Below are 288,358 nucleotides of genomic sequence, written 5' to 3' on the forward strand. Positions count from 1 at the left end.
ACTGATAATGATGATGAGGGAAATAACAAGGGAAGAGAATACAACCGCTCACCACCCGCCGACAGATACTCAGCCCGACTGAGCAGTGATCTAGCCCTTCTGGGTAACGGCCCCAGTTTATATATTGGGCATGATGTGCTGTGGTATGGAATACCCCTTTGGCTAGTTTGGGTCAGGTGTCCTGTCTCTGCTTCCTCCTGGCTTCCCCTCCTCCCTGGCAGAGCTTGAGACTCAGAAAGTCCTTGATCAGACTAAACATTACTGAGCAACAACTAAAAACATCGGTGTTATCAGCGCTGTTCCCAGGCTGAAAGTCGAAAACACAGCACTGCACCACCTACTAAGAAGGAGAAAAATGACTGCTACCCAGGACCCACTGACACTGCTGCTCCTTGCACAGCTCCTCTTCCTGCTGCATTGCCTTGCTGCTCTACCCACACCTGAGGCTTTCCTACCTTTTCTCCAGCTGCTTGGCATCATCACACCTGAGCCTTGCAAACTGAGGCCTGACTTCAGGAATGTAAATAATGTCCCCTGTGCATTCACACCATGTCTCTAAAACCCTTTTTATCTTGCTCCTTGCTGCCCTGAAGGATAATTACTTCAAAGAGCAGCCCCGTTGCCTGGCATTTCAGTTTATCCCATTACCATTGTGTTTGCCAAGCCAGCCAGCTTTGCCAAAAACAGAATCAAGGTTGCTGGCAGTGCTGGCTGGCTCACACGTTCACCCTTTCTGCTGGGTGAGATGCTAATTTTCTCTTGATTGCAAACCCTGCATTCACCTTTTGTGAATTAACTGTGCCTACAGATATGGCATAATGGCTTTAAAACCCAGGCCTGAGCTTGCAGGCTCCTCTCCATGGACCGTCAGAGGCAGGGCTAATGGATGCTGTTAGACTATTTACTTGCCACTTTTTTGGCCAAGGGGAGCAGCTGGCTGGTACCCATGGCTGGCAAGGGGCAGGCAGGAAGGTCATGTCAGAAAGCTGCTTGGCAGGCAGCACACCAAAGGGAGGAGGAGCTGGAGGAGGCACAGCAATGCGGATGGACGGATGGACGGATGGATGGATGGGCAGGCACAGGATGTATGCACCATTGCAAAGGTTGTGTGTTGCAGTGGTGGCTAGTCACATGAATAGTGATGGGAGCTGACAGCTTCTGGCTGTAGGGGCTTTCCAGGCTTCTTCCAGGAAGACTAAAACAGCCTCGGGATACCCTTAGGATGGTCTTAATATAATCTGATTTCCCTCTTCTAATCTTGAGTTGATTGCAACAAACTATGTGTAAATATTTCAAGTGTTCAGTGCAAAATGCTGAGCTGGCAGTAGCATAGCCACAGCCTGAGCAAGCATTCATGCTCACATTGACTTGCACTCACACTGCCATCATGGTCAGGATGGGGCACCAAGCTTTGGAATGCTGCTTAAAATTAGTTTAATGGCGGAGGATTATTTTATTGTTGTTAAGATCCCTAAAATCAGACACCCCTCCAAAAAAACCCATGGAAAATTAGCAAATGCTGGATCTGTTAACCCAGATCTGAGCAGCACTTGCAAAGCTGGGTGATATGGGGTAGATAGCCGCTTACCTGGGTTTTACATTGCTGTTTAGGATAAACTTGCCATAAGTGATGCTATGACTGTTGCTAAGCAACAAGTGATGTTTGCTATGGCAAATATTCCCCACTTAAAGGTACATTTGCAAGGAGTAATCTTTTGTGTGCATGAAATTAATTTGCAGATGTATGGATTTAGATTAGTTAATGGCAATAAACTTTGGAAATGCTTCAGTGCGGTGTTAAAATGGAGTACAATGTGGCATGAAGATACTGCGTAGCAAAAACATTGAGCCCTCCCCTTTAATTAACTGGGACTTAGAGCGGGGATGTCTTAGCCACAAAAATAAATTAACAGTGAATCAGGTTATAGAATAAATTAACAAATCAGGTTAGTTGGGAAGTTTGAAAGAAGGAGCATCTGTGAGCTGCTTGTGTGGCAAATAGAGTTCGAAAGTCTTGAGCTGGAAGGAAGGCTCACACAGGAAAACATAACTGTCCAGGCACTGATTGGAAGTGACAGATTTTCAGTCTTTATCATTCAAGACTGGACTTGCTCTAAACATGGACTAAAAGTGTAATGCCCATGGTGTAATGCCTACCAAAGCGGCCACACCAAGAAAGGACTTTGGCTGCTTAGTTTCTTCTGCTTTTTGTGACTAGTTGCCATAGATTTGCAGAGGGTAATGGTGCTTTCACAGGCCATCACAAACCTCCCTTTTTCTTTAATTTTTTTACTCCTTTCACTTTTCTCCACCAGCAAGGACTTTACATTGTCTCCTGTGCCTGCAGAAGATGTTCTTACCCTTCACTTGCTCCCCAGGGACTTAGTCCCCCATCCAATGGCTCTCATCACCCATTAACCTTGGCCAATGTGGTGGCTTTTGGAGATGCACAGAGCCAATTTCAAGGCCTGGGCAGAGGTGCTGCTGGCTCCCTGTGTCTCCATGCAGCAAAACTTCCCTGTGCACCTTCACTTGCTCTGCTGCCCTGGACGGGCTGGAAAAACACTCATCTGATGGCAGCAAGGATAAGAGGAGCTGTGGCAAGGTATTTTAACTATTACTTTCAGGTGGTTGCTACATCTTTTCTAATTAAAATAACATTGTCCTAGGACTCCTGAAATGAATATTTGGTGTAATAGATTCAGAAAGTGATGAAAATGTTTTCATTAAATAGTGAGAGCGGGAGAGAGACCCTGCAAGGCAAACCATTTTATCTCAACTCTCTAATAACATTAATAAACTCTTTAATCTTTGTCATGTTTATGACTTAATGGCAACCCTTAAAGACATGACAGACAAGTAAGAGCTGCCAGGTTCCTTTAACCTATAGGCATTCATATTCCTCACAAGATTTTCATTAAGTGGAAAATCCCTCTGTGGTGGGCTTTATTCTGTGTGTAAAACTGTGCTCTGTGGTCCATGGGAGTGATGGAGGATGCTTTGCCCTGGCCAGGACCCAGTGGTGGCAGGAGATGGTGGTGGCATCTGCCTTTTCCATGGCCAGGAGCCAGGTTGATGCTGGCTCCTTCTCTGCCACCAGCTGGGGATATTTAGTGTCAGTCCTGGTGTGACCAGCCAGTGCTGCTCATGTACCCCTGTTGACCCTGCTGATGGGCTTCACTTCATTGGTCACCTGAAGACTTCATCTCTCATTTCCTTGAGAAGGGTACTTAAAGGGATGAGTGGTGAACTTTGTGTTGTTTTCTTCACTTTCTCTGGGCTACAGAGCACTGAATAATGCCCACCCCTTTATCTTTGCTCACATACACATGGGTCTGTGGTGGTCTGTAGTTTCAAACAAGTAATATTTGCTAAGAAGCAGCATTAAAAGAGTGTCATTTGTTTGCACGGTCAAGCACTCCAGTTGTGGCTTCCAGAGTGAGAGCTGCCAAGCCCAAACTTCACTCTGCCCCTGTACATCATTGTCCTGTGGTCCAAAAGAAGCAGGTGTCCAGGGGAAAAATAGTATGTGATCACGTAATTAGGGGGCTGCCCAGCAACAGAGGCACAGCTAGGAACTGACCCCAGCCTTTGTGTTTCTTTTCTTATTATTTTTATCCAGACTCCCAAAAATCTGGCATTTTCTAATCTTTGAGTCCCTGACTATAAAACCTAATTAATGCTCTTTTAATGCAAGGTTTTTGCATTTAATCTCCTAGGGTTTTTTTTTTTATGTTTTAATGTTTCATGCATGGGCAGCCTTTTTTCCTCTATTGCCAGGGTTTGGACCCAGAATATCCGTTACTGCACCTGCCATCCTGATGTTTCTCAGCTGGAAGCAGAAGGATGCTCCACCGATGGGGTGAGTCCAGAAAAGGGTTGTCAGTGGTGGCTTGATCTTTCTGGTCCCTGTGGTGCCTTGGGAGGGCCAGGGCAGCTGCATCCTTTCACTGCCTGACTTAGGGGCATAGGAGCATCTCCTGTGCCCAGAAAGAAAGAACTCCACATGGTGCAGATGGCATTTTGTACAGATTTGGTTGGGTGTTATCTGCTGTGAACATAAATACCAGCTCAGTAGCTTCACTCTCGTAAATGATAAGCTGAAACCTCTTTTGGTTGTTTCTCAGTCAAATGCCAGTAATAAAATGAAAAATCACCATTAACCCCCACCCACTTTATTTGCATAATTTTGATGCTGTCAAAAAAACAGGCAACACTCATGTAGCATAAGGAGAATTTTTAAATAGAAGCATTACATTTTAAAACCCTAATAAAGATAAAAGCAAAATAAACAGTGAAATTTGAATTTAGGGAATGGGAGAAGAAAGATTAGTCTGTGCTGGTGAAGTAATGAAGGTAGTGTCTGGTAACAATTTTTAATAGCACATTAATGCTGAATTACTTTGGAATTTCTGCAGGAGTCGAGATGACATCCACATAAACACCAAATGAATTCCAAATGATTGGTATTATCATAAAGAGCACCAAATGAATTAATAATGATGGAACACTTAAACTAAAACGTTATCTTCTCTAATCTGTTGTCTCTTTCATGCACTGCTCAATTCATTTTTAGCCAACTATGACCCTTTCTTTCATTTGTCTTTTAATTTAAAATATATATATATTTTTGCGCAAATGTTCTGCTCCTGTACTGCATGAAGCAGGACATGGTCTAGTCCATCTTCATAACAGTTTTGTGTTGGCATCACAAAATGTAAGAGATATATGGGAAGACATCTGGACATGAGACATATCGCTGGGAAAATAACTATGACTAATAAGAACCATAATAATAACAATTCTGCCTTGATGGTCCCACATGTGCAGAGACCTCAGGGCACCCTTAACAGCGTTTAATAAACTAAATGGCTCGCTTTACAGCAATGCAATATGTCTCCCCTTCCCATGGAGAAGCCCGACAGGAGAGGAAGTCTGAACTCGCAGTCTGCGTAACTCAGATCAGTTAATAAGAGCCTGGGGTTTGTTTCAGGTGCTGGGCAGTGCAGCTCCAGGGGTGCCAGGGAAGAGCTGAGCCCCAGTGCTTCAGCTACATGCAGAGAGGCTCTTTGCAGACCCACATACCTGCCAGATGTGGGCTTCTTGGGGTGGTGGGTAGGCACAGACTGTGGAGGGGACACCAGCAGCAGCATCACCTTCCCATGAGCAGTGGTGCCCTGGGTCATGCTGGTCCCTTCCTTGGGTGTGCTCGTGACATATTAGCAGTCAAATGACATTTAGGGAGCACAAGTCCCACTCTCTCCTGCAGGCCAAGTAAATATCATTAGTAATGATATTACATCTCAAATTGTGCTCCTGCACTATGGCAACCATTCAGCAAGCATTTGCTGTTGCTGCTTGTTTCTAACAATTACTTTCACAGACTTTATTTCTTAGAAAACTATTACTGACTGTAATCCTCTATGTGGCATGCCATGAAAATAAAAAATAATGAAAGAAAAAGAAAAAGTCAGCCCAGCTTTCAGAGAGGCTGCAGAGCTGCCAAGAGGCTGGCGTGGCAGGCTTTATTTTTGTTAGGAATATGGTGATGCTGGGTGCTACACTGGGGAGCAGAGCAGGGCAACACTTTCTTGGGCAGTTAGCCTGGATGCTTTAAAGCAAAGCAGGGCATGCTCCAAGGCAATCAGCTTGCTCTCCTGTATAGTATTTATCACCCCTATCTATATTTACCTATATCTATATCATCTATATCTATCTATATATCATCTATATCTGTCTATGTCTATATGTATCTATCTATATCTATATCATCTATCTGTATCTAATCTATATCTATATGTCTATATCTATCTATAACTATCTAATCTATAGCTATGTCCATATCTATATCTATTATCTATTACCTATATCTATATTCATATCCATATCTATTATCTATATATCTATATCCATATCTATATGTATATCTATATCTATCTCTTTATCTCTATGGATAGATACAGATATATACACTGACATATATACATACTTGTATTTTCTATATGCGTATTATATACATGTATATATGTGTGTATATATGAGTGTGCATACATAATACGTATGTATATACAAATATATACGTGTGTGTATAGACCCCCACAACTTCTTAGCTGTTGGCTTTTCTGTCTGCAGCAGTGTTTACTGGGCTGCCGCAGGCTGCCGGTGGCAGGCCGCTGGCCCATCGCACATGCTGCGCTTCTGTGACAGAAGCAACATATAATTATATCACAAATTAACTTGCAAATGCTGGTAAAGATGTACTCCACAGGAAAAAAAAGAAACTGGTTTCATCTTCCCTCGTGTCTTGTAGCTGGTCCCTCCAGCACAGTCTGCATCTGTCAGAATCCCTGCCCTGGGAGCACTAATCATTTTTATTAACCATTAAACAAGAAGATCCTTTTTATTTGCAAATGTAAAACATGCAGGAAGCACTATCTATAGCTGCTAATTCAGGTCACATTAAATGGCTCTTCCTCACCTCTCGGCTCGTCCCTGTTCTGCTGAAAGCTGCTTGCTGTAAAACCCACTGCTGCCCCTCTTCCCTGGCGGCGCTGATGGTCTGTTGCGTGCATCTGCACTTAAAGGCTGAATTTCATCCTGAATAATGACACTTCATTTCTGAGTGACCTGATGTAAAGCAAGCTGCTTTTAAAGCTTCTCCCATGGCAAGTTTATGAGGTGCTACTGCATTTTCTTAACACTTTTCACCTTCCAATTGTTTTCATTTCACTTTGGGGCAGTGACAGTAGAAGGTGCTGGGACCCCCAGAAAGCGAGCTGGAGGATGGCAGTGGCTGGGGGCACATCTGCATCTGTGAGGCTTGGTCACCGGTGGGTTGCAACCACGCTCCTGTCCCCCTTTGGTGAGGAACAGCTGCATGGGTTAATGGCTGCCACAACCCAGGGAAACTCAAATGGGAGCGGGACTGAAATCAAGGCTTCTACCTGGGGTCAGCCTTTCCTAAGCTGAGCAAAACAAGCCTCACATTTTATTTACAAAGCCACGGCTGATGCCACCTAGTTAGCATTATAGAGCAGATTCCTCACATGATTTTTTATTATGCAGCTTGGCGGCTGCTTTGTGAGACTGCGGAATATTTTACTGCTTTGTGGCTCGCATTCAATACGGCAGAAAAAAAAAAGAAAGGAAAAGTTGAGAAAAATAAAAAAAAATCATGCTTTTTCTTTTTTTTTAAATGCATTTTTGTTTTCAGCATCCCCCCTGCTGTGATGAAACTGTTAATTAAAATGAAATGAAAATAAACTCTAAGCCCACCTCATATGAAAAGCATCTGAAGGCAAAGCATTGGCCTAAAGGCTGGTTGGGGTAGAAGCTGGCTGTGCCTGCCCCTCCTGTTCCTCCTGCCCTTCCTGCCCATGGGTGCTGGCAGAAGCTCTTTTGATGTGTGCACTGTCATGTGTGTGTGGGGCAAGTAATGAGACTTTTGGCTCCTGTGTCAAAGAGAGCACAATGTAATTGGCTCAGTCAGCCAGGTTGTGGTCTGTCCAGACCAGAACTGTAGATCAGGTATTATTGTGATTAATAAAATTGGTCTAAAGACCTCATCATAATGGCCCAGCATATCTCCATCATGTCATCCTGAAGTCCAGTTGAGGTTACTCATCATTCGGGAGAGAAAACCCCACCAGCACTGCCAGACATGGGCATTCCTGCCTCCAGCTTGGCATGCAAACCCATGGGGGCTGACATCTGTAAATAGACAGCCCCCCACGAATAAAAGGAAGGGAAGGCCTGGCCATGCCTACTTTGATGTGTGGTAATGAACTCTGCTTTTAATTCCGAGTTGTAACTTCCACCCTGACGCAAAAGTGGGAGCTGCGGAAAAGCTGCATGCATAATGAGGGGTGAAAGCAAGGATGTGGCACGAGATGTGTCTGATGTTGGAAGAGAGGGAAAATAGCCTTTAATCATTTTGTTTTCAAAGAAGCTTTAGAGAGCTCTTTGAAGATGAGGCTTTTTGAGAGCTGCTTCTGGAAAAATAGGAGGCAGTGATACACGGCACCCACCTTCTGCCTACATCCACCTGCCCCTTCGGTTAACCTGTGCATGGGGCACTCATACAGATGCAGTCATTCCTGCCCTCAGCATGTGGCCCTCCAGGCTGGCACCCAGAAAGCTGAGCTGATCTAGTGCTGCCCAAGGAGGTGAGACCCTGATGGCTACAGCTACAGGGAAAAACTACCCCAGTGTCACTTCACTTGAGGTAATCACAGTGCCTTAGTGTGCAGAGGCAGGTAATCTAAAGGCAGCAGCAGTGAGAATAGGATATCCAGCCTCCTTTTATTAATTATAATATTTTTGTAATGATAATGTTCTGTAAATCGCGCCTTACTCTCACTGGGTGAAGGTGAATGATAATGACCGTCTGATTAGACTTTATTTTAAGGAAAAGCCTCATGATGGAGAGGCGTGGAAGCCGTGCCTGTTCTGTAGGGCAGCATTAGGGGTGGGAGAAGGTGAGAGCTGTGTGTCACCCACCTGCTGCAGTCTGTATGAGCTGTAAAGGCAATTTACTTATGGGCTGGCATCCAGCACAGCACCCTTGTTTGCCTACACCTGAAGGCACCAAGGGGTTGAACATCATCTGAACATCCCAGGCTGGGGAAGGTGGGTGGGATCTGCTCGCCAGCACTCGGTGTATGCCAATAGCACCCCCGCTTTGTTTTGAAGATCGAGGTCAGGATGCTGTTGTGTTAAATGCATCACAAACAAAATAATCACATGGCTTCTTGCTCCATAAATGTTACAGACTGACAGGAAAAGCCTTGGGGAATGGGTCTGCAAGCAGTCCTATTTTTACCTGTTTTTTACCAAGTGGTTTGGCCTCAGCAAAGTAACAGCCAGGCCAGTAAGTGACTGCAGGCTGGAATGGTCCTGAAGCTGAGGATGACATTACTGGTGCTGTCAGTGGTTTTGCACATCTAGATCTTCTCTCGTGTGGTCTGTAAAGTGAGTGTGTGGTGGTATTTGAGGTTATTTACAGATGCCACAGTGGAATGAGAGAAAAAGCCTATTGAACAGCCAAAAGTAAATGAATTACTGCATCCTCCAGGAAAGGAACAAGCCCACTCCCACTGGCATTGCAAGGAGCCTGGTGTCAGATAGTACTGGGAGGTGGAGAAACGGCAACTCATCGGCACCCCTCCATGTGATTCCAGGTGGAGAAGCTGGGCTCTGCCTCTGTGCATGGCACTGTCCCCATAACCACAGCTTCGTGTGGCCAGGTCCTTATGTGCCCAGCCCACCCCTCTGCATTCTGTGAAGTTCAACTGCACAAAGGTGTTCCACATCTTGAGTTCTGGCCAGCAGATAGCTTTAAGAAATGCACTTTGCAGTCCCTTCTGGAAAGGAAAAAACAATCCCAAATCCATGTCTCCAAATCTGCTGCCTTGTTGCTGCCACAAATGTTTTCTCTAGAAATCTCCATTCCTGTACATACAACCCCAAGACACTGTTATTGTCACACTGTGTGCCCCTATCAGCATGTTGAAGGTTAAGTTTGAAAAGCCCAATGAGGCCTCCTGTTCGCTGGGAGCTGCCCTTGGTGCATTAGAACTGAAATCACTTTCCCCTCTCTGCCCTCCGGTCTGCAGCAGGTACTTAAAAACTGGCCTTGTTTTCAGAGGTGTGAAGGCTTTGTGACAGATACTGCAGCTGGGGATGAGGCTAATAACAACTCGCAAACACAGGCTGTTTAGGGATTAAATGTGGCATTGCAAGGTAAAAGCACACCAGATAACTTTGGGAAGTTTAGAGATAGTGTTTCATACTTCTATTTTCACTTCTAAGCAATGTTATGCTATTTTAGGCCAGGCTTTTTTCTAATTAGGTTTACTGCTATCAGTACATGGCAGTGTGTATGTGCTAACATTTGATTTTTGTATCTAATGTAAGTGACTGAGATAAACAGCCCTGATCTGATAGTCCCAGTGGGGGACTGACATTTGGATTCAGCTCAAAATCTGTGGTTTTGATGCTTGCTAGACTCCAACACTTCACTCAGCACAAAGCATGGTGGTGGGGGCTGCAGAGTAGAGCTACATTTGCCACCTCCAATCTAATCCTCAACCTCATGCTGAAGTGTTCCTTGGAGGTGCTCGCTGACATTGCTGCCTCACGTTTAGGTGATGGAGGGATGCTACTTGGTATCAGTGTAATTAACAGAGCTTGCAAAGTCTCCCCAGAAAGGATCTTGTGTCACCAAACCAATACAGTTCAGCAGAGCCTGGGTTCCCCTCCATGTCACGCTGAGCCTACATATGGGATACAAAACCAGCAAGGACTGGGACAAAGAGGAGCATTGTGCAGTGGGTTTGAGCATGGCAATGTCCCTGTGGTCCAGCAGGCCAGCATCACGCCTGCTCACTGCCTCTGTGCTGCACTATCCAACCCTGCACCATCATGCTTCTAATCTGAAAACAAACCCTGATGATTGAGAGCTGGGAGAACAGCCTCCTTCTCCCTCTGCCTTGCCCCAGCCCACGGCACTGGGAAGCAGATGGTCCCTCCAGGGCCAGCATCCCAGTGCTGCAGAGCCATCATGTGCAGTCACCTGCCCGCTGCCTGCAAAAGCACCGCACTCCCACTCCCATCAATCAGCAAAGACCAGGTGCCTGAAAGCATCTCTTGCCAATCGCCTTTTATTACCTTTAAAAAGCCAAGAAACCCAGAACAAGACAAAAACTGAAACCGTGTGAACATCATGCAATGGATTCACTTTAAAGCAGGCTGGGGGTGGGAGAAGACCAAAAGCCATGTTAAGAGTAGCAGTACCGCTTCACCCGTGCCTGATGGCTGGATCGGGTGGACTGTCACCGGTGGGGTTGGTGGTGACTGTTCTGGGTGATCAGACCAGTGCTGAAGCAGGAAATGGAAACATGAGGCATCATCCCAGGTAACCCCAGGTCTGATTCTGACCCAAATGCAGCTTCTTATGTGGTGATGACAGTGAGAAATACTCCTAACTCTTGTCATGGGTACTTTCTGCCTTGGAAAAGTCTCTTTGGAAAGGAGCAGCACAAAGAATACTGTTACAAAGGGGGTTTAGTTCACTTATATTAGTGTGACTAGTACTTCGGTAATCAATTAGTGGAGCGGGTTATCCAGCAGGAGTGAAGTTACCACACTCTGCCCTTCAGTCTCACTCTGTCGTCTTCAAAATTCATAGCACAGACTAGAGTAATGCTACCTTCTCGAGAGAATGTGTTTTGGAGGGTTTCAGCTATCAGGAAATAACTTTGCTTCTTGTCCATCATGTGCATGTGACAAAACACATGCCCTTATTTTCCTGAGATATAGCCAACATTTCACTTCATTACATTTAATGGAGTAGGGTCACCCATAAAGTTATTCATAAGGTGTTTTCTGAGTGGTTTTCGCCTTCTCTTTGAAAAAATAAATTGCATCAGCATGTTCACGAGGTACAAATGGTGCTGGCATTTCAGCTGTTATTATGTTATTAACTTTTTTTAACCTAATAATTTTCAATCAACAGTAAGAAGCAATTTTCACTCACTCCACTGACCAGAGCTTGCGATTCTGCAAGGCATTCTTGTAGGGTTCACCTTGACAGACACCTAATTCTCTCCCAAATCGAAACATTACCCAACACTCTCATCGTGGTTACTGACAATTTCCATTTCCCCTTCGGTTAGGATTTAATTTAGAAGGCAAAGACTTCCTAAGCTATGGGACAGTAAAGATAGATGGTATGGGAGAAGAAGGCTGATGAAATGTAGTTGACTCCGGATCTGAAATATTTTATCCCTCCTCAATGTAGGTTAAATTATTCTTCACCTTTCCCACATCCATAATTGTCGCTGATCTTGGACCAACTCAAAACCCTACTACTGAGTTCAGTAGACTCAAAATTGCCACTAGAACTGGAAAAAGAAAAAAAAAGAAGATTTGTTAGTGTCCATATACAATATCCCAAGACTATACACAGCTATGTATGAGATACAGCAAATTTAAGAAAGGCAATTTTTTTCTCATCACTGAGTATTTATTATATATAACAAATACATGAAAAAGAAAAAACTATATTGTGTGATATAAATAGTTTATTTACATTACAGAAAAACATCAAGACAATGTATACTATTTCAAATATATCCATACATAATCAAATATAGCTGTAGTACATGTTCTCATTGGTGTAGATTACCACAAATGCAAGGCAACATGTGTAGATCTTGTCTTAATCTTTTGTCTATAATACTGTATTTTGTAGTCCAAGCTCTCTGCAGTTAGTTTTGCCATTGTGGAAACATGCGCTCTTTAAATTAACCTTGTCGATGCTCTTGTTGTGTTGTCTGAACTGTAGTGCCCTGTGTTTTGCTTCTGTCTGTGGATTCTGTTGCTCCTGGGACATTTCCTGGAAAAGAGAGTTGTGAGAATACACAGCTCTTAACAATGCATCTGCTTGAGCAGTGGCACAAGCATCCTCTGCCCCTCAACACGTTTCCTCTTCAGTTAAATGAAATGGGCTGGCTAATGGCAATGGCACCACAAAAAAACCCCCAGAACACAACCCCCACAAAACATACTGTAAACAAAAATATGGCAAAGGAAATGTTACGATTCCTGCTCCTTCCTGGTGAGCAATGGTGACTCCGCAGCATTGTGACAGCCCCAGCTGCACCCATCACTTGTCTTTAAATAACAGGTTTACTTTCAGTGAGATGCAGGTGGAAGATTTAGGATGGTCTCATGCTCACCTGCTCAGCATCCCAGGTCTGTGGAGCATTTACAAAGTGGAAGCATGGGCTGCCTTTCTGAGAAGCTAAGAGTCTACAATCCCTATTAGTCTCCATGGAAATGCTCCATGTTCAGCTCATTAGCGAGCAGCTACTTTACTTACGGGTGCCTGCACCGTGCTACACTCCTCACAAGGCTGCTTGGCTTAGTGAGGAAAGCAATTGCACTGGAAAAAACCCAAATCTTATTTTCCTTTTGGGTGGCTGCAAAAGCAAATCTCTTCTGCCCCAGGACCTCACGGTGCTCCTCAGCAAGAACACGTTTCCACCATTCACCTGCAGCAGCATCAGCTATGGGGATGCTATGAAGCGTTTGTCCTTAATGGAAAGATAATACTGTGTTTCTGGTTTCCTCCCATGGAAAGGCACCCCTAGACAGAAAGCTCTTTCTTCAGCTGAAGCTCAGTGTGAGTGTTTATCCTGGGTTTGCCTCATTCTGTCCTCTGCTCGGGAAGCTACACAAGAAAGACTGAAACACCCTCTTGGAGTGGCATGACAGAAAGCCCCATGATAACCCAGTCCATACTAACACGGAAAGTAATTCCCTTTGTATTGAGCTAACTTGGTTTTCTGTTTAGGGGAAAGCTTTCTGCAGCACTTTAGGAAACCCTATGGGTTATGTACTGAGTAGAGCAGTAAGAGCTCAAAGCACTGGCTTTCAGCTCTGTGTCAAATAACTAATGGTGGAACAGAGAGAAATAAGTTTTGACTGACCCCTTAAAACCAAAAAGGCCATTTTTTTCCCTGTTGAATGGGAGTGATGCTATAGTTTTGTGACGCCAACAGGAAGGCTATACAAGAACACAAGGACTTATGAAGCATTTCAAAATGCTGAAACACAATTATGTAAGTGCGTAACAAAATATGGGTCAGATTGTCCTGACCAACAGGACCACCCCCTCATGAGAAACTGCACGGCTGTGTATTACGTTGTGCCTCATTCCTTTCTTGGAAGCAGCAAAGTAGGCTGCTATCTTCACTCCAGGAAAAATCAGCGCTCTTGGAGGTCACAGCAGAGCTTTCATTATGAAACTAATGCCGAGTTTAGCTGGTTTGCGATTTCATGACAAACTCATTATTCAGTGTGTGTTCCTAAAAAGGCGATCAAGCTCTCCGAGTGAGTCAGGGAGCCGCTGTTAGCAAACACAGGGCTGATTCACTGAGCCGCATGTCATGTCATGCACACGCTGACAGCCTCCCAGCCCCGACTGTCCCCAGGCGGCCTCTCCTGCCCAGTCAGCTGGATACTGCACAGCAGGACCCTGTGGCGCTCCATGGGAGACAGCACCGACACCTCAACACGGTGCTCAGAGACAGCGTTGTAAATCCTCCTGAAGCCCCAAGCTACCAGGGTTTCCTCCTGAGTCCCAGAGGATGAGGATTTACAGCACAAAGTGCAGCCCTGCTTTGCCCAGCACTCAGCCATGAGAAGGTGGGTTGGGGAACCAGGCAGAGTGGGCACAGCCAGACTGGTTTTATAAGAAACATGGAGGTACCAAGTGGCTGCGGATGACCAGGATGGTCCGAAATCCCAGGGGATGCAGCTATGCATTGCCGGAGAAGGGTGGATACCTACTGCTCCTGTTGGGAGCAAGGAGATCAGCATCTCACAGGTGCTTTCACTAAACTGACACTGACAGCATCTATACAGTCACTTAGTCAAAGGTCGAGAAAGATCAATTCAAATGTAGAGATTACTCCAATTAAGATCATGAAAAATCATCTTTTAACCAAAAATGCCCATGTTTTAATTGCATAATACACTACACGAGCAATTGATGGAAGGTTAGGAAGGTCCTAGGATCAAGTACCAACATCCTGACTACTGGAATGCAGTGCTATTGCATCTGCAGGTAGGTTGTGTCTGAAGTGCATGTGGGTTTCCTAAGAGGGGTGCTGGCACTTAACCAGCTTTTTAGACTTAATCACCCACTAAAATTGAGTGACAGCTTTTCCTTGATCCTTAACTCTTTAATCAAAAGTTCTTTGTAGTGCTCTGTGTGTGGGATGTATTCATTTAGGAACACAGCAGCTACATCAATGTAAACTAGGTACCGGAGCACAGGCTGCCTGCCCTCCCTTCACTGAAGCCTGCTTGCAAGCTCGAGTTACTCACAATGTGATTCATAGCAGGTAAAACACATTACACATTCATTTTTAATCAAGTTTTTTCTTCACATAAATAAGCTGCTGTGACTAAACATTAGGGAAGCACTAAAAAATGCAAAGCTGTAAAGAAAACTGATGAGAATCATTATGACACTAGGCCATACCTATATTATTTGCCATCCTCCTTCACTTTAATCATTGCTTCTCTTTTACCTTACCTCTAAGATAAAAGTCATTGGGTAGGAACTGTGCCTCACTGCTCCACCACCTTCTCTCTGTATCTCTTGGTTTCTGATCCCCTACTTCTCCACCCCAGCTGCTTATTCCCATCACTGGCACTAGCAATGAGTAGCTGGGTGGCCAACCCCATAAAGGAATTGAGCCACTTGAAAACAATGTTTTGTTTACTGAATCCATCCCCTGACTGGGTTCATTGTGTGGCTACAGAAACACCAACGCTGGCACAAGAACACTGGCAAGACCAGGTACCCAGGAGCAAGGGCAGACTGCCCCTGTCAGCAGCACAGTTCATTTATTCAGATTAGAGTGTCTATGCCACAATAGCCCTAAAAGTGCCCAGGAATTGCTCAGAGCCTTCCAGCAATGGAGGACACCCTGTACATCAGTACCACTGTACAGCTGTGATTTTAAGAGCAACAACAGTAATGATACCTGGAAGATTTACAGTGGTAGTCTTATGTGGCTCAAATGCAGAGTTTGGACACAGTGCACCAAACTCATTTGATAAATTAATTAGGTGAAGCTGCACTGAAATTAGAGGCAAAGAATCTGGCTGCAGCATCCTCTACGTGAGTGAAGTTTCCCTTCTTTCTCTCAGGGACCTGGTAGGGTGGGTATAGCACTTTCAAGAGTTCAGAGTGTGGAGTTCAAACCGGTACAGTCAGGTTCTCCACTGCAGATGGCTTCAAAAACTCAATCACTTATGCATATACTGCCACAACGTGCTCTTATCATGTGGATTTCTCTTAGGCTACTTAAGAGTACACTTTTGTAAACGTATCTCTAATCATTATGCTGGGACAGAGGATGTTCTCCAGTAATTACATCCATTATGGAAAAAAAAAAGTCAAAAGATCATAAATTAACTTGGTCACAAAGTGGGTGGGAAAAGGTACCATCCATGTATGAAAACAGTGTGATGGGTAATTTGCATTACAGTACCAGATCACTGAAAGCACACTGTCTTTGTTCCTCAGTGTAAAATACTCTGTGTTACTGTGTCAAGGTGACAAAACTAGAGGCACTCAACAAAACGATGCAGAGCATTTGTTCCATTATCACTTACTAACCCATCTTCTTTTTCTTATCACAAACTACTGCTCTGTTTGAATTACTTCTGTGAATACCACCATAATCTATTGCTTGTTCAGCATTTACCATTGAGCTGATGGACTCAGCTTGGCCAGAAAAGCAGCTACCTTTCATCAGATGGTTTTGTTTCATGCCTTGAGGCCAGAGAATGTTTTATGATTATTTTACTTTTTGTCTTTTCCAGGCACAAATTCTAGACCAGTCTTCCAGCCAGGTAATGCAACATAGGGACTGAAATACATTTGCGATTTTATTTTATGCACAGGTATGATACCTGGCCTTAATTTTTCTTTTTAATTTTAAAAATAAATTTATTTCTAAATCTAATGATTTCTCATTCTTACTAGCTGAATTAATTTAACCTTGTGATTTCTGAGAGAAGCCTGAAGATGTCTAAAGCTCAGAAATTACTCCAACCCTTCCTAGAGACAGCAAAACACTTCAGTGGGGAAGCAGAGTGGCACATGTAGGCAAGGAAGGATTGCATCTACCCCTCATGTTCTGAGCTACTTTGGGGCTTCCATTACAACCACCCTTTCCTCCTCATTAAAGAGGGAAACAAACAAAATATCATATATGGCTTGGTGGGCCACCATCCAGAGAAGCCGGTAAACATGTGCGTTACCTTTGAACATGTATACATGCCTAATGAAATCATTTAATCAATGGGATAGCAAACAGGCTTAAAAGTTTGTATGCTTTGCCTGATTAGGACTAAGGGAATGGGCCCTTGAGGAAACCAGATGGAGATATGATTAGTTTTATTAAGTGTTGATCCAGCTGCTGTATTTATATTCTCCTATTTATATGAACAATATTTGTCCAAGCATCTGAATGCAAAACAGGAACCGTCATTTGCTGTAGGCACTGTTGCTACCTAAGTTTGATTAAGATGGAAGTAAAAATTCAGTCGTAATTATGAGGCAGCACTGGCTGGCTGGACCAGACGGTATCTTCTGTTTATTGGTGAATTAAACAGCATTTGCTATCAGCCGTGTCACTGCAGAAACCCATATAATCAGCACACAAAGTAGGCAAAACAAAAGTCTTTTCTTCTCCTATTGCAAAATACCAGAGATACTGACCTTGTAATACAGAGGACTACAACACAGATGATAGCAATCTGGATGGTTCCAATCACAGCTGCTATTAAGACATACTGAAATCGTACTGGGCCTGGAACCACATATAAAACGCTGTAGTCCTTTTTTTCACAGTGTTGTCCAGTATAGCCAGCATCACATCTGAAACGAGAGATGTTTTTTACCCAGTTATCTGCTGCTTTCAAAGAATGCAAAACCCCAAAATTACATGTGTAAAAAAAATAATCAGTTGCCTAAGCATGAGCTCATGTGTTTTCTTGCAGGATGGGCTCCCTGGAGAGGGCATCGGTGCCTCCTTGACCTCTCAGAAGGCAGACCTCAGGTCCTAGCATCACTGCAATAGTGCCAGGAGGTGCCCAGGGGGCTGGGATAGGAGGTGCCCAGTGGGCTGGGACTTATCTAGCATCAAGTGGAACTACTTGCACGTTGTGTTGAGAATCCATTTAGTTCCTTGCACAATGTATTTTACATTTCTCCCTTGCTTTGGGGAGGTGGGGGAGGGTGAAAAGCCATCTAGTTGTGGCTTCTTATGCAGATTACCCTGAAGGAGGTGATAAGCAATCATCCAAGCTCCATATGAAATGTGATTAGATGTTCCTGCAAGTGGATACATCATTTACATTTTGTCTGGTTGCTATAAAAAACCTTCTGTTGATGCTGCAACCATCTACCCCAATGCTGCTTGCTGCGCTGCTCACCAGTTCCCATCTTGCAGCCTGACATCTCTCCTTTTGTGATTCTGGGGAAGAAACAGTGGGTTTCCCATTTTAACTCTTGCTAAAATCCCAAGAAAGAAGATGTGAAAATCCAGGTCAATGGCAGCAGCAACCCTAAGAGACCGAGCCAAACTGCTTGGGTCCCTCTCAGAAGTGTTAGTGGCACACTAACCCTGCTGGGTCAAGCCTTGTGCTTCCACCCTTTTCCTCTCCTACTTTCCCACAACAGCCAGCAGCTTGAGAAAAGGACATTTTACAGCTGAATGGAGAACCTAAAACACAGCAGCTGCAAAGAGCAAAACTTGCCTTGGCTCTTTGCAGGAGCTGGGAGAAGCTGGCTTAAGGGATCTACCCTGTGGGATAAGTCTGGTCTATATCTTAGCTCTCCGAGTCCAGTGTCCCAGGAATATGGTCCTTCGTGTATAATAGTCCTTTTCTTTGCCACCAGGCTGCTGGTTGGACTTCAGAGGTAATATCCCCACGTCTGCAGGGAGGCATTCACTGAAGAAACATGTCCTTTCACTACTACTCCCCTGCCCTAACCTCCTCCAAAGACTCCTGCATGGAGCCACCTTCACCCCAGCTCGCTGCCCTATGAGCATCCCTCCTGCCACAGCAGGGACATACCCCTGGGGTCATGCCTTTCCTTCAGAATGAGAAGGCTATCTGGTTGCTGCCTGAGACCTTTGTGAAGTGCTTTTAAAAATATACCTAAATATAACTGAAGGTTACTGAATGTTTTTACAATCAATTAACATTGTGCATAACTCAATACACTTTCACCACACAAAATGGGGACTTTGTTGAATAATTTAAGTCTAATGGGTTTTGTAGCACAAAGGGCCATGGTTACCATTATTTTCCATGGTTTGTCTAGATTAAGTGTTTTTTCATGTGTGTAGCCTTTCCTCCTCAGTAGAAAGGTTACCTGCAAGACGGTTCCAGCATGTTAGTGGAGTGCTCACACTTGCCATGCATGCAGAAGCCATTGTAATGCTCTGGACAAGGGATGTAGATCCCTCTTGCACTTTCTTCCAGTTTATTTGCATTCTCTGTGAACACAGGTGAGGGTAACGTTAACGACAATGCAGAATAAGGTGGAGTGATGGAAAGAACTCAACAGATAAAGGAAAATCAGAAGAACAAGATGTGAAAGATGTTTACGGAAGCAAGAGCAAGGGTTTGCACCTTGAAACATGTTGGCTGATGTAGATGAAAAGCTTTGCAAGGTTTTCTGTCATTCTTTTGCATATTTAATTCCCGTCAAGTTACAGCAAATGAGACACCAGGCAAAATAATTTGACTATTCAAAACCTGATTACAGCATAGCACATAAAAAATGCCTGATCATTCCTGTTATCCTCTATGGACTGTCTTCTCACACCCAAGCAAGGCTAGGAAGAAGACTCTGGACATTTGCATGCAATATACCATTACAGTACACTTAATTATTCAATACAACATAACTCAGAAAGATAACTTTATGACTGAAGCAGGGGAGCAAAAGGCCAGAGCTGGAGTTTATCATCAGAAATGCACACCCATGCGCCAGAGTCCTCTGGCTTCCTGCCTGTCCCACAGCACAGGTACCTTTAAACTGGTTTGGCTTTCTGTGCCTTACTTCTGTAGCTGTTAATAGTCACTGGGATTGCAAATCCTGGAAAATACTTTCCTCCATGTGGCCAGGAAAATGGAGACTTCAGTCAGTTTGAAACAGGTATGCCCTCAGCATTTACATCATGGGCTGAAATCCGAAGTGCTACATGCAATAGACTCACACAAATTTTTCTGACCACTGAGGTGTTAATTGTAGTGGGTAGTTTTTGGCAAATTCTTCCATTTAAACAATACTTATGACATCTCAAATGGTAATATTCCCTTTTCTGGGAAGTAACTAATTAAAAACAGAAGAAAAAGTCTCAGGATAGATGTCTGAGGAAATACATTCTGTACACAAGTTGAAGCATTTGTATCTTCCAAAGGAAGTCCCTGAGTGTTATGAAACAATTACAGTTTTCATTCTGCCTCCAAGCCAGTGGTGCTGGCAGTAGGTATGCTTAGGCACTATCCCACCTTTGGGAAAAGTGTGTGTGGCAGATTCCAGGTACAGATTTTCATAATGAATTTATTTCCTGTTGCTGCTGTCCAAGGAGAGTTTTAAGAGTCTCTAACAGCTTACACTAATAAAGTTGGTTATATTGTCCTTATGTTAAAACAGCAACTGAGAATGACAGCACAACCTCTGCATCCCTGTAGACAGCATTAACTTCTATCATTAGGACTTTCAGGACCTCTGCATTATGGACAATTATTGCATCTTTTAAAATGCACATATGTTGAACACAAACCTGCCTGCCTTTCCTAGTCCCTGCTTACACTGAGATACCTGTGTGAGGCTGCCATAAAGGCTCTGTGTTAGTGACACACAGCACAGAAGTGGGCATCATGGTGCGGGACCATTGCTGGGTTTGGGGCTAACAGCTATCCCTGGGATGGCACAGACAGGACATGCTGACAGGAAGCATGTTATAGGCATGGTATAACCTCCTCTGGGAGCTTGCCTGGGATTTCTGCTACTGGAAAGAGGTAGGAGCAGAAGGTCCATATTGTCTGATGCCAGACATTTTCACTATCTAGGTGAGGCACTGGATAACAGCATGTAAAATATATGACAGAGGGTTGTCATCCCACCAGGACTTCATGTATGTTCCTTTTTTTCCACCTGTAAATCTTTCCAGAACAGAAAAAATAAGTGACGTGTATCAGCTACCAACAGACTTGCCTGGTGCACACCTCTGCTATGGACCACATTCTAACATATTTCTGCCTAGGAAACTGCAGCAAGAAATACAGAATCCATATTAATATGTATTTTATTTTCTATTGTGGAAAATACGCCATTTCCTTGAAGTTTTCCATTATCAAGAGGAAGTTTGCTTCCTTTCTGAAGAATAGGAGACTGCTGTGTGTGTGATCCTTCCTTCTCAGGTACCAAGATACTGCTGTGATGTTTGCGTGCCACCACTGACCAGAGTGAGAATCCCTCCCCTCCCTCTCAGATGAGCCAGCAGTGTTGCTGAAATGATAGCATACCATTTGGTTTCTTTCTTTTAAAGGCATGCTTCAAGGTGGTGAGGGAAATTGTTCCTTTCAGGACAAACAAATCTGCTAGGACTTGAAAGGGGGATCAGGACCTCTCCCAGACTTGCAGATGCTCTCACTCTGTGTAGGCTGTAGGGCTGGTGAAAAGAGGAATTTTTCCTCCCCCTATAATCATTAGGGTAGAAACCATGTTTCTTTAAAAAGGTCTCTAGCATAGTTTAATGTAAATCTAGCATCCTGTAGAACTTGTAAGCACACCTCTAAGTGTAATGTTATGATGGAAAATGCTTTTCTGTATGAAAAATGAGATGGCCCAAGCTTTGCTAGCACTTCACAGGATAAACACTTAATTTGGGAACACTTACTATCTTGCTAGGAAGAGACTACAAAACTTACACACAAACTGTCTGTAATCCCCCATTTTGACTGATGACTCCTCTAAAAGAATTAAGGATTGAACACAAAGGCAGAGAGGGGGACGAAGAGTTGCATTTAGTTTGATCTGCCATTTCAGCCGTTCGAAAGACAGGCCGCAGTAAAAGCATCATTTAGTTCAGAGTAAGTTCCCCTCTTCCAGCACATTTTGAATTCATACAAAATATTTTCCTCCCTCAAAACAGGTTATTTTTCTCATTACATAAAACATCTTTTCAGATCAAAATAGAGCCCCAAACACCAAGATATGCATTAAAAGTCCCTTCATGTTTAAACTGACTGCTCTCATTTTTGAAGGATCTGAGCCCTTTTCAGTAATCCAGCAGTCAATGAGATACTAACTCTCAGGAATGCATTGCAGGGTTTACATCACTATGAAATAAGAATTATAAATAATTTCTAAAAAGAGAGGATATGAATAAGTATAAATTATGAATCAAACAAGAACTGTACAATTAAAAAAAATAAACCTAAATGAAATAAATTTGGATTATTTATAGATTCAGTACTGCACTGATCAGATTATAGCATCACTAAACTAAAGAGCCCCTTTACCACAAACTTACACCTACAGAGAGCAAAGCTTAAATACAAAGTTACCCACTCTTTTCCAAGGACAGTAAAATCAGTATTCATAAAGCAATGACATAGACCAAAGTGTCTGTGGAGTGGCTTTGAAGTTAGCCAGGTTTCCGTAAAGTTAAATTCAGTAGCTCCTCTTCAAGCATTGGAGTTGTTGCCTTGTTATCAGTGACTATATATGAGTTTTATCTGCACCAAAATGACAGATTTGTACCTTTTGGTAATGGCTAGAATTTGAGACAGAAGATTTAAAGCCAAGATGAAATCTGGACTGATTGGCTCAGTCTCTCCTATCTCTGGACAAAAGTAATTGCTGCCACATTTCTCAAAGTGCATCTTTTTAGTGCAAAAAGAAGTACACCCTCACCCTTCAGATCAACTGTATTCACAAACCTTGAAGCATTTTTTCAGATAGAAAATGCCACTTCGAGGAAGCCAACATCTTTTGCATTTCTGCAACGTTTTTTGCATCTTTAGCCTAACATGACATTTCATATTGTTCACATCTTTTGTTAGTGCCAGAACATGACATGATAGCCTATCATATAAGATACACTAGTCAAAACAGATTATTTTTAAATGCATTGAAGCCAGATGCTACTTCATGTAGACTGAAACAGCTTATTATCTTGCTTCCTAGAAGAGACTCCCAGTTGAACACTTGCTCTCCAATCTTTCTGTGGATGGCAGGGACATGCAGAGACAACGAGCTATTTCACTGGGTAAATTTGATCCTGAAAAGCTATCCAGTGACTGACCATCCACTCAGTGATCTTGCTTTTCCTGATGGATTACCTTCTGAAACGTTAAATGAATTATTTAAATCTTGTCTAAATTCCTTAATATCTATGGCTGTTCCTGTCCTCCGTTAAGAAGGAGTGGAGGAATTATTTCAAATATATTTTGTATTCTTTTTATTTTAATGTTTGGTTTAGCTTTTCTTGCAGCCTTTCCTTCAGTTTTTGGAAGCAGACTGTGCTCCCTTAGGATTCCCAGGTAAATATTTCAGTGAAGCTGAAATTCAAAAGCCAAAACAGCCTGCCCAGTTGCAGGACCAAACTCTACAAGTGATGGAAACAGTGCAGCCAGTTTCTTCTCTGGGCAGCCCTCACTGGTCCCCAGCTCCCATTTGAGCTCGTGTGGAGCTTCTGTTACACAACTTGAACATGTGGAGGAGCGCCGCTGACAAACGAGTAAATCCATTAGTACCCTTGATGAGGATTACATGAAGTACTGCTTGGAGTGCCCAGAAAACTCTTTCCAGACCTAAGTTCCTGCAATCTACTTCGGAGAAATTAGACAAAAATCTAAGCAAAACCATAGGATTTTTATGTCCAAAAACGGACTCCCAGGCACTGAACAATCAGTTCTGCAAGGCTGATAATTCTGTCATTCTTTATGTTTGAATCAGTGAGACTTTCTCGGTGATTTCAGGCAAACCAAGTGGAGGGCCACGTCTCTGAATTCTCATGTTAGCTGTTCGCTGCTGTACAAGGTATGTTGGACCTTATGGAAACTGTAACTGATAGATTAGGCCCATCATAAAATATTGGCTCATGTACAGTGTTAACTCCTAGTGTACAGTTGTCACTGGACCAAGGCAGGTCCTGAAAATACACATATATATATATACACATATTCATATTTCATTAAATACGGGATGAGATGATGAATGATGTGCAGCAGAAGCTATTTTGACACCTGTCTCATTGGAAACAGTGGTTAAGGAGAACTGACTTACATACTAATTTAATCTTTTAATACTGCTGAAGTCAGTCAAATTTGCAGATGAAAGCTCTTGCTGATATTGAGGTAGTGACTCCTTACATATCACATTGTCAGAGCATTTATGAAGGGAGAAAAGGATTCTTGGGTCAAATGTGTGTCCTTAACCTTCTCAGCCCCTTTTGGAAGTGTGTCCCTACACCTCCTTTTACCTCCTTGGCAGTTCTCCCAACTATATGCTGCAGAGTGTAGCATTGGGAAGTTACTTAAAAAAGATCTTCTGCTTTGCATGATAGGGACTTGGTACACGGCTCTTACTTGAAATCAAAATAAAGGTCCAGAGAGTCAGAGGTAAACCTCTGGAGCAAATGTAGAGGATGGCCTGAGCTTTGTGGAAGAGCTTCAGTGATTGACGAGGGGTAGGAATTTGAGTCTTATGACGAGCCTAGGCATAGCTGTTTATGTTACTAAATGACAGTTTTCACGCAGTCAGCAACTGCTGCTTTTCTGGGGGTAAACGGGAGCTTCCTCAGCCCAGGAATGTTTCCAGGATCAGTTGAAGGTCCCTGTGCAAAGGGAATGGGGTTGTAATTGTGTTGCTCCCCCTGAAACTGCCGAATTGCTTTAGCAGGTTTCCTGATACTTTCCCACCTCTCTAATAGCATCTAACAGGAATTGAGGTCCCATAGCAACTTATGAGGATAAAGTCCTTAGGCTTCCTTCTCAGTTGTAATGAAGAACCGTGATGATATATCCCAGCTCAGAACCAGCTCTGAGGAGAGAAAAAAGAGTTCTCCGGAATCTTTGCTCAACAGCTCCAGACACTCTGCCCTTCACAGAGCTGCCAGCAGCCACGCTGCCATCCACCAACACAGCCATACCTCACCACTAGCAACTACTCAGATCTGACCTATTAATTATCTTGACACAGTATGTTCCCTTCTTTTAAAACCTTGCTCTTGATCTTACGAATATATAGTGTCTCTTCACAATGAAGAAAATGTGTGCAAGCAACTTGCATGAAAATCACTGTTTGGGTGGGTGTTAGAGTGAACATTCAGAAGGAAGTGCTTGCTGCTGCTCAAGAGGGAGCTCACCAGCCCACTCTCCCCAAGAGCTAGTGGAAAGTGAGACACCAAATGTCAGCTGAAAATGTCTGGCACCACTATGCTGCAGCCCTAGCCTAAATTGATCCTGCAGCCATTCCAAGTACAAACTTCAAGCTTGTCTTTCCACATAAACTGCACAAAAAATACCATCCCCATATAAGCTACTTTACCAAAGGCGAAAAAAAAAGAAGGGAAATGGAACTTGGTGAATTAAATGACATTCACTTATTTTCTCAGGCACAAAATAGGCTTGCTCAACACAGTAATTTATTAATTTTAAATGTCCCTATGCAAATGAGTTCCCTGGAATAAGATAACATCCACTTTCCTTTTTAAAAATAATCCAGTGCTTTTTCCGTTTGAGATGATGGCAAGATGTCCTAGCACACTTGGGAAAAAATATTGAGCTCTGTCTTTTGCAGCAATGTGTCGTAATTATTCAGCATGCTGCCATAATTAATAATAGAAACCGATGAATTAAGACACTAATAATCCCCAGATGTTCAAACAGAGAACTTCCAGCTTGTCAGCATATAGATGTGGGCTCTGCTAGATATGTTAAAGCTACCTCTGAACTTCTGAAATCAAGAAGCGCTTTTATTTACAACATCTGTGAACAGATTGTCCTTATTTGAGAAGACTGCTTGAAATTAGGCAACTTGTTAATGATTTTCTTGCACATAACAAGATCATTTTTCTGCTCAAAACTAAATGCAGCCTTTTTTTTTACCCTTCATCTATTTTTTCAGTTGCCACAGTCCACTTGGATTTACTGGCTGGGCAAAGACTCTTTATCCCTTCCCCTAGAGACTGTATGTGGATCCCAAGCAGCCGAGGCTCCTACACACAAGAGTAGGTGCTACCAAGTACATACTGCAATACAAGATGCAATACAACCCCAGAATAGCACAGGGATACAAGTACATGCTAGCAACCATTGCTCACACGCCTGAACACAACACCCAGCAATATTAGCCAAGACAAAAGAGAAAAGAGAAAAATACCACATGGGATAAAATGTTCCTCAAAACCAAGCACTCTCTCAGTGTTTGGGTGCTCACAATAGATGCTTTCCCCCCCACCCCTGAGGTGACCACTGCATTCATGGAGGTAAAGCACCTTGTCTGACCTCCTCCACTTCCCTACCACCTAATTTCATCCACTCACCCCTACTGGGGCCATCGGTAAAAGCAGCAGTCACCACTGTGGATGCTGCACAAGATCCTCCACACTTGGTTTGAGGACATCAAGAGACGATGGACTGACCTCTTCCTTCAGCAGCTTCCTGGAGCCATTCACCTCTGCGTGTTAACAGCACCTGCCTGCTTCCCAGTCCAATAGACTGGAAAGGTCTTCAGATCCCCATGTGGTAACCCTGTTAGCTGTCACCAAGCCATCTCTCAATACTTTTGTGGATAAGCTACACAGATGGAGCTCTTTAAGACCGCTGCTACAGGCATCGATTTCAAGGCCTGCAATCATTGCTACAGACGGGATTTCATGATGAGGGGCTGTACTGTGGATTTATCAAAGCCCTGGCTAAAGGGGCCCCTACAGTTTGTGCTGCCTTCTTTTGAGCCAGGACTGAATAAATCTGCATTAACCCCATTGCTAGAATAGATTACATCCTTCTTTGAGCTAACTCAGCTAGTCTTTGTTTTTTAGCATGCTGACGTTCCCTTCACTCAGATCCCACTGTCTAAGAATGCCTCTGGCCCCATAGGAGTGGCTTCCTCCCCCTTCAGAAACCAGCCATGTAAAGAAATAAAGTCCTAGTTTTTCTTCTTGCGTATGATCTCCTTAGGCAGCTCATGACAGCGCCCTTAGAGGATGAGTTAACCTTATTATTATTGTAATTCTGTGTTGAAAAAAAGTGGGTGTCAGTTTAAAGATTTGTGAGGTTCCCTCCAATTAGGCTGCCTGCCTGAAGGCAGAGGGAGTAATGCTGTATCCATCACCTGCAGCACAGCACAAGCAGAGCGGGTGTCACCTCTCCGTGAGAAATTCCTCCCAATGGCTTGGCTGATGGCTTGCTTTCCCTCCCAACCACCTCTCCTCCAGCTATTCATTAGTGCCAATGCTGGAGGGGGTCAAAAATGGACAGTAGGAACCAGACCAAGGCTCCTCTTTACCTTCTCCCCTCTGCAAAAGTATGCCTGAGAGTTGCAATTTACTCTTTAATAACAGATTAAGTAGAGATGGGGATAACCATTATGCTACGCCTACATAGCAGCAGAATGTGCTTCTTTATATGGCCAAATCCTGTTTCCTTCATAGCAAGCAGGCACAGAGCTACAGAATGAGGCAGAGGGTGACTAGGAGGGATGCTGACACAGGAAACATCTCTATATGCAGCGCTACCTTCTGGGGCACAGGAGCCAGACAACCGCACAGCCTCCATGCAGCACATACAAACACATCTCCCTGTTTTGCTTCTTCCTGGTAGCAAAACCAAACTATATTCACAACCACAACCACTTCCCCATCTAACACCTAGTGCCACAGCAATACTAGTTAACTTAGTTAAGTGCCGATTAAGGAACAAAACTGCCTGAACTTGATCGAGTGCTGTCCTGCTGTTTCTCGCTTATGTGCTACTATGCAGTTTCTATATCTAAGCAGCCTTGCTAGTGCAGCACTCCAAGAGGGGCTTATTTATATGTAGATGTGGCTATATGACATTTCCAAATGCCATTCATTTGCATATGAAGGTTCCACTTTTTTCCTCCACTTTGTGTAAACAGAGTCTGCTGCCACTCCAAAGCAGTGCTTTCACTCGGTTGGAGCTTTTTGAGAGCGATCCTCCTTAAGAAGCTTAAAACCCCCTGAAACACCTCATTTTCATAACTTGGCAACCTTGGCTATCAGTAGTGTCCATGTGTAGGTCTTTTGATTCATAGCTGTACATTCAATACCAAATAGACTGCAGGGAGCAAAACTGCAAGACCTTAAGATTTCATATGAAACGGCTACAGATAATTTACAATACAAATCAATATTTGCAAATAGGCCAGAAATATGATGGAAGCTTGTTGTCATCCTAAAAAAGGCTGTGGGTCACATTCATTATAGCTATGAAGATAGTATTGATTTTTGTCACTGCTCTTTGACTTGAAAACAAAAGCAGGAGCTTGTTGCAAGAGCTGCTGAGGAGCTCTGAAACTGCAAACTTAACATAAAACCTCAACCTTACATAATGCTGGGAAAGCCAAGTGGACATTATATATTCAGCTGTCTTGTCAAAGAAAGATAAGGCTGAAGCAGATGGTATGTGGGCAAAGTTTCAACCCGAATACATTGCCTTCTAAAAACCAGCGGTGCTAGGAAAACAGCCCAGTTTTGTGGCACAAGGTGGATGAACACATTACCTGCACATTAAAGAGCCACTTGACGGGAAGCCTCAATGTCTGTGCTGTGGAGGAGCTGGAAGAGCTTCCCACTGACAATATATGTATGGAAAACCAAGAATCTTAACACCTGTCACATACCACCTAGTGTGAGTAGTATGAATTATGCATAATACAGCTTGAGCTACGTCCTCGTACACATTTGCACCGGGATGCATAGCCAAGGGTGTGTGCTGAAGTAAATGGTCTTTTGGCATCACCAGGCAGTGTGGGAGTGCTGATGGCATGCAAAGTGGGTGGCGGAGTCACCAGACATCCACTGTCCTCCTCCCTCACAGCTCAGCCATGCTCCACGTCTGCGAGCAGACCTCCTCCACATCCCCACTACCTCGTGGGCAGGCAGATGCCAAGGTCAGGATGAGCAGTTCCTTCAACCCCCTGCTCAGCCTGTGGTCAGGGGACTGCAACAGGCACTTCCAGACTGTGACAACAAGCATAACACCACCTAGGAGTCATCATCACTGTGCTTTTACCTTATGGACTTTCACCCATCTGCCACTGTGTTTCTGAAGGACTTCATCCTCCTCCCCTGCCAACTGGTAGATAGCATCAAATATGACAAATGGGATGAGATGCCAGAAAGCTGATAAATACTTTTGATACAGCCCTAAAAATAGTGAAGGGATATTTGTACCCTTCTGACAGTTTTCAAAGAGTAGATGGATATGCATGACCTAAGTTTTAAGATGGGTGTCAAGAATATTGATGTGTGGAGGGGGCAAGATCATTTCTCTGGCATCGCCCTGAGGGACAGTCGCATGACTAACGATGTCTCCCGTCTCCTAGCTGTGGGTGTGCAGGGACAGGAGACAGCCTGGGGAGGGCTGTGCCTTCGGTGCCCATCATGAAAGAAAGGATTTGGCTTGACAGTGCAGCTTTGCACACCTAGGATGTACCTTTTCCTCTAAATGGGAGAAATGGGGTGTAACTGCTCTCAGTGCCCGGTGGTACATCTCATGGCTGGCTGGTTCACACTAGCGCAGGCTGTGACCAGTTGCACCATGTACTGCTCTGAAGGGCTATACACGAATGAAAACAAGCACATCTGTCATAAATGCAATGGGATACAATATATATATGTTCTGATGGAAGAAGTAGCTAGATTGGATAAAAGCTATAAACAATGATTTTGATGTAGATTTCTTGTGGAGGACTAGTAAAAGAGTGTGTTGTAGTGGCCTGAGTTATGGCCTTGCAATTGCTGCCAAGCTAATTCATGCTCCATACATGATCGAACCTGGTGTGTTTCTGGGACTATACTTGTAAAGTTAATTTAGTATTTTCAACCTATCTCTGGAAATGCGGAGGACAAATACAGCTTTTTCCTCTCCCCTCCAATCCCTTAATAACATAGATTCCAAAGGTCTCCAATTCACACATGCAACCCCAGTGTCCTGAAGTTATTCTCCCTTTGGCACCTATGCATGTGGCCAGCAGGAATTTAAATAGTGATGCAATTAGTGGCTCTTCCAATTTCTAAGGACTACATTGATAAAAATTGCTTTTAAGCCATTTAACTGTGGATTAACAAAGCATGCTTCCATGTCTGTATGGAGATGCACTTAGCATCTTTATCTACCTGACCACTCTCAGAGGAACACACACATCTAATGCAACGTGAAGCTGCATTTTCCATCAACCCTTGCCCTGTCTCTTCAGCTATGTGAGTGGCTTTTACTGGCAGAAAGATTGGGCAGGCAATCAATGAGCAAAATAGGAGCTTCATTTTGAGAAACTGCTGCAAATAAAAGCACACCTTAATCCAATTACCAGGCTGTCCCCTAATTTCCAATAGGAACTCCAGGTCTGAATGGATTGTTTTATGTGGTGATCAATGGGTAGCAAGAAGCAGCATTTGTAAAGGTCTCTGACTTACATTTAGGCCTGCCAGCACGACATTATGAGAACTTACATTTTGGTTGCACACTTCAAACAAACTCAAAAAATTACAAGGCAAGTATGAATGGCAAAACTTGTCAGAGAGGTTTGATGGGAGGCACAGAGATGGGAGGGTTTACCCGGGTACGTGACAGCACAGACAAGTAGGTCAGGGACATCAGTCTGGTCACAAGGTGTCTCCTTCAGTCCTTTTGACAGCCTGAAGGTTTTACAGCCCTAATTTTGCACAAATTTTATATTCAGTTGTGATTACTAGAAGCAGTCTTTCATTGTCCCTTTTATTTTTGGGGTGCACGTTGGTAAGGTTCCGCCAAGCTGGAGTGTGACACCCATTTGGCTCCATTCCCTCCTTTTTTTTTTCCAAGGTAGCATCTGTGCTTGTTAAACCAGGCTGCCTGAGAGAATTAATCCAGGAAACCGAAGAAAGAGCTGCAGAATTTGGGGGAAGTGTGTGTAAGAAAGAAAATAGGAGACTGAAGTAAAAATACGTAACTCTCATATGCAGTATTTTTTAACGCTTCCTGAATCACGTGCCTGGCAAATCCCTTGTGCATATCCTGGTTATTTTAGTTGACAGAACATGACCCTGAATGGCCTGCGACTGCTCAGAGATATGTCTGTTCTTGGTTAAAAGCATGGTTTCAGCATGCTTTTCCTGCTTTTGTTTGGCCTATTCAGAAAAGTTTTATTATGGTCAGGAACATTTTAATGCATGTTGCAAAACTGTGATTACTCCTTTGTACAAAGCAAAGCGCTGCATTTGCTGAGAGATGAAACCTGATCATTTTGCCTCTATTGTTACTCACCTGAGTCCTGCATTGTAAAACTGTGATGGTAATGCGTCCCCACAGTCTACAACTTTGCTTTCTGTATCTGCCCACTTCCATTGTTAAAATCTTTTGTGACTGCTCAAAGAATCATTTTTTAGCAGACTATACATTAGAAATTCCTACTTGGTAATCAGGAGTTTAATGCTTCTTTTCCCATGCCTGAAGCTGGAAAGATATCCCTTGCTATTCCAAACTTAAGTGTAGTGGGAGAAACTGATAAAACAATATAAAATGCCACTGCAGCAAAACCTGCTATATTTTTTTGCCTAATATACTTTGTTTCCCATCTGTCATGAAACTCTGCAATGGCAGGAGAAAGCTGAAACCTTTGCGTGTCCTTGTTTTTGTAACAAAAGGGTTCTATCTTGCATACAAATTCAAGCTTTTTGTCTATTAGTCAGATGCCAAAGGTCTATCAGGCAAAAACTGGTCTCTGAGACGTGGAGAGGAGACCACCCAATGCTGCAGGAAGTACTTATGCCTGTGAGTACCCTCAAGGACTGAAAAGAGACCCCTCCAGAGCACACACTGCACTGGAGACCGCTACCGAGCTCTCGCCTCTCCTTGTCTGACGACTGCAAACTCTTCCACAGTACAGTGTCCTTGAAGTGACTTCTCCATGCCCCAAGCTCAGACTCTGCCTGCCAAAATACGCCAAATGCATATGGGCTTTGGCTGTTTTGTGATGTCGGGCTCCCATTAAACTCTTCAGAGAGAAGAGTTCTGTGGCTGCTCGTGCCTCTACATGTCAATGTATTTTGGTGTTACAGGACACAATATGAGCGCAATCCTGCCTCGCTGGTTCTTTCCATAAAGACTAGAGTAGCTTCTCTACACTATAGATATCCTGAGATTCATCACTGGCCGCACAGCCCATTTTGCAGCACAGCCAGAAAAGTCTATTAAGAACATCTTTTTTATACATGAATACTTGCATTTACTATTTTTATACGCCTGCACCAGCATTATTGTCTTACAGAAGTGCCACAGAAGTGAGCTGTAAAGATGGCATTTGTATAAATACAGGGTTTGGCATTTTATCTCAGTGCTCACTCGTAGAGCTAATATTCAAAGTGGGAGAAGCTGAATGGAAAAGAAAGGGCAATTTCATGAAATGGAAAATTTACTAAGAATAAAAATGGAAGAAATAGCCATACTGAGTAATCACAAAGCCATTAAACTCAATGGCCATTCCTCCCATTAGCTTCAGCAAGGCCAGAATTTTACCTACTGCCCCTTTAAATCTTTTTCACTCTTATAACAGTATTTTAAACCAAACAGCTGACATCCTTCTGCCCAGCCAAGGCCCTTTAAATCACTGAAATGCAAGATGGAAAAAAAATCCGCAGTGCCAGATGTGTCTAAAAACAGTCACAGTTCTTGTCAAGGCAATCTGCAGAGGGAAATGTTTAGCATATATCATGCCTGACAAAACACTAATAGTTTATCAGTTTTGATATTATAGACTAATAACAAGCCCTTCCATGACTACTTCATTTGCAGAGCACAGGGACAGGCTAGACTTGTGCAGTTGAACACCGCTTTTTATTTAATCCTTCCCTGTCCTAACTAGATGGAAGTACACTTCCATTATTAAATGAAATTGTAAATGAAATACCCCAGGGAGGGGGGTGCTTTTGATCTACACCTGACACAGCTTTAAAGCACAGATAAAATAAAACAGGGAGATTAAAACCATAGGGAGGGTTTTAATGTGCTTTTCTTTCTTTTCCTCCTGAAAAATATTTTGCTACTATGTAATGCTGTCTAAAATGGGCAAGGCTGGTGATAACAGCAGTAGGCAAAGAAGTACATTTGAGTTCAGTGCTGATAACCTTTTGAAATGCATGGCCACTGGTTCTGTAATAGCACAGTTTGTTTACAGCTGTTGTATTTCCAGGAAGAGAGTTTCACACTAACTTCATGCTCATGGTACATGGTAAAATGGTAGCCGAAGTGTGTAAGAAGTCATTTTTCTGAGTAGGAAAATGCTGCTTTTCCAACCTGACTTATTAAGAGTGCTTCCACTTGCTTGGTGGTACAGATGTGCACCTCAAACTGCCAAGGATAAGTTTCTTCCATGTGCAGAAAAAAACTTCTATGGACAGAAGTATGGGAGAAGGCATAGCTGATTCAAAACACTGTATCTCCTATAAGCCATTTTCCATTTTATTTAAGTAACAAATTCTGTCACTAGCGATTTGTGTCTCATACACTAAATATTAAGAAATACAAAAAGAATAGTTATGTTCCATTGCTTGAACAATCAGTGCAAGATGCAGATTTTAGCAGATGTGTTCGATGAAAAGAAGTGAAACCATCAGCAAAGTGAAACAGATGTGGCAAGATATTAGTCTGTCATTACTTCCTTTACTAAAGTCTATTAAACTAGGCAAAAATTACTATTTGTCTCCATGTGGTCTAATTCTGAAGGTCTATCAAAAGTAAATATACCCACGCCTTTGTTTCTTCCCCAACCATTTTTCTTTTCATTCTACCACATGCATTTATACTCCCTGAGTCTAGGTGAAAGCCTTTGTTATCTTACGGATCAGGTTACCATTTCATGTGTCTAAATGATCAAATTATCTTGTGTTTGTATTACAATTTGACATGATGATACTCCTTCTAGAAAAGATGATATTTCAGTCGAATCTAAGTAGCAAGTTTCCTTACTATACAACTTATTTATTACAACTGTCATAGGCTTTCATCTCATGGTATTTTGATATCTAACATTTCAGACAGAATGCCAAAACATCCCGTGAAACAAAATTCTGAAGAAATTCACTTCTATGAATATTTCAAAATGTGATTTTTTTTTCTTTTTACATTTCAGACTAGATCAAACACAAATATTTAAATGTTGGTGTTTACTGAAAATGGATATTCTAGCATCTCATTACAACTTTAACTCTCAAATTCTTGGGAAGGCTCTGCAATTCCCAACAGCAGATTTACAGGAACCAGACTTAAAATAGGGCTGCTAAGCATAAAAATACACTGTGGTACTCCTTAATATACATTAACTAATTCAAGCTGGTGTTGTGGATGGCAAACAGCTGTGTGCTTCCTCTCAAACAGCATCCTTCAAGGACAACTCTTGAGCTAATCGAAGTGCCTGTAGCCCAGGGGAAGGGTGGAACCAAGGGTGAGAGAAATTCCTCCCCAGATCCAGAAAGCAGGATTAATTTTCCCAGCCTATTCCTTGGGGAAGATCAACTCAAATACAAAGTCTTGTCTCAAATACTTTTTCTTACTTTCCTTTCCTGTAGAGAAGGCAGCAGGGTTGAGAATGAAAAGAAGATGCTATCAAGAGGGAAATTCCTCCATGGAGATGTCAAAAGGACAAAGACAGTTGGTATCTACCATCTTCCTGGCACATGGATGAAGTGCTAGGAGTTACAGACCGATACCTAAACCAGCACCACAGCTGACACTGTGAAACCCAGCCATGGGGGCTGCATTCATTTCTTCTTGGGTACCCCTTGCCATTAAAGGTCCTATTTAAAAGGAAAGTATCTGGTTAAAGACAACTTGAGAAATCAGACACAATTCAAGGTGTGTTGAGTTTTAGGGATCACATTTTTATGTGTCAGCACAAAATTATCTTTTTTTCTGCAGGTTCTACCTTTCTTTGAGCTTATTCATTCTTATCAAAACACAAATACTGAGCAGAGGGTAAAACCATCCGTGGGTACTGAAAAACTCAAACTTGTTCAACAAGATGGGTTTCTATGCTCCAAATATGGTAAAATATATGTAAATGATACACAATGTGCTTATGGACTGGGAAACAAATGCAAAAATCTGTAGAAATGCCTATGTAAACTCAGGTCTGCTCATCTCTATTACACTTAGTTTCTGTTTTTAGCCATAACTTTTAACAGAACAAAATGTTACAGAAGACTGCTTATGTGATAGTATAAGGGAAAAAACAACCAGTAAGGTACATAGTCTTAGTGAAGCAGAAGTGGGAGGTAATGTTTGGAGCAAGCTTTGTGAACTTTGCACAGTTCTGATGGAAAAATACACTTGCATTACACCCTCATCTTGACAAAGCTTTACACCTGAATTAATTTCCAGGACTTAAATACTTCAGAGATGCTGACAACAATAAAATAGCTTGGTCTAATTTTGTATTTTTGTAAGCTCCCCATGCCAATGTTGGTGTTACACACTGATACTTGCTTTTCCTGTTTATTTCCTACAGATCAAATTCTTAGCCTGGACATACCGAATCTTCAGGCTACTGAGCTTCCAAGCAAATCAAATAGCTTTCCTTATGATGTTCGCTTACAATACTACTGAATTTGTTTATTATGGGAAGAGAGCACAAATGAATTCTGCAACTTTTGATTCACATTCATTAGTGACTAAATTAAGGGCTAAGCTTTAAAAGCACAAATGGAAATGCTCTTTTGCCTTGCGCTACATCAGTCTAGGTAAAAAGATGCCTAGCAGTTCACCTGAGACCTAATTTAAGTTTTAATGCTAACAATTACAGGTTCCATGAGCATGACACTGGGAAATCATAAGTAATGAAAAGGCACAATTTCTCTCATTATAAAACCACAAAACCCCAGAAACTCAAAAAACCAAGGCACATTTTACCAAGCTTAGCACATGTGGTTCAAAGTTAGAGAAGAACTCTCATAAAAAGTGAGGCATTCTCTTGAGGCTGGCAGATTAAATGAGCAATATTTCTCTCTTCTTATAGCTTGTTTTTAAAATCTCCATAAGCCTGTTTTGATTTTGCATGCTCCTCAGGAAAAGACTGTTATGAGTAAGTGCTGTTAAATCACACCGCATGGTGCTCCAGAGTGCTGCAGCTTCCTTCCTGGCATAGACTTGTTTGTGAGGCTATTGTATGACCTCTACAATAGTGTGTCCATCTCCTGTTCCAAAATAATTACATAGATTTCAGGAAGATGGAGCCACACAGGATCTAAAGATATATTTGAGAGTGCAAGAAGAAGAACACTTGGGGCAGCATCTGCTGCAGTGCCCACTGCTAGGCAGTTGTATTAATGCCTTGGTTATTTGTATTTCAGAAATAAAGCATCCACTCCCCATGATGGCACGGAGAAATGCTGGAGTGGGACTTTTTTACTCCACCTTTTGAAAAACAGGAGTTACATTGCAAAAAGCAGCAGCTGCAATTTTTCATCTAAGAAAGCACCCAGGACAAGTGAAGGTTTGGGGGCCAAGGGAGTCGTTGGGACTGACACTGCTGGCTACTCAGACTTTGGTTCAGAAGTAGGTGACAGCAAGATTTATTAACCTACCAGCTGGCCTCTACCTCTGCTTCTTAAATTTTCTCCTGGATATCAACAAAAGTAGAGGAGCTGCAAGCCAGCAGAACGGCTGCAGACCACCGTGCTATCAGCATACGGTGAACTCTCTCTTCCCTTTGAAAATCACTCAGAAGAATCCCAGAATAGGAATGGTTTTCTTATCTGTGTTTTTTAGTACTCTGTAAATTAAACTAAGCCACACACAGTTACTACTGCCGAGTAAACACTATCCTACTTTCTGCAATGGTAAACCTTGGTTTTATTTTGGAAGCCTCCAGATTCCATGCAATGAGCTGAGACGTTTCTTCTGTTCCACTTTTGGAAAGCTTTTCTATTAGGAGAGCAGGATTAGGTAGGCAAAACAAGGCCAAAATTGTTTTGCACCTGACTTTCAGGAAATTATTTTCTAAGTGGAGGCTGGCTCTACACTTAGATCATTTTGAGTTCTTATGCCCCAGACTTCAGCTATTTGTAAACATAGAATGATAGAATTGTCAGAGTTGGAAAGGACCTTAAGATCATCTAGTTCCAACTCCTGTGCCATAGGCAGGGACACCACACACTAGACCATGTCACCCAAGACTCTGTCCAGCCTGGCCTTGAACGCTGCCAGGGATGGAGCATTTACCCCTTCTTTGGGCAACCTGTGCCAGTGCCTCACCACCTTCACAGTAAAGAACATCTACATTTCCAAACCACCAGACATCTTAAAGGACATCCAGGGATGTGGCGCATAATATGGTTACATCTCTTGAGTGAGATGCCCTCATTTGCTTTCCTGAAGTCACAGTCCAAAAACCCGCTTAATTGTACAGCCTGAAATACAATCTGCACTGGTTCTTCTTTGTTTTGTAAGCTCATCTCCAGCCGTTTGTGGACTTTCACTGTACATAAAACTCACGTATATTTTCACAAAACCTCTCCTTTGTAAATGCAAATAGCAACTGCAGCAACATTTAAGGCTTTACATTTTTTAAAGCTACGTATCAACTGTGCTATTCCAGGAGTGTGCATGCCTATGTGTGTGAGAGCAGGTGGAGGCCACAGCTAGACAGCATTCATGCTGCCACACAGCTGTCAAAATATTAAAATGTGGTGGTTTTTTTCAATTCTTAAGTGATTTGATGGAAAAACAGGAACACTTCCTAAATAATCAATTTGTTTAGTGTGACAACCTCTGACTCTGAGTCTGCGGAAGTGAAAGCCAAGCAAATCTGCATATGCAAGGATGCAATTTCCCCAGCCTTTTGACAAAGCTGCAGATGAGAAATGTTTTTTCTCTAGCTGTGATGGATGCACGGTGCTCGGCTCTATGTCTCACTTGCTAATTCCATTAAGAAGAAAGGAAAGACTGGTTCACAAAGGCAGAGCAAAACTGCATGATAGTATATATATCCCATAGCTAAGCTCTGGGGCTTTATTATTCTTTACCAGTTTAGGAAATGGCTTACATGATAGTAGACACAAGATTTAATTTATAGGGTCAATGTCAACTGGTTTACACTCAAACCTTAACCTACTTAAAAATTTTATAATCTGAAGGAGGAATCTAGTCTGAAGTTCTCATATTTTATTCCTGGCTGGGGATGAGGTTGGAGGGAAATGAAATAGTCACTCTCTATAGAAATCCAGCACTGCTGTTCTGATTCCTGGCCACTCTCCAGGCCTATTACAGGCAATAAAGACAACTGTGACTGAATTCAGTGGGCTCTGTATCAAGCCCGTGAAGAAAGGGATGCATGACAGCCCAGTGCTTCTCACATGTGCTGGGTCAGTGCACCACTGTCAGCTCTCCCCATTTTCCTTGACAGGCATGGCTTGTCCTGTTCAAAGGGATTAGAAGTTTATGATGTAGGAGCAGTGGGTTTTGGTAAAGTTTTAGGATGGTTTTCTTTACTCAAACATAAATATTACGTTGTATTTATCTTGGAGTCCAAGACTCTTGGACTTTTGAAGAGACCCTCTATCCCTGGAGTGGGGAATCTGTGATGGCTGTTGCTGCCTTCATCCCCCAGCCCTGGTCCAGCCAAGGAAAGATGATGTGTTGACACAGATGGATTTTGCCCTTTTTGGTGGAGTGTTCCATTTGCTTGGGCAACACAGCCACCTGCTGGATTACTTGCCTGAGCACCTCTGGTAGTGCCAGGAAGGCCCCTGTGCCAGAAAGCGGCCTGAAAGAGATCCAAGACTGTCACAAAGATTTGAAATCCCATGGGAAACCAGGGGGAAGAGCGGGGAACAGAGTAGCTGTGAGCATACGTGCGGCGTTTTCTGCTTGTTAGCATTTCCTGGGCACAGCATCAGCATCAGCAAGAGGGTCCATGGCACTGCCTGCAAGAGAGACCCTGAAAGAGCCAACACTGCAGAAGGCACCACCTGAGGCTCCAGCCAAGGGAGAATTTACCACTGTTGAGGAACCCAAAAATATGGCTCAAACTGACCATATATGTGTGTTTTTCATTAAAGAAGACTGTTGGGGATGAAAATACCTTTTTTCCCCTTTCCATCAGCTTTGTTGTGCTGCTGGTGTTCAGCTGCTGAGACTTGATCTAATCAATGCTCATATAGGGAGGTTTGTCTGGCCTTGAAGATGATATTATTGAATAGGTCTATCAAATTTGTCAGTGTCTTTGCTGACAATTTTCATGAATATATAACACTGAAATATGGCTCATCCATTCTGACTTATTCTTTATAGTGCTCCAAGTGACTTGAAAAAAACTCAGTAATTTGATAATGAGAAAGGATAAAATCAGTTAGGGGGATAATTGCTCATATCAGATCTTAAGAAGGGAACATAAATATTGAAGAATAAAAATAAATAGGCAAGTAAATAAACAAGATGAAAATTCCTTGATTTGCCTAGACTCTGAATACAAAAATGCCACCAAAACAGTCAACTTTTGTATGCGTATAATGGGGAAATTCATGAAAACAGCTATCACAGGACTTTCAGCTCTGACACTACATTCCAAAACATACATTACACTTCAAATGTTTAAAAATGCTCTTTCACGGAAATTGCCAGCTAAACTGTATTTCTATCAGATTTGAGGGAAAAATCCCACCCATTCATTTACTGACTAAAACTAAATCTTATTTCACAAACTTGATCAACATCAACAATGTCGTTTGTTGAAAAAAGTGAAAATCCCCCCACGTCTGATAAGTACTTTGGGGTTTCAGAAAAAGGCCAGAATAGCAGAGAGAGACACACAAACACGTCTCTACAGACACTGTGATTATATGTATCGCACAAGCAACCATGGCACAAGCCATGGTGAACCTGCAGAAATGAACACCATCAGAGAAGGGCCACTTATGGCTCACTTTCCCCGTGCTTGCTTTGTTAAAAAAGGGGACATGCTTTTTGGGTGTCTCTGATATTAATCAGGTATTTCCACTATCAGACAAATCTTGACTGTGTAAAGAGCCCTTAAAAAATGAAGCTGATGTAAACTCACTGCAAAGATTTACGCTCCAAAGGAACAAGTACTCTTGGTTTTTCAAACTGTAAGATTTGTGTATTATTTGCAAGTATCAACGGGCTTGAAGGAACAGCAGGGAGCAAAGACACTGATGGAACAGACGGTCTGAATATTTCTAGATGAAAAAAATCAGCCGGGTGTTGGGACTTGTGGCTGTTCCCAAAGCTGCTGCCTTCCTGGGACCCCACGTCGAGCGTGCGGGGGTGCTGATGGAAAAACCCGCACCGCTCAGCTACCACCGTCTCTGCAAAGAGCATTTGGCACTGCTGCATTAGCATAATTGACAACATCAATTATGCCCACTGCTATTTTCTCCCCTGGGAAAGTCAGTCCATACAAGTCAATGTTTTTAAAAGCGTGGAGTGCTTACAGTCTCTGCAATTTTTAATGCCATTAAATGGTAAGAGAACAAAGGTATTCTATGGGAAGGCGCAGGCTTGGGGAAATTGCTTTAGATGCACGACAGCTGAGGAACTGCTGCTTTTTCACACAAAGCTCCCCATGGTCAGGGCAGTATTTCCCTTATGAGGGATACGAAGGTGGGAAAAAAGTAGCACATACCACATTCCTGTAATAGCCATCATCAAATGTTTCTACACTTGAAAGAGTGTGAGGACGGCATGGAGCTTCCTGCCTGGAAAACGCCGAAGCCTGAATGCTCCCTGAGCCCCAGTTTTATATTGATGTCTTCCTTTTCACTATTTCCAAAAGACTGGAGTTGTTACAGCTTTTTAATACAGTGGTCCCTTTTCCCTAGGGTCTCCTGGCAGGGTTACGGCGTAAATATGTGGGGACAGTGGAGTCATGTGGATTGCCCTGCATGAACTCGCACCTTTCACCCTACATGCTGACACTGTATGCAAAAATGAAAAAGTTAGGTAAGAATAATAGTTAGGTGCATAAAAAGACATCCGCTGGTGCAAGTGATTGCAGTTAAATCGATGGATGGTACCTGACAAGACCCACCCAGAGGATACATTCGCTGTCCTTGAAGCTCCCCACTGGGGCCTGAAGCATAGAAGAAGCCTCAAGCTGCTGCCTGCTAAAGTGCAATCATGGTGCCTTTCTGTGCCAGAGCTATCTGCTGAGCCTTACTGCTTGTTTAGGATGTCTCCATCACTCCATGGCTCTAGAGCAGTGAGGTGCCATCTCCTCTCCACAGCACCCCATCACCTCTCACTGGCTATTTGATCCCACACTCCTTCTGACCCCTCCCACTCAGAAACCATCTCCAGTGCAGACCTGCTCCTCTGTGCCATACCTCCCCCTCCCCCCTGCCCAATAAACCAGTTCCCTCTTGTGTTCCTTGCTCGACTCCCAACCCCTGACAGTGTTTTGCTGCAATTTTCTTCTACCCACCACCTCTCCTCTCAAGCGTAGGCTGAAATATCATCTCCTAAGCAAGAGCTGTTCTTTTCCTCCTGCCCACTTGAGCTGAAGGTGCCTTCTGTGCGCCTCTTCCTCTGTGACCCATGACTTGGCTTTCTCTTGTCATCGCTGTGATCTCCTCCTCCTCCCTCTCCTGCTTTTCCTCCCTTCTTGTTCCAACTCAGTTGCTTCATGCTTAAATGTGCTTTCTCCTTTCTAAGTGATGTGGGTCTGTATCTCCTGCCCATCACAGGATACAACCTCAGCCCTTCCAGCCTTTTGAGACAAGTGACAGCTGCCTCCCAGAGAAAAGTTGAGATTAATCAAGGGTTTGGGGAAAAGAGACTGAAGACTTTCTTTGCATGACTATCTCTTCACCCATGGAAGGACTCCTTGGCAGCAGGAAACACCTGAGCCATTGCTCATCTTTGATCTTTTGGAAATGAATCTCAGCATTTACTTTCCATAGAGATTTCTACCCTCTCTGCTTCGTGCTGCAGCCACCCCCAACACCTAGCACTCCTCTGCCTCACCGAGACATCATTTATTCATAGCTCTATGTTTTAATCATCACGTACCATTTTTAAGTAGGAACAGAACAACCATTTCTAATGGCTATTTCTAATCTATTAACACAAGGATGTCATGCACAAAGGGCCCTTGCAAGAGATGGCCAGCTGAATTAACTACTGTCCGAGGACTCTGCAGGTAAGAAGTGTTAAGACCTGTGAAACCTTCAGCTGGATTTCACCTAAGCCATGCATCAATCTGCTCAGATAAACCCAGCGAGCTGCACCTACTCTCTCTAAATACTTTCAAAGCACAAAAATATAACAAACTGAAGCAAGGAACGCATCACCTGACCCATTTTCACAATACCTTCCCAAAGGCTTTAATTCTCAGTTTGAGCTGTGAATATCTGCATGCATACACGTGCGCACACACACATTCAACTTCTAAATCAATCCTCCCAGGCAAAGGGTGTAAAAAATGTCTCCCAAATCTCTCTAGTATTTACATGGTTTTAATTTCAAACGCCATATAAGTCTATTCAGCCATTATATTTTATTGTGGCTTCTAAATAAATTAAAACCATTTATCACTTAAAAAACCCCTCACATTTTAAGAACCTTATTAACTTCATAGTTAAGCACCGACAGGTAATATCATCTATAAAGGCAACGTTTCACAGTATCACAGCTCTCTATGCTCTGGATTTGCACTTTCTTGAACCTGTATATCATGACAAAAATATGCATACTCCAATGCACTGATTCAACAATTTTCAATAATGTCTGCTAATTCTGGCAAATAATTTACAACACTTATTTCCACTGTCAGAACTGTTTTATGGCCATGATATCTGTACATTGACAAAAACGGAAGAAGCCCATTTATTAAGAAGGAAGAGAGGTTCCAGCAAAACAAAGAGTAATGCAGAGAGAATGGGTTTTTCAAAAGTAAACCGAGAAAACCACCCTAGAAGATAAGGACACCTCAGTTTAGCAGAGGAAAGAAGACACTTACACAGTTCCCGCGAATTGTGATTCTCCCAGAATAGGAACCGTACCTGCATAATCTGTTCTTGCGTAATGCCCATCTTCCGATTTTGTAGTTGTTGTAGTATTATCTATGTGAAAAGAAATACGTTAAATTGCTTGGGGAGCCTATACTTGATACAAACTATGTCCCAGCCACCAGTTTCTAAGCAAACGCAGCTTCACTTGCATGCACAGTATTGCTGCTCACTGCAAGGCTCGCCTGCATCTGCCAGGTGAAAACAGCAGGAGCCAGCATTTTGGAATGAAACATGAAACATCTTCCATTAAGAAAATATGTTTTTTTATAACAATACGTGATAACAGATTGCAGCTGGGATAAATATATCGGTATGAAACAGGAATTGTCATTTCTGCTCTATTTGAAGTAATTGGGGAGTTTTAATATGTACCGTGAAATGAACTGCCACATAGGGTGGTTAAATTTAAAGAGATAAGAATAAACTAGAATGTGTTTAATATACCTGTATAGTATGGCTTTGTAAGTAGATGTACTGAGGATTTATTGGTCAGAAGCTAAGGGGAAAAAAGCTATTAAAAGTCTGAGCCTTAGCAGACACTCTATTTACAGGAGCTATTTAAAGGCAAATTTTCTTCACTTTTATTTTAGAACAAAACAGGGTTTTGCAGTCAACTCAAAGGTTACAGGTGATGTAGTAGCCCATGAGCTTGGCACCGACACATATGGCATTCATGGAGAATTACAGTGGGTCTTGAGCTGCTATTGGCATCTTATCGGCCCAGCACAGAAACAAGCAGCAGTCTGTCTGGGAGCATGTCTTTGGCCTCCTGAGGTTGCTTTGTGCTGCTCCAGTTAAGGGAGGCAAAATGTACCTGAGGGGCCTTCCTGCTGTCCTGCTCCAACTCCTACCTGGAGGACAGAGTTCTGGGCAAAATACAGGTGCCTGATTCTGAAACCAGTGCAGGGATGGACAGTCCCCTGCTGCTGCAGGCACAGTGTGGGAAGGGTTACACATGCCTCATGCCTCGCTTGGTGTCTCTACTGAGGAGGGTTCTGCCCTCTCCCGCAGCCTGTGCTCTACAATATAAATTGCAAGAGTCTAATGGAAATGTAAGAAGTGCCAAATAAGAAGCCAGCCCCAGTTCTTTTTTTTTTTTTTTTTTCAGAACAAAAATTGAAAACATTCTTTGAAATGAGTTTTGTTATGAGAGTTACCTTGACATCGACCCAAAGACATGACTTCAATTTTCTCCTGTTTCTGGCATGATGCCTCTTTGATTTGACATGCATTATCATAAGATTTCCCATCGGAAGCACAAAGAGGATTGAAGTTGGTTTGAGAACAGTCAATGTTGCACACACACCTGAAAAGATAAAGTAAGAGAAAAAAAGAAGAGACTAATATGAGAAAGTTTTTTCATGACATCACAAATACATCTCAGAAATAAAAGTGTTTGTATTTTCCTGACTGCACAATGCAAATCAACAGAATGAAAATGGAAAGTTCTGTCAAGAGGTCATTTGTGTTTCTGGATGGAAATGAGATGCAGGGAGAGGCAAGAGGCACAGAAAGGAAAAGCAGGTAAAACGAAAGATAAAGAAGAGTGTTATACATGGAAAACTATGTCACAGCATTACCGCTTGTAATTTCTTGCAAACAAAGAACATTCAAGCAGATATGCAGATCATTCAAGCTGCTATGCACTCTTGCAATTAAAGACGCCACAAAAGGCACCTCCACTGAGGTGCTGCCCATCACACGTAACAATGTATAAATGTGGTTTTATATTGATTTATGGTTTAGTTCTCATAATTACAGCACCCGTAGGGAATCTGATCATAAAAGATGTGATACTGAAGCCTCATCTCACCCTACTAGGATAAAACCACCTGCCAAGACTGACAGCAGCAAAGTGATTGTACTCTCTCTGTGCCTAGGATGGTGGGATCTCCCACCGAGTAGCTTCCTGGACATGGTGAGGCTACTCAGTATTAAAACAGGGGAATGCTGTTTTAGGAGAGACTTTGTGAACAAGCCCTTTCTGAAGCATTTGAAAAACTCAGCAACCAAAAAGCCTTACCCAGGTGTCCTCCAGCAAGGTCTGTGCCCACTCGCAACCTGGTGACATGCTCTGTGTGGGGTGAAGGCTCCCATGGCCAAGAGCAGAGTGCGGGAAAGCACAGGTAGGGCAGTGCTGACTCTGTCCTCAGGGAGCTTACGGGCACCTCCAGAGCCCACTGACCCAGCTCATGAGCTCCTGAGCTGCCCTGAGCCAAAGCATAGTGGGGTATTCAATTCAAAAGTCTGGTCCAGATCCAAACTAACACACTAATGTGGATATATCTTGATGCCAGCAATCCTTATCGTTGCTCATAAAGTGGAGAAACCCAATTACTTCCATCAACAGGAGGCTGCAGCCTCTTTTCTTTATGTTTCTCCTATTTCATTATCATTAGCAATGTTAGACACCCTTGGTCATTGGCAAGGGAAAGGCATGCTAATCTTCTGTCCCCCAACTGTGTCATATAACAGACAGCTCAGCCTCTGCAATGCTTACATTAACACCGATGGGATCCTGCGTGGGGACAAAGCCAGAGGTCTAACCTGGCAGCTGCTTCAGCTCTTCTGAGCACATAATTGTGCACATGCTGCTCTCTAAACTCTTCCCAGCTCCTTCTGACATTTAAGAAAAGGAATGTGACTGATGCTCTATCTGCAGCCCACTGGTTATACTGAACCTCACAGCACCGACTCCACAGCTCTCCCATTGGAAAGTTAAGTAATGGAAATGTCAGCCTCTAGCCTTATTGCTTGATTTAGGAAAGAGCTGGAAAGTCATTTCACCTCCCATGTTGCAGCAGACATTTGGACATCTTCGAGCATTGGAAGTGTAGAGGGATACAGGCAACAGAAAAACCTTGGTGGGAAGAGGAAAGCATCCAGGAAATTAGATGGGTCAGATTTCTTCATCACCCTCTTTGGACTCTGGCCTCTACAAAAGTGCCCAACATGTTAAAATTAGTGGAATCAATATTCGTCTTTCTTTTAGACTTTCTTTACATTGGGTAGGTCTATTTCCCCCAAAAGTTCACAAAATACAGAAAACTTCAGCTCAAAAAGAGGCCACCAGTGAAAAGCTGTTGTTATAAATTAAATTACATGATTTCATCACAAGGGGAAGAGAAGAGCCTAGCTCCCTGTGTAACAATTTCCCCACATTGATGAGCATACAGAATATAAGAAAAAAATTCCAGTTGATTTCCTAAGAACCTCCTTATCAGTGGAACAAGAATGCTCTGCTCCACCAGAATATTCACTGATGTCATTTCTTCCTGCAGCCATTTCCAGCTTCCCACCTTAGTCAAACTCACTTCATTAGGAAACATTTACTGCTCAAGTAATAGCAATTCTTTCCACGTAGCTCCACCATTTGCATTTCAGATGGGACACAATCAGCCATATGCTCCTTTTTTGTAATAAACCAGCTCAGAAACAGCTTCACTTTTCCATATTTTTCTACCAAAAAATGAGTGTAGGTTAATATATATTATGTCTCAAGTCATGAGAAAATTAAGTCAACGAGAAAATGAAAACAAAAGGGTGCTCTTTAGGGGAAATCTAAGCAACTTTGGATGCAATTTCAGAAATGCCTGCGGGATACAGGAACCTATGCTCAGAGTTAGGCACTTAAGAGGCATATTTTTAAAGGTGTTTAGATGCCTAAAGATGCATGCAAATACTTTGTGTGGGATTTTAGAAATCTCAAAGACCAGTCTCCCACTGATTTCAAAGACCATTTCAGAGCCCATTAGGCATTTATTTGCATCTTTTGATACCTTTCAAAGAACAAGGTTCCAAAATGACTTCTCTGACCTCTTTAAGTAAAAGTGAGAAGAGAGCCAAGATTTTTCCCAGCTCCATTCTAAAATGTTATCTGTGAGACCAACTTTTCTTTCCAAGCAAGATCGCTGTAGCCTCATGCTGCATTAAGAGGACGTATCACATGAGCACCATGAACCACACACTGCTTGTGCTGATGTCAGATTGCTTGTGTACGAGAACAGAAAGGGACAACCTCAGGATGACACTGTATGCTCAAGTCTCAACAGATCTCCTGTGTGAAGCCTGATGTTCAGGGATGACTAGATGGGTGGTGAAAAAACACTACAATAAACTTGTCACCTCAGTCTCCTTGCTGCCAGGATCTGTGCATCATCCACTGCTTGCACAGTTTTCAGGGGACAGCTTCTAGCTTGCATCTGCACTTTCTTATTGCTTTTGCACTTTTATACTCAAATTCTACTTTAAGGCCGTACAATTAAGTCAACATCAAATATATGTCAGGAAATGCTAAAGGTAGGATTGCATCAGGAAGATTAATGTGCCTGGGTTGCTGACTGTTTATTTTATAGTGCTCATCTTATCACGTAAAATGACAGTATATACAAACACGTTTTTTCAAACAAGAGGAACAAGCAGTCTGCTATTTCAACCCCCAAATTCCAGGAAAGGAAATTACAGGGAAAGAGGTGGGGTATTTACTCCAAAGGTGCATGGCAAGCATACAGGGCCACAGAGCATAGAATCACAGAATGTTTTGTGTTGGAAAGGACCTTGAAGCTCATTCAGGTCCAGCCGCCTGCCATGGGCAGGGACACCTTCCACTAGAGCAGGTTGCTCCAAGCCCTGTCCAGCCTGGCCTTGAACACTGCCAGGGATGGGGCAGCCACAGCTTCTCTGAGCAATCTGTGCCAGCGCCTCAGCATCCTCATAGTGAAGAATTTTTCATACCATACATCATCCTTAAGCGGGATGTACTGGTGGTAATAAATACAAAATGAACAGCACTTAATGTATTTGACTGAATGAAATCCTGAAGCCATAGGTAAAAGTGCCTTCACTTCTCAAAGCATTATAAAATGCAGAAGTGGGACTGACTCCTATTAAATGAGTGGAACCAAACTGTGACACCCTCGCTTGGCCCCCAGGGTGCCCATTAGTAAGAATCCTAATGGTGTTCAAGACTTCAGATCCTGGGGGACACAGGAATCCCATACCCCAAAAGGAGCCTTACCCCAGCATTTCTTATGCCCAGAAATACCATCCTGCTCCTAGCTAGTGCCCAGCACTGGCACTTCCCTCTCGCACTCACCATGCAACCTGGCTCTGCCTAGGCTCTGCCTAGGCTCTGCCTTGTCATCTTTCACAAATGACAAAATTGGAGCGGCCTCACCCCTTTTGGCTGTTGGCTGCACCAACCCTGTGGCTCTCCCTTGTTCCCCCTGCCTGCATGGGGCTGGAAGCATGCATCCCACTGCCATGTAGCTGGCTGGCTGGCTGGCTGCCTGCAGCTTTGTGGCCCCTGAGGCACTTCAATATGCCTCTAATTTTAAGTAATTTGATCATTTGACCATTTTATCATCCTGGCTATGACTTCTGATTATAGTTATGTCAATAAATCTATGTGGTTTCTCTGTTCCTAATTGTAGCACTGAAGAAAGCTTGGCAATATAAAGGCTGAGCTTTCCTCAGGCTCAAGAAGCTGTGAGAAGGTCAATGAGGTCTCCTATGGGGTCACAGGATGAAACTGTACCCAAGAGCACACACAAAATGCATATGCAAGGCTTAACTATGCCTTCTGCAGTCAGAAAAGCAGCTTTGAAAGCATCTGTGAGGAAGGAGTGCTTCCAAGATGTCAGCCGATACCCTGCAGCTCCCCTGAGGAAGGAATAAATACTGAATGCTGTCCCACAGGCCCGCTGCGTCTTTCAAGTAATGGGCTCATATGTTAATTGGTTAAAATCTGGGCTGTCACTGTAAACAACCATTAAACATGGCTCACTTTCTTATGTCTATTCTTGCAGGTCATTATGATAGTCTCTGATGAATTCCACTTCTTTTGTACGCTTTATTTTATTTCATTTCATGTTGTATGATGAAAATCTTGGAGGAGCTGAACATCCAGGAATCCAGTTAGTTATTATGGGGATCATGAAAGCAAAAAAATCAAAGCAAACTAAAATGACTGTCCAATGGGCAGACCTGGGCACCTCCTCAAGGGATTTCAGGCTAATTCCCCATGGCACATCCTGCAGCAACTTCTTGGTGACATTCCTGGAGCCTCACAAGACAGCATCACATCCAGGCAGAGATGGAGGGTGTCTGCATACAGAAGTGCAGCTCTGCAGCTAACACGCTGGAAGAGCCCATGAGGCTCCATGTGGCAGGTAAGATGCTGACAGGCACCTCCATGTGCCTCACTATTGACTTGTGGGGTGCAAGTTGTTGCACTTCAGTCTTTGAGCTTCTGTCAGGGCAATAATGGGATAAATGCGTTAAACAGCACAAGGGAACCCATGTGCATATTGGGAGAGGTTGTCACTACTCCATGTGTGTAACACACTTCTCCCCTTCTCTATTAGGGAAATAAGAGTGCAAAGTAGACCAGTAGTTATTTCCTGCACAGATCTTTACCATGAAAAGATGCCTCTTCAGACTTTAGAGAGGTCTATGTCCCAGCAGTGACAGCAATGTGCTGCACCGGGCTGCTTGGCCAAGCTGGAGCAGCCAACTTGGCTTTCTGTTGAATCAGTCTCTGTAAAAATTAATGGGGTCAATAAACCAGGCACGGGTGAGTACACCGGTGAGTACACAGGCTCCTAACTGCCCACTCTTCTGCAAATAACATATGGTATTATTTTCTGGGCACAGAGTGTACCTTTGCCTGCAGAGAGCATGCTGCTGAAGAGAGGATTCAAGGCTATGAAGGACTGTCCCTGGAGGGAATAACTGTGTTTTAAGGAGGTATCTCAATAAAATGAGAGAATGGTTCTTTGCCTATGATGTGTAGGGAAGTGCTATAATTATATTTCCTTAGTTCATGAATAAAGTACAATCATTAGTGACACAGTGCTGATAAAAAGAACCCCACTCCATGCTTTATCTTTACTCCTAAGACAACTATTCAGTCTTTGTTTTCAGCAATGTATTACTGAAAAATGTTCTTTATTTTAAATTACTATGCAGTATCTGCACGTAGCATGAAGGTTTCATGTGTAGCTCTGATGGGAAGGAAGGAGGATAAATGAGACAATGCTTCTAGAAGAGCAGTTTTACTGGGAACAGATGCAGGCGCATTTTTGTCAGAGTGAGATTACAATGGCAGTTCTTCCCTATTCAACATCTTTTAATTAGCCCTCTGCAGTTTGGAAACCTGAGAGCATTGTTGCTACTACCTCTGTTTATTAAAGATTCACATGCAGACTTTGCTGGCCATGGGTCATTTGCTTTTTGGAACCAGAGCAACAGAAAATTGTGTCTGAGATATCTGCAAAGAAGTACTTAATGAAATGACTAACGTCTTCAGCCAAGTGTCTAGTTGATTATAGGGTCCAAACAGCAGAACAGCAATAAATCTGCCACAAAGAGAATTGTCAGTCAAGAAAAAAAGGCATAAAACCAGACAGGGAAGCGAGAGCTAAAAATGTGAAAATGCAAATCTAGTGTTATTTTTACTAGTCAGAGCTCTGATGTTTGAGCGCATATGCTAATTTGGTCAAGTGTGAGATCCCACCATGTCTCAGCGAGCACTATTTTACAGGGAAAGTGATGTTCCATTCTGCAATCACTTAAACATTGTAGATTTTCTCCAGGCAAAAATAAAATAAAAAACCAAAGGAAAAAAACAACATTTTGCAGCATAAACAAGCCCAAAGCATTCCCTTTACCATAAAACAGTGTATTAATAAAAACATGGTTGTTGTACGTTTATATTTCCACCAGAGACATTTCTTATCTTCCTCTGCTCCAAATAGAAAACAGTGATCAGAAACTCAAAATTTCTGGTAGGATGTTGGTATGGTCCTCTCCAAGCCCCTTGCCCCTCTGAATGGGACATTAAATGCACATTTGAAGCAAACCTGGCAATATATGCTTGCATAAAGTGCTTGGCAATCAGTCCCAAATGCCTTCTCTATCATTTGGATTCCTGCAAGGTTTTTCTTTCTGGTACACAGGGCATCTTTGTTGACATTACCAGCAGGCAAGTTGAAATGAAGCCAGGCTGAGCATTACGCCTCAACATTTGAACATGCATTGTACTGTGGTTCAGCCACGTGTCAGGAGGCTGGTAGGAGCGCTCATTTACCCAGGCAGCTTTGGGTATGTTTTATATGTCTCAACACAACACCATGCAGAGATACTTGAACTAGCTCTAAGCAGGGACCTGCAAGGTTAACCAGGCTGGGCAGACCCAGCCTCCTGGAGCTCAGTTAGCTCATTCAGACTGTCTGTGTGCCTGTGGCATTGCGCCTTGTTAAAACACACTGCCTGCAACACCCCTTTATTGGGGAGTGACTGGTCACCTCTGCTGCTCACCTCTGCGCCACATCAGTTATCCTCAAAGCTGCCTGCACACACAGACAGCTAAAATGGACTGGTCCAGAGAGCTTGCATGCACCTCCATTTCAACATCAGTCTCAAAAAGACCACATAAATAACAGTTTCTTCCTCTGCCCCTCAACCCATTTACAAGTACACCATTAAGCTTTACAGTATTCTCATACAGCCCTATAGCAACAATAACTTGGTACTGTTATGCCCATTTTACAGAGAGGTAAGTTTTAGTGTAAAGTCCTGGTACCCTCAGTACAGAGTCAAAAGAGACTTTTGGTAGCATGGCCAAGCTCAGGTACCTCACAGTGGCCCCTGCAACATGTGGAGCACACCCCAGGAGGATGGCACCCAACAATGCCTCCAGCCAGGAGACAAGACTGCCTGGCATCATTGCCTGGCTTAGGATACAGTTGAACACCAGGTACACATACATATATATATAGACATACATATATATAAAATAGTGTATACAAAATATATTCATAATGAACACAGGCACACAGTATTTTACACTTTCTATGAATCATACACTATAACCTGCCTGTGCTTGTAATAAGATTGAAATCCTACCACTGCACTCTTAAGAACATCATTAAAGAGCAGCAGTGCTGCGTGTCTCCTTCAAAACAAACTTTGCTGTGTTTTTGAGGTTGATGCAAAACTTTAGCTGCAGTGCAGAACAATAAACAATACATATTTTATAACAGCAGCACAAAAATAGCACGCAATATTTCTTTCCTGGGCCTGCTAGTTCTTCTCTTCTGCTTTAAGATCACAAGAGAAGAAAAAGAACAGCTTATTCTGAGTGCCTCCCATTCAATGTTATTTATTTATCTAATTTATTTTTCCTTTTTGTCCTTTGTAGCCCAGCTTCTGCAAGAAGAGCTTTAGCACGTCTGCTTTTCACAGTGGTTTCCCTAGGATATTTTACCTATTTCAGCTGTTCAAATGTTTATCTTCACCAGGAGTAAAAGGAGAAAAGCTTGATTCTCTCAGGGTGATGCAACGCTTCTGCGTGGCATTTCAATAGCATCCTGTTATTCAAACAATCAGAAATCACAGACACCATGCACGGAATTATCAGCATACTGCATAGAGATTTTTATTATTATGTAGTGCATAATGAAAATGATTTGAAGGACCCCAAAGCATCATAACAGAAGGAAGCACTGAATAATCAGGTGATTTTGGGGGGATTTTTGACATCAAGAGAGCAAAATACTGTTTACTGGACATATGTCAAGCCAAAATGCACTAAAGTGGTGAATATATTTATTGATGCCTTTCCCTGCATACCAAATGCAACATGCTGTCAGAGTCTAGCTGGAGTGCAGAGCCAGGAGCTAGGGCAATCACCATACAGCTGCCATGCTGCTGCTGCTTAATAGCTGGGAGTGACTGGCAATACTTAGAAATATGTATGGATTTTCAGAGCACATTTGTTATGACAGCTCCCGGAGGTTGTTTCAAAACAGTTTAATGGACTGCTCCCAGAGCCACCTCACCTTACAGCCATGAGGAGAGCCACCCAGGCACTGCATCCTTCCCTGAGCCTGACCAGCTTGGGTGAGGAGCTGTTTCCATGCTCCACCAGTTTTCAAGGTGGAGAGTGCAGCTCATGAAAATTGCTTTAATCTGCTGTGCAAGACACTGCAACTTGATTCCTAATTCTCCTTTCATTTTTTCCCTGTAACTTTCTTTACTGAGTTCTCGACAAAAAATATCACAAACTTCACCTTTGTTTCCTTCTTACAGTTCAAAGTACCAATTATAATATGACCTTCATCTGGCTTTCCTATACCTCTGGTGCCCTCAACAGTACAGTGAATTGTACGCTAACACCTTTAAGGCAAAATAAATGTCTCATTTTATTTTTTTTCAAATATCATTCCTATTTAAAGGAGCTAAGTTATGTGAAACCGTCTTTGCTAGGCTGGATGCTTTAAACCCAAGCAGCACAAATAGAGAATTACAAGGCTGATGACTGGGTTTGAAGAGCAATGGAAAAATCCTCATGCTAGCTGTGTGACTAGAGAAGAAAATTCTAATTGTGTTCATATGCCAATTCAAGTATCTGCAGGTATCTAATGTGTGAAGTTTATTTAAAGCACATAGAATAAAATAAATAGCTTTTTATGGTTTGCCTACACTTGATGTCCTTCATGTTTCTGTAGCCTGTGCTAAAACAAAGCTTTGCTGTTCCTCTCCTTTTGTAAACATTCAAGTCTGTCCTTCACGAACATTTTATCCTGATATTGTTTGCTCCTATCTCAAAACCAGCAGAATAGTGAGAATCGTCCCCATAAATCCCAGCGTTTCACTCTGGCCTGCAACGGCCAATGGGAATAGTATGGTGGGAAGTAGGGGCACCATCTAGCTAGAGGTTCTACGTGAACCTTGCCATGCAGGAAGGCTGGGTCTGCTCATGAAGAACTGCAGCATCAGTTGGGACCAATGGCAGATTTCTGGTTAATTTGTTAAGCTACTTCTGCAAGTGCGAAGTGGACTCATTATCAGTGAGAGTAAAGGGATTATGGCCTTCTGGCTAGTGGAGACCAGTGTGCTGCAAGCCCCATCCCATGCAACATGTTAGCTATCCACCGCTGGTGGGGAAAGCAAGGCTTAGGAGTGACCCTCCTGGAACTAGTGAGAAGAAAACAGAGGTAAAATAATTCTTCTTTGTAAAGACTCCCTCCACACGTGCAAAATCAGACTACCTCTCACCATCAGCTGCTCTGTGTCCTCAAATGTGTGCCTCCCACTTACGAGAAGACCTGGCTGAGGCAGCATCATCTGAATTGGCTGCTGATTCCAGGCTCCCCAGTTTGGTAAGCTGACTTGAATTACAAAACAAAATCCAGTCTAGCGATTTAATGAAATTTTAGGGGGATACTTCCAGGCTTTCCTTCAGGCATTGTTTGCACCTCCTGCACAGGCAGAAATAAAGCAAGATAACCTCATGTCATCCTGCACAGCAGTGAAATGAGATCCTGGCCCATAGGTATGAGCCTGGGACCGGGACAAATTGCTGCATATGCGAGAAGGGGAGAGCAGTAGTAACCCTCTTTTTCCTCAGAACATTCAGGTCTGCAGGTGAAAGCTGCTGCAGAAAACTAGGTAGTATTACCGGCTGGGGATGCTGCCTCTTCTGTGGCTGTTTCATGATGACCACAGTGGCTGATTGCTTTTGGGAGCAAGGCAGAAGGAAAAGTACTGCTTCCAGGGAAAGGAAGATGTACAAATGAATGAAATGTGCCATATCAATGACATGTCCTTGCCAGCAAACTAATGAGATGAGAATAACCGTCTGGGACACAGAGCAGTGGAATCCACCTGCAAAGGGATGCACCACAAGGACGGGCATCCCTGGGGCACCCAGGCTTCTTCACGTGAGAGAGCTTCATTACAAAATGGACAGGCTGACACAGCAATTAAGTCTGTATGTCTGCACACATCTCACACAGGCTTTTAGCTGTGACTTGCTCATGGGAAAGGCTCAGAGCAGGAGATGGATGCCGTAGGGAAGGGACACCTGCCACCCCGCACAGGCTGCGAGAGCTGAGGTCAGCCCTGCGCGTCAGCTTCTATTGAGTTTTCCTCAGGCTCATATTTAATGCATGGGATGTATTTTTAATGGCTTAGACGTGTGAACAAATCGTGGCCTTGATGTTCCAACACGAGTGTGTGAAGGAGCTTCCGACCTTCTGCAATGGATGCAGTTTTAATTTAATAGTTAACATAAAGTAGGATGGAAGACATGAAGCATTCTATTAAGACATTTGATAATAAATTGGAAAGTGCTTTCCCAGTGCTTTACATAGTTATTCTCTCTGTTGATCTATTTAGCCAACACATGTAATTCTGAGCTACAAAGTTGTATTCCTGCTTTCGTAAACACACTTACATAAAACTCAATAACAACACAGTCTATTTATTGCTAAAATGTTAGTAGGAAATTGGAAAAGGTATAAATACAATTCATTGCTGGTGATCTCCTGCCCCCTGAAGGCACTGTAAGGCTCCAAATCTTGCTCAGTTCACAGCATCATAAAACTGAAGCAATAAATGTCACTCCTTTCTTGATTGTGCATTAGGCCAATCAGCTTTTTATTGCGAATAAATAGGCCGTCATGAAGGCACTGCTCTGTTTACTACTAGGGCATGACTTTTGCTAAATGGGGGGCCAGGGAGAAGGAAATCTTATTTTTAAATAACAAAAAGGGGAAACAAAATCGAGGGAGAAAAAGGTGCAAAAGCGTGTTGCTCTCCAAGGTCTCTGCACTTGCTCTTTCATGCTGTAATGCCCTGATGTACGCAGATGATTGTGTGTCAATGCACATTAATATCTGCTGTGCATTATCATATTATCCCTTATGTGCACTTTCACAGGCTGGTGAGCCGGCCTCTCCCATCCATGGTGGTACACAACGGAGTGGTGGCTTCCAGTTGGAGTACCTGCACCTCCCACAAAGCGTCAGGAGTGGGACATGATCTTTATAACACCCTGTATTACAGCAAGAGCACAGAACAGTCCTGAAGCCATTCCTTCAAATGCAAATAAAGGTGTGTGCTCAGAATGCCGCTACATTTTCCTACTTAGGGCTGAAATCCACTCACAGCTGGTGGCAGAGGAATAAAAACCCTAAATCCCTGGGTTCATTTCCTCCCCTGTTAAACTGCACACACAACATGCTCTCTGACGTGCTGTCATGTGTATATGTGGTCTATGGATGTTTCCTGAACATACAGAGGGATGCTGTGGATGTCTCACACAATGCCCAGCCACACATTGTGCACCATTATAACATGCACAGGTCGACACTAACAGAGTCCACAGTCACACCACCTCGATGCCAGCCAAGCCGCTACCTCACACATCCTCCAGCTGTCCATACAGGTAGGTGTCCAATTCACCTGCTCCATCCTGGGTGTGCCATTTTAGCCTCCAAGCCATGCAGAAGGAAGGCAGGTGAGGACCATTTCCTTGCTGCTGTCAGGTACTGTCCCCAAAATCCCCTCAAGCCCCAGCACATGTGCAGCCACTGCAGCTCTTCCCCACTGCCCAGCAAACAGCAAACTGGACCAGCTGCCAGTCAGCTATAGGTTTTCTCCCTGCTTCCACAGTCCTCTATCCTTTCCCGGCCCATCCTTCCAGCCTTCTCTGCCATGACCACCCACCCTTCTATGTCTTCATGCCTCTCATCCACACACCACGTGCTGAACCTAGGCATAGGAATCTCAGCCATGGAAACCTAACAGGAAAATCAGGCCATTTTGAGACACACATTTAAATTACTGCTACTTTAAAAAGAAAAACCCAACAACCCTCTAATGTTGACAGACTGATGATGTGACTAATTTGCGAAGACAAATGACAGCTCTGCATGCCTTACAATCCTTCCTCCCCTTAAATTTTAGCAGAATTTGTGCTTTCTCCTACAGGAGCTTGGCATCAGGATAAGACACCCTCCCCCCCCCCCCCCCACCTCAAAATCTCAGAAGTTATTTTTGGGTTTTCACAAATCAATATTTCCTCTGAAGCAACTGAAGCAGTCAGTAGGCCAAATTCTGCTTTTAGCATCACAATTTCCAAGTTATTCCTTTGCACTCCATGAACGACTGTGCATTTACACTCCAACAGAGTCTATTCTCCCTTCCACCAGCCAAAGGCTCCGCTGGCTACTGTGACGTTACTGCACAGCTATGATGCAGGGAAAGAACTTTAGTTTCACTGAAGTAAGTGGAATAACTTTCATTGACTTCCACAAGCTGGAAGTTCACCTTCTGAAACCAAACCCCAAGTCTGGATCAGCATCTGAAAAGAGGAGCACAAGGGAAAAAAATCTATAAGCTTTATGACTGTGTAGGGTATTATCCTCCGGACACAGAGCAAGTTTTGCTGTAATTGCAGAAGATAACAAATGCCTGGTTTATTACAAAACCAAACATTAGGGATCCTAGGTTTTGGATAAGATGGATTTGTTGTACAGGGTCCCTAAAAGACCTGCTTGGGTGAGTAGTACAGACGGAACACAATGTGGGTTTGCATTTATCTGAGAACATTTAGAGCTGTGATATATAGTGTATATGACAGACTTCCTCGATGTATAGAGAAAATATTGCCAATTTCTTTGTGTAGGCTGAATTATTTACCAGACTGTTCCAAAGTGTATTGGCAATAAAACACTATGAAATATAAGTAACTCCAGACAATCTTGGGTTATGTTAAAACCATTTTTTTTTTTTTTAAGAATGTTATTAAGAAAATAAATCCTGAGAATCTGGAAAGGCAGAACTTTCTCAAACGAACATGAGCCTCTGAAGGATTTCATTGACTCTATGGATGGAAAGGTCAACTCCTCCAAACCATCACCCTAAGGGAGTCAGGAATCAGTCTCACTTCAAAATTAAATAGGCTGTTTTGGCACAGGATGAAGGCTCAAAGATGGTAAAGTGAGTCTGTGAAACTTACCCAACTGGGGAAAAAAACTGTTTTTAACTAAAACCAAGTATAATGTATGTAGAGTAAGAAGTTTCACCAGATGTCCAAGAAAGCCACGATTTTCCCAACTTTCTAGCCAAGCCACTAGTAGTGCATTCAGTTTAGAAGAACAAGGTGCTCATTCCTGCTTCCTACTTTGGAGGACTGGGCCATAGTGTTTCTTAGAGAAACCCTTCCCTTCCCCTGCTCTTTCTGCAGACTCATTGCTGAAAAAGAAGAACACATAGTTTTGGCTTGACTTAAGGTCTTTTACAAGTCAGTAGGGATCTTCCTTTGACTATGGTTGTGGACAAAACCACTTTTTCCTCTGGGCTAGTTTTCAGTTGAAATTGTGCACTGAAAGAGTCCTACAATCTCTCAGCAGCTTACCAGTGAGAAACGTGATAGGAGCTGTGGCGTTCATGAAATGCTCACCTGTGGACTGTATTTTTTGACTTTTACACGATGTCTAGACAATGGCTGCTGATAAGCCTCAAACTGTCACTTAAGCTGGAACCTCTGCAGCTTTGTTCTTATTTGTGCTGTGGGCAGCAATTCAAGCTAGAAATTTGTATTTTGCTAGTTTTCCCACTTTCATTCCAGCTCACATGGCCTTTCCTTCCACAGCACAAACGAAGGAACATAGCAAGGTTCATGTTCTCATATTCACCTTCCACACCCCAGGCAGCAGATCTGGCTGACCGCCCTCTTGTAAAAGCCACCCCTTCTCAGGGCAGGCTTAATAATTAAAATATAACACATAGGTAGGTGTCATATTGTGTTTCCTAACATTCCTGATGTTTTGTCTTTCATTGCAAATCCTTCATGGACCAATTTCCAATTGCTCAGGCTACTTTTTTTACAGTAGTGCTGACTCTTAACCCGCTTCATGGTATCTCTACAGGTATTGCAACACGGCATCACAACAGTGACACTGGATGTCAGCTGCTTTCTCTTTATTCCAAAACCTTTGAACCACAGAACACGTACCAAACGATACATTAACAATTCACAGAACAAGAACTGAGCTAATTTCTGGGCAAGCACTGGAGTTATCTGTTACAAGGATGGGGCTAATATAAATGACACGAGTGTAAGAAGGAGGGTGTAAGATGCTTGGTTGCGCAGTGCAGAGCTTGCGTGCTGCAGTGCCTATACTTTCCACTGTAAACCCCTGCCTGGACTGTTATTAGACATGACTACTAAGCACTACATGAACATTTATGCAGTAGGAGCTTCACTTCATGCCATAGGTATGATCTGAAGTTAAGCAGAAATTGCAAGATTGTGGGGGTTTTTAATTATTTGATTACATTTCTGAGCTTATTTGCACCACAAGCCCAATGAGTATGTTTAGACATTACAAGTAGTCATGAGTGAAGAGAAAGGAAACCAGCAGAAAATGGCAATATATCTACTGTATAATGCTCAGGACACTGCAGATGTTAAAGGAGCTCTTTGTTTCTGCATCTGGAACAAGTAGGTCACAGATAGTTATTATACACATTGCTGAACATGAAGCAGCCAATACCCGTGTAATGTATGTGAGCTTTCAAACTACCTTTTAGTACTTTGTAGTAGTACAGCATCTTATTTGCAGATGCTCTGGTTGAGAGCAACTGATGGAAGGGGGAAGGGACCCAAAGCTGACTGACCTAATTGCTGGGTGGATTGAGAAACTGGCAAAATCATTAGTTTCTTTTATATGTTTTCTTTCTATACTATAATAAAGATAAATATTGATTGCTAGAGCAATATTGATTGTAGGGGTCGCTGCAGATGGCAGCTGCATGATTTGCACAAATATCTCCCATGTACAGTGCCTCTTATTTGCATGAGAAAGCAGTTTCACCCATCCTCATGTGTTTCAGACTGTTCACTTGCCTTATAGGAGCATTTACCCAAACTACATATATCAGTGATTAGCAGCGAAATATGAAACAAAGGACTGAAACAGTTCATCTTCTTAATACATTTTATGTGTGTGCATGTGCTGTGGGTAAGTGTAGTTTATTGTCCCAGCCATGCGGAAAGAAGAGCAGGACACAAGGGGCCTGCTGTAATTATTCTGCCACCTCTCTTGGGAATACCACACAGCTGCACAGCACGCCTGAGACCGGTGCTCCTTCCTTCACCCACTGATCTAGACACTGAACATGCCAAGCTCCTTTATTCAGGCCTGGATGCCTACCTCCAAGGTCTGAGCTTTGGGTCGTCAAGGACACAGTGCCCCCACAGAGTGTCTTCAGCATCTTCTACTGAGCTGAACCTGCCTGGTGGGATCCTTGCCCATTTGCAAGAAACGGAAAAGGCTCCTCCAGCATGGGCCAGGCTTGTAAGGACGGAGAAAAGTTGCCTACCACAAGCATGCTGCCTATGGCAGAGCACAAAACTCTCTCCTCAGCTAAGAAGGAGTCCTTGGGTCATGTGGGGACAAGATGCAGGAAGCAGCAGGGGTATTTCAGCCCCTTTTTATCATGGGTGCAACACCCTGAGTGGCCCATTTCAAGGTCAGGCCCCTCCTGCCAGGGATACCATTGCCTCCCTTTTCTACCTGCAGCCTCCACTTGGGAGGAAGAGGAAGGCAGAGGAGCAATCTGCAGAGATGGCATCCTCACTTCCTTAGGCAATGCCAGGCTGCAGGGAAAGCACTCTTTCCCAAGCACATCATACATCTCTGTGTGTCTGTCTTATAGCTAGCAAACTGCATTTCATTCTGGGCAATGCTGCACTTTGGGACTGCTGCTGGCTGACCTGCTGATATTGAAATTCAAAGGAAAGGCATGCATATTTAACCCTGATTCATCATTTTGACTTTGATTAACTGTACAAGTCAGAGGTTTGCAGGCTTTAATCTTGTTTAAGAAAATACTCCTGTCTTCTCTATTGTTGGTATTTTCCAACAGGAAATTCAACAAAAGAGTTTTTCCTATTATTTATCTTCTTCTACTTACTTGGACACATTGTGGACCTCTGAAATAGCTGCCCAGTATCTATCCAAACCGTGGTCTGTCCAGTGTAGAGTGCTCTTATTTCCTCAGTGGCCCATAAGGAGGGGATTAATACTGGAATGCAGGTTTCTGACGTGGTTATGCACTGACACTAAGCCACTTCAGTAGATGAGCAGGCACTCCATTTGGTGAGTACTATTTATATACAGTGAGTGAGTATTTCATAGATGCTTTCTGGAAGATCTTAGAAATACACCATGGTTCAGAATGTCACGCTTCATTTTTCATTTCCTTTTAAGTGTATCTCTCGGGGTGTTGAGTAGCCCTATCTTAAAAAATCAATTATTCCTTAGCCAGCTCAGAAATAAAACCCAAAGTAAGCAACACCAAATGTCTGATTTACCAATAGATTGCAATCCCGTGCTAAAGAGCATAGCCACTGCCCTGCTTTAAATATTCATGAAACCCACTGGTGCAAAATGCATTAAAGGTGGGAATAATGCCAGTAATACACGATCCTCTAAGTGACAAGAAGCTTTCACGTATTAAAGTAGCAAGATGTTAAAGACTTTCAACTGAACAGTCTTTGTTTTTAACCTAGAGAAAGAGATTCAGTAATGGAATGCCAAATTGCATTCACTCTCGTGATATTAGACTGCAGCATAGGATAATAATACATGTGTGCTTTACCATGGTGTGGAAACCCTGTTATTACAGTGGGTTTTTTTCTGCCTTTTCTTCATACTTTCCAGAAAACATTTACACGCATATCTTACCCCTTTGAGTAGAATTCCATGTGCCCCCCCCCCCCCCCCCCCCGCCCTGAATCCCGGGAGTCTAGCCATTAACAGAATGGTTTTACACAAATAAAAAGATTTTAAAATCCTGGTGACACAGTACAATAGCACAATTCAGCTGAGTGACAACTGGCAATGAATAACAGAGATAAAGAAACAAAGAAAGAAAAAAGAAAGAGTTAAACCAGAGACAAGGGACTGCAAAGTAACAGACTGTGGCAATGCAGAATAATGTTAATTGTCGCTTTAAATCATCAGCAGCCCAACCACATCTGCTATCACACCTGTGCTCTCTTCTCTGATCTACTCTGGCACCCTAGAAATATTAGGCGAACAGCCAGCCTCCCATCTCCAGCTCTCTGCTGCCTGGCTCAGATACCAAATTGCATCCCTTTTACCTGGAATGGATCAGGCACTGACTCTGCACTCTCAAACTCATCCTGCTTGACAGGGGACACCGCTACTGGCTGGGTCTGGGCTTGACATCCCATACCAACAGGTCCTACAGAAACCAGGAACCACTGACTCCTTTTGGATTACACAAACCTCATCAGTCAGGTGAGATGCCTATAGGAGCCCTGCTTACATCTGAAATTTGGTCCACAAAACAATAGCGATCAAATAATAAACCAAAATGTCTTTTCCCACTTAATCTATGGATATTTTCTGCGCAACAAATCTTGGCAGGGGGAGTGGGGGAATATGTCTATCTGGTGCCAAACATGGAAATTCAATTAATGTATATTGAAAAAGGGATCTAGGACCTCCATACATAGCCTGCTTTTATTCTAGAAATAAGAATAACAAAGAGCTAACACCCAGAAGGCTCATTTTTTTAGAAAGACGTTTATCCAAGACTAATCAGGGGGCAGGGACAGGAAATTAGGGCTCTGTTACGGCATATGAAGTCGTTTACTTCAAAGCAGACCTCTAACAGGCTTTACATGGTCTTTGTACTTCTGGCTGGAAATCTGCTTTCCTGCCTTTTAACAGTCTGCCTAGTAGCATCTTCCTAGTAAATGCCCTTCCCTGCTTCCTGCCCTGAGAAGCCTCTTCCCCTGCAGGAAGACCGCCTGTCAATAAAGATTGAGAACTTCAGCTCCTGCAGTCATTACGCTGTTCCATATAAGCCAAGTTGTTTCAGAAGGGAGGAATTAGATAGTGCAAAAGCTGCAGTGGGAACATTATTGGGGTAAGTTGGATCAGGGTTTTTTACCAAGCTATTTCTGGAAAAAAATAAACACTGCTACTCAGTGCTTATGATTAATAATGTTATCTTGCAGCTAATTTTATTCCTTGCCCCTCTCTTCTGCCTTCCAATTTGGAATTGCTCTTAATTATGAAAACATGAGCACTAGACTGTGAATTTTGATATATTAATTTTACCATGGTTTTGTTTCTACACGGCACCACCAAAACTACCAAGGACAACCAGTCAAGAAGATGATGAAAAACCTGACACCTGCGGTAATTTTCTTAAGCAAAGTCAACACTGAGCATTTCTTCCACACAAATCTCATTACGTTACTGCAAACCTTATAACCATGATGCATCTTGCTCCTGTTCAACACCACTATTTCTTTTGATGACTGGAGCCAGAGCAAGGCTTTTGTGGTCTGTTTACTTGGTGTTTTTTAAATGCTAGAATCAGAGGTTATTAAATTCCTGGCAAGACTAAACCAAGATGTGCACAAATGGATGACCATGACCATATTCCTAAGCTTCTTCACCTACTAGCAGAAATGTTCATGATTTCATGCCTGACTAACAGTGCATGGGTTTCTTGCCTGGATGGGATCAGCTGCCCAACAATTATCATGTTCACCGTTCATTCATTCATTGACTCCTCTCTGCTCCATTTGTACCATCCAAGTTAGAGTTTGGCAATGCTGCTTTACTGACATCACACTGTCCAGCCTCTATATCCATCCTTTAGCTACTACCACGCCACATCTTCAGAAGACACATCATTCAAACGACAGCTCTAACATTTGCATGATTATTTTGTTGTCTCTCAAAATGTGTATAAATTCCTTAGATAGAAATATGAGGCTTGGCATTAAGGCAGTGTTAGAAGTACAGCTCTGTGAATGGTGGCTTTTTTCATCTACTGGCTATTCCAAAATCATAATGAAATTATTAGTTTGAAGTTGGCTTAATTTCCATGTTTGCATAGTTTCTCGGTAAAATGAAAAAAAAAATATTCTGAATAGATAGAATTAGTTCCTTTCAGCTTATGTGGTTAAGGTTTAAAATAATAAAAAATAAAACCAACCCTGAACACTTTTGAAACTATTTTTATAGAATACAAACTAAACCGATTTCCATTGAGAAAATGTCTAAATGTACACTCTAATTATTTCAAACATTTGAGGCTTAGGTCGTCAACTCCAGCAACTAGGAAAAAAGCAAGACAGATTTCCTAGCACTTCTAATGCCATACATGAATTAACATGATCATAATACTAATGATACTTTTTAACCGGAAAAGCTTTAGGTCAATTATTTTTCTCAATTCTATTTTTACCAAAGTATAAAGCTGTAAAAGCCCAGATGGAATAACATAAGTTATAACAGCAACAAAATGGATAGCTCTGTTTCTAGACTTCATGTTCCAAAACTGTAAAACAGACTGGTTTATACATTTTTTCAGGGTAATAACCACCTCGATCACTTGGTGATGAATCTCTGGGTGCAGAAAATTGAATAGTTAATATTTGTAAGGCTTTCTAAACCACGGTACCTTCAGATAATACAACATTCATTAAAATAGAAGAATAGACCAAATTACTGTACCAAACATCCTCTGCATCTTCGTCACACTCTGCCCCAAACTGGCAAATGTCACAGGTCGATGTCTCTTTTTGATTGGTTTCACCTGAGCCTTCATTGACTGTTTGATGGAAAGCAGAAAAATATACATTAGTAAAGACAGCACGGTAGCAAAGCACTTTTCTCTAGAAAAATCTCTTCACTGCATCAGCTTAATGCCTTGCTCACAAAGTTGATGGCTGGCCAACAGACAGTGTTTCTGAGTGGGACCAACACAGAGATTTCTATGCTGGTCTGTGATAAATTCCCTGAATATATTATAGAGTTAGAAAGGAAACTGGAGAAAGAGCCTTCTTCTTCCTATTCCACTTAAACAGTGACCCATTCAGCAGCTTGGGAAGATTCTGTCACCATTAAGCCTCACTGCTTTGTTCTTTGGGAAAATAATGGAGGTATAGTGATAGCATCGCACTCTGCCTTATGTCCTGTACCAGTGAAGGCCTTGAGATGGACCCCAAGGGGATGCTTTCCTCGAAAGTGCTTTGAAATCACCTGCTGTGTGGTGCAATCTAGCCCATTCCAAAGCAAAACATTTTTCTTTTCAGAAGCACAGCTATGAGCCCCAAGGACTAGTTATCTCTGGCAGGGAAGATTTAGTGCTGTCCAGAGGAGGGGATGATCTCCAGCATAGGTTAAATCTGAAACCCAGGAAAGTCAATGCCTATGTCTGCAGTTGTGTAAGGTTTGTATCTGGCCCTCAAGTCAAAAACATGAGGGCACTAAGAAGAAAATAGAAATATGGGTTTAAGAGGACTGCAAAAAAATATCAACAGACGAGAAAAGAGAAAGAGACCACTAAGGTAGGCACCAAGAGAAGGGGTTGTTAAGAGATCCAAAAGAAATATCACCCTCATTTGTATTGAAGTATATAAGCACTTTTTGATATCTTTTGAAAGATGTTGCTTTCTAGCAAGACACTGTACCTAGCTATATCCTTCTGCCAGTTACAGAATAATTAAACCAACCAGACTTTAAGTATCAGTTGGCTCTAACTGATGTTGCTATCTGCATAAACAGCCTCTGCAGTATCATCCTTTCATTCCTCCTTCACCTGGAGTCAGCACTGTGGTGCAGGCTTATAGCACATTTGGGTCCAACCTACTAACGCTGGTAGACACGCAGAAGTGTCTCAGTAGCCCCAGTGACATTACTGGGACAAATCACCTGCCTGATGTTGTATATCCCCTGCATGGGACCATTTACCCCAGTGTTACTGGTCAGCCAGTTAGTTAAGGCTTTGAATAGGCTGCTTTTGTTACTAACGAAACTGAAAGAGTCCTAAGCTTTCATAAAGCTGTTCAAGGAGAAAGGGCTTTTGTCCCTAGAACGTCCTAATGCCTGTTTTTCAACAAACTTGCTTTCTTACCCTGGACAAGTTATTTAACCTCTGTCATGTTTCCCACTGTGTAAAATGGGAATAATACCATTTTCTACCAACATCATAGAATATGCAAACAAGTATATTAAAAGATTATTATATGCTTAGATACTACAGTGATACAGACTACAGAAATACCTAAGGTAGACAGTTTGTCTAAGAAGTTTTTTCCTGAGCCTTCTTCAGAGGAAGAGCTGGTATGGAATCATAGAATGTCTTGGAAGGGACCTTAAAGATCACCTAGTTCCAACACCCTGCCACAGGCAGGGATGCCTGTATATTTAGGTATGTGCTACGCTGCAGCAATTTCTTGTCATGCTTGAATTTAAACTATGTTACGTTGAAAACAATTCACCTATGATAAGCATTCTGACTATCCTAAAAGGAAAGAGGGTTTTGACCTCTTTGTACAAGTTTTCTCACCTTTATATCCATAAAATTCACATCCAAAAAACCAAAGGGGAAATTCAGAAAACGTATGCTGGATTTTTGTTCTACTGCATTGTCAGGCTTTGCAAGGAGGCTCTGAGCTGTGTTTTTGATGCTTCCTTAAATGACTGAGGAACTCTTTAGGCTCACATTTTATAAGAGGTGAATGTGTATGAGGGTGGACAAGGTGTCCAAGTGCCATGTCCTCACACCATTACGATCTCCACGTACCGCCTGTGTGATCCTGACCTCAGAAGCACTGTGAGGCTCCTGCTACTGTACAGTTCCTCCCCATTCCTCTGCAGCTGCATCCAGCCCTGTGTTTTTCACTAAGTTTCATTTACATTTTAAATATAGAAATCTTTTCTACTAAGAAGATAACTTTGACAGCCAATCTGGACAGGGGGCTTCCAGTGGTTAAGATATTAGGCACAACATGTAATGAACGACTATATGCAAAGGACAATGGGACCTATGGGCAGAAGACTTCTTACAACAGCCAAGCATTTCTCACCTACCAGGAATATGACAATCACTCCACTTCAGGAGGGTGAGAGTATATGGAAAAGAGCTAAAATTTCTTTATTTCATTATTCTGCAAATCACTTCCCTTGCATTTCCTTTTAATTAAAAGCATATGCCCTATTTTTTTCCTCCTTATAACATTTCAGCAAGTGTGGTGTGATCAGGGGCTTCACATGGTTCCACATCACAAGCCCAGTAAAATAGCTACTTCCATCATTAAAGGAAAGCATTTGAAAGGTTCAGCATGTTGAAGTAACTGATTTAGATAAGACCATCCATACTAAGGCACAATGCAATTCATAATTTCTACTAGAAAATAATAGGTCAATCCTTCATATTTCTCTGAAGAAGCTCTGCATCCAGCGATCTATAGTCAATGTGCACGTTGCCCTTAAATGTCCAAGCATGCAGCAGTCTCGATTAAAAGAAGACAGCTGTTTATCTCTCTCCCTCTCTGTTTTCAGATAATAACCGCAGATAATATTATCTTTACATTTCCTTGAGGTGTTTTTTCTCTCCCTACACAAACATACACGCTGGCATATGCACCCACACCCAGGGCTGACACACAGGACTTGTTTTCTCCATGCTGTGCAGATAAGTGCTTTGATAAATCCAAACATCTTAGAAACAGTTATTTTCCCAACATTTCCTGCTGGTTTTTACCTTGAGGTCTAGTGAATGTTCATTTTCTAAGGTGTCTCTTTTTCCTTTTTTTTATTCTCCTTGCTGCACTTGCTGATTTGCACTTGATTTCATATCCCAACTAAGAAGAAAAGTGTTAGCAAAAATAATCTAGTTTCTGGATTCCTCTTCTAAAAATAAAAAGAGCACAAGTCTCTTTTTTTTTTTTCTCATGCACATTATGTAGTTATCATATTAGTAACTGTTGAGTTTTAACACAAAAACCTTGTAGGAACATAGTAGGGCTTCAAGGAAGCTAATCACTGAAGCCCACCATGCAACTGAGATATTAAACTGGAAGTTCCTATTTGTATTAGCAAGATTAGCAGCTTCCAGAGTTCAAGAAAATGTGCTAACATGGGTTAGAAGGTCACTAACACTATCTGAAAGTCACTTCAGGGACTACCTCTATCTCCTAAGCAATATAAATTCTTTAGCTGAGGAAGACACCACACACAATTTACAGAGTCAATGGGCTGTGGTAACCACAACAGCTCCTGTTTTAATCATTTGGTCCTTTTCTGGCCTCCTCAATGTGCTCGCATCAGATAGCTGTGGTTTCAAGAATCTGTACTGCTTGCAAGTCCCACGGGAAAGAAACCATTTTCAAGACGTTTTCTTTGTTTCCACAGATGAAAAAACAGACTGAAAGTATCACCAGTAAATTGTTCTGACTCTGTGCTTATCTCCTGCAATATCAGAAGAAAACCAGAAGTCCTAAGTCCTAAACTGTCCTCCTGATGTAGACACAATCTGACTTGACTCCTTACGGTGGGACATCTTTACTATTGTTGAAAGAAAAATAAAGCTTGCCCTAGCTCATCCTAACACTTGGTTTTAGCTATAAAAATCTAGGCAATAACACAGATCATGTCAAGATGAGGGCTAATGGCCATTTTGGAATGAAAGACGAAGTGCAAATTAAAATTAGGAGAAGAATGCTCTTCTGAGCAGCTGAGGTGATCTCACCACATGCTTCAGTCCCAACAGGAGTGCTCTGGGCAGGTGACAAGGAAAGTAGACGAAGTGATAAAGCTCTGAGAAACCAGGGCAGAGAAACCAAGAGAATTTACTAAGTGTGTTAGAACAAACACTACCTGCACCTCTACCAAATGGCTAAAGCAACTCACAAACTCGACTAATAAAAGCCTAGATGCTGCAAGTGACTTATCTCTAATCAATAAGTCTTCTTTTTTTCCTGGAAGCATTAGCTCAGTCAAAACCTACAAAGTGAGAAAAATGAAGGGTGTGAAACAGGAGGTCGGCTCACGAATGACTCTGCTTTTGAAGCCTGGCAGAGGCTCAGAACAGCATTAAGGTCAAAATGAAAAGAGAATGGCCTGCCGTACCGGTGATGAATCCAAACTCTGATATGCCTTGTTCTGCTTTACTCCTGCTGCACGGCTCCATCTCAATAAATACAAATTTGTTCTCTCTCACAGACACAAACATGCTGGGGAAATTACCTATCACACAACAAAAGCAAAGAGTGTCTCTGCCCAGCTCGACCTGACTTGGAACTTCTTAAGCAGACCTTAAATATTCTGCTTCGTGCCAATGGGCTTTTGATCTGTTTCTCCACACCACCATAGGCCAGCCCTTGAAACCACCTTTCTGCTATCACTGAGCAGGTTACTTAGACAGCATGAACATTGTGCCGTACCTGAGCTGGCTGCACAGGAACCTATACCACCTTTCCAGAGTTTGTACTGCTTCAGGTCCCATCTGGGGTACCTCCATGCTGCCATTCTCCACCAAGTGCTGGAAAAGGTTAAATTCAGTGTGATGCAAATACCTGCCAGGGGTTTTGGGGATGAACTAGATGTATCCAATAAGCTCATATACTGCTGATAAAATGTGCTCTTATCTTCTCGCTAAAGACCATGTAGCTGCAGCCTGGCGCTGTTTTGATGTCAGTCAGACCCAATTTGCAGTGTCTTCCGTACTTCTACTGTGACTCTCGTGTTGTATTTTTCCTTAAAATCACAACCAGTGGCTTTATATATCATATAAGTATCTCAATGTGTAAGGATCTCAGTTGCTATGTATACATGTTTCAACATATAAAGATCTCAGCTTCTACATATATGTGTTTGGAAGGTATGTCTAAGCTTTAGGGCTGTGGAGAAAAAGTTTGTGAGAGTCATAAATAATACCAGAAATTATAACTTTATAATTTTTAAAACCTAATTCTGTTTCTGAAACAGCCCACTCTCCTGCAAGACCCTGTGCTGAGCTTCCAGCACCTTGTGCTGAAGGCTCTGATCCTGCCCTGAATACAGTCTAACAAGTGCAAGAAAACAGTGTCTTGGAAGTGCCCTGAGTTAAATAAATAACTAGTACAAAAACTGTTTCACAGTATTAGTAAGAGCTGCTGCTTTCTCTAGCTCAATCTTTCTCTTTACCTCCTGTCTTGCTTCCTGTCATGCCTTCCTTCCCATTCGCTTTTGGCTTCTTCCATTTCCAAAATTTTCAGTTGCAATTACCCTAACACGGGGCCCAGCACTGAGCAGCTCTGGCAGCTCTGCAGACGAGGTACTACTGTTGTGAAGAGAAGCATGGGCCGCCTGCCTCTTACTTTGCACAGCTCAATGTCTTGGAAACCTTAGAAGCCCCTTCCACCTGTCATTCAGTGCAGGGGCTTGGAAGCCTCCCCTGATGAGATTTGTAGCCTTCACCCCCTCTGAACCTCATTTATTGTGGCTAAAGTGGATGGGAACAGTTTCATAGGACCTGAACTGCTCCTTTGCATCTATCTGACTGCAGTTCTCTCCTTTCAGGTTGCACAACCGGACGTCTTCAAGAGCATCCAGGTCTAAGTCAGCGCATGACCCCCTACAGACTTCAGTAGGGACTTGCCTGTATTTGTACAACTGTGGCCAGGAGGGAAGAGATTCAATTCTTACTCAAAAGTTTATTTATTCTAAACAAACACCATTTGCTTGTTTCTGTCTCATGCATATCCCTGCTGCTCCCATGGTGCATTTGATAAAAAATTAAATACGATTAGTTGAGGCCAGTTTCTCCTAGAAAAATTCTCTAATGGCATTTCAAAAGGAATGGCTCATTGAATAAAACCCTATTGTAAGCTTCCTGAATGCTGACATGAAACAGCTGTGATTATTGCACCTTTGTGCGGTCCCCCTACAAAATTTGAAGTTTGCCTGGTGTATATGGGATGCCAACACTGCAGATTTATGAAGGTGTACAATGACCAGCGTTGACAGTATTTGCCAGCTTGAGGAAGAGGAGGCTCATTTAATTCTGCCAAGAGCTTCCCCTCATAAACAGCTTTGAGCAAAAAGCCAAATATCACATGGGGACTATTCATCTCTGCCTTGCATTAATTTAATTTTAAAGAGAAATCACTTCCTTGCAGGAGAATTTTCAAGGAATAGATACAGCTTGTTGTAAAAAACATGCCTGCAGTGCTGCCAAAGCTTTTGTGGCATCAGTCCCTGCTCTCATGTATTTCAATATGCCCAACAGCTAGAACAAAACAACCAAGGGGACAAGCCCACTGCTGGACGGATGCAATACGATGGGTCACCAATCAGGACCATTACTAAAGGAGATCACTGCAGTCCTAATTGCAAGGACCAGAAGACTTTCCACGATCTAGGAGAAATAAAAAAAGATGATGTTTGATTGCTTCCTTGGGTTGACTTGCCTGGCCACACAGATCATTAAACCTCAGTGCTGTGTCAAGGGAGATGGGAAGCTACAGTGCAGGGAAGTACCCAGTATCATAACACTTTTCTTATTTGTCTGAAAAACGGCCATCAAGTGTTACTCAGAAGGAGTTAAGTGTGAGCTGCTTGTCCCTAAGTGCCAGAAGGGAGGGGAGCAGGCCAGGCACAAAACCCTCTTGATCCCTTCTATGGACTGCCAAACACGCTGCCCCAGCAGACCTGAAAAGAGCCCCAGCACCTTCAGGCTCTGCTGAAAAGCAGGGACTGGTTCTAGCCCCTCCTCTTCCTCTTGTGTGCCTGGGTAGAAGCTGCATCCCCTACTGCCTGGAACAGTAGTTTACTGCTGGATACCTTATGTTAATGCACTAAACACATGACACAAAGATAATCTGATGGGCAGAACATATGGACTATATGCTGTAACATTGCTCTCACAGCAAATTCTATCAAGCAAATAGTGCATTAGATATGGGTTCAGTAGGAGGAATATGAGTCAGCAGTGCCTCCCTCTGCAGGAGAAGATGCTACAGTTGGACATAAACCACAGAAATTACCTGTCTGTGCTTTCCCTGACCTCTGTCAAGAATCTGCATCTCACCTGGGGTTCTAAGCACTTTTATTCATTCTAGGCAGAGAGGAACCTGGATCACTGAGCTTAGAGAAATTCAGTGAAAAGAATACGGAAGCATCCAGCCCACGGTTTCACAAAGCCTACAATAAGGAAGCCGCAAATGGGTGATGTGACTTTTAAAGGCTTTCTGCACTGAAAGGGTGCTTTTGCCAGCTTCCTACCTGGTGGAAAGATTAACAGAAGACTTGAATACGAACCCTTACAGCTACTCATCTTTCAAGAAACAGAATGAAAGGAACAAAGATAAAACCTAAAAGAGCTGTCTAGCATCCACTTGTTGACTACTTCAGTTTTAGTCTTTGTCACTTTGCTATTGATTTAAGTCTGTGTATCCTTTTGAATATTAGTATGGCTAGCAAGATAGCAACATCATACATAAAAATGTTCTTTATTCCAGAACAGATGAAACTCCCAGTGGTAAAAGAAGATTTAGGTATCTCTGAAGATTTCTTATCGCTGTGCAACATAACTCTCTAATGGTTCAGTGCCTTGGAGGGTCATCTGAGATCACTTATCACATAAATCAAATAGGTGGCAGGCTATAAGAGCTTCCGCCTATAGCATTTTCATGTCTTCGCTTGCAGACATCAAATCTATCTTTTAGGCAGACTATAGAGGAGATAATATGCCACTCCATTTAAGCCACTGAGGAACCCCAAATGTGGGTATTAGACAATTTTAGGAAGCTGCTCCTAGTCTTGACTGAATCACAATTATCTTGGGAAATGGCTGGTTTTAAATCCTAAAACGTGGACCGCAGACACTGGTCCTGGTTCTAATTTACACTAAGGCTTCAGTAAATCACTCTGGCAATCGAAGGGAGTGTCAGAGCAAGTGAAAGTCTAATTTACTTTATGTCCCATTTACATAATCAGGGTAGTGTAAAGTGACTCTACTGTAAAAATGACTTGGGTCTACCTTTCACTGAATTCAACAGGGAGTGCTGTTTTCTTCTTCCACTCCCCTTTTCTTCTGTGTTATCACAGAATGGTTAGGGTTGGAAATGAACCTTCTAGTTCCAACCCCCCCGTCATGGGCAGGGATACCTTCCACTAGAGCAGGTTGCTCAAGGCCCTACTCAACACTGCCAGGGGTGGAGCATACTCCTCTCCTTTCTTCTTATTTTGCTTATTTCTTCAGTGCTAATGCAGGTTATACACATGTAACTGAGAGCAGGGGTTGCCCCAGAGCTAAGAAGTCAACAAGACATGTGCCAAAGTCATGTTCTGTAATAGGGTCTCAGGAGAACACAGTGCAGTCAGGTGCCAAAACTGGCAGTCAAACCCCATATCCAGCCAGGCTGCATCCTTGTGGTTGGGAGCCATGATAGGTGGCTCTTTACCTGCCTCTTCCTCCACCAGCTCAGCAGTCAACCTGCATGCAAAGGGTAAACCGCAATCCCCCTCCACATCTCCTGCCACAGAAGAACTTAATATTTCTGCAGTAGCACTTCCCAGTCTGCAATTGTCGCCGCTGTGCTGATCCTCCAAACCTGTACAATCAGGCTCACCCCTGTGTTTGCTCCTTTGTGAGAATTTCCACTTAAAAATAAAGAAAATCTGGCTCAAAGCTAGTTGCAAAAACATCTCTCCTGACACGTGTAAAGGCATTTCTGCCTTCCCAAGCCTGTACTAGGCAGTCCTTAGGTACCCTGTGTTAGCTCAGGGTGCACACGAGTGCAGGCATCTAAGGAACTTGCTAGAAGGTAAGATGAGGGAAATGGCAAAGTTTCTAAGTCCTACAGGAGTAGACACAACATTTATGCAACATAGAACCTATCTTTTTTTTTTTAATATAACCCTATTCTTCAACAAACACAAAAAACCATACTAGATCTGTTAACTGCATGAAAATATTCAGCAGTAAGATGACCTTTCAGGACAAATGGGGAAAAAAAAAAAAAGTTGAATCATGTTTTTCCTTTTATTTCCATTGTTGGTGGGCAGATTGAGGCATTATGTCAGTAGCACCCTTACTGGTTCAATGTAACTCCTTGGTTTATGGTTTATGTAGTGGAATAGTCATGTCCTCTGCGCAAACTCCATGATAAATACTGGCAACACTGCTGATAGCCTAAGGAGAAAGTCAAAGGTGTTTACAGGTAGCACAGCCACTTCTGTGAGAGTGGCAAAGATTTAGGAGAAGGAGCCTCCACGAACCAGTTCTGTGGATAAACAAGGCATCTATTTTTGTGCTTTTTTGTGATTATGTAGGGAAAAACCTCCCAGACCTCCACTAACGGGACAAACATGTTGAGCGCAACACATCAAACTCGGCCTTGATACGAGCAGGAGAGAAGCATGGATTTGAATCCATTTATACCAGAACAATGTTGCCCTTTTGAGTACAATCTTACAGATGTGTTTATGATATAGGGGGAGCCATATGGCAAGAAAGTTTTAAACATTTAATCTCACTTAGCTTCAATACACTGCATATACAGAAAATTGGAAGCCCAGCAGGAAAATGCCAGATTTCATTCTCACTTAGTCGTGATTAACCTTTATGAGCTCACTCAGAGTTTTGTCACCTGCAAAGTTACTCAGGGCTGGCAGGCTGCGACGGCCCTGACTTTCTGCTTGGTCAAGATGCCAAAGCTGCTGAGCTCGAGTTCTCTGAGGGTCGTGTTGCCCAAAATATTGGCCTTCCTGCCTAAATGGCAGTGTGCCCTGCTCCATACCTTCTCTGAGTATGGAAAAGTATAGATGGGACTATAGGGAGTGAATGACCCGCAGGCTCCTTGAATTGCTCAGCTGGGTTTGGTTTAGAGCAGCCTTACACAAGCAGATGGATGCAAAGCAAAGAGATGGTGCGTACCACACTTTGCAAATACGCTCTTTCTCATTAATATTGATTCCCACACACAAACACTTTAGCTATATTCACTGATTGCATTACCATTGCAGAAGTGTAATTAACAAATTAAAAGGGAGGATTGTGATTCAGTTTAATTTGGGGAAATCTTTAAGTAAAAAAAAAAAAAGAAAAAAAGTCTGATGTTTGAGGATCGCTCCCCTCTGCTGTTCATTTTGATACCTTGGACATGCTCTTAGAGGAATGCTTTCACAAACATATCCTGAGTATGCTGCAGTACTGGCACACATGAGTACCTAAAGAAGCATCAATGAGACAAAAAACAAACAAATGAAGAAATCCTGACAGATACTAAGCCAGATACTAGATTACAAATGCAGGTGTATCATCATGGAGAGAGAAGGAGGAAAATGCCAGTGAAGCTGCTCAGACTGATCTGAGACTGCCAGCTTATTCACAAAAACTGATGAAAAGCAACACAGAACACGCACACCTTCAACCTTCAAAAAAATCTTCCATACTTGCTTCCCTTACACATGCTTCCATGATAGAATAAACCAGCTCCACTAGGTAAATCGATGTTTACAAGAGCAGTCAGGACTCCTGAGCCAAAATTTGAGTGTTTTTCTCTCCAAAACCCAACTGAGCACACCTGGAAGAATGGCTACAAAATGATATCTACTATCCCTCCCATCTCCTACAAAAAACACCTTTCAGGTGATCTAATATTATGAGAAACCATAATCATTAAGGATTGATCATGCTAATATAATTTTCTGGATGGCTTATTAACCTACTAAGACATGTTTTTCTCTACTTCCCTTCATTAGCGACAGCAATAATTAGGTAAGGACAGAGTAGCAAAATTGATCATATACTATTGCCGAAGGGGACAGAGAATGTATCATGGACATTTAGCCTAATGTTCTCCAAACTCAAGATGCATTAATTATATTTAGCAACACAGCTATTTTCTGCCTTTGATAGAAGGAATCCATTAATGTAGATATTGTGTAACAGAAGCTTATTTTTCCCCTACTCCAAGATGGAATTTTCTTTTTTCTTTAAAGTTCATAATACAGAATGAGACGAGACAAGGGAACATCACTGTCTCTAGTATCTACCGATACCACATCCTTCCCCTATTTCAGTCTTCACTAGCAGCCTTGTCATGAAAGAGGCACTTTAAAAGCAGAACGGCTGCAGAGCTCTGGCTAGGAAGCAAAGAACAGAGTTATACTGTCACCTCCCGGACAATAATCCCCAGAGACACTTCCCTCATGTTTTTGGGTCAGCTTCAAACAGCCCTCCTGCCACTGGCCACCCTTGGTCACCAGAACAAAGCATCTGTAGCTTACACTTAGAAGGCACTACTCAGAACGTGTGTGCTCTTACACATACGAATTTGGTAAGTTTACAGCAATGACTGAATGGCAGCTGCACTCTCAGCCCAACTTACAGTCCCACTTCTGTGCCTGTAACATCAGCAGCAGAAGTATCAACATCACACGGGCTGGAGGATGAAGGAGTAGGCATACAAAGCATCACTGCCTGCATGCTGCCCATCACCTTCCTGATCTGCGATCCCACAGCCACGGCCCTAAACCCTGCAGCAGACACCCCGACCCTTGAAAGGGAAACTAGCAGTTAAGTGATGACCCTAGTCACATCTGTCATGTGTGGAGATAGGGACTGAAGTCAAACCATGATGAGGGCTGCCGGCTTGATCTTGCAGCTCCACAAGACCCACAGCATTAGCTTTCTTGTACCACCCAGTGTGTTACCAGTTGTGTAACACATGAGAGCAACAAAGGGATCGCAATGATGGTGAATTCTTGCATACTTTTTAAAACGCAAGTGACTGGCTTTCCCTGAGCTCTACCCCCATATGTGCAGTCATCAGCTTTCTGTAGATAAAAGCATTAACAGGGAGCTGTAAAGAGTTGACATTACAAACTTGGCACTCCGATGGCATGCTGTACAAATGGGAAGGGAGGATCTGCCAAAGTGAGAGCCAGAGATAATATGAAAAGCACAAACCCAACATATTGACCTTATTTAAGTCCAAACAGCATAACACCAGGATACTTAATACAAAAATGTCTAAATCATTCTTTATTCCACACACACACAAATGTTTTCTTTAAATACGCAATTCACTTGATATCTGCAATCCCCCCTCTTCAGATGCAAAATCCAAAATAATGATTATATCAGTCATTGCTTAATACATTCAACTGTGGCCCTGATTTTCATGCATGAATGGTCATTTACATCTCATTACCCATCATGCCATCCGCTCAGATTTTTCTTTCTAAATAGAGTTATACATTTAAAGTTGTCATTTAAAAACAAAAATGCTTAAAAAGGGGACTTTCATTTCCTGTTATCTTATCAGTGCTCTTAGTGGGTAATAGACCAGAATATTAAAATGGAAAATTCTCAGTGTGTGTGACAACTGCCACAGTGAGATCATCTTATAGAAGAGGCAATTATCAAGGGATTTTTCTCAAATTTGGAAACATAGATAAATATGAACAGAAAAGCTGAAGCAAACCAACCAGAAGCAAAACAGTAATTATAGTACATTCTTCTATTTTCCTAACACGGGTCCTTGTTGGAGGCAAAGCTAGTTCCAATTTAGGAAAATCACTGCGGACATGAGGTGCAGCTAGAAGCTTTGCATGAATAAATTACATTTTTTCAATTAATATTGCCCATGCCCACAATAGAGGAAGGATTTTTTTTCTTTTTCTCTTCCTGCTACTTTTAAAGTAATTTTCTGCTATATTTAATTAGGAATTTTCTCTACAGAAGGGAATGTGATAGAAGATTAATTCTCTATTTTCTCACCTACTGTGTCAGTAGACTCAAGTGGACACTATAAACCCCAGTTAAATACGATGAGGATGATCAAGCACGGAGCTCCTTTCAAGAGGTCGCGTCTGCAGACCGGAGATCTCATTTCAAAACAATACAAACGAGTTAGAAAATGGTATCTCTCTGTGGTGAAGCACCACAGAGGAACGATTACAAGTGCTTCATGGTGTGAGGGTTCACCATGCCAGCTGAGAGGGTTCACTAGCACGGCTAATGATACCGAACGCTGCTGAGTGAGAAACAGCATTTCCACAACCACTGATGTTTTGGGTCTTTTTCTCCTGTTCACCATTAATAACTATTTCTCCAGCAGTCTCATCCTATCTTGCATCTTTTATGCCAAGTATAAAACAGCAATTAAACAATAAATAATGAAATGTTCGCTGGTGGGCAATATAGTAAAGGCTTTTTTTTTTTTTTTTTAAAGGGAATAGACAAAGGGTTCAAATAGTATTTGCTTTTAATGAACAATGAAGGGAATGAGCTATTTGCCCTCAGGACATAAAATCCTATGAATGGTCTATTGCTGCCAATGCTAAGTAAATACTGGGTTAATGCTTTTTAAAATTGAAATCCAAGCCAGAGCAAGAACAATTATTTAGAGGAAACTCAGACCTACAAGATACTGGGACATGCAAGATGCTATCCTTTGACAGAGAGGGTAAGCAGTTTTCTCACAAGTTTTATTAACAGAGTGGCTGAACATTGAAACAGAAAAAGAATGGATGATTTAGAGGATGAAATGCAGACATGTAGCCTAGTAAAGACCAAGAGCCTTGCTCATTGATTAACTAGGACCAGACTGTTTAATACAATAGAAGTTGTCATTATATACCTCCTGGGGACAAAAAAGGTCAAAACAGGACAACTGGCAGATAAAATGTGTAATGCAGATGAAACTTCATTCCCAATTTTATTCTGGGCTTAAAAAAATAAATCAAGATTTTGGCTAGTCCAATAAGTGCTTGTTTCAACCCTGAACCTATTTTGACATGTTTATAAGACATTCTTATCCCACTCTGCTTGATGCTGCTCTGGTTTCAAGTAGAGAAATGTTCCAGCAGAGCATTCAAGCAGGGGCAGCCACCTTTGCAGAGTCCACAGGAGAGCTGCAAGGATGACGTGATTCAGAAAATACAACTTTCATGGTGAGCTTAGAGGAGTGGAAATTTCTTACTTTGGAAAAGAGGAGACTGAAGAGAGACTAGTCGTCTGATATAAAAAGGAATGTTTAAAAGGTTGCTATAAAAAGAAGGATAATCAATTGTTCTCCACATCCATTATTTCTGAGACAAGAAATAATTGATATAATTTACAGCAAAGGTGATTTAAGTTAGATATTCCAACTGCTAAGAATTACCAGGGCCTAGAACAGGCTGCACCAGAATGCAGCTGGTGTGCTCAGAAGTGGCTTCTGAGGTTGCGCCATTCAAATCACAGCAAGGGACAACTGTAGTTGAGAAAGACATAAGAAAGATCAGCTGAAGCTACTTCCAGAACTGTATGCCTGTGACTATATCACCCCTTTTCTGCAGGTTAGGGAATGGCTGGGTTCCATACTAAGCACAATTCAGTCTTTACTTTGTACGATTTCCCACTGAAATCACTGGGCAATTTCGGTAACGCAATTAAAACTGTCTTCGTGTCAGCTGGATGTGTGATGTCTGCCCATGTACGAGGCCACTATGTATTTTTGTATAATCTCTAAAAGTTCTTGACTCTGCAAATTCAGAGGACTTGGTTATACCTAGGACCTTGTGGACAAGATTTCAGCTCTTCTGCTCCTGAAGAAGTCAGGGTACCAACTGCAACTTCTTCATCCCTCAGGAGAGAAGTTTCTTTCTTTAGACACGGTGGTTTGAAAATTTCTGTTCCAGTTGACCAAGTTTTTGTTCCATTAAAGAAAATACCTTTCAGAGAAAAGGAATAAACCTCTTTAAAAGGAAAGAAAACAAAAACCTTTTGTTAAATGGTTTGCACAATCTATGTTAATAGAGAAATACAGGTAATGCACTGCCTTTCCCAGAGCAGTCAGCAGTGAGTTTCCAGTGCTATCACTCAGCTCATCATTACGCAGGTAAAACACTATGCAGGCCACTCCTGCTCAGGGTGGGGGTCCTGCCCAGCAGCCTGACACCCTCATGCCAAACCAATGCATGGACCTGAGGTGGCTGCACCCCTGACGCAAGGGGCAGAAGGTGGTGGAGGCAATGAAGCTCCTCGTGACAGCTCTAAACCAGGGGACAGCAAAGCTGAGCATCTCAGGGAGCCCTACTTTCAACCAGAGCAGACTGTGACTGCCCGAATGTGTGTCAGGAGCCTCAGCGGCCCATGCAACAGCCAAGAGTCATGCGGCGCAGAGGGCTTGCAGCCACCTTTGTTCTGCATCCCCTGGAGCTGGGTTTTCTGTGCTGCATCTGCCGGAGGCACAGCACAAAATCTGTCTTCTCTGTTCCCGTTTCCAAGGAGTGAGCAGCCCTTCTACAGAAGAGCCAGTCTTCAGAGGTTCCTCAGCCTCCGGTGTTTGCAGCCAGCACCCACGTTATGTAGCTGCCTAGGTGCACAGGAGGTGTGCTTCTTTCCGCCTCCTTTTTCCTTTGTGAGCACTTGGGCCTGGGGCAGAATTACAGTTTATTTGCACAGTGATAACATAGCCTTTCAGAAAGGAAAGATAAAATGATGAATCAGAGGTCCAGACACATCCATCTGTCATATCCAATAAGCTTGTGTGTGCCATGTGAATGCCTGGTCACTCTTGTAATTAGCTATTAAAGCTGAATGGGCAATTTTCAGCCAGAAGTACATGAAACGCATGAACATTTTAATGATGTAGGGAACAATTAAGAATATTACATACATAGTTCCTGATCACCTTGAGATTTTCTCTCTACTTAGTGTTGTGGGAACTCAACCTCTTTAACCCTGTTAGAGCAAGAGGGCACAGCTGGAATCAGGAAATGGTGATCTGAATAAATTGTAGCAAGGCAAGCTCTTTTTAAAATGCAACTTTTCCTTCCAAAAAACTCTTAATGATGGAAAAACTATTCGCAGTGAATTCTGATTAAAAAAGGAAAGAAAGACCATAATAATAAATGCATCCCATGTGACAGTCAGCAAAAATGAGGGGTCTGGTTCAGGTCCTGCTCTAATCAATGGGATTCTCTCCACTACCTCTGCTAACAATCACATTAAACCTTTTCTGTTTGTTAGGTATAGCACAGAAGAAAGAAGCAAGAAAGCCTGAAATGGCAGCTAAGTATCATTAAGCCACCAAACTCACCCTTCTGCAGTATATCTGTATGCATGAATACATACAGGATGCATACAGATGGTACGGATATTATTTCAGGAGAGAGCAAACCCTTTCTGTCTTCCCCCCAAACATGGGAAGAGGGGATCTGGACAAAAAACCCCCCAGAATAACACAGAAGGTGGCCAGGCCCTATAAGCACATGAGAGCAATGTAAATGTAGCTCAGCAGTACAACCCCACGTCTACATACACAGAGACAAAGGATATGGCCCAGTGTGGTGAGAAAAGTCTTAACATTACATATTAAGCATTTGCAATACAAGATGCAGTGTCATTCTTGTTCAAAACACTGTGTAAATGTGACCTCCAGAAAACTCACAGGATAAATTCCATCCAGCGTTTGCCAGTCTAAAACACAAGAAATGCTGTGTCCTCAGACATACAGCAGGGTGAGGGAGGAGGAAGCGCCTCCTGGCTCATGGAGTGGAGATCAGCATTCAGCTTCTACCGGGTGGGTGCCCACTTGACTTCAGTGGAGCACAGCTGCCTCCTAACAGACTGGGACCAAGTCCTGGGTGTTCACCATGACTATTTCTTAGGAAAAGTTAACAGATGTATAGCAGATGTGGGTATGTTACTTTGCAAATGCCTGTTCAGAGTGGAAGAACCAGTGATTTCACGTACAAACTATCCCTGTAGTACTTTGTTGTGATTGCATGCAGTAAAAGGAACAACCAGCTAATTACCACGGACTCCGCAGTAACATTTCCACACTAAAATGTAAGTGCAAGGTGCATAGCTCATGTCCCTATTTTAACCATAGCAAGAAGAGAAGACTACTCATTTGAGGGGAAAACCACACACAGAAAGCTAGCAGCGGTCTGGAACTGTTCTGATTTTGGCTAGGCACCTGCCTTTGTATATAACACTGCTGACAGCAATGCATGGTTTTAGAAACAACCACTTGTATCACCAAGGTGTGTTTACCCTCCCTGGAGCCTGGCACCCCCGAAGTGTGCACAGAAGAGCTTAAAACAGACCATTCACCAGGTACTGGAGAAACCAGCTTTCTGACCATGGTCCTACCATAGGCTGGGATAAATATGGGCTGCCAACCCCTCTTGCTGCTCTAAGGCAGCAACAGCAAATGTGGTGGGGGAAGCTGGTGTTGAATTAGCTGTAGTTCACCTCCAGAGGGTTGTCTTCCACACTGAAGGATTTTCTGTCTTTCATGAGATTTTGCACTTCATTTAAGCCCTAAATAAAGCACAAATAGCCCATGGGAGTAAACTTCACTCCTTACCTGTCAGAATAATATCCTACCTGAATTAACTTGTGAATACACTCTAAAAAAGCCCAGATGCATCTCCTCTGTAGCCTGATTATTTGCCTGCTCTATTTTCCACATTTTTTAATGCTACTTTTCCATTTTGTGTGCAAGTGGAATCATGTTAATGGACTGACGGGGTGAAGAGCAAAAACAGGCTCAGACTTTGTGTGGTATATGTGATCTGGTTTATACAGGCCCCCAGGCATGAGTCTTCACTTGACAGTACTCACATGAGCTCTGTGCCTGCCTAATTTCTTAGCATCCGCATGCTTTGCAGACTTAGTTGCAATGAGTTCTTGCCACGGGAGTTCTGAATCATCTCATCATTTTGCATCAAGAAGAGCTACCCAGGCCCCCTCACCCTTGCCTGGCTGAGCAGGAGGAGCAGCTTTCAGGATACCCCATCATGAACCTCAAGAAGGCAAACTTCACATTGGCCAAACAAAACAGAAACAATTACTGATCTTGATTTATGCTTTCAAGTTTCTTTTCTGTCTTAAGACCCATGAGGGACCAGCTCAAGGAGGACGGCACAGGTTTTTGCACTGCTGCCTAAGAACTGGACAGGCCACAAAATCCCAGCCACTCAAATCAGAGCTCATGGCTCGTTTCTAAGATAACCACGGATGCATGAAGTTTGCAGATGGCTTTGCTTTTCAATAAAGCAGAACTAGTTGCCCTCCAACATTTTGGTGAGAACATCAATAGCATGCCATGGATGGATGAGTAAGTCAGGAGAGGGCTGGTGGGCAGCAGGAGAGGATCCCAGCTGCACCACACAACCAGCATCTAGCAGATGCTCTCCCTAGCTCTGTGCTACTGCTTTATTAACAAAAATGGAGATCGTCTCTTCCAGCCTTACTATCACAGGTAGTTTAATCAAAGAGCTAATGAAGCAAGTAAGGAAAACACAGCCACGCATTGCACTGCTTCCAAGAAAGATGTTTAGAGGAACAGAAACCTTGAGCACCCCGACAGTTGGTGACTGAGCTGGCTGCAAAACAGAAGACCCAACTCTGCCAACGTGATGGGACACTTCCAAGAGCTAAGCTCGCAAGGAGCTCCAAGTCCCCATCACTGTACCCAAAACCCTGTAGCAAAGTACAAAACATGGTTCTCTCTTCTCAAAGAAGCCAGTATTTATCACTCTTACATCAGCCACAGCCTATTTTCATTGCATCCCACCATTTTACTGGACCTGGGTTCACTTTCTTCACCATTCCCCCATCTCAGGGTCCATGCTGAGAGAGGCATAACACCTACCCCTGTAGGGTTTTGGTCTGCGTGTAGGGGATGGTTCTTCCCAAAGACCTCCTCCCAGCATACAGATTGCCATGGTGCTATTTCTGAAATGGGATTATTTTATGAGGAGCATCTCCCTAACATCTGAGCAGCTTTAAGGTCTTGCACTGTGTCTGTCTGCTTTATTCATGCTGCTGTTTTCCTAAGAATATTTCTGTGGTAAAATGAAATTCACATACTTTGCACGTCCTGAACAGTAAAAGACTTTTAAAAATATAAATTTATCAAATTTAAAATATGAATTAATAAAATAATTTATAAAGTGTAATTGCTCAGTGCATCAGGCACGATTGATCTCCCTGCATTTACTGGTAATTACCCTCAAGAACAGTGTGCCCATCAGAAGTAGTGTCTACGGTCTTGTGGTCAAGTTTACTAAAATGCCCCCAGCAGTATGTGACCTATAAGACATACATGCATATCCTACTTAAGCGGATTCCATTTTGCCTTTGGATTTGCATCTCACTGAGGAAAAACATCCACAAAGCTATTCTACTACGCTGCCATTATTTAGAACTAGCAAAAAAAAAAAAAAACCCACCTAAACCATCCAGCATTATGTTTTCTATCTGCTTCTATAATTTTTTTTCTTACTCATTTCATTCTTGCCCTTTACAAAATGAATTTACAAACAAAAGCCCATATTTAGACTTGATTCTGGATATTAACCTTTACAGAGCATCTATTTTCCCTCTGTAAGCACAAGTTTTTTTAATGGTTACTTTTTATTTACAACGTAAATAGATTAGCAGAATTTATGCAGTATCAGAAAGCTAGAAAGCTTCATCTCAGCTTTAGGTCACACATGCCTGTGGGGTAGATACCTATCTTTTCCCCATTTTGTACAGCTCCATCTATACCTAATGATGGCTACTGCCTCTGTGACAGGTCTAGAATAAGTTATTCTTGCTCAGAACCGATCCCTATTCAAATACAGGATCTGATGCTGAAATACATTAATTCTTACCCAGTAGCACTATAACTTTAATTTTTGCTTTGAATCAAATAATTTCTGATCCTTCTAAACCAGTGGCAAACCTAAGCATCTGAGTAAATGCCATCCAGAATCATTTCTGCTCTTTCACTATTGCCAAGGTAAAACAGGGCACCTGCTTTACTCTTGCTTCTCTAATATTTGGTTCAGAAACCTTTCAAAGCCAACAAGGACATTAAGCAGTTGAAAAATGTTACAATCAGCTGCAAAAATCCTTGCTAAACCATAGATACCATGTCTTTGTGAACTACTCTTCCCTTTCGCTACCAGTATCTAAATGGATGGATCTAGATAGTCCAATCAGCTGAGCACTAAATCAAAGGTATCACTGACAAATGGAAAAAAATATATAGGTCCTTCTAGGAGACATCCCATTTCCTGCAGCCTATCCACATCCTTTCTTTGCACTATTTTGGCTTTAAGATCCCAGGGACAGAGAGTTCAGTGATTTATTCTCAGAGAGTCTTTGGTCACATTGTTCCATTTGTTTTATCTTTTGCAACTGGCCTCACAACAGCAGACATTCCCCAGCACCTTATAATGTGTCAGTGCACTGTTCGCTGGTGTGCACCTTGCGAAAGGTCAAACCTTCTTGTTGTCCCCCCTTTCAATGCTGCTCTCACTGAGCAGCTGCCAGCCTCCCTGTCTGCCCATGTTTCCCAGAAAGCCCATAAACCAGTCCTGCAGTCCTGAATAGGCCTTGTGACACCACAGATTGCTCCTTAAATGCTTCCACAGATTTGAAACATCGCTATTGCCTCTTACTTTGGAGTTAGATAAGAAGGAGCAAATGCCAACCTCAGAACACAGTATTTGTTGCGGATGTGCTTTTTCAGACCTCCTAAGTATATTTGTAGGTCATAGCAATTTTGTACCCTGTCTGCCCAGAATGGGCTAAAGGGTGCAAGTAATGCTTTCTGGCCATTGCTAATATGTTTTTTCTTCTCTTTACATATTCTAGCACCCATCTCTCTGCCTTAATTGGGTAGGAAACACCTACTGCCATGCACACTGGGAGCCAGCTAAGTCCTGAGCTAGAGGAAAGGGGTGGCTTTGCACAGGAGAACGGTGGCTGCTGGATGCTGAAGGCAATGGAAAGGCACAGAGGATGGTTTTGATGGCCATTCACAGTGTCTGACTGTCTGTTAGTTGTCTTTTTAGTTCCTAGATTTCTAATGCAACATATCTTGTATGGTCTCACTGAGCATCTTAAATATTTGTATCTATTTATATGGAACGTCTCCTAGAAAGAAGAGCATCGTTGTCCAGATTTCACATTAAGAGGCCTAATCAGGGAGGTTATGCCAAGGCTGCCCACTGCAGTGCTGTGAGCTCCCACTGCCCAGTCATGGCCTGAATGAACTTGGCTTTTTTCTGGGACCATAACCTGGATTTTCTCCTTTTTCACAGTCTGAGAGTAGGGGCTCAGGTTACGCACCACATGCCATCCTTGTACAGTGAAAGGAGTGGCCACTCTCAGAAGAGTCTTTAGGAGCAAAACTCTGAATTCAACTTTTGAAAAGTACAGGACTAATGCTTCACTGCTGGTCAGCGTTCCTCTTGAAGATTAGCATCCCAGTGTGGAGCAGAAGGCTTTGTAGAAGATAGTGCTTGTGGTGATGAAACGGGGTAGATGTTTCACAGACAGGTAAGAAGAAATTACTATGGCAACACCACATGACTTCATTAGAGGTGGAAGAGCTCTTTTCAGGAGAGCAACATGTCTATAAGGCCTAATACAAACTTATCTTCATGGCTACAGTTGGAGATACCTGAGAAAAATAGGTGGGTGTGTAGATACCTAGAAAATTTGCCTGTACTGTCAGAGCACACAGAAAGCACAGTATAAAAGGAGAAAGGATACCAGAGCCTCCATCATCAGAACAACACTAGCTACACCCAGATTTGTGCCTTGCCCACTTAAATAAGACCGTACATCTTCACCTGTTAAAATTACCAACTTACCAACTATAAAGTTCATATTTCTATAAATTTTCCATTTCAAAGGCAATCTGGGATACTGCCAGCAACTTAATTAAATTATAGCAAATATATCCTACTGTAGCAACACTGAGTAGCAGTCTTGCATGCTCTGAATACAAGTGGCTATTAAGAGGGCCAAGAGCAAGAGTTAATTATGGTATTTAAAAAAAACCCAACAACCTTTGCCTGAGATTTATTTCATAGACTTCAGCATTTCACGAAACTAGGCACATAGTTGAGTAAATAAGACTTGTGGGCTCAGTTTGAACTGTTTGTAGAACTGAGGAAGGGTGGGTACTGTATTTCTTTGTGTAGGGAAGGACAGTCAGTGCATTAGGGAGGGGGGTTTGGCTGCGTGTGAATAAAAACTGGTTGCTACTGCATGTATTGGAACATGATCTGAAATCAGATTTGCAGTCGTGATGCCAGGAGACTGAAGAGGTCGGCTGTTTGCTTTATAAATCGCTGATGTTTTCCCCTCTTCCGGCCTGCTCCAGTCTCACCAGAACGCAGCATGATGGATAGGAGAGGGTCTCCCTGCTCCCAAAACCCCTTGCAATGGAGGCTGCAGGCAGGCTGTCACCTCTGCCTGTAAAGCCTGCCACGGCAAGGCACTCCAAAATTCCCTCTGTGTCAAGGGTCCCTGATTAGCCCCACATTCACCACAAAGTCATCGTTATGCTTGCTCTTTGGGCCACAGTTGTTACACCCAATGGTCCTCTAAAGACATTTATAAGCTGTGTCTTAGATAACATACTACTGCCTGTTGAGTGCAATGCTCAGCAAGACAGGAAACAGCACTGCCTGGAAAATGCCTACACCCTTTCTGCAGGCAGTAGGTCTGCTGGGCTCCACATAAGCCCTACAGAAAGATACACTGCTTGGATACGCCAAATACCAAGCAGGTTATGTGCCTATGAAGTGAGGCCACAGGGTCACGGTAGGAAAAGGTAAGAATACTTCCCCAGTCTGCACACACGAAAGCCTGAACACTTTCAGACTTTTGGGATGAAAGGTGTTTTTAAGCGTCTTCCCTCTGAAGAGACTGGCAGAATAAAGACACTGTCGGAGCACTCAAGCCTTCTACTCTCAAACTTCCCAAAGTCCAGAGGGAGCAATGCACTGCCTTTGGTCAGCTTTGGATCAAGCCACAGAAGCCAGCAAAAGCCATCCCAAGAGTAGCATTGCTCGTGCTGCTGCAGTCTGCCTGCGTCCCACAATCAAAAGTCAAGGAGAAGTAGAGAGCATTATCCGAAGGGAAAATAATCCTGAATTTACACTTGGGCAAAGCACAAAGCTTTGTCTTTATCACCCCTCTCCCTCAGCAGGTCTTTTCTTTCCCCTTTCACATTCACCCTTGAATTCTCTGTTTGTTTTCTGGGGACGCAGGAGGTTTTGACTCTTGTGGTACATATTACTCAGAGAACAATGAAGGTAATTTTCTCCTTCAGGTGCCTGATACTTTCCTTAATGTTTCATTACAAGCACATACAGGCAGCTCACAGAGCACACAGTACAACTTGGAAAGAACTGCAGGTCAAAGTATCTCACAGCAGAATATTACTGTGGATTTAGCACTAATTCCAGCTTTATTCCTTTCCTAATTCCTGTATCACATAGCCTTATCTGCACAGATAAAGCCCCTTGAAGTGCACTTGCTTTGATGCATGGATGGAAGAGTTCTGTCAAAAAAATGTAAGATTTGCTTAGAAAACAATCGTGCTATATTTAGATCATAGTCCACTCCAAAGTCCCCTGACAGGTTTCAGTGCAAACAAGCAAAGGCTTCCCTTGGCTGACTGCAGAAGTCGAATTTCAGACAAGCCAGTAGTCTACCAGAGTGATGAATTTTAACCTCTTGCAGTATTTTGAGCATAGCCATGGTCTCTTAAAGCTAACACCACCGTTACCAGCATAATATCCGCACACCGCGTAGCTAATTCCCCGACTGCCTCAAAGTATCAGTGTCCCTGAAGGGCATACTATTGATCCATAGGCAGATTATGTTAGTTGCTTAGCTTTGGGAGATATGCACTCTCTCTCCAGCATCCTTGCAGAAAATAGCTGTGTTTAATGCCACTCTGCCGAGGTTTTCAGGAGCTATTCAAGCCAAATCATAATGGTGCAAGGCATAGATCTTTTGATGTCAAATCCTGTATGATTTTACAGCTGGCAACAAAGAAAATTTACATTTATAGTAGACAGCAACTTTCAGCCAGAAGGATTTCAAAGCACTTTATGAACTATCATTCAAAACAAATAATGCTGAATGAAGACATTACTGTGTTGAAATATAGAAAATATTGAACAGAACTACTCAGCAGCTGAGGGTAATAGGTGAAGAATACCCCATCCAATTGAACACGTGCAATGCAATTTTAGTTAGGCAGGATGCAATTACAAAAGCTGGAGTCTGGCCAAGCCACCAAGGTTAACTACTCTACTTTTTCAAAAAGTATCATGGGATTTTTCTAATGACCACAAGTTAATGATGTCGTGTCTGAAAGTCAGCACCTCTCCCCTTACAGCGGCCTTTACAATCATTTAATAGCAATGGCCCTATAACAGATCCAATGACAAAATCCCAAATCACCATTCCCACCATCTCAGAAACCTGCTTCTCTTAGGGAAATGGGTTTGGAAAAGATCAAATCAGTCATTAGGTCCAGTTCTCTAGAATCACAAGATGGATCACACATATAACACATCACTGATATTGAGTGTAGAAAGTTCTATTTACCTTCTTCAAAACTTGTGCACACCATAAACTTGGTACCTTTCACAAAAGGAGCTACACTACTGGTGGTGAGTTCAACTTGGTAACACACTTCAATACTTTAAAGTACAATACGTATCATGAACTTTGTGGTAACTTGCAATACATACATTCTTGGAATATGCAATAGAAAGGTCTAAGACTAAATACACAATTACCACATTGGGCTGCTAGAGATTATAGTAGGAATAGTTACACAGATTACTTAAATACTGGCAATAAATTCTTTATTAATTGACCGAATCACAGATACTACTAATAGTTATAATTAGTAAGAACATATCCCTGTGTGAGACCATGAAGAAATCTCTTATAAGTCAAAAAGCACTATTGGAAAATTATGCATGGTGAGCCAGCTTTAATACAGCCATTAACACAACAGTTACTGCATGCTCTTTGCCCTAGTTTTCCTATCTTCAGATTTTAATATTGGGGTACAAACCTTCAGATGTAAAAATGATAAATTATGTACATTTTTTATTTTGCTACACATGCCTTTGGATTTCTGTTGGATAATCCATTTCTTTCAATGGACTTCTATTATTCTGTATGATTCTGTGACTTCTAGATGATTCAGTCAGAGATGACCTGTGTTTTCAATATTTTGCTATGCAAATCATTACAAATAAAGTGCAGAATTTAGTTTCAATAACAAAATTTAAACAGGAGGAATGGAAAAAAGAAAACCCAAAGTCCTTTATTATCTTCCATTCAGGTCTTGACTATTGCTCATGCAGACCAAACCATCAAGGTATTACTTGCCTACTAACATATCTCACTGTTTGCTATCAGATATAAGACCTGCATGTGTCAGTAAGCCTTAGAAACAAAGGGTATGATCTACCAAGATCAGAGGTTTTTATGTTTATCTCTGTGTGCTTTGACCCTCACATACTAGATTATAACAGTTTACCATCCACAGAACAGCATTTGCACAGTTCATTGTCTCATGTCTTTTTGTTGAGTGTTGATATGATTAGGTAAATGAGATATTATGGCTGACCTTTTACAAAGTTTTGTTTTTTGCTTTTCTTGAGCAGGATATTAGATAAGGAAATCATAATAGTCTGTGGTAGCCTGGCTTCAAAGAATCAAGTATGCTAAAACAAAAAACACAAAATAAATCAGGCTTGGAGAAGCTGGGGCAATTACTAAGGTGGAATAAATCAGACAGCAACTCTGCCAGTTATGAAGAGCTCAATGGCTATCAATAAACTGAGCACCTAGCCTGCAGGATCTACCTTGTGAAATCCATTAAATTCTAAGCAAACTGTATGTCATGGTTTAACCACATCCAGCAACTAAGGACTATGCAGCCGCTCGCTCATGCCTGCCACTGCCCTTCAATGGTATGGGGAGGAGAATCGAAAAAGGTAAAAACCACAGGTTGAGATAAGAACAGTTTAATAATTGAAATAAATACAATATACTAATACTACTAATAATAATAGTGGAGAGGTAGAGAGAGGAATAAAACCTCAGAAAGACAAGCGGTGCACAATACAATTGCTCGTCACCCACTGACCGATGTCCAGCCCGTCCACGAGCAGCAATTGGCAGCTCCCAGCCAACTCCCCCAGTTTACATAACGAGCATGACGTGCTGTGGTATGGAATATCCCTTTGGCTAGTTTGGGTCAGGTGTCCTGTCTCTGCTCCCTCCCAGCTTCCCATGCCCTTCCTCATGACAGGGCATTGGAAACTGAAAAGTCCTTGATCAGGATAAGCTCAACAACTAGAACATCAGTGTGTTACCAACATTATTCTCAGGCTAAATTCAAAACACAGCAATGTACCAGCTACTAGGAAGAAAATTATCTCAGATAAAACCAGGACACTGTACAACAGCTTCACTGTTACTTTTCATACTTAGCACACTATACTGTCATTTGCCAGCAGTTACTTTTTCTCGGTGCCAATGTTAAACTTGCAGCCCTAATGAGAACTTAATGGGACTGAGATTCACATCAAGTCTGCCAGAAGTTTCTAGTTTCAACATACTGTAATCTGTCTCTGATAGATGGTTCTTTGAGTCTTCACTTGTTTAATTGTTTACAGGTGAAACGGTAAATCTGATCTTTTGCTCTTATGCTAGCTGGAAGTGAGCATACATTTGTGAGTATCTGTCAAGAATTTTTCTTCTGGGAATTCATTTCCTGTAGATGAAAAAGCTATCTTCTGGTCCTAATACTCTGATCTTTATTTGATTAAAAAGATTCATTCAGATTTATTTCTCTGTGATATTGCATAATATCACAGTACCCTGTCTGTTTCATGAGATCTCTTCAGAGGTTACTTCTTGGCCTTCCTGTGAGTCCTCCACCTCAAAAGGGGCACACAGCTGATTGTACTCACAGTCTTGAAACATGTGAAGATGTTTAAGTATGCAGGCAATGCAGTCAAGCCATATTCAAAGGTCTCTTCTGTCATCCGAACGGAGAATCTAAAACCTGATGTTAATATTAATCAAAAATAGCTCATGAACGTAAGTTCCTGCTGGAAACAGGGGGATGTGCATATTCTGGTATGTTGGATCAAACCTTTGATGGCTGAAATATTTTTCAGCTAGAGGGGCCAAACAGAAACAAAAGGAGACTATAGAGAACGTAGTTGTTAGGACTGCCTTTTCTCCCAGTAAGGAGGGTTTTACAGCTGTACAGTTGGAGAAGTAAAAAAAGCCCCACAACATTTATGTACTTTGGTATGAGTGCAATAACTCAGTAATAACCCAGCACATAAAAAAGGAACATACAAAAGGCTTCAGGTGAAACTCTCTGCTGTGCAGATTGCTTGTCTGCTTTGCTGGTTCACCCTCCAGCTCTTCACAAAGGCAGTTTTAGGCCGACGAGATAGAATGGATCACACTCAGGCTTTGCCCATTAAAAGCGACACTGACAGCTGTCTTTAGACATTTGGCTGTCTATACTCAAACTCAGACTTGAAGGCAGCAAACAAAGGCAGCATAGACACAGCTAACGGGCTCGATGAATACATAGATAGATGGCTGGATGAAAAAGGAAAGCATAAGAAACTAAATTTGAATGAAAATTTAACACGTTTCTTCAGTGAAAAAAAATTGCTCTTTTTAACCAAATTGTGCCTTTCAATGCAAAAGTTTCTGCTTTAAATGAAAACTTTCAGATTTTGTTTGTGCAGGAACTCACACTTATTTTCTTATTTATGTGACTCTAACCATACATTTTTACAAGGGTGCCAGGCTTATTGCAAATAACTCACATTTTCAAGGCTTCTTCTTAATGACAACACCCCCTGCCATCCCCAGCAGTTACAACATGTTTATTCTACCACTGTGCTAAAAGTAAACGAACAGGCATAAGAAGAAATTTGGTTGGCACTTTCTTGTATTAGAAGTATCTGGGATCCAATTCTGTAATCCTAGCATTGTGATGTCAGTAAGACCTGCACATGCGTATCTCTAAAGACAATGAAAAAATATTTATTCTTTTAAAACATAATAATTACTACAGCACAGCAGAAGAATAAAGGTCTTTATATCCAAAACCTTAAACTCTTTGGGGCTGGCTGAGAACCCACATTTGTTAAGAGCTTCAAACTTAAAACCATTTTTTTTGGCGATCAAGCCACTGGAAGAATTTTGTAAAAATGAAAACAACAGCAGAAGTCAAAGTGTAACTTCATATTTGGAAGATGTTATTCCTTTTTCCTCTTTTCTTTCTAAGCGATAGCTTCTCATGTCTGTGGAAACCTTGCTTAGCTGAGCTTTCTAGGAATCACAAATCATTCCGCTTCTGATTGCCTTGGAAGCTTCTTTTTCCCCTTTAAATTTTGGCATGAAAGCAGATGATCTAAATACTGAAGGGGTTTTGGCAGTACAAGTTTTAAACCTCACAGCAAACAAAACATTTTTGTCACTGCACTTCCTTGCAGACACATGGCTGGAACTAATGTGGCCCTTTCCCCTCACACCTCTGCACAGTCACTTGAAGAGGGGGAAGTGTGCACACCATATATTCTTGTGTATAAAGTGAGAGCTACATGCCAAAATGTCAACAGATTTTCCATATACAAGAAGGCTGTGTAAAAAAGAGCTGCCAATCTGTTACACAGTTCTTTTGACGCCAGCTTTAGGAAAAGAGAAATATTCCAGAAAATGGAATAAATCCCAGAGACCTCTCACTTCCCCAGGAGGAAAGAAAACACCTGCCCAAACCCACCACTGAAGAGAGCTTTTGGAATCTCCTGCTGTCTTGCACCACACAGTGGGAATCTTTCTCCATCCACTATTTCTTGCTTCAGGAAGAAGCCTATGTTATATGGAATTTCACTACTTTCCATGCAGTCTCACAGCCTATCTCTCTAAACTTGCAAACACCAACAAGACTCTCTGCCAGTGAAAACATTCTCAAACCCATGTTTTGACCAGCCCTCCCTTTTTCCAGGGCGCAGTATTGCTTTTACATTACACTTCCCTCAACAGCATGATGCTTTTCCCCCACTACCTCTATGCATTTGGATCCCTGGCAACTTCTTGCTCATCTGGTGACCATCCCATCTCTCTAGCTCTTACAAACATTACAAACCTATACACCCATTGCTTTGTTCCTTTCATAGGAGGTATATAAAGTCAATAACCTTCCTGACATCTCTCCTGAGCATCATTTTCTGATGTGAATCATGCTTGAAAAGAGAGACAAAATCAGCAATGCCGTAGGAGGAAAGTTACTACATTAACGTGTGACCATGAACAATTTTTACAGCTTTGCTTGCAACCAGCTTTTTTTGTAATGAAAATCTCCACTTACTTACCTTTCTGCTTTAAGAATTTGAAATCTGCTCTTTTTCAGCCAGAAGAAGCTTAACACAGTAGGGATATTATCGCAATGTATAATAAAATAGTCGCATAATACAGTCATATGGATCAGTGGACAAACAGGGATCTTTTCTAGGTGCTCTACAGAGCACTTCTTTACCTCTGAACTGGGATTTATATAGTAATGCAAGCTCCAATCCACAGACATATGAGACACCACAGTTTTAATGGGAGTTTAACAGTCTGATGCATTATTTGATTTCCAAATGCAGTCAGTGCCAGCCCATCATTAGACATAAAGGCAATAATGTGGCCCAAGGGAAAGCTTCCCCCCAGGCCCTACTAATCACTACTGGCCCTTAAATTTCATACCAAATTGTTTGTTCATTCAACATTTTGCTCTTTCTCGTTACAGCTTAAAGAAAAGGGCAGAGCATAATTTCATACACAAATGTACAAGAGATTTGGTGTTCATCTGCTGTGAAGAAGGTAATTTAAAAGCTCTTTTATTTATAAAATCTAAATATAAAAAACTTAGACCTTCGTTTACTGGGATTCAGAATCAGGTCTAGAGACCAATAATTGTTCAGCTCACAAACCATAGAGAGATGTAAGCCCCACTAATTTCATGCTCCTTTAATCTGCTTTCATCAACCGTGTGGATTTTGTTAAAGCACTCAAAAATTAAATGTTATCATTAGTAAAAGCATTGACTGATTTCTAAAGGGTTAGCTTGCAGCACTGCTGAAAACAGTGACACGGCAAATAATCCAGTGCTATGAGCTTCCCAGCACTACATGATTTCTACTTTAGCAACATAAATATCACTGTATGAAAGTTAGTACATTCACTTAAGGGAGAGAAAAAAAGCTTGGCCTGGATGTTGATTTGATTCCAATGAGGTGATAAATAAACCATTCCTCATAGTCTCCAATGCAAACAGTTTGGATGTGCTCAGATATCATATTCATTAACATAGATTGTGTTTACACAAATAGAAAAAAGGTGATAGTGAACAAGGCCATTGATTTCAGCGTAACAAGCAATGCAAAGCAACTGAATGCTGTTAAGCAACAATGTAAGCGACACTGCTTTTTCCAGTTCTATAATAAATATCTTCAACCTGTATTTTTATCATTTCTATGATCATTGTTATCATGAATAATTGCATTAAGAGTGCTGTTTCATCAAATCACCTTAGAATATCAATAACCTTTAATGAAGATTTTTAGGTTACTAGTTAGTGTGAATATATACAGAGATGAGTTATGGGAAAAAAAAAAAAAAACAACAAACGGCTTAGCACAGATGAAAACTCATTGTGTACAGCAGATCCTCACACTGTGCAGGACAGTTAAAAAGAGTATTAATGAAGGACAAGCCTGATGGCATCCAGCTCATCAACTATCATCAGTTTCTTGACTAGAAAAGACATCATCTCCATCCTTCTACCCCAACTGAGCAAAATGCTAAAAAAGCTTCTATGAGCAATAGCTACAGTGAATGTCAAAGCACAGGCGGTGTTTATGTTATCCATCAGGAAGCATCTGTGACAAAACTAAGACATCCTCTTGTGTGATCCTATGCCTGACCTACATTCCTTCCCTCCTTGGAGATGAGTGACACAGGAGAGCAACCTGCCACCACCCAGAGTGGTAGACGGACACTAACAGATTTGCTACACACTGTCTGGGCATACAACCTCCCCATGAAGTCAACAAGAAAGTTACTTCCAGCATCAAGTAACTTCCAGTGATATCTGAGCATCCAGACTTTGCATTAGAATTTAGATGGTGGCAGCAATGACCACAACTTCCCTAGTCATGAGAAACACTGTGGATATAGCAACACTACAGGATAATGAAGCGGTGATGGACCAGCCATTGCGATGCCACTGTGAGAAAGGTAACAAGATCTTAGGATTTCTCATGACATATTTTCACCATCAGGAGAAATAGAGAAGTATTAATATTGTTATTGAAGTGCTGCGCTAAGCTCTAGTTACCCATGCTCAAGAAATCTTGATTTCTCAATCTGACAGACTATGGATAAGGGGAAATAGAGAAATTACATGAAACTGTGGCCTGACCTAAGACAGAGGCTGAGAAGTGTGGTGGCTACCACTGTGCAAATGAAGAGAGAAGACACGTAAGGAAGTGGAAAGAACTGGGATCAATGAACCGTTTGGTCTCTGCCACCTCTGTACACAGCTGCTCAGCTGGCTCTCATTGGAGGAGATCTGGAGGGTGACCATGGTCAACTCCTTTCCCATGGAAAATTTCCGTGAGATTTTCAATTTTTCCATTTGAATTTTTACATTAAACTTTTCATCCTTCTGGAAAAATGTACAACATTTCTGAAAAGTTTTAAAACCTGCTATAGAATCTTCCAAAATGGGGAAAAAAGACTGCAAGAGAGAAGGAAATGCACATGGGAATATTTCTTGTCAAAATCAATGGATATTTTTTATAGCATTACACTGTATTTGTAATGTCGCCTTCCCTCCACCTGAATGGGGCTAGTGAAATTCTGACATTATGAACTCAGCTGCAACCCTGCTCTGGTTACTGTATGATCTCTGCAATAATGAGATCCAGGCTGGGTTAATGTTTTCAAAGGATTGGAAGGTGTTTAATAATTTTAACTCAAAAAGTGCTGCTAGAATTAGGCAGTATGTTCATTTTGATTGCTTCAGTGTTCAGAACAGTGATTTTATCACAGTCCCAGCGTGGCTGAAACTCACTGGAAAGAAAAATCACCCACCTCACAGATACTTCGAGAATCAACTGGTAAAGCCCTTTATAAACATACCGAAGGGGAGGTGAACAAAGCAAAGCACTACAGGTATTTGTTCAAAGTACAGAACACGTAAGTCAGATCTAAGGAAATATAATATGATGACTGGATTGGAACTATGCAAGGCCAACCTTTTCTTTACTATCTAGCGATCCCTCGTTCATCACCTCAGGCTACTATCAGCACTGTGATGCCTGCAACAAAGTACTATGTGCATATCAGTACTCAATGAACTGAATGAATAAATGTTAAATCCCAAGGCACGATGTTCCTTGTGATCTCTGTTAAAAGTCTGCAACCCTTTAAAACAAAAGCCTTAACATCATAATCTCAGCGGCATCTAAATCATCACGAGAAATGAGTTCATTTTCCATACACTGTGTTCTGCCAAGCAAAGTTATTTTCCTGCATACTTATTATGTAACTGTTCGACGGGAAAGGCGAGACTGGAGCTAACCCTATGTGTGCTCAGTGCTCAGTGCTCGGCTCAGCCTGATGAGATTCCTTCTGCTAATTGAAGCAAGTTTCTGTTCAGATTGCACCCTCCTTTGGCTCTTCAGCTCCTTTGTATTCTCTCAACCAAAGCACTGGCAGAGGCTGTAAGTGATAAGCAGCTCCTTCACTGCTCAGGCAGTGCTGGAACAACTCCCTTGCACTGGGAACTGGCTGTTTATGTCCCAAAATGTATTAATATCAAAGTCCTTTATCAAGGTTCAGACTGAAAAAAGAAAACAGGACATCTGCGTTCAGGGTCTGATCTGCAATTAGAAGATTTCTGTTGAACTGGACATTTGGACTGAATCCCTGAAGCTGTCTTTCCACAATTACTTTTCTCTGTTTTAAACACAAGGTTCATTTAGGCCTTTCTGTGTTTCTGCTCTTCATAGTAACCTTGGATGACTGTAAACTGGGTGAACACAGGAAAAAATAGGTTAATACCCATCACTGATAAGGAGAGTAAAAAAGCAAAGCTGTGCGGCTGCGGAGCAAAGGTTCATTGAACGAGGACAAGAATTCAGGACTGACAAGGGAGGATCGAAGAACCTTGAGACCAGCCTAAAAAAAGGCTTTAATCAAAAATAATAAATGGGAGGCCCATCTTCCCTCCCCACCCTGGGTTTCCAGATTGCAGTGCCAACTTGCTTTCTACTACAGAGGGGCAAGAGACTCTCTTTAAAAACAATCAAAGAAAGCTCAGATCTTCAATAAATCACATGTAGAGGATCCCAAGCTTGAGTACAAGTTCAAAATACCACAGAGGCCATGATAAACCCACAAAACTTGGCAGCAAATGCCACCCCTTGCTACGCACAGCTGGGAGAGAAGCCATCTTCCTAAAGCATTTATTTACAGCTCTCGTGACAATATATACCTACGCCTGAACCCATTAAGTCACTATCAGCATTCCCAATGCTTTTAATGATCTCCGGGGTGAGCCTCTGGAGACAGCCTGTCTCTGAGACACGGAAGAGAAAACCCGCAGTGTTGAGATGGAGGTTTTCTCAGAGGCAAGACGTGTGGCAGCTCCCAAAAGGTTCCATTTCCCTCAGGTGGATCCAATAGTGAGCCTGTACTCGGACTGGACCAGCCAGACCAAAACCAAGCTCTTATTCTGGCATAAATCAAGAGGAGACAATACGAGGCCTAAGGGAAGCAAAGAAAAGATGGACTCAGGAAACCACAATTAATCATTTATCTTCTTGGTATCCTGCTAACAACGGAAACTTCCAAACTAATGATTATTTGAAAGCAGCCTTACACGCAATGTATCATCACTGAACAGACCATTAAAATGTCAAATAAAGAGTTCTAAGATTAACAGGATGTTTACAGATAATTATTAGGAGGTGCCTGCCTAATTTTGGACTTTGATTTGGTGTATTTACCTTCTTATATTCAAATATATCTGCACTTTGTGCTATTTACTTATATCTAGTTTGTGGCTTCACATAGTATTGCTATAAAAATGCTGATTTACTATTTATGCAGACGCAGTACACATTTTACTGTGCTGCAGATGCAATTTGCCCAGCTGTTTCATTCCTCCTTTTGTAGTTTTTTGATTATTTTGATTTTCCTTTATTTATTTTGCTTAGTAAACTTCCATGTGTTTGGTTCAACAAATAATACAAAGTATGGTTCTTGTTAAAAAAAATATAACTTCTAAAATGGAAAAAAGGTCTTTACTATCAGTCTTTAGGTTTATCACTTGGCCTAAATATTACCCCTCTTTATTATGAGAATTACTGTGTTGAACACTCATAAAATGCCATACTTAATATATGAACCATATTATTTTCTGTCCAGCTTTGGTTATGATCAGTTGCAAGCAAAAAGGAACTGCTACATACACAACCCAATATTGGCTAATCTAATTTATGAGCTGATGCTTCACTACTAAATAAGAATGGAAGGTGGCATAAGAGGGGCACCGGTGGTGTGGGAGGTTCTTGCTATACTGGAGTTATGTCAGGCACTGTACAGATAGGTATAGTCTAGCTATCACAATTATACTGCATTTCCCTAGGCACTACCAATAGAGAGCAATTCTTACTGGATACAGTTAATTGACTTTAAACCTTGTCAATGCTCTGCCCATCGTGCCCCGTGGCTAACCCCATATGCTTCACTAAGCTTTTGAGCATAATTTGCACATGGACTTCCTGATAACAGCACCAAGAAGGTAAAACTTTTCCCAAACCATGATATGGGAGACCATATGTCCACCCTGGATCATGGATTTCTGCACAGGGGAGGAGAGGGCAATGCTTGCTCTGGGCAGGTAGGTCCAGCATGGAGGAGAGGGGCCAGCCCTTGATGCCATCTCCCCGTGAGTTGCCAGCAGACACGACACAGTAGGCACCCCAGCTTTGGTATCTGTTATCTCTAAGGTCCATGTACATCAATAGGCAACAAGACAAAGAGACTTTGGAGGGCATGTAGCAATTCAGAGGAAGAGCCTACTTTGAGTGCCCTGACTGTCCTCTGGCCAAACCTGTCCCACTTGCTGTTGTGCACAGGGGTAACTGCAGAGACTGAGCTTCCCCTGCAGATACCTACATTTAGAGGCAAGTGGACAATGTGACTGCCTCACTTTGCCCTGTGATATGTGGAGAAGGCAGGGATCATAACAGGTAATCTCCCTTGCATGAGTATTATAACAGAAGTAACTCGTTATCAAGTGAGAAGCAGGTAAGGGGTTGTGATTCTCCGTGCTTTCTGGTTAATGATACACCATCCCTTCAAGAGGCAAAATGTAATTCAGCCCCTATGCCTACGTGAAAACGTACAAACATACCAGTGTTTATGGGGATCACAAACCAGTAATACTTCTTACTATGTAATTTTGATCTAGGAAGAATCTTAAACACAAACACTTTCTACTCCTCTGTAGAAAATTCTTAGAAACCAAATTCCAGGTACAAAGAACTATGCTTCTGAAAGCACCAATCTGGGGCAGTTAAGGATATTTTCTTACACATACCCAGTGATTTCCATTTTCTCTGTTGCATAAATCTTTTTGCTCCATTAGCTCATTTAGTCAGGGTCAGATTTATGAGGGGTAAACTGGCTCTCTCAAAGCTCCTTCTACGATCTCAGGAAAACTATTATACTTATCTATATCTCAATTGCTTATTTGTAAAATGAAAATAACTGTACTCTTCTCATAGAGGAACTTAACTTCATCACAAGAAGACGTACACTCTGACTGCTAACACTGTAATATTCTTCTTTAAGCCATAATAAAGTTGACATTTTACTAGTGTTTTGCTCTTCCCCTCAGAATTGTTAGAGCTAAAAACCAGTGCTTCATACCATGTACGGAAATGCCAAGGAAAAGAGTATGACATAAATATACAGATATGAAACAGCATCTAAAAATGACGATTTTGATCTTTGAAAAGACAAATCACTAATCTCTGGCTCTAATGAGATATGGGATGATAAAGGTCATGCTGTGTAAAGGACTAAGCTGACGGATCAGTCCAAAAGTTTCAAAACTGATATTGCTGCTCTTGTCCTTTTGGGGGGAAAAAAGCAATCCTTTGTATGTATCACAGCAGACTGCTACAGACACATTAAAGAGACCCATTAACTGTGCTTAATGCAAGGACAATTCAAAACTCACCCAAAGGATGTGCAGACTGAAGCGTGGTACTGTGGTATTTTTAACGCTACAAAATCATTCCATTTATTCTTTCAAAGCACAGTTTCAATCTAAAACCAGTAAAAACTCTATCACCTCTGCACATCTTTATGAGGATTATTAATGTCATACAGTAGAAATTGCCAACTGACTGTGAAAGGACCTTTGGTCAACAGCAACTTGTATTAGCTGCAGATGGGAAAAAAGAAATGCAGAGTAACACAACGCTGTTCAGTTTGGGACTTGATAGTTTAAGGACAGAATTGCCAACAAGTAAGAGCACCTCAGCAGACCACTAGTGTAATCCCTGACTTACAACTTTCATCCCCAACACTGGGTTGCCAGCTGGTGCCAGACAACTCTTTATTTCACTGGCTAACGTTTTTCTGGTCTTTATTTTGCTTAGGTGAGATGGGTGCTGTCTTATAAAACTCAGCCCATGGTGCTTTTCCATAAAGTAAGAGCAATAAAGATCTGTGACCTCTTACACCAACAGAAGCTGCTAAGAACTGACGGATTTTACCTGCTGCTTTTTCTACTCAGTCTCCACTGACCTGGCTTGACCGTTGCTTTCAGATCTTTGATGAAAGCTAATGTCCTAACGCTATATAAGCTAAAAGTCTGAGGAAAGAGCCAAACTTTTCCCTATGTGTCTGACTGAACAAATGCTGCAAGATGTAGCTGAAAAAGTATCTTGCTCTCTACTATTCTTTCAGAATCCACTTTAAGCTTATTATGGGTTAAATTTGCAACTGTGCTTTTAGGTAAAAATTAGTTTGCAATACACTTATCAGGTTCAGCAAACTGCACAAAGTGAGGGAAGCTGCTCTGCAAACCACAGAATGCAGAGAGAGGAGGAAGTAGAGAAAAGAAAATGAAGGTACTTTTCTTGCAAAGCTGTGAAACAAGGCAGTTTTGCTCTTCCGTTTCTCTGCCATCCAAGTGAGCTCATTATTGCATGCAGAATTTGAGGGAGATTGATTAATTGCAAAAGGGCCCAGAATGGACACGGTTATTGTCATTTAATTCTAAATAAATGGAGTATCATTTAAACTGTATGCAAGGGGAACAAAAAAATCTTTTGTTTCTCTCAGCAGTAAGGAAAATACTAAGTAAACACTGTTAATAATAGAAACAAAGGGATGGAGTCTAACAGAGCTTTTAGGTCACTGACTCCATTCATAGAAGGGAGAAAGAAAGGAGGGTAAGGTACAATCCAACCTAATTATAGCTTTGTGTAAATTATTTTCAAGCCGTTAACTGAGATTTGGCCTAGTTAGATTGTCAACTTCTGGGGGCACAGCCTTGCTCTTCCCTGTATTTGTATGTCTTTCAAGATGTGGTCCATGTCCTTGACCAGAGATCCTGGGCCGCAGGATATTAACCCATCATGCCATGAAGGTGAGACAGCCTTGGCTAGCCATGTGCCAGCAGCTGTGCCCACTGCTGGGGGACCTCTGAAGCTCTCACTTGGCACTAGCAGCTTGCAAGACACAACGTGTTTTTTTATGAGGTATAGTAGGAAGAACTGTTCAGTGCAGCAACTGACCCTTTCATGAAATCCCAGTATCTCTGGCTTTAGAATAGACAGCCATCCTCTCCATGCAGTGCTCAGGATGAGTCAGGAGCCAGGCCAGGAAAACCTTTTCCTGAAAACTCAGGGGTACACACATGATCCTGCCCAAAATCAGTCATCCAGAATCTGGGTCAAGGCAAAAAAAAAAAAAATAATAAATAAATAACAAAAAATCAGAAGAGTTACAAAGTTGAGAGGGGGAGGACCTCTTGGGGAATGATCCCAACTATCTTTCAGTCTGAGAGTGCTATTCACTGAGAATGAGAACATTCTTTTTGATTTTCTATTTCTTCCAGGTCAGCTGCCCACGTAACTTGCCGTACGCAGAGAGCCACTTGTTGTCACAGTTCTGTTGTGATATGTATGATATACCCGCTGGTTTTGTGCAGGTCTCGGGTGCTGGAACCAAGAAAACACACAAGTGATTTCATGGAGTGAATAGGGGAGTGGCTGGGGAAGAGTTCTGCACAACTCCATGACTTTAGAGAAAAAAACCTTGGAAATATATATGCAGCCTTAAAGACGGTGAAACTGAAAGGCAATAACAGAACTGAAACACATTATTTTAAAACAAGCTGATTTAGAATCACTCCTGATTTTGCAATGTGCTGTGAGGGACTGTGCGGTGTATAAATTCTCTGTTCTTAAATGGCCCGTACCTCCCAGCATCATGGTGATTACATTTCTATTGCAGCTGAAGAAGTTCCATGGTGTAATTTATAAGTCATCTCCAATCTGTGGAAAGCTCTGATATATTACAGGTAAAAGTGCCTCGCTTCTTACACAGCAATCATCAGATGTCAGGAGTACAAGTGCTTGGTTCTACCGGTATTCAGCCTCATGCATAGGTTTGAAAAACACATACAGAAGATTTGGCCAGAAGCATTATTTTTTAATTAAGAGGGGAGGGGAAAGAAAAAAAATCTTTACAAAGCACCTTAAACTGACAAGGTGAGGTGTGTGGAATGACCTAAGATAGACAGGCACTGATTGAAAGCCATTGAGGTAATTCCAGAAGTAATTAGATCTTTGGACAACAAAGTGATGAAACAGGACAAATGACCTTTTCTCATTCGCGCACTACCAGCTTATTTTTCTGATTTGTTTCACTCTCCAGGAACAGTATTTCTTTTATATACTAGTAGGAAAAAAAGTATGGCTACAGCACTGCGCTAGGATGCACAGTATCTGGATTCAGTGCCTGGCTCTGCTGCAGATTTCCAATATGACCTTGGGCACATCCATTAATCTCTTGCATCTCAGTTCTTTAGCAGTAAAAGAGAAAGAGAGCTACTACTTTTTCCTTGCCCGCTTGCTTGTCTTCTCTGCGGAGCCCCTAAGCGTTTCTGAAGCAGCAAGTTTCCTGGAATAACCATGCCTATAAATTTAACAGAGGCCATGGAAGTCAAACGTTGGGCTAAAAGTCAGGTCCCCAGGCTGTCCTCTGCCCAGCGCAGTGCTGGAGGGAGCAGCGCTGACTGCACAGGTGGGAGATGACACCCTGCTGCCCACCTGCCTGCCCCCCTGCCCTGGCAGTGCATTTGTGAGGTGGTTCCCATGACCTCAAAACCCTGTGTGAAACACTTGAAGCACAGAATATACCAATTTTATAGCGCTCAGGAGGGAGGCAGGATTTAGTCCTAAGCCACATGGTAACTTTTAGGTAAGACAGAGTATCAGATAATTACAGATTGGTCTCACAAAGTTACTGCGAAAATTCAGCATCCTTGGCATCTAATCCCCACTTTGCTGCATCTGTGAGAGAGCAGATACATAAATATGCACCCAGACACTAACATATACGTTCTGCCTGTATACAACATGCAGCTACCTATGTGTGTATGCATACACATCATTAGGCACCCACTCATGATCACATTTCAACATAGAGAGGAATGTCAGAGTTGGCTTACCATCAGAATAAACATCCAACTTGACACATTTTTCGCAAGACCTCTGTGAATTCAGTATAATTACATTTTTGAGGATGTATTTTGCAAACGTGCCAGATAATGCCAGAAGCACAGCTTTGAGTTGACTGCATTCCTACTCCCACCAGTGTCCTTGCTATGACAGTTTTGATACAAACAGTGTGTATTAGATCATTAGTACAGAGACAACCCTCTCTCCCTGCCATGCTTTTGAAGCTCAGCCTGACGAATGGGAACTTGCTCCTTTTGCATTGCGCTTGGCCAATATATCAGAAAGCTGTGCCCAGGGAATGGCATCTAGATTGCCTCTAACCACATTTCTGGGGTGTTCCCTATCAGCAGAAACAAACAGACAAAAATATACAACATGCCTACAATTGATCAAGGTGTAATTCTCTAGAAGCATACAGAAGGTCATTTATTGACTAATAGGGTAGCCAATTACCCAGGGTTTGTTAGGCAGTATGAGCACTCAAACCTCCACCTGCATCTATAAGATTTCTCAGTGCCCCATGTGGACAGGGGCATGTTTGCATGCCTCCCTGTGTCTGCTGCAGACCCTCTTAAGCAGCAGAATGATATCTAACTTACGGAAACATGCGAAGAATAATGAGTCAAAGATTTCTGTGCATGAACCAGGAATGAGGGTGGGGTTTTGTTTTGGTTTTAATTTTAAACACGTGCACAATATTTGAAAAGGCAAAACTTGTAAAATCTCTCCCTTTGCATGAAATAACCTGGAAGAGGTGACAGTAATTACAATCAGGAGTTGTCCAATGATGCAGACTTACACTCTGCATCACCCTTTTGCTAATCAAGTCTCTGTATTGATCACCTCTTCTTGGATGCTTTCCTTTTTACCCTGGGGCCCATGCAGTGCTTTCCATATGGGCTGTAGCTTGAGCTTTCACAACTCCATTACAGGAAGACACTGAATTTGATTCAGAACAGAGCACGGCAGCTCTGCACCACAAATATCACAGATACCTGCAAATACAAAAATCTCTTAGCTTTTTTACAGTTAAATTTGCCCTACAGAGATCCCATGCCAGTTCTATCACTGTTAGAGAAGCACAATAACTTTCTGATTTTCCATCACATGACTCCCACAACTTTTGGATCTGATTTTAAAATACTAATTGCCTACAAGCCTCATGAGAATAAATGGCTTCATTCAGATGAGATACCTCACCCAGAGCTCCCACTGATGGAAAGGCTGTACTAGACATTGTGCTACACTTGCAACATTAAAGAGCTTTTGGAGAAGAGAGCTGCTGTGAATCCAAACCACAGAAACTGTCTTTATACATTCTTCTGACCATGAAAGCATTTGGAAATCTGTATTTTGGCAAAAAGCAAAAAAAGGCCTCCTTACATCCATATTTATGGACTTTGCTATTTTTCATTTTTGTTCAAGATCAAATTCTGGCATAAACTAGCTCTTCTCTGTTGACTTTGCAATTACACACAACGCTTACGCTGGCTCCACACTGACCCTGCTGATCCTCCTTGTCATTTCTTCCTGACATGCTCTTGTGCAATCTCTGCTCTGAATACTGCAACAATGATCAGTTACCTCTTAGAATTAGTGAATGGTTTAAAAAGATTTATTCCAACTTTTTAATTAAAAAGACAGTGGCTACAGTCACGTTTGTGCTTAAAAAAAGGTCCCAACCCACCAACTAAAACAACCAACTCCCAGTTTCTTTTCTGCTGTGCTAATAAAATTGGAAGATTTCTGCTGGAAAATTCTAATGATAGCACTGTATATTTAAATTTCAAGACACACTAAGTTTAGAACAAGATAATGTGGCATTTTAATTATGGTTTTTCTATTTATATATTTCCTATGTGGCACAAGACCCCTTTAATAAAAGCACGTTTTAGAGTAGCTTCAACACCCAGGATTATTGCAAGTTTTTGAATGTGGCAGAAGTTTATCAGCTAAAATATGTTAATTTCTCTAATGGGGTAATGAAGTCTAAATGCTTTCAGGAAGACATTGCTATGATAATGGGTCTACTTAAAACACAACATTAGGAGAACCTTGATTACAGGTTGCTCAGTAGTTTCTGACTTTCTTAGGAACCAGAGTTTGCTCCATACGTAATTTGCTGCAAGAGCTGTTGGGAAGGAATCTCATTTCCATTTACTTAGTCAATCACCTTTGATAACACAGCCAAAACAGCTGCTTGAGAAAATATCTGCTAACACAGATATTATCATATCTGCATGACCCAGACTTAGAGACCAACTTAAAGATGCAAAGAGTTTGAGGATGAAGCAAGCCCAAAGCATGATGGTGCTTTATGTAAGAAGCAGAGGGACAGTCAAAATGAAGCGTAAGGTTTGTTAAGAGGAAGAAAAGCCAGGGGAAGTTATGTAAAGGGATGAAGATGCATACCTGCTAAGGAACTACCTGGCCAATATCTGTGTACATCTCTGGAACAAGACTCTCCATTTCTGCTTGTGCAATATTTGGTAATTGGGAGACCCCCCCATCAGACCCTCAACACTTTTTTGTGTGGGAGCGTCTCTTGGCTGTACAATCCTGTTGAATTCCCAAGACTTGAATTTATAAACAAATATTTCACCTACCTTAAACACACACACACAGCCTACAGTGCTAGCCTTTTAATTCTCTGTGAATCAGGATAACCTCACACTACTTTTGATTAGGAAGGCACAACAGCAGAGATGTGGTAATGGCTTTGTGTCCGCCAGGTACGTAGTATGTAGAGATGCTTGTTGACAAGCAGCACCCTATGTACAAGCTAGCAAGTTAATACTGAAAATTAGATAAAAACCTACTAAAAAAAGAGATGCTTCTCTACTTCCCAGTGCATCACACTAAGTTCTGACCTCAGACATCACATCTGATTTCCATTATAAGAAAATCAAGAAAGTCTGACCCTGTCGTACAGATACACTCTTTGAAAGAAAAAGAGCTTGATATTTGTCTTGATGTATTCAGCTGGGACTATGCTCTCCCTCGTTTTGGAAACAAATGGCTCCATAAATCCAGCAGTATTGAGCTCAGCATGATCTAAGTGAACTAAATATTCTAGCTTGTTATTTGCATTTTCTCTTTTATCAAAATAAATAGCAATCCACTCATTAAATCCAGTATTTTTGTAATTAATTTGCAATCATTACAAATCACCTTTAACTGGATTAGCTATAATTACAATAAAATAATTCCCTGAATTAGTAAATTATATTTGTGGTTGTTTTTCGTTTGGGTGGGTTTTTTTTTGTTTTTTTTTTTTTTTTGATTTTTAGAGATATGGACTTTAGGTGAATATATGAGAGATGAGAAACACTTCAGATGCAAATATTCAACATCCCTCACTCTTATTTTCACTGTGCTCATCTGTCTATTGCCTCCTATTGTCCCCAGTGATCCTGTCTTGTACTTGGGCTTGACAGACCCCAATTAGCTGAAACAGTGATTCATTGCTGTTCCTCTGCTGCCTGACCTGGCTGATGCTGCAGTGCACGGTATCAGCTGGTGGGGGCCCACAGGAGCTCAATGGCCATCATGACTCTTCTTTCCTCAGGTGTCAATCTGTCCCTGGAATTAATCACCTCATTCTGAAGAAGGAGGCTCAAAGCTATGCCTAGGTTTTAAAAGCATACAGGCATTTTCCTCAGCACAGCATGACCTGACTTTAAGGAGCTGATTCCTGTGAAATCTCAGTTTTCTCTGGCAAAACAGGTCCCTTCACAACATCTCAGGTTAGGCGTCCACAAACTATTTGCCATGCGCTGGGACTAATTGCCATATTAATAATGTACCCCTGGCCTATGTCTGCGGTGTAGGTAGTGCCATAATTCTTGGCATGAATTCCAGCCCAGCTCGCAGCCTGCTTTTAAGGGGATTATTTAGTAGCCAAGGGCGCCATCAACCAACTACACCTCTTGGATTAGGCTCTTCTTGTCCTTACATACACCAACACAGCTCCAGTGACTTCAGTCAACATTGGCTGAAGATGTGGAGCACACTATACACAAAAGGGACATTCCCTTGTGCTGTACACAATTTTACAGCTGCAGAAGCCATCTAGGTTTCTCTGCTCATATTCTTAGATGAAATCAAATGTCGTGTAAGGAAGAAATCAAACAAAAAGGGGGCAGCAACCTATGGGCATAGCTGACCCTAGGCAAATGGAATAAATTTGCTGGAAATACAGGGTTCTCATTCAAGACCTTTCATTCTTAAAATAAAATCACATGGTATGTTGGCAGGAGTTCTGGCACCGCTCTAACACCAGTCACAATTCCACATTTAATACATGCTGTAAAAATAGCACATTTGATTCACATGAACATGTCATGTCACATAAACATAACACCACGCTGCAAGTTACATTTTCTACCACGTATATGAATGTGCTGCCTTCCTTTCCACTGCCTTTACTTTCCTGGGAGCTCCAGCTCTCACAGCTCCTTGTGAACAAAAGTACAGTAAGATTTAATCATGTTGAGCAATCTGAAAACTCATTTTTTAAATAGGTAGAGTCAAATTAGCTTCTAAAAAGTATAAAGCACAAAACAGGCTCTCTGGAGAAAAAGAGGGAGCTGGAAAAGGTGCTATATTTAAAAAAGACAACAAGAACTCATAAATGATGCACATTTTATGCAGCCCGACTTTATCTAAGGCTCTAGTGTTTCTATTTAACCCCTTAAAAAGAATGCATCTACACAGCTTTACACAGCACCTTTTCTTCAACCGTTATTGCTAACACAGACACCTCTCGCCTGATCTGCCTCCTGCTCCCCATTTTCCACAACAGTTAAGGCTGGTGGGTGTCAAATGCTCCGATTAAAAATCAAATTCTTCCGTAAGGAAGAGAGAATTGGAACTGACAACCACAATGCCTGCAGACTGCTCTTTAACTGTGCAGCATAGCATCATATGCAGGTTCACCTATCCTCTCCAGCCCCACTGCCATGCCTCTGGGGAAAGTGAACAGCTGCCCTTCCTCAGCCCCTTCCCAAGGTACTTTTGGCCCGTGCCTGGCCCTCTGCTGAGCCATTTCACTGCAACAGTCAGCAGAGGACAAAGCTAGGGACACAGAGCTGGTTTGTGCTGGGTGGTGTACTGAAAGCACACAGTGAGGGGTGGGGAAAACAGCAAGGCCAGCAAAACACAGGGCAGGACCTCGGCAGCCCATGGCAAGATGAGCTGAGATTGCTGTGCTTAACAAAACAGGCTGATCAATATGTAAAGGAGAAAGAGGGTAGAGGAAGAGTAATTAGAAAGAAACATTACTTTCCTCAGTTTCTCTTCAAGTTCCATGGCCAATCATGGCAGTAACTGATGCGGAGCTCTTATATTTAGCATCTTTGTTTAAGAAATTGCGTGGCCCAATTCATTGTGCTTACAGTGTGCATATTGCTTGGAAACCCAGCCTCCGACTTCATGCTCAGACATTAGGCAGACATTAAGTATGTTAATATTGCAGTTGAAATTATATGTTTTTTTCTTCTAGTTTTGGAAGGATAATTCTTTGGAATAATTACATAGAGGGTAACTAAGTTCTGAGAAACATTTGAGTCACCAAGAATCACATCTGCACTCCAGCAGAAAGGCTTGCTGAAATCTTGAGTGGTTTTATTCCTGCTAATTATAAGAGCTGGGAAAAGCAAAAGGTTGGTTTATGCCTTTTAGAAGATACACATAAAGTCTATTTGGAAGACGCTATAGGGATTCCTCTAAAGGAAATAGTATAGCTGCTACGACAAGTTTCTGACCTGAAATTTGTGGGAGCTTTTCCATTTCACAATTAGAACAGTATTTTATGTTTATCCAATACCTTCATGCTTAAAAAACATGCAGCCAAACTTTAACACCACAACTGCTCAAATCTCATAAGCTTCCCACACAGACATCCAGCCTACAGCCAGGGATGAGATGCAGGAGGACATGCAACCCAGACAACTTCAGTTTATAGGACAGTCACTGTGTAATAGGACACTAAAATACTCCCAAAAGAACTGAAGGCGAAAATTACACACAACTGAATCTGCCATTTAAATGTCAGGCTTGCTGCATTCCAATTCTGAAGCTGCTTATTTGAGAGCAACCAAGCACCCGTGAATAATCAAACAAATGAAAAACAAATGGAACTTTTTAGTGTTCAAAAATGGGATTTTAAAACTTGAAAATTTAACTTTTTAACAAATTCATCAGCAGCCAAAATCAGTTCAAGTGGAGCTTCTGAACCTTACGCTCCTTCCTTGCCCAGTTGTAATGCAGGTTTATTCCAGCAGCCCAGGGTCTCTTAGTAGTGTTTGTGTGCTACCCACAGGTTTGAAGTCCTCTATTCATTCTCATTATTTAAATAATAATGCATATGTATAATCCTCCTTCCTCCTGTAACTATTCTGCTTGAAGAACCAATTAATTCCATTTGTTACTTCCTGGTGTATTATTTCTTCTCTACAAGCTGGAATCCCTTTAGGATCCCTGTCTGCCCTCTACTACTGAGGATTTCCTTGGCTTTTCAATCACCAGAACCTCTTCCTGTGGATTTTAGAGCATTATTGTGATTGTCAATTTTAATAATACAGGGTTTCATAGTCTGTGCCTACTGCAGGCATTTAAAAAAAGAAAGAAAAAATGAACAATCCTACTTAAAATGGCTTTAAAAATAAATGACTTGATTTTTTTTTTTTTTTTGGGGGGGGAGGTGTTGTGTTTGCTTGTTTGGGTACTTTTTTTTTTCTTTCTATTATAAGTAGCATGGTCTTATACAGTGCATGTCCATATATTATGTGCTACGTATACAAACACACAGCTCCCATCTCCTTATGTTACTGGTTCAAACAAGAGCCATAAAATGCTCCTGTTTTTGCCCTTATATTTAAAGAAAGAGAACTTTCAAAAGAACAAAGCAGGAAAAGAATCAGCCATTTAAATGGCTTTAAACCAAAGCAACTAAGTGCTACCCTACTTTGAAACCAGAACCTGTTGAGGAATAATACAAGCCATTGTATCTGATGAGGCCACCTCCCACTTTTTTTCAGATATTATGGCTGAAAATCATTTAACATATTTTCAGTTATGTAAGCATCTGACCAAATGATCCCTAAGCACTTGAATAAATACTTAGAGGCACACAACTCAAAACAAAGGCATTTCCTAAGGCATCAGACTTCAGGAATCCAAGTTCCAGATCAGTTCTACTGCCTTTTGCACTATTACATGATTAGGGAAAGCATTAAACGCCTATGTACCCCTGTGGCTGGGTAGATGGACTAACTTAGCTATCAGGTTTCAGACAGAGCTACATAACTGGACTCACTCTTAGGAGCATTGGAAGTTATAAACCTCTAACCAATGTCACTGTCCTGTCCATGACCCTGCACCCAGACTGCTCTGACACAGAGTGCATGAAGGGTATTAAAAATCTTCCCCATTCTGCTTAGGTGAACAGCACAGCAACACCTTCATTTCAGCAAGAGCTTCTACTGATGTTGAATAAACACCATGAACACAAATAGAAACAACACTGTCTCTTAATAATCTGCCCCATATTGCTACCACCACATGAAGTGGTGCTCCGTATCTGAGAACAGGAGAGAGGTCAGTGGGAAAATTCTTTTCTTTCCATTGCTTTGGCCAAGCTCTGCTGGATGTGTCTCCTGTCCTGCTGCCTGAACAACACTAAGATGCCCACATTTTTTAAATAAAAACTGTTCACTGTGGCAGTGCAAAATTAGGTGTAAATCTGAGATTCCAGTTACATCTGTCTGTAAATAGAGTGCATCTGCCAACAGAGCTGCACAGACAGTGAAAAGATGGTGTTTGTGAAGTTATTTAAGACCAGCTGAGATTCAGCTCTACCCCAGTTTTGTCTAAATAAGGACTTCCAGATTAAACCCACCATAAGGTTGCTGATCAGACTGAGACAGCTCACACGTGTACTGCATCTATGAGCTTTCAAATGCTGCCTTAGTTTCTTCCTTTCAGTTACTGATCAACACAAACATGTAAGTACATCTGTTTTGAAGGAAGCATTATTAAAAATACAGCAAACTACAGCCAGTTATGTCAGGTTATGGGAACACACCACAGTCAACCACCTAACAGTTGGTATAAATCAAAATAATAATGTCCTATTAGCATTGGAAATAGTGTACAAAAGGCACAGGGAGCAAATGGACAAGTTGAAATGCTGGGAAAGAAAATGTTCTGGAGCATAAAGGTGCTTCCCTAAAATGACATGAACAAGAAATTCTGAAGCTGAAATTCAAGAATTTTACAAGAAATTCTGAGCTGAAAGCAGCAGGCAGGCAAGCAAAATAAGGGCCAGTACAGGGAAGGGTCCCCCACATCCCGAAGAGTCTCCTGTTCGGCTTTCAGAATCCCAGGGAAAAAAGACAACCAGGGAAATACTTTTCATTCCTGCAAAGGGATCACTATCAAGCTCATTATCATATCACCAGACCCCAGCATTTAGGCACATTCACAGCTGATTCTCACATACAAACGCATTTTTTTGATGAGACCATTCATGTCCGCATTTACACTCCCATCTTGATGCACTAGCCAAGCACTTGTTGGTAGGTTTTAGAAAGCAATTTCCCACTAGGGTAGCTCAAGGATGAAGCTTCTTTCACCTTCTTTGGAAACAGCTGCTCCTGGCTATCATCAGTGACATGATTTGGAAATACATTGACCCCAGTCTGATTCATGATGAATATGCACATAGGAACATAAAAATTGTGGACATACATTTATGCACAATAATGTACAAAAAAATATGCATTAGGCTTCCTTGTAATGCTCATACCTACAAAAGGTTAAATTGCCATAGGTGAGAGAGAGCTATTTAAAGGGACCTTTTTATAATGGCAAACAATAATGCATTCTGGTTACCTTCCGACATGGCTTACTTCCAGTCAGCATTAAGGAGAATTACTACCTGATTTTAATACATCTTGCTTCAATTTCATGCAGGCTTATTGTCTTCTAATTATCAACACAGCGATTTGATCCACATCCAGATTAAGGCATTGCCCTGACTTCTAACACTAGAGCAACGCCTGTGATGGTGTGCTGATTTCTCAAGCAGTAAGCAGTTTGCTGTTGTCTCTCATCCCCAAGGCACAAATAAGCAGATGCTGCATTAAAGCTTGTTTTACAAAACTGCTTCAGTTGTGATATACATTTTTAATATAATATACTGAGTGCATTACAGTGAAAACTGCCAGGGCCAATAAACTCCTACAAATTCATTAAAAAGACCAGCTTCTCAATTAAGTCTAGCTGAAAACTAGATCTAGTTGATCTAGAATTGTCCAAAAGAAGCTGAAATGATTGAGAAGCTTGACTGCATTTGCCACACGTGTGCACGGCTTTAATTCACCATTTCAGTTTTCTGAACATCAGTTGGGAGTGTTTCTCATCAAGGACAAGCTTCACTGACCTTTCCCTTCTTTTCATCACAAGGATACTATGGTTGGCTTGAGAGATTGAATTCTTTACAAATATTATTATTGTGAGCATGGAAGCAGAGGTGCAGCTTTTCATCCCCAGAATGGGCTCTACATAGGAGACGCTAGTAGCCCAGTGTTTTGCAGCACCCACTGACACGCTTTCATTCATGGGTAGGTTTAAAAGGTAAGAAATTATATCTTGTTTTCAAAAGAAAAGGAGAAGGAAAGACAAAGAGAAAGCAGTGTTTTCAGTCTCTTTGCCTTATTTGCATTTCTTACCTACACTCTTCTTCCTCAGCTGACATTGTTAGCTGTAGGATGACAACTGAAGAGCACCTCTGGAGTACTCTGTAGCTAATCCCCTACGATGGCTGTAAACTACATAGTGAACTGGTGGTTCCAACAGGAGCTCTTGAAAAGCACAGATTTCACCCTTTGTTCAAACAGAGGGCAATCTTTGTTGAGCACTTTGAAGAAGCTCGAGCTAGCAGAGGATTATTATTCTAAACATATTTGTTTAAAGACAATGCAGTGTAAAATATGCCCAAAATTAACCTGGCCAGCAGCAGACTAAGGTTTACACAAAGCATCTGCTGGCTGCCTCTGGTAAAACATTACATTTGTTTTGACGGTGTTTATGGCATAAGCGGCTGCTACTGCTAAGAGCTGCAGTACAGCAGCCTTGTGCGACAGCTTACCTTAAAGGAAGAGAAGTCCTGTAACACAACCTGCTCCATTACATTTTCAGGATTGCTTCTCTTTTATGAAGCCCTCTGGCACTAAATCTTTCCAGACAATAACAATGCAACCATAGCAGGGCAGATGAGTTATCAGAAGAGCTTTCCCTCCCTCACTACTGTTGGCAGGGTGCTCTGCGATGTCTTCTCCTTCTCTTCCTTATGTACATACGTAATCATGAGAGTATGACTATTTTTGTCTCCACAAGATGATGGCACCTTCATCCCCATTCTTTCCCCACCATGGGAGGCAATGAAGATGATGAACATTGCTGGAACTTCCACCAGGTTTATAAATTCATTTGAAACATCAAGCTGAACCAGTTTAATCCCTTAACTAATGACACTAAAAGTGACACTAACTCCTAAAAGACCACAAAGAATTTTCATTGCCTGCCCCACTCTGAGACAGTGCCACTTGACAAGTGATGTGGCTAAATGTCTTCTCCATGCACTAATTTAAGACTGGAATTTGCAGGGACTTACATGGTGACACTTGTATCATACATACGAGCACCTACTACCACTGTACAAGTAGCTGGGCACTAATTTAACCTGACCTTAGCAAGCTGTGCAATCTGACAGCTCCCCATGCTGTTCACCTGCTGTCAGATCAGAGTCTGCTGAGGATCTTACATTCCCTCTGCATCCCTTCAAATTAACAGGATTTCATCAGCCAGTTCTACAATACCATTAAACACAGAAACAGCAGAGATGACTTTCTGAGGCCCTGAAGTCACTGCACTTTTATGGGAAGGCAGAAAATGCAGATTTTATGTCTCACCTCTCTGTGTCACCTAAGACAGATGGGGGTGCATATTCCTAATTATATAGATTGCACAAGTAACGTCTTCAAGAAAGAAGAGACTTCTGAAATGTCTCACGAAACATGATGAAAGATTGTTTGTGCCACCATTTTTCCTGCCCCTAGCAGCTGTCCTATTGCTTAGTTAAGACAAAGCAGAATCTCTCCTTCCTATCCGAAGTTGAAAAGGAATGAAGCAGGGAGAACTAAAGATGAAGACAAGAAAGTAGCCTTGTGAATTTCCAGTCAGCTAAAGGTAGGGGTTTCTTCCATTTGCTTGTCAACTTTGAACATTCTTGTGTTCTAAGTTTATAATTGTTTTCAAGTAACTGTAATGCCCTAGAAAATTACCTCATATATTCTTTTCAATACATAAGTACCAATAGATTTTCTCAATGTTACTTCCAATACTTTCAAATTAAAGATATTGTTTTGTCCACCCTACCACTGGCTTGAGAATGTAACACAACACTGATTATTCTCAATCTAGTTGGCCTCTGTAAATCAGGCTTAGCTTAACACGACTGCCTGACTGCCCAGTGAAATCAGGAGATCTTTTATTAACCAACAAATGTTGCAGCAGAGGGGTTGAGATGAAACTGAGGTAGAAGGTAGATGGATAGGAACAGGTAAAACATACAAAAATCCTGATGAAGAATGCCCAGCAATAGCTCAAAACTGTTAAAACTGCCATTTCCAAGTACAAGAAATACCTTAAAACCAAAACCTTTCACTTCATACATACTATTGTCAATTCAAAAACGGCTCATGGTATTGTTTTCAAATTAAAAAAAAAAAAAAAAAATCCAAGAAAATCCTCCTGAACAATATAAGAAAATTTCAGCACATGTCATCCAGCTGAAGACATCCAGAAAAGAGTACTTTACAGCAGTGGACTTGGAGCATGCTGTGGCTTCCACACCTGAATCTATACATAACACTAACGGTTTCAGATACAGATTCACTCTACTGGTTAGAAGAGTTCCTCTTCATGTGAAATGATCTCTTTTGGAAAAACAGAAGAACAAACAAACAAAAAAACAAACCAAAAAGAAACAAACACACCCTCCTCCCCCCAATCCCCGAAACCCAACAACCCGCTATTATTGCTGCTCCTATAGGTAATGCTTAGGCATTTGCCACCCTCATCTTCAGTAGCAAAGGGACAGTCACCAACACTGGGGCAGGAGGAAAGAGACCCCAGGAGGAAATCAGAAAGAACTCCAGCATGAAGGATGGAGCTGTCCTTGGCACAGCCCTGGCACTTGAGATCTCAGTTTGACCTCATAACTCACTGAGTGTCTTCAGCTCCTTTTGGGAACTGTGAGGGGCCAGAAAGCAGAGACGGGCAGTACCTGAGGGAGCTGGGTCAGAAGGACTTGTGATGACAAAGGTGCCAGGGCAGGTGTCAGCTGGCCTTTTCACTGCTGCTGTCCAGGTAGAAGCTCCCAGCCTGATTCCTGCACATGGACAGCTTGGCCAGGCCATCTCCACCACTAGCTGCCCTGTCACCAAGCTGCCTGCTGAGCCTCTCCAGTGCTGTCTGTAAAGGCTTCACATGGAAATCCTCATGCTGGCTTTTAAAAGTCCCCTTCTGCTGCTTCTGTGCATCCCAGTGAAAGGCAGGACCCTGCCCATGAGATCCTTGGCCACTGAGCTGAGCTTTCATTTCCAGCACGATCCTGGTACTTAAGGTCATAGGAAGAGAAATGGGACACCAAGGAGGGAGGCAATGGCCCTACTGAAACTCCTTACCCAAACAGAACAGGGGAACCTGCCCATGCTCCATGACACCCCAAGCTCTGGGGCCAAGAGGCCAGCTGAGAGGGGAGAGTAGTGACATGCCATGGAGTAAGGAGCTGGAGAAGGGAGCCAGGTGACAGCACCTTATAATCACCATGGGAAAGCTCACTTCAGCAAATACTCAAATCCCATGTTAGGGATTGTTACACAAGCGCAGGGGATTGCTCTGCACATTGCTAGCAAAAGGCTTGAGAGCCAAGAAAGAATGAAAAGACTAACAAAAACTTTTGAAAATATTTAAGAAAACCTGTGCCAAAATCTCCTTAGACGTGTATCCATGACTAAGCAAGAGAACTAAATTGCTGTTGCTGATGTACTGCTTGCTGGTCACGGTCAAAAAGCACTGATGCAGCAATAAGCACAGCTTAATTGCTGAGAAGCTTACATATTAATAGCAGAATTTTTGGTCAGAAACATGAGAAAGCCTGTAGGCTTTGGAGCAGTAAAATAGAATTGGGGCTGTATGCTGGCAGAATAAAGGCTGTTGCATTTTCTGCCTTTGATAGGGACTTTCCAGAGCTGTCAGCTGAGCTGCAGAATTAGAAACCTGACATTGCAGCAGTCAGTTTTTAGATTTCAAGCTGTTCAAATGACTTGTCTCCAGGGAGGAATATCTAGCACGCAGGAATCAATAGCGAAACAGGTAAAGATGCTAGCATGCAGGGATAGCCATCCCAACACCATGCCCCAGACAGCCAAGCGAATATACTAAACAGGAGTCATGGGAAAGGATGACTGGAAAACTTGCTCCCCCTTTGAATCAGTACAAGAGAAATGCTATAGACTATTCATTACATTTGTGAGATTGCAGCTTGATTATATTCGATTCCACGTTACAGATTGATCTTCCACACACCCTCAGTTCACACTACGCCAGTGCTCCAAGCCACTTACCGAAGAGATTATAAAGAGTCTATTTTATCATATCTTCACCTCTGAATGCATTACAAGTGACATCGTTTAATTTTAGCCAATCTGAACAGCTAATTAGATGTAAACAGATTGAAAAATTGTACACACAGGACAACTAATTTTTCAAAAGGCCACTAATCGAAACAAACCTGAGTCCATCAATTCACTTCAGCATTTGTCTAAATGAATTACAGCGTAGACTTGGGCTGTACTGGCCTTGTGATTCATACACCCAGCTCCCTCCTCTTTTGATGAAAATCTCAGGCACTGCACAAAAGAATATGTTATTTGTTTATCAAGGCTCTATTATAACAAAGATGAAGATGCCTCTCTGTCTGAATCTAGTGGACAACATGTATGAGCCAAAGCAATTACAGCCTACTCTGGTACTTTATTCTCACCTCCCAAACCCATCACACGCATCAAAACTGGGGAGGGTCTTTGTAATAACAGATTAAAAAATCAAATTGTATTTAATCATGATCAATAGGGGTTCCAACTTCATAGCTCTTTGGGTGCCATCCTCCCCTCTGCTCTCACCTCCTTACAACACAAGAAATGGGAAAGACAGGACCCTCAACAGAGAGCTGGTGATCCTCCTTGGGACTCCCTCCAAGCACCAGCTGAGGGCAGACCAGTAATTACATTGAGTTGCACTGCTCTGCTGGACAGAGAGAAACCCAAAGGGGCCTGACGTGATTCAGACAAGATCAGGAGCAGCTGAAGGTATCCACTGCCAGACTTCTGCATGCTATTGTCTTCATTTACAGACATGCACCTAAACTTTACTCTGAGTTTATGTAGCTTTAACTGCCAGCCTGGCATCTCATTAGACCTCTGTTTGTCAGCACAAAGAGCCCTGTTGCTCATTTGTGTTTCCCATACTGGGTCCTCACTCGGAGTATTGTGTACAGTTCTGGTGTCCTCAAAATCAAAAGGACATGGAACTGCTGGAACAAGTCCAGAGGAGCGCCACGAGGATGATCAGGGGACTGGAGCACCTCCTGTATGAAGACAGGCTGAGGAAATTGGGGCTGTTCAGCCTGGAGAAGAGAAGGCTGCGTGGACACCTCATAGAAGCCTTCCAGTATCTGAAGGGGGCCTATAAGGATGCTGGGGAGGGACACTTCAGTAGGGACTGTAGTGATAAGACGAGGGATAACGGGTTCAAACTTAAACAGGGGAAGTTTAGCTTGGGTATAAGGAGGAAGTTCTTTACTGTGAGGTTGATGAGGCACTGGAATGGGTTGCCCAAGTAAGTTGTGAATGCTTCATCCCTGGCAGTGTTCAAGTCCAGGTTGGACAGAGCCTTGGGTGACATAGTTTAGTGTGAGGTGTCCCTGCCCATGTCAGGGGGGTTGGAACTTGATGACCTTAAGGTCCTTTCCAGCCCTAAATGTTCTATGATTTACTGACCATGACCTACACACCCCTTTCTTTTCCCTTGAAAAGGTTAAGAGCAGCAAAGCTTTCACAGCAAAGCTTGCTTGCCTGCCACTGCCCTTGGCTGTGCAAGCCTTTTATCTTACTTCTCAGTACCTCTGGAGCTGCAGGTACCACATCCAGTAAAGATGGAGGTATTTTGGCATCCTTACCCCTGCTCAAGAGTCTGCTTCTTAAATACACCAGGTGGCCCTTTGGCTCATTGTGTTTGCAGTGGACTCTTGCAACGAGCCCGGTAACTACCATGACTCCAGCTTTCTTTGTAGCATCATTGTTCCCAGGGGCATTTCCCTATCTTACTCCCCTGGTTTTCCATCTTTGTTCTACATTTGTGGCTTTATGTTTGGCCACATCAGAGGGCCTGCTTTTACACCAGTGTACCTAGTAAATCAGATTGGGTTGTGTCAGTGAACTGTTTGTTTCTTATTTCCCCAGTTACGTCTGCTGAGAACTTGATCAATGAGGGAAGCATGTACCCACCTAGGTCACTGATAAAACAAACAAACAAATAATAGCACAAGGCTGGTCCCTGTGCTGTTCATTTAATAATGATAAATCCACTTATAATTACATTGGGAAAGGCAGTTTTTACTCTACTAATTGTGTAACACATTCATATTGCATGATTTTTGTTCCTTAATCATAGAGTCATATAGGGCCATGCCAAATATGTCACTGACATCCACATACACTACATCAGTATTGTTGTCTTTACCAAGCAAACATGTAGCTTCATAAATTACATTTCAATTAGTGGGCAAAATCTATTACATCAGTCCATATTGCTCAGCATTAGTTCTCATGTATTTCTTTATTAGGGAGGTTCAGGTCTACATGTCCTGCTTCAATCAATCTCAGATTGACAGGCCTATAAATATCTGGATTTTTTTTCCCCTACCCTTTTTACTACTACACTCTCTAAGACCTTTAGACCTTTCCTCTGTTCTCAAACTTATTGAAAAGCAACATTAAAGTCCCTTAACTGTTCCTCTTTAAAGACTGCAAAATATTTGGGACTGCTGAGGTAAAACTGGTCCTGCTTCAGTAGCTGCCTTTTTAATAGGTTTAAACAGGCACCATCATTATCCGACTCCCATGCAGCTAGAGCTAAGGAGATCAAGAAGCCCAAGGTATTAAAAAAGTCATGTGAAATATCATGGAAGAGTTTTGACCTCTTCTTCTCTAAGTCAGGATACTTTCAAAATGCATTTTGGAGTTCTACCAGTTGTTGAGCATTTGGGACTTTTATTCAAATATTCTCCTGAGTAACAACGACTAAAATAATTTTATTTGTTTGTTTTGAGTGAAAAACTAAGCATCCTCTGTAACATTACTCAAAAACCTGGGCTGAAAGACTTGTGGCAATGTCTTAAAACCCGGTAGTGCTGTAACATAACATTTTAAGATGTCTGGATTTAAGTATGAATTGTTCTGGATTCTCAGTCATGCATCACACTTATTAAACTCATCCTATACAGCCATTTAAAGAAAGAAGGTGGCAATCTCCACTTTGTTAGGTGTCTGGATATCAGTTGTACCCTTCCTGCATATAAACTTCCACTGATTCCAAAGACAGCAGGCAAAATTTCTGGTTTTATTTCCCAGTCCCTGAAGGAAAGCCTCTTGGACAAAAGGGAATTTAAACATCCAATGCAGAATATACTAAATTTGTCAGATGCAGCTGAGGTCTGAAATGTAAGAGTTAAAGAAAAGCGAGTACAGGAACCTTGAGAGAGACTTGGCAGTTTTCATTCCATTTGTTGTTTTTAAGATCTCATGAGAGCATCAAACAAAATCCTATGTCACGCCAAAAACAGTTCAAAGCAAGCACATAGTGAATCAGCTTTTTCAATCACGAAACCACAGAATATAACCAAGAGATGCACAAGGATCTGAAGAAGTTCTGGTCACTCCAAGGCTGCCTCAGGCCCCACTTGTGCAAGACATACACATTCAGAGAAACTGTTAGAGTCAATGGTACTTAAGCATGTGATAAAAATTAAGCATGGGACTGAACACATGCTCTTAACCCATGGAGTAAAGTGTTTGTAGAGAGCGTGGTAGAGCCTTTTTAAAGCTTGAGAAGCATTTATCTTCCCTATGAAAGAACTTCCTACATAGGAAAGTGAAAGAGTGGACTAGATTCACCTCTCATTGTCATCACTGGTAATCTCCAGTGACTCCACAGTTGTCACAGGGAAAATTAATCCAGGTTTACAGAGATGTAGCAGACAAATCTAGTCCGTTGCATCTCCCTCTTGCTGTGTTTACAACAACAGACCGATAAGTGAGTATTTGTGATCCAATGTCCCTTTTTAATCTGTTTGCTGGAGTACCATAGGATTTGTTCACTGGTTTGATGACTTGGTTATCTGTGGATTTACAAATTGAACATGATTAGATAGCATATTTTGGATTCTTTTGCTCCATTTTGATGCAGAGAGACAACTCTGACTTTTAAAGCAAAACCAGGGTCTTCTCAGTATTTTTTGGTGTAAGCAGACCATCTTTCACTCATGGTCTCCTTGTGTAGCTCTGAATTACTTAAAAGAAGTGCTAAAAAACATAATTTAGGAAAAAGGGTATGAATAGATGTCATTCCTACTTCTCGCCTACAGAAGTCTGTGAATCTTTATGGCATCTTCTATTCATTTTCTTCAGTTTTGCATGAATAGCTGAAAATGGGCCACAAGTCATTCACTATGGGTTAAAGCTTTCCCCTGGCATTTCTCAGTGTTGACAGTCTGCTTGACAAAACCTGTGCATTCACACCAGAAACACAGCAGAGACTTTAGCCATTAATAACAAAACAAGCACAGGGATAAAATGCATATTTTTTTGTTGGATTTTTGCATTCTAACTTCAGAAGCAGCAGAAGCAGCAAGCAAAACATAGGCAGAAACTAGACAACCAAATCCAAAATCAGTGTTTCCCAGACTAGTACTTTATATATAACCCTGGAGAGCTTCAAGTTCACAGGAGCCATGGGGATTTACTGGGACTTCTCAGTCAGGCAGGGTTGATCAGCTCAGTACTTAGCTCAAACAAGAGCCTTGGAGGAATCCGAAAGTTGGTATTCCTGTCATTCCCATACCTTTCTAGTTTTTCCAAAACCTGCACAAAATGCCCATGCAAGGGGCCTAAAAGTTCAGGACTTGCAAATGCCCAAGTACTTCTCATCTAGTCAACAATAACATAGGAACTTCATCTTTTCTTAATTTTTAAAGGCCACAAAGAGACTTTTCCTGACCTAACTCTTATATAGGTCAGAAGCACACCAGCCCTGAACCAGAAGTCTTGCAGTCGGGTTACAACAGCAAAGAGCTTGAGCTAATAAGCCCAGCCTTTCAAAGAGCTTATTGGGTTGGGCTCAGTGCCATGCTGAGGTTAACAAGGTAAAAACCTGTTTAACAGGGGAGACGTATATTTGACCATCCACAGTCAGGTTAATCATTCAAGATTTAAACATTACCTCCAGCAGTATTTACCCAGTCATCACACGTTGCTTATAGTTGATTTTGTACCTTCTGATGCTGCTTTTAAATTATACTTTTAAAATTAAATTAGAGTAGAAAAAGATTTCCTATTGCCTTATTGCAGTTCATTATGTGGGGTCAGCAGATATTCTAAATTCACTTGAGAAACCTGTATCTCCAGTTACACCCATACAGAATGGATTCCCTTTCTTTCAGAGGTTAAACTAGAAAACTCCCAGTATTTTCTTATATGCTGGGGATAAGTGTATATGTATGTGTTTATCACCACTGTGTTTTATACACAGCTTAATTCAGACCAGTATACACTCCAGGTTTTACTGTGTATTTTGGCTCAAGTGTTATTGCTAGGATAGTGTTTACAGCAATACTCTTTGTGTTCTGCATAACCCTGCCCATCAATCAACCTTGTAATAAAGCAGAAAAGGAAATCAGTGGAAAAGCAGCAGAGCTGCTGAATTCAAGTTAGTCATGTGAAACCAGCATGGAGACAAGCACAAATACAATTGGGTCAAAGTAGCCATTACCCTGTTGATTAAAGAAAAAAAGATACACTTGCACCATTACAGTTTGCCTTCAAAAATAATTTAGACTTCAAAGTGTTAATTTTTTTCTCCCTGTTTCCTCTGAGCTAGTGTTTCAAAATGACTGCTGCTCCATACAGATTTATAGTATGTATGTGTTTACTCACACATCTTCTAAGCCAACAGGAAAGGCAGACCAGAATTCTAAATCTATCATTAAGTTTACATGTTGGCACCTAAAAGAGCTGCAGGACTTCAATTTTTCTGGATAAGACTGAAGGGATAAATTGAAAGAATGAACAAACAAACAAACAAGACATTCTCATCCTTAAAATACACACACAAAAGAGAGGGAGGAAAGATGTTGTATTGCAAGGTTGTTGATTACCAGGTTTGTTTAACATATTAGTAATAACTTTAAGAGTAATATAATCTCTGATACTTTCTGGATTACATATGGGTCTGCTGACAATCAGTGTGGTTCAAAAGACTCAGCACTGGTCTGGCTCTGAAAGCAGAACGTGCTGTTCCCAGTCCAGCCACTGAAGTGTGATGCAATTTACAGCTTTTGCCCAGTATGTATATCCAGACCCTGCTTCACAGATTCTATTCGCCCTCTCACTGTGAAAGAAGTGCCTCACAATACCAGGGTGCACCACACTGGAGTCCTAATCTTATAATTTGTGCCTCTAGATGCTACTGTAAAATAGATGCTGATGATGATATTGATGAATTATGACTTGTTTTTTCATTCTGCGTTAGTCTAGATCATAAAGAATTAATGTAAAAATCAAATTAGGATAAGATCTGTGTACCCAGGGGGCCCATACAATTCCCACTGAAGCCACTAGGACTTGAATGGAAATTGTATAAGGCTCTGAAGCTGATTCAACATAGGTGCTTACACACTGCCTTGCTGGGGATCACAGAAACACCTAGTGTGATAGTCACTCACAGTAAATCCATTGGACTATGAATGCAAGCCAATCAATCAACAGAGTTAAGAATACAGATAATGCAGGGAGGGGAAAGAAGTGTTCAATGTAAAAAAGATACCGAGGAGAGGTGTTCTTAGCACAGTAAGAGCTATAATGAAATACTACATCTTGAGTTTGTCGCTGTTTGAAGGAAGCTAGGAAACGAGCAAGAATTCATTATAAAGCTGCTCAAGACCAAAACATGAATCACTGGGTTCTAAAAAAAACACAGTTGTCTAGAGAACAGCGCAGATGAAAATGAATGGAATGTCTTTAAATTACTCTCTATATAAACGCTTTCACATTCATTCTTTCTGCCATTGATTAGTATCTTTCTGGGATATGGGCTTTTAAATAATTCCACACCATACGCTCAGCTTCTGCAATCAAAACACAGAAACAGCTCTTGATTCTGCATTTTCAGCCTTCATTTACAGGGAAAAATGTCTTCTGCAGTAAGAAACTTGAACACCTACTGTTCTTACCCATTTACTGGATATCCCCAAAAGTGCATACTGAAGGCTCAGTAATCAAATGAGATTAAGATTCCCCCATCACTTTACAAATAAGGGGACTTTTGTACACTACTGCTGCATAAAAAAGGATTAAATCACCTCTGGAAAGCCCTCCAAGACCATTAAAGTTCTAAGAAGCTGGGACCTCTCTGATCCCAGCATCCCTGACAGGAAAGCAGAAAACCCTAAATCCTAAATAATAAATTGAGAAGATTTCTCTGAAACCCAGATAGGAACATGCAGAAGGGAAGTGTGGCAGGGAAAACACAGCCTCTGGCTTTATTGTTCCTTGTTCCTGCTCTGTCCAGTTTCCTCAGAAAACAAGGCTTGTGTGACCACATGGTGTGTTTGTGTACGTCTGTCCACTGCACCAACCCCTGCCCAATCGTTTCTGAACCCTTAACCAATTACAGTTCCATGAGACAAGAGGTCCATTGAGAGAGAAGCAGTACTGAGAGATGAAGAGGTGTTAGTCATGGGGGAAAACACCTCAGAGCAAGAAACCTGGCATGTTCCAAGAACTGGAAAAACACAATGTTCTTTACTAGTTCATAGTTTATTTGCTATTAGATGTGTGCCTTACCAGACCAAAGAAATCCAACCACAAGATGCAATTCTGCTGAAGAGGTGCTTCCCTTTTCTCACAGCTTGCGAGTGATACACAACACTACTAAGGGAACCCATGAGAGTAACATGGAGGGGCTCCAGCAAGAATCAACATCCTTTTGGTCCTATAAGTGCTGAGAGGCAAAGATTCCTGCTGCTGAGGACACTCCTCAGCAACTGAGACTGGAGGATCAGCCATTATAGGTGCTTTCAATAAGTCCATCTGCTCTTTGTCTTTTTAACCGGTCTCCTAATCCATGCCCAGGAGGCATTGCTCAGCCTGCCCATTGCCCACAGCGGTCCCCAAGGGCTGCAGGGAACCTCCCATAGACAGACCATCACAGTTGCACAAACCTTAACCTTGCCAGAAAGTCTGCCAGCTCTGAAAAACACAACACACACAGATGCACCACAGAGCACATGGGAATGCCAAAGTGTTGTGCTACCCCGCATCCTGCCGGCACTCCAACAGCAACAAGAAATGGGTCAGATCAACAAGAGAATGGCTGTTCCTAAGGATTCCCACTGTCCAATATATCTCAGGTCCCTCACTGCAGATGTATGTAGCATCTCTGACACCTACAGCATCCATCACAGCCCCATTCTGCTGATTCAAGCGGAGGTATGGACAGCTGGGAGGGTCCTCTTGGTCCACCAAGAGAGATGTTAACCAAGTTTGTTAACCAAGACTGAAGAAGCCTAGGAAAGGAAAACTTACATAAAACCAGCCAACACACACAAGATTGCCCAAGACCTCAGGCTTCTCACAGAAAAACATCCCACTCAAGATTGCTGGAGTGGATTTTACAAGACTTACTGTGATGACACCCAAAATTTATTACAGCTTTTACAACAAGACTGTGTCTAGTAAAGAGTGATGTAGTGACAGCATTTACTTCACTGGATTTAGCTTCTTAGGGCACATAAATATACTTTTGTACTTTAAGAAGAGACATAGCTGCCTACTAAATCTTGAATAATACAAGGCAGCTTTGTAGACCTTTAAACACATGCACCAACTTGGTTCTGTTTTCTTCACAAATCTGCTTCCTTACTATCTGCCCAGTCAGTCCCCAAAGCCCTGTCATGCTCACCTTTTGTCAATCGTAGCTTTTAAAATGAAACTGTTTGGAAAACATGTTTTTAAATTCCTATACTTTTGTCTAAACAGAGTGGAATTCACTACTTTTAGAAAGTGGCCAAGTTTGTTTTCCCACTTCCCCAGTTATAAAACAAACTAAATTTTATCTGTTTTCCTCAGTATACACATGATGAATTTTGCACAGCTACATTTGAAAGCTGATTAACCATATGTGCTAAGAGTGTATCATAAATATAAATTAAATTGTAGATTTCCATTAAGCACTGAATAAGAAACTTCTTTGGTGTAACAGTTTAAAAAGACAATTTAAAAGGGCATTAGAGTAAAATAGGAATAGCTGGACAAAACTCCTGAAAATTAATAGTAGCATTTTAGGTTGTGATTTTTGGGGAGAGTCAAGCTTAAAACACATTTAAGTGTCCCCATGTCCAGAAAGCAGCACAAGTCTAATATTGGAAAGTTAAGTCCTCTGCTACTGCCTCACGCTCATGTTGTTGACTACTTCACAAGTAAAAATAATGCTTTACCCACACACTGCACTCTCTAATATACTGGTTACCAAAACTACACGAGGACAGGGTGGTGTTTTGCCAAATAACAGGACTGTATTTGAAAGACCTGATTCCAGCCAGGACTAGCCATAAAACTGGGTAAGAGCCCAGACCTGCTGTCTGTGTCTTATGTCAAAAGCTGGCTCAGCTCCTGATGGCTGCAACAGCCAGAGGAGACCAGCAGCATGTCAGCCTGATGATGATCTTGCCCCTTCCCCTGCCATGGGGCTCCTAGATCTTATTCAGGAGGCTTGGGCAGAAATAAATCTAACTGCTAAGGACAACTTTCCATAGCCACACAAACTAGCCCTGATCCACCAGCCCCAACATGCAAGTATCTCCCAAAAGTCACATTCCCTGCCACAAAGCAGGGCACTACAGCAGTTATACTTCCATGAAGAATCAGTCACAAACCCTAGGGCCAGTGTTAAACAAGCAAACCCCTAAATGACTGCACCGAGGAAATAAAGACAATCCCCAACTCAAATGGAAGTTTGCCTACATTTTAAGGTAAGCAGTAAAGGGTTTGGACCATTTCCATTCTCATTTTTGCTGCTGCTATTCATATAAAAAAAACATTGTTCTTTCCCTGTGTCATGTCCTCATATCTTTGAAAGAATGCTCTACGATAACACAAAATATATTTGGCTTGAATCCTCCAGTGAGGAGGAGCCAAGGGTTTGGCTCATATTCTAAAAACAAAAGAAATAGTACTCTAAACATAAACCAAATGAGTGCAGCTGTAACAGTAGATGGAGATAGAGCTCCTAGCATAACCTATGAATAATTCGAACTCCTATTATGAGTAACACAGCTTTCTGAATTTCCCTAGAAAACAACATGTCATTATTAGGTTCCAGCTTGACTAAAATGCAAACCATCACTTTATTTCAGTGAAAAAGCTAAGCAAAAGACAATATTCAGTATAACAAACAAAGTGCAAAGCACATCCACTTAAAATCTGAAGTTGTGAAAGACAATGTGTGTACACATAAGCACAGGGATACTAAAAGATAGCTCTTACCTCCATCCCCAGATCCTGAGCCGGCATCTGAGAAAAGAACAGAAAGAAATTCATATTCACGTGCTACAGTATGTCCTGTAAGCATGCAAAGCATAAGTATATTCAGTATAAGTGTATTATATTCAATATAAGTGTATTACAGTGTAGGTTATATTTGATGTCATCCCTGGGTAAACTACAGAGATCTAATCTGAACGTACTTCACTCAAGCCATCTTTCTCATGTTCAACTCTTTTTCTGTAAAGTTTCTATATCAGACTAAAATAACGTAAGCCCTGGAGTGCTGAAACGTCCTCATAAGCCCCTGCCTCATTTTGTTGTACTGAGACTGATAAACAGTTGTGCAAAGTTACACAACTTGGCCACTACTAAGCCCTCACCAAAGAGAATTTTTAAACCCATCTGTTTGAGGCCAGACCAATTGGAAATTAATGTCATTATCCTTCCAAAACAGTGACATCTCATCAGATCTAGCTGGAATAAACCACTGAAATTATTATTCAAAGTCTTTAGATAAATGACTGAAATGCCATTTTTTCTCGAGGTTGTTGCTGAGTTTCAAAATTAAGTGCTTTATTTTTTCCCCTGCTCGATGGTTTGTTGGCTGGAATGACGAGAGTCACAGATTTAGAAAGTGCAACGTCACAAAACTGCCAACCCTGGAGCTTCATTACGAAATTTTCTAAGCAAGGCACAGCACGGAGTGCACACACATGTAGGGTTACCAAAAATAACCCATAAGAGGAGTTTCTTTTGCAGGGAAAGGAGGGAAGTTGTCATCCCATCCTCCCCCATAGTGAAGGGGTTACCCATTTATCAGCATCAAGATTAACAGAAAGAGTTTGGAAAGGGTGCTTTGAGATTACTCTACGAATCGTTAGATCTAATTTACTGATAGCAAGGTGTGGTGGATCTGAACTGGCTTGTGCAAGCCATCATTGCTCAAAGTCAAAAAAAGAAAGGAAACCCCTTATTTAAATAAACTTGCCACAAGAATAGCTCAAAGTGGTAGATTTACACAGCAATACTGCATAGGACAGGTGAAAAAGGGGGCTAGGAAAGAGAACAGAAATTTATGGTGTTTTCCCAGTGACCATATCCTACATTTTCCTGATCTTCTGTCCTGATTCTCCTTCCCAAATGAGCTATTGAAGAAAGAGGAAAGGTGTCTTGATTACATTACAGAGGTTCATGGCTCTGGGAAGCTCTGCTTTTCCAGGTGTGCCAGGTCTCCCCAGCACAGAGAAAGAAATGAACACCTGCTATCACCTGCCTCCCACAATGAATTATCATATTCCCTGGCTCTTTGGAGGAAAAGGACCCCATGTCTTTCCTTATGCCCCTACACTTTGACGCCCAGACCCCTGCCAGTGACAGCCAGGAGGGCTGCTCGCTGCCACACTTCCCAGCAACTCAGGTCTCTGTTTCTGAAATCCACCATGTGTTTCAGAGAGAATGCTTCCAACATGGCCATTGCCAGTAGGCAAGCAAGCTTAAGAAAATATGTTAGATTATCCCTTTAATCAAAAAGTTTGAACCAAAAAAGATGAGTTGCTGTGCTGAGACAACTCGCTATGTTGAACAAATCCTACGCTACAAAAGGTTTTGTCAGCCTGAGCTCTGTTTAATACCAATTTATAGACAAAAAAAAAAAAAAAAAATGCAGCATGTGGTTTTTTTTGTTTTTTTTTTTCCCGTCTTGAAAATTGTCAGGTAACAGCTTCAGAGAACAACATTTCCAGGGAAAAGAAGTTGATTTTCTCTCAAGTGTATGAAACACAAAATTATGGCACTGCAAAAAGTTTGTCTAATGCACTTTTTATTGCCTCCTCCATCCTCAGCCAGGAAAAAATTCTGCTTTAAGTTTAAAGAACTCTCTCAAGAACAAAGACTTACTCCTCCTGCTCTTTTCAAGTTAACTTCACTGCCCACCTCTAACAGATACCGAGTACAAAAGAAAAACATCAAGAACCCCTGCACATAAGCAACTCAGTTTTCCTGACTGATTTTGCTCATTCACCTTTCTAGCTGTTTCATAAAAGCAGAGATACAAATACCTCACAATGCTCAGAGTCAAGAAAAGATGTCTCAAATGGCAGTTTTCATACACATTCTTTAATGAATTCTTCCAACAAGGCCAGGAAAAAAATCCACTGTTGCATAGACTTGTTCATTAAGCGTGTTTTGGGCCAAGTCTTCAGCTGGTTTAGACTGGTAAGGCTCACAATAACCTGTGGTCTATTGAATGATACCATCTGGGATTCTGGCCCTACATGCGTAAGAAAAGACCTAAGAAACTGGATTGCAGGCAATAATGCTCCAGTTCTATCTCTCCAGATTATGGAGAGGTTTGTGGTAATCCAGATGCCCATTTATCAGACATCTGCTTGTTTAATCTGCTTCCAGTTACTTGTCGTAACAGCTGAGGAGTGTACACAGCACACAGAATGATCAGAAGCACAAGATACACATTAAGAAGGAACAACTTCTGCACTGCACTCTTCAAAACAGCGTCAATATCACAGACAGTGATCATACACTAACTTAAAAGGGAAGGATGGCAGCAATTTCTCATGCCTACAACTGTAAAGAATTAACCTGTAATGAATTCAAAGCAGGGATCCAAATGGCTTTGGCCACCCACAGGTTATTTTGCTCAGGGGCATGGCAAGGTTAGCAGGCAGCTTGGACCCTGCTATACGTACCAGTCGCACATGATCCTTCAGACACCAGGAGTATTTCGCTCTGCTGCTTGCAGGCAGCCTGTTTCAAGTAGCATTCATTCTGGTAGGTGTCGCCGTTGGAGCCACACACGGGCACATAGTCATTGTTACACTGATGGGAAGGGACAGAGAGAAGCAGAGTTAGTCACATAAGCCAAGTGGCTCAGCATCCATCTAGCTACCCCTCTGCCCCCTTCCAGTATTGATACCTTGGGAAAACAGAGAGGGTCATGCTGACCCTCCTCTTTACCTTTACAGCTACCAGGAAGAGAGAGGGGGGATTTTTTAAAAGACAAAAGGAAGAGGACCGTAAACCAGACTTGAACATGTTATGGGAAAAATAATCTGAACGGCAAAGTGATCAGTAATTGCTGCCCTGAGAGGTCTCTCCCTGCAGAACGAGGTGGGGGCATTCCCCTGGGAAGCAGTACAAGCAAGGCACACGGCTCCTTACATCTGCAATAGCAGCTCACGTGTCTCCATTGGATGGCTACAGACAAACTGTAATGAAGAGGCTTGCTTTTCCCCTCCTCCAGCACACACACACCCTCTCACTGCTACAGAGACAGCCGCCTGCATACACAGAACTGTGTCCGCCTGTGTGTGTATAACTATTTAAGTACTTAGCTATAATTAGAACTGATTGGACAGGCTGAAATTATCCGAGACACCTATGATCAAAACCCATCCCTCTTTCTGCAGGATGCTCCAGGAAGGTCCAAGCTCTCCCCACGGTGGCCAGCAGGTAGGAGTGGCAGCACTGCAGCGAGCCAAGACAGAAGTTACTCACGCCACTCACCCCTCTTTTGGCTCAAACTCCTGCCCAACTCTGCAAACTACCTGCGCTTTGTTCCCTCCACCACTGGCAAACAGCTTTGCCCTCTCTTGTTCATTTTAATACAAATAATCCCATTTTACACTGAAAATTTGGCAACCTACTGGGTGCAGTTATCATAAGATAATCACACTCTGAGGCTTAGAAAAACTTGGATGTACCCTGTACATGGTAATTATACCAGGGATATGATTATCTCATGATTACCACACTCCTGGTATGCCTCATTGTTTAATTATAACAAATGGGATGAACACAATTATTATTTACAAATGCTCACCTCTGCTTAAATCCAAATAAAAATTAAAAAGAAATCATACTTTGTCTTTAGCTATATTATGCCACAAAGTGTCTGAGGTGTGTTCATCAGGCACAACGTGAAATGCAGAACTGAAGTTCCAGGGATAACAACAAATAGGCTTCAAAGTGAATGACTACCAAAGTGATTAACACAAACAACTGCATAGATTGCATTAATTGCAGGCCTCCACACGCAGCAGCTGCCAAGAAATTATTCATAGTTGGTCAGAGTGACATTTTGATTGGGCCAAATCAAATGACATTTTCCTTATGCATTGTATTTTCTTCAGTCTTCCCAAGCTGCTGCCCACCCCCAGCACCCTCTTTCCTTGGAACAAGAACCAGCAGCCACAACAGTAGAAATCCGCTCCTAACGAAGGGCTCCTCCATGCAGAGACTTTAAACAGTTGATTAAAAAATGTTATTATGCTATTTTCACCAGTATGTCCTCAATCTGAGCAGAAGATGCCAACTCCATCCGGAAGTTCAACAGCAATTGCTGGAGGCTGATATGGAATATTTAACCAGGACAATTAACACAATCATGTAGATTTTTAAAGCATGAAGGATCAGATTGTGCTTGCTTTAGATATCCTATCTACTTGTCACCCGTGGGACTTTTTGCCAGAGCAATCTGTGCAGAATTTGGCCCAAAGTTATCTCAACAAGCGCTAATACATTCAGAAACAATGTTGGATCCTGTTCTGGGGAAACACAGTGGCAAACTCTCTGCTGGTTTCGCCCAGAGCAAGAGACGATCTTTTACACTGACTCAGCTGCAAATCTGAAAGGCCAGGCGGCCCTACATTAGCAGCATACAGCATCACAAGTGAGATCCTGATCCACAGAAACAAGTGACAGAGCTGCTGTGAGACAGGTGGGAACTTCTCTCAAAGACTGGCAATTTTAAAACACATTTTGAGAGACACCAGGGCTCCAGGCAGGAATAATTCTCCCCACAGAGGTTTCCCTGCCTCTCCTGTGGCTCCCACCACATTCGAGCTTGGCTTCAGCCGGTGGAGGTAGAGGGTACTTCCATGATGAGTACAAGTGACGCAGCCTTTTCTTCCTCAAACTGTGCTGGTCAAATCTGCATTTTTTCACCTATTGCCCACGCTTCTCACCACTGCTGCCTTTGGATAGCTAGTATTGGGATAGAAAAGGCAGGAGTCACAAGAAACAAAAAGAAGTGAGATCTTCCAGGCGGATCCTGCCTTGGCTTTGAGCTGGGATGGCTCTGAAAGCCACTAGGAAACTCTTGTGGAAGTTACCCATAAAACAATCATGGATGAGAAGGTTGTGATGTTTGTCACCAGGATTATTCCTAACCCACTAGAACTAGACTCTTGTGCTTGACCACACTAAATCTGGTACTTGCAGCTCTCCTCCATAAAAAACTTCTTGCTAGTACTGGAGAATATTAGATGTTGACTGTCGGTTTCTCCAGTCTACTGACGCATTTTCAGCATTGGTTTAGGGCTTAATAGCCCAAACCCTAGATGTGGGAATGCTTCTCTATCCTGCAACTGCTGATAAGAAAATCCATGTCAAAACTCCCATTAAACCCAGCAGCATAGTGCCATGCTGCCCACTTCTCTCTCGTTACATGCACATTTTAATAATACAGCTGTACAGCAGGGAAATGGATGTATCCAATTCAGGCAAGTATCAGCCAAAGGCTGCCTTTCGCAGCATTAGGAGCCTTGAATGCCCACTATCATGAGGGACAAAGCAGCTTTGTAAGCATTGTGGTCTGCACTGGGCACTGAAAGCATAAGGTTTGTTTTATGAAGAAAACGGTAACTTGTTTAACTTCTCCTGGTATCACTGTTAAAAGTGTCCTACTCTCTTGAATTAAATACTCCTAAACGCCACCTACATCTTGAATGAAGTAACATGAAAATATATTCTGGAAAGATAATATAAAACTGTAAGTTGGCCAGGTGCTGTTCCAGCTCCACAAACACTGAGACATGTGAGGGATTCAACACAAATGAAAACAGCACTCCTCCTTCACATAAAAACCAGTCAATGTTCACAGTCCTCGTGACTAAAGAGAAAAGATACGTGACTGATGGAAATACACTGGCATATTTTTGGATGTGTTCATGAAATCTAAGAGGGAAGAGAATCCAGGCTGCCAGAGCTATGGCTTTGGGCAGACTGGGGTACAGACCCTAGCAAGCCATGTCTCCAACCATGCGCCTGCTGGCACAGCTCTGCACTTTCTGGTGGACCCACTGAGTTTGCCCTTTGCAGGGAGGGAAGGGGTGGTGGTTTTCCCCTTTCTCAGCCCCACTGCTGGAGCCAGTACCAGCTCCATGCCTTCCCTCCCTGATGGCACCAAGGTGTGGGCTTGCCCTGAGCATAGGTCTGCATTTACAAAATCAGAGCGGGACATGGTATTTTACAACTAAATACGTGTCTCATTGTGAGAAGTCAGTGAATGAGCTATCGTTTTGCAGTAGTGTACAACAAGAGGGCCAACCAATATAAATCCCTTTCTCACTACATGCCTGCTGTCTCTCTAGGGACAGAAGCCTAACTCAGGTGTTCCAGAGCAGTCTGATCATATTCCGCTTTTCAAATAAAAATAAATTCATTTTAGCTCCACTTCAACAGACATGGTGCACCTGTGATTCTGGTTTGGAGAAACCCAAGCTGAGATTGCAGCAGCCCTGCTCCCCACTTCTGCCTCCCCCAGCCCCTCAAGACACAAGCTGGCCAGCCCAGGACTTTTCAACAGTATATGGAGGCAAAATTAGCTTTCCGTCCTTGTCTATTATCTCAAACTGCCGTTAAAGCCCTTGGCAAATTGTGGAGAAAACATAAAAAGCAATTATAGTGATGAGGAGTCTGCTATTGATTTGCTCACTATCACCCCAGAGAGCTGCAACCGAAACGGGGGACCTGAATTCTGACGGGGGACCCCCTTATTCATGCCATAAATTACCTGGCTGGCTCTGCCTTACTTGGACAGCCTCAGACACCGCACCAGAAATTAATTTTCTACTCTAGTGGCGTATCTTTTTGGCTTGTCACGTTGTCAACTGATGTTACAAGAGAAGTGAACATGCCCCCAAGCTCTGCCTGTATCAAAGTGGATGCATTTGACTAAAGAAGCCCCCGGCACTGCACCACCCTTCGCAGAGCTGGCACAGGATCAGCCACAGGTAATTTGCCCTCCAAGGTCACAGTCAACCCTGTGGCTCCACAGGCGGCTCAAATCAAGACAAAGGGCTCCAAATTCTTACAGAGCCCGATCTAAATGCCACTGAAACCAGAGGATCACTGCTTTCAACCCATTTATTAGTGATCAGGCCCACAGTTGCCCAACTCATACTTTTAATATCCTGAATCACAAGCGACCAGCATTCTGCCTTGGGAAAACAACGCTCCCAATGCCTTCTTCCCTGCTGATAGCAGTATCTGTGTTTGTTCCTTCTAGGTTACGAGTTCATTGCTTTATGACAAATAGCAATGCCAAACTGGGACCAAACACAAGACCCAAGCACTCTGTGGCTGCCCTAAGTTCCCAGTGCTCATGGCACAACATCTTTCCTAGCTCACCACCAGTCAGTGGGACAAGTCACAGACATTTCACTTCATTACAGATTTTTCTTAGAAAGGGAAAACAGACTAACTCTTAAATCACTGCATGTGCTGAGCCAAGGCAAATGCTCAAAACAGCACTCTCACATTGAATTTTTGATTACATATAAACTAGAAATGGAATTAAAAAACCCACAGTCAATACGAATTTTCTCCCAACATGGGAAACACAAAGCACTTTAGCAAACAACTGTCTTGTTCTTATAGAAAATTCCTTCTTTGTTTTAAATGAAAGAATTTATCACTTCGGGGTTTTTGGGTTTTTTTTTTTTGTCCAAAGACACTTTTGGCTCTAGAAATATAAACAATATTTGTCATACTTCGAAGTGAATAGTCTACCAAAGCTCAGTAATAACTTGATAATTACAGATGTGCACAATCTTGAACTGTGCACTATTTGGCCTGCTCTGCTGTAAACATTCATATCAGCATTACAAGTTCCACAACTTTACAAATCCACATCAAAATACAGAAAACCACAGGGGGATAAACGCACACACAACACGTGCTCGTACATGCTTAAACTCCTTTAATTTGTTCAGGTTTTATTCAGGTCATTATGTAAAGCACAGCTGCTTTGTGAGTTGGCTAAAACATATTAAATGGAATCCTTCATAATGAAATCGTCTGACTTCGAGAATGCCTGAGATTTAGATGTAGCTGCAAGAGAGAAGGAATAGAAGGAAAAAAAACCCCTCCTACCCAGTAATAGCCCCCCTTAAAACTATATAAAACCTAAAGGAAGTTCATGATTTTGGAACAGAGGGATTGCTCCTTAATCTGATCAGCTAGGCAGATAAACAGGCAGGAGCATTGTCACTATGCAGCCCTTCCTGAAAATATTGCATAAGCACATTACAGATCCATTTCTTTAACTAGATCAGAACTCTGAATACAATAAGCCATGATCTGTATCAGAAATGAATTTAGAAAGGACTCTAAATCCTTGTTAAAAGGGCAGAGATGAAAAATCAGAAATGCACAACCTGAAACTGCAGACCCAGAGGGACATTTAAAGCCACAGCATCTGCATTTTCCCAGAGAAACTTATGTCTTCTTGACACCAGTTGGTTCTCCTGCCAGCTTTTATACATGCTGCCAGGTTTTCCCTCTAACTTCTCTGCACGTAGAGAAATAAATTGCCAAGTGATAGGTTATAAAGGGAGATCCTTGATTTGTATTCTCATTAGTGAATTAGAGAGCAAAATATCAATCTTCTTACCTTGAACTGACAGACACAAGTCACACTGTCTCCAATCCTTAAACACTCCCCATCAAATTTACAGGTATTGGTGTCGCAGAGAAAGAGATCATTTTCTCTATCATCGTAACCTCAAATGTAAAGAGGGAAAAAAAATAGATGTCAACTTTGGTCTAGCAAGGGGAACAATACGGGATGATTGCATTTTAATGCACATAGCACAATAACCTTGTTGATGAAACGATGGAGTCCAGATTTTCTTTTGTCCTTCCCTGTCCCCAGTTTTCCACTTTTTTCTCTTGTTTCCCCTTCACTCTCTCTCTCTCTCTACCCCTCACTACCTCACACACTTTTTTCTCTATTTCACAGACTATTTCCTCAAAAGCCATCCAGTAGTTATGCTATTTCATGGCTCTGGCTTGGAAATATCTTCAACGTATCCCAATCCAATGGCAAATCTGTTGGACAAAAGTCCAAATTGGAATTTCTCCAGCCCATGATGCAACAAAGCCCCCAGTAATAAAGACAAACAGGCTGTGTGTTTTCCGTGATGGTCTGCCTGATCCCAATGAAGACTGATCACCTCTAAGTTAACAGGGAGAAGTGCCAGGTTCCCCACGAGCTGCTGAATGAATCGAGCTCTCTGCCTTCATTTTCTCCAGGAAAAACCAACAGATCTGACTGAAGATTCAGTTCACGAATACAAGCATGAATTTCAGATTTCGCTAGCTGACTTGCCACTCCAACAGCATGCAAGGTATTAAACAAAACAGCTAACATCAGACTCCAAACCCATTAAGATCTAAATCCATTGATTCTTTTGGAAAACACCTGAGCACTCTTAACCATCTCGCTACATGTTCGAAGTGAAGAGCTTACAGTGGAAATTCCCCCCCCAACCTAACACGTTATGTGCGATGCACACATTACCCCAGATAACGCTCTTTCCCTCAAAAGGCTATTACAGTCTCGTGTCAGAACTACTTTGTGTATTGGAGAAGGACCGGCTGCTGACCTACATAGGAAACTCATTATAAAGGTCAGCCGGACTCGGAGGAGCAGGCATCGGGTTCCCGGAGTCGCGGTGTCCCTACCCCGATTTGCTCTCAATTCAGTGCGCACGGCAACAGCCGCCCGCAGGATGCGCGCACACGGCCCGTCTCCCCGCACCCCCGCTCCGCAGTCACACACAGAGTTGCCCGGTTTAAGCGCGGAGTTGCGCTCCGGCGGGCCAGGGAAGCCGCGGCGCTGCGCACCGGCGGAGGGCGCGGCTGCCGCGCCCGACCCCGCGGAGCAGGAGGCAGCGAAGTGCCCGGGGGCTGCGGCGCGCCCCGGAGCCCGGCACTTTCTGCCTTCACCATTCCCATGTATTCCGCCGGACGGGCATCGCCCTCTGAAGTTGCCTCCCCTAGGCTCTCCCGCGCAACTTTGAGCTCCCGGAGGGGCCGGACGCGGGATGCTCCGGTGCTTACCGGAGCAGTTCCAGCCGGTGGGCGTCTGGCAGTCGCTTAAGGAGGTAGGGAAGGCCGCCAGCTTGTCGGGGCGGGCTAGGACGAGCAGCACGGCGGGCAGCAGCAGCCAGCAGCAGCAGTCGCAGAGCGTCCAGCCACCGCACTGCCGGGGCGGGGAGGGCTCCCAGGGCACCATGACTTCCTAACTCAACTCTCCGGCTGCGGCGGCGTGCCCCCCGGGCGGCGCGGCGGGCGGCAGGGACGGGCGGCGGGGCCGCTGGGCATCCCGGGGCCCCGGCCGGCGGCGGCAGCGGGTCAGCGAGCGGCGGCTGAATGCGGGCGCGACGCTGGTGCGAGCGGCGGAGCCCGGCGGGGCGGCGCGGGGGTGCGGGCGGCGGCGGGGCGGGGAGCGGCTGCCATAGGGGCCGGGCGGCGGGGAGCGGGGGGAGGGCGCGGAGGGGCCGCCGCCGCGCAGCAGCAGCAGCAGCCGCCACCGCCTGCCCCGCTCTGCCGCCCGCATCCCTCTGCGCGGGGGAAGCAGCAGGTCCCGGCCCGCCGCGTCACGTGCCGCCGCCGCGCCGCCCCCATTGGCCGAGCGGGATGCGGGGCCCGGCGGGCGGGGCTGATGCACCCCGCAGCAGCGCCCGGGGCCGAGCCGGGCCGGGCCGCCGCTTGGAGGGGCAGGAGAGATGGGACCGGGCCACCGCGCCGGAGGCCGCCACCCCCAGGCCTGGGGCGACCCCAGAGCCGAGTCCCTGGTTGCGGGACTATGGGCATCCCCGACGGGGCGGGGGCCGGGCAGCGCCGCGCCGCTGCCATCTCCTTCCTCCCTGCCTACCCATACGCGAGCGCGCAACGTCTCCCGGCCGGCGCGGAGCCGCAGGTGGCTGCAGGCTCACCTGAAGGCGCAGGCAGGCACATACGTGATCCCCTATCCCCATCGCACCACGCACCCGGATGCCACTGAAGTTGCCTGGCCGCGCACCCTGCTGCCGGTGTTCAATCACGCGCGGATGCGACGTTAGGGAGATAAAACACTGTCACTACTGCGGGGTTTGGAGCGGGCACACTGCCGGCGAGGTGATGAGGGGAAGGAACGAGCACAGCAGGGAGAGCAGGAATGAGAGAGACAGGGAGATCCTGGCCAGCCTCGGCAGGCAGCGGCCAAGGGTTTGTCGGGCTGCGGCACCATCCACGCGAAGGAGCCGGAGGAAAAATGCACCATCACGGCAGTACGAAGGGCTGCTCTGCCCCCAGCGCCCAGCGCACGCTCGGCGAGCGCGGGAGCCCCGCAGCAGCCGCCCTCCGCCTCCAGCCGGCGCTTTGCCACGGGGCTGCGGGAGCCGCCTCTCCCCGCTGCGCCCTCCGCCGCGGAGCCTCCTCCTTTCCTCTTCTATGGGGCTTTAGTTTTAGGAGGCGCCTGCCGGCCCGGCCTCCCCCACCCCTCCGGGACGGCGGGACACAGCAGCAGTGTGCCCACACCCCCTCCCTGCCGGTGCTCGGAGCCGCTCTCCCCAGCCCCGCCGCAGTGGTGAGGGCTGCTCAGCCTCGTCCCCGCGGCCGCTCGCCGCCAGACACACACCGGCCAGGTAAACGGGACCCGCTCACCACCCGCCCGGCACCTAAAGCGCTGCCGCGCCGGCGGCGGGATGGAGCGGCTGTCTCGGCAAGGGCGCGTTAGACCGGAAAATAAGAGAAAACCGGATCAAGTGGTCGAGACAGCAGCAGGGAAGAGCTGTCCAGCCACCGGCGCTCCCTGCCCGCAAACGCGGGCTACCTCGCGCTCCGGCCGGGGCGGAGCAGCCGGACCCGTCCCGTCCCCCCGGGCAGGATCGCTGGGCTCCGGGGGGCGCCCGGCAGCTCCTCTGTTCCCCCACCTCCCGCTGCGAGCGCAGCTCTGGGCGCCTGAGGGCTCCGGCAGAGCAGCAGCGGCCCCCGGGTGGGCAGGGGCGAGCCCCGAGGGTGGAAGGGATGAGCACGGCTTCCCCGAGGGCCTGAAGCCCCTGGGATGCCGGTGAGGAGTTCCTGCTGGATACGTGCTCCTCCCGAAAGTATGACTTCTTCTTCGACCCCCGAGTTAGAGATTCCGGAGTCGCTCTTTAAAAATATTGCCTGACACAGTCGATGCAACCACCCTTTGAGGGGACTACACAAAGGCATACAGCAGTACGAGTGCTTAGTGTCCCTTCATATGGAGGTTCTTTAGTACTCGGAAGACAAGGAATATTTTATGCTCGTATAATTCTTATCTAGCTTTTCCATAAGCTGTAGGACCGGTTTTCTGCTGCCTCCTTTCTGCCCCAGACATCTAGCCCTGCTCTCTGCTCTGCCCTCCTGCTGCTGACTGTATTGACCTCATCTACCCACCTGTAGTCCAGAAGCCTTTACTACAATTAAAGGTTATCAATTTGTACATTCCAATATGTGCTAAGGCTCTGATGAAGATCCACACAAATCCCTGTGCCTACTGTTTCCTATTGACTTATCAAGCCCTAAGCAGCACCTAGCAGAAAGGAAAGACTAATTTTTACTGCCTGCTAGTGGTTGCACTAAATCTTATCCTTCATCTTCCATGGGCTTACAACGAATCTGCCAGCTGAGCACCTGGTGCCAGATCAATTTTTTCCCATTGCTTTAGCTCTTTATTCACTTTTTCGTGCCATCGAGTTATGCCATTTACTATCATATTCTTTTTATTTCCTCTCCCCTTTCTGTTTCAAACTTGTTTCTTCTTTCTCATATTCATCATATGTTGCTTGCTGAAACTCAGCTCCTTGCTTGGCTGATCACTGAGGTGCTTAACAATAAAAAAAACATTGTGGCTGGCCAGGAACCAGAGTCACACAGCCTCACCAGGGGAATGACCCGCTCTCTTTTCCTTTCTTTCTTCCCCCTTGTTTCTTCTTTACACTTCTCTGGTTCCTCTGTGTGGTCTCACTACTCTATTTTCCCCTGGTTGCAATTACCATGGCCCACAGTTTCTATTCTCATTCTATTTTAGTTCTTTACCTCCTTCCTTCTTCCACCCCAAACCCCTTTTATCTCCACATAGCTACAGATCATAAAGGCACCACTGGACTCCTTATTTTTAGCCCAGTCTAACCAGACCATACACGGAATGAATCTGTTAGGCCAATCTTTCTTAGTCTCACAGCCAGACCATCTCTGATCTGTCTCTCCTGTCACTATAACTCATGCTCCAGATGATACCACAAGTGTATCCAGCATTCACAGAATATCATTAAATACAGCAGCAGAAGCCTGGCTATGGCCCGTGTTCTCCCCAGAGTGCCATATAACACCACAGCAACCGACTTGCAGGCACACGGTTCTGACTTAAATTTACCCTGCTTTATTTTCAGCCACTTAGACAACAGGCACTGCTTGGGGAGACAAAGGAGCCCCTCTATTTTTATACTTGTTTTCTGACTTTGCAATAGGGAAGCTCCACCAGAGGTCCTGTAATTGTCACACCATGGTGCTTGAACTGTGAACCTGAAACTGTCTGAAGGGCAATCCGCTTAAGGCACAGTATTACGGTTTTTGCTGTGACTAACAGTGGTACTTACTTTAAAAAGATTTTCCTTGTTGATATGAAAACTTCACTTACAAAAACATTTTTATGATAAAAATGCATCTGTCTTTTCCAAAAGGGACAGCTAGACCCAAAAGCCCCATTTCTCCATTACTCTCACTAGCAATTTCTTTTGACTTATAGAGACTGAGATAATAATCACTTTTTCATGTAGTTCCTCTCTCCAAAGCGTGCTTTCTTCTGCCCTATTAATGTGACACAGCACATGCAATGTCTTGGTAACACGTTATTCCCATATACTTCAACACTTATGCTAGTTGACACCTGCATTCATGTACTCCCTAATGTTCCCATCCCATCTTACTGCTACACAAAAACTACTTCTTGTAAACTATGCAACAGGTTCACTGCCATGCAGTATGCTAGCTTGATGTACAAATTGTAATTAGCAACTCCTCAGCAAGATCCTGAGGTTATGATTCATGTGCCCTGGCTCCCCATTCACCATGCCCAAACCAAGTACCACAAACAGTTCCTTGTTCACTGGAGCCATCCAGTGCCAGATAAGCAGCAAAAGCAATCAGAATCCTTCTTGGAAGGGTTCTTCTGCTACATGATGAGGGGAGACTACATCTTGAGTATTAAACCCACTACTTGTGGTGCTTTTCTGAACCTACACAGATTTGTGTTGTTTATGCTACAAGAAACAGACAGATGGGAGGTGTCAAGGGCAGCTGATCCATGTGATCATGCCACATGTACCAGTGCTTGGACGAGATCATCTGCCAGATGAAAAGCAGCCGGTCAAGACGTTTCAGGTGTTCTGAAGATCTCAAAGTGAGGGCAGGATTTGCCCTGGATGTGCACTGCACTCCTTTGCTTGGACTGGGCAGCAGTAGCTGGCAGATGAGGCCCGGGGCCAGACTGCACCTGATCCCAGTCCCACATAGCCACATCTATGAGTAATGCCTTCTGTTGCTGTGCTTGGCTGGGAGATGGTGTACTAGCGATGAATTATACAACCTCAGTTATTCACACTTGTGTTATATCTTGGCTGGGCTGCTCTTGGAAGCCTGCAGTTTCCAAAAAGTTTCCTCAGAACTTGGGAGAAGCCAAATGGTACAGATGGGTGTAGCAAAACCTCCTCAGCAATAGAATCTATGGGTACACAACACCAGTTCTCTTTCTGCTCTGCCTACCCAAAGACTAAGTTTGTGAATCTTTCTTAAAACACTTTATGGCCTGTGTTGATGTTTCTAAAGGCCTTAGGAAGGTGACCATGATCAAGAATACTGATGAAGAAAAGGCTGCTTACAGTCCAGCTAATATTTATCAACAACATTGTCCTCAAGTCAGCACTAAAAGTACAAGATAAGGTTCCCGAACAAAGCTGAGAACAAATCCCACCATATGGACAAGAGACATCCGAGTCAGCCTCTTCACAACTATGCAATATGTTTATGAAACACACATGTACAGAATTAATAAAAAGTTTACATTGCACAATTTGTGAGAGAATGAGAGCCACACCACCTGCACGAGTTACTGGGCAAGATACCACCACCACTGCTAGTCCCTACTAAAGTCCTAGCTAACAAGAGTGGAGTGTAGGGGTCACCTATTTTCAATGGCAAATCCTCTTGACAAAAGAGCAGGTCTGATTCCAAAGACCCCAACAGAAAGGGCTTGGGAGCCCAGTTGCCAGTTAGAAGACCCAATACTGGAGGAAAGAATGTTGTCTATTCCCTGCAGAAGACCAGCCTACAATGGACTGTATAATACTTACCCGTATCGGCTTGCTGTGTATGAAGCTGGAGTTTCCCCCCACCGTGGAAGAACAATGCTTATTACGGGTCTGTATAATTTCAGGCCTGTTTTGACCAGAAGTTGGCAGACTTAGCCTACACACATGTTCCTGTCAGAAGTTTGTGAATCTCAAGCAGATTTTATGATCATCTATTTTTCATGTGTGCAGGAACAGTACACATGGCTTCACTCGAACACACAGGCAGCAGGGTGCTCTTTGCCTACATGCAATTTTACAGATTTTATACAGCTTTCAGCTAAGTTACATATCTCAATGCAAAGTATACCACTCTTGGATATCACATGGATTTTTAATGCTCCGAGGGATCCTTTGGGTCTATAAACAACAAGTAGATAACATTCATCTACATACTGTCAGGCTTTTTCTTCCCTTACTTGTGGGAGAAATATGGCTCTTATTTGTCACTTGAACTAGTGTGTAATCCAAGTACAATTCATGGACAGTTATGAGAAAAATGTGCTGTATTTTTCATTGTAATTAACCGCTTCAGAGCAAGACTTCTCATGTATAAAGATGAGGAAAGGTTTCAGTTTTTACTGAAAGACAACTTGCCTTTCAGCAATGTGTCTCACACTTTGAGTTTTGACTGAAACATTCCACTCCTTTGGTGACCTGTTATGCCAAAAAAGCTGGCTTGTGTTATGCTTTACTTTCAACTGAATGTGCCGGCACATGCCAAGAAACAGAACAAAGTATTGCAATATATACTGGAACGTTATTTTGTGCTGCTCCACACATGAAATTGATGTCAGAAAAAAAATGCACAAAGGGCATGGAAAATGCGAATAAATACTGTGATCCTCTTACCTTCAGTTTTAAATAGATGGATTGAAATACATGGATCCTAAAGATTTATGCATCCGTTTATAGTCCATTCTGGAATTTTAACATTGCATGGAGCTTGTAGGAGGTAGTGTATTATTTATATAAAGTCATGGTTATTCAGCAGTGTTTATTCCTGAAGAGCAACAAAACATCTTCGAGGGAGAAGAAATTCGTAACTCTGGTTTATTATTAGGGTTAGCCAACTTAACAGTCTTATTTCACGACTGAATTACAAAGAGCTTTGCTCTTACAAGCACCTTTGTAGCACTGGACATTCTGCTATCAGCAGTAGAAATCACCTCCATCTCTCAGGACAGACAGCACTACAATGGATTAAGTGGCTTGACAGCTCTTTGAAGAGTCAGATACAGAAAGAGGTGGTGGTTGGGGAGACCTTTACTGTTGTGGAGATACTTGAGTTTTATTTTTGCAGCTCTCTTCCCAGCATGGTACTGAATGGAGACACAGAACTGGGGCCTGCAAGGAGAAAACCCATGGCTTCTATCCACTGATATAATTTCTGTGTGATATCAGTTTCTTTGCCATTCAAACTATTTCTTCTGTCTGATGCAGTGTAACATCCATCTCATTTTCCTTCTCTATCCTTGGGCTCTTTCACTCAGAGTTCTTTTTAAGACAAAGAGCATGAAAGTGTTTTAATATGAAAGAGTAAGTGCAGCCTTTGCATATCATTGGTCTTTCTAGCTACTTTGCATCATTGGAATTGTAGTGCTTGCTTTTTTTCCTAGCAGGCAATAAAACTGCTCCAATGAAAAAGAAACCCTGGAGACATAAACCAGCATTTCCAAATGGCATTTCTCAGTCAACTTCTAGATTCATATTTCATGACTACTTTGCAGAATTTGCATTCAGCTCAGCCCAACTGACCACATAGTATGCTTCTACCTAGATATTCCTGCAAACCACCAAGGGGAATTAATACTTTAACTGAGCAAATCCCAAGCAGTCTGAGGTACCCACTCTTGTCTCCACACAGCAATGCTGTCAACAGAAACACCTGAACTGCGTCTATCTGCAGAACAGAGAGGGCTCAACCACAGACAAAGGTAGTACTGTTCAACATACAGATGTGTGAGCCATTTCTGCTTTTCAGTAGACCCTTGAGGACAGGTAGATAGCACTGCCCAGCTGTTTAACAGATGTAGTGAAGGAGGAGTGCTGGTTCTTGCAAGAGAGGCAGCACTGCTGATAGCCCATGGGTGACAGCACAAATTGTGCTGAATGGACCATATGTGGAACCTCTGACATGTAGCTAAAGATAGGAGATCAGAACAAGGTTACAGTGGTGTTTTCCTTGGACTCTCACAGGCAGCTGGAGGCTGGGACTGCTCAGGGACAAGAGCTAGTGTCTGTGTGATTAACAGATCCTGATAGATTTTCTTTCCATGAATCTCTCATGAACCACACAAACATATGGTAGTCAGGAGGACCTGTGGTCATGAGCTACATGTACTGTGTGAGAAGATAACTCTCTTCAACTTGGCACCTGCTAATGTCATTTGATACTTCTACTGCATGCATTCTAAAACAATAAACAATCATTTTGTATTCAGCACCTTGTGCCAGCCCACGTCTGTAAGCCCCACTCCATGTCTCCTAGTATATTGCTAAATCATTCTAGCAGATAACAACCTGTCCATGCTTTCCTTTTGCATATAGATGGAGATCTAGCATCTTTGTCTTTACTTAGGAGATACATCAATGTTTGACCATTGTGTGCACTGCCAGTCTGAGCATCCCTGCCACAGTAACTGAGCACATGGTGTGGGTACCAGGGCGTGCACAGTTACCTGTCACACACAAGGCTTTTGGGAACAAAGGACACTTGTATGCCCCAGACAAATATCAAGATATCATAGAATGAGTTAGATTGGAAGGGACCTTAAAGATCATTTAGTTCCAACCCCCCTGCCATGGGCAGGAATACTTTCCACTAGACCACATTGATCAAAACCCCATCTAATCTGGAATCTAGACTTCAGTTCAGCTACTCTGTCATGGTATCATGTCTAAGTGACTACGCCAGAGTTGTGGTGTGGTCCTGTGCACTAAGCAGTGAAATGCTGATGGGCAGCCTTCGTCTGGCTTGTCTCAGGTCAGAGAATGAAGGGTCATAGGAATATTTCTGATTGTTCTTGGGAATGTGACATGAATTAAAATTAAGTATAACAGAAGAAGTGCTAAGACTGTATAAAGCTTTGCATAAGAAGGATTCTCACAAGGATCAGAAGTCAATACCCTTAGCAATTTCTTACACAGACACAGACAGAGCCACATATGGGCATTAAAATCAGATTCCATACCTGGAAGGGAGAGGCCCGGAAGAGGTATAGTTCTGAAAACAGATCATTTGGCATTTTCTGTCTAAGGATATGGAAGGGATGTTTCATCAATACTGACACTGTACACAACAGACTACCAACAGCTAGCACAAAGGTGATGTTCTGAGGAAAACTAATATTGTTTCCCATTTAATGTATAGCACCAACACTTCTCCAGATATAGTACTTTATCAAGCCACACTAATGTAATGTAATATCTGATTTGCAAGCTACCACATATATACCTTTACCTTAACTTGTCACACATATATTTAACTTTACCTAAACTAATATTGTTTCCCATTTAATGTATAGCACTAATACTTCTCCCAGTACAGTATTCTATCAAGCTACATTAATCTCCTATTGATTTGCAAGCTACCATGCATATATTTAACACCCTAAATGAAACAAAACAGCATTGCAGAGAAGCATTGTTGAAAACTGAAAACATTTCACTCCCTATCATGTAATTATTTTTTTATTCAAAATTTCATTTCTTGTGCATGATAGAAACATTTTTTATGATCAGTCAGGCAAAAGTAACTATTATTTAGAAATTATTTGAAGTCATATCAACTCAAAACACTAAAAAAAATACATGAAGATGCTTCACTAACTAAAACATTGATATAAAATGATACATATAAATGACAACTTAAAAAAAAAACACAAACCCAAAAGACTTGTCAAGTACATCAAGTAAAGCTCTGTAATAGCAGAGAGACCCTTGCTGCCTTAAATTGAAAGTTTAATAGCTTCCATTTAAAGAAAGAGAAATTAAAGGCAAAGTGCAGTCCTAAATACCACTCCTATCTACTCTGAATGCAGCAGCACAGATTGGTTTTTCATAGGTCTGTGACACACATAAACAGAAAATATCCCGGGAACTCACTGCCTAGCACATGAACATAAAACCGGCTTTTGCATCAACTAATACTGGGAGACTGAACCGAAGGTGAGCGAGATGTCTTTGCACTTGTTATACCTGCAAAATTACTTGTCCCTCTCTGCAGCCTCTCAGCTGTGTTTTTCCTCTGCTGATGATCCGTGTCTTTGCTGCCCCCATTCCACTCCCATCCCCTGTCCTACAAGGTTTAGAGGCACAGCATGCACCCTCCTATTCAATGGTCCCATGCCTCTGGGAGAAACGTGACTTCTGGCACAAGAAGCTGGCTTGCTTGAGTGTCTACTCTCCTTCTGCAACAGCCCGCAGGATGGGCTGGGAAGAAGCAGGATACAACCAGCAAGGGCTTTTGCTTCCTATGGGAATGGCACACTCTGGCCAGAATACAGCTCACCACTTGTTTTTCATTTGCTTCGTAAAATATGCTACCGCTTTGGAGCAAGGCAGTTACTATTAATCACCATGCAGCAGTTAGGAAAAGTTCTCTGCAGTCCGATGTCCTGCGTTAGTCTTGCTGTATGCCTGTGGGCAAGGCATGGAGGAGTCTGGTGGTATAAGGTCTCCAAGAAATCCCCTGCAGATGATTTATGAACTTAGACTGCTTTAAATAGCTCTTATTCATATCATAGCAGGAAGATGTAAAATCTGCTACGTGTCAGCTCTGTAACTGAGAAGGGTGTGTGGATATATATAATACATGGATAATAGATAAGGTGCCAGTAGATGGCTCTCAAGATATGAGGCCTGTGGCTTTCATACAACTGAGACAACTTCTTGGTTATTGAGTAATAGCTGCTTTTGCTGCATGCCAATAAGAAAATAACCACTCAAGCTGTATTTTAGGAAGGTGACAGGAGAAAGAGTGCATGAAACTGGGGCATCTTCTCTCCAGACCTGCCCCAAAAAGTATCAATGTCCTTAGCTTAGTTATTTTTGATAATTCAAGGCAAAAATGCAATTCCTTTTCAGTGAAGCATGCTTGAAAATCCCCTTTAATTATTTAAGCAAGGTTTAAGGGCTGTTTAAGCAGACTGGGAAAAGCTGAGAGAACACTTCTCCAATACCTCTGTTTCCGTGCAAGAAGAGGTATTGCCAGTCTCAGTAGAGTTACGTAGTTAATAAGTTAGATTTTCTTTACTAAATAGTTGAGCTATGTCTATTTAGAGTTGATTTTCTCAAGCATATATAAACTAACACCCCTAAGTGGAGGGGGGTCCAGGAGGGAAGCTCACAGTTAACAATTCTACAGAGGATTAAAATGAATTTTTAGTATTGAATGAGTGCAGTAGATACAACTTAATTGCCATTTGAGGAGAGGGAGAGGTTTCATTCTCAATTTGGGCAGTGATTTATATACCAAGCCTAAATTTTGTGAATTGAATAAAGATAGATAACAAAAGCAATCAAATTCTTCCAGCTATTTAATCATTCCTAAAGCAAGGGAGAGGATTTGTATAACATAACTTTATTCAGACAGCTGGCCATGTAGTATTATGAACTAGAAATTCTGCTTGAAAAATTATTCAGATTTTAATTAAATTTGTTTCTGTCAATGCTTTAAATGCAGTTTCTCCATGTAGCATGTCCTGAGGCCTATGCCACCTAACTGTAATATATTTTCCTGGTCAGCAACCCCAGTCTATATTTATTATACTCCTTCTGTTTCTTGGTTTCATGGCAGGGAAAACCAGAGTGATTGCTGACTAAATAATTAGCCAAGGGAACACTTTCTCTGTGTGTATCAGTATTCATTAGGCTACTGAGAAATTTTAACTTACTTTCATAATCTCTTTCCCTATAGGTACCTAGCACTTTCCAGGAGCAAAGTAGGGAGAAAACGTAATTGCTAAAAGCTCACACACTTGTTATTAGGCTAATTATACCTTTTTCTCTCAATCTTGCTTAATAAAGGCAGCTATAGAACTGAAGGTCTAGAGCTGCTGCTTCCCATTATAATAGGAAAGACAGATGCAAGCTTGCGGTATTTTACCCCCATCAAGCATTAATGGGAGTCTGCAGTATGTTGCAGTATTATATAATACAGTAGAATAATATAATAAATAATATAGTATTACTGTCATACATGGCGTGCCAAAACCAGATAACACAGCCAAAAGCAAAGTAAGGGTGAAGGCAGAGGGAATGTACTGATGCCACTCAAGGTTGGGAGTCCCCTGAATGAGCTGCCTTCCTTCTGTGTCCTTTAGAGGGATAGCACTTCCCAGATTCAGGTCCTGCTTCTAAATGTGTCTTTCTTTGTGTATGTCTTTCTTGCTCCCTCCTGCTCTACTCATACCACAGGTTACAAAGGGAATTTAAGGAAAGTAGCTTGTTAGTTTTGTCAGATAAGTTACATGTCCTGCCTGTTTTGCATGAAGGTACTTCTCATATTTCAGCTTATTTCTAAAGAAAGGATGAACTTTAGCTGAGAGTTGAGCTGAGTTGATCTAGGATCAGATTGCTTCTTTTTGGTTTCTGCACTTGTGCTCTTTACAGAAAATGAACATCACTCAGCCCATGATACTCTCCAAAACCTTGCATGAAACTCTGCTCAGGTTTAACAAAGAACTATTGAACTTAAACTACGTCAATGTAAATTGCCTCCATTAACTGCAGCCTTTAACATATTAATAGGGGTACCAAAAGCTTTGGGAGCCATGTGAAAAAACTTCCATTCTTCTACAAGCTCATAATTTCTCTCTGTTTTTTTTTTTTTCACAATTCCTCCCATATAAGAAGGTAAAGACTGGTATTAGCGTTAGTAAAAAGCTGGATGACATTCTGGTCCCACCAAAATCAATACGAGTTAGTTATTGTAGTTAGCCAGGATTTTTTCCATCAGCTTTCATGACTAACGTAGTTACTCCTTGATTTACATACTATTATCTGCTTATGAACTTTGGAGAATACTGTGCTCATTTCTTTTTATTACAGCACTAGAAACTATTAAAGAAATGCTTACCTTGAAGTGTAGAAGACAAGGTGGTAGTTCTGCAGATATGGACTAATGAATTCATGGGTTCCCCTACAGAACTGTTCTGGTAGGGGTAAGGGGATTTTTTAACAGAAATTTGATAAAAAGGAAATGCAGAGTTTCGCTTATTATGCTTCCCATTTTATGGATCTGTGCCTTGATTCAATCCCCAGTCTGAACATCTGGTGTGCCTTAAAAAGAAGATTCTTCCACATGGAGCCTGGTTTTTGATTTCCTCAGCTATTTATTGCTTTGTTTTGGGCTTTAGAAGGGACTGCTGAACCAGTGTGGATAATCTAAAAAATAAACTTAAGCTAAAACTAATGCGAACTGAACAGCATAGAAGACTTAGAGAAGCCTACCTAGCAGTCAAGCAAAACCTTTTATCTTGGTACTTCCCGAATCTGGCTCTGAACAGATATGGGATCACAAGGAAAAGAAACATGTACTTTCTTGAGTGACCAGAAGGCAGAAATTCACAAGACTACTTGAAAAAGATTGTCCGAGCCATGTTTTGGGATCAGAGCGGTTTGAACTCCCTGACATTGCTCAGTGCCTGCCCTCTTCAGTCTGGTGACCCTCTGGAAGTCATTGCATCCCAGTTACACCAGACACCAAGGGAAATGTAAAACAGTAGGAAAAGCTCATTCTGTGAGCACATGGACCCTGTCTCAGTTGCCTGGTGGCATCAGTAAGTTTCAGCCCTTGTTTTGAGAATGGTGCCTATTACCCACGCTTAAACCAAAGCATCTTTTTTAATTTAAACAATGGCTGCCTTAATAGCTGACTGCCTGAAATGTTCTTTGATATTGAGGCATAACACTTTCCAGCTGTGCACAATCAAATATAAGCGGCCTGTTAATGCTGCATGCTGGCACAAACTGTACTTGGGAGATAGAAAGGTGATTAGCACCTTCTAAGCTCTATCCAAATAGGAAGCTAAAACAATCTAGACTGGATACGAACATTGCATATAAAATTCTTTAGCATCCCATCTTCATAGCCCAGGTTAGTGCCAGTGGCTTCAGCAAATGAAGCAAAATAATCACAAATTCAAGGCTTTCAGAAGTGCGACATGCAGAACTATTGAGAACAGCAGAGCTGCTTTTAGACCAACTCTTTGAATGTGGTGTCATAACAAGAATCCTCAAGAGCTTGTGAACCCAGATGAAGTATTTTTTATGTAGACTTCCAGTAATGGACACTGGGACACGTATGTAGACTTCCAGTAATGGACACGCAGGGACAGGTGACATTTGTATTAGGTGCTGTACAGCAGACCTGGCAGCACTGGGGATTCTGCACATCTCGAGCTGCCCACCATCATTCACCTAAGTCATATCTGCCTGAATACAGCTGACCCAAATGGGTGGAAAGCTGTGGCTGGATCTAAACTCAGGAATGCTTCCCAAATCCTGGTTCAAATGTACTTTCTGACTTCACACCAGGGGAAGACTTGAGCACTTGTCCTCTCCTGTGCTGGGCAGTTTTGCAGCAAGTGTGGTGTGGTGGTCATGAGGGCTGGTGGTGTGGGCTTGCTGGGTTCCCGGCACACATCAGCAGGAACCAAGTGTATGCATGAGCTTATGGAGGGGCAACAGAGCCAAGACTACTTATCTAAACAACCCCCACCCGCGAGAGATGGTGCTCCAGAGGCAGACGCTCTATTGCATTCTGTAAACAATATGTTTGTTAAAGACCACCAAACAGCTTAGAAATAAGATTTCTGGAAAATGTACAAAATGAAAGCAAAATTACAACATTGCTGTATGTAGTGACAAAGCATGAAGATACATCAGCATTAAGGAAATAGCTAGCTTGGGGTTTTCAATTGCAATTACCACATACTCTGTAATACCTAGGAGACCCATGGCACATTACAGAATTTTGTTAATTAATAAGTGCGTGAGGAAAGAGAAGAAAATAATACTGTGACCAAAATATATATTGGGTATTGATTTAGAGAATTGTATTTCAGGTTTAATAATTTCTCATTCCCTTTAACAGGCTATGCTGTATTTTACAAAAAATAATAAAACCTTAGGAATACAGAAGAAATCACTTCACCCTCTGTCACTTTACCTATGTTGAGAAATGGGAAGGAGTGGTTTGTCTTCCCCTTGCCCTATTTATAAAATGTGCAGTTTGGCAAAGAGTAGATTAGCTAGATTACAGACTTTTCTATGTTGTTATTTATCATGCAACAGTGGACAAAGTAGTAACTGGTGTTTGATGTTAAAAGAGCCTTCCTGGGTAATACCCTCAGAAAGCAATCACAAGAACACTCAAAACAACGACAATCATTGTCCCATCAATTTCAGCAGTTCAAACCAGCAGAAGTTGCCTGGCTTGTAGAATGATAATGAGATCATCTCTCTATTCCTAGAAAAGCCAAGTCACTCACACTGGGGCTTCCACTGGTACTACGTAAGCTATTAATGAAATCACCATTGGATCACATCTACCTGGAGGAATAACCACAACAAAACTAACTTGTCATGAAAAATTATTTAACCTTGTTGCAATACACTTATGCATCTGCAACCTTAGACTGTTTTGAGTGCCTGTTTTGGCTACATAATTTCATAGAAGTGCACTGTGAAAACTTTAGTGAAAAAAGCTTCATACAGAACTTTAAACAACGAAAAAGTAACAAGTTCTGATGTGTGCTTTCTTTGTAGAGGCTTTAATCATATCCAGTTATTACTCATTTTCAGCACAGATAACTACTGCCTCATCTGCACTGTTGAAATCAGAGATGTCAAGCAGCTTCATGGTACAGTGAGGAGGTCAGGTCTCAGGTTTGTTTCCAGTGAAAACAGGGCTTATATGATCACATTGATTAGGAGCATGCAACTCTTTCCTCCCACATCCATCATTTATTTAATTGACTGCTTTCAACCAAACTAGAGAATCACAAATTTCTCTACCAGTTTCACTGAAGTAGACAAGTAAGAAAAGGACAGAGATCTTAGACATGTGCATTTTTAACAGACAGCAACGGACCTCAAGATGAGACCCCTGAATGATCCCAACAACAGGTAAAATCCATCTGAAACTTTGTCAAAGATTATTAGAGAGAAGTTAGACACCAGTAGACACAAATCTAGTACTGGTGCTCTTAGAGGTGGTACACAGAAAGACCTCAAAAGCTGAGCTGTATTTGGTATCTTCTGAGTTCAAGACATACTACCAGACTCCTCTGGACTTAATGCAATCAGCAGTGTAGAAATAGCAAAGGCATAGCATCATACAGGCATGCAAATTATGCTGTTCCTCAACAGTGCCCTGAGTTATCAGGAAGTCATAGAAGAGACTTGCTTTGGTGAACCTGTACCTGCTGCTGTCAGCTGCTGTATTTTGCCTCGTATTTTGCATGAATGCCTGATGTGTTGAAAGGGTAGTCCAAAGTTAGGACATGGTAGTAAAATTTGGAGAGATTAGTCCTCTACTACACATGCCCAGGTGATACTGGTATCATTGCACAAATCCTCATCCGTATAATAAGGGTGATGGGATTGGCCTGTGTAAAGCATTACACTACTGATAGTACACTCACACAGTGCAGAGACAAAAAAGAGGGCATCTCTAAGGCAAAGATAAGATACCTAAGCCTGAAGAAAGCTGGAAAATTATCATGCAGGCCTTTTCTCCCACTTTTGCATATCCTATCTTCCAGATTTTAGTCATTTTTTACACATCTTGTTTCTCATCCTTATATCCTCTGCCACCAATTATTTCCTTCCAGATGATTCAATATGAGATCAGCTTGGGAAGCATTAGAGGAACAGCTCATAGCTGCAGAATGAGACTTTAGGAAAAGATTCCAAAATATCCAAAAGAGGTGTCATTCAAGAATGGTTGATAGACTTCTGGAAGCAAACTGTATTTCAGAGAACCAGTACTCTGCCTACAGTTTGATCTGCATCCACCATTGATTGCTATGGTACATACACAGTAACTTTTCCCTTGAGACTTATTATAAAATTAAACTTCCAAAATCTTAAAAATTTAAACAAGTCTCCAAATAAAAGCATCACAAGTTGGGAGGGGAGAGGGGGCAAAGGAGGGAAATAAAGATGTGGCAATCACCTATTAAGAGCCATAGACACAGAGCATGGCATCTAATCCACTAATCCCCAACAGCAGGAGAAAAGTCATTACTTGTAGACAAGCACAGATCTTCCTAACCCCCTGTGTCCTTTCATAGCTACGCTCACTTTTCATGTACTAAGTTTTCAGGGACAGGATGCTAAAGCAGAGCAAAGGTAGCTTTTCTGATTGGAAGCACACACTACAAATATATATATCTTCAAAAGTACAGTGTATAGCTTTTTTCCTTTCCCCTACCAATTCATTAATTTTTCTTAAAGCTCAGCTAAAGTTATTGGGTGCAAATTCTGTTCTATTTAGGACCATTTTTTTAATTTTCTCTTTACTTTTTGCTATTCTCAAACCATCTTCCTTTCTGGAGAAAAAAAAGCCTGAAATGTCAAATGCTTCGGTGAGGTGACTTCTATTTATTTCATCTAGATGGAATGAAAGAATTACCCATTTCAAATGCAGTAGGCAGTCCAGGACAAAGACAGAAACTAAGTGGCTCCCCACAGATCCCTTTACGTCTAGTCATAGATCATCTTACTGTTGTGCAGAGGATAATGAAAAGTAACAAAGGCATTTCCGTATTGCTGGTTCACTTGTCTTCCGCTTATAATGAATACTTAATGATATAACTATCCACAATTTTTCATATCTAAGCAGATCAACAGATTACACAGCTTGCAAATAGCTAAGCTGATCTTAAAAGAGCAGAACATTCCTGGTGTTCTGCTTGGGTAACATTGTCTATTACACTGCCAAAATAATGAAGCCCAAACCAGCAAAAAATCCTGGGTAGGAAAACAAGGTGTATCTGCCAGCTCTAGATGGACCACTGAATTATCACTCATCTGCTCACAAAGTTTGGTTCCAATTACACCTCTGAATTGCTCATTCCTTGAGGACATCTGGTGTAAGTTGCTTTCTGAAAGGTAGCCACGTCTTTCACAAAGTTATGCAGATAAACAGCTGCTGTATATATGGTCACCCAAAAGCGAGAAGCAGCATTCTGTTTCTCCCCCATCTTGGAACATAAACTCACTTCTTTGGGTCTACTATGCAAGCAGAGTTTGACTTTTTGTTGTTGTTTCTTTTCCTCTTCCCTCCCCGCCTTTATTTGCCTGCTGGCTCCACTTCCTTACATGTAAACCTACGCCTGCAAATTACAGATGCTGTGTTGCTAAGTTCTGGCTTCATACCTAGAAGGCACTTGAGAAAACCTGGCTGTGGTTGTGCTGAGTGCTACGCGACTGTTTTGTTAGCAGCTGTTTTCTCTGAGTCAGCTGGAAAACAGCTGTCAGTTCGCTACCTTTTTCTTAGACAGAGGGTGCTCACTGGAGGCAGTTTTTGGCTTTGTTATATAGGTTCATTTGCAGGAGATGGCTGGACAGATAGTGCTTCTGCCATATGCTGGGAGGCCACCTCTGCAGGCAACTGTCATGCGATTTGGAAGGTGTTACCGTGTTCCTGCTTTTGAGGGTTTGATTGATCAATATAATGTGAATTTTGTTCAAAACTGTATGGGTCCAAACTGAAACTCACAGTTATCAACAGGAATGTCTCCACACATTTCACTGCACTTTGAGTTAGATTGTGCTAAATACGGCCTATTTTCCCAGCAGATGAGTGTTGGAAACAAAATTCATCTGCATGCAGAGGGATCAGAAAAATATCTATATCCAACTCAATTCAGGTGCAGTTTACGCATTGCTTCTCTATGCAGTTTGATTCATCTGTCATTTAGACTGGCTTGGTATCAGTATAATTCCCCTGACCTCAGTCAAATGACTTTGGATTTAAACTGAAAAATGGGGACAAAACAAAGGCCAACATCTTGAAATAGCATAACATGGGCTATTGGAACGGATCCCTTAAAAATATACAAGACACATACAGTATCAATGTTTACTAATAAAGTACATTTTAAGAGAAAAATAAGGATGCTATTTACCTTTCCTGACCTATTATGAAGGGGTGACTTAGGTTTTAGCCCTAAAATAGTGAATGCCAAAAAAAAAGAATCTGTCAATATTTTTTAACCTAAAATTTTACCAGGATTTTTTCTGTGACAGAGGAAGAGGTATCTTTTCTCACATTACCTGAAGGACTGTTTAATAAATCTGCATGAACTGACATAATATACATTGGCAGCATATTTATCTAACTTACAGGGTGGGAAAAAAGGAAATAAGTGTATTTAACACAGAAAACCAAGCATGCCTCTAAAATAATGAGATTTGTCCCAGCCTTTACTGTGATCATTCAATTCTACATTCTCCTCACCCCCACTTCTGTGTTGCTCTGTCTACATCCTTTCTAGATTTTATCTGACTCAGAGACTAAGCTTCTGTCTCTGTGATGTAGATAGCACACCTGGGTTACTGCTGTCTAAATAATGAGAAATGACTGATTAGTAGGGTAATTGTTGCAGGAAGGGAAAACTGTGAAGTATTCTAGCCGTATAGTAAATGGCATAGCATACTAAAGGCAACACAAACAAATACACTTTGAAATGTATAAAATCCCATGGACTTCTTCAGTTTTCCCCAATTTCTTGGAATTATGGATTTTTTCAAAATCCTCATCAGTCTGTACCATGAGAGGCATGCAAAAATGTAATCATACAATAAACTACCTAAATATTTATAGTACCAGAGGATGTGAAGACATTTTAAACATTTAATTGCAGTAAGAAGCTGAATAGAGAAGCCAGCACATGTTGTTCCTCAATCTTCCTCCCCCTTTATATATTAAAATAACATAGGGCAAAACCAACACATACTAAAGCTAGATTGATCCTTTTCCCAGGGGACTGACAATCATCTACTTTTGATAAAAGGTGTTAAAGCATTCCCAAGAAGTTTTACATGGCCTTACAGACAGCTCTGCCCCTTTCTCAGGCTCCACACATGAGAAACGGGCTGGTGACCCACTGTCTGTGCAGCCTGCGTGTCCATCTGCCCTCCGCTCATGTGGCACTCTAAAAGCACTGCCCCTCATAAGGAGGTAGAGGCAGAAGAAAGTCTTTTTTTCTTAGGGGAAAAGTTTTTTCCAGCAACATAAACCCACTTGTTACAGACTGGTACGTGCTCAGCTCCTGCCTGCTTTCATATCAGTTTCTACTCTCTGGCACATACTGCTTTTTTTCCCCCTCTACATCATCACCAAGGATCAGCTTTCCTAAAGACGGATTTATTTTAGAGGAAAACCATAAGATGGAGTCTTTGCAAAGAGTAGCAGAACTCTTTTTGAGTAAATTGCCTCTGTGACCACCGTCTGATATCACACAAACAGTGAACTATTACCACTCCTGTGAAGGTTTCAGGATTTGCCTTGTCTTTGATGAAACTTAGGCTGCTGTTTCATATTCTAATAGAAATTAAAGAGCTAATTACATATAATTTGGACTACACATGAGGGACACAGGCTCAGCTTCCAGCTGATCTGGGAAAATTTTAATTGTTTAGTTAGAAGAGCAATCTAGTCAGAGACATGCAAAAGAAGCTTCTGATTCTAGGTTAAAAGTCATCAGAGTAAGTTATGATCTTGCAACTATTAGTTTCACAATTTAGATCGAGGAATAACAACTGTAAGAAGAAGGCAGTGACTGTGCAGATTAGGTCATTAGACCCACAGTCAGAGAACTAATGTCCATTAACCAAAGTGGTAGCAATAACACCTTTCTTCCTGGCAAGGCCCCACAACCTCCCCCTAATAGGTATTTCTAAACCACCCAGCTACAGCAGGGTGAACCAGATCCAGGGACACATTAAGCAGGAAAATAGCAACCATAATTGTTTGGCTATGGGATTTTCCATCATAACCTGGAGTCCTCCAGTGACCAGTGCAAGGGGAGAGGGTCCCCTTCTTCCTGCTCAGACTGCTCAGGACACCAAGGATCCCAAAGCCTCTTCATTAGGGAATCACTTTGTGAAACCGTAGCTCAGAAGCAAAGAAAGCACCAGTTCTCTGGCCAGCATCAATGTCACTTGAGTAACCACATTTCCCCTCCTGCCTGGTCAGGCCACCCAAAAACCTGAGAGACAGCTTCCAGCAGAGACAGGCTGCTGAGCTGCCACCTCCAGTGGGGGGCTCATCACACGGATCCCAGGAACCACAAGACATCAGGACATCAAAAAAAAATGAACCAGAAAAAACTTAAAAGGCATTTTATTGTTTATCATAATGAAAAAACCCAGGTCTTCACGTTTCAGGAAGGAATGCAAACACACGGATTTTAGGGAACTTTAATAACGGCTATTTCTTAGCTACTCTCCTCTCTGCTTTCCATGTCTGCCACCATCAGCTGCGTATAGTCCACAGTTAACAAGGGACTTTATTTAAAAACTGCTAATGCGTAGGGTTTAAATAGCATCTTTGTGTTGACAGATTCTGTGTTACAGTGCAGAAGGGGAAAGTAACAAGAAAACATCAATAAATTAGAAACTTGCAAGAACAGCGAGAGTCAATGAGAATGCATCCACTTAGAGCTGCTGAGGGCAAATGAAACGAACCAGGATGGATTACCATCTGTTTTGGGCAGTCTCACTTGGCAAGGGTCTAAGACCAGAAGGGACTGGTGTACCTTTTCTGTCTAGGTCACCACACAATGCTGTCTAGATTGGGCTCGAGCCCTGGATTGAAACGAAACAGTCTCCTTCAACTTTCCCTCATGTCAAAGCACCACAAAGCAAATAACTTGTCAAGGGTTATGCAAAAGGTATCTGCCATATTAATCTCTCGATTTGCTCAGTTGAATCTCTGGATTTATCTGTCCTATTTTAATTGTGGGCATGATTCAGTCATCACATCCATTTTTGGTGGTATCAGCGAAACTGTGCCACATTTATTCCATAATATGCTTGCTTTATTAAAAAGATAAGGAAGCAAATATAAAATGAAAGCTATTAATAAACACAGGACTGACTTAGTACATCAAACCACCATATGAATACTCATAATTTAAAAGAAACTAATCACGTCAGACACTGAATTAGATGAATTACATCTGAGGATCTGGGCTCCATTTTCTAGAGACTATACAAATCCATTGCAAAAAGGAAACACACAGCCCCTGCTTCCAGGCAAAAATATTGGGTAACTGCTTCAACACCAATCATTAGATAGATTTCCTGATATGTTAGTAGAAAGTGCTTAATATTATAAGCCCAAGAACAGCATAAACCATGTCAAACAGAAAAAAACATGCTGCCCCCTCAACCTTTCCACGGTAGTGCCTGAATTGTCACTGAGTTTCACTTCTAGGGTGAAGGTGCTGGTGGTCTGACGGGACCTGTGTGGGTCTAGAGCACTGTCATTTTACCATTCTGCAAGCAACTGGTAGAACATGTGAAGGTGAAGTATTTAGTGTCCCCTCTCCACCTGAATGACCTGGGAACAAACTGCATTTTAGCTACAAGTACACTGTGTCTATGGACTAGTGGCCACTACTCAGGCAGAGCAGTGGTGACTCCATCTCTCAGCTGGTGTGGTGGGATGGTAAACCCAGACCTTTCTTCTTTCCTGAGATTAGGTGCACAGAGCAGACTCTGCCTAGTGATTTCAATTTTTCACCCATTACAAACAGGGCAGACACATGCAGGCTTCAGGATGATGTTACACAACCCCTGAAGAAATATTGGTTAGAATCTACAAACAGCACCACCAGTGAGCTCTCTTTGGAGAGAAACTACTGGAGTATATGAGAACATTGTTTAACGTATACTCATCTAGACCACTGACAGAACTGTCAGGGCAAAACTTTATTGTTTTCAAAGTTCCCTCAACACAAGTGTCATGGTATATTCCTGCTTCTTTGAAATGACAGAGAAGTTGTTCTAGGTGTGCAGAGCTTTTGTTTCTTACCAGAGAAAGAAAACTGTTATGTTAGGGCAGTTACCTTCTCTCAGTCCTTGTTACTACAGAGTTAAGACATTGCTATAGGAAAGGAATATTGCTAACTTTTGGCCTCTTCTGGGTTTTGGCACGGGTAAGTGAACATGTGCTGTCCCTCAGTTCACCTGGGCCTGATGAGACTTACAGCAAGGAGTTCCTACCCTTTCGCAGCGCAACTGAGCATTTATTCCTTGTAGGAAGCAGTCTCCCTTTCCTAGTACTGGCATGGCATCTCCCTCAGCTGTACAAGCACAGCAGAAGCAGCTGATGCTTGGGAATCTAGAAGAGCCTCTGCTCTGCAAATCTCTGTTATTCAGCAGTCATCAGGAGCAGTGCAAACCAGGGAGTCTGTCCATGTCAGTGAGCTGTGTTACTTACACTTCCCACGATCCTTCAAGGAAAGCACAGCTCCTCCACCTGCAAGGGTCATCAGTCTGCTCTCATCAGTCACCAGCAGCATTAAGAGAGAAAGCATGAGCCTTGCTGTGCAGATACGTTCATCAGACCTGAATGTTTCATACAGGATCATTTTGCTGATGCCTTAACTAGCATGTTTTCTAAGGGACCTCTGTGCGGTACCTCAGATCACATAGATACTGAGGTGAGAGGTGACTCTGCACACGAAAGCAAATCCACATCTAACTCCACAGTCTTTGGCTGCAAGGTCTTCATTTTGCTCTTTGTGGATGTAGAGAACAGCCCCCCCACTCAGCTTTACTAACCTCCAGCTGTAAAACAGTATGTGTCACATTGCCCAAAACCATAAGGCTGGTCAAGATATTAATAAGCTGCCTTTTGAGCCTATAGAGAGCCCTTAAGTTATTTTGAAAACTTTTCTTCATATTCAGGAGGTCCAGAAAAATACTGCCTTTAAATAAAACCAGCTTTTCATATAAACTTCTTGAGCTCTGGCTAGGAAAAAACATCCAGGTATTGAAAGTGTCTGAAGAAAAGAAAATATGAGAAGTCAGAGCCAGCAATAGCAGCATTTTAAATGAGAATGTGAATTCCTCCAACATGTGGGGATAGTCAAAGGAAAGAGAAGTTGAGGATCATGCTCAGGGCAGACAAGGTCATTGCTGGAAAGCGAGATGAACAAAAAATCTAGCAGCATTCAATTCACAGGCTGCCTCAGCTGAAGCAGGTAAAGCTCGGCCTTTTGTTAGAGGCTGCTGTTGTTATGGTTTAAAAACTTTTCTCCCAGCTTCCTGCCTATCTTCCTGCTGCAGATTTAAAGAAATAGGAGGCAGGTGCATTGTGAGATGAACAATAAAGAGGAGGGAAGCTGCCCTTATCGTTCTCTGATATCTTTCCCAATGCTATGAAGCAACACCTGATGCAGCCTGTGTGATGCCTGACCCCTGGCAGGATGAAACCATTTCACAGGACCACTGTGATGGTTGAGACCCTTTACACGCTCCGTAGCAGAGTGAGTATGGGGGAAGGTTGGCAAGGGAGCCAGGGAGCAGGATGCCAAGAGTGGGGAAAAGGAAGCAGGAAAACTACCAAGACAGACAGAGTGGAGGAGGCTGGATGAGAATTCAAACAGATACAGCCAGAATGAAAGGCTAAAGCAGAGCGCTATATTTAACAGAACTGCTCAATTGAATGTTGCTGGAGAGCTTAAGTTTCGAAGGATCATAGAGTTAGGGAGTAACTTTAACTTCAGTGCTTCCTCCCTGCTCACATCATGTTTGAATGTAGGTATCAGCTTCTCCAAGACTGCATCTTTGCACCTCACATGTCTTCGAGCTGTTGTACATACCTAATAAGCCTTTCTAAATATTATGTATCACTTCCTTCAGGACAATGGTGTGCAATCAAGTGCACATTATGGAACACATCTAAAAAATTAAGATTTTAAATCTGGTTTCAGTAAGCGCTGGGAGAGCTGAGGGTTTGGTAGCAATCCAAACTCTTTTCAAGACACCTCTTACAGAACAAAGTAGGTTGGAGAAAGATTTAGTTATGTGGAATTCCACTACTTTTGCTCACAATGCTCTGATTTATAATCCTTTCTAATGACTGCAAAACAAGCTAAATTAATATTACAACACAGAACTTTACACCATGACTACATTCTTGTGGAGTAGCATGTAACTTCAGTCAAATACTCCATGTTGCCAGTTTAATTCTAAAGAACATCCTTAGATTTGCTATTAATACACTGATAAAGCCCTATTTTATACCAACCTACTGATTGTCTTGGTGGAATTGGTATTGTTGAATACTTACCTGCTGGGTCACATTAGATCGCACATAAGACAATATTAAAAATTTCTGACAAAGTTACCCAGGATTACATCAAAAGCTATCAAAATAAACCAGCAGGATAGCAAATAAAAGAGCTTAAGCAAGTGTTTGGCATTTGATATTGTATTCAAAGGCATCTTTTGTATTTTGAAAGGCAGACCAGGGTTAAGTTTGAAGAATTTTAAATGATTTGTTTGGAACGACTTTATTCAATTGATACAGTTAAAAAAAACACTACCCAGAGCGGGCTCAAAACCATGACACAGATTAATTGCCTCATTCTATTTCTACACAAGGACTGAATTGGATATTGTTTAATTAGGGAGAGATATTTTAAGATGTTACAAGATTGATTGGAATATTTCACAGACCTTTCTAGTTTGCTGTTAAAACTGAAACACAACAGTGAATGTAATGAAAACAGAACAACTTGTTTCTTCTCCATTATGCTATTGCTGTTATGGAAATTACTGTATTATAGAACCATGTTATAGACATATAGCCTAAGCCAAAGTCCACTCAAGCTGGAAGATTCTGGAACAGACTCATAATGACCTGTCTAAAAGTAATAACATTGGTGGATGTGTATCACCATATTTTACTTGCTTTGATGAAGCCAAGCCAGCTACATCAGCTCAGAATAAAACCTTGTTCATCTCAGGCAATAAAACAGTGTGTTCAAAGCACAGACAAGCTCCATGGCAGACGAGTAACCTCATCTGAGGCAGACGAGGAGTTTCGGAGGTATGGCAGACCTGTATGTAACGATTATCTTCTCCAAGACTTAATTATGCTTAATGCTTTCCTGTGACAGAGTGAGGTGGTAAGAGACTTTCTCATGCCTGTTTGACAACAGAAATACCAGAGCTAATACCAGTAGCCTCTAATAAGTTCCACCTTGAACTTCAGAATATGATCAGCTGTCATGTCCCCCTCATCACTGCCGGAAGACAGGGACAAGCTGAGGAGTGTGAACTCCCACTCTTTATTGGACAAGGAAGTTGCCATGACACAATTCCTTCCACTGTTATGTCAAGTTTCACCAACATTTTCAGAATATCAGAATCTACTTTCCCCTCACAATAACGAAGGTCTAGACCTTATCTAGACGCTATGGTAGCTGCAACGCTACTGCTGAGTGGCAAGAGACAACACTTGCAGTACATGCTTTTCACGGTCTTCACATGGGAGAGAGAGGATGAGCACACAGCTCAATTCATGCTGCTTGATTTTCATCCTGAAACTTAAGGAAAAGTGTCCAGGATGACTTCAGCTTTCATTTAACAGAATGCCATAGCTCACCTATGGCATTTTGTTCTTTAAATAACAAAACAAAAAGCCCTCCAACTTAGTGTTGTCTTTCAACCCTTTCTTGATCTGTTCCCTTTTTCCAGAGTTGAAGGAGCTACAGCATTTTACCAGCTAATCTCTTAGCCTGTTCTTCCGAACACAGGGAAGAGGGCCACCTTTGACCCTCATGCCAGGATAAAAGGAAAGAGAGCACCAAGAACTATCGCAAACAAGTCAGTTTGTGAGCTGAGCTAAGCCTAATGTGGAGCACAGCCAGAAAAGTGGCTGGGGAGAAAACAGACCAGCACATTCCTATCCTTTGTTCCCCCATCGAAGCTTAAACCACACAACCCTAACAGACAGCTGGGGGTGTTGATGGGAACACAGGAGTATCACAGGTCCTCCCGACCAGGGCTTGAAGCCAGTGTGGTTTTGGCAGACTGCTCTTGGTGCATACGGTAACACAATGAATCATGACGCTCTTCCCCACTAATGGGAATTTACTGAGAAGTCTCAGCAGAATTACTCAAAGCTTTGACTTTCTGTCTACAAAGCAGCCTCCCAGCGGGAACTCCTGCCTGCTTGCCAGGTCTCTGGCACAGCGTGGGACTGGATGAGCTCCCATCCTCTTGCAGGTAGGGCTCAGTCATGCCAGCTGGCAGCACTCCTCCCCGACTCCCCTCTCTTCCCTATGTCATAGGCTACAACCCAGCACAGGCACTCGGTAAGAGAGACCTCTTAGCTCTTTTAGGTTGCAATAGGAAGGCTGGGGGCCACACTCTGCACTTGACCAGGCATACAGAGGAAACCTGTGGTGTTTTTGCCTTTGCCGGGAGCTTGTCTGTCCACCACCCCACATACAGCACCTCATGGGCATCTCAAGAGAAGATGCCTGCGGAAGCTGCTTCTGGACAGCCACAAAGACCTTAAGAAGTGACAGGAATACCCAGAGATGTGGGATTTCTTGACACTTCCCACCACAGGACTGAGGACAGTACCTCAATCAGAACACTGCAACCCCTAAAATGCAAGCCCACAGAAAGATACTGAAGCTGGAGGTGACCAGTGCTTCACGCAAGAGAAGTCAGGAATCACAGACTTCCCAGCCACATAGAGGCTGCAGGGCATGCGCTCCACTTAGACAGGGTGGAAGACAGAAATGCAGTACCAATAATTCTTCTACTCTTTTTTTTTTTTTTTTTTTTTTTTTAAGGAGATCTGCAAAGGTGCTAGAAAAAATGCTTTCCTCCTTCCAGTTAAATAAGACTAGCATTTTCTTCCAGTAATTTCAAGTCGGGTGCACATTTGACTTCCTGTAAACTATGAATTCATGAAGACAAGCCCCCACAAACCAGCACGAGTAGGAATCGGCTCATGATTTATGTGCGCATGTCATTTCCAAAAAATTCCCGCAAATCATTTATACAGCAGGATGCGTACGTGCTGGCTGTAAGCAATTAATCAGAAACAACATCTCACATCCCTGGACTGGCAGCTGAGGTGGGGCTTAAAATACAGTAAGGTGGAGAAAAGAGAACTTTAACATCTTGTAAATATAAGAGAGTTCTTCATGTAAGACTAGAAAGGAGAATTACAGAGGAAACAGGACTTGCACGTGCATTTGACAGGGATGTGAGGAGGAGCTGCTAGCATGTGCTGAGATTTCTCTCCAGGCAGCTGCCCAGGTCTGTGTCTATTTTGATTATGAGCTGTGCCAACAATAAAGAAGCATGCTGTAGCTACAGAATCAGCTCCTAAATATTTCTGAGCTCTGTTTCTGGATCCCCTTACTCATGGATCCAGGAGAATTCTCCAGTTATTCCTCATTCCTGTCCCATGATAACTTACAGTATGTGAGAAAAGAGCAGCTCCTGCTGGAAGTAACTGACAGATAACTATTTAAGGATGCTCAAGTACCACCAGGAGAACTGAGATGAAGGGAATCCACACAATGCTGTTGCTTATGTTTCATAACAGCGAGTTCAGCTCCTGGCTGTTCATTTGAATACCAAGTTGATTGTAAATTTGTGATTCTTGTTGTTTCAGGAAATTGTGATCACATACTCATAAACTGAAAATCTTTAAAAGCTTTTATAGTGGGCATGGAGGGAATTACAGACTGCAGTTTTGTGACGAGAGTAACTAAAGGCTGGCTATCATCCAAGTTTGACTCCTAGGAGGAGTCGGGATTGCGAAAGCAACCATCAGTCTGCTGAGGTGGTAGGAGGTATCTATCTCCCTTTTGCCTTAATAGAGCAGCCTTCAAAAGCAACTTGAATAAAGCAAATCTCCAACCACACTGTGTTAAAAACATCCAGTTGAAAAGCCACTAGCCCAAACAGAGACTTCAAAGGATGATTGTGGTTTCTGTACCTGTGGTTGTAAATTCACCTTTTTAAACTGAAGAGGCTTTGCACCCACTCCGCAATACACCACACAGTGGTGGCAAGCTGGGCATAGAGGCCATGGTTTAAACCCAGGATTTTCAAAACAAAAAATCACCTTCTCCAAGCACAGGGTCTGTCTGATCTCTTTCAAACTAGGATGAATAATACACGTATGTTTAAATCTGAAATACTCTTCCTGTGAGCTTTCCCTTCCAGCAGCAGCAAATTCCTATCCTCCTTCCCCAGACGAGCCAAGATATTCCTGAATATTTTATAACTAAAAACCTTTTTTCTTTCTGCCCTCCTATGTAGATTCCCACACACTGCAGCCCAGCATGACAAGCTCTTTTCTTTGAAATATTCAGCCACTTTCAGTGGGTCTTGTCAATCCTTTACACCTATTTTAATTGAGTATTTCAAAGTGGAGTGAGATGAGAGCACTCTGCCTGGGTGGGCACTCACTGATGATGTCAGGCTCTCCCTCCTCACCTCTAGATGAAGCTATCAGATATATTGCTGCTTTTGAGCTGTTGGTATGACGCATGTCAGAGCCTAATGGGTGAAAAGTGGTGATGGGGGAGCTTGAAAAAGAGTAGATAAAGCATGCTAAATTTAGAAGCTGTTTATTTTCAGGAATGGGTTTAAACATTAACCCACAGAAAAATCGTGTTTCACAGCTCTGCAGTTCCATGATACCTCTGTTCCCCAGCTAGGACCAGGATATACAAAATCAGTCTATTTTTTGTAGTAAGTTTCCCTGCTTTCACCTGCTCCCCATGTCTCCAAGGTTGGATAACCGGATCATATAGGCAGATGTAGCACCCAGATCTGCTCTAGATGCAGCTTAGTAGCTGCCACCAATCTGAGTTCTTTCCAAGGAAAATCAATGGGATACAGTAGAAATTTGTTATTATTCACTTATTCACAAAGAGCCAAACCAATGGACACATAAGTTTTCATTCTAGTATAACATTTAAATATTTTAAAATAGAATCTAAACAACTACTGAACAACAATCAAGTTTCTCAAGCAGCTTGTAAAACTTCTGGATAAATAAGAAGGCAACATAAAATAAGATCCCCTGTACCTCATTGCATTTCTTTGTGTACATGAAAAGCAACTTTTTAGAGAGAAGGATTGCAGAGGGAATGGCTGGCTGAACCCAAAACCTCAGGACATTCTGAATACTAGCTACCATCAGCTCCACTATCATCAGGCCACAGGCAGACAACTAAAAAGAAGCTGCTATACGAAGTAGACCTCAAACTGTGTGCATGCAAAAGGAGGACAGTATTTGCTTGAAAGCAAGACAGCCAAGGAAATGCGTTTTGACATAAGATTTTTTGTTGCCATGGGTTTGGGGTTTTCTTTTTTCCTCTCTTCTGTCTTTTCTCCCTCTTTCTTTAAATCATCAGCTTGTTCTAGCTAGCAATGATACTGTGAAATTAATTATTTCTATATGTTTTCCCAGGCAGAATCCCCTGCAATTCCCTGATAAACTCCTATCTCATGTTCATGCCTTCATCAGTTTAGAGGTTTTGCTTCCCATTAGAATTTGTTGTTTACAGTTGACAAATATTATCTGTATTTTCCTTGAAAAAATAATCATGGGGATAAAACTTCCATTTTCATATTCACAAATAAAGCTGAGCAATTACATGGCTTTTGGCATAAACAGGAACATGACAAGTTTTCTATTCAAATATTTTTCCTCTCTTAAATTCTCTATTGTAGTATTTTAGATCCAATGCCTGAACATTCAGTGTAATTAATTAATCTTTTTGTTCTCAAGAGTATTTTAGTGGGATTTGCCAAAAAACATTTGGAAAATGGCAGTGCATTTAATAATACGTGCATTGGCTACTGCTTTACCACTCTGTAGGAATGGATAGCCACATTAAGCATAAAACATTAGCTATATCTGCGAAGTGGGGCCCTGTTACATGAACATAGTTTAAAACCAAGAGATGAGTGCCTGGCTTTTCTATTATCCCAAATGATAAATAACGTATCAGGCTGAGAACTCAGTTACAGGTGAGATGGGTAAGGAAAAGGGTAAGGTGCTAGACATTTTGGTCTTCAAAAGGTTGGGGCAACAGATGAAAAAGCAAAGAGTAGACACATAGCGGATATGACAGGGGCAGCCTGAGTGCCAACAGAACCAGGTACCAAGACCAGAAGTGGACTCCAGATGTCAAGAGCTTAAATAGCCTTTACTAGGTCTCTACTCTTAGTGATCTGGGTTCAACCTCTGACTCATCAAGTGTTATACTAATTTTTATATTTGCTTTCTTCTTTATATGTTTATTCTACTGTCAGAATCACTGGAAAACAGGCTAATAAAATAGGTTTCAAACCCAGACAGAAAATGGTAGGTGACTTTATATTATGGTCAATAAAGCTGGATATAAAAAAAAATAAAAAAAATATATAGTTTAGCATTCACTTATGAATCTTTATGCCATAGTGCTCTCTGCAACAGAAGAAACCTTTAATCATCATCAATATGAGCTGGGTCTGCCTCCAAGCAGCTGTTTACACAGGATGTGACGTGTTGTAGCCTTAGTACTATTGTAATACCAATAGCAATGAAAGAACAATAAATCTAGTCACAGAGTCTAGTTACAGAGGTTTTCACAGTCAATGAAGACATTTGGGTTACTTGTTTCCCAGTCCTTGAGCTGATTTAAGGTTTCTATTCATTGGCCCCAGAAGAGCATAAATCAGTGCTAGTCCAGTGCAATAGCATTGCCTTAAGTTGCTCCAAAACGAAAACCAAGATGCATACAGCTCTATCCACAACTTTTTCCTTATAAGCTACAGAATCACAGAATCACAGAATCCCAAGGGTTGGAAGGGACCTAAAAAGATCATCTAGTCCAACCCCCCTGCAAGAGCAGGGTAACCTACAGTACATCACACAGGAACTTGTCCAGGCGGGCCTTGAATATCTCCAGTGTAGGAGACTCCACAACCCCCCTGGGCAACCTGTTCCAGTGCTCTGTCACTCTTACAGTAAAGAAGTTCTTCCTGATGTTAACGTGGAACTTCCTATGTTCCAGTTTACACCCATTGCCCCTTGTCCTATCACTGGATATCACTGAAAAAAGCCTAGCTCCATCATCCTGACACCTACCCTTCACATATTTGTAAACATTGATGAGGTCACCCCTCAGTCTCCTCTTTTGCAAGCTAAAGAGACCCAGCTCCCTCAGCCTCTCCTCATAAGGGAGATGTTCCACTCCCTTAATCATCTTTGTGGCTCTGCGCTGGACTCCTTCAAGCAATTCCCTGTCCTTCTTGAACAGAGGGGCCCAGAACTGGACGCAATATTCCAGATGCGGCCTCACCAAGGCTGAGTAGAGGGGGAGGAGAACCTCTCTTGACCTACTAACCACTCCCTTTCTAATGCACCCTAAGATGCCATTTGCCTTCTTGGCCACAAGAGCACATTGCTGGCTCATGGTCATCCTCCTATCCACCAGGACCCCCAGGTCCCTTTCCCCTTCGCTACTTTCCAGCAGGTCAACCCCCAACCTGTACTGGTACATGGGGTTGTTCTTCCCCAGATGCAAGACTCTACACTTGCCCTTGTTAAATTTCATCAAGTTTCTCCCCGCCCAACTCTCCAGCCTGTCCAGGTCTTGCTGAATGGCAGCACAGTCCTCTGGTGTGTCAGCCACTCCTCCCAGTTTTGTGTCATCAGCAAACTTGCTGAGGGTGCACTCAGTTCCCTCATCCAGGTCATTGATGAAAATATTAAACAGCACCGGTCCCAGCACCGACCCCTGGGGAACTCCACTAGTCACAGACCTCCAGCTAGAATCTGCGCCATTGACCACAACTCTCTGCCTTCTTCCTCTCAACCAGTTCTCGATCCACCTCACTACTTGATCGTCAAGCCCACACTTCCTTAGCTTATCTGTGAGGATGCTGTGGGAGACAGTATCAAATGCCTTACTGAAATCAAGAAAAACCACATCTACCGCTCTACCATCATCCCTCCACCTAGTCACTTCCTCATAGAAGGCTATAAGGTTGGTCATACATGACTTCCCCCTCATAAAACCATGTTGGCTGTTCTTAATGACCCCCTCATCCTTGATATGCCTAGTGATGGAGTCAAGAATAAGTTGTTCCATCATCTTTCCAGGGATGGAGGTAAGGCTGACCGGTCTATAATTACCCGGGTCCTCCTTCTTGCCCTTCTTATAGATTGGTGTGACCTTTGCCATCCGCCAATCCTCAGGCACCTCGCCCGTTTCCCACGACTTACCAAAGATGATGGAGAGTGGCCTAGCAATGACCTCCGCCAGCTCCCTCAGCACCCGTGGGTGCATTCCATCCGGACCCATCGATTTACAGATGTCCAGTTTGCATAGCTGATCCCTAACCCAATCCTCATCTACCAAAGCAAACTCCTCCTGACTCCTTCTGGGGCTATAGAAATCCGGGGCCCTCGGGGAGAGTCTGCAGGAGTAAAGACAGAGGCAAAGAAGGCATTCAGCACCTCTGCCTTCTTTATATCCTCTGTCTCCAGGGTACCCACTTCGTTCAGCAGTGGGCCTATATTGCCTCTTGTGTTAGTTTTATTTGCTATGTATTTGAAGCCCTTTCTATTGTCTTTAACCCGACTAGCAAGATTGAGTTCCAAGGAGGCCTTAGCTGTCCTAATTGCCTCCCTACATCCTCTAACAACTGTCCTATATTCCTCCCAAGCGGCCAGCCCCTCCTTCCATAATCCATAGATTCTCCTTTTCCACTTGAGTTTGCCCAGCAGCTCCTTGTTTAACCACGCCGGTCTCCTAGATCCCTTACTTGACTTCCTACTCATTGGGACGCTCCGATCCTGAGCTTGGAAGAAGCGGTCCTTGAATGCTAACCAACTATCTTGAGCCCCTTTACCGCCTAGTACACTTTCCCATGAGACTTCCCTTAGCAGTTGACTGAAGAGGCCAAAGTTGGCCCTTCGGAAATCCAGGACTGTGGCTTTGCTAGGTATTCTATTCCTCCCACACAGGATCCTAAACTCCACCATCTCATGGTCACTGCAGCCAAGGCTGCCATTGACCGTCACCACTTCGACCAAACCCTCCTTGTTGGCGAGTACTAAATCTAGCAGCGCTGCTCCCCTAGTTGGTACGTCCACCATTTGCATTAAGAAATTATCATCAATGCACTCGAGGAACCTCCTAGACTGTGAATGACTGGCTGTGTGAGTCTTCCAGCAAATATCGGGGTAATAAACTATTAATTAAAAATCTGAAATCCTTCAAGATCCATATGTGTTTTTTCAAACAGGTTCACATTATATAATTCTTTAAACAAATGTGTACAAAAGAAACCCAATGAAGGGCTGGCATATTTCTGCACTAGTAAAGAACAGGCTGCCCAAAGAAGTGGTAAATACTCCATCCCTGGCAGTGTTCAAAGCCAGGTTGAACACAGTCTTGGGCAACATGGTCTAGTGTGAGGTGTCCCTGCCCATGAGAGGGGGGTTGGAACTAGATGATCTTAAGGTCCTTTCCAACCCTAACTGTTCTATGATTAAGGAGTCATATTTAGCTTTGATATAAGCATAACCAGCCCTCACAGACTGCAACCTGCCACAGATAATTGTTTTGCCTCATGTGTTTAGAAGTTTTGGCATAGAATCTACTAGTAAAAAATACAGTACAAAATATGGGCCTAACCCAGCACTTATGGCAGTTAATCGGATTTTTTCCATGCCACTAGCAGAGATGATTTAAAGCCCCTAGAGCAGAAGTTGGCTCACAATAGTCCACTTTTGCTCGTCATTCACAGAAAAGAAGTTTTACTATGCCTTTTCAAAGATGATAGCTAAGTTTTAAATTCATGTTTTTATTTTGCTTAAAGAGAGTGGATTTCTTTCAAATAAAATGGTCTTTTTAGCAGAATTCTGGCATGTGTTTCCAGGGTCAACGTCTAATAATATCTGTACAAAAAAAAACCACAGTTGTGACATTCATTCTTTGGTGCAGCAAAGAATGACACTGTAATGATGATAATAATTGTGTTTATTTTTGCTTCTAGACAAATGTCATCTATTCTGCATCCAGTTCTGTTGTGCTGTGGGCCTGAGCCATGGCCTCTGTGAAGATCAACCGGCACAGTTCCACCTGGCCCGAATTCACAATAATCTGCTGAAATATGGGTTGTTTGGTTTTTACTTATGCTGCCCTACTACCTCATTTTAAAGGAGTGCCCCATGCAATTTTTGCTGCTGAAGTTAGATATTTTGACTTTTAACTGTTGAGTGTTTATCAGATGTCCTTGTTCAAATAATAACTTCCCAGGGTTTGCATTTTGCAGCTGAGTAGCATATATGAATGTCCCTTTGCAATGCTCTTTCAGAAACCTTTGTTCTTCAATAACTAACCCTATGTGAAAAGTTATATCTAGGTTTGTGAAGCCCCTGTGGCCCAAATTGTCACTAATCCATTCTCTGGTTTTGACAAACATGATGAAAAGCTGGACCCCTGAATTATTAAGAACAGGTTAAACAACCCTAGGGCTCAGGCATTGATTTAAACTCAACATATTTATGATCAATTTCCATCACATCACTTAATCCCCCTGGTTCACTCAAGAAATCTTTGACATTCAGATCATGAGTTGTATGGGGCAGTTGTCTTGTTTGTAACTGTAGAGTAGAAAACATGGATCCTCAGAACTGTCCAAGGATTCTTGTAGGCCAGCACCTTATATGCAAGTGTCCTGTTACAGAAATTCAGTGAACTACCTATTTCCAGCAGCTTTTTCCACTGAATTTCATTATAACCAACGAAGCAGGTTAGAAATATTACTTAGAGATATGCCAGACCATCTGTCACTAAGTAATTTATCTCAGAAGACAATGGGAAACATTTAGCAATAAGAGTAGGCTCTGCTTTTAAAATAATTATTAATTTTAAACATTACACAAATTGCAGATGGCCACTATTTATGCCCAGTGAATGTGTGTGCCTAGTACTCAAGGATATAAAAGAAACTACTTGAAAGAGATGGTTTTCTTACCACTGCTTTGAGTGATTTGACATCTATCCCCAAACTCTTCAGGGAATTTTACATCATTTTAATACCAAAAGAAAAAAGGGTATTTCTGGAAGAGCTATGTATACATGTATTATATATGGACTACAGCAGCTAGGAATAGGTTTCAAAGTTAATTTATACACATGGAAGAAATATAAGCAATAAATATGTATTTAGAAATGGGCAATTTGGAATACTCCCTATTACCCCACTCATTTCCCTCCCCTCTCAATAGCTCACCTGTGGTCACCTTACCTTCACTAACAGAAGATGTCACAAGATTTGCTCTCACAATATATTCTCAAATAGTGTGTAGTGATGATCATTATATACACTCATTTATTTTAAATTAATCACAGAATCATAGAATAGTTACGGTTCAAAAGGACCTTAAGATCATCTAGTTCCAACCCCCCTGACATGGACAGGGACACCTCACACTAAACCATGCCACCCAAGACAGTGTCCAACTGGGCCTTGGACACCACCAGGGATAGAGCATTCACAGCTTCCTTGGGCAACCCATTCCAGTGCCTCACCACCCTTACAGTAAAGAACTTCCTCCTTATATCCAATCTAAACTTCCCCTGTTTTAATTTTTAACCCATTACCCCTTGTCCTGTCACTACAGTCCCTCATGAAGAGTCCCTCCCCAGCATCCCTATAGGCCCCCTTCAGGTACTGGAAGGCTGCTATGAGGTCTCCACACAGGCTTCTCTTCTTCAGAATGAACAGCCTCGACCTTCTCAGCCTATCTTCATATGGGAGGTGCTCCATGTCATATACATGTTATTACCCCCAACTGACACAGTTAGGTAGACGTCACATCCTCATTTCAAATAACCTCATTAGTGTGATTAAGTGTTAGGCATGGGTAACACATCAAGACCTCACCAGCTGAAAAACATTTGGTCACTATTGCTATGAAATTTCTTCTCACAAGCAGTGAACTGGGCTGATATAGCAGGAACTTTGCAATTAGTTTCAGCTCTGCATTTGCCATAGTAACCAAAACCAGTTTCTATTCCCACTAAGAACAAGAAAATCTTACCCTCAAAACGCACACACACCCCTGGAGTATTATTTTTTAAATAAACTTGGTTTCTTCCACCAGTTGTTTTTAATGCAACTAAAGAATCCAACCACCACTTTCCATCTACCACCTCCACTGCTTGCCAGACAAATGACCTGGACAAAATGTAATGCAAATTTCAGTGAGTTTATTTTTTCCAGCAGCCCTGAAAATTGCATTGCTTTCAGCTCTGTTTGTATAGGACAGGCAATTTTTACAATCCTCAAAAAAAATTGTTCTAACATGAAGCAAAACAGAACTGCATAATTTCTATTATAAAAATGTTTCTTTTTAAAAAGTATGGAAGGATAATCCGCACCTTGGGTCTAATGAGGTTGTGTTAGCTTCTTCTGGAACATATTCCCCTGCTGCTACCAAGCTGGGGCCACAATGCACACTGAGGATGGAAACGTGAGGAAAGATGAGAGTAGGAAGGGAAGTTGGGGTAAGGAGGGACTGGTGGAAATTTTATGTTTGTGATAGCCTTCTTCCAGTTAATTCTGAATTTGTAAAACAAAAAAAATGCACCAAACCAGAAAAAACATAACAGACTATTTGAATACCTTGTTTAATTATAGTTCAATGTATTTTGAGCATATAGTTGCATATACTGAGGTATTAAGAAAAACTAAAGGATTAGCAGCTACCTATTACCAGCAGAATGCCTTGGAAGTGTATTACGTACAGATAAATATTCAAATATTTATTTCAAATAATTTATCTTTTGCAAGAGAGTTTAAGAATTGTTTTGTGGCAGTCCAGCAGAACAAGTCTTTGTAGCGGACACTATTCTCTGTATGTCTACATCTAAGAGAACTAAGTGATTCTATTCCTTACTTAATTTCTTGTTTTCCCCTCCTACTTTTGTTAACAGGCTTTGATTTAATAGTATTTTTTGGAAACCTAGTTCATTACTGTATCAAATATGGTAGCAATCCAGCAATTTACCTGTCAACCTCTTCTCAATACACAAGTGATTTTTTGTTATAAAAGAGGAACTTACTGGAGCAGTGGTCTATTGTTATGGCATATGGACCTATTAGTGTAGTAAATTTATCATTAAACATGACATAAAAGATGCATTATCATCCATTAAGTTCAGGTAGAAGCAAACCATTGGATGCTGCCTACCCCTGGATCCCTCACACCACAATATCCTTTCCAGTAATGCATGTGTGGTCTTTGAAGGAAGTTTTCCTTTTAGATGGCAAATGGTACCCTACAATTAAATGAACACAGCTTTAAAACGTAAACCAACTGCAAGATACTAGCATTAACATTTACTACTATTTAATGAGGGCCAGCCCAGTTAAAAGTCCATAAATTATTACTTATTTTACATGGACAGGAAACCTGCTTCCATGTCCTGCCCCCAAATCATCTTTCATTACATTTTTTCTTGTCAGGGAGGGGAAATCTGCACAGCCTTGTACTTCTAAAGCAGAGGAACAAGACCTCCAGGCAAAAAGCACAAAAAGATGCTCCCTATTTTCAATAAACTGATTTAAATAGCAAAAATATATTGAACTGTAGCATACTATGGTGTTACTCTGAGAAAAGTGTGATCTGATCTAAATTTACACCTTTAGCTGATTTACCTTTACAGGAAGATAATTTGTCTGTTGAGTTTTGCCTATTTTAATTCTAATAATGCTCTTTGGCAAACCTAAATATCTTTTTTTTTTTTTTTTGTGTGTTCTGTTTCTAAGAAATAAAACCCAAGATGCAATTGGAAAGGTCATTCTCCACAGTGAGAAAAGTTCCAAGATAAACACAGTCCTCTACCTGTTATAGCCAGCCTGACCTTTGCCCACTGAAGCCTGTTGCAGTTTCAGACCAAAATTTTAATTAGAGCAGGAATCGCACAAAAATGCAGAACATTTTCTTTTGAAGGGTGATTATTTCAAATCATCAGGACTGATCTATAAAGATTAACAGCTTTCTGCATGTGGTTTCTACTGTTCAGTTATTTTACAAGCTTTGCTACTGCCTTAAGAGAAAAAACAGGGAGAAAAAACAGGGAGGGGATAGAAGGGGATGAATTCTACAATACCAAGCTTTGATTTTGAAGTAAGAGGACTCAAAATCCAACTGCCAGAGGTAATAGCCTCATACACCACACATGCTGCTTTCCAAGTAAGCTCAGTAAGTACTTTCTCAGCAAAAAGCTGATCAACTGAGAGTGTTGTCATGTTGGTCAGCCATTTGTCTTATTATTGCTGAGCAGAGATGAAAGTGAAGATGCCAAGAACAAACACCCAAATTTCATACTTGTCTCCTTCACCATTCATGAAAAAAAATGAAACAGCTAGATTCCACCCTGATGCTGATGGTAAAGTCCTAGGGAGTATCATATGCAGCAGTGAGCAGTTTTCTTTACATAGTTGTTAGGTTAAAAGTAAAACGTTATACCTAGATATGTCACCTCAATCCTGACTATTGGAGAAAAGACTTACTTTTACATAGTGAGAAAGCAAGGAGGCAAAATGTAACCAACATTATGTAAAATATTCACATTGAGAAAAGATAAAGTTTGGTGGACTTTTCCATTTGTAGAAGATTCTTCATCATTGAAAAAAAATAGCTTGAATGAAGCACATGAAGAGGCAGGGGGATGAAGGAGTATGAAGCTGCTCTGGGTGTGTTCAGAATCAGTACCAGAGGTTATCACTTAGCTGAGACCGACACAACAGCCCCCTCACAGCATTTGTACTGTTGGTAATCATTGCAAACCAGTTATCCCTTTTAACAGACTAAAGGAATTAAGAAGATATATTTCCTAAGGACTCCCATCACCCTAAGATTGTACCACATTGTTCCTTCAAAAGAGAACTTTTTCATGCTCGTGAACATGAAGAGACAGGCTGAATTATCCTTCTGTCACTGATCAAGCCCAGAAGGTATGGCTAGAGGAATGAAAAGTGCTCCTCAGATGCTTTCTTTTATAAAGTGGTGACAGGAGGAGAAAATGCTCCAAAAATCTCAAAGACCTCAATTCAAATGTACTTGCAGAAGCATCTTTTATCTATCAAATGCTTTTGGAGTCCAATTAAGCACAGTACAGAAAGGGATGGAATGGCCCTGAATAACCTTTGCACAAGATAATGCTTGTACACCAAGAGTGCAGAAAGCCATAGAAGTTATTTAAACCTATATTTGTTTTGTCCATTTGCAGTAACAGCTATCACTGCATGCTGTGTATCAATGGGTTGACTTGTCAGCGGATGAAGCCTGCTATTAGCCAATGAGTAACATGGTTTCACGCCCTTCAGACCTTAAGCAAGGCTTAGCTTTCACTGTGAAATATGGACATATTGGCAACACATGCATTTTGGAACATTACTGGAACATCTGGTACACTTCGGAAGTATAGACTCTTTACATTTTACTGCACTGCCAGGCCCTATAATCAATATTTAGCATTAAGTGTAGTTATTTTGATGCATTGAGTCTGTCCCAAGCTTTGCATGTCTGAACATGATTTATGCTCTAAGAATGGTACATACAGATTCCAATAGGTATTGATATACACTCAAGTTATAAAGCACTGTCACCCCAAACAAGTTTTCCAAAGCATCCATATCCCAAACAGTGTCTATGCAGGGGAGGACCAAGTTTTAAGCCTGACATATCCAAGTTGACCTGAATGACAAAGTAGTGAGCATTTCAGAATAAGGAAAACTTGAACACTAGAATGCCTTAGAATTAGGTTAAAACAAAGGGAACATAAAAATAATAATACTAAAAAAAAAAACCAAACCTAAAATATAATGCCCAAATGCAATTTATTGCACTAAACACAAGATTTCATGTACTGACTCTAGGAGTACAAATCATTGCATGGTAGCTGCCCTCAGTTTTACCACTAAGGAGCTCATAGAGAAAAGTTCTGAAAGTCATGCCCTAGCACATTAAGCTGGTATTGTTCGTCCTCAAACAAATCCACCAAGCACAGGCGTGCTCTTTACCCTGCATTTACCCTGCATTTCCTCTTATTATGAAGAGTAAATAATACCACCCTGAAGAGTATGTTGGTCTTCTGTGCACAGCTGTCCTATTCAAGATGTTGGACTGAAAGCCACCTCCCACACAGACATGCAAAAGGTGGGCTCTCTGAGCCAGTATGGCTGCATGGTTCTGCTGGGGAGCAGGACTCTGGGAGTGGAAAGCCCCCTTCTCCCACTACATACCCTGCTGAGTTCTGCATACCAGGAAACACATCCTGGGCCCAGGCACATCTGCTCATACCTACAAGCCATGAAAGCAGTGTTAGTATCACAGGGAAGGACTGTGACCCTTTCACCAAGCAAAACAGAAAACCCTCCAAACTTCTCCTGCCATACTCTTTCCCCAATCTTCCACTGACCCTTGCCTGGAACAATTTGCATTCCTTGCCCATCTCACTGCTATGGGATAAGTTTCTAGGGCTATCACGGGCAAGTCACTTCAGCCTAAGTCCTAACATCCTCTTCCCCAACTTAGTATATTTAGGTAGTTAGAGATATGATGAGACACACTTGGATTTTCAGCCCCACATCTCTGAGTAACCTCTGCAACCCAGTTAGTTATTTACCTGTAATCTGCAACAATCTGCTCCAAATACATGAAAATACATTTGTATAAAAATACTCCACCATTCTGTGTCTCATTTTTCAACTGCATATAAGAACAGTGTTGTCCTTCGACAGGGCATGTGTGAGGCATTTGGGTTTAGCAGCAATAAGGTCAGTAAGAAGGTTGCCAGAAATCCTAGCAGAGAACACAGTGCAATGATCTTGAAGGCCAGAGGGCTGTGTACCTTTCTGTAATGACTGCATTTTACTTCTACTGCTATGAAGTGACTTAGATGGGAGTCTCTGGTATTTCTCACCAGACTGTGTTTCACTGGGATATTTCCATCTTGGAAAGTAAAGTATTTTTTAATGAAGCCTTATTTAAAAGTAAAAACTAGAGTAAAATGCTTTAAATTCACCATCATACATTTCTCCAGATAAGAAATCAACATGAGTGCTCTACACCTTGCATGTGAAGGGGACAGAAAGGTACTTAACCCATTTAATTTTTTACAGCATTAAAAAAACCCAACCCTGTTAATGTTAAGGATTTATGATTGTGTGTCCATCAGAGTCAGTTTTAGCAGGTAGTGTTTTTCCTTGTTTGACCAAGATCCACCGACTATTGTAACAAGGATTGACCCTGTCAGCACTGCTCAAGGCAGTTAAACATAAGATGTTATCATTGGAAACAAACAGCTGCCCTTTATTTTTATGGATGGTAGAAACAGCTTGTTACCATGGCGATGTTGCATTTTTGTATTTTGAGTGTACAGCTGAAAGGGACATGCAACCTCTAAACTTTACCAGTGATGCTTTTGGGACAGAATAGAAGGCAAATGAATTTTCAGCAAAAAGGCTAATATTTTTACAGTTTTGGAGGAGAAAATGCTTAGGGTATTGTGTGTGTGGTTACACTGTTGTATCACCTCAGTCTTTCAAGCACATATCTCATCTTGGTGCTGATCAGACAGAATGTTAGGCAGTCACCTCACCCATCTTCATTATCCACAATGTTAAGTGGGCATGGGTGAGAAAATGACCATTTAAAATTTATTGTTTTAACATTTATTTAAATACAGATATTTAAGAGCTTCCCTCTGGGAGGAGGAAAACATTCCCAAGAGGGAGATTGCATTTTAAGGTCTAAAGCTCAGTATGCATACAGATATTGCACATGCAAACAAGGAGTCCTCATCAGCTTCACAGTCATTTAAGCATCAGGTGAAGCATCTTCCTTTCATAAGGCTCATTTGCCCAATTACAAGAAAGGCCAGAATAAAATGAGGGGAGCATCCTCAAGTGTGCTAAGGCAGAGACTTTCCAGCCAGACAGTTGCTGTAAGTCACTGCAATGGATTTTAAAAGAAGAATCCTCATCAACATGCCACTTTCATTGTCTGCTAAGCACAAACAGAAGTCAATTAAATAGAAGTGTGAGCACCTAGGAACATTAACTCATAGCTTGTTGTATGGCAAAAGTGGAGTAATGCTTTAACACTGTCCTGAGCAATGCATATGAGAATGCTTTTCAGGAGGAGCAGGCTCAGTTTGCCTGAAGTGGGGAAAAAAGAAACCGAGTACTTGGATTTAGAGCTTCATGTTTCAGTATGCAAACTGGACAACGGCCAATGGCCACTGTAAGAGAGGAAGGAAAAAGAAACAAGGATGAAATAAGAGGTTCTCTCCCTATGGTCTAGGAACGAGCTTATACCACAAAGCCTTGAGTGTCTTTTAAAGCTTTCTTTTTTAAATAAGTATGTCAAAATGTATTAATACTTCAGCCACTTTTCCTGGGTCTTACTAAATTTCTAGCTAGGATAACATCTTGTGGCATTGACTTCTATAGCTTAGTGCACATTCTATGACAGAAGACTTCCCATCCAACCTACAGTTGCCACTTTCCAGTTTAACCAATGATTCCTCTCATATCTTGCTCACTTAAGCAGAGGGAAAAAGAAAATAATCCACAGGTAGCTTTTTTTCTTTGGTTCCTCTCTTTACACTCTATCCAAAAGAAATAAAAACTTCCAGATAGATACAAAAAGCTAAGATTTTTCTCTTTTTAAAGACAGCTGGTCCAAGGCAAATAGGATGGCTCGAAATGTTGGCCATGGAAACCTCTTGCATAGTGAATTACCCATCTGGCTTGGAACAGAAACAATGCAGACCTCTTATTTGGACTGATGTTACCATTTAATGCTCTTTCCAACGAGTCATTCATAAAGCCATGGCTACAGCTGATCCCAGTTACCCTGTTTCTTTTCGCACATTTGTCTTGGAAAGTCTGTTTCACATCTTCACAAAGCTGCAGGCAGAAGAGTAATGTTTGACCTACAGCAAGCTAAAGGCCCAATGCTCTCGTTTGCAGCTATCATGCAGCAGTGGTCAAACAGTAAATTATGCAATTGCTGGCGGTGTGTTTGATGCTTTTCCATTTCTCTTTATCTCCAAAACACGTATCCACAGAAAACAGACAGCTCTCTGGGTTCAGCATTCATTCTCATCCCTTTGCAGAAGTGGGAGCCATGCCACTGATTTCAGCTAGAACAGAGATGCATCCAAAGGCAGAACTGGATGAACCTAAGCTGTTTCCCTTCACCATCAAGTAAGCAGAAGCTGATGATTCTCTGTAATATGCTTCCACTCAAAATAGGGTAGGACAGGGAAAATGTAAGAAAGTGTCTGAATGGCTTCAGGAAAAGACCCAGGTCTCAACTCAGTTCCTACATGCATCTAAGTATGTTCCTGACTTAAGAGAACACCCCTGTGGGCACACAGCACCTAAGCAGTACTTGGCAAACTGCAGTCTTTCTGATGACTCTAGGCAGAGTAGTACAGTACAAAGAGACACTATGTGTCTGTGCCCACACCTATTGGATTTAGTTGCTCTTAGGACTGTCACAAATCAATCTTTACTGAAGGAACTTGAAGACCAGAAGTTACATTTGATAATCCATAGCATTCACATAAGGTAGCAGCTGTACCGTCACTAAAATGTATCCCCTTGCCTCTCTTCTGCTTTAGATAACAGCTTATTTAAAACCATGACACTTTGGGCACCAACGAATCTGAAGCAAAAGAAGATGCCATTGAAATCAAGTTGGCAGAAAATGTAATTTTTCAACTTTCCTTAGAGCCTAAAATAAATGGGTTGTATGATGGACATAGAAGGATTAATGGGAGATGAGAAGAATGTGTTAGTAGCATTGTTTGATCTACTTCTAAAAAGACAGTTTTGCTGTAGAGAGATGGAGATAAAGGGTTTTCTCATAAATAAAGTGCTGGAGGCTATTCTATTGTCCTCCTACACAGTACACCTGCTTTTCATCACATATCCCATCAGATAGCTCTCATGTCTTAGCCTGTTTTGCATTTCCATATGTCTTCAGAATATTTTTCTACTACTTAAAAAACAAACAACAGCCTAACAAAGACATCAGAGTTTTGCTATTATTTACCATGCTTTATACATCACACACACACAAAAGGCTCAAACACTGCCCTCCACAACAGATTAATTTAGTTTGCCTCTATATCTGCAGAAGAGCATTTCCATGATGAAAATTCAGATGTTGGGGAGAATTCAGTCCTGTATTAGGAAATGAGACATCTGCTATGGTAGGCTCTGGCAAGGAATGATGTTCTGTAATTGAAATACCCAACCTCTTGTGGGTATCTACTCAATAAACATCCTCACTGTTGATGAAACTGTTACAGACACAAGCTTCTTAGCTTGTGAAGCCAGCAACAATCCTTGTTCTCTGCACAGAAAAAAAAGTATCTGGCCCTCATACATATAGCTCATAGGATGAGAGCAGTGAGGGAGACAAGCAAAGACAACTATATTTATTCAAAGCCAATGGATGAGCCTCATTCCCCTCCTAAACACTATATTCAGGAGGTCTTAATTCCCAATGTGATTATTGGCTGAGTGACTAGATCAAAATCATGCTGTAACATTTGGTTTGCAGTCATGCACGGCTACTTGAGCTTTATAAAACTGTCAATGCTTTGTTTTCCATCAAGACTATAGCATCTTTTGGTTGGAAATTTAATCCTCAGCAATAATATTTTTTAACATCTTAAAATCTGAAAGAGTTTTCCCTTCTAACATATCGGTCCACAACTTCTATTTTTAATACGTTGTCAACAGGAAAGTTTTACCTAATTCAAGTAGCTAGTTAGCCAGTCTACTGCTGGCTCCACTGAAATAGCTAAGCAAACTTTGTTTTTCTTTTCCAATTATACTTTGTTATTTCTTTTTTTTTTTTTTTAATGGATATCTACCCAATTCTTCCTTTTACAGTAAACACAGTGTCATGCCAAATAAAGTCTTATTAAAAAATGTATTGAAATCATTAGCTTGTCATGGAAAACTAGAATCAGAGAAATACTGAATCTCTCATCCAGCAGCCAACACACCCAAACTCCAGTACCTTTGGTGTGAAGCAAGCTGAATTATAGACAAAACCAAAAAAGGTTGGCAACATGGGAATGGCAGAAAGAATCCAGTGATGTAAGAGACAAAACCTACAAAACTGCTTTATGTACACAAAAGTTTGCACTCGCACAATTCACAGGTGGAACAAAAAAGCATATTGGGATGTACCAGTTCGGAGATCTGGTTTGTGAGTGTTCAGGGTTAATTCTAAAAGAAAGGTTGCAGATCTAAGACAAGCAGAGGCTTGCTCTTTGGCAGAGATCAGGTTAACTATTTTGACCTCTGGAAAGCTTTCTGTGGTCATTTTCTAGAGGCTGAATGAAACAGAAGAAACATTATCTGACAGCAATGGCTTAGTTCTTATCAAAACTCACCTGTGAAAGGAGACAACAGCAGTGGAACAAGGTATTCTCTGCATATACTTTAAAAGGGGAGATGGATCAAAAAGGGAAAGTCACTTTACATACAAATTCAGTTTTACCACTCTACTTAGAGCCTAACAGCAGAATTGGATCATACTTTGATATCACTGACACTTCAATATCCCTTTATTTATCTGTAATCTCTTTCCCAGTCATGTTCATCTCACACAGACAGACAAGAAAGGAAACTTGCTACTTGCATTCTAAGTGTTTAAATACCTGTTTCCCTTACAAGTAAAGAACTGCTTTATGCTATGAGGCAGAGTTCTCAAATTAGAGAACCTATTAATTACTCTGATATAAAACTTAAGTTTCTTAGTGGTTTAGTGCTCCTAATATCACCTTCTTCTCAGTGTAATGATCTTTTTATTCACTAATTTTTTTTAGTTTTACTACTTAATTTGCCCTTAATCACATATTACTTTATGGTTAGCAATATTACTACAATAAGAATGCTTTGAGTTTCTATGACTCTGTTAACTCCAGAAAGTTTTGAAAAGCAACTGAACACTCCATGTAACCTACTTCCTTTTTTTTTTCCTGATGAAGCAACTAAACTACAAAAGGATGGAAAAGAAAAGAAGAAAAACTGAGTTTCTTGCTGTGAGCACTGCAATGACTACAGGACTGTTCCTACTTCAGTTACATTGTCTTGTCCTGCAGCACTATGAATGCATTTAATTTACTATTGCATTCTTGTTGATGGTAGGGGGGTTCTGGCTTACAATAGAAAAAAAAGCACAAAAATATCTTTAGATGAAGTTGTTTCACATGCAACTTGACTAGCAGTTCACACCACTTTTTTAGATGTTAGATTTTATTAGCCAGATATGTCCTTCTAATTTAATTTAAAGGAAGATACAGGAGGCAACAGTAACACTTCCAACATACTGGCTGCACAAAAGACCCTGTTAAGCAATTGCCCATCACTTTGGAAGCTGTGACAGGGCTACTACTCCTCCACAACCTAAAACAAAACTAAGTCTGAAACTCTTTCTACTTTGCAGAAGGGATTCAAATTCAGGCAGAAATGGAAGCAGCATTTTAACGCATGTTACCAGCACTTTAAAACAGTGTATTTTAGAGCATAAACAAGGGCATTGAGCTGGGGGAGCACAAAGAACTTTATCATTTTCAAACAAATTAGACCTTGACTTTGTTTAATTGTTTGTGCTGCAAGCAAAATAAGCCCTGCAAAGAACTTATAAATTGCTCTCATCCAGCCTAGGCTTAAGGGTTTTCTCTCTTTTTATGCTTGTTTTCTGTTGCAACCTAAACTCACCTAAGGGTAACCTAAACAGTAATTACCTAAACAGTAATTCTCCTTTCATGTTGGTCTCCACAAGTATGACTATTCGCATTTGACAGGTTGCTGTGCCTGGAATGTAAGGTTACCCCACCAGCTTCCCTTTTTCAAGGTTTTCCACATTATGTATTAGACTTTTACTGAATTTGATTTCCAAGAAACCCAGGGGTTTAGCTCATATTCTATAAACATATTCTTGCTTTTGTGGTGCTGCAATTGACTACTCGTAAATACCTTCATATTATGTATAGCTGTGTATACAGCAATTATTTTCATATATAGACACATGGAGGGGAGAACGGGTATAAAGAGATGGTTAAAATAAGAGGTGTGTTTGGAGGTGAGAACTGTAGGATCTAGACAACATGAATATAAAATGTAAGCACAGGGATAATGGAAAAAAATATCAAGACCTACAGAGACGTCTTTGTAAATGTCAGTGCAGAATCTGACCTTTTGGTATCTATCATACATTCACCTGTCTTTGTGTGGGACTGGTATCTCCAATGTCATTTTGCATTGCTTTGCAAATCCTGTGGTGTCTGTTCAGAAATACTGTACTGGGAGGATTCAAGAAATAAAGCAGACAACTTTAGAGAGCATAGAGACAAAAGTTTCTTCTTAAAGTATCCCAGCATCTAAAAAATCCTGTCCTTCTGCATCTAAGATACTGTGGAAACTGGAAGCATTAGGCTCCAATGTACTTCATGCTTTTGAGCATGGGGTTCCACATTCTTTGGATAGAGGTAGAAAGGAATGCACTTACCCATGGAACCTGCAAAATTTGATTTTCTTCATCCAAGTACATCCTGAACTGATATTTTTTTGGGGTACATGAGGGCTGCTATCAGCCACTCACAAAAGACGCCTGCCCCCTTCCCAGTTAAGTTTTCATTTTTACAAACTAGCAGTGCATCGATAGTGATCCCAAGGCAAACTTGAGTACTGAATGCCACCACTGGCCTCTATCACTGTATCCATTAAAACTGCAACCTACAGAAACCAATAAAGGTCCAGCATGAGCCTTGCAGCTTGGTCTTTGTTTTTCACCTGATAACTGAAGGAGCAGGACATGGAGAGAAGATTATTCTGTAACTAAAATGGGACCCAGAGGATCACCCAGATGTAAGCTAACATTCTTAGGACAGAGTATTGGAACAGTGGTGCCACCAACACCAAGCCAGATTTTACATGATACTCTTGACAAAATGGATGCTATTCAAATAAGCACTCGGATGACACCATGTTCTCATCCAAAATTACTAGGCTTGTACTATTAAATGGAGGTTGAGTTCCCCATCCAAAGCATACTGGTGGGACTATGTGTCAATCACTGCAATAGCAGTGCACATTACAGGGAGCTGAGGTTCTCTGCAGAGCAATAGAGCTGCGGTTCAGCTGTGTTTCTGGACTGAAAGGATTTAGTCATCCCATTTTTTGCTTTGGCACTGCAGTTTTAGAGGAATGCTAGATTGTATAATAGAGCATTGACTGGTAGATTATTCATAAAGGAGAATTTTTTAGTTATTAACAGTTTTTAAAAAAGACATACAACTCCTTCTCTTCTCCCCTCCTTTTAATGAAGGAGGGAGGAGAATATGACCTCCTGACACTGATGACTAGAATAGCACATGTGAAGGCTCTGCCAATTATCCCAGCTGGTAGCAGATCCTGTGTAAACAGGAGGGTAACATTTCCAGAGAAACCCAAATCTATTTTTCTCTGGTGTGTAAAACCACATTATTTTGGTTACTGTTCTAAAGAGTGGAGAAAAGTATAAAAAAAAGTCAGAAGCTGTTAAAGATATGATCAACTGAAGCTAATCTTGCCTCTAGTGTGTGAGTTGCTTGATCAGTCCTCTAAGTGCATTGTTATTGATGCTGAAAGACATACCACTCATGGAAACAATGCATGCACTGAAGCAGTTGCCTCAGCTGGGACCTCTGAGCACGTTTTCCTGAATCCCTCTACAGAGGGGTAAACCCACAGATTTTAGCCCCTGTTTGCATGTTATACTAAATCAGAATCTTAAGGCACCTATTGCATCTGGGTTCCTATTCAGCAAGGCATTTTGTTAGGTACTTTGCTAGCTTTAGGGGCTTATTTGCTTTGTGGAATAAAGACAAAGAATGAAGGCATACTGCAAGGCATATGTGAAACAACAGAAATAAGATTGCTATGCTAACCTGATCTAACAGGGTAGTTTCGAAACTTAATTTGGAATATAAAAGTTTCCTCTACATTATTAGTACCAATACACTGATAATTTACCAACACCTTAAATGGAACTGGATACCTACTGCAGGAAATAAATATTTGTGGTATTTTACCAATTTTAGCACATTTTTCCAGATGTTTGCTCATGTCATAGTGCAAATAGTAATCCAATATAGATATTTGGAGGTGTGGTTTCAGTTTGTGGTTTTTGCTTTTTTTTTTTTATTTTTATTAAATTTATTTTTTTCATTCCCTCCAAACAAGATGTGCCTGCTAGGAGTTCTTTAACTGAAAAGTGGAAGTCTTTTCTCCTTTTGCAATTCAGGTCAATATTTGCAATTTGAATGTTTTATTTAGTTAACATCAACCAATGAAGAGATGCCAAGAAAACTTACTGATTATAAATTACAGCCTCCCAATAGCAAAAATACTGTGGTGCTGAAAAAAAACCTGCAGTACTATTTCTATTTTTTTCATGTTAACAAATTCCAAATTTAATTCAATTTAGCAAATCTATTTCTTTTCATTTTGAAAATAGCCTTAAAAGAAAATGAATCTAAAATTCCCCAAACACATGTGTATCCAAAGACCGTCACTCTTAAGAAACAGAGGAAGAGCAGCACTGAGCAGATAGCATCTTTTGGCTTGTTCAGTCTACCTGACATTCACAGCACTTATTCTTTTCTGGTTTCCACTAGCTTCTTTCCTAAGTTTAGCTTCACTGCTCACATTTCCCTTTCACTGCAGCCTGAGTATGTCTTATCTGCACACCACTTTCTCAGCAGATGATTCCCACAAGCTGTGGCTCAGGACCCGTGGCTCGCTGGCAGTGTTACATCTTTGCCCCTCAGGATCACAATTATTGCTTTATCTACTACTGAAAGGCTGAGAAAAAATGAACCCACTTTATTCAAACACTCTGGGGGGAAAAAAAACCCAGATCTGAACACCACTTATATTCAAGAATGTGGGGCTGAGGGGGAGGGAAAGGGAGGAAAGAGGATTATTAATCACGTCAGCTAATTCTTTTAGCAGTAAATAGTTTTGATCAGCTCCAGTTGCTGTATATCTTGCTGCAAGAGAACCATATTTTGACCTATAACTTCTATTTCCTGCAACAATCCATCTGCAATCAATAGATTACCTGACAGCAGATACTCCTGGGAGGTGCTGGTCAATACACACATGCAAAGAGTTTTCTTTCTGAGCTAAGTGTGGATAAATTCCTGCTGTCTGCATCCACCTGCATACCCTTTAACAACTGCTCTTTAGCTCCTAAGCCTGGGTGTATCTGGGGAGAGCTGTTTATGACATACCAACACCAATCCTCCACCCCTCAGAAAGACCTCACATGTGCTTGGCTTATATCACTTGGACATAAGCAAATGATTCAGAGAAAATAAAGTGAAGTAAAGCACATTTAGGTTATTTTCCTACTTCTAGAAACATGTGGGATGCTTTCAGTCTTTGGAATTATTCATGTTTAATAAAGAAATCCCCCCTCTCTCCAGAGAGATGAAACTGTTCACTGTCTGCTCACTCTGCATACTCAGTACCAACATTTGGATTAAAAATTTTTAGTGGCAATTTATCACTTGATACCACTTCCATTACTTTATGGAAAACAAATGATACATTATGATTAACAAAATTTGAAGCTACAAGTACTGTGGGCCAGATCCTTCTCTGCTTGTATAACTACCTTCCTCTAGGACGTGGGTAAGGAACCTCTTATCCTCCTGTGTGCCATTGCAGCTTTGCACACTTGTCTGAAGAAGGAAGGATATTTGATTAAATTTCTCTGTTAAGTAATTTCTGCTTTAAAAAAAAACTGTGTGAGCTTTCCTCTCAGTTCAGACCACGTACCCTCTCTTCTACTTGTAGAGACCATCTTTGGTTACTGATTTCCAGAACATGTGGTTCTGCATCCTCCCAGACGACATAACTTAGAGGGGGTTTTATTACGAGAGTTATCTGAGGTTATAAATGGAAACACGGAAGAAGCCACAATAAGTAATTTGGGGAATTTAAGTCTGTGCTCTAGCCAAAACATGAATGGCTCAGGCAAACAGATGCAGAAGAGATGATTGTTCTCATGTTCAATGACCCCCCTACTTTTTATATCAATTACTTTAGCCACTATCACTCCCCTAGTCCATCCAAGCCAAAGTGCATACCTATTCAGTTTGCACTGATGGCCTCCACTGTCACATGCTTTATTCTATACCATTTCTGGAGCTGCAAAAGAGAAGACAACAGTCAGGCTCCAACTCCTGCCAGAGATTTCCTGCTGGTAATTAGTCAAGTAAAATGAACAAGTTCTTGTTTCCTGGTATCCAGGCCCAGGACACCCTCCCTCCCCCAGAGATACCCTCTGTCAGAGTGGGCATTTCAGAGTGTTTTGCACAAATCATTGCACCTGCTTTCCCAGTTCCCTCTGATATCTCTACTCTGCCCCTCCTTCCCTGCACTGAAAGCAAAGAAAAGCAACTGCCTCTAGGACAGCACAGGACCTAACAGAAGCCCCATTCTTGTGGTTCTGGCAAGGAAATAGGGTTAGGTGCTTCATGCATGAGGAGTGTGAGGGGGGGAAGGGATGAAAGAATCCAGCAATTTATGTCAATATATGCCATTTGAGTGCCTGTCTCATACTAATTTCAACATAAAATAAAAACAATTTATCACTAACACAATTTATTACCTATTTGCATTTCAGGATCTTAAAAATAGAGCAGACAAATCATAATGCATGATGCCCCTAGTGATTTCTAGTCCCTAATTACACTGATAACATGCTTGATTAGTGCTATGCTTTATACAACGGGACTAGCTGGAACAGAGAAAGTCTACTTACTTAAGAAGTGCTCTGGATATGATTAGCAGGAGTGCATAAATGTACATTAGTGCACATTAATGCAGTAACTAGACAGTGGACAGAAACAATACATATTGTATTTTTCCACCCAGTATGTTCTGTTTGAAAATTCCTTTCACAACAAGTGACTCTGAGGTACTTACTTTAATTTTCCTATTGCAATTTGTAATTACCTTAGATTGATATGTCTGTTTTTCTAAATAAATTGCTTCGCTGGCAAAAATATGCCCTCTTTGTAAGCAGATTATATTTACTGCCTCACAGCACATTTAACTTCTTTCTCACTGGGAAAAGAGGGTTTGAACTCCTTGCTGTGAGAGATATTTTGTTTAGTTTATAAACACATCAAGAACATTTTATCTGTCCAGAAACACAGCTTCTCTGTAAATGATGTGGATGGTTCTGACATCCACCTTCTTCCTAAGGATATCTGCATTTTAAGGGTTTCCACTGCGATCTCAGTGAGTAGTTTTTGCACACAAACTGCCACACCAGGAAAGAAATGGCTTATATGGGTTTTCTAAAGATATATTTGTTGTGGCCTTTGCTATGACATATGTGTTAAATAACCACCATGACAAATATTTCCTATACAATATAGAAAATATAGTAATTCATATTTCCTATATGATGAAAGCAAAGTAATTTGGTACAGAGAGGAAGTTCACACCTTTTGTCCATGGTGCCTCCAAGCCCCTCCATATGACCACAGCTGAACAACAATCCAAAGGGCACCCACCACTGCTCTGCAGGAGAGGGACACCCCTCAGGGTGACAAACAACACCCTGCTAATGAATTCACATTCCTAAGTCACAGGTCTCATGATCCTTTAAAGAGGGACAGGAACCATACATCACCTCAGAACCTTATTTTCAGAATTTGCAGAGATAGGATGATTTCAGTAGCACACTTAACATTTGAAAGAGCATTCTGTCCCTGTAGTCTTTGGGAGAAATGGCCTCTTCCCCATATTCCTTTCACCACTTCTATTTTTGAGAAAAGAGTCAATGATTGTTTTAAGGTTATTTGATTTTTTTAATGCAAGACCCTGTGTTTTCACATTTGTTCTACTGTCCAGAAAGGTCTTGGCTATGCTATCAAGACATTCAGTGATTGGCAGTTAGCATTGTGATCACCTTCAATAGGAGTTTACTATATAAAGATACAGGGGTCGAAAAATTTTCTTTAAAAAAAAAAAAAAAAAAAAAAAAGAAAAAAAAAAAAAGGAAGAAGGTTACTATCCTGGGTTCAGCAGTCTCTTTTCCTCCTTCTTAGTAGCTGGTGCAGTGCTGTGGTTTTGACTTTCAGCCTGGCAACAGCACTGATAACACCTATGTTTTTAGTTGTTGCTCAGACATGTTTACTCTGACCAAGAACTTTGTGAGCCTCATGCTCTGCCAGGGAGGAGGGGAAGCTGGCAGGAAGCAGAGACAGGACACCTGACCCAAACTGACCAAAGAGGTATTCCATACCACAGCACGTCATGCCCAGGATGTAGAACTGGGGTCAGTTACTCGGAAGGGCTAGATCACTGCTCGATCAGGCTGGGTATCAGTTGGTGGGTGGTGAGCGGTTGTATTCTCTTCCTTTGTTATTTCCCTTATCATCATTATTGGTGGTAGCAGTAGTGGTTTGTGTTATACCCTAGTTACTGGGCTGTTCTTACCTCAACCCATGGGAGTTACAGTCCTTCGATTCTCTACCCCATCTCTCCGGGAGCAGTGGGAGGAAATGGGGGGAGCGAGAGAGAGACTAGAGAGACTGCGTGTTTTTTTCTGGGTTGACAAATGGGCTTAAACCATGACAGTTACCTTAAAAGGCAAAATATATAGCCCAAGAAAATGACAAGAGGTACTTCGTAGTTGCTACCTATACAAACCAGACTGGCAAGTTTTCTCTTCCTTCCTTACCTCAGAAGGAATATGTTTACCTTCCATATACTTACATTAAAGCACGCCAATTGCATTCCTCCTAATTTGGCATTAGCATGACACATTGTGCTCTAACTTCTCAGATACATTCTGCTTGTCTCACGCTAATCAGGTTTTACTGCTGGCAGCCAAATGGATGATGCCCAAATTTCATGAGATCTGGAGCGCTGCAAATTACTGTTCTGCTGGATATCTGACCATGCCAATCTGCAGTCTTGCTGACACTTAGCTGAGTAATTTCAGGAAAGTAAATGCCAACACCAAATCACCAGAAGGATTATAAAGACTGTGCTCCATGTGCATCGTGTATCCCTGTGCTAAAGCAATATGAAGAAAGGATGGTCATGGCAGCTGAAAGGAAGGAGGATACTGCAGAATGGAATGGTCTTTCAAACAGTGCAGATGGTCATATGATGCTTTGGAGGCTGCAACACGCTTCAGATGAGCCTACAGCTCAGCATGCAAAGAGCAAGTTGGAAAAAGAAATACTTGGCACTTTGTTTAACTGTAACCAGACAAAAATGTCTCACCTTCTGCTTTCAAAACTGGGTAGCTAGAGACTATGAAACTGCATTGCTTTTCTGATGGGATGCTACTTCTGCAGTATCTACCATTTAGCTTTCAATTTCTTTCCAAGAGTTATGGGTCAATAGCTAGAGTCAAATATAACCACTTCCTCATGCTTATGGTAATTACTAACTCCCACTTTATCACAGTGCCTTTTATCTGAAGTATCCCAAAGCATTTTACAAATTCAGCAACACATCTATGCTGGACCTGATCCAATGTGCATTAGGGTTAATGAAGTTAATACACAATGTATTATATGCGTATAAACATTGGATAAATTGCTTGCAATAGTATAATTACAGTTGAGGGCATCCAAACAGCCTTAACTCTGCCCTATAGTGATGGAAACAATACAAAAGAACAATTGGATGAGTCTTTGAAAAACAAGCTGCTTTTTTTGCAGCTTATCCAAACTAAGACTGTATTAAAATACTTAAATCATAATTAATGTGTACTTCTGGCGAAGGACTGGGTTTAAGTTATGTGCGTGTCTTAGCTGAACGTTCCCGTTCTTGAGGTTTTTATAATTTAACTGTCAGTCTGAATTTCCCAGACTGAATGTAGTTTATCTGAAACTGAAAGAAATTATGAGGGTTGAAGAGAGAGAAACTCTAGTTCTATTTTAAGACCACATTTATCTAACTAGTGATCCAAACAAGCCTATACACGTCAGTATACCATCTTGACACTTTCCAGAGTACTGAAAAATACATACTGTCCCTTAGAAATCCTTAAATTGGAGATGTACCAGAGAAAGGATCATCCTCTCCTTCACACCTTTTTTAATGCTCTTTTCTGAAGTATCCTCAAGTGGTTACTGTCAGAAATAAGACAAGTAGGCTGGACATTTCATCTGACCTGGTGCAATAACAATGCTTTTAATGACACTACAGAACATAGGCTTTGGGCTTTATACCAAGACTTTAAAAACACTCAAGCTAGCAAATCTACAGACTGATTTCAGCTATCTTCTTTGACTTCATACATCCTAACAAAGGCCTACACTGAAGGACTAACATTAAAATACCTCTTTTCTACTCCAGAGAAGGGCTGATATTTTATATGTGGACATCAGTATTTTAAAGTTGCAATAAAAAGCAACTGTAATTTCTTCATCAAACACCTTGAAGTCCATCATTATGAACACTTATATGTTGTTTGAAGTTGGGCTCCCCTTGTTTCAGCAACATTGTAAGACTTCTACTGAGTAAATGATCTACCAAGTAATTTCCTGTGTGGGCTTTTTTCCTCAGCACTAGAAGGAAGAGAAGATTGAGAAGAACTAAAGAAAGAGCTGGGGGATAAATGAAGTTTAATAAACCAAACAAAGCACTCCCTTAAGTCTGCTATGGGAGACAAAGGAACAGCACTTTAGAACATAGAGGGTGTTGCGATCAGTGCAGGTATCGACCCCAACACTCAGTATCTGCTCCTAAAGTGCTTCTAATACAACAATACAATTCCCATCTTTCTTCTCAGTAATTCACACAGAGAATGTGCCTCAATTCACATGGGAGGGATTACAGCAACATTGCAGTACTTGTGAGGTATGCTGTGTTGGCAGCCTCAGACACCAAAGCAGGAGACTATTCAGTGGAGACTCTCAGAATAGGTATAAAACAATAGAAACAGATGTCGTTTCCTCTACTGGAAAGAGCTCGTCTCTGGAAAAACTTTCTTTCTGCCTTGGATCAGGCTCCCCAGGGACAGCATAGCTTTTCTGCCAACTGAAGCACAAACCGATGCTGTCTAACCCAGCGTGTTTCTTGTGATAACTAGACTTGGAGGATCTACTTGTTGCACAGTGACAAGTACATTCCGCAGTAGAACTGTCAGCCATTCAGATATCTGTTCTGAAGGTACAGAGCATTATATTGATACACAACAATATACTGTAACATTTAATTTGTCTGAAAAACGTCACAGTTCTTCAGTTTTGAATGGAAACTGTTTTCTTAACAAAACCCCTTTTCTGTGTCAAAGCAGAAAGCCTTCCAGTTCAGGTTTGCAACAGTACCCTGCACTACTTTTATGAGTATATGTTGTCCCATCATTTTCTAACATTTATAAAGTAATAAGCTAGGCCAGCTTAATAAGGACTACAAAAAAAATCTCTCTTCAAACATTACAGATAATCATAAAAACTGTGTGAAGGTGAAAGTAATAGGAGAAATCTATTCACTCTTAAGACAGTTAAGTAGAAGAATGGGGTCCCAGACAGACTGTGCAGTCTCCACACTTGAAAGTCTTCAAGGTCTGACTGGTTAATACCCTGAACAGCCTTTCCTCACAACTGACACTGCTTGGAGGAGGTTCGAGTAGAGGTCTCTTTGAACCTGAATTATCCCACGATCTCGTGAAAGTAATTCTCTAACAAACACAAGAGAAAATAACTTCAAAGTTAGTATCGGATTATCAAAGTATTTGATAACAAGTATATCTGAGTTATAAGAAAATTTCTCTCCGCTTCTCAAGCACAGAAGACCAAAGACTGACCAATAAGGGCAAGAATGATGATACAAGCTAGCATTTTACCATGGTATTACCGTGACATAGATGCTCACAACATAAAGATCACAATAACACACATATTAAGGAACTACATAATAGCCTAAATAGTTCCTCTCTAAATTTCAAGACTTACAGTTGTGCAGCTACTATTAGACATAGCCAACATCAGCAAACCAGACGTGAGTTACTTGAGCCCTGAAGGGATCAGGTTTGGTGTAATTCAACAAAGCACGTATAGGTAAAAAACTTGTGAAAATGCAGAAGGCACAAAGATTATTTTGGTAGTAAGATGAAAAAGTGAGTAGGTAAACTGGTGACAATTCAGTGACGTGGCAAACTGAAAGCAATCCAAGACTGTGGGCTTAATACAGCCATTAGGAAAAAAACAAAAAACCAAACCCCTAAAAAGCCAACACTGGCTGCAATTATAAAATGAGTTAGGGTTTCAGGATTGGGGTTAAGTTGCTCAAAAAGAACTCTTAGCTAACTAAATTAGCACACCTGATGTCTTACTGAGTTGCATAGCAAGGAAAATGTATTTCTAAATATTCTAAATATTGCGTTCAAGAATCCATGTTTTAGGAATATGGAAATGACAATAAGTCATATAAGTCAGTGACAAAAAGAAACAAACAAACAAAAAAAAGCTATGACTGTGATATTTTAATTACATTGCCCAATCTATTCAATTAATCCGAAGTAAATTTCAGACATAAAATTTTAGGGGGTTTATGTTTGCTGTTCCCAAAAGCCACAAATAAAGAGCTCTCAAAGCACAGAGTAAATGCCTTCCAGTCATGTACACAAAGAAGTAACAGGAGCCAGCGACAGGCTAAACAGCAGCCAATTCCCAGGAACAACATTACAGTAAAAACCTCCAAGTGCCTGGAACACTCCAAAACCAAACAACAAAAAAACCCGCCACAACAGCCTGCTGGCTATTGCTTTACATTGATGTTCATTCAAAAGTAAATTTTTTAAGAAGCAAATAGTGCAATTCTGAATGCAGATACCAAAGGTGTGCATGTTTAGGATTTACTACACTGATGCCCCCACAATACTGTAATAACCAGCAATATTTGAAGAGATACTTATATTACTAGTCTTAACTGGTTGCCAAGCTCTACTCTAGCATCCTCCTGTCAGTGTTTAGTGTGATCTGTTTGTGATTCTAAAGATCTAAATAAATTCAGAAGCTATAAACTCTTTTTAACATTGTCACTTCTACTTCAAAGGGCCTGTGGACATATAGCACATAGGGTACAAGTGTTAAGGCAAGCATTTAATTCCCTTTGCCAAAGGCAGAAAAATTTGGATCGCCTTGAATACTTGGCATTGTGAGTGCGCACAAACCTGAAAGAGAATAATTAAGATGAGCGTTGGCCTGTTAGGTCTTTTTTTAAATGGTGCTAGTCATGAAGGGAAAAAAGGAACCTTAGAAGAAAAAAAGTGATTAGAAGCATTAAATCTGGTCATTTGGCTTAAATTCCATCCTGAGTCACAGTTCAGTAGGAAATACAGACACTTGATCTCTTCTCCCTCTTCTGTCCTTTCCTTTCCCAGTGAACTGTTACAGTACCCTATGTGACCCTTCCTGTTGTGCCACCTGCTTTTTATACTCTGGTTATGCCATTATCCTAATTTTAGATCACACTATCATACCTACCAAAAAAATACTATTTACCAAGCATGTGTAAGCATTTTAAGTAGACGCGTTTATATCTACCCTCTTTGCTCCACTATAACTTCACATAGCTAAGGAACATGCTTCCATTTTTCAATTAATTACAGCAACCAGGTGTAAGAGAATTTTAGTCTTCACATCAGTTTTCTATTTTTTCCACAACAGAAGCAACTTGGTGGTTTTTGTTTGTTCGAGGGGTTTTGTTGCTTTAAGATGGGACTGCTCTTTTTCAGTATTCTCATTATAAACTTTTCAAAACAAAACCTTTCTTTTCTGTTTAAAGAAACATATTAGTAATATATACTGTATAAGTTACATATCAATGAGTGCAATTACAGCACCACAGTTTCTCTTCCAATTTAAACAGGGTTACTGTTGAAAATATCCATTTGTGCAGTAAATTCTCATTACCTAAAATTTTCCAAAGGGGGAAAAAAACCCAAGCAAAAAGGAACATTCAGGGCATTAAACCCACTCAAAACTCTCCTATCCATCCATCCTTTTTCAGTGGCACTATAGACAACAAAATCAAACATGGGAGAGGGAGAACACCTTACTAACAGCTGGGTCAAAACAACCCATCCACAAGGACACTGCTTGACTGCAAGAGGCTGATGGAGTTATAGAATCATAGAATAGTTAGGGTTGGAAAGGACCTCAAGATCATCTAGTTCCAACCCCCCTGCCATAGGCAGGGACAACTCACACTAAACCATCCCACACAAGGCTTCATCCAACCTGGCCTTGAACACCGCCAGGGATGGAGCACTCACAACCTCCCTGGGCAACCGATTCCATTGTCTCACCACCCTAACAGGAAAGAATTTCCTCCTTATATCCAATCTAAACTTCCCCTGTTTAAGTTTTAACCCATTACCCCTTGTCCTGTCACTACAGTCGCTCATGAAGAGTCCCTCCCCAGCATCCCTATAGGCCCCCTTCAGATGCTGGAAGGCTGCTATGAGGTCTCCACGCAGCCTTCTCTTCTCCAGGCTGAACAGCCCCAACTTCCTCAGCCTGTCTTCATACGGGAGGTGCTCCAGTCCCCTGATCATCCTCGTGGCCCTCCTCTGGACTTGTTCCAGCAGTTCCATGTCCTTTTTATGTTGAGGACACCAGAACTGCACACAATATTCCAGGTGAGGTCTTACAAGAGCAGAGTAGAGGGGCAGGATCACCTCCTTCGACCTGTTGGTCACACTCCTTTTGATGCAGTCCAGGATACGGTTGGCTTTCTGGGCTGCAAGCGCACACTGCTGGCCTATGTTCATTTTCTTATTGACCAGCACCCCCAAGTCCTTCTCCGCAGGGCTGCTCTGAATCTCTTCTTTGCCCAGTCTGTAGCTGTGCCTGGGATTGCTCCGACCCAGGTGTAGGACCTTGCACTTGGCATGGTTAAACTTCATGAGGTTGGCATCAGCCCACCTCACAAGTGTCAAGGTCCCTCTGGATGGCATCCCTTCCCTCCAGCGTATCAACCGGACCACACAGCTTGGTGTCATTGGCAAACTTGCTGAGGGCGCACTCAATCCCACTGTCCATGTCAGCGATGAAGATGTTAAACAAGACCGGCCCCAACACCGATCCCTGAGGGACACCACTCGTTACCGGTCTCCAGACGGACATCAAGCCATTGACCACAACTCTTTGTGTGCGGCCATCCGGCCAGTTCTTTATTCACCGAGTGGTCCATCCATCAAATTGATATCTCTCCAATTTAGAGAGAAGGATGTCGTGTGGGACAGTGTCAAACGCTTTGCACAAATCCAGGTAGGTGACATCAACTGCTTTACCCTTGTCCATCAGTTCTGTAGCCCCATCATAGAAGGCCACCAAATTGGTCAGGCAAGATTCCCCCTTAGTGAAGCCATGCTGGCTGTCACCAAGCACCTTGTTGTTTTCCATGTGCCTTAGCATGCCTTCCAGGAGAATCTGCTCCAGGATTTTACCAGGCACAGAGGTGAGACTGACTGGTCTGTAATTCCCCGGGTCTTCCATTTTCTCCTTCTTGAAAATGGGGGTTACATTTCCCTTTTTCCAGTTGTCGGGAACTTCACCTGACTGCCATGATTTTTCAAATACGATGGCCAGTGGCTTAGCAACTTCATTCGCCAGCTCCTTCAGGACCTGTGGATGTATTTCATCAGGTCCCACGGACTTGTACGCGTTCAGGTTCTTAAGATGATCTAGAACCAGATCCTCTCCTACAGTGGGCCCAAGGTCTTCATTCTCACAGTCCCTACATCTACCTTCTAAGACCTGGGTGGTGCAGTCGGAGCCTTTGACAGTGAAGACCGATGCAAAGAAGAGTTGTCCTATACTGTGAACTTCTCTCTTATATAGCAACTGAAAGCTCAATATTTATATCATGACCTGAATAAATATTGCAGGAAAAAGCACATCATCCTATTCACCATTTGACAGCTACTCATAAAGAGTATATAATTATAGTTATAAATATAATTTTACTGGTATTTGAGACAGGTGGAACTGGTACATATTTGTGGGCAATGGCGTGAACTGACTTTGCCCATTCTGGGATGCCAGTGGAAGAAGATTCATCTTGCCATCTCTCAGGTATAAGGCAGGCTGAGCAGCTCAGCAGGTGTTTTTGTTCACATTAAAGGCTTGTAAATGGTGCTGCTAATTGAATTACAAATTATCTCATTATCAGATACAGTAAGTAATTTCTTTAAATTAAGTGGAGATTAATTAGAATAGCTGGGCAGAATAACTGAAGCAAAATGGTCCCACCCTCCCCATCAACATCTAAAACTGTCAAATTATTCTAATCTGACAGGAATTTATTTAGGATTATCAGATGCATCTGTTGAACTAGCATCAAAATTCTTCAAAATCTCAGTAATTCTCCTCAATATTAAAACTTAGATATTTGATATCTACAACTGTCCTTAAAACAGGGTATTATGTAGCTATTTTTCTTAAAATAATGGATTCTGTCATGCATTTAAGTGCTTATGAAGATCATACTTTTTTGGTGTTTCATCAGATTAAAAAACCCAATAGAAAACAGACCCTATTATCCTTTGAAACTTTACAATTTATGAAATTACCATGAGCATCAGAGTAATATTTCCTGATAGCTAATAATTACACTGAGGTTTCCTGAGGTTATACAGACCTGGTTATACACGGTCACTAGTAACACTGGAGTAATCAAGGTTATCCTTCATATCATGACATTGCATCTATCTGTAGAACAAGACAATGCTAAAAAAAAGAAACCAAACCAAACAGGTTTTGGGAAAGAACATTCAAATACAGCAATTTCAAAAATCTGTTCCTAAAATAGGAGAATATGGTCAAGCATTATAAATCATTATTAGCAACTGTAAAGTTAATGACAAAGACAATTTAGAGATAATCCATCAACTGATCCAAGAATTTTCTTTCTCCTCCCATATGTATAAGCAATATACATATGAAATCATTCAAAGCCTTGCAAGTAGCATTTTCACTGCTGAAAAATAATGCATTAAACTCTTCTCATGTGAGTCACAATATAGTAAATCATGATAAACCTTATTTTAATTAGAGAGTATGAGAAGGAAATTAATTTCACCAACAACCTTCTGTGGTAAGGAGAGATAGGGATTTGATACCAGCTTGGTCTTGTAAGCAACTCTAACATTTCCCAAAGAAAATTTATGTTCAAAACATCATCTTTGTAATACCAGAATGGGACTACTTAGCCCCTTGGTTCCCAGCAGGAAGTGTTCCATTTTCTGCTCAGTGACTGACAACAGAATCTGCTGGGCACAGTCAAATAATTACTGGAAAAGTTCCATTCAGAGACATCATGGGTAGATACATTTTTATGTGGATGTCTGAGTAGGAAAGGTGGCAAATCCAGATTTTGTCTACCAAAGTAGAGCATGAAACAGGAAAAAGTAGGAAAAAAAAAAAAAGTCTACTTTAAACTGCTGACTTGAAAAAATTCTGTTCATTTCCCAAAGATTTTTCTTTTCTTTCAGTGACTGTATGTAGGTGAAACATTCATATCTTAGTGGGATTTAAAAACAAATTAGAAAGCACACCTATACCAAGAGCTGAAAGCCAGTGAAAAGCTAAATACATCACTCCCTCATTTTTGAAAGTCAAAACAAGGAATAGTTAGACGAGTGCTAGAAGATTATTATTTTACACTAAGAAACAGAAGGCACACAGGTCAAATTCTGGGGGAAACCCACTGCCCCCAAACCCACAAAAAACAACCAGGCCACTGTAACTACCTTTGAAGAAACACTGAGAAGACTTCCCTAGAAATGAGACAATGAGGTCAGACACACTGTCAGATGTATCAACCTCAGAAGTGAAAAACATCACCAAAAAAACCTCACCCAATCACAAAAGCAGCAGTTCTAGAAGCTGGCAATTTGGGTCATTTTCAGTAATCTACACCAACCTAGTCTAACTCTGCTGTGTGAAGAAAGAAGGCTCTAGATACGAATGCTTGTTTTAAGTAGTGACCATCACTGTTCTGTTGAACTACAAGTTTCAGTCTATTAAGCTCAGGTTCATCAACAAACATGACATTCTAGGCATTGTGCTCTCTGCGAGGACCTCTGCACACACCCCTGTGATAAACTCCCCATAGAAAGAACCAGGCACCCAAGAAGGCTGTTTTGAGAAACTATAGAAGAAGGGAAGACAATTTAGGATTTTGATATCCTCCAGTGTCTTGTGGCAGGTTATGCAACCTTCATGAAATAACCTTAATCCAAAAGACATACCCAGAAACTGAAAGCCATTTAAACAGTATCTGAGATTAAACAATCACAGAAGAGACAACCTAAAGAACTTGTTGTGACAAATGAAGAAAAGCTTGTTTCTTTCTTTTTTCTCTTAATGCAAATTAACATGGTATTAAAACCTGACAACTGCCAGACATGGCAGTCTGTGTGGACACAGACACATTTTGGCAAGTTCTCTATGGACTTGGTATCAACATAGTACTGGAGACATTTGAGGAAGGAAGACATCTGCCGTTAATCTGACAGACCTGCTTGTTGCCATCCACATCGAAATTGCATGCATGTTACAAGGAACACAAGTAAGGAAAAAGTGGATATACCAAACAGCTGTAAAGAAAATAATGAAGAAGGGGGTTAAAAGAGAGTTAAAAAATGCTTTAAAGCATTTAAGGTTCTCTATAAGACTATCAGTGGTACTATATTAGAAAGCAGACCATTTCCACAGCTACTAAAAGAGGTACCATAAATTAACCAAATGACACACTAAAAAGCTTAAACTTAAAATCTGCTAATCCCTTTAGACTCAGCCTCTAACAATTTTGCAATAGGAGCTGCAGCTCCTTTTGACAGAAACAGTAAATCATCCCCTCAAGCAGCATATCTTGCTGCAAATAGGTATGTAAGAAACTAAATCTGTCCCAGTCTGTTCAGAACTGTGTTTTAGAACAGCTTATGATTATATTTTAGAAGAACTTTTCCTCATTTAAAAATTCCATCAGTTTTACAGTTAAATCCAGAGATAAATTGGGCACTTACAGGCTTTTTCAATAGATGTTCTAGACATTGTACTACCTTTCATGTTATTCTAGAAGCTAGTCAAGCTCATTGTTTGAAGTCCAAAAGCTTTTGGAAATTGATGTCTAGGGATAAGCTTAAATCTTTAAACACTTTTCAAAAGGCAGATTCATCCTGAGAGCCAAACAGTCTTAGCAGTCAGCCTTTTCAACAGGACCTATTTGCAAAGATGGATCTAAAATAAATTACTTTATCTGGCTGTACCAATGAAAGCCATTTTCAGAAAAAAAAAAAATTAATACATCAGAGTGCTGTATTCACAGAAAGCAGCACTAATTTGTCCTTAATACAGCTGCAAGTGAAGAAAAGACCTTAAATTCTTTATCTTAGGAAGAGGAAGGGGTAAAGAAGGGAAATGCAGATGTAAAATACTGAGCTCATTTATTTGGACAGTAGATGAGGCAACAGTGATACGTTTATTGATTTGCTGCTCTACTAACTAATGTACTGCTTTCAGCCTTCCAGCTTTCATCAAAAGATGGAGCTGTTTAAGACAGCCTTTGGAAAGTCACTTCTCAGAGATGCCACCTTAAAACTGAGCAAAAGCACTACCATTTCTGGTTTCAATTGGTAATGAGCAAGCTAATTCTGTGAGGACTCTGATCCACATGCTCTGACATGCAGAGTTGTGCACAACAATGTAAGTAGCTGTCCTGGGTTCAGCAATAGCAGTCATTTTTCTCCATCTTAGTAGCTGTTGCAGTGCTGTGTTTTTGACTTTCAGCCTGGCAACAGAGCTTTTAACACCGATGTTTTTAGTTGTTGCTAAGTCATGTTTACTCTGACCAAGGACTTTGTGAGCCTCATGCTCTGCCAGGGAAAAGGGGAAATCAGGAGGATGCAGAGACAGGACACCTGACCCAAACTAACCAAAGAGGTATTCCATATCACAGCACATCATGCCCAGGATGTAGAACTGGGGGCAGTTACTCGGAAGAGATAGATCACTGCTTGGTCGAGCTGAGTATTGGTCAGCGAGTGGTGAGCAGTTGTATTCTCTTTCCTTGTTATTTCCCTTATCATTATTATTATTGGTGGTAGCAGCAGTGGTTTGTGTTATACCTTAATTACTGGACTGCTTTTATCTCAACCCATGGGAGTTACATCCTTTCGATTCCCCTCCCCATCCCTCTGGGAGCTGGGGGGGTGAGGGGAGGGGGAAGGGGGCGAGTGAGGGGTTCTGATGAATAACTGAGGGGACTGCGTGGTTCTGATTTACAGCTGAGCTTAAACCACAGCAGCAGCAAACCAAAGAAACATGTTTTGCACTTGCTTCTAAGTAGCATATACACTGGACCAGGGTATTTAGCATGGAAATTATTAGCATGGAAATATTAGCATGGAAAAAGATCCCCATTATAAATACGGAGATGTCAGATCTGTGTCCTTTAAGACATCTTACTCCCCCTTCTGTGACGCACCCTTGCACAACTAGCAAGTTAACAAAACAATTCATTAGCAAGTATTGGAGAAGAAATAAAACATGGAGTCCCAGAACTTAAGACACATTTCTACTATAGTCTACCATGCTTAACAAGCCAGTAACTCATTCATTTGCTGAGAGATTTGTTCACTCACAGCCACGACAAATGACTGCAGCTCTAACAGTCAGAAGGGGAAGATGATGTTCTTTATGTCCTACGGTCTTTCCATGTCTCCTGATATCAAGGAGACTTTGCTTACTAATGCTGGCTTATTTTTCTTCTAATAACCTTTACACAAGCAGAATCTCAGAAGCAGGAGAGGAGAGATTATGGTCTGCATGAGCCCAAAGTCCAGTTTGTTTTCTTAACACCTGACTTTTCTCAGCAATTACTTAGCAAATTCACTTTTATTCAGAATATCAGCACAAATCCCTGACCTTTGTTTCCTTGCTACATGCAGATAATTAACCAATGAAAACAGTACTTTCACACCATGAAAGGAAGAAAACAAGACAGCTATCTGGGAATTCATCTACTCCCTAGACAGCAGAACACACAGTCTCAGTTAAGTCACAAAAAAAGGGCTTCTGATAATAGTATCTCATTGTCACAATACAGGCCTTGCCCTTACAAATTCATCTACAGAGGCAGGGCTCAGGGCCCTGGGGGATGGCCGACAGATTTAATTCCCCTTCCACCAAGTTTTAAAGTAATAGAGAAGCAACCAGGATAATAAACCAAATAGGGCCTGAGGAACCTGCTGCCCATAAAATGACATGAAACTCAGATACAAAGAGGGATTTCCAAATTAGACACTTGCTTAAAACAAATATATCGCAGCTCTCAAACACACAACCCTGGGACCAGACCCTTAGCTCACAGGGAGGTCCACACATGGAGAACCATTCTTCTATCTCATGAGTGTCTTTTTGCCAGTATTTCTAGCAACTGAGAGAGCTAGAGTATCGGAACATAGATATTTTTATGCTTCAGTGGATAACCTCTTATTACTGCTGTTTGGATACAAAACTGAGCAGCAAAACAATTCACCCCAGCCTACATGACAGTTTACTTCAGAAGATGCTACAGAAAATACTTGAGAGCCATGCATTCAGGTGTACATGCTTTAAATTCCAGGTAAGCATCTTCCACAGAAGTGTGAAACTGCTGTTTCAAATGCACTGTATAAGCTTTTTTCCCTTGACGTATTTTAATAATATCCTCAGTAGATTAACATCAAAATGAAAACCTTTCCTTATGTGCCGAGAAGCTCATTTGTAATTAATTACTTCTCAGTGTTAAAAACACTGCTTTTTTTTCCACTGATTTTACAGTTCCAATAAATTAACTACATCCTCATTTATTAAAAAAACAACACCCACCAAACAAAAAAGCCTATCAAAATCCCTCAATAAAACCAGCTACAAAACCTTTTCACTGAAAGTAGCGTGACAAGATGGACTATAATGGTGTTTAAAAAACTTGCAAGCTCAGGTAGAGCAAATATGTGATGATGTGAGAAGGAAATGAAGCAAAAAGCGTGTGGCAGGAAGAAAAACAAAGGCATGAAACAAGCCAGTTGTTGCCACACATTGGGATTCTACAGTAACTTTAAATACAGCAACCACATGGGAACCCATGATCAAAACGATCAGCACTTTTCCATTTAAGTGTAGCTACACTGTAATTGAAAAAAACCTTACAAGTCTTATCTAGAAAGAAATCAAGTCATTTTCTTATCCTTCCTCCTGCTGCATTCAGTAGTATTTTCAAAGGAATTAAAGGGGGAGGAAGATGCAACTACTTCTATATCTGTCAGAATTTCTTAAAAGATGAACAGTGAAACTGGTGGGACTTTACTTTGCAGATAGCAGACATCAAAGTGGCACCAAAAGTCTCCAGGTGCTTGAGCATTACAGGAGCTGGTCAAGCTTCTGAATGCAATGATTTAGGAAGAGGCTGCTGGTGCAAGCAGCAGCTCTGCAGTGATGATACCTGAAAATCTCAGCAGCTGCAGAGGAGCAGTGTCCTGACGATAGTGCAGAAAAAGCAGCTTTGCTCAGTCTACCAAAACTTGCAAAAACCTGGGTTCAAGTGTTCACTTTGACCCATCTCCACTTTGGATCAACTTTAATCCACAAGGTAGGCCACTGTGCCCAAAAGGCCGCTCACCAAAACCTTTGGAAAAGCTTGGGTGACCAATCGTCCTCCAGGGAGCAAATCTACCTCAGGTGCCTCAGACTTGTTTGCTTCAATGACATGCATCTCACACTGGAACCCACCAGAATATTTAGGTAAGGGATTTCTCTCTTTGTACCGCTACAAGACCTTGAGTGCTAACCATAAAACCCTCACCAAACAGAACAATCCCGATCTGTGAAGCAGCTCCAAACTGCAACGCAGAGAACTTCCATTTGTTTGGGAATTAGGGACTGACTCCATGCTCCAGCCTCCCAGAAGCAGGGAAAGATTTCATCCTAAATTTTACCTATAAAAGCTACTAAGAACACAGCCAGCTGTTTCATTCAAAAGGGTTCATCTCCCTGACCAGAAACAAGGTTGCTTTTCAGGATATGACTATGTGAAGTTGTCAACTATCAACTGTCTAGCAGACCTGCTCCTCAAGTGTAAATGCACTCGTGACCGTGACAAAAAAAAAAAAAGCGATTTTCCCCCTTTGTATGTCCTGTTAGTTTTACAGAGCCAACACAACAGCAGGCAAGCCAGATTCTGAGTTCTCTTTTATAACAAGGGGAAGTGGTTGCTAAGCTGTATTTTGTCACACCTGCACAACTGCACTGAAAAAGCAGGTGTAAACAGAAGCTGTAATTTGCCCTGCTGTTGCTGATGCATGGGAAGGCAAAAATCCCAGCTTGAGCCAGAGCCCTGGTTTGAACACACAAGGCTGCCAGGTAGAAAAACAAAAACATCGTTTTACTACCAAACTGCATGTGTTTGATCTGAAAATCACTAAGGCGCAATGAATACAGAACCCCACAAAAGAAGTCTCTTTACAGTCAATTTTCAGAGAAGAGCTGCAATTTCTGTAATGAACATGCATTAAACCCTCAATAAGAAAGTTAATTAAGAAAATGAGTTTGTTGTGTTGGGTATTTTTTCTCCTCAAAGTAAGTATTTTGCTACTGAAAAATACAGTAGGTACTGTAAAAATGGTTTGGTTGTAAACTTTCTTTGTGGGCCTCTACTGGTACTGATAACAGAGTTCTGCCCTAATACAACTTAAATTCAGACACTCAGTGCAATGGAATGCAGTACATGTATAAAAAAAGGTAGCATCTTGAAACACCACAAGATCATAAAAAGCAAAACACAGATGTGCAGAAACAGCTCAAAACCCTCAGGAAAAAGAAAGGTCAGCTATTTGCTATTCAAATGGATAACTAAAGTGCATTTTTTCCCCCATCACACACTGGAGCAAGTTTCAGTAGAAGCAAAGCACCACACAGTTTCCTCCATCAGTAACTTGGAAGAAAAAAAAACAAATAAAAGTCTGTAAAGAGCAGAAGTTTTCCTTTTTTGGTCACTCAGATTATGAAGGAGATTTTGAAGCCACATTCAAACACTCCTGTATCGATAGTTTCCAAATTTCCCCTTAAACTCATCCACAAAAGAAATAACAACAGTACCTTGAAGCAGGAGGCAGTAAATAAGGATATCAGAGAGCTGACAAAGAAGAATACTGAAGAAGGTTCAGGGAAAACCATATGTGTATGGTGTGACATAGACTCAACCTATACGGAGGAAAGATAAGATTAAAAGAGACTGTTAGTCACAAGCAGAGAAACATAAAAGGAGGAAGGAATCAAAGAAAAAGGTCTAGTTGTATCATTAAGCAAGGAGAAATACAGAGTAAGCCTCTAAAAATGAAAAAAACCCTAACCTTTACAGTGACTCATAGTTATAAAAAAGAAAGTGTAAGTTTTGCTAAAGCAAACAGGAAAAAAAAGCTAGTGGGGTACTGCAGACTTGATGCCTAAAGAAATGTCAGGTTCATATTTTAAGGCCTACGCTTCCTCACTAGCCCCAGTGGAGGATGAAAAAGAAATGTTTAGTGGGTATTCAGCTTTGGTTTTCCCATACGAAACCAAGAAAAGGAAAACAGACCAAGGCTAATCACTGAGGCTCCTAGTCACCAGGATAACTTCCTGGGGGCTGACTGAGAAACCCTTTGCCTCTGGATCATCACTGCTTGTGCTCTGCAGCACAAATAACAGGATTCTTGAAAATATGGTAGCTTCAATGTTTATGACAGCCTCTTTATAAATACCTCATTCCCAAGTTATAAATAAAACTGACTGAGATTTATAGTCAACTCAACAGCTAAAGATTAAGTTTCCCTTGGGTATGGTAACTGTGGTAGATTCACCAGAGTGCAATGCTAGGCACAGGTCTGTTGGGAAACAAATTCTGTTCCCAAAAGCTTTCTTTTATTTTCATGACTACAGACCACCAGAAGAAAAGAGATGAGCCCACCAGAAGAAAAGAGATGAGCCCACCAGAAGAAAAGAGATGAGCCAACAGCCTGCAAACATGACAAACTAGAAGTATGGAGAGGCACAATCACAATTACAGCACACAGAATATGTGACATCCTCACCTGTAGCTCACAGAGCCCTCTTGACTAACACACCCAAGCCAGACACCATACAAATGACTAAACAATGACCTGCTGCATAAAACCACATGGTAGGTAGGCTCAGAAGCTCCCACCACAGAGGACTTTCAAGAGCAGTTCCAAACATACTACTCTGACAGGGCTCAGAGTAATTCCCCTGGATTCACAGCTCATTCTTTACACCAGAAGCATCATCTTCACCTAAAACCTGTCATACTAGCAGCACACAGATACCCACTTGCTCCTCTACCCCTTGCCCAAATACATAATACTACAAACAAACAAGGATGAGCAAGAGAAGCAGGACCTCAGCCAAACCCAGAAGAGACATGCATGACCCACTAAGCTGGAAGCATCACTGTGACTTCATCACTGTGACTTTGTTTAGCCATAATTAATTTCATGAAGCACAAAGTTTCATACCTGTTTGCAGCTGAAGAATGGGCTCTTGTTTGTTCTTGTTCAGTCTTCTTACACAGAGGAGAAACCAAGGCTGCCAACTACTCCATGACAGATGTCTGCTGTTAAGGCCCAGTTAACCCACCCTTGGTTAATTTATAGCCTTGACCACAGCAGAAAGCCCCTGGGGAGGGTGGAAGCTACATAGGTAACTTAGCTCTGAAAAGTAACTTTGCATGCAAAAATCTTTAGTACTCATTTAAGAGTGGAAGAGGGAAATACTTCTCTCTGTTTAGATGTTTTCTTTTCATTCTCTTGATTCTTGTTCCTTTCTTTATGGTTCTGTCCATCCAACTTTCTTCTTCTCTTATAGACTGCCTTTCTTTTGACATCAAGCATTTATATAGCTTCAATTACTTGAAAAAGAATAAGCTTAAATGAAAAATTAAAGGTATATATCAGACCTAAGTGAAAAAAATGTACATTTTATTCTGGTAAATTAAAACCTGTAGGCAAGAGCTGTTGGTGTTTTACCAGGGAGTATTTTTGCAACTGTCTTCCACAAAACATTCCCTGAAATGACTATTAGCTTATGACCTGAGAAGAAAACCTTCTTGTCAGTGTGCTGCCATGTCACAAATCACGGCATCTCCTGCTGCAGCAGAGCAACAGTTCCACTTCGCCCACATCACTAACCTTGTTCAGCAACAGGCATCATTAGGTGCTTAGGGGAACAAGCCTGGGAATAAGAACTTATGAAATTGCCTTTCCCTTTCTAGTGGTTGCAACCCTTATGTGTCAGAAGAGCATGTTCCTAGGTGTTGGTTTCTCACAAAGGTATTTTAGGATGTTTGTGGAAGCCTTTGAACGTCAGGACTCCTTCAGCTATGTGTTTATTTGAGCTTTTACATATGTTCAGGTCCTAAAAGAAATGTCCCTTCCAGCCATGTATTTCTTATGCAACTGTTCAGAGGAAGTCAGAAGTAATGTAAATTCGAATGAAAATAGTTCTTCTGTTTTGGTATTTCTGCATGCTGTTGCTTTGTAAATGCAGGCTGTCTGACTCCTCTGCAGAGAGGCAGCCCACAGCTGATGCATCACTGAACTCTTCTTTTGAATACTGAAGTAACAACAAATCTTAGACTGACTTTCAAACAGGTGAGCTCAGTCCACAGATTGGGTGCACATGAAGCTTTTCCACCAGAATTCTCCTCTATCACGCATGCCTAATCTCAATGGTGGATGTCATTAATTCTCATATCCTCTCAAACATCTTCCCTCTCATTACCAAGATTGTGATTATATTGGATAGTGTCTTGTCTAGTCTATTAAAATGCATATTACATGACAAAAAGACCTTACACATCCAGAACTGTCAGTCCAGCCTATTCCATCTCCCGCTGACACAAGTGGGAGTCTCTTACATGTAGGGAGCTGAATATCTGAGCAGCAATCTGTGCCATGGCTGTAAGTGACTTTAGTCACTGCTAGAACACAAGCAAGTAGAGAAACATTTATCTTCGGTCTGTTCTTTGGTATCTTGAAGATAAAGCATCTTTACTCTGTCTCCAAGAAACTCACCATGTGCTGCACTTGGAGAAAAAGAGTCAGGAATAATTAAAGAAGACATCTGCTGTCCAAACTTCTGACAGAGGCATCTTTGATAAATAATTCATCTGAAATTCTTGAGAGATATGAATGAGATGGCAGTAGAGGTGTTCCTCTTCAGCACTCAGGCCTTCCTGGGTAACCTCCTACAGCACAAGCAGCTTATAATATCCTGGAAGGAGCACAAAGAGGAAATAGTTTTGACAAATTTGTCAATGAAGCCGTCAATAGAGGTGTATGTTGTAATCAGGTACTTGCATACTTCACAGACACTATTATGCAGTTCATGAAGCATCAGGTAGCTTCCAACAATGAATTCACGGAAGAAGAGGGAAAATATCGGACTCAACTCAGTAACCACAACTGAAAAGCAATGTAACAGATTGATAAAAGTTCTCACAGCATGTGTCCTTCATGAAGGACTGTGGTGACAAATACCCATGCAGTTACAAACTATAGCACATTACACTATTTAGACCTCAGGAAGAATCCTGACAATTTTCTGTCTGTCATTTATTTTTAGCTCTGCTGGTGTACACAATTTGAGTGATCTTAGCAGAAGGTCACATCCAGTGAAGTTTCAGCACCAAAACATTTTCCATCATTGGTTTTAAATAGCTTGATTTTAAAGATTTTGTTATACTTCCTTTCAGAGGACGTGCCCATAAGAGTCAGAAGGAGGTCCAGGGAGCTGGGTCTTCCAGCAATGCAATTGTTTTGCTTTCTCTAGGATTTCCTCTTATAAATGCCAACTGAATCACTTGCAGTAAAAATTTTGCTCTTTTTAACCTTATACCATTCTTCCTAGAGCTCTCCTGATCCTTATGCTAGGGATGTGCAGGAAAACAAATGTACAGAGAAGCACTTTATCCTTTCTCATATCAAACAACAATGAACCTGGAAAATCATACAACTAAAATTTTAACAGAACCAATCTTTGTAAATCAGGCCTCTTTAACTGAAGGACAGGTCTGGATAAGTAAATACAGATCAAATATTTGTGTATAAAATATATCTAAATTTTATGTACATATTTACGGCTTTGGACTAGATTAGCTCATATGAAAATAGGCTAATGAAGAGACGACTGAAAAGGTGCATTTCCTTGCTGAGGGTACTTGAGCTGATCTCAAGTGAAAAAAAGTATTTCAAAGAGGAGTTCTTAAGTGAAAGGGAATGCATAACAGAGGAAGTGAAAGGCACTTTGTGCTGAAGAGGGGCTTCCACATGATAAGAATTTGACAAATTCGAAACAGTAGTAGGATGGTTCATCAGGAAAGGTGAGATAGATACTCAGAAAGAAATATGAGTATAGCGCACAGCAAGCTACCCCTTGCTCATACTTTGATACCCTGAAAAATAGTTTTCACAGATTTGGTTATTTTCCATTTGTGTGTTATATGGGTCAATTACATTAAACTTTGGATATTTCCCATCTACTTGTCAACCACCATTTACTAAACATAAATACTGATTTTTTTTGTCTCAGTTAATCAGAGATCATCTGACAGATTCTTACAATGTCTAGCTGACTCTGCAAAGGACAGCTCCACACAGATCCCGTTAGATTGCCATTACTGTACTGAGGGGGAAATATTTTTATATCCCATTTTACTTTCCTTCCACTACTGATGGAAGAAAAATCATGAGTTGAATCACGCTTGCTGTAATCCATCCTACAGAAACAGGAGCAAGGGTGCTTAAGACTATTTGCAACTAGATTTAATTAGGACCCATTTTAGATGACCAAACTGACTTAACAGAAGGGTGAACAAAAAAAACCAACAAACCCAAACCAAACCCTAATTGTAAGATGTTATGTTATGTACATGCATACGTGTCGAAGTAAAACCTCTAAGGACTTTTTTTGACTTGGAAACAGGCGGCTCTTAATAGAGATTTTACAAGTTTATTAAAAAAAATAAATATGTAGAGACTTTCAAAGACATTTTCTTGTCTCGTTTGTACTCTTTTGGCACTTAAGCTGAGAAAACAAGCACGCTTGTGCTGCAAAAGTAATTAATGCTTTACACATTGCTAAGAGAGGACAAAGTTTTATAAGTTGCTTTGCAAGAGCCTCCACCAGAGCTGCTCTTGTCTCCCTCCAGTAATGCTCTGAGGTGCAAATGGACAGTAACCATTCTTTTGCTGCTTTAGTCTTCTTTTGATTGCAGGAGGTGCACCTTATACTTAAAAGTCTAAAAACATTTTGATAGAAAACCACAATCTATTTTCAATTTTCTTTTATTTATTGGCTGACCTGGCTCCATCACTAAGGTTGCATTACACAAAGATGAGAGCCTAATATGCCCCCTGCTAAATAGCTAGGTGATTACACACAGTCAGTGATCAAAATCAATGTTAAGGAAAATTTCAAGGCTATTAACAAAGAGGCCAGAAATAAGAAAACTTTTATTAAACACCTTCTAATATTTTGAAGTTGGTTTTTTGGGTTTGTTTTTTTTTTTTAATAAGATCAGTTAAACAAACTTATCAGGGCAAAACAAACATCTTATTGGATACCACTAAAATGTTGTCATTTTGCTGATGCTTGTCCTTTGAAGAAAAAGGATGGATAAATTTGCTTACATAAAACACACGCAGACTCAGATTCTTGCAATATGTGTGCTCCCAATACGTTGTTGGATCTGTTATTCAGACAAGAAGTAGTTTAATTTATACTGACATCCACATGTAGAAACAACAATTTTTCAAGGAAGCAAGAAACATTCTTTTTCAAAATTACTTAAATGAGGAAAGTCCACTTCTCCTATAACCATGATGAAACTATTTTTATGCAGTTTTATATAGCTTTCCTGTCTAGTGAAAAAGGGTATTCTATTGGGAGATAAGAGAGCTGGTGGTCAGGAACTTAAATCTGTTCATCCTTGTGTATTGCATCATGATGAGAAGTAAGAAATGAGTCTTGTTACTCATGAAGCCTTACATTTGGAAGGGATTCATTCTCATGAACCAGTTCTAAATAGATGCCTCCATATGAGATACCTTTGGAACATATTTACAGATGACTGAAATTGCTCACTGAAAAGATTAAAATACAATTATTTTACCAAGAAACATACCCTTCTGCCCTTACGAGAATGTCCCATAGAATCATAGAATCATAGAAACAAACGGGTTGGAAAAGATCTTGAAGATCATCAAGTCCAATCATTCACAGCACTGCCAAGGCCACCACTAATCCATGGCACTGAGAGCCTCCTCCACACAGTGTGAAAACATAAGCTGAAAAGCTGAATGTGGTGGACATTATTGGGCAAATAATTGCTTCCTCTAGATAATGTCATATTATGTCTCCTATACAATGCAATACAATTTGTTTCATAATGCATTTTCACAGAAATACCTTGCTATACGCAGAAGTTAGGTAATACTGAGGAATTCTATTGTGGAGTGCTTCAATGAAAGGGAAGCTGTATAAATGCAGACAGATGAAAAAGCGAGCTAAAAAAGTCTGTGTGTTCATATTGAGGGTACTGGTCTCAAACTATGAGTTGTCAATGAACAGAAACTTGCCCACTGCAGACAGCACGAGAAATTAAAACTTTCCACTAAAGTGGATGTGAGGCAAAGAAATGCAGAGCCTGGAGGGGTGAGGAAGGGGAACTACAGATAAACAGCAGAGAGAAGAGAGCCACAGCGTGAATTTTAAACCTCAGAAAGAGGAGCAATGCTGGAAGGCTGTAATAAGGAGACTGACACTAGGAGAAAGCAGAGCACTGTGTAGGACGTGAAAAGTCTTGAAGACAAGGAGACTGTTTTGAGACTATAAAAATTCAGAATGCAAATAGATGAGTGCATCTTGCTCTGTGAGAAAATAAAAGTTTGTAGCAGCATCCTTTACTGGTTGGTGCACCTTCACTTTTGAAACTTTCTGTGCTTCCAGAGACACTGGAAGCACAGAAAGTTTCAAAACCAATAATTCCACTAAGCACCTGCAAGGGTAGTTGCAAAGATGCTTCTGGTTCCTGGACAAAACTGCTTTGGGACTTCAGGTGAATGTCTTTATATTCCCACCACATCTCGCCCCTGTCCCCGATTTTTTTTATTCGTTAGCTGAAATTAAGCCAAATCTCCTGAAAAACCAATTCTCTGACTTTTGTCCAACTCCCAAGGCAGTGAATCAGTTGCAGGAACTAAGGCATGGAATAATGTATCAACAACTTCAAGGATCAGGATGAGAGGCAGAGAAGCGTGGAGCCTGGTACAGGGAGGGAGGGAACTACTGCAAACAGCAGATTGATGAGAGCCACAGGATAAATTTTAAATGGAAGAGGAAGCAATGTTTTATGGGTTTTACAGCTGATCTTGAACCATGGGACACCCATTGATTCTCCAAAATCGTTCTAAAGACAAATGAACTGTAATAGTACATCATGCCATGATTGCATGGTGATGCCATTTCCTGAAGTGATGTGATGACACTGGTAGGACCATTAACCCATCTGTCACTTTCTGCATTTGTCTCAATCAAACTGTCAGAAGGATTGTGTAAATGTGACTTTGGGCAAAGCAAATCCAGTGATATGGACCTGACACATAAAAAGGCAGTTGGTACTGAAAAGAGGGACTGACATGACATAGACATGTGTTTGAAAGTAGGACTATTGTTAGAGGACATTTAAATAAAAGATTTGCCATTCCTCACAAGCAATTTGAGATTATTGCTAAGACACCCCAAAGATTGCTGTGATTTTTTGACTATCTGTCTGCACATATTACACAGAGCATCTTCCTAAAATAGAGGCATCAAGTTATCTGTAGGCACATCTGAAAATACTGCCATTGCGCTGATAGTTTTAGAAACACCATGCAGGAGAGTTTGGAATAATGTTTTGATAATATTGTTGCCCTTGTCACAGCCAAAATTTCCATTTCTATTAACTGAAATTCTGGTGGATTGAGGACTGTATTTATTTAAAGAGATGAAAGCACAATTTATGTATGTGTTGTCTTTTTTTTATGATATAATATTTCTTTACCATATAATTGAATCTCCTAAAATGCAACAAATGCTACTGTAACATTATCTTTTTTCCGTATCTAAATACCCAGTTCCTGTGTAGGGATTATTGTGGCCCAAGGAAATAACTGAATATCTTTCTGCAAAATTTTCTTCCCTTCCATTCTATTCCTAATTCATTAAAGTACACATGGAACACAATTTTCTGCTGCCTTTTAACAGATTTTGGTCTGTTAAAGTGTCCTCCATCTTGCAATGTAAATAATGGATAGCTATAGAGCAGCCTCTAGAAGTGAATAAGAACAGAGAATATTTTCTGGAGTGCAGGAAAAAGTCTGCAGAATACCTACTAGGACACTGACATTTAGAACTAGGATAAAGAAGTAAATCATATTGCAATGTATTGAATAAACATTACTCTGCTTTGCAAATGTAGGTTCGCTGACAGGACTAGAGCTGTTAAACTAGACTAGACTAGACTAGCCTACAGCATACCAGGATAGAGAAGATGAAAATGCCAGCAGTTGCTTAAGAATTACTAACAAGAGGCTAGAAATAGAAACTTAAAGTCACAGGGTCCGCAATGATATTAGTTTTTCCTGCAGACTCTATCTAATGTTCCTCAGCATCCCACAGCTACTGCTCTCCCTGAGAAAAAAAGAAAGGAAACACCAAACCACTATCCATCTCTTTTATTCCAAACACCAAATCTATTTGTTGTTTTTGTTGCCTAAGTAACATTTCAGTGGGATCAGTTCCACAATCTGGATGACAATGAGCACACCCCAAACACCAGCGATAGCACAGAAAAGTAAGCTGCAGCTCAACCCATCACCAGCACCACACTCAGCTGTGCCAACCTATTTAATTCCAGACCCAGACAGCTGTCTTCTCAAAACTGAAGGAGCAGGATGATGGGAGACAAACTGGTGAATGAAATGGGAGCAAGTGGAAGGACATGGGCAGAAGGAATATCCAGCTACCACTGCCTCCAAAAATGTACCTCATTTGGGGCCTTTGGTGTTACTGCTCTCTAAAGTGTAATCAGAGCAGAAAGAACGAATTGAGGAGGGCTTGTGAAAGCTTGCCTGGTTTTCCTAACATATCAGTTGTCTAAAAAAAAAGTTATTACCTCCCCTTATAGCCTTGTCTAACAAATAATACATTCCATCTGCCAAGTTTGATTTTTTCCTCTTTTTTTTTTTTTTAATTCCTCAATCATCCAGGGATAAAGGAGCGGCAACTGTATTTATTTTATTTCCCTAAGTGTAATCTGTCTCCACAGCAGATGTGACAATTTACTGCCAAAGTAAGTTCATCACACAATTAGCGGTGTGAAAGGAAAGCCTATTGTGTACCATAATGGTTTTTCTCGCCATTAGCAGTTAATAATTACCGACACAGGTTTCAGGGCAGGCTGAGCCCCCCTGCCCAGGCCCCCATTTCTCTGTGGCACTGACAGCACTGTTCTGCAGCCACGGGGGATAGAGGCTGGAGAAGATGATGAATCCTGAGAAAGCCATCACTTTATTTCTCCCAGACCCAGAGCCCCATTTTCTGAGGTGGCATGCACAGCTGTGTCTGGGCTGGCACCGGTCCCCTGAAGTCCCTTGACTCATCTGATGCAGATTGATTACTTTACCATTGGTGGTATTTTGGGCAAGACGCTGCTTTATGGTTACAGTAATGACTTTGCTATAAACTTTTACTGCATTTTCTAATGCCATTTCATAAATATTACTAGCACAATACTAAGTTCAACATTTTATGTAAAACCCCATAAAGTAATAATAAAGATTGTCAAAACTGGACCTTTAAACTATGCAACATATTTTCATACAAATCGCATTCTAGTAGCTCACACCTCCTTGCTTTTTTGGCGCAATCAGCATTTTCTATGACAGGTACACAGGGTCCTGGGTGAACAACTATCTCTACTACTATTGCTAACTTCTGCCTTTAAAAAAGAAAAAATCTATTTTGGAGCTATTTTTTGTAAGAGGGATGAGGGTGGGTTTTTTTACAGAGATTGTTATTTTCTAGCAAAACTACAACAAAGAACTAAAATAAGCCCAACAGATCTCCCAACAGATTCAATACATGAGAAATTTATGAAGAGCCAACTAAGAGTGTAAAGCTAATGAGAGCATATACAGAAGCCTGTTAAACCACCATGTTCATGCTTCTCATCTGGAAGAAAGGCAAACTTCAAACTACATTAACCTGAGAGTACTTCACCCCAAACAAGGGCATACACACTGCAGTTTAAAGGATTTTATTTGTGCCCATTAACTTTAGAGCTGCTTGCATTTGCCTGCTCCTCTCAAGTCAAGCCCTGAAGTTGCTGCATGTGTCTCCACTGCTCTATCCCAACTTCCATCCAAAGCAGCAGTTTTGCTTTTCCAACCAGAGAGCCACAGTTATCCCTAAGTTCCAATCACCAGTTCACTCTGCTGGTCAGTCACTGCTTACAACAGGGAAAGGGGCAGTCATGCTCAGGAGCCTGCCACAATGAAGTCCTTATTCTGTGTTCTGCTGTGGAATGGGCTCTCTCCTTCCATTCATTGTAGTGAGAAAGAAGACACATGTTTTTGATATCTAATTCAGACATATAAAGTGGGCATACAAATAGCATGTACTATCTCTCAAGACATATTGGTGAACGAAGAGAAAAAGAAACCAATAACGTATTGTTCAGTGAGATGGGTTGAGTGCCCTAGTTGATGTTCCAGGACAGTTGATAAGAACTCTATTTTAGAAATGAGCAATATTTATTCAGGAAGCATTACTGACATAATGGGAAATTATTTCTGTAAATGGAAAGTAGTTTTTTAATGCTTGAAAAGATATGGGCAGTTTAAACCAGACGCTGGATACAAAAGCAATCTGAATTCACAAGTAGCTTGTCACAGCCATGTAACTAGCAAATCTCTGGGCAGCTGTTATTCCTATCATAGTTAGACACATCATTTCTCATACCAAGTTTGGTTACACCATGGTCATATATGAACTTCTTTGCTGGTTTTCCTGCCTCCTTCCCACACCACTTTTCACTCCTGGTGCCCTTTCTCTTTGCCAGACTCAGCCTACGAGACTACATGTCACCCTCCCTTGTAAGTGGTGTTGCAAAGCTCAATCCTGTCCTTTTTCACTTTCACCTTCTGTGAACCAGTATGCCTACCAAGCACATCTGGAATGTTTATCTAGCCCTTACACCTCCATATGAATCCTGCTGAGACCTTGGACTGCCTTACCAGCTGGAGAGAGGCAGTGCATAAGCAACATGGTTTAAACGTGCACATGCATTTATACATGCCCCAGGCCCAAATCCTCACTGCCAGCAAGCCTTCCCTTTGAGAACACTTTGCAGGCTGCCAAGGAAACTGCAGAGAAAGTTCATAAGGACTGCTGTATTTGCTGTCATAATAATGAGATTGTGCGATCTCACAGGTGACAGATCAAGGTAACTGGTGCTAAGTAGATGTGAGAAAAGAGCCTCCCTAATTTCTTCCAACTCCCAATCCTTTTCCGTGTGCTCAGAAAGGGGATTGCAGATGGTGAGAAGGGAACAGTCTCTTCCCCCACATTGAAGTGGTTCAGACTAAATCCAGTCTTTTGCCCCATATCACTTTCCCTAAGAAGCTGCACTCACAACATAGCTGTCTTCACCAGCTGTCCCTCTGGTCCCTGTGCCTTCCCCTCCAAGTGGGTAATGCGCTCTGTTCACAGAAAAGGCTGGAAGACATGGAGAGGAGTGAGGAATAACATTTCATCAAGAAGATTCATTCATCGTAGGCTATTTAGGATTTGAAATTGGCACCAGCTATTCCTCAAAAGACAGATCGCAGAGCTGCAGAAAACAGGGTGAAAAGAAATTTGAGAGGTCATCTAATCTACCCCATCTCAAAAGGGCCATCTGTGGCACATTTGTCTGACCTGCTCTCAAAAGTCTTCAAAGACAAAGTGCCTGTGATCTGTCTCTCTGGGAGTTTGCAGAGCAGCAATCCCCAGGACATGGAAACAGCCACTTCTAGCTCCTTTCAGCAGGCAGCCAGCTAACAGCGCAGTTGCAGTGCACAGCTTCTGCTCATGTTTCCACATACTGGGAAGCACTATCTGACAGTATGGGAAAGTTGGCTGCTACACTTCTCAATGCCTGGTTATATGAAGCGGTTACAGCAAAGAATCCCCCTTCAGAGCAAATGCTCTCACACATAAACCCCCAGAAGATTTTTTTCTGGCTCACAAGTGAGCCATTCCGGAGCCTGGAGCATATTGCATCATGTGGGAGGATTTTGCCCCATTCTAAGCTTCCTCATAATTTCTATGTCAATTTCAATACATCAAATTAGGGATTTCTAGCAAAGCTAGTTGAAAGAAAAAGCACTGATTTCTACTTTCAGAACAAGGAGTTACTGGCCAAGACCTATTAATTAAATATCATCCTTTAAAAATTTCATTTCTTAGGTTCTTCCTCCCTCACACCAAACCATCAATGCCTGTGCAAGAAGTCTTCTATATTTTTTCCGGCCACTGCGTTATTATCTGCCCATCTCAGCCATTTGGGTATTTAAAAACAAGGCTTCAGCCACTTTCATCTTGTTTTTCCATAAAAGCAAATTGCTGCTTAATGTTTTCAGACTTCTCACATTGCAGTGCATCAGCTGATGATCAGGATGCATCTTGCTACCCCAAGCACTTGTCATTCAGAAGTAAATTCTTTTGTAACACTTCTATCCCCTTCTGTCATTCTGGGGTTCCTCACCAAACTGAGTTTGCTCCTACAGGTTGACTTGTTTCTTTTTAATTGATACTGATTACAAAGAAATCACAATGTGATACTAAGACATTTGGCACTGGCAAACAAAGAGCGGCTACGTTCTTCTGAATAAGGGCTTTAGCAGAAGTGGGAAACAGAAGCATTTTTCCCCTTCATTGCTCTGCCTCAGCTGGTTGATTTTTTATATATATATAAACCAGGCTGATTAGTATCCTTCCCACAGAGCCTCTTCACTTTTAAAGAAATAGAACAAATCTCCTTGCAGACTCTCTCCTATAAATTGTTTATAATGCATCTTTCTGAAGGAAACACAATGATATCTCAGCAAACATTTCATATTACCTATAGCAGTAAGTGCTCTAGGAAGTTTGTCTGAGCTGTTGCCTTGTGGCTGAAATAAGGCTACTTCATCCTTTTCAATGCTCTACTGCCTTGGGACTTAGTGCAGTAGACATATATTTTAAAGTTGCATAAGATTAATTTTTTATGCCATTGAAGTGAATTAGCTTTGTAATTAAATTTATTTTCAGTTGCCTTTTGGTTTTTTTTTTTTTTTTTTTTTTTTTTTTTTTTTTTTTATTTTTTGTTAATCCAGAACGCTACTTAGCTTGTGTTTACATTTGGAAGCAGAAGTATTAAAGTGTGTTATTAATATGGCATGTGAAACCTGTGTTAAAATTTACTTTCTAAGAAAACAAAATTCTTATCATTTACTGTTAATTATGTAAAATGTTTTATAATCAAGAGAACTCAAGAGAGGAGGAGTTCCCTGTCTCCTAAATTTTTATCTGTTGAAGAAAAGAGAATTCATTAATGTGGAAATAATATCTGTAAGTAAGGAATAGATATGTCTCTATCTTTTCTGAGTGTGAGCACTGAATATCATATGAATTCAGTAATATTAAAAGAAGAGAAGAGGTGATGGCTACATTATGCATGAACCTGGTGTAGTTTGCTCCTTCAGACTTTGTCAGCTTACTTGTGCTTTTTCATTTCTTTTACAGCAGAGATCAGAGAGCAAAAGATTCCCTTGGCAGGGGAGCTAAATTGGATAATAATATATTAAGGGTAATAGGATGGGGAAGAGAAGAGGGAGGGTTTCACTTCACAGCCTTCAAAGATAATTAGTGGAAAGTTAACACTGAAATAGCACTGAGTGCGCACTTCTGTAAATTCCTACTTTCCTACTTTCATTTTTCCCAATTTCATTTTTTAAGTGTTCCAGTGGAGCAAACCGCACAAGAAAAACTCTGGGATCAACAAACTGATTTCCCAGCCAGGCTGGAATTATCTTGAAGAAAATATTTACTACTATGATATTTTGTTACCTTAGAAAGTCCCAAGTAAAGTTAAAATAGCAAACCCCACATTCTAACCAGATGAAAAGCAAGTTTTTAATATTTACATCTTCCCAGGTTATTCCTTCTCAACATCAGGGATAGGATGCTGGACTGCTACCAGTTTCTTTGCTTTTTAACTCAAGAAGGCATTCACGTTCATAGCAGCACTTCAGTAAATGTTTAAGTGCTTTCCTGAATCAGAACCAAAATTCTCACTCTCTACATGATACATATTTGGCTATTTAAAACTTGACTTCTTTTTTCTTCAATTCTTCCCGTTTCAGTGGTTGAGGTTTGTTTTTGGGGATTTTCTTTGATTGGTTGTTTGGTTTGTCTTTTTTACCCCTGTTGCTCCTGCCTGTGACATCTCCATTTTTTCATTATCAGCATTCTGGTGAATGTGTTCCCAGAACCAAACGAATTGTGGTCACCCCTCTCATATCTACCCACTTCACTGAAAAAGTTGGAGCCATTTAATTTTGCACTTTTATCTGCTTCACTATAAGAGTGCTACTGTGTGAAGTTGGATCAGATCTCCCAGCAGTCACCATTTACAAGCTGACTCTCCTTCCTGCTCCATCAGACACACCATGATGAAAATGAGAGTAACACAAGACGGTCAGAAACATCACTCAGGTGCTCTCACAAGTGGTGAAGGAGACTTCAGAGCCCTTGGTGTGGGAATAGCTGGAATGACAAAGAGGATTGCCTCTTGCTTACCAAAAGCACAAAGCAGAGCAACAAAACATCTACCAGCTCTCCCTCCCACCATATACATTAACTGAGGCTGGATTTTACTCACACAACAGACTCAAACCCATTCATTTCTACCACATAGCTTACACGAATGGCAAACTTGGTCTTTGTAACCTCTTACTCTGCGTCTCTAACCCATCACTGCCTTCTGTTCTTCTCCACTATTTTGAGTATCCAGTTTGGATTTGAGTTAGGATCGTGCAGATAAAAACACCTCTCTTGCACACTCTTGTATTTTTATAAGAGCTGAATAAACTTTTTTACCTGAGCAGATGCTACCACAACCATGGTCTCATAATTCTGTTCTCTAATGATATTCTACTATTTGGTTTGCAAGGCACAAAGTGATTGCAGAGTTAGCTTGAAATAATGAGTCTGCAAAGTAAAGCTGGCCTTCAGTCCTATGACTCATGACCTTATGCTTATTCAAAAGATCTTGACTTATTCTATATATTGATATGCAATGCTAAACTCTTGAAAAATTAAAATTTTAGAAGGAAGATGATTTCATATTATATTATTGCTTAATGAAATGACAGAAACTTCAAATTCAATTATATAGCTTCTTGTCTTTGGCCAAAAATCAGTCCAATAGGAGAAAGAGCATGATTTTGAAACACCGTTTATTGATGCATTTCATCCTCTAAAACTATACAAATCAAATGAACAAGAATCTTTTTTTCTCCTTAGGGTTGTGCCAAGATATGGGGGACTGAAATAAGTTTTAGAAGCCTTTTTCTTGGGCATTTAAAATTCTGGAATTCTGACTTCCAGCATCCACACAACCTTTCCAAAGTGCAATCCTCAGCAAGAGTGAGAATCTCAAAAATGTCCATCCTTCAAAAGATACAGCACTAGATCTTGGAAAGGAGGAAGTCACTAGCACATTGAAGAGTTTGGGAAACCTGTCTCAAGCAGCATACATAACAGGCTGATGGTGCATTCTTCATTTTCAACCTGGATACAGGCTCCATGTAGGTCATTGCCTGCTATGTTTTTATGACTGCAGCATTAGAAAGAACAGTGTAATTACAGTGCACATATATCTTCAATAACACGGATTACTCACCAGGCTCCAACACATAGCTTCTACAAACAGTATATGCAAATTGTTAAGGATTGTATATGAAGATACTAATTACCAACGGTGCCTGCTGACGTCCTATGACAAAACCCCAGTTGCAATCACTCATAAACAAGGTTTGAGAAAAGGTTTCACCATCTCATTACATATAAGCTTCTGTTAGCAGAAGCCGGGCATTAAACAAAAGTATTAATCCTTGCTGAGAAAAGGAGATCAGGATTCTGTGTTGACTGCCCAACCACTGCTCTAGGTGCTGAACAGAAGAAGGTTTACAGCAATAAACCCAAAGTTATCTATTCAACAGTGAATCCAAGTCAAATTAACAGAGCACACAAAAATAACCCCAACTAACACTTCAGAAATAATGCGTTTGAAATGAGAAGTGGACACTTCAAATCAATTTGACCTGCATGAAAAAGTCTTTTTAGATAATAATGGAGTGTCTGGACTCTCATTTCAGCTATGGAAGTTCTGGAGTACAGAGAGTTCAGAAATCTATAATATGCATTATGGGAAAATCAACTGTTGGGGCAGAAATCAGAGAAAACTGGGGTCTAACAGAAGTTGTAGCATTATAGAAATTTTTTAAAGGTAAAATACAGTTGCCACTTTCAGAACAGTTCGCACGCATGGAGTCTACTCTGCCGTGGTTCCCCTAGGCAACACAACCTGCCATACTAGAGGAGCAATAGAGGGTGGAATGGAGTGGAGACACCACAGCCAGGCAGCTGATAAGCCACACAGCAGCTGTTGAATGGAAAATATAAGAGAAGATGTCCATTGCTGAGCCAACAGCTGTGGCAAAATCACTTTCCTTAGGTGAATCTTGCTCATTATAATGCTAACACACACTGTTCTCAAAGTTACCCGCCTCCAAGGTACAAGCACCCCTCACCGAGCATGTGCTTTATATATTTCATTGGCTATATCTCTAAACAAGAATTTTACACCAATCAATAATGAAAGAATATATGACTAGAGCCACTCAAGCTCCACCTGAGTGTAAAGAAAAACATAATCTTGGGCTGCATCAAAAGGAGCATGACCAGCAGGTTGAAGGAGGTGATCCTGCCCCTCTACTCTGCTCTTGTGAGACCTCACTTAGAGTATTGTGTGCAGTTCCGGTGTCCTCAACATAAAAAGGACATGGAACTGTTGGAACAAGTCCAGAGGAGGGCCACGAGGATGATCAGGGGACTGGAGCACCTCCAGTATGAAGACAGGCTGAGGAAGTTGGGGCTGTTCAGCCTGGAAAAGAGAAGGCTGCGTGGAGACCTCATAGCCGCCTTCCAGTAACTGAAGGGGGCCTATAAGGATGCTGGGGAGGGACTCTTCATGAGGGACTGTAGTGACAGGACAAGGGGTAACGGGTTAAAACTTAAACAGGGGAAGTTTAGATTGGATATAAGGAAGAAGTTATTTACTGTGAGGGTGGTGAGGCACTGGAATGGGTTGCCCAGGGAGGCTGTGAATGCTCCATCCCTGGCAGTGTTCAAGGCCAGGTTGGATGAAGCCTTGTGTGGGATGGTTTAGTGTGAGTTGTCCCTGCCCATGGCATGGGGGTTGGAACTAGATGATCTTGAGGTCCTTTCCAACCCTAACTATTCTATGATTCTATGATTCTGTAAGAGTGAGAGAGAAGGGGAGATAAGTAAGACACCATTGTAACTTCTGTGATCAGTTGATGGGGTGAACCTGTCTTCTCCGTAGAGAAGCCTATTGGGCAAGAGCTTTATTTTATGTGTGCTAGATAACTAACTCAGGCTAGCTGTTATTGATGATTATGATTTGGTTGTATATCACTTCAAGCTTGTTTTTGCAGAGAGTCCCTATCACCAGCAATCAAGAACCTTAATTTGTCAGGATTTTATATTAATAAGGAGTGTTATTCTGTAACCTGTTAGTGTTAGTCCTCTGTGGGTGCTAGCAGTAGCCAGCAGTGGGTAGCACATTCAAGCAAAGTGGGCAAACCTACTGAGAGGTCCCCCTAATGCTGTTGGCATGTTTACCTAAGCAAGTCAGTCGAATCGCCCTCTGATCAAACACCACTGTTCAGTGAAAGGTCCCTGTAACAGGATGCTGACAGACTGGTCAGTCACAAGGGTCTTGGCTCTCCTGGGGCACTGATAGATCAAACACTAAGGGTCGAGAGAATCTTCCCACCTTTTATGTGGCATGCATGCAGGCTGCATTCAAAGTTTCATCGGGAAAAACAGAAAATTACCTAATTGTGTACTTTCTTGTTTCAAAAAAAGCCCAGACATATACCTGCTATGCATTTCTGCACAGCTAGGGATACCATATCATCACACACCCAACAGTAAGCTAGTACACTCACTATAATTCATTTAACCCTCTTGCAATAAAACCCTTCATACATGGTATTTTTAGGGTGGAACTCAACAATTTCAGCCCTGCTTCTGGTTACCTGAAGAAGCAGGAGGCATTTCCTCATCAGCTGTGTTTGGACCCCGAGTACATCACCTGCAGCACACATTGCGCGCGTGATCAGTGTCACAGCTTATGCTGAAAACTCGAGATGATTACGAGTTACACGAACAGGGCAAAAGACTAAAGAGTTTGGGTTTATATCGTGTGAAGTACATGGTCAGAGTCCCCACTGTCAGGTTTCAGACACAGCCTCATGCTGTATCTGTACAGGGCCTGAGCCCCTGCCATGATTTAAACCCAGCTGATAACTAAGTACAATGCAGCCACTTTTTCACCCCCCTCCCCAGTGGGATGGTGAAGAGAATCAGAGAAAAGTCAAACCAGTGTGTTAAGATAAGAACAGTTTAATAGATAAAATAAGATACAATATGATACTACCACTGCTACCACTGATAATAATGATAATGAAGGGAAGTAACAAGGGGAGGAAATATAACGCTTAGAAAAGGGAAAGGAAAAACCAAGTAGTGATGCACAATACAACTGCTCACTGCCTGCAATGCCCAATGCCCAGCCCATTCACCATCCAGACAATTTCTTTAGAGAAGTTTGCTACCTACTAAAAGCAAACATTTCACAATGTCACAGAGATGCTGCTAAGCTTGGTGAACCCTATGGAGTATCATCTGCTCCTGCTATTCTATGTAGGGTCTAGTGATCCTGCAATAAGGAAACTGAACCACCTCGCAGAAGAGACTATGTGTTCCTCAGAGAAATGTTAAAAAGGACTGGGAGCACAGGTGGTGGTCTCCTCTATTCTCCCAGTCAAACCAAGTGCTGCAGGAGATTCTTTAGAGGGAAGGGATGCCATCCAGAGAGACCTGGGTAGGCTGGAGAGGTGGGCCAGTGCAAACCTCATACAGTTCAACAAGGCCAAGTGCAAGGTCCTGCGCCTGGGTCCTGTATTGGGGGCAATTCCCAACATCAGTACAAACTAGGGGATAAATGGGTTGAGAGCTTTGGTTAAATCTTAATAAAAAGGGATAAGATCTTCTTTTATTAGGGGTTTTCCAAGAAATTACATGCATTAACGGGGTGGTGGGGAAAGGCAGCATGGAAGATTTGAGAAGTCCAAGTAAAGATAGTGGCTCAAAGGAGGAGCTGTTCATAGTAAGAACCATAAGACTTTCAGTGTTTCTGACTGGAAGCTTCGTTAAAACAGAGGTACACAATTCCTGATTACAATGACGATACAAAATATTACAATAAATCCTATTGTACAAGAAAACAAGGCTGTTCTCTTTTTAAAATCCAATTTAGTCTAGAGCATGAGAAAAGTGATCTTTTGTCTTTAACAACTTGGGGAAAATAAGCTGGATTTTAATTAGGGGAGAAGTATGATAAAATTAAAGCTAAAAGAAGAACAATGATTAAAAAAAAACCTAGCTGAAGTATTCTTAAAGAAAAAAAGATATATTTCTACCTCTTTTTTTTTTAATTGTAAATTGAATTAAGGAACCCATAGTTGTTATGTAAGAAAGATAATTACAGAAAAATCTTCAGCTGGAGAAGTGCTTTAGGAGTCAACTGGGATATATTCTTCAAGTTTTAGTTTATTCCATAGAAAGCATCCACACTTGTCTGTGTGCGTACACAAGACCAATCCATGCCTGAGCTCTAATATGGGATGCTCTGGCCGAACACCTCCTGCATGGTCCCTGTCACAGCTCACAGTGCTCAGTCTCCTTCCCTTTGTCCTACTGTCCATCCTGTGCCAGTGCTTGGGGGCAATGGGAAGAAGGGAGCAAGTGTTTTCAACAGAAGATACGACAATGGGGTGGAGTGGCACAGGAGGAGGTTCAGCAGGTTGGAACAGAGTTAGACATGGTGTGATATCTTGGCAAAAAGCTTCAGCAAGAGAAGATGAAAGGAAGGAAAGCCACTACGAGTGGTCACAGTGCCTAACCAGCAGCGCAGGCTGATAAGGGGGGTGGCAGCCACGCATGCTTATTTGTGCATGCAAATTTGTGTCTGCAAAGCACAAATTTATAAAGTCAGTATCAGCCTCTTCTCTCACTAGCATTTCTGCTAACACTAGTGCCTTGATCTGACCAGAACAGGACAAGGCAGGGTTGGAGCCATGAATACAATTTTCCCTCTGCCTTTGCAGAGAAAGGGGAGGGGGTGAGAGAGAAAAAAGGGGGGAAAAAGGTGACAGATGAAGTTAAAAAAAGCCCAGGGAACAGAAACATTTCTGTCTGGAAAGAAGGAAGATTCCTTGCTGAGATACAATTCCTCTACTTGTGTGTCATCTCTTCCCCTACCATAAACATTGTGAATGGACCACAGGTATTCTCCAGCTGGCTGTCAGACCTCCTCTTTCTCAGTATGAATAATTTCATTAGCCACAAAATCAGGTTCTCTAATGTCTTAATTCATAAATGCTTTAACAAGCCAGGCACAAGGAGAAAAGGAAGGCAGGGAGGACATCATCTGGGGCTTACCAGGCTGAGGGCATGCAATCCACTCACTCATCCTTTCCCTGTCAGTTCTATGCTCCTCTCTATCTGATAAACTTTGCATGCTTTGTGAAGAAGATAAGGGAATCAGTAAAATAAATCTCTCTGAAGAGAAGCTGAGCACACTGTCTTCAGCAGGAACCAACTGGTAGGTATTCAGACTCTAAGCCTAAATATTTGTCTCTCCATTATGACATCCCATGTAGATTTACAAAGCCAGAGGACCAGCTCCTGTTTCATTAATCAGTGTGTCCTTCTCTTTCTCACAATGCTCTTTCCAGACTGTATCGATTTAGACAACACATAATGAGTGCTGGCTCAGATTAAATACAGTCTGAAAACTCACTTGCGTTTTTTGTCTTGTGACACAAAATCCAACTGAAGACCCTTGTGATTTGCAAGTATTTATGGAAGTTCTATGTGAACCAAAGACAAACCTGAAGTCCTGACTTATTTATGCATCTGATAGTGTTTAGAGTCATTTTCAGAAATATACATTAGCTCAGAAATAATTGGTTTGTGTTGTTTTAGAGAAGGGTCATTGGAGCAAGGACCACTTATCCTTAGAGCTTCAGATCTGCTTAGTCAGACAATCAAATGGAAACAAAAGTCACATTTAAACTCTATACCCAGCAACTGAAAATATTTTCTTATGTGTTTTGATCTATCTAAGAAAAAAAAAACCCTCCACAGACTACAAAAAACAGAGCTAGAAGTGCCTTTTGTCCTGCTTGCATCGGTGGAGTCTCTGCACCTATGGATTTCCTGACTTTAGCATTTTACCATGAATGCCTATAGAAGAGCATTGGAGAGTCCAGTCCTGTGATCTACCTTTCTACTGCCATACTGACAGGATGTCCTGTCCTTTGTTTCTGTTAAAATGAGCAGACTTCATGAGAACAGGGCTCCCCTGAAAACAGCAGTCACTGTCGGTTCTTGCATGGGTGATTTCTGCCATTGAACACAAACAGTGGCCAGCAAAAATCTCCCATAAAAATGAAGACCAGCTACAAAAATGACACCTTCTTTCAGGAATGACACATACTTAGCACAGCATCCTGGCCTACCAAGCTTCTGGTGCTACTAGCTCAGCTAACTAGGTTCACCTGCAGTACATATTTCTGCCATATTTTATTGTTTTCCCTGCTGAGGTGTATAAATGGTTTTCTGCTTTTCCTCCTCTCTATTACAAATCAGCCTGATTTAATTTGCACAATTTGATTTTTTTGTCAGTGGTTTGTCATCACATTGTCTTCAGAATACTTGAGAAACATTAATGAAACAACAAAAAAAAAAAGTGTTAATTTGTGAAAATAATAAGCATGCTACTTAGAAGGAAAGGAATGCATTTATGCTGGTAGTGATGCAGACATCAGCCAGCATCTTATCAGCTAGCTCATCCAAACTGTGGTCTGCTGGTGTTAAAAAAGAATGGGATCTGTTTTAATTTCTTCTGATAGGCTTTTCTCCATTTAACATCCTGGTCAGCCATTCAGGAAAAAAGATTAGTGCAAACTTGCACACTACATAGAGTTACAGCTCAGGGACATCAGTGTGCTGCACTGCATGCGGCCAAAGAAACTGCGGGTTCTATGCTTTGCTAAGCCATCAAGGTCTGCTATCATCAGGGTGCTACACCACTAGTGCTCATCTTGCATTAAAAAACCTGCACTTACTATGTTCCAGCTGATAAATTCAACTGGGATTGACATTAGCCCATGCATGGCCCATTACTGAGATGCAAGCCTCTGCCATCAGTGCTCATAACATCAGGAATAACTCATGCTCCAGTATCCTAACACCAGAGTTAATGCTGTGAAAGGGAGCACATTAAAGTAGCTGTGTGGGGTGAAGCACTGTTCTTACTTAATTACAACTCAACGTTAAAAGTTTGCTGTGGAGAAAGGAAAGGACTGTAATAACTACCCAGACTCAGTAGCAGATAGGAAAGAACAGAACCTCTCTACAAGGTCATACAGAGCAGGTGACTGCTTGTTTATAGACTCCTGTTTTCAGGAGAAAACATATTTTGCAATAGGCATTATGGAATATCCCCTATTTACTGTGAAGGAGGACTGGAACCACTCATCTCCTCCATTAGGCTTCATAGATGAACCTGTGCTTGGGGTTTTAGATAGGAAATGATTCTTTCAAGTTTCTGTATTTGTCAAGAGAAGTCTTAAAAGAAAGGCCTGTGACTCCCAGGACTACAGGTCTGATAAGTCTGGTATCACCACTGTGCTCTTGGCCTTCTCTGTGTCTCAAATCCACACACATCCATTGCCAGAAGCTAAACTGCTATAAACAGTAGGTCTACATACATAAGCCAAAGTCTTTTAAGTGGACCTCAACATCACCCACAACCTCAAGTATGCAGACCAGTTCCTCATCAGTGTTAAAATCAGTACAGCAATGACCTGAGCAGATTGTCCTGTATTGCCACTAGTTTTAATTATCATTTTGAGGCCAGAAAGAACCGATACGTAGGTCTAGTCTTATCTCTTCCATAACACAGCCAGCTGATTTTCCTCCATGAATCCTTTCACCAGGAATGAAAGGAATCCAGCAGAATTTGTTTCAATGCAGCTTGAAAAATAACTTCACAAAAGCTAAAGCATCCTGATCCTAGTGATCACTCAAAATCCTGCTCAAATATCAACTGTTTTCACACAGACCAATCTCTTTTCTGAAAGCCATTACAGTATCTTAAAATATGGCAGAATTTGCTAATATAGCAAGCATGTGCAATGACCAAGGACAAAATACAGCTGTGGGATCACTGAATTTCTCTAAAACATATTGATGCAATGCATCAATAAGCTATTTTGCACATTTTCTAATAAAATACTTAGTGCACAAGTAACACACATGATTTTTAAACTAGACAATAAACTGAGCTACCAGAAGTAAAGAAAAATATAGAACATGTGCTATATAATTGGCTGTATATACATTGCTGCTGTTGTTCACAGCAATGGAGTTCCACTACCTGAACACAGCAATCCACTATAATCCCTCAGTAATTCAGAGCTAAGAGCTTGCTTTCTCACAGTGTTTTTTATTGAAAGGCCTCTGTAACAAAACACTATGGGGAAAATAAAGACAACAAGACCACAAGATAGAACAAAATCCACTGAGATCCAACCATTGTGTAGAGGAGCAGGAGGTTGCCTTACAGCTACTCTCAAAGAAATATCCTTCCTTCTCTTCCATCAGCCCTTCTTTTCCTTCCCAGCACCCCCAGATTGGCATGTCCTATCCACAGGAATTTCAGAGCTTGCTTTACCTTCTCATTCATATTGTCTTGCTTCACCCTGTTTATCACTCGCATCTGACCCCTTTGTTTGAAGGACAAATCTTCTAGCTGACATAAATCCATACAACTTTATTGAAATCAGAGAATCTTCATCAGTTTAATCAGATGAGGAACATGCTTTCTGTCTACTTTTTCTGTCTTGTCTTGTTGATTCCTGATTTTTGAATGGATGGATCCACCCTGTCTTCTCTGATCCTGTTTCTGAATAAGCTTCCCAGTACTTCTGATCAATCAGTAGTTTTTAAATCTACCTCAATACCTCTTCTCCTAAGTCTCTTAATTTCTCTCGACCCTCTATTCTACTAATACCCCACCAAAAATATACTGAATTATGTGATCAATTTCTCTATTTTTTTGTTTCACTGAATTTACATCATTACATAAACGCCCTGTAGAAATTATATACATAAAAGTTACCTTTGAAACAAAATACACTAATGAAATATAGTCTTATATAGAATTTTTCTTTTAGATTCTAAGAAAAGAAAAGAAACAGCCTTTCTCCATTCATGATGTGGGTGGTAGAACTGAAAGAAAATGAGAACTTCACCAATGTGGAAGAAAAAATTGTTTGCCACCCTGACTGAACACACATGCTACCAGCAGTTATTTTTACCTAGCCCATCATTTTATGGCCAGGAGAGGCTAACAAAATCTCCTGAGGATTTTGGTTTTGGAAGACAGTGACTGCCTACTACGTTTCAATGTGCTGCGTCCTGCATAACTGACCATATAATACAAATTACACCCTCTTCTATGCTTCTGTCAGAGACAGAAGGCCAACATCTCAAATCAGTGTGTTGCAGAACAATTTTACAACAACGAGTAAATTTAGTTGCATATGCTGGTGCACTCCGGGCGGGAAGCCAACAGAGCATCCCCCGCCACACACACATGCACACACACACTGTCGAGTCAGGAAGCATGGCATTCACACACAGATTTATTTTACCTCTATAAACACGCCCCAAAAACTCGTGCTGGGCGCTAGCTCTGAAATACTTTTAGAAGCAGTTTCTGGAAATACTGTTGTTTCAGTAAATAGCATGAATTGGGCACTGTTATTACTGAAGCCACAGGAAATGGTGCCTTTTCAAAGCTTGGAGCTTAAGCTGGCACAACTACTTTACAGAGATAGTATTTTTAAGGATGGGAGTTGTTTGCCTAAATTCCCTGAGGTACCATGAATTTTCTTCATAATGAAGGGTCTCTGTATCAGGGTCCACATACCCACAAGCAGTGAAATAACCTCTGCAGGTTATTTCAGTACACTGTGCTCTTCAGTTAAGCATTTGCAGACTGTGCCTATCAGAAAAAACTAGCAGAGGTCAACATTTTTATTCATACAGAGATAGTGACCAGTGGCTAGCACAGCAACACAAGATAGGCAGGGATAAGAATAAAAAGTAGTTCTCTCCCTCTTTTCTTCTCTATCTGCCTGGAGGGAATGATGACACCTACTTTTGCAGCTCCAATGTTGAAATCCTTTTTGCTTTCATGTGGTTACTGTGAATGTTCTCTGGAGTATTAAATGAGAGGAAAGCATTATAGTTTTTAACTCTGATGCCCCATTAAGATGAATATGCACCTAATGAGCTGAGAAATTCCCATTGCTGCTTTTTTTTTTATACTACTGTACAAGACTAGCTAATCAGGATGGGGCATGCTCTTTGTGTTCTTAACCCAACAGCGCTGAAAGTTGGAAGATCGTATTCAAACATATGTTTAATGCAGCAACAATAAAGGCAATAATAGCTCCTGCTAAGAAAGAAGGACTAAAAGGGCATTTCTTCTTTTTATTTTTTTTTTATTTTAATAGCTGCAGAAATTATCCCTTGAGACTCAGATGTTGTCTGGCATAAAACTTTACAGATGTTGTTTGTAAACCAGCTGTCCCCATAAAAATTGTCAGTATTTAAATGACTTAAGACAAACAGTAACAAAAATAGCCATCACCACTGAAACCACTGATTAATTGGGGGGAGCGGGGTGGGGGGAGGGGCTGGAAAGCAGTTTTACTTCAACATCAACAATTGAACTCTATCAAAGTCCCTTAATGTAGTGACTTAATCCTGTTGGAATTTGAAATATGTCCTTGTTTCTTAGGTCAGGATCCCTGAGGATGAAGACATATCTAGTGATGCAACATGAAAAGGTAAAGACACTTATATTCCAGCATTATTGACTAATACTCCTTACCTGCCAACTGGAGTGTGGCAAGTCTTATTTATCCTGTGATATGTAAGCATGGATAAGAAGCTCCGTTTTCCCCTAAGGGGAATCTTGTAACAAACAGTTGACAGAGCAACAGTTTTGCAAGTAACAAATTAAAAAATTAATAAATATGATGCAAATAAAGATCACGGGAATTCAGGCTTTTTTTTTTTTTGTTTTTTTTTTTTAATGCCTCAAACAAACAAGTTTGTTTCCCTTTCCAAGATACCTTAGTGGAAAGGTGTTATTTAAGCAATGAAGAGAGTACCACCACGCTGATACCTTGTGCCAAGGTTCATGTCCTGGAAGGTTTCTGTTCCCTGTGAGTTCCGTAACTCTTCCACTACGTAAGTCTGTTCAGGTGGTAAAAAGTTTGTAGTCCTGAGCCCAGTAACAGCTCTGATGTCCTCACACAGTTGCAAAGCAGCAGTTTGCAAGATGCTGAGTAATTGTAGCCTCTTTGGTAGCTGTAATAGGACAGGAGCTTTCTTAACTATGGTTACACCATGTTCTTGTAAACAAAATCATAGGGACGTATGTATATCTCAACAGACAGATGTTCCTTCTGTTCCTAGGAGCACTTGTTTCCAGTGCTTACAAAAGGCAAGTGACTTTGTGTGTGTGTGTGTGTGTGTGTGTGTTTGTGTTTTAGACAAGAACATGTTGCTGCTCTGGTGTACCACATTTAGCCTATGGCAGAGGCGACACAAAAAACGGTTTCCTAAAATTTCCCTTTAAAAATAATGATCAAACCCCCAGAAGATCCAGCAACCTTATCGGGAAAACAACAGCAGAGATGATTCAACCCTGGGTTTTTTGATGCCTTTTTTTCCTTCTCGAAGATGCGCTCCAGCATTTTGCTAGAGTGTTTCCCCTTTGACAAAAGTATTGCTGCAAAATGAGGTTCAGAGAATGATATATTTTGGCTAGCTCTAGGCCACTGGTTCTCCCCTTACTTTTGTGCTAGCTCTACAATTGTTCTTTGAATTCTGGCCATCCTCAGCAAGGGGCCGGGATACAGGACTACCCCACCGTATGCACAGTCAGTCTCAACACATCCTTTTGGTGGGGCTGCTTGTGAAGGGATTTTGATGAACATTATATTAATCCAGGTGTGTAACAGTACAGGATAAGAGAAAAACTCTGTTTCTCTTAATGACTGACTACTGATTTGTGCAGCCATGTTGCCCAGGACAGGCTCTGCTCATGGCCTTGCTCTCTTGAGGCACTCTGCTGATGCACACAGAAGAGAAAATCTTGGGAGAGCTGCAAATGGTGGCAGAAGCGGAGGAAGCTCCTTGTCTGCAAACACAGCACCCTGAGCTCTCCTTCTATGCACTGGAGGAGTGAAAGCAAGCTCTGCTCGTTCAGGGTTTCTGAATTCCTCATCACACTAACTCCTGCTGCTACAGCAGCAATCAAAAGGATTCCTACAGGGGAATCTGAACAGAAGAAAGTATTTTCTAGTGAGAAAATGTCACACAGAAGGAAGTGGGGAAGAGGAAGCGGCATCTTCAGGATTGTATTTAAACTGAGATTCCACTTTAAAGATGAGACCTGGCAAAAATCTCACTTTCACACACACAATTTGCATCCTGTATGCGCTCAGTCACATCAACTGGCTGCACAGGAAAAGTTAGGCAGGATTATCGCTTAATTATCATGAGATCTGTGCAGCCAGAGACCACCAATAATCCCACCTGATGCATTAAAAAAGGCTAATTAGGGATTAAAAGGTCATGAATTATTTTAATCACAGAATCACAGAATCACAGAATCCCAAGGGTTGGAAGGGACCTCAAAAGATCATCTAGTCCAACCCCCCCACAAGAGCAGGGTAACCTACAGTACATCACACAGGAACTTGTCCAGGCGGACCTTGAATATCTCCAGTGTAGGAGACTCCACAACCCCCCTGGGCAACCTGTTCCAGTGCTCTGTCACTCTTACAGTAACGAAGTTCTTCCTGATGTTAACGTGGAACTTCCTATGCTCCAGTTTACACCCATTGCCCCTTGTCCTATCACTGGATATCACTGAAAAAAGCCTAGCTCCATCATCCTGACACCTACCCTTTACATATTTGTAAACATTGATGAGGTCACCCCTCAGTCTCCTCTTCTCCAAGCTAAAGAGACCCAGCTCCCTCAGCCTCTCCTCATAAGGGAGATGTTCCACTCCCTTAATCATCTTTGTGGCTCTGCGCTGGACTCCTTCAAGCAATTCCCTGTCCTTCTTGAACAGAGGGGCCCAGAACTGGACGCAATATTCCAGATGCGGCCTCACCAAGGCTGAGTAGAGGGGGAGGAGAACCTCTCTTGACCTACTAACCACACCCTTTCTAATGCACCCTAAGATGCCATTTGCCTTCTTGGCCACAAGAGCACATTGCTGGCTCATGGTCATCCTCCTATCCACCAGGACCCCCAGGTCCCTTTCCCCTTCGCTACTTTCCAGCAGGTCAACCCCCAACCTGTACTGGTACATGGGGTTGTTCTTCCCCAGATGCAAGACTCTACACTTGCCCTTGTTAAATTTCATCAAGTTTCTCCCCGCCCAACTCTCCAGCCTGTCCAGGTCTCGCTGAATGGCAGCACAGTCATCTGGTGTGTCAGCCACTCCTCCCAGTTTTGTGTCATCAGCAAACTTGCTGAGGGTGCACTCAGTTCCCTCATCCAGGTCATTGATGAAAATATTAAACAGCACCGGTCCCAGTACCGACCCCTGAGGAACTCCACTAGTCACAGACCTCCAGCTAGATTCTGCGCCATTGACCACAACTCTCTGCCTTCTTCCTTTCAACCAGTTCTCGATCCACCTCACTACGTGATCGTCAAGCCCACACTTCCTTAGCTTATCTATGAGGATGCTGTGGGAGACAGTATCAAATGCCTTACTGAAATCAAGAAAAACCACATCTACCGCTCTACCATCATCCCTCCACCTAGTCACTTCCTCATAGAAGGCTATAAGGTTGGTCATACATGACTTCCCCCTCATAAAACCATGTTGGCTGTTCTTAATGACCCCCTCATCCTTGATATGCCTAGTGATGGAGTCAAGAATAAGTTGTTCCATCACCTTTCCAGGGATGGAGGTAAGGCTGACCGGTCTATAATTACCCGGGTCCTCCTTCTTGCCCTTCTTATAGACTGGTGTGACCTTTGCCATCCGCCAATCCTCAGGCACCTCGCCCGTTTCCCACGACTTACCAAAGATGATGGAAAGTGGCCTAGCAATGACCTCCGCCAGCTCCCTCAGCACCCGTGGGTGCATTCCATCCGGACCCATCGATTTACAGATGTCCAGATTGCATAGCTGATCCCTAACCCAATCCTCATCTACCAAAGCAAGGGGAAATATAAAAAACACCACAACACAGCTGCATTTTAGATAGTTAAAATATTTTTTTTTTTTTTCCAGGTTTCTCACCTCTCTTCCTTTTCCCAATTAACAGCAAAGTAAAAAGGTGGAGAAAATACTGGAAAAAGAAAGATAATGCAAAGTTTGAGATTCTTCAGTATGTATTTAAAAGCCGTTAAGCTTAAAGAGAAAAAGGATGAATTTCCACTAAAGTTCATCTTTCATCTAAGTTCATGTTATTTTATCTATAATATTTCAGTGAGCATAAATTTAAGTTCCAGGATATGTAGCTGCTGAGGAGTTTCCCACAATCATAGCTATAATCTGTTTCACAGAGCTACTACTGCTTTGCTACAGGTGACATAGGAAAAAAGAGCAAAACTCTATTTTATCCTAATTTACTGGACTACCATGGAGAAGGAGAGCAGGAAAAGGGACACTTAACTCTGCAAAAGAGCAGAATGCCTGTGAAAGTTGCGAGATAAGTAGAGAAGTTCTACAGCCCATGTCAACCATTTGCAAAACTGTTCTTCTTAGTTACAGTATGCTTTATAAATCAGCTCAGATTTAAGTCAGTGAAGAATGTGAAAGAAGAAACAAAAGGCTTTGAAGAAAATGGAATGACTTTATGTGATCGGTGTTATGAACTGATGAAGGCTTGTTTGCTGCTAGGGATTTAAGAAGACCTGCTTTGTAGTAGTTAGCATGGGAATTTCAGCAAACACAACTTAATAAACAAATCCACAGGAACATGATTATTTTACTACCCTGCCACAACATGATGAGTCAGAAGGCATAATTTCCTTACACCACTTTATAACGGACATTATATCAAAAATGCTGCTGCATGCATCTGTGTTAATGTGCAATGATTCCGCTAAGTACCTTTGTGAGAGAAGCCTGCAGTGGCCACTAGCACTCTTCTCTCCCCAGTGGATCACTACAAATCATGTCTTGCACCGCAGCACAAGGCTAGAAGCTAAAAGAAAAATGAATACACCAGTAATACCCTTTCGACAGTGATTTGACACCCAGCTGATGGAAGGAGCTAACCGTGTAACCTCTACACCATAAGTTCTGCTGAAAGAGATTCTCTCAAAACACCCATGGGGTTATGGATTCCTGCTAATAGCAGCAAAAGGATGGATGATGAAATTATGGCAGTGTAGAAATGCTCTGTCAATTAATTTCCCATCATGTTAAGGCCATTATCATTCGATGTCATCTAGTGAAATGGAAACGAAATACACAAACCCAGAAGCCCTCAATACCTTTGAAAGTTTCACTCACTTATCATATGATATTATTGCAGAGTAGAGCAGGCCAGCCTCTTGAAATAGTTTACCTTCAAACAGAGCTTTAATGGTATTGATTTCAAGCACTGATAGGCAGATTTGCTTAAAAAACATAAGCATGATGGAAGAAAAAAAGAAGATAGTACACAACCCAGAAGGAAAGCAGACAGAGATTTATCTCTCTGTCCCAAAAATTGGTTGATTCAATATTTCTAGGTATTAAGAAGAACTTTTTCCAACCAGGTTTCACCACAAAGCTCACAGATTGTTGGTTTACTGGTCTTTATATTATAGCACCTTGTATAATGCAGCTGCTTCTCCAAAGAAGCCGCTTCTAGCCACAGCACTTCTTAGCTGTTATCTGCAGTTTTTCTGTGGGAAAACAAGAAAGTTTAGAGAACTATGGACAGGAAGCAACACAATGTAAACTCTATGGAAGGGTTCTCATATATACCAACACAAATATACATACACGCATATACATACATATAATAAGAAGTTGTTCTTATTGTGGCAAAATGAAGACTATCACAGAACAAAACAGTCAGGTTTCACTCTCTTCTTCACAAGTTTGTTGTCTCCCACAAGACAACAAGTTTGTTGTCTACCTGCCAATTTTGTCACTGCCTTCCCACACAGACACTACCATGCATTAGCACAAAGCACAGCTCTTTGCAGTGGCAAGTGCAAGTGGCAGAGGGGCAGTGATGTGGGAACAGTTGAATTGTGCACAGAAGAAGGGACCACTGATATGTGGAAGGTTCTTTCTGTGTGTCAATCTGAAGACACGATTTTCCCTACTATAACTAAGGTACAAGACATATGATTAAGAATTAAAACTCAGCTGAAGAGAAAGTGTGTGCCAGGAAGAAGTGAGTAGAACATTTACAGTAAGGCAAGTAGTAAGAAACTAATGAGTCGAAGCCAGCTGGAAGGGTTAAAGACTTGCTTTAACATAGCCAAAGAAAAATCTACATCCATAAATGAAGAAGGGGACAGAATCCTCTGGCTGTATTTTCATCTTCTCCAGTGTTGAAAATATGCAGGATTTCGATTTACAATGCAATTGCAACAGTCTTCTGGATACACACATGCGCATTGATGCACAAAGCATCCAAGGAATTCTTCTTATAAAGGTCAAAATTCCTCTTAGCTGTAAGAAAAACTGGTATGAGCCCTAACCTTCAAGGGAAAACTTAAAGTCTGATATACATGAAAATGTATCACAGGGTGCCTGAGACTATGGTCCCAAGGTTTGGTTTCAGCTGAATAACATAAAGAGATGACTGTCTTTAGCTACTCATCATCATCCCAGCAGAGTTTACAGCCTACCATGCTTGTGCTTCTCCCTTTCACAGAATCACAGAATCCCAAGGGTTGGAAGGGACCTCAAAAGATCATCTAGTCCAACCCCCCCACAAGAGCAGGGTAACCTACAGTACATCACACAGGAACTTGTCCAGGCGGACCTTGAATATCTCCAGTGTAGGAGACTCCACAACCCCCCTGGGCAACCTGTTCCAGTGCTCTGTCACTCTTACAGTAACGAAGTTCTTCCTGATGTTAACGTGGAACTTCCTATGCTCCAGTTTACAACCATTGCCCCTTGTCCTATCACTGGATATCACTGAAAAAAGCCTAGCTCCATCATCCTGACACCTACCCTTTACATATTTGTAAACATTGATGAGGTCACCCCTCAGTCTCCTCTTCTCCAAGCTAAAGAGACCCAGCTCCCTCAGCCTCTCCTCATAAGGGAGATGTTCCACTCCCTTAATCATCTTTGTGGCTCTGCGCTGGACTCCTTCAAGCAATTCCCTGTCCTTCTTGAACAGAGGGGCCCAGAACTGGATGCAATATTCCAGATGTGGCCTCACCAAGGCTGAGTAGAGGGGGAGGAGAACCTCTCTTGACCTACTAACCACACCCTTTCTAATGCACCCTAAGATGCCATTTGCCTTCTTGGCCACAAGAGCACATTGCTGGCTCATGGTCATCCTCCTATCCACCAGGACCCCCAGGTCCCTTTCCCCTTCGCTACTTTCCAGCAGGTCAACCCCCAACCTGTACTGGTACATGGGGTTGTTCTTCCCCAGATGCAAGACTCTACACTTGCCCTTGTTAAATTTCATCAAGTTTCTCCCCGCCCAACTCTCCAGCCTGTCCAGGTCTCGCTGAATGGCAGCACAGCCTTCTGGTGTGTCAGCCACTCCTCCCAGTTTTGTGTCATCAGCGAACTTGCTGAGGGTGCACTCAGTTCCCTCATCCAGGTCATTGATGAAAACATTAAACAGCACCGGTCCCAGCACCGACCCCTGAGGAACTCCACTAGTCACAGACCTCCAGCTAGATTCTGCGCCATTGACCACAACTCTCTGCCTTCTTCCTTTCAACCAGTTCTCGATCCACCTCACTACTTGATCGTCAAGCCCACACTTCTTTAGCTTATCTATGAGGATGCTGTGGGAGACAGTATCAAATGCCTTACTGAAATCAAGAAAAACTACATCTACCGCTCTACCATCATCCCTCCACCTAGTCACTTCCTCATAGAAGGCTATAAGGTTGGTCATACATGACTTCCCCCTCATAAAACCATGTTGGCTGTTCTTAATGACCCCCTCATCCTTGATATGCCTAGTGATGGAGTCAAGAATAAGTTGTTCCATCATCTTTCCAGGGATGGAGGTAAGGCTGACCGGTCTATAATTACCCGGGTCCTCCTTCTTGCCCTTCTTATAGACTGGTGTGACCTTTGCCATCCGCCAATCCTCAGGCACCTCGCCCGTTTCCCACGACTTACCAAAGATGGTGGAAAGTGGCCTAGCAATGACCTCCGCCAGCTCCCTCAGCACCCGTGGGTGCATTCCATCCGGACCCATCAATTTACAGATGTCCAGATTGCATAGCTGATCCCTAACCCAATCCTCATCTACCAAAGCAAACTCCTCCTTTGTCCTGACTCCTTCTGGGGCTATAGAAATACTGTTACAACACTAATAAATTAATAAATGAAACAGGAGTTTTTACTAACCAGAAGTATTTTGACATAGTCGTGTTTGACATAGTTGTTATTAAATACAACATACGCAGATCTAACTATGGCATTTCCACCAACAGCTGGAATAGGGCAGGACACAGCTTTGTTATGTTCTGAGCATGAGAATGCCTTCCAACATGGTTCACAGAGCATTAACAAAGATGACTGAACTCTAATTCCAGATTTCATAGCTCTGAATAGAAGCAGGTGGCCAAATGAAAGAATACCCTTTAGCAATGGCTTATCCTGCAAATAAATCACAAACTGAATTCTACATCGTGCTGCAAGTAGTTGCATTGATTTACTTGCCCCCAACCCAAAGCATTAGAAGAAGCAGCGTTAAGTGTGGCTGCCATCACAAGAAGCGTCAGGTGGAGAAAAACATTGCTCTATAAAGATTGTCAGAAAACTTTCTAAAAAGGAAAAAAAAATCTTATGTTTTGGGAACATCTGCATCTCAGATTGCTTGGGCAGCAATTGTTGCTGTCATTGACAGCTCAGCAACATAGAAGATTATTTGCTTTGTTATTTTTGTTTCCACTTCCTAAAATGAAGTGACTGGCAAAGGGCCTTGACTGATGCTCCAGAGACTCAGGCTCTTGTCACCAAGTGTGGTCATGGCCTGGCACCATCATTGCAGTTGCCTCATCGCAGTCTTCACTCACCTGAAGGGATTACACAATGGCACCAAAATAGATCTCAACCTTTTTCCTCAGGCAGCTTCCTTGTTTCAGCTGCCAGAGTCTATAGTAGCACTGCATTAAGGAATATCTGTCCTCATTTAAATGGGCCGTTTTATGCAAAATGGAAAAATGTAGACTTTATGTCTACATCAGGGCATCTTTAGCATTGAAGGCTGTGTAAGTCTTTTAAGCATGTCTGGATGTCAGCCATGTAAAAGTGCAAGTTACCATCTAGGGCATATTAATAGTTTTATTAAAAAAAATATAACCTGTAGCACAAAAAAGCACTTCTCTTCCTCAAATGAATGCTACAAGAGCAAAGGCATACAGACACAAATACAGCTAGGAGACACTGACAGTAAGGGTGGGGAACCGCACGCTTCCATCCTCAAAACCCCTTCCAGCCTTCATGTGACACAGAAGGAGGATGCAGTGAAATTTTCCCAGCAATAATGGATCATCACTATGTTTCTTGTTCAATTCCAGCTATTTGAAAGTTAGATTACTGAAAATGCCTACAGGTGTTCTGTACCTGCTTCACTTCAATACGTATCTGATTTCAAAATCTGCCCCTGTAGCTAGTTATCTAACTTCTTTTTAATCCTAATTAAGAAATACATACCACTGACATTCCGCAACTCCAAACAACTTCTATGTCCCTTTGTTTTGTGAGGCAATTTCAACCACCTCCAGTTGCTAAATTTTGTCTCGTACTCTTCCTCTGAATACCCTGAACATCTGAGTTCTGTGAAGAAAGTGATGGCATTGACTTTTCAACTTGACAGGACTTTGTCTTGAGACACAGCTGCAATTCAAGTGGAGGCGGCAGTGGTAAGGATCTCAGCCATGTGAGTTAGCAGCTTCCCCCCCGGTCTGCTGCAGCCCAAGGATCTGGAGGAGACTGCTCCATACTGTTAACTATAACGAAACACTGGGAGGTTTCTGTTCAATTAAAACTGGAAGGATTTGGCAACTCATCCCAATTCTGAACGGACATGGTTTCTGAAAACTCAGAATGTAATGGAGTCAGAATTTGGTGTCCAAGCCAATATACAGAATATCATTTAAAGTTAGCCTTCACTGCATGGTCAAACCCAGTCGAAATAGAAGAAACAGACAAAAGTACGGTAAGAATATAGCATTTATTACAGGGCAGACTCCAGCCCACTGACTCCCTGCTGTGGACCTGGCAGGTTTGTTACAACCTCACAGATACAGAATTATACAAATTCCTTATAGGTTTTGACAAGTCCCTTACACCTTTGAAGACTTTAACCTTGCACTAGTTTATTGTACTGAACTTATGTCAAAGCAAATAGTCCGGAATAATTGTCTGATAATTTCTGACTGCTGTGGCAATGCTACAGAAGACATAGCACTATACTATTCCTCCTGCTTGCACATAACAGCTCTTTGCTCTGCTAACTGGGAGATTGAGGAGACAGATAAGTGAAAGCTGATGCTCACATTTTCCAAGAACTAAACTGGATGTTTTGTTTTAATGACTAATAACAGAAACCTCTTTTGAGCTGCAAATTTTTAGCTTTTGCTTACTTCTTAATTCCAGTTCTGATGAGGAAGGGAAACAGTACAAAATTGCAGGAGGCATTGCCTGTGTATCTGGTTTCATTAGGAATGGAGACATCTGGAATTTTCCAGAGCCTACTTTCTAACACTTTTTCGGCTTTCTGGACAAAAGAGGTCTGCATTTCTCCCAGATAGGACCAATAAGTAATAGCATGTTTATAGGCTCTCTTGATTGCCAAAAGAAACTCAGAGAGAGCCTCAAGCTCACACAAGTGTGTGGAAGAAAGGAGTGAACGAGAATCCTGTGGCCAATTTGTTGTTGCTCCCCACAGAGGTCCCCATAACGAAAAAGTGTTTCATTTATGGAGCAGCTGTATCCAATTGCTGCAGAGTGCCTTTTACCCTGAACCCAGACTTGGTTATTCAGATTGGCTTGGATGACACTGCCGTCGTAAACACAGTATGAGTATGCTAATAATAACAAGGTCCTGAATAAAAGAAGAGTAGCAGTAGATGGTGTGATGTTTGTTAAGAGCTGCTAGAAAGTCAAATCTATGGGAGGGCTGCTTAAAAAGCAAGAGGCATAGGCAGGTAGTTATAAACTGAGCTGTCTGCTACCACAGACGAATCCCTAATCATCTGAAGTCACTGCCATGCACTGTGGATTGCTTGTTAGGTTAAAAAAAGAGGAAATACTCATTCCCCATGACAGTCTAATTCCTTTAATTAGCAGCAGGTTAACCTGAAGATGCCAAACTTGAGCACCAAACTCGAGTCCTTTTGCAATCTGAAACTTTTTTCTCCCTAACATCCTGGATAACCAAAGTAGGATGAACCTAACTATAAGCCCACAAACATGCCTTGAATACCTTTGTAATATATACAGTGTATAAATAATATTGTATATACTATGACATGTAAACCTTCATGGTTTAAATACTTACAATACTAAAAAGCAATGACAATTTCCCTGAAAGATGCAATAGAAATTGGTATCAAATGGAGTACCTTATTTGAAGAAGTGTAGTGAAGTTACAGAAAGGTAACTGAATATTGAACCTGCAGGTACTTGTTAAGATCTTGGTCAACTGTTTTATACCAGTATTGCCATTCTTGTCCAAAGACCTCAAAGCCCTCTGTGCACTAATTAATGTCAGAAACACAACACTGGAAAGATCTGCATTATGTTCTGAGGCAGAGAAGTATTAACATCCTCAGTATACAAAATGTAACATCCCACATAAACAGAAGAGTGAAGACAAAGTAAAATCTGAGCTAGAGTTTAACTTTCTTAGGTGCTTTTGAGAAGATTCATTTACAGCCCCACATGATTTATTCAAAGTAGAGGAAGAGGAACATACAGCAAGCAGAGAGACCTCCTGAATCCCAGTCCCCTGCTCTAGTTACTAAGACATGTACCTCTGCTCTCCTCCAGCAAAAATTTGCTCTCACATAATTTAATCCATTTTTAAGCCTTGATTAAAAATAAAATTAAAAGAAGTCTCTAGACCATTCCTCCCCAACCTGTGCACATTACATCCAACATGCATCAAGACATTTTTTGTGTTACCTGAATGTGCAGTGGTGTTTTTATATCTGATTGTGCCACTTCTGAATTCAACTTTCTATGTAAAAATCAAAGCCAAAGGCAAGCTTCTGGAACTGCACCTACCAGTCCTGGGTCTCAAAAAACTTAAATATTTTGCCTGATGATGATGAAGTGTTTAGTAAAAGGATTAAATGCAGCAACAGTATGAAATAACTGTCTGTATACAATCTTGAAATACTTGCATTTCAATACTATGAAGTTACCATACATCTCCCAGTTTCTAAAAACATGCCTTGCAAAGGCCTTTCTGATAAATAGCCTGGAATCCCCTTCTGTGGCTCCAGGGGAAGGGGAGTGGATGTACTCATCTATTATTCACCTGTCTTTGTATTATGTAATACAATACTTATCCAGGAAGATTTATCATCATTGACACCATAATAATCACAGCTTAAATTGCACGCCAACGAACCTCTAACGCGAGCCCTAACTCAATCGGGTAACTAGAGTTGAATCAGATTTCTTTATCAAAAGCTAATCAGTAAATTTCTAATTCTTTCCTAAACAAAAAAGCATCGGTATAAATTCATAATGAACCTGAATGGATTACAAATAACCAGTTAAAAGAAAATAATCTTTCTGCTATGCAACTATGCACAATAAATGTAGATAGAATATATTTACTCTCTGCAAACAAATACTTTCATGTAATCTAACTGCATGTCTGTTTTTTTTAAGATGTGACTGTAAGCGTAGTCCTGCTTGCATAGGTACAGAATCAGATCTTCCACCTGCCATGAGTCCAACGCAAGCTGATGTAAGAGAATACTGGTTGTGACCAGGGTTACACCTTAAGGACCAGCTAGAGTCTGAATGAGAATAAACCTCACTCAAACTTCGGTAGTTGTTAGATCGTATAAAAGACACCAAAAATCTCTTGGGAACAAGGAGAAGAACAATTTAGAGAGCCTCAGGGCAATTATTTCCACTCCCTGAGGGAGAAGAAATTTCTGCAATTGTGAGGTTCTTCTGTGTTATAAAGACAAACCTTTGAAGAACTGAATTCCAGTGGCACACATTTCGGTACCGAAAAGTCCTAAACTCACATGCCTTTCATTCATTTATGGACCAGCAGTGGCTTTTGGTTTCTGACAGGAAACATGGCCTGATCAGATAGAACTGAACTCCAATCTTTCTTCTTGTTATATGGATTGTACTTTAAAGAAACTCCAATGTTTCCTCTTCTTTTAAGGATTGTATTTTAAAGAAAAGGCATATGCATAGTTAGAAGAGTATTTGTGCCATGACCAATTTCCCCTGCTGCAGGAACATATCTCTTCATGTTCAAATCATGCATAATTGGCAGCTTTTGACCATCTTTTCCAAGACAAATTCCCCTAATGTACACGTGGGCTAGGGAGAAAGTATCCCGTCTGCCGACTGGCTCTGCAGGCATCTGGTGAATATTGTCTTTCCTGTGCTTAATTAGCTGTAGAAGCTGGCATAGCCAGCAGGAGGAAAAATAATGTTAGGGCTCAAAGAAATCCTCCTATTGTTCTTCTTCAACCACTTTCAACGTAGGCAATGTTAGCATGCCTGTCCTATAGCAGTTTTACCTCAGGTGACTTCTACGTAGCTGGAGTATCCTATCTATAAGTTCAGTATGGCAAAAGGACATAATATGTGACTTAATTCAGACATACATTAGGAATATTATAAACAGCAACCTATTGAGCAAGCCTATCAAAAATATCAAGTTCTTACTGAATAGTTTGAGGTTTCAATAATTTAATGTCCTCATTCTTCTTTAAGCATCACTGTCACTGATAAAGTTATTAACACCACATTCTTCAGGTGGGGCTCCCCATTAGATTGATCTTCCAGATCCAACACAAGCAGGCCAATTGCTGCACTGTACATTTGAGGAAGAACATGTAGAACTTGTATTTCAAGAGACGAGCTTGTTTCCTGGATTTTTCGATTTAATGATCTTAAAGGTCTTTTCCAACCTAGTTGATTCTATGATCTCTATAATTGGTGTGCACTAAGAGACTGTCAGAAGACCTGTGCACAGTTTTCTATTTGGGAGCAGCAGGTGCTATTTCCCACTGAAGTAAAAGGATTCATTTCAAAAGAAAACAATGTTTTCATGACTCTGAAATAAGTCTTCTTTCTTGGTCCACTAGAACCAGTTTTCAGCCTTTGCAAAAAAGTGAGCATTAAAAACAGTTGTTGCAAATTTTCACCAGATTTTTATTATGTGAAACTGAATGATCTTTTAGGTGGAATCTCAGGTTTGTTTAAAGCTTTATTAGTTAAAAAATGCATGATCATTTTACTGATGGTTTGAAAAATTTTAGATATTGTAAAGATACTCCTCAGGTTCTGGGAAACACTCAATGCTGTGGAGACAGGCCAGTGAAATAAAGGGATATAATCAATAAGGAGTGAGAAAACATCCCAGTGTGATATTAGCAGAAGAAGCTTGCAGCATCCACTATGTTCCTCATTACCAGTGGGCCAGAAATACCTAGATATCAGACTGCTTCAGTAGGACTACACACATCCACTGCCATCGGACATTCAAATTCTTGGCGAAGACCAAATATATGGTACGTGTCTGTACTTCCTATTTGCAAATATCCTACTCCTTAAAGTGGTATTTATATCCATGCCTATATTTGCTCTGGCATTAAGGAGTGATTTAAGAACAAAAGAAAAAAAGGAAAAAGCTAAAATACTGTTTCTCTCTCCCCTAGTCTAGCCAGTATATAAAGATGTTACAAGTCAAACACCACAATGTATTACTGCTGGGGCTCTTCAGAAGACAAGACAAGTGCTGGCCACTTAAGTGTGCCTGAGTGTCTGTCCCGGGTCAGTTTTATTCTAATAGTCCCAGAGAAAGGTCAACAAGGTCATTGTCTTCGAAGCATACAATTTTCTCCCTCAGATGCTGTGTGGACAGAAATCACTGTATAAAATATGGGGAATTGAGGGAAGAAGTCACAAGGGGTATTTCTGCTCTAGAAGTAAATTTCTGGTTTGTAGTAACATTCCACTCTAAAATGCACAAACATTTGGATCATGAATTATTATTTACTGTTCAGATGTTTTACTTCCTTCTAGACCACTAAATTAAAGTTAATAATGTATATATGTGCAGGTGACTATGTCCAAAATGGCACTATTGGCACTATTCTGATGCAGTTGTCTATTGATATATGTATTTGCAGTACCGCAATTAAATCATTGTGTCAAATTGTGTCATATTGGGAATAAATCACAGAATATGAATCAGCAGAATCTTCATTTGTTTTACTGCATTTGTAGGTAAAGGAAAATTCTTCCAAAGTAGCAATAGTTCAGCAAATGGTCCACCCAAGTGCCAAGTCAGATCTTGAGATGGACCAATGATTTGAACCCTTTCCTCCATTAACCTACTAAGTGCTCCAGCTACAAGGTTACCCTAAGTGGGTCTGTTTCAGAGTGATATTAGCTTCAACTGAAGCTAAAAAAGAAATACTGAATTGTCAAAAACCTCCTATAGTTGGTTTAGAGGAACCATTTCCCATCCCATTCTTTGGTTTTGAGGCAATGACAGGGTGCCACCACCAAGTTAATTCCACAAACACATTTCAGTTTTGCTAGCGATAAGTGAATTAAAATATTATTACAGGCAAGACTAATAAAAGTAAGAGCTAATATTTTGCCTATAAGTTATACCCTTGGTATACTGATAAATTGACTAGTTAAATTAAGAAAAGGTATTTCATCTACCTGCAGACTGCAATTTGCTGTCACAGCTCAGATAGTTACTTCTGATTACACCTTCAGCTGTAACCTGAAAAGACCTGCTGTTACATTTTCCATGAAGGGTATGGCGTAGTTACTTGCCTTCAGTCTATTTTTCATATGATCACAGTAGTAAGTGTCAGGGAAGTAATCAGAGCAATTAGAGAGGTTATTTGATGTCTTTCTGTTACAGAGGCTGTCTAGCCTAGCCCTTTCTAGCTGAAAGAAAACATTCCCTGCATCCATATGAGATACAAAGATCCACATTCTGGTTGAGTTTTTCAAAAATCTTTGCACAGACTGTGCGGTTTTCATCTCCCAACTTAGTCACCTGGGCCTGAACAAGCACTCTTCAGTGTTATAACATCAAGTCCAAGACAAAACTGTCAACAGGACAGACACTTTTCCTTCCGTAAACAGTCACATCACACTTGAGTTTTTGTATTACAGCAGTAGAATATTATGTTTACTTAATACAGTGATCATACAAATTCAGATTTAACATTGCAGTTACACCTGTCTAGAACAACATCACCTAATGTGAGAATATCATTGCTAGTTGTGTTAGAGGAACACAACAAACGCCCTGAGAATGAAAGAAAAGTAAATCTTAATAACACTCGGGAAACATTTATCAGCAAATGTAGATACTGATATGTACAGGGAGGCTGGTCAGATACCATTTGCCTTTTTGAACACACCTCAAAAAATGATGTAGTTCAACAAAGCATTTATGAAGCATCAGCATTAACCTAATGAGATTTCTTGAATTTTCTTTCTAACCAAATATTTCTAGGCATATGCCAGGATGTAGATGAGGACTCTACAATTTTATTTTTGCTACTGTTTATCACAGAATCATAGACTGGTTTGGGCTAGAAGAGACTTTAAAAATCATCTAAGGGTGCCCTCAAATCCCACTGTCCATGTCATTGACAAAGGTTAAACAGCACTGATCGCAATATTGACCCCTGAGGAACATCACTTGTCACTAGTCTCCGCTGGTTTAGCGGGTAAATACTGTAGCACTAAGTACACAACATTGCTTTTATGTCTGCAGAAGTAGTAAGGCTTTTCACATTTCAAGTGCATTTTGTCTGTAGTCTTAAAAGCTAGAAGCTTGATGTTAAATAAAGTTAAACCAAAGAAATTTCTGAGGGATTTGCAGTTGGAGTTCCTCAGCTCACTCATTCTGTCTTTCAGGTCAGCCCTTGCCTGGGTTTTTTTTACATCTACCATTGTAGAGCACATTTTGACCAGTGCTGTAGAGCTCTCCTGCCTCATTGCAGCACAGAGTAGCCCAAAGAACGAGCCACCGTTGTCAAACTTCCCTCTTGCCAAACCTCACAAACAGTCAAACACAGCACATAGTTACATCTGTCAGCTCAACCGCTCTTAATATTGTTATAACATTGTGCAACAATGATGCACCAACTCTTCCATTTTCATCAGAAACCCTTACATTCATCTTCACTGTCTGGAACAGCTCAAGTATCTGGAAACATTTCTCCCTAAACAATCACCCTTTAGTGAGGGGAAAGAAATAATATACTATAGACCCTAATCTGTTTCCAGCCATTAAGGGTGAGTACCTTTTCTTCCCTGGAACTTGCCTCTTCAGATCTGCCCTTTTCCAGAGTTAGAATCCACCAAGAAGTGTTAGGTGTGTTTAACCTAAACAAAATTAAAGGCTCCTCTTCTGTCATGAGCAATATTTTTACTTTAAAAGACACAGCAAAATACATGCTATCAGGGGAAGATTTAATCAGAGTGGAAAAAAATATAAATTACTTTCTATTTCAGAAGATGATTCTTGAAAATTGTCAAGTCTAAATTGGTTTTACTTGGCTTTAACCTTTCCTGCAAAAAAGCACCTGAATTCAGAGGCCAGTTTTGTATCTTGTGTACAAGTGGAAAAGTCACCATGCGTACCTCTGAGAACTTTACAATCAACTCGTTGGATCTTCAGAAAAAGGAATAGCTGCAAGATACACATTACAACACCAGGAAGAAAACCCAAACTAGAGTTAAGGTTGGAGATCTGACAGACTTTTTCAAAGGCTATGAAGAGTACTAAGCTGCACCAAGGATTTCATTACAGATGTTTTTACTCCAGAGAACTATGGGAAGCTGTGCACACACATTGGAGTACTGGCAAGACCTTACGCCAAACTCTAGACAATGACAGTGCTCTAGACAGTTCAATGCATGTCATGGAAGAAGTTCCCATGCTTCATCTAAATTGCATTATGTTTGATGCCCAGGAATTCAAAGCACTCTCCACAACTGAAACTGAGGCATACTAAGGTAGGAAAAAGCACACACAGACACACAGAGTTGTTATTTTAATACTACAAGATACTCTGTACTCAGAATGTTCCATATTCTGTAGTTTCAATAATCCAGAACACCATAGTTTTTATGCAGGGTCACTCAGGTATACATTTAATTAATCATAGAAGATAGTTACAAATATTTTTATTTTAATTAAAACCTTTGACGAGACCTTTAGAATCAGGCATCTGACTTCTTCACAGCTGTGAAAATGGTAAATTTCAACACATATATATGCATAGATATATACCCACATAAACTTACATATCTGTGGCCCAGGTACTGAAGTCCCTAATCTCCTTATACTTGCATGGAAGTAAAATATTACAGAATACTACAAGTTCCACAGTTTTGTCTAAGTTCTGATACATTTCTTGGGAAAAAAAAAAATCAAAATAAGGAAAAAAAAATAATTTTAGTGCATTAACTACAGATGCAGAGTCAGATCCTCTAAGCATGAGTCCGCATATATCTATTGAAGATGGGGCTAATGGAAATAATGATTTGCATCCCATACTATTTAAATTGTTTGTAAAGACTTTTAGTGCCAAACACTATGTCTGTTTTCTCAAGCAGTCCTGCTAATTTTAATTGAATCAATTCCTTAAATAGAGTAGGGTTTAGCCTGTCTTCTTCTTGTATGACTTATGCACACTGATATTGTTTTGCAAATACATCACATAAAAAAATAAACACTGATCACTAGAAACAGAAACATGGGTTTGTTTAATTTTGGAGCCAGGTAGTTTATATTATCTGTAGTCTGTAGTTTATATGATGGCATTTCTTTTTATACAAATTTCTGAGTAATCTGGGTGATTTAGGAAAGAGGCTGTTTAAAAATACAAATATCCACAACTTCTCTTCATCCTTACTTGCTTTCTTACAAAATGATTCATACCTCATTTTCTAAACCTATTTAACTTATGCGCATTTCTTTAGCAGCACTGAGTCCAAACAGCTATGCTGCTTCCGAAGCTTTACATTCTTATTTCAGCAAAAGGCTCATTAGCCACTCTGAAATAAAAGCTTCCTACTCAGAGACAGACTGTTTACCAACAGCACCCACAGTTACAGAGCAATAGGTTCAATCATTTTTAAAACACACACGCTCTTGACTCCCAGCTCCTTTCAAATTTGGATTGTGTTATCCATTTTTATTCTTGGGATGTTAACTTCGAATTGTTATGCTTGAACCAAAATTGGAGCACACAGCAAATGTGCTTCTTACTTTTCTTTAGCTCACAAGAAATTAGAATTCAGTCGCCAGCTTCAAGCAGCATAGGACAGAACCTGCACACCTGCCCTGAACACAGGAACATGGCATTAGATGTAGCTTCACACCATAGTTCCACCAGGCAAAACTCAAACCACACAAAAACCTCCATAGCTTCACTTTTCCCACTCAAATATCTGGAATTCTTCTTGTGTTTGGCATACTTATCATCTAAACCAGAAAACCCCAAAAGAGAAACTGACTTGGATCAGATTTATCACATGCAGAAATTCACTCAAGATCACAAAATCTGTTGTTCCTCTAAAATTCAGAAACCAATTTTCAACAGGAAGTCTTGGCACTGCTTCCAAGGTCTGAGTTTTCAGTGACTTTCCTCTGTGGCCTCATGCAAACCTCAGTCAAAAAACAAAGCAAGATTTAACTTCCATAAGAACTTGTTTTTTTTTTTTAAATACATTGTTGTAATGGAAGCATGAAAACTGCAGGCAATTAAAAGGCAGCAGAATGCTTTGCAGCACTTAAATAAAGAGACCCCAAAATTCTGCACAATAACTTCCAAGTGACATAAACCCAGTCTCAGGATAGCTTCTTCACAATCATAACTAGACTTTCTTAATACAATTTTTCCACTTTTACTCCATGTAAAAAGCACAACTCTCATTTCATGCAATGAGTGATGGAAAATGACTATTATAAAGTGGGAGGGTCTGAAGTGACTGATGAAGCTGACGGAAAGTGTTGTAAGCAGATTATATTTTATTGTGTTAATGTCTTGATTACCTCCTGGAATGAAATTTTAAGTGAGTACATTAGGCGCAGGTGGAGATTTTTAATAAGAAAATATGCTTACATCTAGAGAGTCACAAAAGATGGCTTCAGCTATTCAGAAAATTAAGATATGTCTCAAAAGTTACAGAAAATTTGTAAACCCAATTGTCACCTTAATACTATTATTATTTGTTCAACATAACAATAAAACAGACAAACTGAAACTCACACAAGTGAAACTAATAGCAGACAGACGAGCCAGAAACAGACTTATTTATACACACATGGGGATTTACTTTCAAAATCAATTTTTAAAAGAGTCCCCAAAAGACTTTTCTTCAGTGCAACCCTGTTAGCTTCAATCTCTTTTCTTACCTATTAGGAGTGGAGCGGAGACAAAATGAAATACCTTGTTCAGTCACTCTGTTATCTCTGTTGAGGAGCATCCAGATCTACACACCATGCCAGCTGCAAACATGACCCTCAATAGCAATATATTCTCTTTGTTAAATTCTTATTTCTGGCCTTCATTGGCAGTCCTTTGGAGAATAAGCAGCTGTTATTGTTGCTAGACAAGGTGGAGTGATAGCACCTTATTCCCTTAAAAATACCTGATAAAAAATCTAAGGCAAAATTTCTTTTCATTGTTTCATTTTAACACCACTCCACTGATATTCTCAAATTATTCTCTTGATGCATATTAGCAAAAAACCAAGACATTCCACTTATATCATTAGATGATTAAATAATAAGATAGACCAATACCCTGGATTAGGAAGGTGTTCTGCACTCAGAGCTGCAGCTGACCTTTTTGGTGATGTGAGCAATGTCATTTAATTGCTGCCATCTCTTTCCTCCTCCCGCTTTTGTCTGTCTGTCAGCACTTACTGTAAGGTCTGGGCAATAGAGGATGTTTCTTACCATGCATTTATACAGAGGCTGTCACACTGGTGTTTCTGGTTTACTGGACATAAAAAAGGTTACCGTACTGTTAAAAACAAAAAGAAGAGGTACAAAGCTGACTTTTTCATTGCTTCATCTAGCTAGTGCGCAGTATGCTAGACTACACTGTTGTGACTTGGTCATGTGCACTAGCCTTACAATAAAACATCCTAATTTCACACATGCAAGAGCCATGGGTTCAGAAATAGGATATTGATCAGGCTGTATTGTAAATATAATATGACACAGAGTGCAGATCAATATACTGCTGCGCCTACTACTACAATGCAGAGTACAATCAAATCATTATTTTTAGCTCTTAATAATGATGGGGGCTTAGTTTCATCATTTTAAAGGTGAAGACAAGTGTCTGAGAAACAATGTCATTAGTGGCTGCTGTGTGAGCCCCTGTCAGTGCAGATGTAGCAGCCAACCATCCATGCACGAGCACCCCAAGAGCCCATTTGCCTTTCAGGGGTCTGAGGCATAGGAACTGCTCTGCTCTCCCCATACAGCAGCTCTCTGCCTTTTCTGCCAAGCTTTCTAGAGCCACAGTATGTTTGGGGAAGGAGATTTACACTTGTCATCATGGTGCACTTCACCCTGTGAGGCAGGCTGGGTGCAGTTCCTGCCCTGATGCCTTACATTCAACACACAGAGCCTAGATGACTTTATTCTTGGCATAGCTGCAGACAAGATGACACAGGGATGGATTACAGTGCAAAGAGATCAAAACTCACTCAAAACAGTTCCTTGCTTTTGTCCGAACATCTACTGTTTCATCCTTTCCTTCCAAATGTGAGAAAAATTAATTGAATTACATTTCCTTTAACATAAGCAATGAAAGAAAGAACTGAGCAAACCAGCACTTTATGAAACAGGGAAAACAAAAAGCAAACCAGAAATACAGCCAAAATTAAAAAAAAAAAACCAAAAACAATAAAAATCAACAACTTTAGTAACACTGGTGAAATCTTTTCTAAAGATCAAGTGCCAGGACAAGTTTTTTCCCTCCCATGCTGTTATGTCCCATGAAGTCCGAGATTGTCAATGCCCAGGGCTTATGGTCAATCTTCTGACCATCAAGATCTTATCCAGACTACATCTGAACACAATGGCACAAGCTGCCAATAATTCATTCAGAGATTCACAAACATAAACTATCATTTGTAAATATCCTCCCTGATTCAGAAGCCACTGCTTTTATTTAGCTAAAAGTGGCCTCAAGTAATTGTCTTTTCTGTTTTCCTAAACATTCATTTCTGGTGTTTGAACTTCATTTCCAATGTTCTTACTTCAGTAATTGCTGCTTTAATCTTTTGCAGCTTCACACGTTCTTGGTAATGGAGAATAATAAATGTAAATGTAACATTTAGGCCATCAGTAATTTATCCTGGGAGAGCAGTTCAAAGGGAGCATCAGCTTGAAACTATTGGTTCATTTGTGAAGTTTGAGGCAGGAGACCCAACTGTCATCTGACTTCAAGGAGCCTTTGTACGGGACTAATAATAAAACAAAGGCACCGGACTGGTACTGATTAGTTATTTATATTTTTGATGAAGTTATCTGCAGTTATTTTTTGATCTCTAATTAGAGGTGACCTCTAAAGCAGGGTCTCGCTTCATTTTCCAGAAGAGCAGCTCAGGAATCATTCCATCACTCACTTAAAATAAATACTGCAGTGAACTTAATGCTCCCTAGAGTTGATTCTTAGTTAACAAGAGAAGAAAAACATCTGATTAAGTTCACAAAGCTGGCTCTCTGAGTGACTGAGGGCTTTGGAAAAATATGTCACACAGATGGAAAATGTTTTCTAGTAGTATCTACAGCGAGGCATGACACTCTCTTTTAAATCCTTCATAATTTGTGACACAGAATTAACAGCTGGTTTTGAAGTAAAATATAACCCATGGGGAATGGGAGGGGAGGATGAATCCTGACTCTTCTCTTTCTGACATTCTCAGACCAGAAAAGGAAAGGTTCCACTTTAGTCATTTAAATGCTAATATAATTTCATGACCACCTGCCATAAAATGTTTTCCATTGCCTTAATCACATTCTGCTCTCCTCAGCAGAAAATTAGCTGATGTTAAAATACCAAAAGGTTATTAGGAAAGTTTTATTTTCTGTGTGTAGATCATTTGGTATATAAAAGTGATCTACTTAGGGCAATATTTTAATCAAATGCTGATGTATGCAGCAGTCACTTTCAAATACCAGGGAAGATAAAACAGCCTGATGCCTTTAAACATCTGCAACAAACGTGTATATATAGCTCTCTATCCCTAATTTCCAGTACTTTCATAATAAATTCCAAGTCCATGGCATAGTGCAATAACCTTTCAATCACAGTGTGCAGGAGAACTCTGGCTCCACTTTAGGGAAGCTGCTCCAGGAATGGAGAAGCTGTCCTGGATTTCAGGAAAACAACATAAGCAAGCTGTCTTCTTCACCTGTTTCTTCTCATTACAAGTAAGGTGCCTTTTCAGCTGTTTTGACTGGGTACTCTTCAACTAGTTAAGTAGGAAAAATATTAAGATGCTGAACAAAGTCTTAAAGAAAAATAGGAACTAGCAAATACACCAAATATATCTTTAAGGAAGCAAATGATAAAAACCTGGAAGCAGCAGTCCAGCAGATATTGAAGAGATCTGTTTTTGTAACACAGTAGAAAGTTTTATCTGATAAACACTGATGGGTAGCTTTGTCCATGGAGTTCATCCAATTAGAGGAAAAATACAGCGCTATTTCTTATCATTTACCTGATCACTTCCCAGCTAGCTGCTGTATTCAAAGGAATGTTTGCCATCAAGTCTTAGTTTACAGTAACTGTTAGTGAAACCAGCCAGCAACATACTTGTGAAAAATTGTACACTGTTCTATATATTACTTCCCACTCTTTGGAATTGTAGACTGTTCTATATATTACACCCTACTCTTCTTATGTGCGGATATAAAGTAGGAAAGTACCTTTACCTGAATCATCTTAGAAGATGAAATACAGTTCTTAGTACGGTAGAAAAAAAAGATAAATATTAACCTTATTTGTGGCAAAAATATTGATAAATTCATCATTAGAATTATAACCAAAAATACAGTCAAATTCTTCCAGTGAGCTCACTTGCTGAGCAGGCAAAATATAATCAAATGGATTAAATAAATATGGTTAAATTTATTTTAACATTGAGACTAACCATATAATGATAACACAATTAACTTTAATACATTAATACATATAAAATGTTACTTTCCTAATGTATACTAAAAACCAAAATCGCATTTACTCCTGTATTAGTATTATCTAAGATGATGCTCTTTCCTGGTATAAAGAAACCCAAAGACTGAAAATCTAGTTTTCAGATATTCTTCCTACAAATATTAGCTCAGAATGAGTCTTCAGTCTTCCAGATATGTTTTCTGCAGACACAAGTAGCAGTAGCCAATCTCTATCATCCACTGACAGCAGACCCCACCAAATTCCTTCTAACTCTATTACTATCCTTAAACAAACAGCAATGCTCAAGCAGTTATGACTGCAGCTAGTACAAGCAATGATCTAGTTTGGGCTTTGATCTATAACAATTCGATGACATGACCTTATTACTGATGCAACAATTCTAGTTCTTTTTAATCTCAACCTAGTTCATTACATTTGCATTAGTTATTAATTTCCCATATAATTTTTTTAAAAGAATTAAAGGCCTTCAGAGGGATTGGATTTTTTCTAAATTCATGCTCCAGTGCTCAAAGATGCAAATTTTTTCCCAGATATTCCTGAGCAGGGCTGCAGTTTTAACTGTAGCTGGGTTTTATGATTACATATAAAAATGGCTTGAAAGTTTCTTTAGAGATTTTCCTTTATGTTTTACAGAAACCATGTACCCAATGTGCACAAAAAGCTGTAATTTTCCAGGCTCCTTCAGACTTTCATTATTATTTATTTGTCTCCATAACTACTACAATGAATCTGAGTTTTCCAGTGGAAACTTCCCTATGGAAGCATTGCTAACCATCTCTAACAAAAAAAAAACCTGGCTATGCAGGCCCAGTGTGGGGTTTTTTTTGTTTCTTGTTGGGTTTTTTTTTCTTTTTTTTTTTTTTTTTTCACAATGCTACAAGTCTTAGATCACAATAATATTATCAGAAAAATCTCATGGCTCAAACTTTTCAAACAAAAATGGACTGTGATCTTGAACGATGCTATGTGATACCTGCAATAGAAGCCAGACTGATTTTGGAGTTAATATTTGTTCTGAAGGCAACCTGACAGCATTTTGACAGTCCCTTTGTCACACTGTAGTTTCTTATTCTAAGATCTTGAAACAAAACGTAAGAAACTAGTGAGAGCTGCAGAATCTTGCACTTACAGTTTTAGCAAACATTGCAGACAGTTTTCATCAGTGCTGTTCACACATTGGGAAACAAGCAAAGGCTCATAGTATCTTTTTCATCCATTGATAAAGAAAGCATAAGCTAGGTTTCATGAGTATATGAGAACTTTGGGTTCCTTTGGCAAAGATTCTGCAAATGTGAGATGTTATGATACTGTAATTGTATGACAACAAATTTTCTCAAGTGATAACAGTGTTTCGCACAATGTGCAACATCTCGGTATTGAGATGTTCTATTTTATTACTTACCTTTGCTGCAGTGCTTCCAATCCTTAGGAATAAAGTGGTACCAACAGAACATGCACATAAATCACTTGGGTGTCAGAGTGGTAGATATTAAAAAGTCAAGGTTTGCCACAGCACTGAAATCGTTATCATCGCCTATTTATAAAATGCTGGGGCCAGTCTTCTCTCCTATGTGGCTGCTGAAATGTAACCTCTGGCAATACTGGGCTATAACTGTAATTGTAAATTTTCAACAATTTCTGCAGTATACTTTGAACCAGTATTTCTTATGCAGACCACACACACTCATGCTTATATAGGTGATGGTGTTGTACATAAAGTATTTATATCTGTGAGTGTTTGATGGCTGCAAGATGAAGAGGAGCTCTGTTATATTCTCTTTGTACATTCTATGGCAGAAAACAACATCACCTATTTTATAATGATCTAAAATAACTTCTCATTCTCTACAAAAGAAGCTGCTGGACATGCTCCAGCTTTTAAGGCTTGGAGTTAGTGCTTGACTGCAGCAAGGCAGCTGCCATCTCTCTTTTCAGAGGTATCAAGCAGAAAACCCATGTCAAAACAAGCTGGAACTGAGTATCTGATTGGAAGTAAACTGCAGCTTAATTTTTCCTATATCAAAATGATAATCTGAGGACAGCATGGTTTTAGTATTTGCATACTAAACAGATGTTGGTATTATCTGGTGAATCCTGAGACAGAACAGCAATATACAAAGAAATCAAGGTATGCTGTAAGAAACAACAATGAAAGAAAATAGTAAACATAGACAAAATTATTCTGGGAGTTCTATCCAGTGTAGTCAAATACAACACCAGATTTGAATGGGAATGCCTAACTGACCGGTACTGAGCACTTAATTTTTTTAATCATTTTTTAAAGGACTATTGTATATACCCGAGTGTGCAGATTTACAAAAACTAAAGCAGTGCTAGCCCAAGATACTGGAGCACAACAACCTGAGATGATCAAGGAAGGGAATAAAGGTTCAAAGTGTGATAGCTTCTATCACAGTCTAGGGTTTGCTCTACTGAGTTATTCCCCGAGCTACAGAAATGGCCAGCAGACTTTAAATGGAGGTTGGGAGAATTTTTTCCTAGGTTGGCATTTAAAATAAAACTAATTAAAACAGAACCCAAAGTTTGGATTATAATGAGGCTACAGAGAAAGAAGAAAAGTAGGTGAACCCTTAATCTCCTCAGTGAAGACAGCTGTAATTGATTTGACTGACCATCAGAGAAGTAGCCAGAATTGGAAATTGTGAGCAAAGCCTACTCTAAAATATGGAAACCCCCAACAACTGCTAAAATGGTTCAAGATCAAAGGCCCAAGTCACAAAGTCTACTCTGACAGTATCTAAACGTGGATACCAAGGGGGAAAAAAGCACCCGTCCTTCAGCATCCAAACACCTATTCAGGGGTTTCCTTGGCCTTATATATTTTCTAGGTGCTGAGTAATTCTCCATGGGTTTATCTTCCCTGAACTGGCTCGAAACCATGCAGACTTCTAGCACTCCTAGGTATCCTTTAGCTTCCTAGACTCAGCTGTTTTTTACAGGAAGAAGAGTCTTCGTTTGTTCTGAGCACGGCTCCTCCCAGGTTCACTGAACAGCTCCATTTCTGTATCATAAGAAGCCTTACAGTGCTTCTGCAAATAGCTCATCATTCTATAAACTTTTCTTGCTTTCCTAATTGACTTAAAAAAACTTGTCTAATCAGTCATTCTTTAGAAGGAGGCCACAGTTCCCCAGTATGACTCATACTTTTGATGTGTAAAGGAAGATTGGAGGAGAGTTTGCCTATTCGAAATTCCTCAGAAAAAAATAGTTTAAATTTTTATAACAAGCTGCTTGTCTCTTGTGAGGCACTAACTTAACCGTCTATTCTGCTAATACCTGTGTCATTTTACCCTAGTGAAACCACAAAAAGTAACTCCCATGTAACTCCCAAACTCACTAATAAATCATTTGCACTGGTTGAAATTATTAGGAAATTGTCCTTGTTTGCTGTACTACCAAACTGTGACAAATTATGTGCTATTACATTGCAGAGTATCTTTCTATATACCATGGAGCTGAATTTCTAAATACCATGTTTCTGCACAAAGATCTCCAGTCAGTGGAGTAGCAACATCAGCATATTAACAGATTTTTGACTCATGCTCTCACAAGGGTGTGTGCTTTAACAGGGTTATACTGGCAATGTAACACTCTAACACTCAGCTCTCACTTTTGCCTCTGTCCACAGACACCAGAGACTCAGACAGTGGAACTACACTCTGATACATTACTGAGGCTAAATGGAGGGGAATTAGTTACAATAGACCCATAGGTTTTCATTCAAAAGCGCTGTTAGAATGTACACATGCTGTGTCTTTGCCTACTGCCCTTCCCAGTGACATGAACCAATATATGGGGCCTCTGGAACAAATCTATATATTGACCATAAATATTCCTGGTGATGACATAATTTTCTTAAAGTTCCCAATTTATTTTTCTAAGCTCAAAAAGACTATATTGCATTTGTAACAAGCAACTATATATATTAAAAACAGTTTCTACTGGAGAATACCTTGGATACATTGTAGTATCTGTATGGGGCGCTATTAATGCATCACTTTTCTCACACATGGAATACTACAATTCCAGCTGCTAATTAAATCACTGTATTCTCAATTTAAGCTATTTTAGCATAACTGACTCATACTTTTAGTATGCAAAGAAAGATCAGAGGACAGATTGCCTACTCTAAATTCCTTTGAAAAACTAATTCAAATCATAATATCCTAGACTACTTCTCTCCTGTGAGGCACTCGCTTAACAATCTATTCTTTTACATAAGTCAAAGAGCAATTTAATTTTAAAATCACAGACCTGGAAATTTTACAACTAGCCCAATTATCATTTTAAAACCTTATGATTTAACCATTAAAGTATACCTAATTAGAAATGTCACATGTGCCTAATTTATATAAATGTTACATAAATTACAATGAAATGTGTTATTTTTCAAGATAATTATTTATAAAGTATAACTTAATAATTTCAAATACTGAACTTTATCCCTGCAACTCTCCCTGTTTACTCTTCTTTCCTGGGCTGAAGTACAACTTGGCCATATTCTTTTCTCCATCCATGAAAGGGTTGAAGTACAGTATTTTGTGCTTAATGGAGATTAAACCAAAAATTTCTGTAACATGGAAATGGGAAGAAGCTCTCGTTCTTATGCTCTGAAGCATGTCAGTCCTGAAGGACAGACACTGCTCACCACCATATTCAATGATATCGTCAATATTGGTTTTAATACAAAAGCAGAGGGTAAAAAGATACCATTTGAGAGAGACACTGTGAGGATAGATACACAGAAGTCTGAACATTATTTTTTTGTTTTACAGTAAAAAAAATTGCCTGCACAGTTAGATGTATCTGAAGGGGGCCTATAGGGATGCTGGGGAGGGACTCTTCGTCAGGGACTGTAGTGACAGGACGAGGGGTAACGGGTTAAAACTTAAAAAGGGGAAGTTTAGATTGGATATAAGGAGGAAATTCTTTCCTGTTAGGGTGGTGAGACACTGGAATGGGTTGCCCAGGGAGGTTGTGAGTGCTCCATCCCTGGCGGCGTTCAAGGCCAGGTTGGATGAAGCCTTGTGTGGGATTGTTTAGTGTGAGGTGTCCCTGCCCATGGCAGGGGGGTTAGAACTAGCTGATCTTGAGGTCCTTTCCAACCCTAACTATTCTATGATTCTATGAGTCAACTGGCTACACTGATAGCTTCAGCTTTGCAGGTACTGTTGAATGCTAAAGCATATTACATAATTTTGCTGCCTTTGGAATAATATTTATTACAAATAACATTGGAAAACATTTAACATTTTCATGAATAAAAATGTTAAGGTGCCATCATGATCATTGTGTAATAAAATAGCATTTCTTCTGCTTTAGGTGATGATTTTCCTTTTTCATGTAATGAGCTGTCATGGTTTTCTTTATTACTATTTTTTTTACTGAGCAGAAAGGTGCAATCTAGTTGGTGCCTAGGTTAGCTTGTCTCCAGAGCAGTATTTGATATGCAAAATATATCTTATTAGTTTTCAATTTGCCACTAGCTTAGTTAGGAGACACAGTTGAAATTCCTCAGCAGCAGGTAATACTTCTGCATTATAAAATATAAGGGATGTGTGAAGAAAAAACATGATGCAAACTTAACTTCACCAAGTTTTACCCAGTTTGCAGTATGTATCACTCTTGAAAGGCAATAGAAAGAGAAATGCAACTGAAAAAGCATGGCTATTTTATTGCCACTATATTTAACCTGTCTTAAGGGGTGAAGTAGGAGTCAATAAGGAAACAAATTTATGGTACATTGGTCTTTTTTCTTTGACAATAATCAAGAGGTAGAAGGTGAAGATGTCTATTAAGACAATGGTTGAGTCACAACATGGCGATTCAAAAGTTGAGACACACTCACTACCCACTGAATATATTATAGAATCTATTTATCTGTGGAGCATCAAATGAAATTCCTGGAAATTAAAAGAGGTTCAAAGATGGAATTTGAAAAACTGGGGGAAAAAAAAAAGGTAAAGTCAGAGGAAGACGTCTTACTTTAGTAAACAAGTTTACAGTACTGCAGAATAAGAAGGTGAAAGGAAGCTCAGTATTAGAAAAGTCAGAAAGCAGGTTTCTTCTGTAAGGTAAGGGCTCATCAATTAGAAGTCACAGCGCTGATACAGATACAGATTTCTATTTAGTAAATTACACATAAGCACAATGGACCTCAAAATTTGGACAAATGCACTCCTGAAATTACTCTGTCAAGATTTTTTGTGATGAACATAAAGGAGCATTCATGATACTATATTGGATACAGGTTTCCTCTAGAATACTGTGTGCAGTTCTTGTCACCCTAGAATAGATCAGTTCAAACTGTGAAAGAAAAGGTTTCCAGGACAAAAAGAGAATGAAGAGGCTATTTTATGAGAACAGACTAAAAGAGATTGCCTTGTTTAGCCAAGAAGAAAGTTAAAAATGCTATGCTTTCTGTCTCTGAATAAATCAAGGGGGTAAAACCAACAGAGCACGAGGAGTTATTGAATCTAGAAAGATAATGATAGCTGGAGAGCAAATTGTTAAATAGACAAGAAAGAATCTTATGTTAGAAGTTAATGGACCACCGGCAAAGTATGGTTTTGAACAAGAACATGTTAGCAAAGTTATAGTGGCTGGTGTTCACTGGTACAGGGGAACCTCTCTGGATCTAGCTCTCTTACAGCTTATCTTTGAGGGGGGAGATACAGCTCAGCTGAATTCCTGAGAAACTTCTTGAAAGCATGATTTGATTTTCTCAGGTGCTAACAGTCCAGTAACATTCACAAGATAACACATTTCAGTAACTACATGTTTTTCTGTCCTTAAAACTAGCAAAATACCACTGAAAACAACACCGAAACCATCTTTGGGTGAAATCAAGCTCTTGGTCCTACCAATACCGTCAACAGGGAGATAGATTTACATGCAGATCCAGCTATGCTCTTTGATTTTGCAGAGTAAAAAACTGGTTTCCCCCGTGCACAGATGCTACCAGAAACAGCTTGATGACATCAATGTCCTACATCAGAATGTCATCAGTTTTCTTGAGGTCAATGACTATTCCTAGCACACAAAATACTTCCCCAGTCTTTGAAATTACACGCAATATACTGCTTGTCACAGAATTATCCTGTTCAGTGTGGCCTGCTCTACATGCAGGTGTATAACACACTTTTTGTTTAAATAATGACACAATAAGCAATGATGATTCAATGAAATAATGTCAAATGTTCCATAAAGTCAATAGGCTTGAAAATGGAAAAAATATTACTAGAGTGAATGACTCTAAGGCACAGTAAATACATTCCTTTTATTAGTTGTTTACAGTTGTGGCAATAACATGGGTGTGCTATAATGTTGTATATGTTTATTTGCTGCATGGAAGATGTATTGCCACAAGCTATTTGCAGCTGACAGTCCCAGCAAAACAACATTTGTTATGCAAAATCAGCATATAAAGGGGCTCATCCTCATCAAGTATGCAACAAGGCATGACAACTCAATAAAATACAGCAACGCTCTCAGCAAATGTCAGATCTGTCTGCCTCTTGACTGATTATGATCTGTACTCTTACATGCACCTGTACTGGGTCATTTTTTTGATGGTATTGCTCTAAGATTCATGTTTTGCAGAAGATTTGATTCAGCAGGATAAAGCCAAGAGGATAACAAGGGACATACAAGGAGGACAATCAGCTGACCCTGTTTTAGTTCTTCTTTGACACACTATAAGAAAGAGGCCATTACCCCAAAAAAACTGCATGCATCAGCTACACACAGAAATTCAAAAACTTGTAACTGAACAACATACATCTTTCCACTAATACAACAGTGTAGTACTTAATAGTTGCTTTTTGACTTGACAGTCTCCAGACTGAGGTGAAGAGTGAAAGATTTGCATGAAACAATTCAGTAAGTCAGTGCCGAAACCAGAAGAAGAATAAAGCAATCCTAATTAATTACGATGATCACACTCCAGAAATGTGATAGGAACATTTTACAGTGTGTGCAGTGAAGAAAGTGGATCTAAATTCTAAGCCTGGTACAGTGAGAATACTTTGGTATTTTCATCCTAAAAGGATTCACATATCTGGAGTACCAAGGACAAATGTTTTCAAGAACACAATGATTCAGAATTCACAGGCTTTGTATAGAGCCTTAATTTCAGGTCATTCTTCTCTTCAGCCACACGATTTATAGGTGTTTGCAATACCAGTTCTTTTGCAGGTCTTACTCCCTCTGTTTTAACATCCGGCATCATGACTTCAATGCATCTTGGGAGACAGAGTCTGGAAATAGAGCAGGTAGCACAGATACGGCCTTTATCATGAGAAATTTTCATCACATCTACCCTTAGGTTTTCAGATAAAAGCAGAGTTGAACTCTGGACTGACCAGAGTCACTTCTGACGCATGTATTTCTATTTTTCTGAGAGAAATTTCAACTAAAACTAATTTCTGAAAGAGCAAATTGTATTTTTCATTTTAAAACTATTCTATTTTCATTGAATTCTGCCCAGCATAAGCACCCACATACTCAGAACTTAAGCTATTCAACCTTTCATTAACTTCCTAAACATCTGAATACCAAACACCTAAAGATGTCATTTTGCTGTAAAAGTCTGATATTTGGGTAACTATTGCCAAATATCCCTATGCATTGAAGATCTGGAAGAGAACAAGTACTTTGTAATTCTTCCTTTAATCACTTGCTTAGCCTTGTAGCCATAAAACTGGTGATAGCCATTCCTTCATGTTTATAGAGTTCCTATATAACTCCAGGTAGCAAAAAACTTTCAATAAAATGGATGTTCTCTCAGGGATAAGTGGTCACAAGTAATTTTCAGACACAAATATAAGCTTGCAGCGTTCAACTCTCTGGATAAGAAAAGGAAAAAAAAAAACCCTGAATAATGAATTCAATTATATGGTATAGCTCTCTTGATCTCACGGTCTCTATTCACTGGGTGAGAATAGTAAGAACCAATCCAGTGGCAAAAATCCTACTTCACAGCAGTAGCAGAAGGGACTTGGAGGAATAGGGGAAATATCTTGTTAGAAGCTATTAGACAAGGTACATTCTCCAGCTGATCCTGGAGAGTATCCAAAAGGAAAGATCTGACAACAAAGATCTGATTCCAAGTTCAGATGCACAACTTTCATCATATTAAACATACAGTGTGTATATGGAGTGATAAAACTTTAGTTTTAAAGAATACTTAGCAATTTTTGGTCCCTGAATAATGGACTGAATCATCTTTAAAGTGCTCACTTTATACAAGCCATGTAAGAATGTAAGTTTTGTTGAAAAAAATAAGAATTATATTTCCAAAAGTTACCAAGATTTTTTTTTTTTTACGTGCTTAGACACTCTTGTGAGATTGAAGATAAAACTCTCATAGGTGACTGCTAATTATTTTCATTACATATGATACACTTGAAAACATTTTCTGAATCACTTTTCTTTCCAAAGAGACACATTGTTAGAAGATGTATTTTTATCTTACTGCAATTTTCTTTTCATTAATAACAGTGGGAATGCTGCGTAATAACCTGGCATTTATTGCATTTATTATTTTTCTTTTTGCTATGGCAAACTAAATTGTATATGAGCTCACGTAAAAGCAAATATGGATTTTAGAAATAAGACTCCTATGATTACCATTCAGAAAGTTGCATTTAGTTAATCAGGTAACTGGGAGTATCTTACTGATTACAGGTACATTGAAAAGTGCTTCTATATATGTGCTTCTTCCATGGAACTGTGTAATTATCAGTGGCAATGCAAAACAGGGTTTCTAGCGCATAGAGAACCTGAGAGAAAGAACTTGTTAGTCCCAACTATACATACTCAGTAAAAGTCCAACTGTGAAGATTTCTTCTTTTTACTTTAAAGGGATTAAACTTGCAGGTAGACTAACACCCTAATCCAAAGGGATCAGGAGGTTGGGCAGTGATTTTTGTGTGAGGGAACACAAAGACTGGAGTGGTACAGACTGACGTTCCAAAACATGACAAGAACCAACGTTACCTCTAGTGAGACAGCAAACTGGAGCACTGCTTGATGTAGCAGACTACAAGAGAAACATGGATCACAAGCCGCGGGCTGAGCAGCCCTACTTGCAGCCTCTGCTGCCACCTTTCCTTTTCCCTCTTCCCAGAACAAGTCTACCAGGTACTAAAGGATGTGCTGCAGAGGAGATTGGGTGCTCTTTGCTGTGCTGAGAATAAGACTGTTTTGGAGTCTGTAAGAGAGCGAAGGGATGGAAAAGGCAGTTTCCCTTTTGTCATGGTTTAAACCCAACCACAAACCTCATTCACTCACTCCCCACCCTTCTTGCCCTCCCCCTGCTCCTGGAGGGACGGAGAGGAGAATCGAAAAGAATGCAACTCCCACAGGTTGAGATAAGAACAGTTTAGTAACTAAGGTATAACACAAATCACTACTGCTACCACCAATGATAATAATGATAAAGGAAATAACAAGGGAAGAGAATACAACACCTCAACACCAGCCGACCAATAACTCACCCCACTCCCCCCAGCCAAGCACCTACCAGTATCTCGTCCAACCCTGCAGTCCCTAGCCCTTCTGGGTAACTCTCAGCTGCATACTGGGCATGACGTGCTGTGGTATGGAATACCTCTTTGGCTAGTTTGGGTCAGGTGTCCTGTCTCTGCTTCCTCCCAGCTTTCCCTCCTCCCTGGCAGAGCATGAGGCTCAGAAAGTCCTTGGCCAGATCAAACATTTGAGCAGCAACTGAAAACATCGGTGTTATCAGCACTGTTCCCAGGCTACAAAGTCAAAACACAGCACTGCACTAGCTACTAAGAAGGAGAAAGATAACTGCTACTGCTGAACCCAGGACAGTATCCACCCCTTATTTCATACCATTCACGTCATGCTCAGATCCCACATTTTCAATACACCATCACTCTTATCTCCATCTTATCTTAGTGCATGGACCAGTCCCTATAAAGCTGCTGAGTCCATCTGGTCCATGATGTCTGGCTCCACCTCTTGTTACAGTCTCTCAGAGCAGGAGAGGCTGTGTGCAGTGTTCACACTTGTAAATAACCTGGGCAATAGTGTCCATTGCTAAGTCCACCCCTCGATCATGAGTCCATCTCTGTGTTGCATCTCTGCCCTGATGGCCTGAAGTGCCATGGGCCCACCAGGCTCCAAATAATTCACCGTTCCCTTCAGCAGTTTCTGCAGCTTGTTGCTGGGGATTCCATACAGCTGCCTTCCATCTCTGATGCTTCAAAAGCACTGGAGGGGCCCAGTGGACCAGATACTCGCTCATACTGTCCCACACATCCTGCCACTCATGGCTGTCCAGCCTTGGGGAAAATCTCCTGCTCCTCCTGTATCGTTGTCTAACTCTAGACAAGACCCAAACCCGACTCTGCTTAACTTTTGAGATCAGACAAAATGGCCGTGGGTAGAACACACTCTGTGTGTGTGCCAGCATGCTGATCCCCATCACAATCAGCAGGCAGGTCCCAAGGGTACCCAAAGGCCACTCAAACCCTTCAGAACTCTCGAATGCTGCTGCTGTGCTTGTCCCTGGGGCTGGTGCAGCTGCTGTGCCTGCCGGCTCTCCCACCACCGGCTTCTCTTTCCCTGGGTGCAGCTCTTCCTCCTCTGCCGTGCTGGGAAATGCTGCCTGGGCTCCTGCATCCTCCCGGGGCTCGGCGGGCGGCTGCCGGGGGATGCCCTCGGCCGCCGCGGGGCTGGGCTCGGCCGCGGGGCTCGGCTCCTCCGCCGGGCTCGGCTCCTCCGCCGCCCCCTCCCGCTGCTCAGCAGCCGCCTCCTTCCCGGCCTCCGGCCCTGCTCCCGCCGCCGCCTGGTCCCCGGGGCCACTCTCCCGGGCCCCTTCCGCCGCCGCCGGCTCCCGGGGCCGCTCCCCCTCGGCTCCTCGCAGCCTCACAAGGACGGAGGCGAGGACAAGGGCCAGGACGGTGAAGAGCAGCGGGACGGCCCGGTACAAGTCCACGGCCACGGCCATCCCACCCTGCTGCTGGAGCCCGTCTGTATTCCAAGTCATTGCCATAAAGTACAGTGAAACAAGAACCTTAGCCCAAGCCCCACCCTTGATAAACACTAACACCGCAAATACCTGCCCTACATTCTGAAACTGTGAGATCAAGAGAAACAACTTTGAGAGCCAATAAATCAGCATAGTGATGACTATTAATCCGATCATCTCTGTCATTATCTCAACCCTTCGTGCCCCACGTTGGGCGCCAAAAAGAACTGTCGTGGTTTAAACCCGACCAATACCTCGTCCAACCCTGCAGTCCCTAGCCCTTCCAGGTAACTCTCAGCTGCATCCTGTGCATGACGTGCTGTGGTCAGGAATACCTCTTTGGCTAGTTTGGGTCAGGTGTCCTGTCTCTGCTTCCTCCCAGCTTTCCCTCCTCCCTGGCAGAGCATGAGGCTCAGAAAGTCCTTGGCCAGACCAAACATTTGAGCAGCAACTAAAAACATCGGTGTTATCAACACTGTTCCCAGGCCAAAAAGTCAAAACACAGCACTGCACTAGCTACTAAGAAGGAGAAAAATAACTGCTACTGCTGAACCCAGGACACCTTTATTTCAACATCTTCTGTAACTTTGCAGGCTTTTCCCCTATAAGCCAGGCCAATGCTTCCTTCTTACCCTAGCAAGGATGCAACCTCTCTGAGTGGTTAGAATGGATGTTAAATAACAAAATTCTCTAGAAAATTAGATAAGTCAGTAATAAATCTGTGTTACTTTGTTCAAGTAAAGAACAGAGTATGAAGGATGGCACATAAGTTACATAATTTTTTTCTGAAATTATTTAATATTTTTAATTTTTATTGTCATATCTTTCAATTAAAGTGGTATCGTTCTATGATGAATTACAATGATTCCGTGTTTGGCTTGTGGTCTTATTTCTAACTCTTCTGTCTGCTTTTCATATTAGCTGATGTACTGATGAGTATTACACTTATAAAATTATATGACATGGATTCTACCATTGCATTACTGCAGTGGAACAGACCCTGAGCCAGCTCTGTTACAGCCAAAAGTAAGAAGAAATGGCTTTCACATTTAATTCATTAAATTGATGTGACAAGCACCTATTTAACCAACTATGGTGCTGACTGTAGTGCAAAAGGGTTTAAAGTAGATAAGCTAAATTAGTTATATTTTATAGAGACTGGTGTATGGCTAGAATTATCTATAATACAGAATTTGGAAAATGCTATACTCCACTGCATCAGCACTAATTTGAAACACCCTCATAGCTAATGCTCAAGATTTGCATCTCTGAATATGTGTGAAAATGAGAGCAAGTCAGGTTCATTTTTTTGCAGAAGGGCTTATTGAAAGGCTTCATAGCACAGAGAGGAGAACAACCATGAGCAGACCCGTGTCAGGACTGCTCTCAAACAGCCATTAACTACTGCTCCCACATAAAAAGAACTGACAAGCATCATAAACTAAGACCAAAAGTATTTCAGTCACACTACCTGGCTCTTAAAATTACAGTTAAAGAAAATGCCAGTGGGATGACATTTACATGGTTTAGAACCATATCAAGGTTCTCCTAACCCTGGGAGGTCAAAATGCACTGCTGTTCTCTACTCTTCCTGCAGTTAGGACACAGCTTCACTTTGCCAGCTGAATAAGAGAAAGGGGTTTAAATGGCTTTTGTCTTCTGCCATGCCAAGCTGCTCATTTTTGTCTGTATAGAAAAGCTGAGGTAATCTGTGATAATTTGACTATTTGTGGACTTCACTGCAAACACAGGGTGTGAAATGACCCATGTTAAAAATAAAAGCCTTCAAACAACCTTTTGGATTGTTTTTTAACTTATACCTGCATACATCTGCCACTTGGCTAGCTGTCAAATAATTACATACACACACTACTGCCCAGCAGTCTCTGAAGAGTTTTAACCTGAGTTATGATGCTTGTCCTTCACAGAGAAGGCAATAAGAAAGAACATTTTACTAAGGAAAACTGTCTCAAAACCTGCTAGCTGCCTTCTCCCCTACTTTGACAGCACAAGTGATTAGCTGCCATAAATAGTGCTTCCAACTATGTTAGTTCCCTGTTTACATAGTAATTAACTGAAGAGAAGACAGCAGCCATTAGCTAACACCCATTTTGTAACAATGCATTTATTGGATACTAGTAAATGATTAGCAATATTCACTGTGTACTCCTAACATCTCAGAGCAGACAGCCAGCTACAAAGGGAAGGCATGAAGTTTGTGTCACTGAACTTTAGCTTTGACCTTGATCACATATGAATAAATTTGAAGTTCTGCTTTCAACACTTTGACCCTTTGGGGGAATATGCTACTAAAGCATTTGAAATATGTAGAGAAACTCAAGCCAGAATGACACAGATGCACTAACTTCCACAGATAGTTTAAGAAAGATGCTGAGATCAACAGATCTTCAAGACACTCCTTTATGACTATGCAGTGAGTATTGATGTTCCCAGACATGCCAGGAACAAGCACCAAATCAAGACAAAGTTTATTGGTTTATTTTGAGCTATGCAAAATGACTTCTGGTACAGAAAATTTATGCAACTGAGAAGTAAAGTGTTAACCTTCTTGATCTTTTCCCCCTGTGGCCTGGGGAATACTAATCATTGGAGAAGTTCAAGAGCTCATTTTAAGCCATTACAGTTGGACATCGCTTATTTTGAACTTCAGAAACTGTTATGGCTGCTGACCTGGTTTAATTACTTTTTCAAGTGTGCACTATCCAAGCAGAAACCACAAATAGCACACAACACTCCATTATTCTGTGCATTTCCCATAGACTATCTCAGTAAGAGAGAAGGAGAAAGGGACACCAAGTTACTCAGGAGAAATAGCTTCTTCTGTAACTATCAACATTATTACTAGGGGTGTCTAGGGATGTTTAAAAGGGAGAAAAAAAGGAAAAGAAACCTGCAGCATAGAGGCCATCATCTAACATGGGTCAAAGGAAATAATACTGAGCCTACTGAAGTCTTCCAACACAGGGACACAGTCTCATGGGACACATAGAAACATAACAGGAGTCTGATGAAAAAAAAAATCACCAGTAGAACAGAAAGGTGTGGAGATGAGGAAAACCTAAACTCCACAGGGAGCAGTTCAGTGGAATGAAAGAGAAAAACAAAATCCCAGGCTGTTGCACACTGCTGAAAGATCAGAGATAAAGTAAAAAAAAAAAAAAAAAAAAAAAGTGACGTGCAGAGGGTTCCAAGAAAGTCGAGAAATGAAGGTGTGAAAGATATACCGTAAGTCTGAGTGAGAAATGAGGAGAAAAGGAAAAAAGAAGATAGAAGGACCCCCCCCAGAATAAGGATTGAGAAGGTATTATTAGGAAAATGAGATGGGGAATGGCAGGCAAGGGGAAGTAATGAAGAGCTCTACTGATCATCCAGAAAGACACTAGAAGAGAGGCAGACAGTGGAAAAAAGCTGTGCTGGGAGGAAGCAGGGTGGCTGTATAGTTTGCTTTGTGAAACCTCATAAATTTTGCTCAAACTGCTACTGCCTTATTTAATTTCTCTTCTTTTTCTTCTGACTCCAGAAACTACTTGAAAACAAACTTTCAAAGTACATATATGCCTATAATTCAACTTTAGAAACTAATTTTTCTAAGTACCATAGATTATTTCCACAGCATTTTGTTGAATGAAATGCTATTTCTACAGCAATCAATAGGCAGAATTTGAAAGAGTCATTCCAGACACTTGGCTGCACATATGGAGCATACCCTGTGCTGCCAGTGCTGCAGCAGATAGGACGTCTCTGTAGCTGCCAATCCTGGAGCTACAATAAATTATGCTGGCTCACATGCAACTCCAGGGCCAAGCTTTACTGAAAGAAATTAATGATAAACTGCAGTTTTCAATTCTCACCTTAGTCTGCAAGAAAGAACATACATATGGCCAATAAGCCATCATAGCTAGGAAAGCAGAAACTAAGCAAGAACACGTAGGTGACACTACAGTGTTGATACCAGCTACAAAAAAATAAAAAATGAATAAAAAAATTCATGAAGAATTCCAGGAAATGAGCGCTGATATTACAGATTACTAAAACCCTAAGAGAATAAGCAGAGAGAGAGAAGAAAAAAGCTGCAGCAGAAGCATTAACACCTTCCAAGAGGCCACTGGTCCTTCCCCATTGGGCTGAAGACTGTGTGGCCAGCAGGGATTCACTAGATGATGACATTAAAAGTATGACCACATTAATGCCCAACTGGACAACCAGTCTAGTTCAGGCCACAGCTCTGTACTGTAGATAAATAACTGTGCATTCCAAGGTTTTATGTGCATATGAACTTGCCCTGAAATCTCAAAGCTTGGTAAAAGATTCCCAAATATAGTGAGACAAAAATTTGAGGGAAACTCATAAGAATCATGCACCGATCTGTGAATTGATCAAATTTTCTTATTATTTTAAGAAATAATACTTTTTTCTTTATTATTTGGATTGCTGAAAAATAAAGCATTGTTTTGTTAAATTCAGTTAATATTGTTTAAATGCATATGACTACAAAAAATAGACTTGGCCAAGAATCATTTCTTCTGAAATTTTAGGAAAAAAATATTTATCATTCATTGATCTGAATTTATCCACTATGTTTAGCTGGATGACTTCAGCACACAGAATAAATTATTCCATGAACAGTCTGTGATTGAAGATCATTGCTATATTCCAATGCTCTTCATAACATAACTGCAATTTTATTCTCCTTCTTCCAGCACCTATTCTATATCTAACCTATGCCTGTCATAATCTAGAAATCTAAAGACATTTTACTTCCCAGATGGACCCAGCAGGGCAACAGACTTTGTTGCTCCTGTTCTTCTGTGTGCTCACATAAATGGTAGTTGAAGAACAAGAAACCTAACTGCCAATTGCATGCTCAACTCAATGCTGTAGAACTCCAAGAGGCACTAACATGTTTGGTAAATGGCTCAAATCTGAACAGAAAAAACAGAATACAATTCCCTCCCCCAAGAATTCAGCATTATGCTTGTATAGAGATAGGCAGAAAATGTTCCAGCACTAATTTCTATTTATAGAACAAAATGATTTTGCTTTCCACCTAAACTTTTTTGCATCTGAATAGTACCTGATTTCTGATGACATATTTGCACTTGCATGAGGAAGGCTAAATGTCCAGCAGTAACAGTACAACACCTAACATCATTGAGCTGGACGTGCTGTCATGATTCATGGACAGAATCAAATTTATGAGGCCACAAGTAAGGAAGTTTGTAAACCGCATGACAGTCATTTGCTTACCAAGCAGATAGTTGCGACCTCTCAGAAAAAGAGTAGTCACACACACACACACACAGAGAAAACTGCAATGATGTGCATTCTGTGTTGGATTTTCAAAGGAAAGTTTGAGATCTACAAATTGTATTAACCATACATAATTATCGAAACTAAAAGAGATTTTTAAATGTTAAACTAAATCATGACAGTTCTCTTTCAGTCCCACAATTCATATGAAATCTTGTTTAGATATACTAAGTGGAAAGAGAATAGTCTAAATAGACTGGCACTACTATATCCACTATTTTTTTTTGCAATATTGCTTTTTTTTGAGCTATTGTCCTTTCCCTTTTGTATGATCTGCTGTTAGTTCAGGTCATGAAAGATTTTGGTTCTACATGTTTACAGCCTCCTTATAAAAAAATATTCTTGGACTTAAACCCAAAAGCTGGGTATCCCAAACAATAACATGCAAGAAAAGTTTGAGTGAGATGATACCCTAGGCTGACACAAAGGGCTGTAACATTTCTGGGATTATGTCATACAGTACCTTTTTAAGAAATGGAAGTGCATCATGGCAAAGACTGAAATTCCATCTCAGTGAATAGTTTCAGGAGGGGAAGTTGGTTAAATGAAGACATAGCCACAAGCACATAACTTCATTGTGCGTACTGGCACATTGTTAGAGAAGAAATAGAACTGCCGAACAGATTACCTCATCTCATACAACAGTGACATCAATAGGAGCTCTGCCATTGACTTTAATTGCAGTAGGACAAATACATTCTTGGGAAGGTAATGCAAGTCTTGGCTCAAACGTCTTTACTAGAGATCAGTCTTAGGAAACTAAAGAAGGCATGGACTGTTTCCCTTTGTAAGAACTTTTCTCTATTGGTTATTCTATGAGTTTTAGTAAAGATTAGTAAAAATTACAGTGACTCAAAATCATGCTTTTCATTAATTGAGATCTTGAGCTACAGTTTATGTGAGAACTGGGAGAGAAACCTCAAGTAAGAAGTAAAGTTGAATGGAGAACTCCAAGAAATACAAACTCTTCTGAAACAGCAAGTCACTGAAAGAAGTTCAAGCAAAAATTTTATATAAAGGTAAACTGAGCTCCTGAAATGAAACAAGATAAAAACCCTAGCTTACTTTAATCTCACAAGTTAAGGGCACTGACTTGACTTTGAGCAACCTATATTTAAAAAGATATGTGATAAACACCAATTCAGTTATCAGATGGAAATTGAGTTATCAACTAAAGATTAAATTCTCAGTTACAGAAATTTGCAGAATGCTACACTCCTAAAAATAACACATCTTCTGGAAGTTATCTGCGTCATATGAAAAACTAAGAACAAGGAGATTTAATAGATTTGATTATGCTGAGGCAAACATGCTGCTTTAAACCGTTTGTGGAATTGCTCATCCAAAGCCAGACGGTAAAGGGGATCAAAGTCTCAAAAAACTGAAAAAGATCACTACACAGCTTAAACTTATAGAAAGCTATTAAAATGTGAAGAAAACAGAATAAAGTGGACCAGATTGTAAATTTTGAAAACAACAGAATGTAACATTACTCTGGGTTAGCAAAAAAAAAAAAAAAAAAAAAAAAAAGAAACCCAGGGCAGCACAAGAGAAAAAAAAAGTAGTAAAAGTACTATGGAGAAATCTGCATAATAAAACCAGACTGAATTTGAGGCAAGACTGATAGAAGCAAATGAAGACCTAAGCAGAGTCCTGGCTTTGAACACTTGCTGTAACTACAAGCAGCAAATCAGTTCTGCAAAAGCCTTAATGAGAAGCAGAACTTGATAAAAGAAAGGGATATATGACTGTTCTGCACAGTGAAAAGGACTTTTTTCCATCCGCTCTGAAGCCTGCTGTGATATTTCTGCACCCTGTTCTTAACAGTTTTCCAAACCTTTAGTTATGCTGCAGATGCTCTCCTTTCTCTCTTCCTCCAAACTCTTTTGGAAAAGCCTCTCCCTTGGCTGAGCTTTTCCCTTGCTGAAAGCAACTGAGTACTCCCTACAGAAGGTCTGCATGACCCAGTACAACAGCCAGAAGTAGGCAAACAGTTGGCTTCCTTCTTTGCTGTGCAGTCACATATTTTAAGAAATATAACAGACTATAACACACAGCAGATAGTGAACAAATAGGACATGTGCACTTTCCATGAAAATCAGTGAAAGGGGAAGAACAAAATTCCCAATGAGTTAACATATTATGTTGTAAAAATAATATTATTGATGTTTGATGTGTGCAAAACCAGAACAAGAATTATGACTAGTGTCTGACACTGTGCTTTAAAATACAGTAGAAGAAACTTCAGCTTGAAGACACCCAAAATAATGCAGATTTGTTTTTCTATACTAGAAAAAAAGATGAATTGTGTTTCTAAATCATCGGTTCTAATGTCAATTATTACAACTTTATTAGAGAATAATGTTGTTGAACATTTTGTTGCTGACTGCTAAGAATGTAAAATGTTAGCAAGAAGGCATGCTTTTAAAGGCTATCTGAAGTCCAGGGTATCACAGTGCTTCAGCCTATGGAAAATAATGGTTGACAATTGTTGAAAAAGGCTTTTAAAAATGTGGGTAATCAATAGTATGTGATGTGATTATAGATCAGACAGTCACCCTCAGAACCAGAGTTATCAGATGTGAAACCTTGTTTAAGAGCGAGTTTAGAATTTTGTTCTCAAGAATTGGCTGTTGTTCTCAACTACAGATCTGCTGAGGCAAACACAGCAGTCTTAAACTTTCTATAAATGCCTTACAAAAATCAAAACACACACACACATATTGATATGCCAACCTTGCAGCCATGTGACAATTTATATAGGGCCAACTACAGAAAAAGTGATAAAACAGCTGTATTACCACAGCAGGTTCATTGAGACAGCCATTAATCAAAGACATGTCTGTAAAAAGTTAGGAGAAACTTATTTTTTTTATTTTTGTGAAATAAACACCCAAGATTCTGAACATCCAAGATCCAAAACAAAACCAACAGCTGAAGAGAAGTACTTCGGAAAATACCAAGGGCTCGGAGCAATGCAGAACTAACTTGAAAAGTCTGACAGCTTTTGATACATATGTGTATTGCCAAGGTTTTGATTCCCCCTTCTTCTTCCCCCCCTATGAGAGGGAGAGAATTACAGGCCTTTTAAGAAGCCTGCAACAACCCTTGAACAGTCTAGATCAAACCAGTTGCTACAGATTGGTGTTATTGTAAAGGGAGACAGAACTCCCCTTTCTAACATGTTTTTCTTTAAGGGTTTGTTATCGTACTTGTTATATGAAAAACTAAGCTGTACACTCTGATCTCTCACTAATAGCCTCACATTTACATTGCATTTTGAAGAATGGAGAAAGCTCTGCACAACATAACCAGAGAAATAAAAATACCTTTTATGCAGGACAGAACTAATAAAAGCAGATTTTCCTGACTGCAGAGTGGAAGGAGACAATTTCTTCCTTGGAATACAAAGAAGAAATAGATGTATTTTTTTTTTTTTTTTTAGATAAACAAAACTTCTGAATGCTCAAGGAGCCTTGATAACTGTCTTGTTTTGGTAGCTAACCTTTTGAGTCCCTAAGTCTGATTAACCTCTGCTCCTGACCAAATTGGCTGCCTTGGTCAATTAAATTGGTAAAAAATACCAATTTTTAGATATAATGTATGCATTTTGATTTATATTTTAATTAGATTTTTGAGTGTTGCCATACCTAATGATAAATAACACTCTGGAAGAGAGATAAAGCTCCTGTAACAGTTTTTTCACTGAACTATAGCAAAAGAGATCAGGACGAGGTAGGTATGGGAGGTGCATCCTTCTACGATTTGTCTGGAGCTATCTGCTGTTAAATGGCAGTTTGTGGTTGCTAGTTCCTACAAAAATAGCTATGTTTGAACAAGAGTTCATTCAAAAGTAAAGGACAACAAGCATGTTGAAAATGCTTTTTCTTTATTCCTCAGACCTGGAGATTCTCTATGCAGAGTGTATACCAGTAAAGATTGATTCTTGTGCTCTTCTTTCTTAATGGAGCTATACTTTGTGGACTTTTAGCAATGGGTTTTCGAAAATTTAAAAAGTATATTTTCATGTTTCTATTAAATCTTCCTCAGTAGGTAAGCATGGTTTGGCTGTTATAGGTAGTATAGGAATAGGAATACTTTTGTGCTTCCTAAGTTTTAGATTTACAGTTAATTTTTCTTTCTTTGGACCTGTTCTTCCATCTTTCTACTAGTTCTTCCTTGGTTTGAACTTTGGACTTTCTGCTCATTCTCTCCTCTTTCCTCCTAATATTTATTTACTTAAATATTGACAATGAGGACAACATTCATTTAGGACTTAAAACAGAAGAAGCATTCTGATCACTTGACTTGAACTCATCCAAAGCCTAAGCATTTGCTCAAAAATGTTACAGGACAGAGAAGAGCCTTTAGAAGTAAATCCAGGTCTTCTGAAAGATTACTTACAATACTTAGCTCTACTCATTCATTGCTCATTCATTGATACTTTTCCGTAAGACTTATAGTGTAACTTTTTGAAATGTTTAAGATAATTTAAATTTCCCTAAGCAAGTAATTCAACTGTTTTAAGGAATGTTAGTTAAATCATACATCTGAAATTATCACCAGAGCTTCCTGATTAAATTAGATGACTCCTAAATCACACGTAAGAGTACTTTCTTAAACTAATTTAATTTCTGCCGTATATTTATGTTACTTTTGCAACCTAGAAATTCTGAAAAAGGTCATTAGCAACACTATTCTTTATCAGAGACCCTTAAAATGTAAATATATATTTTCTGTCTCTCAGCTTTAAAGCATTGTAAAATGTGATACTGAATTGTACACAAACAAATGGAACCTTAGCACCTCAAATCACCCAATGCTGCAGGTCTGTAATAAGACCTCATCACATCTGGAGTCAGCAAATGCTTCACAATATGCTACTTCCAGCAGTTTATTACAAGCATTAACTACTTGTTTTATATCCCAACATAACTTAACTTAGAAAATATTCCCAGTGTCCTTGGTAGCTGACCCCTGGGAAAAGCATGGCCACTGTAAGAGCTTTATTTCAGAGCTCTCCAAACGTCATTTCCCAGCTTCTATTTTTTCATTGTCACTATTTTATTGTCACCAGTGAGAGATGCAACCTTTTCAAAATAATCTGAACCACCTCTGCCTCCCATTCTTCTTCAGAACATGATGTCTTAATTTTTTAACATTTTTTCAGTTTTCAATGAAGCATTCATTTAAAATGTGTGCACTGTCTGGAGTAAATTACAAAGGTAAAAAGGGCATTTCAAGATGACTGAAAATGTACCTATCAAGCTGTTTCTTTTTCTCTTTCCCAGGTAGTTTTGCTGAAAAGGTGGTTAGGACACCTTATTTTAAAGGCAAACGTTGTGATTGTTTGGTTTGTTTGGGCTTTTTGTTTGCTTAGTTTGTTTGCTTTTTTATATATTTCAGTGTATTTTTTGTTTCCATCATTCTGCACTCAGAGATCTTAGAATCATGAATACCTCTTGCTGCAATTCAGAGCTGCACTTATAAATATGAGATCTAGTTATGTAACATACAGAACTGGCTATACGTTTACTTGTATTTTTACCAGTGGTTTTATAGTAGATGCACACTGCACTATAGCATACCACTATAAAGTTTCATTTTAGAGCACACAATCAGGATTCCCTTGGGAGGAAGCCAAACCAGAAGACGTGCTCCAGCCATTGGTGGGTATTCAGTACTAGAGACCAGGCTAGACTTCCAACAACTTGGTAGCAAGTACTGTAGAACAGCAGAGGACCTGAAGAATAAAACTGAGGATGACGACTCAACATCTGTGTAATGTGTTTCAGTGACTTTTATTCTGGAATAGGTAACCTAATCTGAACTAGTGGCATCTATGGAGGTGGGACAAGCACCACATTTGGTTGGAAATCCAAAGCAGGCTGTAGTAATGTCCTAATAATTTCCTATGTCTTCCGTAGTATACCATCATTTTCCTTCTTGAAAACAGAAGTTACTCTCCTGAGAGCACATCAGCATGCAGCTGCTCCACAAGGGACTTTACCTTTCACAGAATCACAGAATCACAGAATCACAGAATCCCAAGGGTTGGAAGGGACCTAAAAAGATCATCTAGTCCAACCCCCCTGCAAGAGCAGGGTAACCTACAGTACATCACACAGGAACTTGTCCAGGCGGGCCTTGAATATCTCCAGTGTAGGAGACTCCACAACCCCCCTGGGCAACCTGTTCCAGTGCTCTGTCACTCTTACAGTAAAGAAGTTCTTCCTGATGTTAACGTGGAACTTCCTATGCTCCAGTTTACACCCATTGCCCCTTGTCCTATCACTGGATATCACTGAAAAAAGCCTAGCTCCATCATCCTGACACCTACCCTTCACATATTTGTAAACATTGATGAGGTCACCCCTCAGTCTCCTCTTCTCCAAGCTAAAGAGACCCAGCTCCCTCAGCCTCTCCTCATAAGGGAGATGTTCCACTCCCTTAATCATCTTTGTGGCTCTGCGCTGGACTCCTTCAAGCAATTCCCTGTCCTTCTTGAACAGAGGGGCCCAGAACTGGATGCAATATTCCAGATGCGGCCTCACCAAGGCTGAGTAGAGGGGGAGGAGAACCTCTCTTGACCTACTAACCACACCCTTTCTAATGCACCCTAAGATGCCATTTGCCTTCTTGGCCACAAGAGCACATTGCTGGCTCATGGTCATCCTCCTATCCACCAGGACCCCCAGGTCCCTTTCCCCTTCACTACTTTCCAGCAGGTCAACCCCCAACCTGTACTGGTACATGGGGTTGTTCTTCCCCAGATGCAAGACTCTACACTTGCCCTTGTTAAATTTCATCAAATTTCTCCCCGCCCAACTCTCCAGCCTGTCCAGGTCTCGCTGAATGGCAGCACAGTCCTCTGGTGTGTCAGCCACTCCCCCCAGTTTTGTGTCATCAGCAAACTTGCTGAGGGTGCACTCAGTTCCCTCATCCAGGTCATTGATGAAAATATTAAACAGCACCGGTCCCAGCACCGACCCCTGAGGAACTCCACTAGTCACAGACCTCCAGCTAGATTCTGCGCCATTGACCACAACTCTCTGCCTTCTTCCTTTCAACCAGTTCTCGATCCACCTCACTACTTGATCATCAAGCCCACACTTCCTTAGCTTATCTGTGAGGATGCTGTGGGAGACAGTATCAAATGCCTTACTGAAATCAAGAAAAACTACATCTACCGCTCTACCATCATCCCTCCACCTAGTCACTTCCTCATAGAAGGCTATAAGGTTGGTCATACATGACTTCCCCCTCATAAAACCATGTTGGCTGTTCTTAATGACCCCCTCATCCTTGATATGCCTAGTGATGGAGTCAAGAATAAGTTGTTCCATCATCTTTCCAGGGATGGAGGTAAGGCTGACCGGTCTATAATTACCCGGGTCCTCCTTCTTGCCCTTCTTATAGATTGGTGTGACCTTTGCCATCCGCCAATCCTCAGGCACCTCGCCCATTTCCCACGACTTACCAAAGATGATGGAAAGTGGCCTAGCAATGACCTCCGCCAGCTCCCTCAGCACCCGTGGGTGCATTCCATCCGGACCCATCGATTTACAGATGTCCAGTTTGCATAGCTGATCCCTAACCCAATCCTCATCTACCAAAGCAAACTCCTCCTTTGTCCTGACTCCTTCTGGGGCTATAGAAATCCGGGGCCCTCGGGGAGAGTCTGCAGGAGTAAAGACAGAGGCAAAGAAGGCATTCAGCACCTCTGCCTTCTTTATATCCTCTGTCTCCAGGGTACCCACTTCGTTCAGCAGTGGGCCTATATTGCCTCTTGTTTTAGTTTTATTTGCTATGTATTTGAAGAAGCCCTTTCTATTGTCTTTAACCCGACTAGCAAGATTGAGTTCCAAGGAGGCCTTAGCTGTCCTAATTGCCTCCCTACATCCTCTAACAACTGTCCTATATTCCTCCCAAGCGGCCAGCCCCTCCTTCCATAATCCATAGATTCTCCTTTTCCACTTGAGTTTGCCCAGCAGCTCCTTGTTTAACCACGCCGGTCTCCTAGATCCCTTACTTGACTTCCTACTCATTGGGACGCTCCGATCCTGAGCTTGGAAGAAGCGGTCCTTGAATGCTAACCAACTATCTTGAGCCCCTTTACCGCCTAGTACACTTTCCCATGAGACTTCCCTTAGCAGTTGACTGAAGAGGCCAAAGTTGGCCCTTCGGAAATCCAGAACTGTGGCTTTGCTAGGTATTCTATTCCTCCCTCACAGGATCCTAAACTCCACCATCTCATGGTCACTGCAGCCAAGGCTGCCATTGACCGTCACCACTTCGACCAAACCCTCCTTGTTGGCGAGTACTAAATCTAGCAGCGCTGCTCCCCTAGTTGGTACGTCCACCATTTGCATTAAGAAATTATCATCAATGCACTCGAGGAACCTCCTAGACTGTGAATGACTGGCTGTGTGAGTCTTCCAGCAAATATCGGGGTAATTAAAGTCCCCCACGACGACTAAGGCATGTAGTCGCGAGGCTACTTCCAGTTGCCTGTAGAAAGCCTCATCAACTCCTTCGTCCTGATCAGGAGGTCTGTAATAGACCCCCACAACTGTATCACCCGTGCCAGTCAGCCCCTTGATTCGTACCCACAGACATTCCACTTGCTCCTCATCCGACCCCGGACAGAACTCAATACATTCTAGTTGCTCTCTCACGTAAAGAGCAACTCCACCACCTCGCTTCGCTGACCTATCTTTCCTAAAAAGGACATAGCCATCCATGACCACATTCCAGTCATGTGAACTGTCCCACCATGTCTCTGTAATCGCCACTAGATCATAACCTTTAGCCCGCACACAGACTTCTAACTCCTCCTGTTTATTCCCCATGCTGCGTGCATTGGTGTACAGGCATTTCAGGGAGCCAGTCCTAGTATCCATCCCATCCAGCATTACTTTGGAGTTGTACTTGCATCTTTGCACTTTTGCAGTGTTGTCAAACATGACATTAGCATCAGGGTAGGTTAGCTGCAGAAAAATGTTAGAACCATTTCAGTGTAGAAGACAGGATTAAAAGGAGAGATTTCATTTGCCTATAGATGTAAAGCACTATTTCTGCTGAAGTGCTGAGGCTACAAAGCAAGCAGTAGTCCCAGGATAGCATTCCATGACACATTTGGAAAGCTTGTGCTGAAATATCCTATTCCATCAAAGCCAAAATATTTTCACTTTCATAAATCTCTTCACAAAGGGTAATATGAATAAGACTTACTTGACTTGCAGCTATCCGGGATGACACATTATGCCCTGGATCAGGCAAGAATTTCAACATCTCCCACAGCTCAAGTCAGTATCTTAAGACTCCAGGTTATAATCATACACACACATACTTCTATTTCTCCTGAGCACTGTTCTTCACATGGAAACACTGTCATCTTCAGCAGGCTCTAGAGATAAGTCACTTCCACTGAGCAGGGACTGACATCTCAGGAATACCCTAATTATAACAAGGTTTTGCATGTTATATTTAAGAGACATTTCAGTATAATCATTTACTAGTTGAGACAATAACGAATATAATTAATAGTTAAATGGCAAGATTTCTGCAATTCGTAATTCCCTAATTGCTATTTTGGATTTCTAACTGAACATCAAAATGTCATAATCTAGTGGCACCAAACACAGAACACTTAAAATGTCAGCAAGGGAAGAAAATGACTTTAGAAAAGGGGTTCAAGAAGCACAGATCTGAGATTTAAAATGCACAATACCTCATGGTATGAATTGCATTATGCAGGAACAGCTCTTTTCAGTGCTATATACTCAAGATTAGAGACTGCAAATCACCTGTTTCAGAACCACAGCTCTTCACTTCCCCTGCTGAGATTTCAGATTGGCTTGGGCTAAATTTGATGGCAATTGTTCCAGGTCCTGTCTGTCAGGTTCTTCCATGTTTAATGAGCAACATACTCTTTGATGAAAATACTGTGTAAACAATGAAGCAGCACTTTGAAGACGTGTAAATTAACTTGTTTCTGCAAATTTTTCAGTCAGAGCGGGGTTTAGGACATTTAGGCAGGCCTGCAAAACCCTGTTGTGTCTCTTGAACATAATTGGTTCCTGAGAGCAGCAGCATGTGTAAAAGCAGTTTGGAAAGGTCTTTCCGTAAGCCTTCTATGAATGCAACACATTCATTTCTATATGAAGCCTGTGGTTCCAGTGGATGGGCTATAAGAAGGAGTTGCCTAAACTCTTGCTTGTTTTTATTTTCTATGAGTAACACCATCTCACTGTAGGTACAATGAAACAGTACAATTACTTTGGACAAACGAATACACAAAGATCATAAAATATTCTTTTGTGCATTGATATATAGTCATGTTCTGAACCACCACTCCTAAAAGTCACCACTCTGAAGGATATCTGTAGCATCAAAGTTTCCAGGCATCAAAGAAGGGAACCCCACAGCTACTGAAAAGATTATATTTTCAAGAACTGCAGGTTGATCAGCTAGTAGTGCATGGAAATCTCTCTCCTGGCCTTGGTAACTTAACATATCTAGTCAGTTATGGATTTTAGGTTATTTCGCAGCTTCACAGAGGCTGGGTTAGTCACTGGTTTCCCAGCTGAGGTTATGAACAACACAGAAAATAGCAGCAATTTGTAATATAGGCAGTCTATATTCATCCCTGTTTTCCCCCATCTTCCCAAAACACCCATGCGCACTACAGATATCAAGCCTTCTCAGACAGATCTATTCTCAAATAGATCTATTTAGATCTATTTAAAGTGGCTTAATTAACACAGTTTAATGTGCTGAATTCACACTACTGTAGCACAAGCATTTCTTTGTTGCTGTACCTACTTATTAGCCTAGGGTAGGGTAGAGAGCACTGAATTTACTATATGATATGTATACTGTAGCACATGATTTCAACGTTGAAGAGGTTCACCACACATTTTGGAGAACTGTCCCTTAGGTTATTGAGTAACAGGCCAATGCACTGGCCAGATTAATTCTTTTAATAGCAGTGTTCACAAAGAAGTTATAGAAAAAAGAATTTGCTTTTGGGGAAAAAAGATAAATAGAAAAAAGAGTAAATACCACAGGTCTACTTCCAGCTAATATCTTTAGCTAAATCAGCAAAACATTTACATCAGGACCGTGGATAAGTAGCAAAAAGATTAACTTCTGAAATGACAGACCAGCTGATCAAAATTAGCTAAAAACAAAACAATTTTTGCAGGAAGTAAACCCATCATATCATGAAAGTGTGTTACCACTTCAAAGAATACAGATGTTTCTGGCGAGAAAATTAGCACAGCTGTTTTTCTATTCAAATCACTGTCCTTTTCTATGGATATGCACTTTGCAAGTGGTCAGAAAGGAATCCCAGGGCATCTGCTCTGCAGCTATTTCTGCACTGTTTTAGTCTTATCCATGAGCAGGGAAATTCGGTCTCATCATAGTCTTTTTCTGTTTGAAAGGACTGGCTTCCACTGTGGGGGAAAAGAAATCTCTCTTGTTAAATAAGAACATCCATCATAGTTTAAACAGAATTTCAGGAATGACAGGTACCTTATTTAGATAAGGTGACACATTACTGCTTCCGTTTTCCTCCTTTTTCTTATACAGTAAGATCTATATGGAGAGTAAATTACTCTATCACACCAAGTAAGTGTTAAAGTCAAGCCCCATTTTTTGAGCTTCCTATTCCACATCTCCTTGAATTCCTCATCTAGCTGTTTGAAGGACATCTGAAGTGGATTTCTGGTTCCACTGCTCTTAGTATCAAATATTTCTGTTGGCTATGCTGAGTGATAAGGCTTACTGAAATCCTTTTTCCTAGAAGGTTACTGGCAGAACTGTATTGGTACTGAAATGCTGTTACTGCTTGTTAGGGGCTTCAGATAAATGAAGCAGCTATAAATATCACCAATTTAAAATACTTTTACATGCCTTCCAAATTGTTTTAAATTTTTTCATTTAAGACTGAAAGAGATTATTGCACTGAATAGAAATTAAGAAATTAATATTTCTTTGAAGCTGTTATTGCTATGACTGTGTCAGAATGTGCCAGTCCATTTGAGCACTGACCCATGCACTGTGGAGCAAGGGGTACATGCGCCTTGATCACGGGATTTAGTCACAAAGTAGGGCAATGCAGCACTAGCTACAGGACTTTCTTGTTCTCCAATCGGAGACGTTCATAATTTTTCTATTTTAATAGCTATTTTGCAGATGAGCTCCTAAACGTGACATAGATGGGAAATGCTGGAAAACACACAGATACTGTCACTGATTCCAGGAATACAAACTGTTAAATTGGGCCAGTTACACAGCATACATCCCTATGTACGGGAGAGCTGGGAATTAAATGGATCCTGGTGGAAAAGACTATCTTACCTGACAGGCTTCACAGACACATTGTGATCCTATGTGTAACTTGACCCCTATTTACTATAATGAGTACTAGTGTGTGACTCAGCATACATGAAAATGTGAACAGGAAAAGCATAGTAAAATGAACTTTAAAAGGAAAATTACAAAAAATGGACTTAGCATTATATGCATCCATAAATATATGAAGAGTTACACTTGTTGCTCCACTACTAAAAACAAAGTTATTACTCTATGTAAAGAGTGGACTGAAACAGAAATACATCTGTTCCATAAAGCCTTGATGAAAGAATTACTCAAGGTACCTAAATGTGATTTATTGAGGGTAGCTAACGATGGGGAGAAGACTGAGAATTAAATACTACTTCAAACAAGGATTTAGGTGCAGACTAAGCACACCTCTGTAAGCAACATGCCAGCTTAGAGAAGTACCGCACTGATGTAAAGTCCCTGAGTCCCTATTAATGGAGTCCACAGCACCATCTCATCTGGTTTATCTTCAAGCAAACCTATATGGACGTCTTCAGAGCTATGAAAAATACCTCTCAATGGTCCTCTGGTGCTTTCCACAAAAATCCTTCATATATCCTGTAGGAGCAATTCCTTTCATCTGAGTACAATTTACTCACAGGACAAAAATCAATTTT

At 41.3% G+C, this 288,358-nt stretch overlaps 1 protein-coding gene across 1 annotated transcript; it reads right to left on the reverse strand.

The window, feature by feature from the left end:
- Positions 1-10,720: 10,720 nt before the first annotated feature.
- TMEFF2 (transmembrane protein with EGF like and two follistatin like domains 2) lies at positions 10,721-138,521 on the reverse strand. Its single transcript, XM_065669950.1, has 11 exons — positions 138,253-138,521; positions 136,802-136,911; positions 130,815-130,944; positions 128,110-128,136; positions 64,223-64,319; positions 44,018-44,166; positions 42,852-42,911; positions 18,968-19,091; positions 17,306-17,464; positions 12,311-12,397; positions 10,721-11,903 (listed from the first exon to the last, which is right to left on the reverse strand). Exons 1-11 carry the CDS (start codon positions 138,425-138,427, stop codon positions 11,807-11,809), a joined length of 1,215 nt encoding a protein of 404 aa, XP_065526022.1. The 5' UTR covers positions 138,428-138,521; the 3' UTR covers positions 10,721-11,806.
- Between the last annotated feature and the right edge of the window lie 149,837 nt (positions 138,522-288,358).

Source organism: Lathamus discolor, chromosome 3 (assembly GCF_037157495.1).
Source record: "Lathamus discolor isolate bLatDis1 chromosome 3, bLatDis1.hap1, whole genome shotgun sequence".
Classification (NCBI taxonomy): domain Eukaryota; kingdom Metazoa; phylum Chordata; class Aves; order Psittaciformes; family Psittacidae; genus Lathamus; species Lathamus discolor.

Bases quoted from the DNA above. Each gene is read 5' to 3' on its own strand.
- TMEFF2 (XM_065669950.1), bottom strand. From the start codon at position 138,427: ATGGTGCCCTGGGAGCCCTCCCCGCCCCGGCAGTGCGGTGGCTGGACG. The intron at 19,092-42,851 runs GTACGGTTCCTA...CTGTGTTCACAG, and splicing joins CGCAAGAACAGATTATGCAG to AGAATGCAAATAAACTGGAA. The intron at 17,465-18,967 runs GTAACCTTTCTA...CTCTCGTTTCAG, and splicing joins ATGCTGGAACCGTCTTGCAG to ATGTGATGCTGGCTATACTG.